The 288,358-nt window shown below is 39.5% G+C and overlaps 5 protein-coding genes, 1 long non-coding RNA gene and 1 pseudogene across 11 annotated transcripts; 2 read left to right on the forward strand and 5 right to left on the reverse strand.

Moving 5' to 3' along the window:
* Positions 1-268: 268 nt before the first annotated feature.
* On the reverse strand, positions 269-2,907 carry GPR135 (G protein-coupled receptor 135). Its single transcript, XM_038545971.1, has 2 exons — positions 2,823-2,907; positions 269-2,538 (listed from the first exon to the last, which is right to left on the reverse strand). The coding sequence occupies exons 1-2, from the start codon at positions 2,905-2,907 to the stop codon at positions 995-997; spliced, it is 1,629 nt and encodes a 542-aa protein (XP_038401899.1). The 3' UTR covers positions 269-994.
* On the forward strand, positions 2,805-42,072 carry JKAMP (JNK1/MAPK8 associated membrane protein). 5 transcript variants are annotated; one of them, XM_038544851.1, is made up of 11 exons: positions 2,980-3,110; positions 4,579-4,700; positions 5,868-6,050; positions 8,594-8,663; positions 12,890-12,968; positions 19,375-19,466; positions 20,021-20,175; positions 26,659-26,865; positions 28,879-29,060; positions 32,070-32,146; positions 40,631-42,072. In XM_038544851.1, exons 3-11 carry the CDS (start codon positions 5,980-5,982, stop codon positions 40,847-40,849), a joined length of 1,152 nt encoding a protein of 383 aa, XP_038400779.1. In that variant the 5' UTR covers positions 2,980-3,110; positions 4,579-4,700; positions 5,868-5,979; the 3' UTR covers positions 40,850-42,072. The 5 variants fall into 5 exon arrangements, with proteins under 5 accessions (XP_038400778.1, XP_038400779.1, XP_038400780.1 ...); XM_038544850.1 differs by lacking the exons at positions 4,579-4,700; positions 5,868-6,050 and having other exon boundaries at positions 2,805-3,110; XM_038544852.1 differs by lacking the exons at positions 2,980-3,110; positions 4,579-4,700; positions 5,868-6,050; positions 8,594-8,663; positions 12,890-12,968 and adding an exon at positions 16,773-16,901.
* On the reverse strand, positions 8,353-16,710 carry L3HYPDH (trans-L-3-hydroxyproline dehydratase). Its single transcript, XM_038544855.1, has 5 exons — positions 16,137-16,710; positions 12,220-12,389; positions 11,222-11,344; positions 10,997-11,134; positions 8,353-9,294 (listed from the first exon to the last, which is right to left on the reverse strand). Exons 1-5 carry the CDS (start codon positions 16,642-16,644, stop codon positions 9,169-9,171), a joined length of 1,065 nt encoding a protein of 354 aa, XP_038400783.1. The 5' UTR covers positions 16,645-16,710; the 3' UTR covers positions 8,353-9,168.
* Positions 12,294-108,670, reverse strand: CCDC175 (coiled-coil domain containing 175). 2 transcript variants are annotated; one of them, XM_038544849.1, is made up of 21 exons: positions 108,514-108,670; positions 106,210-106,295; positions 104,306-104,417; positions 99,831-99,966; positions 96,660-96,888; positions 94,804-94,926; positions 91,876-91,985; positions 88,308-88,389; positions 83,601-83,737; positions 81,298-81,408; positions 78,759-78,830; positions 77,580-77,715; positions 76,781-76,912; positions 71,440-71,578; positions 65,549-65,628; positions 54,854-55,006; positions 51,596-51,698; positions 47,731-47,774; positions 46,270-46,432; positions 41,909-42,035; positions 12,294-12,389 (listed from the first exon to the last, which is right to left on the reverse strand). In XM_038544849.1, exons 1-20 carry the CDS (start codon positions 108,668-108,670, stop codon positions 41,950-41,952), a joined length of 2,391 nt encoding a protein of 796 aa, XP_038400777.1. In that variant the 3' UTR covers positions 12,294-12,389; positions 41,909-41,949. The 2 variants fall into 2 exon arrangements, with proteins under 2 accessions (XP_038400777.1, XP_038400776.1); XM_038544848.1 differs by lacking the exon at positions 12,294-12,389 and adding an exon at positions 41,233-41,379.
* Positions 85,654-87,470, reverse strand: LOC111097058 (annotated as a pseudogene).
* A 120-nt stretch (positions 108,671-108,790) lies between the features above and the next one.
* LOC111097221 lies at positions 108,791-126,363 on the forward strand. The gene is made up of 3 exons (XR_005362882.1): positions 108,791-109,130; positions 119,285-119,377; positions 126,243-126,363. It is a non-coding gene; the product is annotated as an uncharacterized LOC111097221 (long non-coding RNA).
* A 472-nt stretch (positions 126,364-126,835) lies between these two features.
* Positions 126,836-151,669, reverse strand: RTN1 (reticulon 1). Its single transcript, NM_001007131.1, is given in 7 exon segments — positions 126,836-127,439; positions 130,929-130,987; positions 131,073-131,119; positions 131,641-131,710; positions 133,110-133,248; positions 135,923-136,130; positions 151,511-151,669. Coding segments are annotated over 7 exon segments (627 nt in total). The 5' UTR covers positions 151,572-151,669; the 3' UTR covers positions 126,836-127,396.
* Between the last annotated feature and the right edge of the window lie 136,689 nt (positions 151,670-288,358).

The following is a 288,358-nucleotide window of genomic DNA, read 5'->3' on the forward strand; positions in this document are numbered from 1 at the left end:
GATTTTTGTAATCATCTTGGGTTGGTAAGCCACAGAGGAAAACCAATCTTGTTACTTTACAGAGCTCTCGTTTTTTATATACATAAAAGAAAAGTGGCATTACTCACCTGATTCAATCAATGTGACTTCAAATTACATTTTTGGATGCATTTAAGAATCATATTTACCTCAAAAGGCAAAGATTTTGTACTATGCAAGTTATTTCTTTTTAATGTGAAAGTACTCTGAGAACGGCATCTCCAAAATGATTAGAGACAAAAGTAGCAAGTGAGAGTAAGGGTAAAGTTTAATTTTGGTATACAGTTTTCAACAGCCACATTTCTTTATGTTCATACTTCTACTTGCCCTTCAGATGGTCGATTTTATGGCAACAAGACACAATTTCAAAATTCTGAAATGGTTTAAAATGGGATAGGAGTATAAAATTTCCCACAAAGATTACAGGGACATGGGGTGGGAGGGAAGTACACCAGAGTGTGTAAAGATAAGAATTTTTCGTTCCTAACCTAAGCAGCCAAAGCATGTCTCAAAGGTGCAAGTTCTAAAATCTCAAGTTTTGTTGAATGCTGGTGATTTAGAGGGCCCTTCAAGTAATCCTGAAGATCTCCATTCTTTCCTGAAACTCTGTATTTAGACAAATCCTGGTGGCATTCAATGATTTTTGTGTGTTCATTTCACAGTGTGATACCTGTAATATGAGCTTAGCGGTAATTGTGAATTCTATTTTTGTCGTTTTTTGGCACTTACAGTTCACAATGCTCGGTTGTGTGGTTTGATATTGTTTTAATGTTTGCATTTTACATTTGGCACTTTTGAAGAAGGGCACAGTGTCTCCTATGTTGTTTGGGGGAAGTGGTAAGCCTCCCCCTTTGTCTCTCTCTCTTTTTTTTTAATGTTTGCCTTCGTGAAATACACGGTTCTCCCCCGGAATCCTGCATCATTAAACGCAGCAGGTGGAAAATTTGCCTTCACCAGCTATGCATCCCGAGCCTTCTTAGAGGCTGGCATCCCCGCCTTCACACTTCGGCTGCTTGACCGCTGCAGTCACAGGCCCCGGGGGACCCTCCCTGCAAAAAAGCACGACGGGGTTCTTTCGCGCCCACACGGCCACATCCCCCCGCATCCCGCTGGCAGGGTTGGAAGGTGACCTCCCGCTGCGAGCTCGCAGCCGGTTGGCACAGCGGTTTCGGAGGCGATCCCGGCTCCTGGCCCGCAGGGCTGGGCCCTGGCTGGGCAGGAAGGCGTCCACGTTCCTAGGCCGGTAGCCCTCTTCCCGGCTGCGTCCCAGGAGCACGGAAACGTTGGGGTTGCGAACGGCGTAGATGACAGGGTTGATGGCCCCGTTGGCCCAGGTCAGCCAGACGGCCGCCACGTTGAGGGGCGAGGGGGCCTGCGCCGCGGGGGCCTGGCGGGCCGCGGCCAGCAGCACCAGGCAGCAGTGGGGCCCCCAGCAGCAGACGGCGAAGACGATCATGACGAGCAGGGCGGTGGCCGTGCGCACCTCGCCGAAGAAGCGCAGCACGCGCGCGTGCGTGGTCAGGGGCCGCACGCGCGCGTCCGACAGGCGCACCGCCCTGCAGATGTGGTAGTGGCAGAAGCCCATGAGCAGGAAGGGCAGCAGGTAGCAGGCCACCACCAGCCCCACGCTGTAGGCCGCGCCCAGCTGCGCGGGGTCCGGGGACGTGCGGTACAGGCAGCCGTGGAAGCTCTGCGCCGCGGGGGGCGCGGGGGGCGCGGGGGGCGCGGGGGCCGCGCGGGGCGCGCGGAGCAGCTCCCAGGGCAGGGAGAAGCCCAGGGCCGCCAGCCAGGCGCCCGCCAGCAGCTGCAGCGCGCGGCGGCGGCCGAGCTTCTCCCGCGGCGGCCGCACGATGGCGCAGTAGCGGTCCAGCGAGACGAGGGCCACGCTGAGCGTGGAAACGATGCCGAAGCACGAGCTGAAGAAGCGGCTGGCGGCGCAGAAGCCGCGCCAGGGCCCGGCGGCGGCGGCGGCGGCGGCGGCGGGGACCGAGCCCCCCGGCGGCGGCGTGAAAAGGTCCAGGAAGGCGGCGGGCAGGCAGAGCAGCGCCGTGAGCAGATCCGACAGGGACAGGGAGAGGATGAAGGCGTTGGTGACGGTGCGGAGCTGCCGGTGCTTCACGATCACCGCCATCACCGCGCAGTTGCCCAGGCTAGACAGCAGGAAGATGAGCAGGAGCACGAGCGCCTGGGCCGCCACCGCCGCCCCGTGCGACAGCAGCGGCGCCGCCGCCTCGGGGCCCGGCGGGGGCCTCCCCGCCGCCCGGGGCCCGCCGCCCCCGCCGCCCCCGCCGCCCGCCCAGGCGCCCGTGCTGTCGCCCCCGCTCCCATCGCTCTGGTTCCCCAGCGCCGCGGTGCTCAAGGAGAGCACGGCGGCAGCCGTCGCGGCGGAGGAAGTCCCGCCAGGTGCGCCGGCCGCGGAGGGGCCCCCGGGGGACGGGCTGCCCGACGAGGCCATCCCCGCGGGCGGCCGGCCCGGCGGCGGCTGCTCCTCCTTGGGGCCCCGCGGCGGCCGCGGCGGCGCTCATCCCGCACCGGGGGAGGCGGCCGCCAGCCCGCGGGGGGGTGGGGGCTCGGCCTGGGGCTCGGGCCGGAGGCCTCTGCCGGGAGTCGGGCTCGGCGGTCGCCTGGGACCCGGCGGTGCCCTGACGTGGCTTCCAGGCGTTGCCCGGGGAACGGTGTTTACGCAGGAGCGCGGGGCGGGCCGCCGACCCAGGGCCCCCGAGACGCCGGCCCGCCGCATCCCCTCCGCGAGCTCGGCCAGCCGGCGGGGCGGGGCGGGCGGGGCCCCAGAGGGGACCAGGCACCCTCCAGAGGACCCTCCAGAGGCCCAGGGAGAGCGGGACCCGCCGTCATGTAAACGACCGCATTCGACAAGGCGTCACTCTCCATCCGTCTCGTTGGTTACCGATGTCCTACAAGGAGGCCTCTGTTGCGGACCTCGTGCTTCCTGCTGACGTTTCTGGCACCCGCAGGCAGGCAGGAAAGCCACCTAGAACCCGAAGTGAAAAACAGTCCAAATCCGGAGATTTCAACTTTAGGGGCAGGATAATACAAACCAGGTGTTCTCAAACTGGAGCGTGCAACAGCATCAGGTAGAGGGGGCTTGTTAACATACAAGAGACTGGGTCTAGAGGGATCCCGGGGGGCTCAGCAGTTTAGCGCCTGCCTTTGGCCCAGGGCGTGATCCTGGAGACCCGGGATCAGGATCGAGTCCCACCTCGGACTCCCTGCATGGAGCCTGCTTCTCCCTCTGCCTGTGTCTCTGCCCACCCCCACCTCTCTGTGTCTCTCATGAGTAAATAGAGTTTTAAAAATCTTAAAAAAAAAAAAAATTAAAAAAGTGACTGGGCCTAGCCCAAGTTTCAGGTTCAGTAGGTCTGCGGTCCTGTCCAGTATTTAAATTTCTAACAAGTTTGTAGGTAGTGATGATGATGTTGCTGGTCTGAGGACCACACTCTGAGAAGCACTAAGGTAGTGAGCTTATTAAAGTGCACATTCACTGGGTGACTGGGAGTATGACTGAGGTTGGGCCCATGAATCTAAACAGCACGGGTAATTCTGATACAGCTTCTCTGAGGAGCTAGGATATGGGTCCAGGAGGCAGCATGTCATCTTGTTTTCAAGGGCCTAGACCTTAGGACCATTACTGGTTCACACATGGGGGCAGGAGGGTAGAGAGCCACTGGTTCCTTGCCCTCCTGGCAGCCTTCCTCAGTCCTCTGGAATGTAGTATGTTTTGGGTCTAAACTACTACCAGCCAGGGAGTCACCATTGATGCAGCTCCTGGCATCAGGCTGGGAGATTCAGGAACAGAAAAGGTCCCGCCTGCCCAGGAAAGCTGCATCCCGAGTTTCTGAGCATAGCCTCTAAAGGGGGGAAATGTGATAAACCCTTACATTCTCTAAAACGGTGGTTTGCAAAATTTGGACCCTACACCAACAGCATTAGCATTACCTGGGACCTTGTTAGAAATGCAGATTCTGAGGCCCTGCCTGAAATCTACTGAATCTGAATTCTGGGGGTGGGGCCCAGCCATATGCCCTGCAAGTGATTCTGATGCACAGTATAGTTTGAGAAACACTGCTCTAAAGAATGACCAGTACATCTGCAGATCTTAGAATGCACTGGTATTAGTGCTTGGGATACTTATTTCAGTGAGGAAAATTATCTTACTGGAAATTTGCAGTATGAATAGAAGTTTAAGGTGGCAAACTAATGCATCATAGTATTGCATTATAGGATGTTTAGCAGTGTCTCTAGCCTCTGCCCACAACATGGCAGTAGTGACAAAAATGTCCCTGAGGAAGAGAGGATGACCACAACCAAGAACCACTGAATTAAGATGAATATATATAATAGATGAATTTATTTTTATTTATTTATTTATTTTAATAGATGAATTTATTTAGCAAATCTCTGTGTTAGGTTTTCAGAGATAACAAGGATCTCAGCCCAAAGAAGCTTACAGTTTTAGGCAAACACAAATATATTACAGTATCATAGGTGTTGTTAAAAAATATAATGAAATTCTATTGAGGTGACTGACTTTTCTTCGGGTAGCTGATGAAGACTTCACACAAGTGGTGACATTGGACTCTCCAAAAAGAGAAGACAGGGAAGGACATTTGATTCCCGTGCAAAGTCTGAAGGTCATTGCCTGAGTACCTGACTCTTGGGTGCTGGTGAGTGAGGTTAGGGAGTGAAGAGAGAAATAAATCATAAAATGATAAATGATAAAGGTTGATTGGCACGCTCTTACAAACACTTCACGTGCCACATTACAGATTGAACTGCATTGGGGCAGATAGGGTGCTGGCACTAGCCATTGATCAATAGGAGTTGGAAGCACGGGAAGGCCATGGTCAGGTATGGTTCAGAAAGACAAGAGGGACCTCACACACTCCTAGTTTTCTGCCTGCCCTGTTTGCCTCAATGCCCCCTGCCTGTTCACCCCCCATCATTGGCCTCTAAACGTTAGAGTCCATCAAGGCCTGGTCCTCGGCAGCTCTGAACTGCCTCCCTCATCCTACACCCAGAGTTTGAAAATGATATATTCATAATTCCATATTATATCTCTTGCCTAAGCCCTATTGCTTGTTTTTTAATTTTTAAAAAGATTTTATTTATTTATTAGAGACAGAGACAGAGAGATAGGCAGAGGGAGAAGCAGGCTCCATGCAGGGAGCCCAATGTGGGACTTGATCCCGGGTCTCCAGGATCACGCCCTGGGCTGAAGGCAGTGTTAAACTGCTAAGCCACCAGGGCTGCCTACCCTATTGCTTGTTATGTGGCATCTTCCCTGGATGTGCAAAAGTACCCAAACTCAACATGACCAAAATGGAACTCATGATCCACTTTCCCTAAAAACCCTTGGTCCTCAACGTTTTGTATCTCCGAAAATGGCCCTATCTTCTATCAGGCTTATATGGTGAAAACTTAGAATCCTTTCTACCTTAATTCCTCTTCCTCACCGTAGGAGAATCTGGCAACAAGGAGACCAGTTAAGAAAAGTCACTGTAATACCCAGAGGAGAAATGACAAGACTCTGAATTAAGGCATAGTGAAGAAGGAGAAAAGATTTTAAGGAGGTAGTATATGGACTAGTGTCTTTGGATGTAAGCAATATAAACAGGGCACTATCTCACTTAAGCAAAAAAGGCATTTATTGGAAGGATAGAAGGCATTCAAATTACAAAAGAAAAATCTAACAGCTAGCCCCAAGAACAAGAGAAATCAGGGCAGGGATAGCAGATAGAGATGCAGAAACTAATTGAAGGTGATCTCTTTAAAGCACTATTGGACTAAGTCTACTTCAGCCATTTTTCAGACTTTCTGTCATTTCTCTCAAGATCCCAGGTCCAGCGAGAAAGAATCTGGCCATCCCAGCTAAGGCTGCATGCAAGGGATGGGTAGTTTTCCACAGGAAAAAGTGAGTGTTGTTGCTAAAGTTAGGGGAAGAGAATGATGCTTGCTGAATCCACAGACATCTGCAGAAAGACAAAAGGGCATGAACAAGGAGCCAAGGATAAATCGTGAGTTCTGGCTCGAGAGCTGGGGGTACCATTCATTGGGGCAGAGAATACAGGAGGTGGGGCACATTTTAGGAGGCAGATGAGTTTGACTTGTCCACCAAGTAGTAGACCTGCAGTATGGCTCTAGACCTTAGAATTTAGAGATTTGGAAGTTGTCAGCCTCTCTCTGAAAGCATGGGCATGAATGTGATGGTTAGGGTCAGGGTTAGAAGAAAAATTAAGAATTAAGAAGCAGGTAAAGGGAGAAAACCAGGCAGATGAGTGAAATATTTAATGAGGCATACGGGCCAATTGAGAAGTCAGAGGACTTGTGTTTTGGATTTTCATTTTGTTTTGCTTTTCAAAGTAAGGTCATTTTCTCAGCCTCTTCTCAGGAAAGTTGCTGTGACCATGAGGTCACCTCTAGGCGGAGAGCTAATAGGCTCCTCATGTCTTTTAGAGTGAAAAGAAGGCTCAACTGTAAAGCTTAGATCCAAATGGGTAAAATAAATTGGTTAAAGAAGTTTTGCTTCTCAGATGCAGTCCTACCGGTAGCATCAGCATCACCTGGGAGCTTGCTAGAACTGCCCCCCACCCCCGCCCCAGACCTAATAAATGTGAATCTAGTTTAAGATCCCCAAGTAATTCATACCCACATGTATGAGGCACATCATCCTAAGGAGGGATGGTATGGAATTTGTGGGTTTTAGGAGTTGAAGAGGAGGGTGCCCCAACTCTTATGGAGTCTCTAGAGGACTTGGAGCAAAACTCATTGCAACTTGATGGTGATGAGGAGATGGCCCTGGGCCCACCCAGTTGCAGCACTGGTGGGTACTAATGAAGACTGGGTACTAATCTAGTGACCTTGAGAGCTTCAGTGTTTCTGTGACTGACCCAGCACCAAGGGCATGGAGGTGCTTGCTCTAAAGTGTACCACACTTCCCTGCCAGGAGTGTGCGGCAGCACCCACCACGCATTGGGTAAAAACCCAGGTGACTGTTAGATCTGGCAGTTAGGTAGGTCAGGCATAATTTCCAATGAATAATGAGGTAGAAACCAAATTACAATAGTCAAATAACAAATGGAAGAAAATGTACCCAATGAGCAGAGTGTCAGGAATGTAGAAATTTGACTACAAAGGGAAGGAAACGGGTGACAGCAAACTAGATACGGAAGCAGACAAAGGAAGTTTGTGTCATTTTGTTTATGACAAGCACATTTAAGTACCTAGAGCTGAGAGATCAGTGAGGGGAAGCAGGTTGGCTTGAAAGGGGTTAATTGATGAGGAAAGACCCTTCCAAGGATGGGAAAGGATAATTGTGAGCAGTATTTAGAAGGTAGACTCAAGTAGGACTTTGTGACTGGTTAGTCACATGGAGGTGTGGGGTGGGAGTTCATTTCCCTAGTGTTGACTCCAAGAGAGATGGTGACATACAGAAGAGGTGAATATCACTGCGAGGGTTTCACTCTGGTTTGGATTAGAATTTAGGAAAATATGGGCAATATCTACTTTTTAACGTAGGTAAGTTATTATGACTTGTGAAATTTGGAGAGAAAATAGTAATTCTGTTTTCATTTTATTTTTTAAAGATTTCATTTATTTACTCATGAAAGACACACAGAGAGAGAGAGAGAGGCAGAGACACAGGCAGAGGGAGAAGCAGGCTCCATGCAGGGAGCCCAATGTGGGACTCGTTTCCGGGTCTCCAGGATTATGCCTGGGCTGATAGCAGCACTAAACCACTGAGCCACCTGGGCTGCCTCTGTTTTCATTTTACAAAGAAAGTACAGCAAATCTCCCTAATGTGTACAAAATTTCTTACCCATAGTAAACTAGTGGTAGTGTCATTTTTGAGGATAAATGGTACCTTTACCACAGAATTTTATAGAAAATGAGTGGAAAACATTAGTTTTTGTATAATAGGGAAATCAAGAACATTAACTATAAAGTTACAAAGCTATAAAGCTTTCATTTTAGTCTGGTAATTCAATCACAGACTTAATAACTGATGATGAAACCAGTTAAAATTAATTACTTATTAGCTTCTGTGTGCTCAGAAAAAAATACTTCACAGGAGTCTACTGACTATTGGGAGCATCACATATTGAATAACTTTTTAATACTTCATTTTATAGTGACTGAAAAATCACATTTTATTTATTTATTTTTAAAGATTTTATTTATTTATTTTAGAGAGTGCAGGGAAGAGCAGAGGGAGAGAGAAAATCTTAAGCAGACTCCATGCTAAGTGCAGAGCTTGACTCAGGGCTCCATCTCACAAGTGTGAGCTCATGACTTGAACTAAAATCAAGAGTAAGACACTTAACTCAGTGATCCAATTTATTTTTAACTGGTTCACAGACAATTAGCTAGCAAAAATTAACAGTTAACATTTATTTCAAGTTTTAAATCTGGCACGTAGTTGATAGTGTATGAGACTCACTCTACTGTAGTAATTCATTGATTCCCACTGTGTTTATAATGCAGTAATGACACAATCCCTTTTATAAGAGCCTTAAAGATATAACAAAAGTCTGATTATTCATTGGTCTTCTCACATCAGCTTATGGCACTTCAGTTACCTTGGAGTAGGAGCTGGACTTTGCAGCCCGCAGAACATCCTGGCAGCAGCTGTAAGTGACATCTATCCAAAGAAGCTGAACCACCCCAATTCTTCCCAGGCTATGTATGCTAAATGTTGAGTACCTTATAATAATCCATCCTCCTTACATCCTGCCCATGTAGGATGTACACGGCATCCTATGTACAGGATAGGATGTCTTTGACTCAAAAACTGGAAGACTGAAATAATGAACTTGTAAGAGTCATTGTTATGAGGGCTACAATTCAAACTATTATTCAAAGAGCGTCTAAAACAAACAATTATAGTAAGTGGCATAGTGTAATATTTAAAAAGTAACAGGACTAAGGTATGAATTTTACCTTATATGTTAATAACTACAAAAATATTCTGAATTTTCAGCATTTTAAAAGCTAGACCTAAGTGGCATTTATACCAATTACATGTGCATGTATAATGATTATATTTAGTCACAGCATAATATTTTATAAAGAAGTCATACAGTTTCATATCATTTTCCACATCATTCAGAAAAAGCTCTGAAAAGCTTGAAGAAGTCACTTGAGAAGGAATCCATCCCTCAGAGGGTCATCATCTTCCACTATAAAACTTGCTGTACCTGTGTAATGGGCTTGTCCAGAGACTTCCACGATAACAGCTTTAAAATCCCCACATTTTGCTTCCTGAGAAAAGATGAAAGGAGTATAATATCAAAATATTGCACTCATGTTCTGTCTGGCCCAAAAGTTATCATCATCTTGATTTCTACCATTTTAAAGAAAACTCAAAGATGGATCTTGTAGGTAATGGAAGGTTTTTAGGGAGAGTGACATGATCAGGTTTGTGTTTAGCTAAGTTTAGCTGTAAAATGAGAATAAATCTGAGAGGAAAGCAATTAGAAACCTAGAAACTTCTTCAGAGGTAACCTTCATTCATTGACTGACTCTAGAGTCATGAGGACAGATTTTAGGGAAGATGAAGAAGAAGAGAAGAGAGCTACTTTGCAGGCAGGACTGGCTGGCCCAGGGACTAGCATGTGTGGGAGGTGAGGAGGAGGAATGGGCTCAGCATGGGCACAGCTCCTAGTTGGGAAGTGAGGCAGGTACTGCCATTAATCAAGATAGAAAATGAGACAGGAGGAGCATGTTCAGGGGGAAGGAAGAACTTTCTTTTCTTTTTTTTTTTTAAAGATTTTATTTATTTATTGAGACAGAGAGAGAGAGAGAGAGAGAGGCAGAGACACAGGCAGAGGGAGAAGCAGGCTCCACACAGGGAGCCAGATGTGGGACTCGATCCCGGATCTCCGGGATCCCGGATCTCCAGGATGCCGGATCTCCAGGATCACACCCCGGGCTGCAGGCAGCACCAAACCACTGCGCCACCGGGGCTGCTGCCCAGGAAGAACTTTCTAACAGTCATTTTGAGATGAGTTTGGTGGGCAGTTGGGAATACGAGTGTTAGACTCAGGAGAGAGGCACACAGTAGGCATGGGAGGGATGAAGGTTTGGGAGTCCTCATCAGGGTGGTTGGGAGTGGGTCGAAGCCTCACAAGCGGGTGAAATTGCCCAGTGGCATCAAAATACAGATGAGATGAGAAGGAAACTAAGGCTGAAATTCTGGGGACCCATAAGTGGAAGGACAGGGACAGTGAGGGGGGCAGGGGAAGAGACTGAGAAGGTACCATCCAAGAGCTTGGAAGAGTCTGGACAGAGAGGGAGGGCACATGGTGTGGGTGAAGCTGTCCCGTCAAGTAGAATTATTAACTATAAAAGAAGTAACTTCAAATCTTATTTACAGAGTATCCTTTTATTTCTTAATATTTTTAAAGATTTATTTATTAGAGAGAGAGAGAGCACTTGAGTGAGTGTGAGTGGGGGAGGGACAGATGGAAAGGGAGAGAAGCAGACTCCCTGCTGAGAGCACGGAGCCTGGAGGGGCTCACAACCTGAGATCATGACCTGAGCTGAAACCAAGAGTCTGATGCTCAACTGAGTCACCAAGGTGCCCCTCATTTCCTAAGTTTTAAACATGAGGATAACTAAATCTTATGATTAAATGTCCGTTACTAGATTAGGCAACTGGGTTGGGTTGTCACCTATCATGTAGCCTCTGGAGAGCTCCATGGTACACTCATGTGACAATGAAAGTGAAAAACAAATGTCTTAATGTTAATGCATACCAAGTTTTGACCTTGTGGACCTTTGGAAAGGACCTTAGGGATGCCCACAGTTTCCTATCCACAGTTGTAGCTGATCAGAAGGTTTTACAGGCCTGCTTTAAAGTTTTCTTCTCAGAGCTGAGTGAAACTTACTGAACACCCAACTCAGACCTCTTCAGTTTCCAAAGTAACACACAAATAAGAAGCTAAGGGTGTCTGTCACTCACCCTCACAGCCTTCCCTGTGAATACTGAGCCAGTTGCACTGCTTTTAAAGGCTCTGGTCTGGTTCAGTTCTAGAAGGCCTTTGTGATACTGTAAGGCAATTCGGGCTGTCACTCCTGAGCCAGTAGGACTTCTGTCAACCTGTTTCAGAATAAATGAAGATAAGAGTGTTCACAGTGTTCCAGGTCTGTACACTGGCTTTTGTCCCAAACATTACAGTTTTAATACCTGTTCATCTGCAAACACACAGATGTTGGTGGTTGGTTCCTCACTATAAGTGTCTTTTCCATCTGTTAATATAGTTCCGTACAGAAAGGAAAGGTCTTCACTCTCAGGATGATTAATTTTAAACTACAAATAATAACAAAAAAAGTATCATATATAAATTGTCATGTAAAATTACATGTAAAATAAATATTTTGATTCAAACTTATTTTTATAAATAATGTAGATGGGGCACTCTTAGGCTTCACTTTTAACTCTCATTTTAAAAATACATTTTGAGTCAAGGCAGTAAATGATGTCTTTATCTAGATAAATAAACATGGTTTTATTGAAGTTATGATTCTTTTCAAACTTTAAGTCCTTTCTAAGGAATTTGTCCTGCATATAGCCTCTACTAAAGGAACAGTCCTATTTTATACACATACACACTCCAAATGCTCACACTCTTTGAAGCACTGACCCCAGGATGGTTAAGCTACAGACTGGCCATGGCTGCTCAAACAGGAGAGGCGATGGCAGTCATACGCTCACTTTCAGGAGCTTGAAGGGGATAAGGTAGAGGAATCAGACCGTGAACATCTAGAGACAGTCTGATCAGATTTAATGAAATCTATTTTGTGATCTATAATTGACATTTATTATTTGCAAGTTTTGCAGAATGACCACATAAAGCAAAGCATATGTGTTTCAAATTAGTGAAATACTTTTTGATACATTTTCTGTGTGTGAATAACCACAAATTATACTACTATGTATATAATTAAAGTTAATAAGTTATCTATTGACCATTTATTATAGGCAGGCACTATTCTAAGTCCTTTGCACATAAGACTCCCAGATAGTCTTGCTATAGAGCCCAAGATTGTAACCAGTACCTTGCTTCTAGTACTATTAATAATTTAAATATATAGATATTTAACTTTTCTGTGTAGACATGTAATTTATATTTCTTCTCTGCCGCAGAGGAGAGCACTTGTTATGAAAGCAGTGTTTGTACTGACCTGAGCTTTGACTGCTTCTGTCACTGTGCTCGCAGCATCCACAAGGTCCCTTGTCTTTGCAGAACAAACGTCAAGGCCTAACTTTTCAGCACTAACAAATGCATAAAATGCCCCACCATATGCAATGTCTACCGCCATCTTTCCATGACCAGGAACATCCACTAAGAGATCTAAAAAAGATATGTTTGAAAATAAGTTTGTTTATAGTATTTTGGCAATACGATGCACAGCATTTTTAATATGTGTATTTTGGTGGAGGGGCACTTTTTCCTATCATAAAAAGGAATGAAGCACAACTTCATTTTTATTTTTTTTATTTTTTTATTTTTTTAATTTTTATTTATTTATGATAGTCACACATGGAGAGAGAGAGAGAGAGAGAGGCAGAGACATAGGCAGAGGGAGAAGCAGGCTCCATGCACCGGGAGCCCGACGTGGGATTCGATCCCGGGTCTCCAGGATTGCGCCCTGGGCCAAAGGCAGGCGCTAAACCACTGCGCCACCCAGGGATCCCACAACTTCATTTTTAAAATGAGAAAGCATCAAATGATAATAGACCTTTAGCTGAGTGCATTGATTTTTAACTTAATGATGCTTGCATAAGTTTTAGAACATCTAATGCCATGTTTTTCTTAAATCATATATACTTATTTTGTTAACTACTCTGAAGGTCTTTGCTAGGAAACCTCATAGAGGCAGAGAGAAGAGAAATCCTGGGACATCAACCTGTGAAAACTATGAAGGAAATTGTAAGTCCACTCTCATGCTGCTACGAATTGCTGAATATAGGATTTTTGATCCTATTCACAAATTGGCTTTCTTCAACTGTAATGTCAAAACAAAGTGAAAAAAAAAAAAAGGTTTTTCTGTGTAAGTTATATATATTTATCAGTTCCAGGCTAGCCCAGAGTCCTTTTAACAAATGATGTGTCAAAACAGAGCAAGTTTATAATGAAGAAGGTAAAATATACCTGTAAAAGAGCAACCATGAATGAAACATGCCTTTATCTTGATGCTGGTACAACATAAAAATCAGACTTAATGAAAGGAGTATGAGGAAGCAGATGGAGATAAGGGGCTGCTGGAAGCTTGGAAAGCTAAGCTAAGTGTAGCTTTGGTGTTTTTGTGTGTAAAATGGAACTGCTATTCACTTCTGAAAGGACTGTTGTGTGAATTCCATGTGATAATGTGTGGGGTGTGCTTGGCACAAATCAGGAGCACAATAATGTTAATAGTAAGGCCAAAAGTTTAATTTCCAATCGGAATAGGGTTCCTATTTTATTTTATTTATTTATTTTACTTATTTTATTTTATTTATTATTTTATTTTATATGAGGGGGAGAAAGCACAAGCAGGGTGGAGGGGCAGAGGGTGAGGGAGAAGCAGGTTCCATCCCAAGACCCTGAAGTCCTGACCTGAGCAGAAGGCAGACACTTAACTGACTGAGCCCTAGGCACCCCAGGATAAGGTTCTTAAGAGGATAATTTCATTTGCTAATTACCATATTCTTCTCCCAATTTCACTTATTTAGTTACCATTCAACAAATATTAATTGACTACCTACTGTTCTAGCACTTGAATACAGTAACAAAACTAAGTAGTTTACATTTTAACACATTGGAATGGAAATGAACTCAGCAATCCTCTGAGGTGGGTACTGTTGTCATCTTCATTTTGTAGATGATGACCTTGAGGCATGGGATCCCTTTCACAAGGTCATCATGATGAAGAGGGGCAGAGCAGTGACCCTGAACACTATCAGTCTACCCTTGTAGCATTTTTCAAAATAGAGAATTTAGGACTTTTTTAAATGACTCAGAGTGACCATTTCTGCTCACTGACTATTGTATAGTCTCACAGTGATGCTCTCAGTAGCCACTGTGCTTAGAGATTGGCTGCCCTGCCCCAACCAGCCCTGAAAAATGATATAGTTGGTGATCCTACTGCTAGCTGTCATTTCCCACAAATCTAGAGTGCTTCCAGTCTGCAGCTGGGGTTGCCTAGGGAGAAATAGGATAGATAAACCATTTAAACTGCTGAGATTTTTGAGATGCAATCCTAAACAAACTCCTGTCTATCTCAAGTGCCATTTCCCCCCTCCCCCGCCCCCAATGCAGATATTATACCATTCTCTCCTAGAGGCCAAAGTGCCATCAATTTCTGCAGGAGAATTCTTCATCAACTTGTGTGTTTTAGCTGTCTGAGGTTGCCCTAAGACTGACATATGCCTGGGCTATTACTGCATCTAGAATCCAAATCCTCAAGAAAGATCAAGATCTAATAGAATGCTTATAGCAGCATTGTCAACAATAGCCAAGTAATGGAAGGAACCCAATGTCCATCAACTGATGAATGTATAAAGAGGATGTGGTATATTCATACACAATGGAATACTACTTAGCCATCAAAAAGAATGAAATCTTTTTGCAAATGATGCCATTTGCAATGATGTGGATAGAGCTAGAGTATATTATGCTAAGTGAAATCAGTCAAATACAAATACCATATTATTTCACTCATGTGGAATTTAAGAAACAAAACACATGAACATAGGGGAAAGTTAAAAAAAAGAGTAAGGGGCAAACTGTAAGAGACACTTAACTATAGAGAACAGGGTTGGAGGGGAAGTGGTGGATAGGGAGATAGGCTAAATGGGTGATGGGTATTAAGGAGGGCACTTGTGATGAGTGCTGGGTGTTATATGTAAGTGATGAATCACTGAATTCTACTTCTGAAACAATATTACATCATATGTTAAGTAAAATTTAAATAAAAACTTGAAATAAAAAAAAAGATCTAATAGAATGATTTGCATGCATTGAAGACTTATGAGAAGTGATAACCCTATTCCTGAATTGACCAAACTAGCTCCCAGGTCACTTCCAATAATGACTACCTTGGAGAGATCTCCCTCTTTGTAAGGATTATAGTTACATACATCCTGTTTTACATGACTAGGCTTTGTGCTAGGGAACCCACCAAAACTTTTTAAAGGGTCAGCACACCTGCAGAACTCTTAACTAGCAACCCTGTATCTTTCTGCCACTAGGAATGTATTTTTTAAATTTCTAAGTATCTTGCATGCTCTCATTTAATTTCTCACCAAAAACTCAATGAGATAACAAATGAAAAAACACAGGCACATAGAGGTTAGTAATTTGATTAGCTTTAAGGGGTTGTCAGGATTTGGACTCAATGTCTGTTCCTGTTAAAGAGTAAGAGCAGGGGATCCCTGGGTGGCTCAGCGGTTTGGCGCCTGCCTTTGGCCCAGGGCGTGATCTGGGGGTCCCGGGATCGAGTCCCATGTCAGGCTCCCTGTATGGAGCCTGCTTCTCCCTCCTCCTGTGTCTCTGCCTCTCTCTCTCTCTCCCTATGTCTATCATGAGCGAATTAAAAAAAAAAAAAAGGCAGCAACATCTGTATGTTCCTAATTTATAAACTGCCTAGTCCATCCATTCTTATTTCTTTCCCAAAGAAGTGGGGAAGGCGCTTTTTACAGGTGAGGAAAACAAGACAGGGTTTAGTAACATTTCGGGTTAGTGTCTACTAAGTGTATTCTGAAGCAGCTCATGAACCTTGGTACACTAGCTGTTCTTTGCACTTTCCTTGCCCGGATCAGACTTACCCAACTGTGAAATCTCTAGGAATGTCTGAAAGTGGGGGAACAGGCGCTGAATAAGGGAGACACGGAATTCTGTGCTCAAGGCTCAAGATCAAGATGAACTAATCTGCGCGGTAGTCGAATTGCACGCCTCGCACAAGTATGCAAGACTAAGATGCTGACACACACTTGTATTGATTTTGAGTAATCCTTTTATTAATTGCAAAGGCTCGCGGGTGGGTTAATTGCACTGCGTGAGTCCCAAGCCAGACAGACAGACAGCGTGGTTAGTCGCTGGGAGGGTGCCGCCCGTTACCTGTGGCCAGCGCGAAGGCTGGGACGCTGTGGAAGCGCACCGGGCCGCGGCTGCGGCCGTCCTCGCATTCCACGAAGGCGGCCACCAGCCCGCACGGGCAGTGGATGTTGACGCGGGCCTCGCGGGCGCCGGCCGGGGGTGCGGGCACCAGCCCGAAGTCGAGGGCGAAGCGGCCCAGCGCCAGCACCGCGTGGCCGCACATGGAGCTGTAGCCCTCGTTGTGCAGGAACAGGACGCCCAAGTGCGCGTCCGGCAACTCGCTAGGCACCAACACGGCCCCGTACATGTCGCGGTGCCCCCGCGGCTCGAACAGGAGCCGCCGTCGCAGGTGGTCAAGGTGCTGGCGCATGTAGCGCCGCTTGGCCAGCAGCGTGGGGCCGGCCACCTCCGGACACCCCGCCAGCACTACGCGCAGGGGCTCGCCGCCGGTGTGCATGTCCACCACCGACAGCGCCGGCGTCCCCGGGCCGTGCGGGGGCAGCCGCGGCACCGCCAGCGGCCTCGCCATCGCCTGCGTCCGGGAGCCCCGCCACCTGCCCGCCCGCGCGCGCCCCCGGCCTCCAGCCTCCCGCCCGCCCGCTCGCTCCTCGCGAGAGGGGCGGGGCCTCGGGGCAGCCGCGGGGAAGCGCGGGGGCGGGGCCTCGGTGGTCGCCTGGGTTACCGGGAGGCGGAGCCGCCGGGGCGGTCGGGGCCCGGATGTCCGGCGCTGCTGCCGGGGCGGCTGGTCCCGGAGCTCCTTCGGGGAGACCTGCGAGCGGCCCATGGGTGAGTGTGGGCGCTGAGGTCCCGGGAAGCGTTCGTCGCAGTCCCCGCGCCGGCGACTCGGGCTCTGCCCCGCGGGCGGCCTCGGGATGGCGGCGCATCCTCGTGTGGCGGGCCCTGGAGGTTCCCCGGGGGCGGGGCGGTCCCGGCGGCTCTCGGGCTGCGGCGGAGGCGGGCTGCGCGCCGGGACCAAGGCCAGGCCGGGGCCGTTCGGGAGGTCGCTTCAGCCCCTTTGTTTTGGTCTCTTGGTTTAGCATTGGTGAGGGTTGACTTGAGACTTTAAAGCGCGGGCGTAAGTGCCAGCAAACAGGAAGGGAAGCGGAAGCTAATTGCCTGCAGGACTCTTGCCCGCTGCAGCATCAGACCTTAAGTTTAAAGGCCCTTCACGAAGGGACAAGACCGTTGCAAAAAAAAAAAGGGGGGGGGGATCTTAAAATTTTAACCACCCTCCGATAAACGGAAATGGGAGGGGAAACTGAACGGACACGGCGAGTGGCCTGTGCTGAGCCGTTTGGTCTGTGATGAGCTGTTGTTTTTAGTTTACCATGGTGGTTTTCAGGCCTTGGGCTTTAAGAACTTTAGATTATTCACATTCAGATGTATCTATTTCAACATCCACTAAATGCAAAATCCATGTGGAAGAAGCCTCCAATTGTTCAGCTTCTGTCTTCTCAAAAACTCTGAAAATTCATTCTTGTCTCTTAGTTGCTTAGGACATAGGTGATTACAATTGATTAAAAATGAAGTGCTAATTAAGGTAAAGAAGCCCATGGGTAAGAAGTCAGAAATGTGGTAAAAGTGAAAATGTTAAACCTGAGACCTTGTAGTGGGTGCTATTTCTGTTGTTTCTCAGCAGCACAAGGAGAAAGAATCAAAAGCCTACTTGACTTTGAAAGGAGAAAGGGCATTGTGGACCAAGCGGTCTCTAGTGTGAATTCATGAAGAATTTGGGAAATTATTCAAGAATAGTGAAACGAAGGAAAAGTTCTTCTCTACTCGCAGGGTCTTCCAGCTGGACTGAAAATTAAATTTACATGAGACAGATTAACAGGAAGAAAAAAAAAAAAACCTGCCAAGTTTTATTATGTGTGCATGAAGGCCCAAGTATGGTTTTGAGACCTAAAGAACTGACCAAGGCAGGCAGTTCTATAATGCATTGCTGACAAAGAAGCAATTAAATTGTGAGGAATTTACAAGAAAAGGAAAACAGGTGTTTGGAATAAGGTAATAGCTTAGTGAAAAAGTAACAGGGCTTTTTTTTCTGCAGCTTTTTTGACTTTAAAGTCATTAACACTGGTAATAAGGATGTCTTTTTATGTCTTAGTATAGGGAGGATATTTTTCACGTGGGAGATTTGTTCTCTGCTTTCAGGGGGACAAAGGAGGGCTGAGTGTCCTTGCCACTCTTGTTTCTTAAGTAACTTTTACTTAAAATGATCAGTATGCCAAAGTGGGACGTTTTGAGAGCCTGCCCTTGGCCCCCACAATAGTCATAAAATGCATAATTTTCTAAATTAATTCACATTTGACCACAGTTGTTTTGGATTTATTCTCCTCTAGGCTTGTAGGTTCTTTGAGGGCAGAGACTCTTGTTTGTTGCTCTGTGGATCTTTAGAAATCCCTAGCCATGGAATCTGATACATAATGATGCACATTTATTGAATGAATGAAGGAAATCGGATGTCTCTGATGGAAAAAAAGAACTCCTTTAATAACTTCTCTAGGCCCCCCCCCCCCTTTTTTTTTTTTTTTTTTTTTTTGTAAAGAAGAACTTTATATTTTGCACAAGGCTTGAGAGCAGGGGGTTGATTCTAAGGTAGTTGTTCCCAGATATTGGTCAGAGGCCCAGGGACGACCTTGATGAAATTTTCACCTGTCCTCAACAAAAATGACGAAATGTAGGAGAGTAGAGTAAGCTTTTTGTAAAGGTGAATTTATTTACCTTAAATACATTTACCTCCTATTTTGAAATTATATCTTTTCTGCTTTTCTGGTATTAAAATGTGTTCTATTATAAACGAAGGTGATATTCTATGTGTCTCTGTGTTTGTGTGCACACTTAATGTTCTGACTGGGCAAAATAAGAGGTGGTGATCCTCTATTAGTTTTCTAAATAAAAAATGAAAATGCGAAAGTCTAGACTAATCGAGGGGGACCAGCTGCTGGAGCCATTGGAGACATAATAGGTTAAGCTTTGAATTCAGGGGGTAGATGCCACTCTACTGGTTGAGGGGTCTTAATCATTAGGAATAGCATTAACCACGAGGTTGCAGTATAACTTTCTGCAGTGTCACAGCGTAAAAGGGGAAATTTAACTTTAAAAATAATTGCATCTTTAAAAATAAAAACTTTTGTCTAATATGTATCACTTCTTATTGAACTGTGATGAGATACTTATGCCAAGTTCTTCAGCTGTTAATATATTATTTTTTATAATCACAAAAGATGTTACTTTACTGGCATTTGTTTTTAAAAAGCTGTCGATATTCAACCAGCATGCCTTGGACTTTACTGTGGGAAGACCCTATTATTTAAAAATGGCTCAACTGAAATATATGGAGAATGTGGGGTAAGTCTTAATTTTAACATTTGAATGTTATTTCATTGCTAAATTCTCTTTGCTTTTGAAGTATTTTCAAGTGTAAAATATCTTTTTTCTTCAATATCCTCATTAATTTATAAAAATGAGGCATTAATAAAATTCTTGTCATATTGTCCAAAATACATCTTAACAGTCACAGTTAAGTATTTTTAAAAACATTTTATAATTTTATAGTAATTTTTAATTACTTATTCTATAGTGCAGTGTCTTGGGCAGTAGGTTAATATTAAAACTCCAGAACTTTTCTCTGCAATTATTTTTATATAGCATTACTAAGTTTATGATTTAATGTTAGTCAACTATTTTAATAACTTAGCAAAAGGAATCTTTTGAAAGAGTGTTATACAGATGAACCAAATACAATGTAGATTTCTTTTACGTGTGCACTTTCTTTTTTATTTCTACAAGATGCGCATATATATATGTGTTTAAACTGAAATGAGATGTCTTTATAGAATGACTTTGGGATATTAATATTCTAAAATAATATCTGTACATAAAATACTGTTTTTATATTGTAGGTATGTCCGAGAGGACAGAGAACAAATGCACAGAAATATTGTCAGCCTTGCACAGAGTCTCCAGAACTTTATGATTGGCTGTATCTTGGATTTATGGCTATGCTTCCTCTTGTTTTACATTGGTTCTTCATTGAATGGTACTCGGGGAAAAAGAGGTTAGCACTTTGTGTGAATGTATCTGGATGGACTGATGTTAGAATAATGATAATTTAGAAGATCTTATGAAATAATTTTGCGGTGAACCTGTTTTTGCTTTATATTCTGATTACTTCTGACTGTGGCAAGAGAACTTAAATGATAAGGCATGCCTCAGTAATTATAAAGGGAAGTGTCCTTTGTTTTACTCTAAATGATCTTGAAAGAATTTTCTTTTCTTTTCTCAATTGCAGTCTTTATGGGTTTTCTACAAAGAATTGATTATGATTACAAACTGTATATTGAACAAATTCTTTGTGATTTGATTTAATACTAGTTATATATAATGAAGTTAAAATGATATAGCTGCAACCTAATTATGAAAACTGATACTAAACATTAAATCAACATGCATTTATTGAGCTCTGTGTTTTATGTTTAGATCAGGGGAGGAGGTAAACAAATAACTGATGTGGTTTATAGTCATAATCTTATAGAGAAGACAAGTGTGTGTACAACTAATTATAATATAAATCAGTTTTTAAATATGAAGGGCACCTGGGTGGCTCAGTGGGCTAGGCATCTGACTCTTGGTTTTGTCTCAGGTCATGATCTCAGGGTCATGGGGGCCAGGCCTACAGCCTGCATGTAGGCTCTGTGCTCAGTGGGGAGTCTGTTACGAGATTCTCTCTAAAATAAATCTATAAAAAAAAGCATTATGAAGGGGCAGCCCCGGTGGCGCAGTGGTTTTAGCACCGCCTGCAGCCTAGGGTGTGATCCTGGAGACCCTGGATTGAGTCCCACATCAGGCTCTCTGCATGGTGCCTGCTTCTCCCTCTGCCTGTGTCTCTGCCTCTCTCTCTCTCTCTCTTTGTGTGCCTCTATGAATTAAAAAAAAAAAAAAGGCATTATGAAGAAAATACTCTGGAATCACAAATAATATAAGAGATAAATTGTGCCTGGTGGGATGTGAAAGACTTCAAAAGAACATTTTAGGGGCGGCCCCGGTGGCGCAGTGGCTTAGCGCCGCCTGCAGCCTGAGGTGTGATCCTGGAGACCTGGGATCCAGTCCCACGTCGAGCTCCCTGCATGGAGCCTGCTTCTCCCACTGCCTGTGTCTCTGCCTCTCTTTCTCTCTGAGTCTCTCATGAATAAATAAATAAAATCTTTAAAAAAAAAACATTTTAGGCAGAGGAAATAGCAGGAACAGTGGCATGGAGGTATGAAATGTGTTGCTGTATCGAAGGTGGGACTGGAAGTAGTCTGGGTTGGTCAGTATGGATGGCTCATCAGAGAAGGGTAATAAACAGGAGAGTGGGAAAAGTAGATTGAGACCAGAATGTGAAAGTATGTTTGTTTATTTATTTGAGAAAGATAACGTGCTTGCGCGTGCGAGCAGAGGGAGAGATACAAGCCGACTCCACGCTGAGTGTGGAGCTTGATGGCAGGGCATCATCCCTGAGATCATGATGTGAGCCAAAACCAAGAGTCAGTGGCCTAAAAGACTGAGCCACTCAGGTGCCTCCAGAATGTGAAGGTTCAAGGAAGTGAAAAAGTTTATACTGGGATTGAGGAGCTAAATTAGTATCTTCTCAGTATCTTTCTGCTTTAGGTCCTTTCCCTTTCACCACCTCTTCTCTGCCTCAGATGCTCTCTTCTCCTTCTGACTACAACTTTTTACCTAGCCGCTTTTTTTCCCTTCAGATTTCAGTTTAAATTATACCCATAGAAGACTTCATTGACCCAATCTACAGTAGGTCTGTCCCCCTTATTTTTCTTTTTTTAATAGCATTCTTCATTTTATTGGTTTTGCTTGCATTTAGCATTCAATACAGTTTATGGTTAAGTTTATTACCTCCCATCTCCCGATTAGAAGTCTGTGAAGGCAGTGTCCATCTCTGTTTTCCATGGAATCTCCAGAAACCAGCACAGCAGCTGGCACATAACAGGTGCTCATTTAGTATTTGCTGAGTGAATGATTTATTGGTGAAGGTTTTTGTTTAGAGAAGTAGCATCACTGGCTGTATATTTTAGGAAAATGACTTCTGTAGACGGTAGATTAGAGGTGAGGCATATTAGAAGACTTTCCAAGAAGTAGGGATGGCTCGACTCCAGTAGTGTGGATGGTAGTGGAAAGGATAGGCCTATGGAAATAGAATTAGTAGTTTTCTGGATCCTACCTAATAAATCCAGGCTGATTATTTATCTTGGAAAAGCATTTGTTCTTTTTCAGATTGAACCGTGAATAGGTTTTTTAAAAAGTAGCTCTCATCTTTTAATTTCTGTTTAGAACGATGAGAGATGGAGGCAAGAAAGGAGATGTGATAAATTGAAAGCTAAAGTGGAATAATTGCTCAGCTAGTTGGTTGGAACTTATCAGCCATAAGCAGGGAAGAGATGGGGGTATAGAGATGTAACTTACCAAATGCATTTGAATTAAAACATCAGGTATGTTTGGAGGGAGAGTCTTGGAGCAAAGGGTGGGGTTTGGTTTGAGGGTAGAGCCGAGGAGTGATTAGTGCTCAGGCGGGAAAAGCAAGTGGGTTTAAAAAGAAGGAGTTTGCATAATTTAGGTATGCTTTGCCTAGGAAATTGGCAGCAGAGTACATAAGAGCCATCATTTGCATTTTCCTGAGATGTTGCCCTTGTAACCAAGGAAGTAGAGGTCTACTTGTCTCAGGCTAGACCAGAGTTTCTCAACCTTTTATTCATTGTCACTTCCTTAAATAAGGAGCCTTTTTAAATACTCTTTTTTCCTAATTCCACCTACCCCAATAAAATTTTAATGTCATAAATGTTTATCTGTTTATGTTGTATATGCATCTATGTGCTATATATATTTGTGTGCATCCTATATATATAATATGTATATAATACATATATAATACATATATAATATATATATAATAAATATAAGATTATTTTATCCCCAAGAGCCAATTCTTTCCCTCTTAGGAGTGAAGTCACCCATTGAGAATGCATGGGCCAGACTCTCAGCAGAACTTTCCTTTCTGGTACTTTTGCTTTCCCCAGAGTTGAGTATTAAATTTTTTTTTTTTAATTTGTTTTTTTTTTTAAAGATCAAGGCAAAGATAATCAAAATTTCGTAATTTTATGCAGTATAGTGAGAAGCTGTGCTTCTTATGTGATTTGTTCTTATTTGTTCTTATGAAAAGTAATTCATAACTTTTAAGATGTATTCATTCAGCAATCATTAAAGATGTTTGCAATATGCCAGATGCTGTACTGGGTTGCCAGATTCAGAGATGCCTGAAATGTGGATGCTCACAGTCCAGTGGTTGAGATAGACAAGCCATCACAATATTTATGAGGTTCCATAATAGAGGTTTTTGGAGCATTTTAAGACTGGAATATAGAAGAAAGAAATTAATTTTGCCTCCTCAAAATAGGGTGGTGTCACAGAAGAAAAAACTGACTTTAAGCTGGACTTGAAGAGTGAGTAGATTTTGATAGGAATTGAAGAAAGAGCGGGAAAAAGATGTGCAAAAGTAATGGAGGCCAAAAAGCACACAGTATATTCAAGAAATGAGAGCTGAGTGTCCTATGAGAAATAAGGACTAATGAGACCAGGATATAAAGAGATTTGGGGCTACAGGAATCTTAGGAAATATTCATTAGACCTGGGGATAGCTCCAGAGCTGTTCTTAAAGGATACACAGCTTGCCAGATAGGTAAGTGAAGCATGCCCACATGTGTGGAGCCTTGGGGAGAAAAGGAAGGTAGTATGGGCAGGATATGTAGAAAATAATGCTGGTAAAGAGTATTTTTCCTGAAAGACAAGTGGGACTCATTGAATAGTCTAATAAGGGGAGATTTAGGATCTGATTTTGTTTTGTAAAGATTATGTGGTTGGCTGTAGACAGACTGAAAGGGGGCATGATGAGAAAAGAGACTAGTAAGGTTATAAAAGTAATAGCAAGAAATAAGGAGGTTGGGATATTGCTTCGAAAAATATGAATTCTATAAGGAAGCAAAATACTAGATTATATTATCTGAAATTGTAAATGTTTCTTTACATATTCACTATTTCCAACTGTGTAAAATCATGCAGGAGTTCTTCCAATAATATGGGCTAATTAGGAGTTCCAAGTGACACTCCTGCAAGAAATAATTGAAGTTTGGAAAAGATAATACTATTTAATACATTGCTGGTCTCACGGGAGATGGGATATCTCCAAGAATTCTCTTTTTTTAGAAAACAAACCAACCCACCCTAAGCTGTGGCCAGAGTGACAGAGCAGACAGTAGGAATGGACTGTTGCCTGCAGTTAATTGCTGCCAGCAGCAGGTACTGAATCTGAGGCAGCCAGTGTGAAGCTTGGACTCTCAAGAGGCTGAAGCCCAAGATGGTAGTGGGTAGCAGATCCTCTTTGCAGCTTCTCCATTCTCAGTTTAGGCCCATAAAACTCTTACTCATCAGTATTTATTAATGACTGTATACTCCATGATAACCAAATAAAATCACTATGAGAGTGGGTAGACAAACAATATAGTTATGCTTCCGAAGGACTGCAGAGAATGGGTTTTCGGCTATACACCATAAAACTGCTGCTTGTATAGTGCTTAAAGAAATGAAGGATGTAGTCCCAAAGATCTCCAAGAGTCAACAAGAAATTATTGGGAATGAACAAACAGATTGGTTTGAAAAAACAAAAAGAACTTCTAGAAATGAAATTTTTAAAATGGTAGGTCAGCAGATTAAACAGTTGAAGGCAGAATTAGTGCATTAGGAGATACATGTATCTGAAGAAATAATGCAATGCTGAGAGAAAAGGAGGTAGAAAACAGGAAATACATTAAGAGAAATGAAGCATAGGTTAAGAAACTAATATGTGTCTGTAATACCTGCTGGGAATCTAGTTAGGTTCAATTAAACATTATCTAGAGTCTACCATAGGTCATAACAGGCACTAGTTTACCTGGAAGGAACACAACTTGCCTACAAGGCAGCATCAACTTTTGAAGCAGTTGAGCTCAGCTGCAGGAAGATAAAATACACACTTGAGTGGGTGTGGGAGTCCAAGCTTAAGGTCTTTTGCCCTGAAGGAGCCAGTGTTTCTGTAACCTTTCCACGTAAGTATAGCTGCCAGAGTCCTGCAAGGGACATGCCAGTTATAAGAATTGCTGAAGTCAAACCAGACCATGGTGTCCCCATCAGATACTTATTGCTTATTTATAGTTCTCCTCAATCCAGATACAGTTGGCCAATCAAGGAATTGTTCGTATCCTAAGTAGTGTTGCCTGGCAGTAAAGTTGACATTTTACCCTTCTTTGGCTTCCAGAGAAACTGAGCTAGAGTTAACTGAAAGAGTCTTGTGTAAGAATGAAAAGTTTTATTAAATTTGTGCATAGTTTCTAATAAGAGTCTTCAGAAAAAATAGAGAAAATGAAGGAGAACCAACATTTAAAGATATATTTGGATTTTACAGAAATCGTGAAAAATAGATTTGCAGAATTGCTTCTGGGGAAGCAAAACACATTCCAAGCAGAATAAAGAAGAAATTCATACCTATTCACATTATAATTAAACTGGAAAACACCAAAAATGGATAATGGAATGGGCACACAGAATATTATACAGCAGTGAAAATGACAACTTTAGGTATAAACAATACCATGGATAAATCTTGGAAATGTAATTTTGAATGGAAAAAAGATGTGTATCACTTTATAGTGTTTAAAAATAAGCAAAACTTGGGGTGCCTGGGTGGCTCTGTCACTTAAGCATCCAACTCTTGATTTTGGCTTAGGTCATGATCTCAGGGTGGTGAGATCAAGCCCCAAGTCAGGCTCCATGCTCAGTGGGGAGTGTGCTTAAGATTCTCTTTGCTCCTCTGCTCATGTGTGCTCTTTCTCTCTCTCTCTCTCTCTCTCTCTCTCTCAAATAAATAAATTTTTAAAAATAAGCAAAACTAGACAGAGTGGTTTTGAAGCATAATCTAGTTGGAATAAAAACTTCAGAAAAAGTGATAAAGAGAATTTAGTATAATGGTTACCTCTTGGGGAAGAGCCAGGATTAGGGAATGAGGAAGGAACAGAGGTAAATACAGGTTGCTAATGTTCTAGTTATTGAGTTAGATGATGAACTTATAATTTTTATTATTATACTTGATAACTAATCTGTATTAATATAGTTTTTTTCTGTGCTTTTTATATTTAAGATAATGATGCATAGGTAACTAAGACATTCTAAACAGTTGGGCAAGTCACTTGAGATAAAGGAACATTTTAATTTCTGCTCTTTACATTTAGAAAATACTGGCATAGTGTTATCTGGGATGAGAATCCCTTTTTTAGGATGGAGGGTTAAACTCAAGTGGTTTTCATGTTTGACTTTTCTGACCTATTTAGAAGATACTTTAGTTTCAGGATTTATCAGTTAAACATTCCTTTTAGAATCTGTATTTGGAACATACAAGTTTTCTTAAAACCATCTAAATAGTGAAAATTTTCTGGTAATTGTGCTACTTTTGTTTTACTAGTTCCAGTGCACTTTTCCAGCACATCACTGCATTATTTGAATGCAGTATGGCAGCTATTATCACCTTACTTGTGAGTGATCCAGTTGGTGTTCTGTATATCCGTTCATGTCGAGTACTAATGCTTTCTGATTGGTATACGATGCTTTACAATCCAAGTCCCGACTATGTTACCACAGTGCACTGTACTCATGAAGCTGTCTACCCTCTGTAAGTATTTATATAGACTGAAGATCATTTAAAAAATGATAATTATAAATGTATTCATTTCAACAGATTATTGAAAAATGGCTTCTAGGCAATGGGGGAGATAGAAATGATTTTCTTCTCTTTAGGGAAGGGAATAGAAATGCATCTTAGTATAATACAAGTGAAAGTATTTTTGTGTTGGTGTTGAAGTGTGTAGAAGCATTTCTAAAATAAGCAATATCTGTTTTCTTTAAAAGAGAGTTTTAAGGAAAACCTTTATGATATGCAACAGAGAAGCAATATCTGACATAGATGAAAGAGTGTGGGCTTTGAAGCTAAAAACAGGCTTGAGTTTGAATCCGGAGCCACTGTGGTGACGTGATCATGTTAAGAGCTTGTAACCTCTGTTTTCCCATTGGTAAAAATGGAAATAATGGTACCTCATAAGGTGATTTTGAGGATTAAATAAGTCTGCACATATCAGACACCATGTGCAGTGCCTTACATACAAGATAGTAGCTGGCATTATTATTAGAGTTAATGTTTTTTTGTTTTTGTTTTTTTCCAAAGCAAATGTTTATAATTTTCATGAGAATGTTTTGTTTTAAAAATATTAAATCCATAAGACTCTATGTAATACTGTGCCAGACTACTTCATTTTTAGAATTTCTCTTCATGTTCATTTTGATGTTTTTTCTTGGTAAAGGTGTAATATGAGAGTTTCCCATAGTTGTAGCAAGTTACCATTACATAATATGCTCAAGAAAATAGTCCTTTTTCTGCAGGTTCTTAAGAGTACTAAGTGGGAAAAACACCTGCAATGTAAAAAGTTCCAGATACAGAGATATGAACATCTTTCCACCTGCCTACTATTAAGCCCTGTAAATTACTTATTTCCTGTATATATGCTGTCTCTCTCTATATATATACATATAATTTATATATAATACTGTATATAAAAGACCAGTAAAGTGTTCTCATTTGGTTTCAGAGTTTCAATTAAGACCAGTAAAGTGTTCTCATTTGGTTTCAGAGTTTCAGTTATTCTCTTTTCGTATATTATCCAGGGGACTGCCAACTTAACCTCGTTCTATTTAAAGAACTGAATAAGGGAATCAGATATTATATATAACTATCTTATTTAACACAAAATCAGATTTATTTATTGCTGGTCACATAGATAGTGTTTTTCATACTATCTATAAAGCATATAGTAGGAGAGTCAGCAAATTCTAAGAACAGATGGCAAATAGGTGCCCTCGACCCTCATTCTGTGGCCATACAGCCACATCCTCATACAACTTCATTGATCAGAATTTGAATTAAGTAGATATATATTTTTTCTCAGTAGCTTTACCAACAGTCACTGTGCAGTGGCCTGTCTGCTTTATTAATCATACAAATTAATATTGGTTTTATACATATTATTTACTTTACATAGCCATTTAATTGTAACTAGATGGCTAGACTGGAGCTAAACTTTTCAGAAAGCAGCAGGACTACCCAGAATGCCTGGCTGGCTTAGTTGGAAGATCTCAGGATTGAGATCTTGGGGTTGTGAGTTCAAGCCCCAGGTTGGGCATAGAGATTACTAAAAACAAACAAACAAAAAAAACAAAACTTAAAAAGAAAAAAAGCTTCAGGACTACCAAAAGTTATAAAAATTTTTTTCTTTTGTGGGTCAACAGAAAGTAATGGCACAAAATTACCAGGAGCCTTTGGAACACTATTACATTGATTATTTTCTCCATTGGTATATATAGCCTTGTTCCTTACAGACTGAAAAATACCGGGATACTATACTGATAATTGTAGTTTTGAGGGGAACTTAGTTAGATGAGACACGGAACAGCATGCAAATTTCTATTATTAGAAACTTACTATAAAAAATGTTTACATTACTAAAACTTTGAGTTAGTAGGTTGACTTAATATACGTTTTAAACCTTTTTTAGCATCTATGATTTTAAATTGATCAGTAATAGATATTTTAAAACATAATTTCAATGTTATGATTCCTTGACTTATTTTACAGGTACACTATTGTATTTATCTATTATGCATTCTGCTTGGTATTCATGATGCTACTCCGACCCCTTCTGGTAAAGAAGATTGCCTGTGGGTTAGGAAAGTCTGATCGATTTAAAAGTATTTATGCTGCACTTTACTTCTTCCCAATTTTAACTGTGCTTCAGGCAGTTGGTGGAGGCCTTTTATGTAAGTTTGACGGGTCAAGTCAATGAAATATATTTGTATATTTGATAAACAGTATATTCTCTATAACTTTGGATCTTTAAATTGTTTTTTTAATCCTTGAAAATATTTTTGCTAAAACATAATCAGTCTTATAAAAACAAAAAATGTGCTGCTTGGGATGGAATAGTCTCAAGTTAGTCAAAGCTGATTTTTATTTAGAGAGTACTTTGTATCTGAAGCTTATAAACTAAGTAGGAATATTTAAAAAACCTGAGTATGAATTAAAAAGCAAGAACTTAAAAAAAAAACTTAAAAAAAATAAAAAGCAAGAACTTGTTTTTGCATGTAATATATGGAAGTTACTGTTGATGATATGTACTAACATTTATTATTAAGTTATGTCCTCAATTTTTGAGTGCCTTTATTAAAGCCATTTAGATACAGTAAAAGAATCTTCAGTATATTCTTTATTTCAATGTAGCCATTCATTTATTCAACTATTTAGACTGAATATGACTCAAAAGAAGAATAGGAAAAAGTTGGTGTTAAAGGGCTGACATACTAGTAGGAAAGCTATGAGTAGCTGAGATGATGTAGTATAGTACTTATTTGAATATGTGGCATTGAATATTGCAGGGATGTTAGATGCCATCTACGTGGAGCCTACCAAGGTACAGAGGGCAAGTCTTCTGGTCTAAAGGGGCTAGGCAAGACTGGCATCATTTTGTAGCTTGGTAATGAATTTGACTCTAGAGGAGGATGGCACTGTGAAGGTGAGGCCAAGGGAAGAGGAAATTGGAGACTAGTCAGAAGTCTGTTATCCCTTATATTCTAGTTTACAGATGTATTGTTTCAGTTGGCCTGCATAGTACTTGAAAATGTATAGCTCCTTCTAGCTCCTACCATTTCCTGTTGTCTTAGATTTGGTCCACTTCTATTGTTTACCTGCCTGGCTGGCCTCTGTGGGTATGTGAGGTTGCTATTCTTGTTCTAGGGAATAGAGACCCACCCTTTAAGGATTTTAGGCAGAAGACTGGCATGCAAGTTAGAAAGAAAATTCCTAGCAGTGTAGAAGATGGATTGGCAGGGGATGAGGACCTGGGGGATCAGTTAAGAGGTTATTGCAGCTAGCCAAGTCTGACTGGCCTAAAGCAGAGAAGCACTGGGAATGGAGAGTATTTTGAAGATCAGTTAACTAGGTAACTGACTAAACATAGGGGTGAGGGAATAGGAGAATAGAGTAGCTTTCTGACTTAGTAACTACTGAATAGAGCAACAGAAGCAAATATTTGAAAAAGCAAATAAAATAGGTTGATGAGAAGTTATTAGGAAGAGGTCTGACAAATTCTACCTGCTTGGAATTTGGAAGCCAGTTTTTAAGTGTGATCTGCATCTGAACCACTAGGGGAATGAAAATGCAGATTCTCAGGCTTTACCCCCTAGGCCTAGTTGCTCAAAATCTCAAATTTTAAAACCTTGTAACAGCCATGCCTGAGTGCAAGACCTAAATGCTTCCATGAACCCAAGACCACCCTCTACTCCCCACAAGTTTGGGCCTTTTTAGAAACTTCTTTCTCTTTTTAACTTAGATGGCTTTTTACTACTCAGTCTTAGATTTGTAGCATTAGCAACATTAACTATTTATAAATTAAATAGGATTTGTGTATGTGTGTGTGTGTGTGGTTGGTTCAGGACCTAATTACGGTCTATGAAATGAAAGGTTTTAAATGTCAAACAAGGCATTTAGTTATTTACTTAGTAAGTTGGAATTGAGCCTGTATAGATAAGTTAGAGTTTCTACATTCTGAATTAACATTTGAAATTGTTCCAAATGGGTTCCACTGCAATGTAGAATGATTAGTGGTTTCATAAATTGAAGTTGTTTTAAAATAATTATATGAAAAGTAATTCAAGATTTTATTCTCAATGTTTTTGTTTGCTTTAGTGTGCTATAAATTGAAAACATTTTAAGAGAAAGTATTTTATAAGAAAAAATTTTGCTTGAAGTAGAAAAATCTAGAATTTTCTCTTTAAAGATTTTATTTATTTATTCATGAGAGATACAGAGAGGCAGAGACACAGGCAGAGGGAAAAGCAGGCTCCATGCAGGGAGCCTGATGTGGGACTCGATCCCAGTACTCCGGGATCACACCCTGAGCTGAAGGCAGATGCTCAACCACTGAGCCACCCAGGCGTCCCAAAATATCTAGAATTTTGACATAAAGAACACTGAATGATGAGGTTACTGATATAGCAGCTTTTCTAAAGAGTAATTAAAACCATGTAGCTTTTTTCAACCAACATCCCCCATTTGGACCACAAAACAAAATTATTTGCATAATTACTTTCTCAATCCTCCCAAGTTTGGTACATACTAGTATTGTAGATGCATAGACAGAAACTAATCATTACATTCAATGGATGCCTTAAGGCAGGGGTCTTCAAAACTGGGCCAAGGATAGTTTTACATTTTTTAAACAGTAGAAAAAAATAAGGGGATCTTATCCAGGATAGTTTCAACATTCCTCTGCACTTTTCTTATTCCCACACTGAGTTGTGTTGCCCTTATCAAAAGGGCTATTTTTATCTGAAGTGTGGGTTTCTTACGGAGTCTGAGTTGACCATTATCTTTTTATTTTGGTTAAAAAAAATGGAGAGAGGGGTGCTCTGAGAGAGAGTAGTAATTCTTAATGTGTGAAAATTATATGAAATTTGGAATTTATTGCTCCTAGAGTTTTATTGGAACATAGCCACACCCATTCATTTGTGTATTGTCTGGCTGTTTCCCATTGCAATGGGGACTTGGGTTATTGAGACAGACTGTATGGCCCGCAAAGCCAAAAATATTTACTATCTGGTCCTTCACAGAAAGTTTCCTGACCCCTGCCTTAGGCCATTAGGGCTTAAGTCTCACAAAGGACTGGTTGAGAAAGTTTTCAACTATTGAGAGAATTTAAAAAACTGTCTGAATTATTTTGATGGTTTATTCAGAAAATTTAATTTTCAATATAATACCGATTTGTTTTTCAGATTATGCCTTCCCATACATTATATTAGTATTATCTTTGGTTACTCTGGCTGTGTACATGTCGGCTTCTGAAATAGAGGTAGGAAATCTTTTTTCCTTTGTTAAAGGTGTGTGTTTGTTTTTAATAAATTTAGCAATTGAGTAGGAGAATCTACCTATGATATGATAAGGTACGACTGATTGTTTTAGTAATCCTTAGCTAATTGATGGCACTCAGTAGCTTTTAGCATGTTAGTTAAGTTTATAAAATGTTGTATTTGCTAGGGAAATTAGTGCAGTAGCAGGCTTAAGTACCTAGTATGTTGGAGAAAAAAAACAATCTTTTCACATAATTTACTCACATAGAAAATGTTTAATTATTGAAATGTTGAACGTTACTACTTTGAAGGAAACATGAACCGCTTTATGGTATATAGAACTAATTTTACACTTTATTTTACAATGGCAACACTGACAGTCATCAGTATTAAATACATTTTATACCCTTCTATATTTTGTTCCCAATTTTATTTTCTTGATTATGGATGTTTACTTTTGCATTCTAATATTTCGGTGACTTGGAAATAATATTATAGTCATACTAGTTTTGATACTTTTCCTGTTTCAAGATCTCCATTTTGTCTATCTTAGTATTTTATTGAAGGCCACTGTTAGAAAGAACTCTGAGTTATACCTTTAACTTGAAAGGAATAAAAAAATGTTGCTTGCTAATCTAGGCACAGCCTTCAGCTGCATACTGCAGTTGATAAAGACGTGTGCTTTCTCATTCTTTCATAAAAAAGTTCAGCCCAAAGAAGGAAGTTGTCACCTATTTTGGAGTCATTGCTGTTGCTCCTTTTTCTGTTGCATTAGTGAAAGAGTGAAAGGGAATGACTTTCAGGTAGAATAGTAGTAGAGGAACCAAGCGAATGTTTTTGTGGTGATTCAGATCTTTTCATTTGTATACTATCTCCATTTCTCCTGTGTAATCTTTAGTCAACAATACAATATGTTCAAAGAAGATAAGCAGATTCATTTTGTCACCTTTGTCCATTCCAAGGAAAAACTTGAGGGAGGGAATGATTGGATAGTTCAATAAAATGAAGTTCTTGAATTTTTATTACCTATAACTACTATGGATAGTTAAATTAGCCTGAAACTTAGATCTTTGCTCCAGGAATCTCTTCCATATGAAATGTTCGTGTACTTCAATTAGCACTCTATAAAGAATCGGAATAGGGACCTGAATCAGGAAATTTAGTTCTGGTGAGTTGATGAGTTATTTAATAAGAGAGAGTTAGTAACCTCCTGCAAATTACATTTTAGTGTGTTTATTAGCACCTTTATTTTTATTTTTTTTTTAAAGATTTTATTTATTCATTCATGAGAGAGAGGAAGAGACACAGGCAGAGGGAGAAGCAGGCTCCATACAGGGAGCCCGATGTGAGACTCGACCCCGGGACTCCAGAATCACACCCTGGGCTGAAGGCAGGCGCTAAACTGCTGACCCACCCAGGGATTCCCTGTTAGCACCTTTAAATACTACTTTTGTAATAACTTGAAGTCTCCTATTTCTACATATTACAGAGCTGTTTAAAAATTAAAAGGAAATGTCATTTCTGCTCCCTTCTAATTATCCAGGCAGCAGACCCCAAGGATACTAGAAACTAAGGAAGTTGAGTTTATGTACCTCCTACTTCCCACCTATAAGACTCAGCTGCGGTGGATCAGGGCAGGAAGGAGGCCCATCATGTAGAGTTCCCTTCTAGTTCATATCTCAGAAGAAACTATAGTGTTTCCAAGGTTGAATGGTGTTTTGGACTAGAATTTAGAGACATGGCCTCCTGTTTTGGTGCTGCTGCTGAGTGCCTATATGGTTGTTGAAAGCCTCAGTTTCCCCATCTGTAAAATGTAATGAGTGATTTCTTAGGTCCTTTTTAGGTCAAACATGGTGTGATGCTGAGGTTATTGCGTGGAAACAGTACATTTTATTTTCATTGAAGTATTAACCTAGAGTGTTATATTAGCTTTAGGTGTACAATATAATCATTCAACAATTCTATACATTATTCAGTGCTCATCATGATATGTGTCCTCTTAATCCCCTAATCCCCTTTATTTCACCCACCTCCCCTCTGGTAACCACCAGTTCTCTGTATTTGAGTCTTTTTTCTTTTCTTTTTTTTTTTTTTTTTGTTGTTGTTGTTGTTGTTGATGATGTTGTTTTTGTCTCATTTTATCCCTTGTCTCTTAAATTCCACATGGGTGAAATCATATGGTATTTATCTTTCTCTGACTGACTTCACTTAGCATTGTACCCCTAGGTCCATCCATGTTGTTGCAAATGGCAAGATCTCATCCTTTTTTATGGCTAAGTAGTATTCCATTGTTTATATGTACCATACCTTTATCCATTCATCTGTCCATGGACACTTGGGTTCCTTCCATATCTTGGCTATGTAAATAATACTTCAATAAACATGGGGAGTGCATTTATTTATCTTTTCAGATTAATTTTTTTGAGGAACCTCCATGCTGTTTTCCACCATGGCTGCACCATTTGGCATTCCCAGTGCACGAAGGTCATTTTTTCCCACATCTTTGGCAACATGTGTTTCTTGTGTTCTTGATTTTAGCCACTCTGACAGACATAAGATGACATCTCATTGTGCTTTTGATTTGCATTTCCCTGGTGATTAGTGATGTTGACCATCTTTTCCTGTGTTTCTTGGCCATCTCTATGTCTTTGGGACAATTGTCCAGGTCCTCTGCCCATTTTTAATCAGATTGTTTCTTGCGTGTTGAGTTGTAGAAGTTATAGGATACATACCCATATTAACGTCTTATCAGATGTATCACTTGCAGATATTTTCTCTGCTTCATTAGATTGCCTTTTTTGTTGATGGTTTCCTTCCCTACGTAACAGCTTTTTATTTTGGTGTAGTCTCAGTACTTTGTTTTTGCTTCTGTTTCCCTTGCCTGAGGAGACAGATCTAGCCACTGTCCAATTACTGCCTATTTTGTTCTAGGAATTTTATGGTTTCTGGTATCACATTTAGGTCTTAGTCCATTTTGAGTTTGTCTTTGTGTCTGGGGTAAGAAAATGGTCCAGTTTTGTTCTTTCGCATGTAGGTGTGCAATTTTCACAGCACTATTTATTGAAGAGACTCTCTTTCCTCGTTTTATTTACTCTTGCCTCCCTTGTCCTAGATTAATTTACTATATATGCTGGGGTTTATCTCAGCGCTTTCTGTTCTGTTCCATTGATTCATGTGTCTCTTTCTGTGCTAGTACCATACTGTTTTGATTATTACAGCTTTATAGAGTATCTTGAAATCTGGGATTGTCATTAAATCCAGCTTTGTTTTTCTTCCTCAGTATTGCTTTGGCTCTTTAGGGTTTTTTTTTGTGATTCCCAAGAAAATGCTGATTATTTGTTCTAGTTCTATAAAAAATGTTGCTATTTTGATAGGGATTGCATTAAATCATGGAATTTCCATTTGTGTCACCTACAGTTTCTTTCATCAGTGTTTTATTATTTTCAGAGTACAGGTCTTTCACTTCCTTAAGTTTATTCCTAGAGGTTTTATTATTTTTGTACAATGTAAGTGGGATTTTAAAAATCTTTCTCATTCTGCTACTTTGTTATTAGTGTATAGAAATTCAACAGATTTCTGTTCATTAATTTTGTATCCTGCAACTTCATTGAATTCATTTATCAGTTTTAGTAGTTTTTTGGTGGAGTCTAGGGTTTTCTATATATAGTATCATGTTATCTGCAAATAGTAGAAGTTTTACTTCTTCCTTACCAATTCAGATGTCTTTCCCTTTTTTTTTTTTTTTTTTGGTTTTTCATTGCTGTGGCTAGAACTTCTAATATTCTGTTGAATAAAAGTGGTAAGAGTGGACCTCCTTGTCTTGTTCCTGATCTGAGAGGAAAAGCTTTTGATTTTTCACCATTTAGTAAGATGTTAGCTGTAGGGTTTTCATATGCGGCCCTTACTATGTTGACGTACCTTCCTTCTAGATCTACTTTGTTGAGAGGTTTTATCACAGATGGATGTGCTTTGTTAGGTGCCTTTAGTGCATCTGTTGAGATGGTGCTATGGTTTTTTTCTTTTCTCTCATCAGTGTGATTTATCATTTTGATTGATTTGCAAATATTGAACCACCATTACAACCTAGAATAAAACCCACTTGATTGTGGAGAATAATTTTTTTAGTGTATTATTCCATTTGGTTTACCAATATTTTGTTGGGAATTTTACATCTATGTTCATCAGAGATACTGGTCTATAGATTTCTTTTTTTGTAGTGTCTATCTGGTTTTGGTATCAGGGTGATGCTGGCCTCACAAAATAAATTTGGAGACTTTTCTTCCTTTTCCATTTTTTTTTTGAATAGTTTGAAAGAATGGATATTCTTTATTTATTTATTTTAAAAGATTTTACTTTTTATTTATTCATGAGAGACACAGATTGGGAGAGAGGGGCAGAGACACAAGCAGAGGGAGAAGGAGGCTCCATGCAGGGAGCCCGACGTGGGACTCAGTCCCCGGTCTCCAGGATCAGGCCCTGGGCTGAAGGTGGCGCTAAACCGCCAAGCTCCCCAGGCTGCCCAATTCTTTAAATGTTTGGTATAATTCACCTTTGATGCCATCTGGTCTTGGACTTTATTTTGTTACAAGTGTTCTTCCTGATTCACTTTGGAGAGGCTATATGCTTCTAGGAATGTATCCATTTCTTTAAGGTTGTCCAGTTTATTACCATATAGTTTTTCATTTCTTAAAGTCCTATATCTGTGGTGTCCGTTATTTCTCCTCCTTTTCTAGTTTTATTTGCAGCCTCTTTTTTCTTGATGAGTCTAGCTAAAGCTTTATCAATGTTGTTTATCTTCAAAGAGCCAGCTCCTGATCTGTTTTGTTTTTTTGTCTCTATTTACTTCTGCTCTCATCTTTATTATTTTGTTCCTTCTACTGGCTTTGGGCTTTTGTTCTTTTTCTAACTCCTTTAAGGGTAAGGCTAAGTTTGAGGTGTTTGTTTTTTGAGGTAGGTCTCTATTGCTATAATCTTCCCTCTTAGGACAGCTTTTGCTGCATCCCAAAGATACTGAACCGTTGTGGTTTTCATCTGTTTCATGTATTTTTTTATTTCCTTTGATGTCTTGGTTGACCCATTAATCATTTAGTAAAACATATTATTTAGCCTACATATATTTGTGTTCTTTCTAGACTTCTTGTAATTTCTAGTTTCATACCGTTGTGGTTGGAAAAAAGGCATGATTTAGTTTGTTGAGACTTTTTGTGCCCCAACATGTGATTCGTTCTGGAGAGGATCCCATGTACACTTAAAAAGAATATGTAATCCTGTTTTTGGATGGAATGTTCTCAATATATCTTTTAGGTCCATCTGGTCTGATATGTCATTCACAGCCATTGTTTCTTGTTGATTAACCTGGATAATGTATACACTGATGTAAGTGGAGTATATAAGTCCCCAACTATTATTGTATTACTGTCAGTCTCTTCCTGTCTGTTAATAGTTGCTTTATGTATTTAGGTACCCTCTTTTTGGGTGCATAGGTATTTATAATTTTTCTATCCTCTTTTTGGATTGTTCCCTTTTTAATTCAGTAATATCCTTTTTGTCCCTTGGTACCTACTATCTTTGTTTTAAAGTCTATTTTGTCAAATAATTTAAGTATTGCTAACCCAGCTTTCTTTTAACTTCTATTTGCATGATGTTTTTCAGTTCCTTCACTTTCAATCTTGCATGTATGTCTAGGTCTAAAGTAAGTCTAAAGCAGCACTTAGAGGTTTTTTTTTTTTTTCCTTTATCCACTCAGCACCCTATGTCCTTTGCAGCGTTTAGTCCATTTATACTGAGTAATTATTGATAGGTATGTACTTATTGCCATTCTGTTAACTTGTTTTACTATTGTTTTGTAGTTCTTTGCTCCTTCTCTTCCCTTGTGGTTTAATGGCTTTAGCATTACACTTGGATTCCTTTCTATTTATGTATGTATTATAGGTTTTGATTTGTGGTTACCATATTCATTTATAACTTCTAACGTATAGCAGTCTATATTAAGTTATGGGTCACTTTAGTTTGAACCCATCCTAAAAGCACTAAATTTTTACCCCCCCCACCATGTTTTATGTATATGATGTCATACTTTACCTCCTTTTTTGAGTCCCTTGACTGATTTTTATAGATATTGATTTTACCGCTTTTGTGCTTTAATCTCTATACTGGTTTTATATGTGGTTTTATATCTTTTGTTATATGTTTATATTGTGACATTTTTTCCTTTCATAATCTTTATTACAGAGTTTTTTCCCACTCAAAGAATTCTCTTTAATGTTTTCTTGTAAGGCTGGTTTAGTGGTCATAAACTCCTTTAACTTTGTCACGGAAACCCTTTATTTCTCCTTCCATTCTGAATACAACAGACTATTCTTTTATAGGTTTTTTTTCTTTAAGCATTTTGAATATATCATGCCATTTCCTTTAGGCCTGCAGGGTTTTTGCTGAAAAATCACCTGATAGGTTTCTGGGGTTTCCTTTATGCATAATTCCATTCTTTTCTCTTGCTGCTTATAAAATCTCTATCACTACTTTGCCATTTTAATTTTTATGTGCCGTGGATTACTTTTATTAGGTGCTGTCAGTGCTCTTGCATCTGGAAGTCTGTTTTCTTCCATAGATTGGGGAAGTTTCAGCTTTTATTTCTTCAAATAAATTTTCTGCCCCTTTTCTCTCTCCTCCTGGGATCCCTATAATGTGAATATTATTATGCTTTATGGTGTCACTGAGTTCCCTTACCCTATTTTCATTTTTTATTATATTTTTTTGTTTGCTGTTCAGCTTGGCTGCTTTCTATTACATCAGTCTTCCAGATCACTGATCCTTTATTGATTTTTCTCTAGTGTAATTTTCATTTCAGTTATTGAGTTCCTCATCTCTGGTTCTATTTTATATATTGAAGGTTTCACTGAGATCCTCTGCTTATTTATGACCATTACTTTGAGTTTATCAGGCATGTTGCTTATCTGTGTTTCATTTGGCTCTTTTGCTGTGCTTTTATCCTGTTCTTTCATTTGGGACTTATTCTTCTGTCTCCTTGTCTCTGTTAGAAAAGTCAGCTACATCTCCTGATCTTGAAGTAGTGGCATTTGAGGAAAAGGTGCTGTGGTGCAATGTCCTCCGTTCCCCAGAATCAGGTGCTTCATGGATGTCTCCTATGTGGGATACATGGACCCTGCTGTAGTGGCTATACTGTGTTGGCCTTCAGTCCAGTCAGCTGCAATGGCCTACTTCATCTGCTCAGGGCACACCAGGCAGGACTTGGTCCCTGTTCTGTGAAGGTGCCAGTCTGGGGCCACTGAAGGCCTGTAGTTGGGCAGATCGGCAGTCAGACCAGACTCCTGCCCCTATTCTGTTGGGGCTGCAGTTACAACAGTCTCCAGGGCACTACTCTCCCTTCCCTGTTCCCTAAGAGGTTTTTGCTTTTTGGTGGGGCTAGCAGATTCTGGTCCCCAAGCTGTTGCAACTACAGTGGCAGTGAGTAGTGGGATTCTTTCTCTGCACTTTCAGTTACAAGGTTTGGCTGTTGGGATTGCAGACACACTGGCGTATGTGATTGTCTTTCTGGGGCAAGAGCCACTTTGGAGTGGTGCCATCTCTCCTGGGGTTGTTTGCAGTGTGTTGGGGCAGGAGCCACTTTGGAGGGACACCTGCTGAGTGAATCTGCAAGAGAACGTGGGTTGGGCATGGTGCTAGCAAGTGAGGTGGAACATGTTCTTCTGGTCATGCAAGTAGGGGAGTGGGGAGAAACGGTTGCGCCGGCTCTTTTAGTCTTGGAGAGTTTCCTAAAGATCCCTGCCCCTCCCTTGCACATTATGAGATTAGTAAATCTCCTTCACATATACATCTGGTGCCTTTCAAACTGGTATTTCTGTGCTGTATCTCTGCTGGGTTGTTATGCTGGCTCTTTATTTAAATTCTAGTTAGTTAACCTATAGTGTAATATTATTTTCAGGAGTAGAATTTAGTGGTTCATTACTTACCTATTATATGCTGGCTCTTTAATGGCAGGGACTACTGAGTTTGTTACCTTCCAGCTCTCCTGGAGCTAAGTGCCACTGATGGTAAAAATGCTTAAAGTAAGGCCCACGGTTTTCAAAGCCTGCTGTTATGGGGACTCATTTTCCTAGTGCTGGCTCCCTGGGCCTAGGGTTACTGGTGGGGGTTCTGATCCTTTGGCTTCTTTTGGTGTCCCTCCTGTGTGTGGTTAGGCTCTCCCAGGGCTTTGTTCCTAACCATGTCCCACCCTTCTTACCCTTTTTGATGTGGCCTCCTCTCTACAATTAACTATGGAAGGTCTGCTGCCAGTCTTTGAGTCATTTTCAGAGTTGCACTGTGTCTGTTATCTCAGTGTGTATCCATAGACGAGGTGAGCTCAGGATCTTCCTATTCTGCCAATTTCCCAACAAATAATACATTTAAATTACAGTGCAACAAATTATCTAGCTTATTCAGCCTGATAATGTGTGTTTGTTTTCTTCCTTTAAAAAATTATACAGAACTGCTATGATCTTCTGGTGAGAAAGAAAAGACTTATTGTTCTCTTCAGCCACTGGTTACTTCATGCCTATGGAATAATATCCATTTCCAGAGTGGATAAACTCGAGCAAGATTTGCCGCTTTTGGCTTTGGTACCCACTCCAGCTCTTTTTTACTTGTTCACTGCGAAATTTACTGAGCCTTCACGGATACTCTCTGAAGGAGCCAATGGACACTGAATGTAAAATGCCAAAAAACCTAAAAAGTGTTCTTAGTAAAAAAACATAAAATGCATTAATACTCTTCTGTTGTGTATGGAAGATTGTTTGTTTTCCGTTTTTGACTTAACAGACTTTCTGGATAGACTTGGAAAATACAAAATGCTGTAGTCTATGACATAGTATAATACACTTACACACTTTAGCACACCAGGACACTACAAGCATGTTAGGAAGTACTTGCTTCCTGCAACAATTTAGTTATCCTTTAGAACAAAATCGTGTTCCTCTATACCTAGACAAGTATAATCTGAAATCCTTAGCATCGGTCTAATTTGCATGCCTCTTGTGTTTCAATTTGTTTTTCAAGTATAAGGAATAAGAAGGACAAACATACCTGTGGGTCTGGTAGCAAACATGAAAGGGAAGTATGTTGTTTGTTATTTATTTTTACCAGTACAGTATTTTGATTATAAAAATAGAGTATAATTTATATAACAGGTTTTCTGTTTATAGGTAGTTTGGTTGAAGACCTCTTCTGATTATGGATTCTGTTAAGAAAAACAATAAAATGCTTAACTACAAAAAAAAATCCCAGGTGTTCTGACATTTAATTGTGGAAATAATTCAGACTAAAAAGAGGAATATTTCTTTCCCAAGTGAATAAATACATGGATTCACACATTCCCTTCCTCTTTGGTCTCCTTTTTGAAGGATATATACACGGTGCAATAATATTTTATTGATCCTAAAATTTTTCACATTGTGACGTCTCTGAATTAGGATGCATCTTACAATTGATGCCTTAACAGAATACAGAATATATAGAACATACACTTTTCCTGTGGTTATTGATAGGTGTACTGTGTATTTTATGCTCTAAAGCCTTTAAGAGATTCATGTGGAACCATGGAAGCAAAATAAGGGTTTTTTTTTTTGTTTTTTTTTTAACATTTATCCAACCATGTATATCCATTTGTATTTAGAAGGTTATTTACTGATTCTGCTATTGGGTGGGGATTATGCAATTTTGTTAAGACATCCATAGATCATTGCAAAACATGAAGAAAGTGTACTCACTTGTTCTGTAGTTTTGTTTGTGCCTTTTGAATTCACAGCAGTTATAGCCTTGAAGTTATTTTGTTAGTTTTTTTACATTCACCCACTGGGGGATGGACTTTTTTGATAGGAATGTGTTTCTTCTTTTCTGTAGGAATAAAAACATAAAAATGCTGTGTATCTCACTCAAGTTTGGATGGTTATTAGTGTGCATTAAAATTCTAAATTTCCCAAAGGATCCTCAACTGGACAATTGTATAATCTGAGACTTGGTTGTGGGAAGGGACTGTAGAGAACCATATATCTGATTACCAACACCATCTGTCCCTCTACATTTGGAGCCATTTTAACAATTATCTTCTCTGATCTCCTAGCAGAGACATATGTATGCAAAAGGAAAAATCATGCAAGTAATTATTAAAATTCCTCAAATGCAAAGATTTCAGGAATACTTAGATATCTGCATTATTAATTTGTTTTAAGAACAAGACCAGAACAATTCATAGCAACTGTGGTTGCTAATGTTACTAAATAATATGCTAAAATATGGTCATTAAAAAAATAAATCACCCTTGTCCCAGTTCAGCTTTGTTCAGTTTTGACTTGTAAGGCATTAGGGACTCTCACTGCTACAGTGCATGGTAATTATTTTGCTAACAAGTGCTAGATAGGTCATTTAAAGGTCAAATATTTTGATTAATTTGGGTCAGTTGATAAATTTAATTACATTGTTATGTATTTGTCTAAAACTGTTGGTTTGCAAGATTTGGCTGCACGTTGGATCCCACTGGAGAGAGGTCTAAAAACATGCCCCACCCACAGAGACTCAGAACTGGTCTAAGGGTGCAGGCTTAGCGGGAGGATTTTTAAAACCTCTTCTAGGTGATGCTAATGCTTGAGAAATAGGGTCTAAATTCTTCCTAGTTCAGGTTTTAGTTTTTTCAAGACATTTTGACATTTTTTTGGCAAATGATTTTTAAAAATTATTTCTTAAATTTTGATTCTGCTTTAATAATGTTTCTTTTCCAGAATTAAATGATCAAAATATAACCAACAGTGTATACAAATTTGATACTTCTTCTAAAATATCCTTTGACTTAAACAGTCTTCTGTAGCACATATATCAAGTGAAAATGCTTGGTTAATATACAAATTATTTATCCATAACCTAAGTTACAATACATGGTATAAAACTCGGGGACTTCTAGAATTTTAAGATAAAATTATTTTTAATACTTCTTAAAAAGTAATCTGTACTCAGTTACTGTTTTATTTAGGACTACACACTAAGAATTGTTTGCTTTTTTTTTTTTTTTTTTTTTTTTTGCAAGAAGGACTGTTAAGGCAAAAAGTAAAGATCTTGGTTTTCAAGATGAAGTCTGACATTTGAAGTTCTAAGAAACCTATCCTCCCCATGTGCCCGTCGGTACCCCCAGAAGATACCCACTCAGCAGATAGCCATGCTATCGCTGTCCTTGGCCAGGGCATGTCTACTGCCCTTTCAAGGAAGACCTCTAGTCCCAACACTTAAAAATGTTTAGAGGTGCCTCTCTTTACCTTCTCATAGCCACTCACTAAAAGGAATCCTTTGTATTTGAATCAGCTCTTTGTTCTCACAATGTATGCACTTCGAGGCTCAGGGACTGGGTTTTATTCAACTTAGAACCTGCAGTATGTACTGTGGTGCCAGGCTCAAAAGTTGCTCCACGTGTTACTGAAGCTAGCCCACGTTCCTTGTCAGAGGCCCTGAGCTGTATGGCTGCAGTGACAGAGTATGTCCAGAAGAGGACAGGAGAGGGCTGTTGAGCTCAAGAGATCAAAGGCTTCTCTGGAAGTGCCCTCACCCAGAGAACTTTCAACGGGGAAAATCCAAAAGCTAGATTACAGGTGGCTCAGAGCTGGTCAAGTAATCCAAGGAGCCAGCCAAGGTTGACAGGAGAATGCTAGATTTCAAGAGATCTGATGGCGTGCCTCATTTGGCTCTGATGCTCTATAACATAACTATCCATATTTTACAAGCAGGGAAACTGGGGAGTAGAAGTTCAATAACATAAGCAGCAGTGCCAAGATCTGAGCCCAGGTCCACCTACCTTCAAACCCTACACAGTGCCCATGCTCCAGGAGCAGAAATAGTGGAGTGAGGGAAGCCAGAAACCTTCCTTGTGATCTCAGCTCCATTTCTCAGTCCTCCAGAGAGGCCTCTCCCCTTTTCCTTAACTAGGTCAAGTCTCTTTTCTGTTAGGTTCTCTCATAGTTCTATGTTCCACCCGTAGAATCCCTATGACAAGGAATTTTACATAGCTTTGTGTAGTAACCAATTCTCCCACTATACCAGGGCTGGCATAATGACAGCCTGAGGACTTCTCTGACCTACAGACTCTGCAAATGGCCCAGAATTCATAACATCATCAATGACCACTAACTTCCCTACTTTTTGAGCCCTCTAACTTTGGAAGCACCAAAGCCAAAGACACGTACTAATGGATCACAGAGGGAGTCCTGCTCCTGGTTAGCTGCCCACAACCTCCCATCAGAGCATACCTGAGGCCTTTCCTTTCACAGTAAACCTTTCCCATCCCCCTCCCTGCAGAAGCGAGTGATGGTGACGCTCCTGTCCTTGCCATACCAAGCTGTATGCCTCGGCTTGTTTGCACTTAGCTGGTCTTTATTTCCATACTGCAATTTTCTACTTTCCATATAGTTATCAATAAGACAGTCCTCAAAGTATGTGAAAAAAGGGGGATGTGGTGGGCCTAGCTTTTCAAGATCATCTATTTAAATCTGTTCCAACATCAAATTCCATCAGGAGCAGCCCGGGTGGCTCGGCGGTTTAGTGCCGCCTTCAGTCCAGGGCCTGGTCCTGGAGACCCGGGATCGAGTCCCACATCAGGCTCCCTGCATGGAGCCTGCCTCTTCCTCTGCCTCTCCTCTCTCTCTCTCTCTCTCTCTCTCTCTCTCTCTCTCTCTCTCTCTCATTCTGTGTCTATGAATAAATAAAATCTTAAAAAAAATTCCATCAGGTTTCAGACAAAAATGGAAGACTCGCTCATGTGGAAAATAGCGCAATTGACAGTTTGAGTTGACAGTTGCTGGGGATGGCCTGACTTACCAAAGACAATTCTGCAGTCACCAGGGCTGTCCAGGGACCGACTATGCACTTACACATAATAAGTGTCACCAGGCTTGAGCAGGACCACAAAAACAGCTTTTTGGCTGATTAAGCTTACTCACAAAAGTCTTCACTAGTCATGAAAACATTACTTCTTTTGTCAAGCAGTGCTCTCAGAACATTGCTTTGACCAAATACTGGAATGTTTTCAGTCCTAACACTTTCAATTTCATTTTACATTCTACAACTCACCTTTAAAATTGATTATCTAGTGGTGACATTCTTTACAATGAAAATTTAATAACCCTGCTAGGTTATATTATTTTCATTTATCACTCTGTCTCTCCTCTACACTTCATTCTCCCTTCCTTCTCAGCCCTTTCTACCTCCATCATCCCGTCTTCCCCAGGGATTCCTGGTTAGCTGCCCACAGTCTGGGACCTCTGGGCTGTATCTGTGCAAGAATTGATGTCCTCTTCCCACTACAGCCAAAATCTGGATGGAATTCTGTGGCCCTCATGTCTAACATGACATTTAAGTAAAAATTGAGGATGAAGTTGATAACCCTCTGAAGAAACTGGACCGCTCATGAGGCAATCATTTCATAAAGGATGTGTTATATTACAGAAGCCCCAGAAGGCATCACTATCACTAGATTTTCAGAGAAGGCAATAGTACCTGGGGTTTTGTTGGTTGATTGGTTTAGAAGAGTGAGCATGTGCATGTGAGCAGTGGGGGTGTAGAGAGGGGAAAGGGAGAGTCCCAAGGAGGCTCCATGCCCAGTGTGGAGCTCCACAACCTGGAGACCACGACCTGAGCTGAAATCAAGAGTCTGATGCCCAACCGACTGAGCCACCCGGGAGTCCTAATAGTTCCTGTTTTTAGTACTAAACTAAGCTCAAGAAGAAAAGGTAAAATTATGTTCCAAATCTTCTTTTAAGAAGATGAGGAAGTGCATAAAAGGCTTTAAAAAGACTTCTTTGGAAAATGTGCAAAATAACAGTTTCAAAAAAACCACAAAGAAATTAAGATTTGGTTATTTAGGAAACTCATGTTGTTGGAAGGGAGAGTTGTCCAACACTGCTGCATTACCACATTCAACCCCACAAATGAGAATTAGTGTTTAGGTGAATGCAACATTAATTGGGGATGGATTATTGGAGATGACAAAGTTATTTGGTTAGCTTTTTTAAAAATGCTTTTTTGATATTACTGGTTACAGTAAAATAACAAGAGGTTCTTTGTTACTCAAAGCTTTTGAGATGTTACTTACTAAGGAGGTCCACTTTCAATTCCTGTTCCATAAGAGAACGCAGCTCTTCAAGATTCCCTTGTAGCCAAATGCTGATACGTTCAATATTTTCATCTCTTTCGTTTAGCTTCTCTGTTAGGTTTTTTATTTCTTGCAAAGTCTCACCACCACTGTTTACCAATTCCTTTAAAAAAATAAAATTTTGGAGTGTGTGAATATAAATTCCAACCAGAAAAATAAAAACATTCTGAGTGAATCATGTCCAAGACAAAAATATATATGCAAAGTTGGCATTACTCATGCAAAATAAGTATACATAGCACATTCACAAAGTTCTATAGAAGATCTCAGAAAAGTAGATTAGCAAATGAGACAATTTAATGGAATCCTCACTGCACTCTTATAACTGGGTAGGATGGTGGTGGTGGTGATGGTGGCATAAAAGCCAGCTCACCTTCAGAGCAGCCCAGAATTGCAGAGCATATTCAGCATGGCTTACAGTTTAAGAGAAAGAACTCTGGAACCATGCTGGATCTGAATTTTCAATCCCCATATTCATTAACTGTTTGGTCTTGGGCAAAGTTATTTAAACTCTGAGCCTCGGTAGCTTCATCTGAAAAATGTTAAACAGGCTAAGCAAGGATCCTGGGTGTACTTTAAATACTTAGAAAGTGGGCAAGCCAGGATTTCAACCCCAGCCTACCAACCAGCCTTTATAGCAGAGAGAGGTGGAGAGGCAGCAGGGCTGGTAAAACCTGGAGGACAGATGGACTTCAAACCTGACAACTTTGTCCTACAATAGTTCGTGTTCAATTTGTATTTGCAGGGGGAGGGAGTCATTCCCTTTAACCAAATTGGTAAAGTAGGAAGACAATTTCCCAAAGAATTAAGATTTCATAGTGACATTTGGCACCCCTAAAAATAAGACAACAGCCCCAAATGGAGTCACATATGCTAGGCCTCACATTACCAAACTGAGAATTAATTTAACTACAGTTTTGGCTTTCTTGGAAATGGAATCTTACACCAGCCAATCAGGAATCACCTAAATAGCACATTAGGTAATCTGCCTAATGGGCCCCTGCCATCCCCTACAGGATGCAATAACCTGCAATAACCAATCTGCTTTTTTTGCTTATTAGTATAGCTTCTCTGTTCCTGCTCCCTTCTGCCTATAAAAGTCTTCTATTTTGTATAGCTCTTCAGAGCACCTTTTCACCTGCTAGCTTGGTTGCTGCTGGATTCATGAATCATTGAATAAAGTCAGTAAAATATTTAAAAAATCAATCAGTTGAATTTTTTTTTTAACAACACAAAGCATACATTTTAAGATATGATCATAGTAGGACTGTCACTCTCCCTCAGTCCTGACCTCCTACCTTAAGCAGGCGCATGTGTACACACACACACACACACACAACTTATTAGGTAGGTGAATATTTTTTAGAAATATATTCATAGAGGCAGCACAAAAAAGCTTACCTTAACTGTAGTCTGAAATTCAGCCCACAAATCCAAATACTGTGCTACAATAAAGATTTTTAAAATGCAAAGGTTACAGAAATAATGTGAAAATTTTTATAAAAAAAAAACACTTTTTCAAAAATTATGTTTATCTAAACATTTCTACTTCCAAAATGACAGAATAACTGGATCAGACTTGCCCTCCCACTCTAAACAAGGAGAAAAAATATTAAATATATTGGTTATTATTTTTTAAGTAGGCTTCATGCCCCATATGGGGCTTGAACTCACACCCTGAGATCACGAGCCAGCCAGGCGCCCTGAACATATCTGTTTTAATATCCAGTTTGCAGACACTGGAGAATGCGCAGCACAGGACTGTGATACCTAAAAGAAGGGGGGCAAATGAGGCAAGCCTTATGATCACTCAGCTTTCTGCTGGGGACACTTTCCAGACCTAAGTGCAAGTAGAACAAGGCAGGCTGTACACAGATGAAAAAAATCTATACAAAGATTAGCAAATTGAATTCAGCAATATATAAAAACAATAATAGGTTTCGAACAAGCAGGTTTTCTCTGAGATTGGCTTAACATTCAAAAATGAATCAGTGCAATTTATCATCCTAACAGCATAAAGGAGAAACACCATGTGAGCACCCTGAGGTCACACAGGCACTGCACACCTTCATGACCAACAGCTCTAGGAAGTACCTTGGATGCCCAAGCCCAAGTGCCCCTGCTGGGCACCACTTTGTCACACATCATTACTGGGGAAATTAAGTACATCTGTGCAACTACATTAGGTGACAACACCTGCAATTTTGCATCTGGTTTCCTCCACATTTTGCCCCATGCACCTTTTCCTTTTGCTGGTTTTATTCCATATCCTTCACAGTCATGGACAATAACCATAAAAACTTGAGCCTACTGAATCCTAGCTAATCATTGAGCCTATAGTCTTGAGGGCCCCTAATACAACACGTAAAAGCTGCAAAATCTTGCTGAGAAAAACAAGTTCTAAATAAATGGAGCTACATACCATGTTCTTGGATTGGAAGACTTAATATTGTTAAGATGTCAATTCTCAAATTGATTTACAGATTCAACACAAACCCAGTTAAGACCCCAGCAGATGAGTGCAATTATAGATTAATAAGCTGATTCTAAAAATTAGATGAAAATCAAAAGAACTTATAATCAGCAAAATAATTCTGAGAGAGGAGCGCAAGTGTGGAGAAATTACATTACCTGATTTCCAGGCTAAATGTGAAATTACAGTAATCAGGACAGTGTGGTATATTAGTGTAAAATTAGAATAAGAAACATAAAATTGATTTTTGAAAAAGTCATTGGGATAGTACAATGCTAAAAATGGTACTAGAACAATTGGATATACGTAAGAGAAAACATGAAATTCAACTCTTACCTCATACTATTTGAAAATGTGACCTTGAATTGGAGATCTAGACATAAAAACTAAAAACTCAAAGAAAACATAGGAGAATATCTTTGAGAACATGGCTTAGGGAAAAAAAGTCCTTAGGACACACAAAGGACTTCCCTGAAAAAATGAAAGAGATAAAGCAGACTTTATCCACATGGAAAAGTTCTGCTTTTTTCAGGACAATATTAAGAAAATGAGAAGTCAAGCCTCATATTGAAAAAGGACTCATTTCCAGAATACACAGACTTTAACTCAATAACACAAACAACACAAAGTAATGAGCGAAAGATTTGGACAGAAATACGGCAGAGTATATTTTCTGGAGATGGCCCCACAATATATTCCATTCCACATGCTCTTCCCATAACGTGATGCTGACACCCCTCCCACTAGTGGTGGTGTATCTGTGTCCCCCTCCACCTTGTACCTGGGATGCTAGCTTTTGAATACAGCTGGCCAAGCAACTACATGGAGACTCTGGCTGACAGGTAACAGTGACACCAGACACAATGAATGAGCGGATTGTCTTCAGATGATTCCAGTTCCCAGCTGCTGAATTACCCTCAGCTGTCAAGTTGCCCCAGCTGATATCACGTGGAGCAGACATAAGTAGTCTCCACCAGAGTCTGACCAAATTACCAATTTAGGAGCAAAGCAAATGATCTATAATATTTGTTATGCCACAATACATAATTGGTTCAAGATACTTCACAAAGGATGGTATACAAGTGGCCAAGAAGCACATGAAAAAATACTCAACAACATCAGTCACCGGAGAAATGCAAATAAAAACCACAATGAAATCCCATTATGTTAACAATTTTAAGTGTTTTGACAATTTTATGTTTTTTATTTTTTAAAGATTTTATTTATTTATTCATGAGAGACGCAGAAAGAGAGACAGAGGCAGAGGGAGAAGCAGGCTCCCTTCAGGGAACTTGATGCAAGACTCGATTCCAGAACCCTGGAATCATGATCTGAGCCAAAGACAGACACTCAACAACTGAGCCACCCCCAGTGCTCCCTGTTTTGGCAATTTATTTTTTTATTTTTATTTATTTTTTTAAAGATTTTATTTATTTATTCGTGAGAGACACAGAGAGAAGGAGAGGCAGAGACACAGGCAGAGGGAGAAGCAGGCTCCATGCAGGGAGCCCGACGTGGGACTCAGTCCCCGGTTTCCAGGATCAGGCCCTGGGCTGAAGGCCACACTAAACTGCCGCGCCAGTGGGGCTGCCCCTGTTTTGGCAATTTTAAATGGTGTGAATGTGGAGTACCTCAGTGCCAGTGGGATGATGAATTTGCACAACTACTCTGGCAAACTATTTTGGCAGTTTCTTATAAAGTTAAACATACACTAACCATATACCCCAGCAATTCCACTCCTCAGTATTTACCCAAGAGAAATGAAAACAAATATTCACAAAAACACATGTAAGCAAATAGTAACCAAAAAAATGGAAACAATTCAAATGTCCTTCAAATAGTGAATAAACAAAATACGATATGTCTACATAATGGAATATTAATATACAGCTATAGAAAGGGGCAAAACAATAATACATACAACAGCATGAATGGATCTAAAAAAATTTGCTCAGTACAAGAAGCCAAATAGAAAAGTGTGTGTATTATTCCATCATTCTATTTTTATCTAATCCTTAGTGACAGAAGCAGAGCAGGGGCACCTGGGTGACTCAGTCGGTTAAGCTCCCACTCTTGGTTTCAGCTCAGGCTATGATCTCAGGGTTGTGAGATCAAGCCCCACATTGGGCTCCATGCTCAGCATGGAGTCTGCTTGAGATTCTTTCTCCCTCTTCCTTCCTTCCCCTTGTCTCCTCCCCCTGCTCTTACACTCTCTCTGATAGACACATAGATAGATAGATAGATAGATAGATAGATAGATAGATAGATAGATAGAAAGAAAGAAAAAGAGATAGAAAGAGAATGAATTCTAAAAAAGAAAGGAAGTGGGGGATCCCTGGGTGGCTCAGTGGTTGAGCATCTGCCTTTGGCCCAGGGCGTGATCCTGGAGTCCTGGGATCAAGTCCCACATTGGGTTCCCTGAGTGGGCCCTGCTTCTCCCTCTGCCTATGTCTCTGCCTCTCTCTCTCTCTCTCTCTCTCTCTCTCTCTATCTCTCTGTCTCTCATGAATAAATAAATAAAATCTTAAAGAAGAAAAAGAAAGGAAGCAGATCAATGGTTTCCAGGCAGTGGAGGTAGGGTAGGAAATCAACTAAAAAGGTACACAAGGGAAATTATTCAGGGAAAAAATGTTCTCTATCTTGCTTGAAGTGGCAGTGGTTACAGTGGTATGTACATTTATCAAAACTCATTGAACTTAAGATGGGTTCATTTTATCATATGGAAGTCAGTAAAATTTATTTAAACAAAAAAATATTTTTATATGTACAGATCACTCATGACACATTACTTACTCTGATGAGCTGTCAATTGACAAGACATGTCACCTGACGTGGACTTGAGATCTTCTTCTCTCTTTTTATATTGCTCTATCTTTTTCTTCATGTATCCAATATACTGGAAACAAAAAGCACGTGATTGCTTCAACCAGTTTAGTTGCCATAGATTAATTATGCATGCAGTCATTTGGCACACACTGACTGATTCTTCTCTGTACCACTGACTGCTCTCACTACAAGGCTAACAGTGGTGAGCAGGGCCCTTGTCAAGCTTACATTCTAGTGAAGGTGATAAAGGATCAAACTTCCCAGTAAATATGTAAGCACCCAATTAAACATGGCTTTCTGAATATAATATGCCACAAAAGAAATTAAAAGATATTCTGCCTAAATGCATTGTGCCCATACGCAAAAAAAAAAAAAAAAAAAAAAAACTGTTCTATATGCAAAACATGTGTGCAGAAAATGTGCCAAGGCAGCAATGCTTCCAGACTGGAGGAATTCGGCATAAGACCTCCAAGAGAGGATTCATCGAGTCTGGAGACCCCACAGAATTGTTCATCCTATTCAGATGTTTCACTGGGTTGGGTGATGGTGGTAGAAATGGTTTAAGTATTAAAGTCATTGCTTTCTGTTCTGACCACCCAATGTTCAGGAATGCTAAAGTCTTTGGGAACAATGAAAGCATGGGCTTTGATATAAACTTGGCACTGGCCCAGTTTCAAACTTGGCACTGGCCCAGTTTCAAGACAGAAACAGTCAGATACCAAAAATTACTGATAAAAATAAATCTTAGAAATTGCATCTAGGGGGCACCTAGGTGGCTTGGTTCAGGTCGTGATCCTGGGGTCCTGGGATCGAGTCCTGCATTGGGCTCCCTGCGTGGAGCCTGCTTCTCCTTCTGCCTATGTCTCTGCCTCTCTCTGTGTGTCTCTCATGAATAAATAAATAAAATCTTAAAAAAAAAAAAAAGAAATTGCGTCTAGTACCACAGGAGACATAGAACTGTCAATAAGTATGTTATAGGGTCTGCTCATGCAGCCTTGATCTTGTGTCAGTCTGTATGGCTTATTGGCTGGTTTTGAGGTAACCAGCATGAAAACTCCTATAAATAAGCCAAGTCCAAGTCATCTTTCCTGCCCCTCTTTGAATGTGGATCACTGTAGGTTTGCCTGGTTCAGCTGGTTTCCCATAACTCTCAAATGTGTACACATAATGAATTGTAATGTATCTACTCATTCACTCATTTCCTCAGCTAGATGATGAGCTTCCTAAGGACTGGGGGCAATGTCTTAGTCATCTGTGTATTCACTGCACCTTTCCCAAGCCTCAGGACTCAGTGGATGCTTAACATGCCTGCTGAGAGAAGGGATGTAATCAGCAGAACAGAGTAGTGAGGGAATAAGATAATAGCAGCATCATTCAGGACCTAGTAGATGGACAGAAATTAGAAAACAGAACTTTTAGAATTAGGTTTTCATATACCCATTTGCTTATCCATTACCAAAGTAGCAATAAAAATTCTAAGTATTTTAATACATAGTCTATATTATCTTGATAGGAAGACAAAACTGTGGAATATTTCCATGGATAGATGAAGTGCTTATTAAGACTGTTTCAAGGGCTAGAAGGATGAAGATGTATTACATGTGTGCCGGTTAGTGATGCTGGTACCTGAGCTCTGGAGCACATTTACCTTTTCAAAGTACATTAGCACTTCTTATGCCATTTTAATTCTACTGAAACACATGACATTGGTGGATAACCATTGCCATTTGACTTACAAAAAAGAGTACCTAGGCTGGTAAAAGGATTTTTCCCTTAGAGTCTTATTGCCGTGAGACTGTTTTTATTTTTCTAGCTATTAAAAATTATTTTAAAAATGTAGAGCCTTAGTTTCCTCATCTCTAAAAGGGACATAATATATTATCCACATTAAAGGTTACTGTAAGCATCAGATGGGACTGAATCCCTTTTCCACATGAGCCATTAGGCAAAACGCTAGGGACACAATGATAGAGAACCTTCCTCAAGGTCACTCATTGTGGTTTATTGAAAAAACAAAGATACAATCAAACAGACAAAACAGAAATTTTTTAAATGGGCAAAAAAACTTGAGCAGGTACTTCACAAAGAGGCCATCAACGAATGAATAGATGCTTCATTGATTATCAGGAAAATGCAAATTAAAACCATGATGGCTCCGGATGTACTATATGTCAGCTAATTAAATTTAAATTTAAAAAAGGAAAAAAGTTGGCAAATTGAATTTAAATTAAAAAAGAAAAAAAGAAAAAAACACAACAGGACACCATTATACACTCTCCAGAATGGTTAAGTGGAAAAAAAACAACAACAAAAACAAAGTTTGGTGAGAATGTGGAACCAGTGGTGTTCTCACATACCATGCTGGGGGTGGCAATTTCTGTAACTGCTTTGGCAGACAGCACTGTGCACTAGCGGATGGTCCACATCCTTATGGCTCTGCCATTCCACTTGAGGGGTAGACCCAAGAGAAATATGTACATGTGTTCCTCAAAAACACAGGTACTAGACTGTTCATGGCAATACTATTAGTAAAAATCCCAGTTAGAAACTCTCTAAACTCCCATCAATAGAGCATATAAATTGTAGTATAGTCATACACTTGAACCACTTGAATACTATACAGCACTAAGGCTGAACAAGCCATAACTGCATTCAATATAATAAAGATGTACCTTGCAAACAAAGTATTGAGCAAGAGCGCATATTGTATCATTCCATACTTAAAAGGTTCAGAAACATAAAAAACTTGTCTTTGGTGTCAGAAGCCAAGATACTGTTACTTTTCCTTGTGGGGAAGTTAGTGACAAGAAATGACAAAGAAGGGCAGCTCCAGTGGCTCAGCGGTTTAGCGCTGCCTGTAGCCCAGGGCCTGATTCTGGAGTCCTGGGATCAAGTCCCACATCGGGCTCCCTGCATGGAGCCTGCTTCTCCCTCTGCCTGTGTCTCTGCCTCTCTCTCTCTGTGTGTCTCTCACGAATAAATAAATAAAAATCTTAAAAAAAAAAAAAAAAAAGAAAGGACAAAGAAGGTGTCTAGACATGGTCAATACTTTGTTTCTTAATCTGGGTGCTGGTTACCCATGTGTGTTTATCATTTGTTTCACCTATGATTTGTGTACTGTTTTATATATACTTTAGTCTTGCTATAATCTTTTCTCTTATAACTAGTATAGATCTAGGCAATCAATCAAAATCATCATGCAAAGTGAAGTGCTCTTGAACTTACTTTTCTTAATCTTTCATTTTCCAGGAGCAAAGCATCTACTTTTAAGTCATGCACATAGATTTCATTTTCTAAGTTCTTTAGAGTTTCATAATGACTTTTAATCTTCTGGCTTTCTTGATCTCGTAAGTGTTTGAGTTCTTGCTTCACTTTTTCCTGCTCAAACATAAAATCCACAATTATCTCAGAGTTAAATAAGCAGGGCACCAGTGTATTAGGTTGCCTGAACCACATTCAGAGAGGGGTTATTTTGAATTTCTGAATCATCCTCAGAGGCTATGTATACCTTCCCTTAGGAAAACTTGATATTTAAAACTCTAGAGTTGATTTGCTTCTGGGAAGATGGTAGAGTAGGAGGCTCCTGAGCTCATCTCAACCCATGGACACACTGAGATAACAGCCATATCTTCATAACTATCTTTGAAAGTGACCCAAGGACTAGCAGAACAGGCTTTCACAGAGAGGTGGCCACATTGAAAAGGGTAGGAATGGCAGAGACATGGTTAGGAACCTAAGTCCCAACAAAACTAACCCACAAGCAGTAGATACACCACAAGAAGCCAGAAAATCAGACCTCAAGCCAAGCACTCCAGTCATGAGGGACCCACACTGACAAGAAAAGGCTCCATAACATTTAACTTTGAAAACCAGTGGGGCTTAACTTCATGAGTCTTTACAATCAGCAGGGCTTAATTCTGGTACTTTAAAAATCAGTAGGCTTAGCTCTAGGAGAGCTGGAGGATAAGAGGAAACTGAATCCTCACCCTTACGGAGCCAGCATAACAAATAACCCTGCTGAGACACAGCATAGAAGCAGCTGTTTGAAAACACCCGGAGTATACAGGAAGATTTATTTACTAACCTCAGAATGTATGTTGGAGGGATCCTTAGGAGACCATCATAGAACAAAAGTGGTCGTGGTTGCCATTTCTCTTCCTCCCTGCTTAGCCCCAACCTAGTTGGCCAGACACTTGCAGGAAACAGCATGAATGCTTTCCACCTATCTTGTTGACAACTAGTGCCCTGCCCCTGCATTCTCCTGCAGACAGGCACACTCCAACCTGCCATGCACCAAAAGCATCCCCCCAAAGTGACTCCTACCCTGGGGAGAGGAAGATATCCCACATGCCAGTGTGTCCCCAGTCCCAGCAGCTGAACCTTATGGCTGGCAGCCCAGTGAGAGTACCCAGCTGAGCAGTGAGCCAGCAGCCCCTACATACTGACTAGGGGCGGACATCTGGTCTGAGTACAGGCCCTGCCCACCAACAAAGCCTCTCAGGGGACAAGGAAAGGACAGTGCCCTATGGCTCTGTGCAACTATAGTCCCAGCAGATGGGCTGAGAGGAGGCATCTGATTTGAATGCTGATATCACCTAACTACAAGCCCTCAGCAGCCCCACAATGTCCCTTTAACAGCACAGGGACCAAACCCTGCCTGGTGCACATAAAGCAGGCAAAGAGGGCCACTGCAACTGACTTGACTATAGGTAAAGTGTGATTCAGCCACAACAGTGGGGTGCACACAACCCACAAAGGCGATGCCACTGAAGTGCCTGGATCTGGTAAACAGGGAGCATTGCACCACAGGCCACTACAGGACCTCTTCTCATAAAGCCAGTGCTTACTTTCAAGATCAGGGGATGTAGCTGACTTTTCTAATACATAGAAAAAAAAAAGCCAGAGTTAGATGAAAATGAGGACACAGAGAAATAAAGGCCAAATGAAAAAAACAGGATAAAACCACAGCAGAAGAGCCAAATGAAACAAATATGCCTGATGAACAACTCAAAGTAAAGGTCATAAGGATACTCACCAGACTTGAGAAATGAGTGAAGGATCTCAGAACTTCAATAAAGAGATATGAAATATAAGACAGAACTAGAGATGAAGAACTCAATAACTGCAATGAAAAATGCACTAGAGGAAATCAATAGCAGATTAGAGGATGCAGAACAGATCAGTGATCTGGAAGACAAATATAAAGGAAAGCAGCCACACTGAACAGCAAACAGAAAAAAATATAATAGAGAATGAGGATAGGTTAAGGACACTCAGTGATGTCATCAAGCATAACATACACATTGTAAGGATCCCAGAAGAGAGAGAGAAGGAGGCAGAAAATTTGAAGAAATAATAGCTGAAACCTTTTCCTAATCTGAGAAAGGAAAGAGACATCCAGACCCAGGAGGCAGAGAGAGCACCCAACAGAATTAATGCAAGGAGTTCTACACATTGTAATTAAAATGACAAAAAGGAGTGAGAGAGAATTTTAAAAGCAGTAAAAGAAAACTGTATATACTAAGCAAACCCCATAAGCCTATTAGCTGATTTTTCAGCAGAAACTTTGCAACCCAGAAGAGTGGCATGACATATTCCAAGTGCTGAAAGTAAAAACAACCTGCAACCAAGAATACTCTAGTCAGCAAGACTATTATTCAGAATTGAAAGAGAGATAAAGAGTTTCTCAAAGTTAAAGGAAGTTCATGATTACTAAACCAGCCTTCAAAGAAATGTTAAAGGGAATTCTTTAAGTGGAAAAAAAAAAAAAGCCATAATCAAGAATAAGAAAACTAAAGGGTGTCTGAGTGGCTCAGTGGTTGAGCATCTGCATTTGGCTCAAGTCATGATCGCAGAGTCCTGGGACTGAGTCCCACACTGGGCTCACCATGAGGAGCCTGCTTCTCCCTCTGCCTGTGTCTCTGCCTCGCTGTGTCTCTCATGAATGAATAAATAAAATCTTTTTTTTAAAAAGAGTAAGAAAACTATGAAAGGAAAAAAAATTCACAAGTAGATGCAAACATACAGTAAAAGTAGATTAATCAGTTATAATACTAGTATGGAGATAAAGCACAAAAGGAGTAAAACAATTATATCTATAAAAATCAGCCAAAGGATACACAAAATTTTTAAAAATGTAAAGTATGACATCATAAACATAAATATGGGGGGTTAGTAAAAACTCAGTGCTTTTCGGGGTGCTGGAGTGGCTCAGTCCATTCAGCATCCAACTCTTTATTTTGGCTGATGTCATGATCTCAGGGCTGTGGGATCAAGCCCCATGTTGGGCTTCATGCTGGGCATGAAGTTTGCTGGAGAGATTTTCTCTCTCCCTTTCCATCCACCCTTCCCCCTCTTAAAAAAATAAATAAGTAGTGCTGGGAAAACTGCACACTTATATGTGAAAGAATGAAACTGGAGCACTTTATTACCCTATACACAGAAATAAACTCAAAATGGATTAAAGACTTAAATTTGAGACTGGAAACCATAAAATTCCTAGATGAAAACATAGGCAGTAATTTCTTTGACACAAGCCATGAGCCATAAAAAACATTTTTCTAGATATGTCTCTTCAAGCAAGGGAAACAAAAGCAACAATCAACTATTGGGATATCAAAATAAAAAAGGTTTTGCACTGATGGAAACCATTAATGAAACCAAAGGCAACCTACTAAATGGGAGGAGATATTTGCAAATGATAAATCTGATAAGGGATTAATATCAAAAATATATATAAAGAACTTATACAACTCAACACCAAAAACCACCAAACAATCCAGTTAAAAAATGTACAGAGAACATAAAAAGACATTTTTTTTTCAAAGAAGACATACAGATGGGCCAACACACACACATGAAAAATTCCTCAACATCACTAATCATCAGGGAAATGCAAATCAAAACCACAACAAGACATGGCACAATAGGAGAATCCTAAGCACACTTTGTCCCACAGATACATACAGAGAACACCCACATCAGGGCAAGTAACCCAGTAAACAACTTGAAAACTGGCAGAACAGACTCTCCACAGTTAAATGCAGACAGAAGGCCACATTGAAAAGGATAGGAAGGGCAGAGACCTGGTCAGGAGCCAAAATAATCTATAGGAGGGACACCACAGGCATAGAGAGGGGAAAGGATAAGACCCCTCACCAGACACCGCAGGCCAGGGGACTCACATTAGGAAGATGAATTCCCACAACATTTGGCTTTGAAAATCAGATGGGCCAACTTAGTGAGTTCTTATAGTCAGTGGGGCTTAACACCTGGAACTTTAAAAATCAGAGGGTTGGGCCCTGGGATCGCTGGAAAGCAACAGAAAATAGAGTTCACACCCTTAAAGACAAGTCACCACAAATAGCTCCATTGAGATGTAGCAATGGAGTGTAGACACCCCCTGTGTCTGAGGTACACAGGAAGGAGATTTATTTACTATTCTCAGAGCAAGTCTGGTAGGGACGGGGATCTTTGGGAAGCTTCTCCAAGAACAAAGGAGCTGATGGGCACCATTTCCCTTCCCATACCCTTAAACTAGATACAGAGATACCTTCAGAAGACAGTGAAGCCCGAACCCTCTATGCCTAGCTTGCTAATAGCACACCCTGCCCTAATGATCTTCCTCAAACCTCCTTTCTCCAAATTGGTGAGACCTTGCTGGCACTTTATCCCCCGACCCCTGCATTCTTCTGCAGATCTGCCCTTGGCAGTTCTCCAGGACACGGGTCCCCTTCTGCAGCAGACTAGCATACAATTTCCTAACAATGTGCACCCATTCACGTTCTCTTGTAGACCTATCCTTCCTGGGAGTCCATCCAAAGCAATGCCACAAGCTTGGCAATGTGCAAGCAGCCCTGACAGGGGCCAGCACCATTCTGTAACCATACACATTCATCTGATTTAGGTTCCAGCAGTGGGCTGGGGGCAGACATCTGGTCTGACTGTAGGCCACTCAACAATGAAAGTTTCTCAGAGGACAACACAGGGAGAGCGCCTTGCAGTTCAGTGCTACCACAGCTCTGGCAAATGTCTAGTCTGACTCAGCTCAAGCCTAAGGTAACCCCAGACTGCCCCACTAACAGCACAAAGCCCTGCCCACAACAGGCAGAGAGAGCCATTGCAGGGAGCTTGACTGAAGGCAAACAAGGAACCACCACAGAAGTAGGGAATGCACAACACATATAGGAGACACTCCTGAGGCACCAATCTCTGGTGAACAGGGGCTACTGCACTATAGGGCACTATAGGACCTCTTCTTCATAAGGTCACTACTTTTAATAACAGGAAACATAGCAGATTTTCCTGACATATGGGAACAGACAGAGTTAGTCAAAACGAGGAGACAGATGAAAGAACAGGACAAAATCAGCAAGGGAGCTAAATGAAGTGGAAATAAGTAATAATATATATATATATAAAAAAAGGAAATAAGTAATAGGCCTGATATGTAATTTAAAGTAATGGCCATAAAGATACTCACTGGATTTGAGAAAAGAGTGGAGGACCTCAGTGAAACCCTTAGCAAAGAGATAGAAAATGTAAAAGAGAATCAATCAGAGATGAAGGACTCAATAAATGAAATAAAAAATAATCAGTAAACCAGAGAAAGCAGAAGAAAATATCAGTGACCTGGAGGATGAAATAATGGAAACCAATCAAGCTGAGCAAGAGAGAGAAAAAAGAGTAGTAAAAGGAAACTCAATGACACCATAAGTGTGATAATGCTCACATTATAGGGATCCCAGGAGAAGATAGAGAAAAGGGGGAAGAAATTTTATTTGAAGATATAATAGCAGAAAACATTACTAATCTGGGGAAGGAAATAGACATCCAGATCCAGGATGCCACAGAGAACATCCAACAAAATAAACCATGGAGGTCCACACCAAGACATGCAGTAATTAAAATGGCAAAATTTAGTGATAGAGAACTTTTAAAGTTGCAAGAGAAAGGAACAGTTACATACAAGGAAACCCCATAGATCTATCAATTTTTAAAGCAGAAACATCACAGACAGAAGGGAGTGGCATGATATATTCAAAGTGCTAAAAGGAAAAAACCTGCATTCAAGAATACTCAGCAAGGCTACCATTCAGAATAGAAGGAAAGATAAAGTTTCCTAGACAATTAAAAGTTAAAGGAGACTCTTGACTACTAAGCCAAGAAACATTATAAGAAATGTTAAGGGGTTTCTTTGAGTGGAAAGGAAAAACATAAGCAGGACTAAGAAAGTAGGAAGAACAAAAGCAGTAAAATTAAGCATATCTACAAAAATCAGTCAAGAGATTCACAAAATAAAAGGATATAAAGTATGATACTATATGCCTAAAATGTTGGGGAGGAGGAGAGTAAAAATTTAGTGCTTTTAGCATAGATTCAAACTTAAGTGACTATCAACTTAGTATAAACTTCTATATGTATAAGAAGATATATAAATCTAATGAAAACCACAAATCAAAAACCTGTAATAGAAATGCAAAAAATAAAGAAAAAGGAATCTGAATATGTCATTTAAAAAGCCAGCAAACTATGAGAGAAGCAAGAGAAAGGACAGAGAAGAACAACAAAAACAACCATACAAGTAACAAAATGGCACTAAGTAGATACTTATCAATAATTACTTTCAATGTAAATGGATTAAGCACTCTAATTAAAAGGCATATTGTGATTGAATGAGTAAAAAAAACAAGACTACATGCTACCCATAAGAGACTCATTTCACTGCTAAAGATATATGTAGATCAAAAGTGAAGGGATGGGAAAGCATTTCTCATGCAAATGGAAGTGAAAAGAAAGCTGGGATAGTAATACTTATACCAGACAAAATACACTTTAAAATAAACCCTGTAACAAGAGGCAAAAAATCATAAAGGGAATCATAATCATAAAGGGAACAATCCAACATGAAGATACTTGTAAATACTTATGCACCTAGCATGGGAGCACCAAAATATATACAGCTTGTTAATATGTTGTTGTTAATAACAACAACAACAACAAAAAAGTAAGCAAACAATAGTAATATAATAACAAGGGACTTTAATACTCCATTTGCATCAATAGATAGATCATCTAAACAGAAAATCAATAAGGAAATAGTGATTTTGAAGGACACATTGGACCAAATGGATTTAACAGACATACTCAGAATATTCCACCCTGAAACAGCAGAACACACATCCTTTTCAAGCACACATGGAACATTCCTCAGAATAGATCACATGTTAGGCTACTAAACAAACCTCAACAAACTCAAGAAGACTAAAATCATACCATGCATCTTTTCCAACCACAATGCTATGAAACTAGGTATCATGGAAAAATCTGGAAATAATACATACATGGAATCTAACTAATATGCTACTAAACAATGAATGGGACAACTAAGAAATCAAAGAGGAAATACAAAAGTACATGGAGACAAATGAAAATGAAAACATAACAGTCCAAAATCTTTGGGATGCAATAAAAGCTGTTCTGAGAGGGAAATTTAGAGCAATACAGGCCTACCCCAAGAAGATAGAAAAATCTCAAATAAACAACCTAACTTTATACATAAAGGAGAAAAAGATGGACAAAGCCCAAAGCTAGTAGAATGAAGGAAATAATAGAGATTAGAGCAGAAATAAATGAAATAGAATCTAAAAAGAAAACCAACAGAACAGATAAATGAAGTTAGGAGCTGGTCTTTATAAAGGTCAACAAAATTGATAAACCATTAGCCAGACTCACCATAAAACAGAGAGAGAGAGAGAGAGAGAACTCAAAATCAGAAATGAAAGGAGAAATCACAACCAACATCACAGAAATACAAAAGATTATAAGAGAAATAATGAAAAATTATATGCTAACAAATTAGACAACATAGAAGAAATGGAACCATTCCTAGAAACACATAGGCTCCCAAAACTAAATCAGGAAGAAATAGAAAATTTGAACAGAGACTGATTACCAGCAGTGAAATTGAATCAGCAATCAAAAATCTCCTGACAAACAAAAGCCCAGGACCAGATGGCTTCACAGGTAAATTCTACCAAACATTTAAAGAATGTTTGCAAAAAAATAGAAGATGAAGGAAAGCTTCCCAATTCTGTCTTTGAAGCCAACATTACTCTGATACCACAATCATGTAAAGACATTACAAAAAAAAAAAAAAGGAAATTACAGGCCAGTATCTCTGACAAACACAGATGCAAATTCCTCCTCAACAAAATATTAGCAAACTGGAACCAACAGTATATTACAAAAATTATTCACCAGGATTAAAGTGGAATTTATTCCTGGGATGCAAGTGTGGTTGAATATTTGCAAATCAGTCAACAAAATATATCATGTCAACAAAGGAATGAAGAAAAACCATATGATCATTTCAATAGATGCAGAAAAAGCATTTGACAAAGTCTGACATCTATTCATGACTAAAACCTTCAACAAAGATGCCTGGGTTGCTCAGTGGTTGAGTGTCTCCCTTCGGCTCAGGGTGTGATCCTGGAGACCTAGGATCGAGTCCCACATGAGGCTCCCTATGTCTCTGTCTCTCTCTCTCATGAATAAATAAAAACTTATTTAAAAAAAAAAAACCTTCAACAAAGTAGATTTAGAGGGAGCATACCTCAACATAATAAAGGCCTTGTATGAAAACCCCACAGCATCATACTCAATGGTGAAAAACTGATAGCATTCTCCCTAATACCAGGAATAAGACAAGGATGTCCACTTTCACATTTTTTTTTCCAACATAGTAATGGAAGTCTGAGCCATAGCAATTAGATAAGAAAAAGAAATAAAAGGTATCTAAATTGGTCAGTAAAAATTTCATTGGTTACAGAAGACATGATACTCTAGAAAACCTTGAAGACTCCACCAGGAAACTACTAGAACTGATAAGTGGATTTGGTAAGTTAGCAGGATACAAAATCAATATATAGAAACCTGTTGCATTTCTAAATACCAATAATGATATAGCACAAAGAGAAATTAAGGAAACACTCCCATTTATAATTGGACCAAAAATATTAAAATACCTAGGAATAAACTTAACCAAGGAAGTGAAAGACTTGTACTCTGAATATAAGACACTGACAAAAGAAATAGAAGATGACACAAACAAATGGAAAGATAGTCTGTACTCATAGATGGGGAGAATACATATGTTAAAATGTTCATACTGCCCAAAGCAATCTACAGATTTAATGCAATCCCTATCAAAATACCAATAGTATTTTTTCACAGAATTAGAACAAATAATACGACAATTTGTATGGAACATCAAGAGACCTTGAATAGTCAAAGAAATCTTAAAAAGAACAAAACTGGAGGTATCACAATCCCAGATTTCAAGATATACTACAAATCTGTAGTAATGAAAATAATATAGTACTGGCACAAAAATAGACATATAAACAAATGGAAGAGAACAGAGAGCTCAGAAATAAACCCACAATTATATGGTCAATTAATTTCAAGAAGGCAAGAATATGCAATATAGACAGTCTCTTCAACAAAAAGTAGTGGAAAAATTGGACATCTACATGCAAAAGAATGAAATTAAACCACTTTCTTACATCATACACAGAAATAAACTCAAAATGGATTTAAGACCTAAATGGGAAACCTGATATCATAAAAATTCTAGAAGAGATCACAGGCAATAATTTTTCTGATATCAGCCACAGTAACATTTTTCTAGATATGTCTCTTGAGGCAAGGGAAACAGAAGCAAAGATAAACCATTGGGATTATATCAAAATAAAAAGCTTCTACACAGCAAAGGAAATCATCAACAAAACTAAAAGGCAATCTAATGAAGGGGAGAAGATATTCACAAATGATATGTCTGACATACACATATTAGTAACCAAAAATATAAAGAATTTATACAACTCAACACCAAAAAAACAAGTAAGCCAATTTAAAAGTGGGCAAAAGACATGAACAGACATTTCTCCAAAAAAGACATTCAGGTGGCCAACAGACATATGAAAAATACTCAACATCACCCATCATCAGGGAAATGCAAATTGAAACACAAATTAGATGTTAATTATACTTGAATAAAAAATAAATAAAACTCCAAATATGACTCATGGAAATGTTTTCATTAACTCTGGGAAGCAAGTTAAGACAAGTTGTTAAGAAAACATCATAAAATAAAATATATTTTGGTATATGAACAATTGTATGGCAAAAATGGGGGAGAGGGAAGAGAAGTTTACTGAGGCTTTTTCAGGGAGGATTTCTTGTGGAGAAGACAATATTTATGGATTTTTCGGAATTTTCTTCTAATTCTGTATTCAATTCTTAGTCATTTGTACTGTTATAAATCACATAATCTTTAGTCATTGTATAATAATCACTAGTGGAATCATACTAAGAGAATAGAGTTGCATATATATTTACTAGCATTCTTCCCCTTCATCTTTCTTATACTCACAACATGTTGAAAGTTACTTTTGATATCAGTGCATCTTAAAAAATGTGTTTCATTTTTATTTATTTATTTTTGTGTACAAGTGCTTCTATTTTTAATTGGCCAACTCTACACACATGTTTATCATTAACTACTGGCTGTATGTATTTTTAAAAGGTAGTAAATGTCTCTTTATCTGCTCTCATTTCATCCACTCCCTCCCCACATCTGCAACCTCTGTGCATTTACCCTGGTCTTCACAGGAAATTAACAGAATAACAGATCTTGAAAAGAACCTTAGAAAGCATCTTCCAATCTCTACCTTAAGAAAACTGAGCTCCCCCTACCCCAAAGATTTTCCCATGATTACATGTTAGTTGTATCTAGAGCCTATGTGTGCATACACACACACACACACACACACACACACACACACACACAGAGTATTACAGTTTGTATATATCAGTATTCTAATAAAAGAAAGAAGAATGGATGTATTAACTCTTTACCGTGTTGCTAAAATATCTTGTAAATTCTCTTGCCATTTGAGAAAGGTAATCACTCAGTAAATTCTGCTCCTGCTTTTGTGCTATAAGAGAAAAAATAAATACCCACAGTGTTTAGTTTTAAAAATTAATCAAAATAAGGCATGTGCCTAGTTTTAAAAGTCATATACTATTACAAGGCTTATAACAAAAAACAGAAATCAGGTGCTTTTTTTTAATATAAATTTATTTTTTATTGGTGTTCAATTTGTCAACATATAGAATAACACCCAGTGCTCATCCCATCAAGTGCCCACCTCAGTGCCCATCACCCAGTTACCCCCACCCCCCACCCACCTCCCCTTCCACCACCCCTAGTTCGTTTCCCAGAGTTAGGAGTCTCTCATGTTCTGTCTTCCTTTCTGATATTTCCACTCATTTTTTCTCCTTTCCCCTTTATTCCCTTTCACTATTTTTTATATTCCCCAAATGAATGAGACCATATAATGTTTGTCCTTCTCCGATTGACTTATTTCACTCAGCATAATACACTCCAGGTCCATCCACATTGAAGCAAATGGTGGGTATTTGTCGTTTCTAATGGCTGAGTAATATTCCATTGTATACATAGACCACCTCTTCTTTATCCATTCATCTTTTGATGGACACCGAGGCTCCTTCCACAGTTTGGCTATTGTGGACATTGCTGCCATAAACATCGGGGTGCGGTGTCCCGGCGTTTCATTGCATCTGTATCTTTGGGGTAAATCCCCAGCAGGGCAATTGCTGGGTCATAGGGCAGATCTATTTTTAACTCTTTGAGGACCCTCCACACAGTTTTCCAGAGTGGCTGCACCAGTTCACATTCCCACCAACAGTGCAGGAGGGTTCCCCTTTCTCCACATCCTCTCCAACATTTGTGGTTTCCTGCCTTGTTAATTTTCCCCGTTCTCACTGGTTTGAGGTGGTATCTCATTGTGGTTTTGATTTGTATTTCCCTGATGGCAAGTGATGTGGAGCATTTTCTCATGTGCTTGTTGGCCATGTCTATGTCTTCCTCTGTGAGATTTCTCTTCATGTCTTTTGCCCGTTTCATGATTGGATTGTTTGTTTCTTTGCTGTTGAGTTTAAGAAGTTCTTTATAGATCTTGGACACTAGCCCTTTATCTGATAGGTCATTTGCAAATAACTTCTCCCATTCTGTAGGTTGTCTTTGAGTTTTGTTGATGGTATCTTTTGCTGTGCCAAAGCTTCTTATCTTGATGAAGTCCCAATAGTTCATTTTTGCTTTTGTTTCTCTTGCCTTCATGGATGAATCTTGCAAGAAGTTACTGTGGTCAAGTTCAAAAAGGGTGTTGCCTGTGTTTTCCTCTAGGATTTTGATGGAATCTTGTCTCACATTAAGATCTTTCATCCATTTTGAGTTTCTTTGTGTGTGGTGCAAGAGAGTGGTCTAGTTTCATTCTTCTGCATGTGGATGTCCAATTTTCCCAGCACCATTTATTGAAGAGACTTTTTTCCAGTGGATAGTCTTTCCTCCTTTGTTGAATATTAGTTGGCCATAAAGTTGAGGGTCCACTTCTGGATTCTCTATTCTATTCCATTGATCTATGTGTCTGTTTTTGTGCCAGTACCACACTGTTTTGATGACCACAGCTGTGTAGTACAACCTGAAATCTGGTATTGTGATGTCCCCAGCTATGGTTTTCTTTTTTGAAATTCCCCTAGCTTGGGGGTGACTGGATGTCAGGCACTGAGGGGGGCACTTGACAGGATGAGCACTGGGTGTTATTCTGTGTGTTGGCAAATTTAACACCAATAAAAAATAAATTTATTATTAAAAAATTCCCCTAGCTATTCAGGGTCCTTTCTGATTCCATACAAATCTTAAAATATTTTGTTCCAACTCTCTGAAGAAAGTTCATGGTGTTTTGATAGGGATTGCATTAAATGTGTAAATTGCCCTGGATAACATTGACATTTTCACTATATTAATTCTTCCAATCCATGAGCATGGAATATTTTTCCATCTCTTTGTGTCTTCCTCAATTTCTTTCAGAAGTGTTCTGTAGTTTGTAGACTTCTCTTTGGTTCGGTTTATTCCTAGGTATCCTACGGTTTTGGGTACAATTGTAAATGGAATTGACTCCTTAATTTCTCTTTCTTCAGTCTCATTGTTGGTGTATAGAAATGCCACTGACTTCTGGATATTGATTTTGTATTCTGCCACGCTGCCAAATTGCTATATGAGTTCTAGCAATCTTGGGGTGGAGGCTTTTGGGTTTTCTATGTAGAGTATCATGTCATCGGCGAAGAGGGAGAGTTGAAGTCAGGTGCTTTTCAACTTAGTGCCCACCCCTTGTGTTTGACTCCTTAAAATCAATCATTTTTAAACTCATTTTGACTCTTTTTCTATTTCTTTTAAAAAATGCTTATATGGCTATTTGTTCAGTTGTCATGTTAAGATATTTTCTACTTTCTTCCTAATATAGAACATAGCATGCTTATTCCCATCCCCATGGCCCTCACCCACACTTACAACCTCTATGTCTAACCTCTGCATAAAGTTATGCTTTTTTGAATTAATTTTAACTGTTTAGATCATTATGGCAATGTAAGTATTATTCATAGGTGAGACAAATGGTGTAGTAAGATTATACCTCCTCTACTGTATACTTCTTGCTTTTTCTAAGAGTTGAAAATAACCTCATTGTTTTCACTTGCCTAATTTTCCATGTACACATTAATTCATCAAAATCTATAACAGAATTGTAAAACCTTCCAAATATTATTTCTCATGTGGTCAAACACCTTAGGTGATCTATCAGCTCCATTTCTCTTCCCTCCTCCACTGCCTTCTGTTTTTGTTTTTCTTTAGGCCAATTGCACAGCTGAACACCTGAGACTTTCCTTTGCAGCCCCCTTACATTGGACTCCTGTTTCCTGAATTTCACATTCTCCTCTTTTTCTTGATTATTCCCTCTTTGTTGAAATAAATTTTGTACTAACTTCCTGAGACAGAGTAAATGAAATATTCTGAGATCTTATATATCTGATTGCATCTCTATTCTACATTTGTACTTGACTAATAGTTTGGATGGGTATCTAATGTTGTAAATTATTTTCTTTCAGAATTTTGAAGGCAATGTTTTTTTTTTAGTACAATATTAAAGATAAGTTTAAAACCATTCTGATTACTATCTTTTGTGTAAGATCTTCTTTTTATCTCTAGAAGCCTTTGGGATATTTTTTTTTCCTCCTGAAATCCCAGTGATGCTATTTACTGTCTTTTCTTTCAGAAATTGCACTGGGGACTTGATGGGCCTTTTCAGATAGTAAACTCATTTTCTTCAATTCTCAGAAATATTTTTTATTATCTCTTGGACAGCTTTATCTTTTGCATTTTTTTCTGCCCTCTTTTTCTGGCCTTCCTCTTAATTAGATATTCAAATCTCAGAAGAGTCTTCTAATTCTCTTCCTCTTTTATCCTGTTCCTCTGCTCCTTGGTTTTTGTTCTATTTTTGGGGAGATTTTCTCAACTTTTCTTAGAATCCTTCTTTTGGACTTTAAAATTTTGGTTGTTATATCTTTCATTTCTCAGAGCTCTTTCTTGTTTTCTGTTCTTTAAGTATCTTGTTCTTTTTTCATAAGTGCAATATCTTTTTTTCTCTACAAATATAACTTTAAGATATATCCTCTATAATATAATGTATATTTTCTATAATACAAAGAGACTATATATATACATATATATATATAATATAGAGAGTAGATCTTTTCTAAGAATATATCTTTAAAAGTATTATATTTTTTGTGTCATCTATGTTTCCATTCATTTCTGGTTTTTTTTTTTTTTTTTTTTTTTTTGTCTGCTTTAGTTTCTGCCTTTCATGGTGGAAATTTTCCTGAGGTATCTGATGATCTTTGACTGTCTAATCCTATTTAAGCATAAGGCACTGAAAGTTTCAATCCCTGAGTGGGCTTCACTGTACAGTGATTCAGAAGGGACCAGTCGTGTTGTTGGGGAATCCATAAATGTTAGATTATGTGGGGCTTTTCTCTGAGAGTGTTTGGTTTCTTTAGAGAAGAATCCAACCATCTCCTTCTTCCAACTGGGGAAGGAATTACAGAATAGTCACACACAATGGGCTGGCAGCCTTCGTCAAGCTGAACAGTGGAAGGGGGTCTTTGTACAGCATTTATCTTCTACCCTTAGTCATATCGGATATCCTGCAGTTTAGAATCTGTTGGGCCAACTTCTCTGCCAGCTGCACAGAAGAGTGAGGGCACCTGGAGGTCTCACTGCATATTATAAAGATTTTCAACCGATCTTTAGGCCTAAGAGTCATCTCAGCTTCACTGTCTCAGGGTCCTCCAATGCCCAAGACTTGCCAGGTCCTGTGGAGAGTACGTCTTGATTTCATGGTATGCTTTTTTTTGCAGGCACTTGCTATTCATATTTCCCTTCCTGTTAAGACCTATATCCAATTATATTTTCTAAAAATTTGTTGATGTTTATTATCTGTGAATATTTTCTCTGCCAGTCTCTGTACCTCTGAGTTTATAAATTTTTTCCTCTAAGAACATCTTTTGTACACATTTCTATGAAGTTTCATTAGGGAATAAAGATAGATCCATGTTTTACCCATCATATTTAACCAAAAGTCATAACATTGTTCTTTATATGTACTGAACCAATTCTATCTCTGTAAGTCTCACTGCTGGCAGGGGAAGCATATTTTCCTACTTTCTGGAACACATTGCTCTTATGTTTCCTTTTCTATGTTTCTCTTGCCTTCCCGTCTCAATAGTTTATTTTTGCTTTTGTTTCCCTTGCCTTTGAAGATATGTCTGGCAAGAAGTTGCTGTGGCCAAAGTCAGAGAAGTTGCTGTTGTGTCTTCATCTCTAGGATTTTGAGTGATTCCTATCTTACATTTAGGTCTTTCATCCATTTTGAGTTTATTTTTGTGTATGATATGAGAAAATGCCCCAGTTTTATTCTTCTGCATGTGGCTGCCCAGTTTTCCTATCACTATTTGTTGAAAAGACTATTTTTTTCCCATTGGATATTCTTTCCTGCTTTGTCAAAGATGAGTTGACCCTAGAGTTGAGGGTCCATTTCTGGGTTCTCTATTTCATTCCATTGATCTATGTGTCTGTTTTTGCGCCAGTACAAACTGTCTCGATGATTACAGCTTCATAACACAGCTTGAAGTCCAGAATTGTGATGCCTCCAGCTTTACTTTTCTTTCTTAACATTACTTTGGCTATTTTGGGCTTATAATCATATATTCTTAAAATTCACTTCCCTTGGTAATTACCACTATTTACTTTAAAATACTTGTTTTACATTTCAACATACTGGGTTTCCATATGATTGTATCTTTTTGACACAGGCACTTGCTGTGTCAAAGATAGACTGATTTTTATCCCCATGCTCAGCAGAGAGTCTACTTGAGATTCTCTACCTCTCCCTCAGCCCTTCCCCCTGCTTGTGTGCTCTCTCTGTCTCCTTAAAGAAATACATATATCCTAAAACAAATAAATAAATCTTTAAGAAAAAAGAAACAAAAATCACTCTACATGGTAGCAGTTAAAGGAGTTCTTTCCACCTTCACAAAGAATAGAGAGAAACTACATAATACAGTTGCTACTAATTCTTAATTTTAAAGTCTTTAAAAGAGAAAAGGAAAAATTTGACAAGAGCAACAGCAAGACTGTGGTGTAAAGGAGAATAAATTAATAGATGAGGCAAAAACTAGAGAAAGAAGTTGAAGGTGATAGGAAAATTTTGAAGATTTTCACCATTGGCTTGGGACTGATGACCACTCCCCTCTCTCCCCACTTGTGTTAGAAGAAAACAGTGACATCCTTACCTGGGCTTAAGGTCAATTACTAAGAGCCTCATACATACCTGTAATAATATTATTGATTTCTTCAAATTTTCCACTTTTGTTTATGTACTCTTCTTCTGCCACTTGAAGTTGTGGAAGACACTCAACCAGTTCCTCTTCCTTTACTTTATTACTTTCTGTTTCCCTAATAAATCTTTCCTTTAAAGAAAATAAAGCTAATTTTGAGTAAAATTTTTGAGAATTTACGCAATTTATGCTCTAGAGTAGAATGGAAACTCTTCAAGAGGAAGAGTTCTGTCTTAGTGTCCTCTTATCCTGAAGTGCACAGAAAGGTATTTGGCACATACTAGGTATTTGAAAAATATTTGTTGGCTGATTGACCTACTCTCTGGCAATTTGTAAAGAGATTAGATTCAATGGGCTATCCAAAGATCCGTTCAGTTCTCTGGCCCTACTGTTAAGATTCTATTAATGCTAACATATGTGTACCTTCAACATCTATTTGAGAAAATTTCTCTAGGTTAATCATATTTTATGGGGGGAAAAAAGCCAGGCAGCAAAACAGAATATACACAAGTCCTAAGAAGTGTGGATATAAGTAGGAAATGGGGAAGGGGTAGAAATAATTACATATGTTACTACAATAAATGGGCAAAAAGTGCCCCCACACAAAACATGAAGATGCCTGCTTAATTATTCAGGTTTAGGGATCCCTGGGTGGCTCAGCGGTTTAGTGACTGCCTTTGGCCCAGGGCATGATCCTGAAGTCCCAGGATCGAGTTCCGCGTCGGGCTCCCTGCATGGAGCCTGCTTCTCCCTCTGCCTGTGTCTCTGCCTCTCTCTCTGTATCTCTCATGAATAAATAAATAAAATCTTTAAAAGAATAATTATTCAAGTTCAATTTAGTTTCAAAGGGAACAGTTGGACCTCCCTTAGAAGTCGGGATGTGTTTATAATGGTGACTAAAGCAGAGACAGTCAGCTGACATTTACTATCTATTCTCCTGTCCTTCAGTATCAGGACGTCTCAGTTCTAGCTCAGCACATGGCTGCCAGCTAGAGGGATTGCTCAGCTTTCCTTGCAAGTGGGTGTGATCGATGAGTTTGTGCATCCAAGGGATGTGTGCCACTTCTGGGTCCTCCCCCTTCAATAGGAAGTGGTATGTGCTCCCTTGGTCCTTCCCTCCTTGGCCTGGCTGGAAAAGAATGAGAATGGAAGCTGCCACTTGTATCCACAGATGTTAACCTCATGCTGAGGATGGCAGAGCTTCCCTTCCAAACTTAGATCCCTTGCCCCTGGCCTGTAATGGGAAAGAGAAATAAACACCTTTCTTCTGTAATGACCACATCAGGGGGTCTTCTCAACTAGATACTGACTCTTAAGATTTGAAGAGGCTATACTTGACCCAGTTCATTCTTTAAAAAAACTCTTTTTACTTTTTATTTTTAACCAAGTTGCATACACACATAATCCAAAAGAAACCCCAGGTACCAGCAGAGCAATGCTTGGCAGGCTTCCCCAGTAGGAAGTACCTTCACAACACAGCTGACCAGATGCTAGTGTTCTTTGACCCCACCAAAATGATAACTCAGATGTAAGAGGAAGACACTCACATGGATGAGTGTGACCAATACTGTTTGGATGTATCTGCTAGGTCCCCAAAAGGGGCATGCCCACTTGAAAGAGACACTAAACTTAGGGAGGTTCAATGCTCTAGTTTCCTACCAGTTATCCTCCCAGTCAAGATGTAGCATGGCAATCATGGGTCATTCCCTACAAGCAATGATGCCTGGTAATACAACTTTAGTTGTCTACCTTTACCAGGCTCCAGGGGAATGAAAGTTAAGCCAAGGTCAATTTCCCAATAAAGGAGGGAGGTTGCTAACCCTTTACTACCTACATTTGCTTCTGTTCACTGGATTTTGGCATCTCTTTGACAAAGCAACTTGTCTGTGCCCTAATTAATACAGTGATATGTCAGCCTGAAATGTCCCCTCCCAAACTGCCATTAGAATCTTTAGGAATATAGAAAGACAAAAACATACATAAAAATACCATTATTTAATGGAGCGCCTAGTTAAATCAGTTGGTTAAGTGGCCAGCTCTTGGTTTTGGCTCAGGTCATGATCTCAGGGTCGTAGGACTGAGCCCCAAATCATGCTCCACACTCTGCTCAGAGTCTGTTTGTCCCCCTCTCTCCCCTGTGCCTCTCCTCCTGCTCATGTGCTCTTTCTCTTTAAAATAAATAAATAAAATCTTTAAGCAAAACAAAAAACCACCTTCATGTAAACATACCTTAATGCAGAATCAGGAGTCAATTTGTCCGCACGGCAGTGTTAAGAAACCAATTGTGTATTACCTATACTAGGATCTCTAAGAGAACAGCTTGGGGGTCTCAGAAGGTCTGTGAATAATGCATTAATTCATTACTATTGCCTCCACTGGCTTAGCTGCCACCGGTGCCCTGACAAGAACCCACATTCTGGTTTCCCACTTGGAAGGAGGGTTTGGGTACCCGGTGCTGCTGCATCTCAGGAAGCCAGACCCACAGCTTTTTCAGCTCCTCCAAACTTCCCTGATTCCTGAGCCACATGCACAGTTAGTTCAGTGGCAAAGGGCTCTGGCTTCTGTTGCAACCCCATGGAACTGGAGCCTTGGAAAAGAGGGAGACAGATGCAGGTTCCAGTCCCTGCCCATCAGGAGAACTTCCAGCTCATCCTAAGATTCCCTGTCCATCTCTCCTTCCCAGCTGCCTGCCCTGCAGCCTTCAGGCCCCAGCTCCAGACAGAAGGCTGACAGCCTCACTAGACTGTGTAACCAGCTCCCGCAACTGCGGATGTCAAATCCTCTAACAGACCCCTTTCCCACTGGCTCTGCTACTCAGACGAAACCCTGCAAGACATAAGAATGTAGGACCCAGCAGATCCAACCATGCCCCATTGTGGCAGCACTAGGTCAGAATGCTGTAGAAGCCCCGTGGCTCCTCATACAACTGAGCCAAAGGCAGAAATGGGGTTCTGATTTCCAATTTGCTCTGGGTTATTGATGATGTTTATCATGGGGAAATCTTTATAATAACAGCACACAAGCTGCCATCTGCCCATGGTTGTATGAATTAGACACAGGTGGACACAGCCCTACAGCAGGCACACAGCCTGGCAAATGGGGTGGAGTGGATGCTGGAAGACTATCTTCTTATCTTGCCTAATGCACTGTTCAAGCTCGAGCGCAACGTTACCTAGTGTCCTCATCCTATTGCTGACTTTAAGGGGATTGTCTCCACTGGTTTACCAGTAAGTATGATGGTAAACTCTGTCAGCTCTGACTCAAGAAATGCCTGACACACGCTGGCTGCCTCCTCCCAATCACTTCCTCAGTTACCACTCTGGTTTGGGCTACACAGACCACTCGGAACATTGCTTTTGCTTCCTAATTAGTCTTCCTGCACCCACCACTGCTTTCCTAAATTTTAATCAACAGAGCAGCTAGAGAGATCCTATTTAAATGAAAATCCAATTATTTTAGCCTGTCATTCAGAACCCTCTTCCGGCTTCCCAGGCAAAGAAAAGACAAAGCACTCATGATGGCCTATAAGGTGGCAGACCTGGGAATGCCCCTCTTGGACCGCCCCTCAAGGAAGGGCTGACTCGCTGCCTTGTGCCAAGGAGTGTGGTCAGCTGCCAGCCTCCAACGGCCGGCCCCTTCAGGGTCTCCTTGGTCATGTAGTGAAGATCATGGTCTTCAAGGGGGTGGCCCCCAACCAACTGACTGAATTTGAGGGTTACCTAAAGGCCTATTCGCTTCGCCCACCCAGTCCTTTCATAGGCAACACTCCCTAATAAACCTTGGCACTCTTCCATCCATCTCAGCATCTACTTCCAGAAAATGGGTCCCTCTCCCTCCTGTTTGCTCCAGCCATACTGCCTCCTTGCTGTTCCTGCCCCAGGCCTTCGTGGTGGGCATGCCCTCCACCTGGAGCTGCCTCCTCTGCTAACTCCAGGCCACCTCCCCACACCCTCCAGGACTCTACCCTTTCTTCTCCAACCCTCCTCTTTACTGGCACACAGACTGCATTGCACACGCTCGCCCTATCCCTGCTCCCTGCTTTGTCTTTCTCTGTAGCATTTGTCACCACTGAATATACCAATTGTCCTGCTTGTTTTGCTTGTTTCTTTTCAATCTCCCCACAGCAGGATGAGAGCACCAGAAGGGCAGAGTTTTGCTGTCTTTTTTTGTGTATATTTTTCAGTATCTTGAATGTTAGGTGCCCAGACAGACAGCAACTGACTGAGAAACGCTTCCCACCCTGACTCTTCTCCCTTCTGCTTCTCATTTGTCTGAATCTGGGCAAAGCTTTTTTCCCCTTGTTTGTTCTCTGAGCTGTGTGGGTTTCTGTTTCACCTCTTCTTATTTCTGGCCATTGCCTTTGGACACCTCTTCTCTAAGTTCCTAGGCTTCTATGTTGCTTCCTTGGCATGTCTACAAAATTACTTTTTTTTTTTTTTTAATTTACAGAGGAACATTTCATCACAGATTTCATGTGTTCCAGCACCATCTTTCTGACTGTTCTTCGGTTGTTGGAAAGTTCTGTTCCCCCTTTCACTTATTTTTCTCATAGTATTTTTGTGTGGAGGACACAGCTGCTCCTTTTGTGTTATTTGTATTAGGAAAGAACTGGCTCCTCTAGGACCAGGTACCTGAGGACAGTTTCTGCAGGATTCCATGGTGGCTGTGCAGAGAGGCATGGGCTGAGCCCAGGGCAAGATCTCAACTCTGAAATGTGAGGACTCTCTGCTGCCTTATCACATGGGACAGTTGTCCTCAAATAAGGCCCCTCTGTCTCCAAGTAACACCCCTTTACCTTTCAAGGTAACTCCATCACCTTGAAAACCTGTGTTTTCTGTTGTGTTTTCAGAGACTCACCTCCTCAGGGCCCCCTGGGTCCTTTCGGTGCCTTTTCTCTCTACCTTCCCCAGCACCCATGCTCTATTCTATGCCAGGCCAGCTCCTAGCAGCTCCCAATTCAGTAAGATGCCTTCTCTTTCATGAGGATTTCTGAGTTTAGTCTCACTTGCCTTCCTTGCCCTTTGCTGCTTCCTCCAGCCACTCCTGGGCCAGCTCGGAATGGCTCCCTGAAACGCTCCACCTGCCCCCACAGACTTTGCCAACATTTCTACGTAACTCAGAGCATCTGATTTTCTTTTCTTACTGATTTTTTTTTTCTTTTCTTGCTCTTTTTTTTTTTTCAGGAAAAAAACAAAACAAAACAAGAGTCATAATGAAATTGTAGCCTTGTTCACACTGGAAGATTTTATATTTAACTGTTTAGAATAGCATGAACTATCCTCTACCCCCAATATAGCCATCTAAAATTATTCTTAGATGCAAAATAAAACTTACCTCATACTTGTTCAACTCTTCAATTAACTTTTTTTCTTTGACAATAAATTCCTCCTCCTCTTGTTTTAATTCACGTGTAACCCTTTCAATCTCTGCCAAAAATTCAGTGATTTCTTTTTCTCTTAAACCAGTCTGATTAGAAAAAAAACAAACAAAACAAAATCAAACCTGAAGATCTGTCCTTTTCCTTGAGCAGCCAGCCTTACATTTTCCAAGAGCCAAGAGTTAATATCTCTTTGCATGAGACTCGGCTCCAATGTTAGGTTCTATTATTTCATAGAGGGAATTTCTTTCTTTTTTTCCCCCCCTCCTGCAAAGCTTAATTTATTCACCAAACAATATCTTTATTTTTTTTTCATCTTCCACTCCCCTAAATAATATTGTTAATCTACATGAGGAAATAAGGAATGGCAGTGGTGGGGGCCCAAGGGTGGGCAGTGGGCCAATACTGGAATTAAATAAATGATGTTTGGTCTCTCTCTCTCTCTTTTTTTTAAGAGAATGTTTCCTTAAAAGTTAACATCAAATAAGTTTCTAGTTGTGTGTTTCAAAAGCATCTTCTAGAGAGAAGTGCTACTTTGTTTGCCAAATCCCTACAATTATTACACAAAAAATAGATACATTTCTTAAGAAAGTTAAATAATTCACTCTAAACATCAGTCACCAGAAAGGAAAATCTCTTTTAATAAGATAAGCTATAATTAAATATTGAAAGAGAATCACTGATATGCAGTAATAATTTTAAGTCCATGCTAATAGGGAGTAATAATATACTATTAAGTCCCTGGAGCTCCTTTACCTCTTGTAATAATTCAGTGTGTCTGAGTTCCACAATCTGTATTTTCTCTACAATTTCTCCTATCTCAGAGATTAGCTCATTTTTCCAACGTGCATGCTTTTTTCGCAAACAAGCTACTTTCCATTGAGTTATAATACTAGAAGTTAGAACACAAAGAATCATCATTAAATTGACATAACGATTTGCTGAAAAGATGAAGCAATTCAAAGCAAACAAATATTACTATGATTATACAAATCTGTTTGTGCTATTGGTGATGCGGACCATGCATATCAGCTGAAAAAATAAGCCAAAGTGTTAACTGTGTCCATGCTGTCCGTCTTCACCAGCTGCTTTGCAGTCGTGGGGGTGTCTGTATGTCCAATAGGACAGTGGACAAACCACATGTGGCAGCTCACCTCTTTTAGGTAAACAATAGAAATGGAGAAGGTTCAGGGGCAGAAGGCCAAGAGAAGAGACCCAGGTGGAAATTGTAGTGAAATTACCTAAATTACCCAGAGTGCTAATAAGGGATTTCAACCCTCTGGGTTCTCAAATTTTTCTTTCCACTGCAATATAAAAAAGCTACATTGGAGGAGGATAAAAATGTGCAATTGGAGTCTTATACATGAGATTAATGACAACAATAAAATACAGCTAAGTTTTTGCAAATACTTCCTAGGTACCAGGGAGTCATCTCAATACTTTCTGGAGATCATCTCATTTACCACTCATGGTGACCTCACCGGGTGGATGCTACCATCATTGGCCACTTTACAGGAATGGGAGCAGAGAGGTTGTTAAATAATGTAGCCTCTGTCACAGAGCTAGGAAGAGACGGAGCGACCAGAGAGCCCGTCTTCAGAGCCTGTTCGCTATCCACGTTCCTCTGTCACCACACGCCACCTCCCATACTGGACCACACAGAAGCCTGGTGAGCAAGGGGCACTGCACAAATCTTGGCCATTTCACTCTGGTGAGTTTGATCAAATGAAATGGAAAACTTTTGTTCTGTTCAATGCCCCAAAATAAAACTAACAAACACATCTAGATCTGAGGCAATTGACCTAATTTAATTTAGGAAACAAATTTCCTTGGACTCTAGCAAGCAACAAGTACTCTGGTTTCCTCCTTACTTTGGAGCACTGTTCATTAAGATAAACATATACTACTCATAACATAAATGATTTTTTTCTTTACCATCTCTGATTTTCTCTTTCCAGGTTATCATTCAGGATTTTTATTTGTTTCCGATACACTGCCTTTGTTGCTCTAAAAACAAGAAAATATACATTGGGTTTTGCATTTGTGGAAGCCAGAATATATAAAAGACTTTATGTATTACTCTTGTGCACAGTAAGACTACCATCTAATTGGGAGACAAACCAAGCCTAGTGAAACAACTAAAGGTAGTGCTAGACTCAGAGAAAGACAATTATGGTCTTGTACAAGTGCAAACTGATTTTGCAAGTACTGCAGTGGATACCTAAGGGAAAGGAAGCATGGATTCTGGAGAGGCAGCTGAGAAGGGGTTATTGGAGGTTAATGTTTAACAGAGGGAGGAACATGAATTGCCAGAATATGGAAAGGGCATTTGCAAAGACACAGAAAAGGAGAAGCAAATCAAGACTCTTATGGCCAATAAAGACTTGCTGTGGACAGTGAACACAAAGGAAAGGAATAACAGTTATACGGGGCTGGTGAGGAACTTTGGATTCTAGATTGAGTCCTGATTTGATGCAATGTATAATTGCAAAAGCCAGTATCAATTTTTGTACTAGGGATAGGTAGTAATTAAGGATGGGAGATTTCCTTGTGAATCTAAGATGGATAGAAACATGAAGAGTCTAACACAGGTGTTAAAAGCCTTGATTATTTTTATTCCCTTTTTCCTATTAAGTGCTTCAGGTGCAGAAAAGTAAAACGTGACTTCACGTCTTTTGAAAAATAGAAATATTCGTAACTGAAACAGAATAGGTAAGGCTGTGAAACTAGAAACATAACTGTGTTCATGGTTTTTCCTCTGCTTGAATCATAGTGTGGGCTCTTGATTTCTTACCTCCATAAATCTATTATCCTCCCCTGGAACTGTAAGAATCTTCACAATTTGCCCCCAACCTCATTGATTTTATTTATATATTTAGTGTAATCCACAAAGGAGTTGAACTAATCTAAAATAATGCAACAATAATATAAAAGTCCTAAATGGAAACCAATATTGGGTCACAGATTTGGCTCTGAGCTTCCTGGTGACCAGAGCAATGATGACACAATAGTTGGTTATGGAAATCTGCATTATTCTTGTGGAATATAAGACCCCTATTCAAACCAATTCTATTTTCCTGCTCTTTTACAGGGAAGAGTTCATAATTTCCCTTCTGAAACCAACATGATAAATAGATGTTTAAATATGTTATTTCACAGTGCAAAGGACATGCAACCCACACATCCTGCTATGTTCTAGATTTCTTTTGGTACAGGCCAAATTTCAACACCACCTATATTAGTTCTATAAGCTAGTTACCCCACTGCCCTATATTCAAATAATAGAATATATTCAAATTATAAAAACGAAAACTATGCAAAACCCATTTGATCCAGTAATCCAACTTTTAGGACCTTACTATATAGAAATAGTTGTATAGTTAGACAGAGATATATATGTTAAAAGATGTGAACTTTTAAAAGTGCTTATAGTTTAGAAAACTCAAAAACAGGGATGCCTGGGTGGCTCAGTGGTTGAGCGTCTCCCTTCAGCTCAGGGCATGATCCCGAAGTCCTGGGATCAAGTCTTGCATCAGGCTCCCTGCAGGGAGCCTAACCCCTCCCTCTGCCTATGTCTGCCTCTCTGTGTGTGTCTCTCATGAATAAATAAGTAAAATCTTTAAATAAAAAAACCCTCAAAAACAAAAGTCCGTAAGTAGGGCACTGGTTAAATAAAACATAGCATAATAGAGAAATATTATACAGTTCAAGAAAGAATGAGGAAGGAGGTCGGATATATAGGAATTTTGTCTTCTTCTGAAATAGTTTTAAAATCAACAGATAAGTATAAAAATTAATACAAGGAATTCCCATGTATACCTTTCACCAACTTCTCCAAATGTTATCATTTACCATATTTGTTTTATCATTTTCCCAGATGTCTTTTCCAGCTTTTTATTAAGATATCATTGAAATATAATATTGTGTAAGTTACCCGAATGTAAGTGGAAAAATACCAGTTATAGAAAAGTACAATCCCATTTTTGGATGTACAAGCACACTGCTATATGAAAAGCATGCATAGCAGAGTGTTAACAGTGAGATCTCAGGGAGGGGAAAGATGGAGATTAGGGTAACTTTTACTCTTCTAAGTTACACATTTCTATATTTGAATTTTAAAATCAGGTGCAAGCATTACGTTTTTAATCAGAAAAATTAAAATTAAAAATCAAGGTGATTTAGAGTGGCCAAAATGAACACCGTAGGGGTATGATAATGTTTGGGCACATTCTTGTTAGTAGAATCCTACTGGGTCCACTTCTCATGTCCAGCAGCTTGTGTGGAACTCAGGACCTGCCTCTCCTTTCAACAGTAGATTCAATGATAATGACTCCCCTAGACTGTAAAAGAGAGACTGCGAATTGAAAGCCTCCTTTCCTATAGGATATCAGACATTGTCAGATCTATTGTTACCATATATTAAAAAATAAATGCAGAGAAGCTGAAGATGAAGTTTCAAAGACAGTAAACATACTGAAGAAGATCATGGAGCGTGACAAGTCCTTCTTCCATATTTTTGACGTCTACTTTTCTTTGTGACAGGAAGTTTTCTTTCTGAGTAATAAATGTCAGTTGTTTCTGATTTCTACCATGAAAAGAAACAAAGTTATCATATGTTGAAGGGTAAAATCATCATTTTTCACTCCTCAACAAGAAAGGATATATAATTGCAAATAAGAATGTAGAAAAGGTTGGAAAGTTCAACTCAAACTATTTACCAAACAAATTAGTAAAAATAGAAACAAAATCTTTTTGTTGGTGGTGGCTCAATATAAACTTACGAAAATCTCCACACCATGGAAAGAGCATTAATTTTAATAGCAACCATAAAACCACAAGAAGAGATCTATAGCACTCCATCCCTCAGAGTGTGTGTGGGGGGTGTCTCTTTTCATGCATTTATCAATTCAACGTGTTCTTTTGTGAAAAGTGAAGGAGTCCATCAGACCAACTTTTAAATACTGGCTTACCTCTTTCTAACAGTGTGACCTCAAAAAGAAACTCTGCCTGGGGATGAGCCTCAGTTTCTCCATTCATAAAATAGGGATCACAATGCCTATATGTCACCAGGTATAAGGATTAAATGAGATGTAAAGTGCTTAAGCAGTGTGTGTCATGGCACCCATGAGGCATTTTATAAAAAGTGGTTATATTTTGTCTCCAGTTTGCAGAGAGAATAATGACAAGTGTACAGTTTTGTTCGAGGTCACATTTTCCAGACATTGATAGAAACATTCCTATAACAGAAAGTGCTTTATATAAACATCTTCTTCAAAATTGCTATGGACTGAATTGTGTCATCCACAAATTTATAATGTTGAAGCCCTAATAGCCAGTGTGATGGTATTTGAGGAGGGGGCTTTTGCCAAGTTATCAGGTCGCTTGTTTAGATGAGGTCATGACAGGGAGGCCCCTCATAAGAAGACACACAGAGAGCTTGTTCTCTCCCTCTCTCTACCATGAAAAAAAATGCAAGAAGGCAGCCATGTGCAAACCAGGAGAAGGGGCTCTTACCAGAATCTGACCATACAGGCACCCTAATCTCAAACACCCAGCTTCTGGAACTGAGAAATCAATCTCTATTGTTTAAACCACTGATTCTATGGTGTTTAGTTATGGCAGCCCAAGCTGATGACAAAAATCATTAATGATAGTAAATGGTTTAGTGTTACACTGATTTGTCATCAGCACATTTTATGATTAAAACTGGTCACTTAATATTGATCTGAGGAAAATTTCTGTCTAAATAACTACTAACAACAGATTCTCAGTAGACTGTGCAATTGCATGAGATACTATGATCACAGCAACTCTCTGCAGCTCAAATGCTGCACTGACTGTAAACTCATTTTCACAACAGTGAGTCTGGACACTGTAATTACACTTCCCTTTGGTCTAACTTTATGTGTAGGAATGAATCATTTCTATAATTCATGCTTCCAAGATGTTATTCTGTGCTCATTAACAAAATATTGGTGAATGCCCACTGCCTGCTAAGCAATGTACGAGGGAATATAGCATGGAATAAGGCAAAACAATGGTTCATAGTTGGGAGGGACAGAGAGATTTGTGCCCCGCTGATTACAGTGCAGTGTCTGATGGAACAGAATGGCATCAGAGGGGATGTTTCAGAAGGATCATTCTGGTGGAAGGGAGAGGAACAAATGAAGGGTGGTAAGCAGAAAGTGGGAAGAACTTTTGAGGGACAAGCCAGAGCAAGGAAGCTGAAAGAGGTGACAAGAATGGAGTTGGAGAGGAAAATGGGATATATCTGAGAAATATCTGGGAGGTGGAATTGACAAGCATTGACAAGCCTTGGCTTTTGCATAGAGTCTGATGAGTAGTAAAAGATAGGAATTTCCTTGAATGATTTTCCAGTCTCTGGGTTAGGGGATTGTGTCAATAACCAAAGCGTTGTCTGAGATGGGGAATAGAGGTGCAGAGCCAGTTTCTGATGAAGGTGGATCTCACAGTTTCCCTAGACAGTTAATGGGGTAGAAGCAGGATTATTTTTTTTCAAGAATCTGATTTATGAGTAAATATAATGCACATGGTATTTATGGATTTGATCTGATCCATAGGAGGAAAGCATTACCCAGTATATATAGAGGCAGAATAGGAGTATGTCTATTTATTTGAGGGAAATAATACTTCACTGTTGTCAACATATTTGAAAACTAGGATATGCTTAAGCATAGAGTCGCCATTTGATGCCAGGGAAAGCACCCCATAGCTACGACATGTCGATTCATGTACAGATCATGGATAGAAACATACTCCACGTAAATTTTCTGTTTCTGCATAAAAAGTTTATCCTCCTCACTTAAGACAATCTTATATTGTCTGGTAAGAGTATGCAGTTTCCCCTGTAGATCTTTGTTCTCCAAACGATTTTTGTGTAGTTTTTCAGCCATCTAGAAAAAAACAAAGTAGAGGACTTGCTTCACATTTCCTTGGATGGGAATCAGTCATGTGGGCAACTCTAGAGCACTGGGTATATTACCTAGTACAGTATGACTATACCATAAATATTAAGGGATTTAATTCTATATCAAATATGCAATTTGCCTTTTGGGACCTCTTCTATAAATTATGGCAAAAGTGTAGAAAGGTAGTAAACACGGATGCAGAAACCACAGAGTAAAAATTCATATTGAAATAAGAATTGGGGGGGAGCACATGGGTGGCTCAGTTAAGCATCTACCCTCAGCTCAGGTCATGATCCTGGGGTTCTGGAATCGAGCCCCACATGGGGCTCCCACTCCCCATCCTCCCTCCCCCCATACTTGTGCTCTCTCTTGCTATGTCTCTATCTCTCACTCTCTCAAATAAATAAATAAAATCTTAAAAAAAAGAAATAAGAATTGATATCAATAAATAAACTGAGATCATTCTGCAGGATCTGTTATGCCCTACCCTAGGGAAAAGAAAATATAACACCAACAGGAGCTCTGGCTCAAAACTATGGCTGCCTCCCATTAAATATTTCTATTCAAGGACAAAAATAGTACTCATTAGTGAACTTTGTACTTAAGATATCTCTATTGAATTGCTTCAAATGAGATTAGGTTTAGTACGAGTGATGGGCTGAGTAATCAAAATAACACACTGGCTGAGGATTGCTAAAATAGCTGGATAAAGAAAAATAACTTAGAAGTGATGGATAGCTAAGAAAATAATGAAGAATTCTTAAAGAAATTGAGAATCCATAGTAGTAAATCTAGCACTGAAAACTCCTTTCACTCTGAGGACATTTACTGATATGGAAGAAGCCATTTGGAAACAAGATTTTAGTTCTCTTACCTGATAAGAGGGACAGAAATCAATACTTAAAGCTCATCCAGGTATTGAGTCTGATAAACGTTCCAACACTTTCGTCTAGGATCCCAAAAAGCTTCATACCCTGGAGAAGTGTAAGTTGGAAGCTAACAAGCCATGGTCCAGGCTGATTTCTATCACCAGGGAACCTAAAGGTGCATGAAGGTGGTGGTTTGGGATGGGTAACACCTCAGCCAACTGATGGAAGTGAATGAAAGTCTGTTCCTGAGGAAGATCTGATTGATCATCCTCAGCTTCAAATTGCTTCTATAAACATTTTTTAAAATACATGTCTGGTGTACAGTTTTCTACCAGGAACAGAAGGAAATAAGACAACATGAACAAAAATTGACAGAAACAACAGACTGCAGAAACAAACCTATTAAAACAACCAAGAGTGAATGGAATTAGATACTGAACTATATAAATACTGTGCTTACTATAATCGAAGAAATATTAGACATACTTGATAATTACAGTGAGGAACTAAAAAGAGTGAAGAATGACAAAGCAAATTTGAAAATTACCAATTAAAAAACTCAATAACCAAAATTTAAGAGCTGAAACAAGACCATTCTGCCCAGAATACAGCAGGGAGAGACAAAAGGTAGAAAACACAGGAGAGAGGGTAAAATACATAGAGGAAATGTATATTGCTGCAAATAACAGACACATATAATCGGGAATTTCAGAAGAAGAGGAAAAAGAGTGAAATATGTGAATAGATAATCACTAAGAATTTTGTACAACTTATAAAAGTAAGAAATTCATGAATTTAAGACGCCCAGTGAATCCCATCCAGAAGAAATAAAAAAGAAAACATGGACATATCATAGTGAAACAGAACAACTAATTAAAGGGAACAAAGAAGACCTAAGGAAATGAGGTACACCATGTTCATGGATTGGAAGCCTTGATATTGTAAGAATCTGACATTTTCCCCATACTTTTTTTTTTTCAGAATGCAAAATTTTATTATTAACTGGTTTCAACAACAAAAAAGATGAGTAGATACAAGTAGAAACATAGACAGCATCTCCCCCAGCAGCAGGCAGGGTGGGGAAGGCAGGCAGGAGGGGTAGGCCTAAGGTATTCCCCTCTGCCCAGCAGAACTAGAATCCCAGGGAAAGGGTCAGGTTCCCTCCATCCAGCTGCAAGCCGGGAGACTACCTCATTCAGGGGAGCCCAGGACAACAGCTGAGGGTGGAGGCTGAGCAGCCAGGGGCCAGGCCTGGGGTAAGGTGTAGAGAGAAGTCCTAGGCTGACATCACCAGAGGGGTGTCATGGGCTGAGGGTTCTGCAGATATGACATGACCACAGCAGAGATGGACAGCATGAAGGTACTCATCATTGGTTAAGTGTCCTCAGAACTCAGGGAGTTGGCAAAGCTTATGAAGGAGCAGTAGATGGCCACCCACGCACACCACTTCAGCTTGAGCATGAGGCCACACATGCTGAAGATCATGCCGAGCAGGTTCATGTAGTCCGGCGTTGGGTCGTCCAAGGCTGGGATACACTCGCTCGGTGGGGGCTTGTACCTGAGCACTTTGTTCGGCCTTCGCTGGTCCAACATATTGTTAGTGGACATGGCATGTCGGAGCTCCCCATACTTTTCTATAGATATAATGCAACCCCAATAAAAAATGCAAACAGGTTCTTTGGCACGACTGACAGACTGATAGAAATTCAAAGGGCCAAGAATAGTAGAAGCAATCTTGAAGAATAAAGTTGGGTTTATACTACTAACTACAAAGGCTATTGTTAAAGCTGCTAATTAAGTCTGGTTTTAACGTGAGGAGAGATGAGTCCAAAGGAACATAATAGAGAGTCCACAGATCTACACACATATTTATGATGTATTTATGGTCTACACTTGATTTATGACAAACATGCCATTACAATATAGTAACAGGTAAAGACAATCTTTTCATTAAGTGGTGATACTTAACTGGACAACCTTATGGAAAAATATGAATCTTCACCACCATCTCTCAGTGTACAGACACACACACACACATACACACAAATATGCACACACAGATTCCAGATGGCTTGTAGTCCTAAATTTGAAAGGTCAAACAATAAAACATCTAGAAGATTGTGAAAGAAGAGTGTCTTCATGACATAGAACATAAAAACCAAAAAGGAAAAGATCGATAAACTGGATTCATTACAACTAATAAATTACATCCATCAAAAGATAGATATGTACATAAAGATTACACATTTACAGTGTATGTACTGTTCTGTAAATGTGTAATATTTATAATAAAAAGATTATCTTAATAAAAAGATAAAAATAAAGTTACAATAGAATTTCATGTCGTCACTGAACTTGCCTCTTACACTTCATGAGAATTAAGATTGGCTGCCACCAAGAGTCCAGTGGAATAATAAATGGGTCAAAGACCCAATCCTTTTGAAGCAGTCATTGATTTGTACTCACAGAATTTGGATGAAGGCTATGGATTAAGGGGCAACCCTCCTTTGCATTTGCCCCTTTGGGCAAGTAAGCCATGCCAGTGTAGGGGTCCTGGATTTTCCAGTCAGTCAAGGGGCTATAACCCATGGAGTTATCATTTGAAGCCTGCCTAAAGCCTGCCTAGCAGCTCCTACAATAGGTAATAAATGGAAAGTAAAAAGAGATCCTTTGTCTTGAGAATGAAAGACAACTTTAAAAATCAACCAGCCAGCCAAGCAACCAACCAACCCTGTCTAGTTTCTGTCTTTCAGTATCTTTACAACTGAAAGAATCAGAATAGATCTAATCTGGAGAGAAGCCATCCCTAATGCTATTAACTTATAACCAAAAATGGAAAGAATTTAATTGGCTCAAATCACTCTTCTGGGAGAGATCTGCCTTGTACTGTTTTATATTCTATTTGTCACACAATAACAATAGCATGAACTGTTACTAAGACCCTTTTGTTGGACGTTAATTGTATCTCTCCTCTACTTTTTCAACTATAATAATGAATGCTTTACTGAATACCTTGTAAATAAAAGTTGGTTTACACCATAATTACATACTTATATTTCTTTCAACCTAAGATTCAAAGTGTCCAGAGAATTCTTTCAGAGGCTAAATCTGACTCAAATATTTCGCTACATCACTAAGTATAGTATGGGTTGATAGGCTTTACAGGTACCACAACAAAAAGAAGGTCCCATTATTAAAAAATGATAATTCACATGAAAAACATCCATTGGTCTACATATTTCTAATGTAAAATAAGCACAACTACATGACAAGTTACCAAACAAGTGATTCATCTTCACATAGATAACATTTGCTCTTTCACATATTTTTAAAAAATATTTATTTATTTGAGATAGTGAGAGAGAGCATGGGCAAGGGGAGAGGGAGAAGCAGGCTTCCCACCGAACAGGAAGCCTGATGTGAGGCTCGATCCCAGGACCCTGGGATCATGACCTGAGCTGAAGGCAGACACTTAACTGACTGAGCCACCCAGGCACCCCAGTCTTTCACATATTTAAAATACTTTGGGAGGGGATAAAATCTTTAAATCAATTACTGTGAATGATCATGATTATTACTGAATCATGAAAAATCTACTTTGGGAACGTTTTACATTTCTCAAATATATTTAAAATATTAACTAAAAATGAATTATAATCTAAAAGTCATAATTTCCATCTTCCTACCTGTGTTATCTTTTGTAAAAGTTCACCTTTTTCAAAACCAGATGACTCTTCCAGTTTTTCTTTGGTACTTACAAAAAATTGTCTATGGTCAAAGGAAATCAGATTAATATTAGGTCATGTTTTCTAGCAAAGTCACAATTACTTATGACACCAGAAACTTCCAGTCCCCAACTTCCTATGCAACATTCTTATTGATATGTTCATTAAAATAAGCAAAATATTTTACTCTTTTGATGAATTAATACTTTATTCATTAAAAAGCAATTATTCAATGCCTATACTCCGCAGGTATTATAGGTAATAGAGATATAGTGCAGGCAAAGTCCCTACCCTCATGGAAATTTCACTCTAGTGAAGTAATCAGAATATAAGCAAGTCATAAAAAAATAATAAATTTCAGATAGTTTTAAGTGCTTTATTTTATTTTCAGATAGTGTTAAGTTCTCTAAAGAATACAAAGTAGGGTCAAGGATAGAGAAATCCTGAAATTCAGATAGGTGGTAAGCGAAGGCCTCTTGAGATGACTTGTGAAGAACTGAATGATTGAGAAGCCAGAGAAGTAAAGATCAGAAGAAAGAACTTTCCATGTAGAAGGTACAGCCAGTGATAATATTCTCAGGCAGGAACAAGTTTTATATACTTGATGAGGAGAGGATTATGAGAAGGCTGGAGAAGTAGACAGAGTAGATCATGTAGGGTCTTCGGGACAAAGTAGAAGTTTAGGTTTTATTGTAAAGAGAACCAGGGGAAGATTTTATTTTAAGCAAAGAAGAGAGATGAACTGATTTCCATCCTGTAAAGATGACACTGGCTACTTAGCAGAGAATGACAACGGTACAGGAAGACAGACTATTTAGAAAGCTATGGCAGTGGTCCAGAAGAGAGAATGTTGGCTCAAACTAATGTAGTGGTGGAGGTAATATGAAAATACTGGATTCCGGATATATTCTGAAGATAACAAGACATACTTTGGGGTTTGGCTGGAATTGGCTGGAATTGAGTTGAGTTAGGGCTAGGTTAGTTGGTTAGTTGGATTAGGGTTAGGTAGTGAGGAAATAGGAATGGTGGATGACTCCCAGGTTTTCAGCTGGAGTAACTAGGTAAATGACAAGATGGAAGACTGAGGGAAGAACTGTTTAAATGAAATGGGAAGTTAAGAGTTCTGTTTAGGACATGTTATATTTGAGATATCTAACAGATATCCTCCAAATGGAGAGAACAAATAAGCTGTAGAGTACATGCATTTACTATGCAGTACTGGATATATAAATTTGGGAGTCACTGGGGTACAGAAGGTATATAAAGCTGTAAGACTGGATGAAATAATATATGGAGGATGTGAATAGAGAAGGGCTAGGAACTCTAAAATTTAGAGTCAGAAAGAAGAATTAGGACAAATAAAGGATCCTGAGAAGGAGAAGTATAATGAGTGACATAAGAGAATATGATGTCTGGAAGGCCACGTGAATAAAGTATTTCAAGAAAGTGGAAATATGTTACATTCCATTAGGAATTCAAGAAGTTTAAGAAATAGACTAGATCATTAAAGTTTGGCAGGATGAAAGTCATTGGCAATCATGGCAATTTTGGAATCATTTCAATAAGCATCTGTAATTTTCATAGCCTTCTGCATTGCAATGGCAAGTATATGCTTTGGGTCACCAATTGGATGTTATTTATCTGTAAGATTTAGCTTCCAACCCCCTGTTTCCTATGTCCTGAAAACCAGCTGAATGGCAAAGAGAGGCCATACCCATTTAGAAAGGTAGGCAACATCTGCCTTTATTATGCAAACACATCATGTTGGACATCAATAATAATAATGAACAAGGTTTAGACTATCAGTGCCTCCTGTGGACTCATGGAACATTTGAGGTCCACATAAAGAATGTAAATCCATGGTTGAGTGACTTGTTTTTCCTCGATATTTAGACCTCAAAATATGTAACAAGCTTGCAAATTAAAAGGTTCGTGGAAGAAAGACGAAAGTTTATGGAGAAATAGGAAGATGAACATGTGCAAATTATTTTAGTTTCTTATATAATTTATTCTTAAAGAATCTTGTAAACAATTATAAAACAACACTGTGTGACTCTTCAAATCTACCAACCAAGATTTATGTGACTTTTCCCACCTCCATAGATAGAGAAAATGAACTAAAAGAGAAAATAAAAAGAGTGTAAGAATTTTCTTTAATTTGCTTGGTAAGAAAGAGGAAAAAGTATACTTTTATTAATAACAAGGCAAGGGTAAACTAAAACTTCAACCACCAAATTAATCGAGTGCAATTTTCCTCAGGGAGATTCCATATGAATGAAAACTCTTGAAGAGCTGGGATTAAAAAAAAAAAAAAAAGACGTGCCATTAAAAATAGATCAGTGAATCCTGCTTTCTTGAATATGTATTTAAAATTAGCTAACATGAAGACTGCTTTTAAATAAAACTTCATTAATGTAGCAAGGTTTTTAATCATAACTCCTAGAAATAATTTAAGAGCTAATTGGTATCTTCCTTCATGATTATTCGCTAGTGTTTCTTTAAAATATGTATGAACTAAAACTGTTGAATCACTTTCAAAGAAAAAGATTTTTTTATTCTGAGTTTTAATTGTAGTATTACTTGAGCTTTTATACTTATAAATCTGGTACTAAGCATAAAGGTGGCAGGATGATGGTAGAACTGCACTGTATTGTGCAAGTGCTTTTTAGAAGATATAATTTTAATCACAATACATTTAATCCTATGTAGGAATAAGCCATATTATAACAAGATTCCACATATGAAGTTACTTGCCTTTTGGGGAATCTACTCAAGTCCAAAACTTGTCTTTTAAGCTGTCATCAGAACCTGACGGTAGGCCTGGAAGCCATATTTGTACTATAAGACCTCGTTTACTGGTCAGAGCTGGGCCAAACACATTCTGATGAGAAATCTGGGAGTTCTTCTGGGAGAAGTCTGTGGGTCAATCTCTAAAGATAGGTAGACCTGAGACAGGTAAACTCAGAGCGTTTGGAATGGCCATGTTTAGCCATGGGCTCATCAAGGATAGAACACTATATGTAGATAAAGACAAAATGAAACATGGTCCCCAAAATGAAGCAGAGACTGTGTGCTTTGGGATGGAAAGATTTCCTCAAGTTTAAGGTTCCAGTCCCATGGGTAAAAGTTTTGCCATGAAACTTCCTTGTATTTTCTCAATAAGTTCTGTAAGTCTCCCTTGACTAAGAACAACTGTCAGAACAAGGGTAGGTGAGCCCTAGGGGAGGTCCCACTAATGCCTTCCCCTGGTGGCATATGTGTTTGTAGGGAATCAGCAACTGAAGTGAGAATAATTCATTCCAAGAGTCCCTCCCTTGCCTACCATGACTGTCTCATCCTCAATTTTTTTCTCTTGATCATCTGAAAGACTGGTTAATTTCCAAACAAAGAGATGGTTTTATAAAGCTGACAATCACAACTTTTAGTAAATTAAGAGAATATTGTTTTCATCTAATATTAAATAATTTTTTAAAATGAAAAAAATAGAACATCTAGAAATGCTTCAGAAAAAATAAAGTATCAAACTTACATTTTATCCTCCAGTATCTTACAGGATTTCTTCGATTCTTTGACCTCTTGTTCCCAAAGTCTTATTGATTCTTGTAGTCGTGCTATCTCTAAATTGTGATCACTAAGAACCTATTGAAAATTCAACATAATTATGGAATTCAATGGTCACCAAATTATTCATGACAGTGTTTGATTCACTAAATATTTATGTATTACCCATTCAACTTTTACATTGAAATATCCTTTAGCTAAAATAAAATGTAATCACTAAAATTGTTTCTTCATAAAACAAACCTGTGTAGAAATGATCCTGAAATCATCAGAAAGAACCCCAAAATTTTGGGGAGAGCACAATCAAATATAGTAGCAAGAATGTGAAAACTATGAACAACTTTCAAGACATGAATTCATTTTGGCTACATTTAAAAAAAAATCTAAACACTGTATTTTCATAATCATCTTCAAAATATTCTAGGATAATAGAAGTATTATAAAATAGAAGTATTATAAAAAAGTAAAAACAAATTACCTTGAGAAATATGATAGTGTTGGAGAGAATTTTTCTAAATATTTAATCAGTATTTTGGAAATGCAACAGTTGGGTACTGTGATAAAATGTCAACGTGATTTAAAATAATGAAGTATAAATGGAGAAAATTCATAATGAAACATATTTTTACAATGCAGTTTTAGAATAAAGAGAAGGAAAGGAAGGCACAGGCTCCTGGGTAGCTCAGTTGGTTAAAGCTTCTGGCTCTTGATCTCAGCTCAGGTTTTGATCTCAGGGTCATGAGTTCAAGCCCTATGTTGGGCTCCATGCTGGGCATGGAGCTTACTTAAGAAAAAAAAAAAAAAGGACAGGAGGCAAACCTATTTATAGAGCCCTGGGTCTGCATTTCAGCTGTGAGGGAGAATAGAGGGAAGAGAGAGCTGATCAGACAAATTTCTCTGCTCCCTGGCATGGAGTCACCACAGGCAGATTGTGCAATGCTATCTAATCCTGCACATCAATGTGGAGCCAGAGAAACACCTGTGGGGAGGCACCAAGGTGCTCTTCTTATTAGGTGAGACAGGTGGCTGAAAGCTCCCCCCCAACTATTTCTTCCTTGAAAGCACCCACATGCCTCCACTTCTGGGTCATAACTAGTTTCAGAGTTAGCGCTCAGCTAAAAGCCTTACTGGTATGACCTCATTTGAGCTCCAGCCCTTTGAAATAGGCAATGTGATTACCCCATTTTATGAGTGAGGAAACTTCAGGTTGGTAGAGTTAAAAAATTGAACCCCAGATCTCTGTGACCTTCGAGTTCCTGCTTTAAACACTATTGTTGGGGGATCCCTGGGTGGCGCAGTGGATTGGCGCCTGCCTTTGGCCCAGGGCGCGATCCTGGAGACCCGGGATCGAATCCCACGTCGGGCTCCCGGTGCATGGGGCCTGCTTCTCCCTCTGCCTGTGTCTCTGCCTCTCTCTCTCTCTCACTGTGTGCCTATCATAAATAAATAAAAATTAAAAAAAAAAACAAAAAATAAACACTATTGTTGGGATGGGACGCCTGGGTGGCTCAGCAGTTGAGCACCTGCCTTCAGCCCCAGGGCGTGATCCTGACTGCAGGGAGCCTGCCTCTCTCTCTCTCTCTCTCTCTGCCTATGTCTCTGCCTCTCTGTGTCTCTCATGAATAAGTAAATAAAAATCTTAAAAAAATTGTTAAAAAGTAAATAAACACTATTGTCCACTGGTAAGGGATGCGGTGGTCAGGTTGGCTTGTGGGAGGTGGCAAGGACACTGGAGGTGAGTGTATCCCTGTCACCTTCCAGCCTTGTGTGCTTTGATCTTAGAGATCTCTGCCTTACAGGTTAAGGAATATGTACGGTATCTTCCCAAGCTGGGTTGGTGGTGTACCTGACTTCTGATTTATGAGGCCCAAACTAGAGATATGAATTTAAGCCAGTAGATAAAGTTTATGTGATAAAACTCCTATGTTCTTTGAGCCTCCTTACTATACGGATATTTAAAAAGCAGATAATGATCTTTCTAAAGGCACATATTGGGTAAAAATTTTGATTCTGCTCATGTTCTGTAACGGGATATAATAGACATGCTGTAACTAGGATATCAGAACTGCCTTATAAAACGTATAATATAATTCACTGAATATTCTGATTAGAAGTGTGATGTTTCTGGTAAGAAACATGATGACTGTTGCCCCATATAGTTTTACATGTAATTCTCAATACAGACAGAATATACTAAAGATTCGTTAATTCAACTCATTGTGATAGAGGATTAATAGGTGTTTCTGTTCTAATTAATACAGAAATGGTATTATCATTAACCTCTCCTACTAAAGTCACCTCTGTAAGCTTCCCTTTTCTTATCTTTGAAATAAGGATAATCCTCACAAAATATTTATGAGTGCTGGCTTTCAATCAATGCTATCAATTTTAAAAAATAGAAGCACAGAGCCCTGAAGTATTTGCTGATTCAAACAAATAGTCCCCTTTCCATATCAATGCTCCTGTAGCCAATATAATTGAAGAGCCTAAACTGTTTTATTATCACACATTCAGAAATAAGGAATTTGCCTCTGGTTATTCATTTTGGAATGTATAAGAAAGCAATCTCATGGAGATATTACATATGGTTCTGAATGCATTTGGTCAGTTCTGAGTGCAATTTAAAAATTCATTTTATAGTATTTTGGTCCACTGAATGCAATCTGTACCTAAGGCATTTCAAACTTCGTCCCTCTGACCATATTCCCAATGATGAAAACACAGTTGCATTATAACACTTTAAACAAAGTGTCAGAAAATGTTAACATGTCAAAAACATTCTCTAAGAATGGCCTGAAGATGAATTAAAATTAGCTCCTTTAAAAGTACCTGCCATTGGTTATATTTAAGGCAGTGTATATCTAGACAGGCTTGAAAACACATCCTTTACTCTTACCACTGTGGTGGTCGTAACTGTTTCCTTCATTTTTGACACTTTAACTTTTAATGTATCCAATTCTTTCTTCTTTTTATAAGTCTCCTTTCTCTTAAGTTCACAGAATTTTTTATATTCCTCAATCTGTAGTGATAAACCAATCAAAAAACTTATGAGAAAAACAAAGTTTAGGAAATCTTTTTATTTTGTCAGCTTAATTCATATGTAATCTAAGTATACCACAGTCAGTCTATCAACAACAAAAACACAATCCCTCACCCCCAAACAGGGTTTGCTTGTTTTGTAGCATCACAGGAAAAATAGTGAACTACAAGGAACTGTAATTATAAATACTGAAATAGTAAATTTACAAGAGCAATAAAACAATGATCATTAATAGCAAATTCTAAAAGCAACTGCTGTTGTAGCAATTTCCTGGTAAAGCACCACTGCAACAGCTACTAGATTTACAATATACTAATAAGATCAGGAAATTTTTAAAAAAATGATGAATAATCTGGACATCAAAAATCACTTTTTTTTTTTGACAGGAAAGAAAACAGACTAAAAACAGAGTAAATAAAATCACTGAAGACTGGGCAGCTCACAATCTTGGACAACTTAACATTCTGCCAAGATTAAACATGTTCTGATAACTTGTCAGACCCCATGAAGTGAGTCATCCTCTTATCAAATTCAAACACATCAATGCATTTGGCCAAATGAATGATCAAGAACAAAGTAACTGAGTAGTAAGGCCAGAGAAAGCATATTCAACTCTGTATTAAAGAGTTATGAAAATGTACATTTGGGTGGCTTTCTGTGAAAGCCATTGAACCCAAGCATCTTATGAATGAACATGACCTTTGTCGAGTATCTCAGCACCAGGGCATGGGTGCATGTGAGTGGAACTCTGTGATTGATAAATTTTGTTGAAAATTAGGATTCTGTGTTCATTCTTTGGCCAAAGACTTCTCCCAAGGTCTTGCAGTCACAGCACAATATTAGCAAAAGATATTTTGCTTTGTGTCAGGGGAGAGCTTACAATCAGAAGACTCTGACAGCTGTAATCATTTTCCCTTTCTCATAGGAAAGAAAGGAAATTAACAGGCTGATCTCCAGCCTACCATGTGCCTTCAGTGAATGCTGGTGGTTGTCACATAGATAGTGAGCACTAGCCAATTTTCTGCATTAGTTATGCCCATTCCCATCACGGAGAGGGCAGCAGCAGGGACCCAATAGGAATCCTCATCATGAGGTAGGCCATCACACCTGGGGGAGAAGGAAAGACCTCTGGGAACACCTCCTATGGAGACAGCTCTGCCTTTCCTGGGGTAGCTGAAGCTGAGCAAAGAGGAACCATCACAAGCAACTCTGATGGTGAATTTTAATTACCGTACTCTAGCAGACATCAAAATGCAGTAGTTATTCCCATTCGACCCTCTGAAAATTGTTAGTCTCAAAGTACACTTTTCTGTAGGCTGCTCTGCTCGGATTCATTTAGCAGGAATTGGAAGGCTCCTGCAGGATGGAACTCCCTGGTCATGTCCAAAGAGACATGGCCTCAGAATGGTCAGAGGCAATGAGATGCCATGAAAATGAGTTCCTTAACCCTATACGGCTGCATATGAGCAAGGGGCCACCCCAGTGTTGCAAATCCCGCCATTCACATTTTTTCCCATGACCTGAGATGCTATGACACAGTGTCTTCTACAAGGAGCTCCAGTGTCCTTGCATCTCTGCTCTATTCCCATTCCACTGTTAACAGAAGATACTGCACTGAATGCTTGTAGCCTCGAGAATAAATTGCTTCCCATTTCGTGCCCAAGATTCTATATGGTTCTGATTTTTCTAAGAAAGTAAATCATTCCACTTACCTGTTGATTCAATTGTTGTTTTCTTTTCAAATGTTCTGCTTTTTCCTTTTCCAACTGTTCCTGTATTTCTTTGAGATACTGTATTTGCAATTCTATTTCTTTTCTCTTTGAGTTTATTTTGGTGTAAGTCTCATTGATGTAAATAGTGGTAGTAGCTTTCTCTTCCATCGTGTGGTTGAGCGACAGCACTAACTTTTCATGCTTCCTCGCCAGCTCCTCTTGCTCTTCACTAGGAGAAAAGAATAGTTCATGTAATGATAAGTATGGCTTTTAAGAAAGGAATTTAAAGTCTGTTTACTGAGATGAAAAGGGGGAAATTTTAAATATTTATTTTAGAGTTGTTTTTGTGATCACTTAAATTTGGTTAGAATGAGGACAAAAGGAAACACAAGACAAATGTCAGTCTTGCAACTGTTTACCACTGCAAAAATATCATGTGTCCTGCCTCACCGCACCCATCCTGTTCCATGAGATATCTTGGTTTATTTATTTTTTTCATCTTTTATCTTCAATTTATTTTTTTAATAATAAATTTATTTTTATTGGTGTTCAATTTGCCAACATACAGAATAACACCCAGTGCTCATCCCATCAAGTGCCCACCTCAGTGCCCGCCACTCGATATCTTGGTTTAAATTATGCAATGATTCAAGAACAGTTTTGAACAGGTGAATGGAATCTGACCAAATGATTTGATAGGCAGCATTGCCATAACTATCTTATCCTGAGACATGCAATTAAGCCAAAGGAAGATAAACATCTCACCACCCCTCCAGCCACCTTCTGATGCCATTGCCTTGCAGGGAAGGCCAGGAGAAAGCCAGCTCTCCTCGGATAAGCAGAAGTCAAGGAGGAGAGAGTAAAGTCTATCTTGACTGTTCAGAAGATGCTTGAAACCTAATCTGAACTCTCTTATCCTTTCTTAGTTGCAGCTAAATCTGAGTTCAAGAGGAGACATGAACTTCACATATCCATTGCTAGCCATATCCATCTGAGGAAGATCTACCCTAGAGCTAACAATGCAAGACTGGAAGGAAGGACGATGAGTGTCATTTCTGTATTTTCCTTTTTTAAAATCTTCTGCAATGTTAAGATCTTTTTCCTTTCTCTAATCCCCAGGGCTAAAGATTTAAGTTATCCAGTGAGATTGTGTGCAAAGTCTCAGGAAAATGGAAACAGATTGTTGGTAAGTTTATTTTCCAGAAGTCAACTCTACCACAGAAGTGTGATAGAAAGCCCAAGCTAGGGCAGCCCGGGTGGCTCAGCGGTTTAGTGCTGCCTTCAGCCCAGGGTGTGATCCTGGGGACCCAGGATCGAGTCCCACGTTGGGCTCCCTGCATGGAGCCTGCTTCACCCCTGCCTGTGTCTCTGCCTCTCTCTCTCTCTCTCTCTCTCTCTGTGTGTGTCTTTCATGAATAAATAAATAAAATCTTAAAAAAAAAAAAAAAGAAAAGAAAGCCCAAGCTAGAGAGGGTCGGGTAATGGGTGCTTTGTGGGTCTAGTAGAGGCCTTCTAAGAATAAGTCAACCTAAAGATAAGTAGTCTCAGTGGAGCAAATCAAAACAAGTCAAATCAAAAAAACTAACTAGTTGTACTGAGAAGGGTTGAGAAGAGAACACTCAGAAACTGGACATGGGACCTAAGGAAAACCCATTCAAAGAGCTTGCAGTTCTTGAGGACTGTCAGAGAATGTTGCTGGCATCTTGATATACATCTTTCTTTGAAAAATGAATGCAATGAGATTATAGCTTGATGACACCAGCGAATCAAGCAACCTACCTTATGTATAAATCTTTATCCAGAAAGATTTTGCTAGAGCAGTGATTCTCAAAGTGTGGTTAGGACCAGCAGCATTAGCATCACCTGGCAACTTGCTAGAAAAGCAAATTCTTACTCCTACCCCCTAGACCTACTAAATCAGAAATTTGGGGTGGGAGGGGAGGCTTCTAGTAATTTGTGTTTTAACAAGCACTCCAAGTGATTCTGATGCATACTCAAATTTGAGAATCACTGGTCTGCAGAGGTGTGGTGGTGCTGGCCAACTGACCAGACTATTCCAGCCTGGATGTTATCTTCCTTGTTATTAGTCTAGAAATTGGTAGTCTAGTTCACACAGCAGTCTCTGGTGATTGTGGCTAGCATGCACCACGTACAAATCTGCATTGTGACTCCCTAACAGAGGTTAGACTTTTCAAGCTTATGTGATCAGGTGTTCTGAGGGCCTAATTTGGGAAAGGCCTCTGGACCCTGAGGTCTCCACCTAATTTCTGATGCTTTGATATCATGTGCACTAAACAACTTCTTCTAATCATTTTCACTTCCCAAAAAGATTTTTTTCTTTCATGGGTGTTCTTTCAACATTTCTTCTACATTTCTTCTCTGACAAACTGACATTCTGATATTTAAGCATTAGATTTGCTCACAATGCAGAGTTGTTCCTAAGGTTTTGTTGTAGTTTTTTTTTTTTTTTTCCAGAATGTATCTCTTCCTCCATGAGTGCACAAATTCAAACTTGTAATCCTCATTTTACAAATGGAGAAAATGAGGCCTATGGGGTAAAGTCCTGGCAACACAGCTCAGGAATAAAGGGAAGAAACTAACAGGTGTCAGAATCTGAGCTACAGGGAGTTATATATATTATCTCATTTAATTACAGATAAAATCTGAAACTCCCTGATGGGAACCAATCCAGTCCTCGGACCTCCAGTAGTTTGGGGCTGAATGTCTCTAAGAATCTAAATTAGCTACAATATATCTGGTTTGATACTATTATCTACAATACAATATCCAGCCGGATTTCTTGCTTTAGTGGTTTAGTGGTTGCGGCTTGTAAACTTAATTTTACTAAGATGGAAATTAAAACCACTCTGTGCCTCCACCTTTACAGGTGGTGTGATTCACACACAGTAGTTGCTGCTGGGAAGCCGGATGGCCTCTGAAACTTTACGGGTCTCCTGACCGCAGTGGTTAAAGATTTTAGGTTCTCCTCCCCAGCTCTGCACGTCCATTACATGCCCCTCATTAGCCAGAGTCATCTGCTACATGTGATACCCACCCCCTACTGACCCTACACCAGTTCAGACCAGAAGACAGACCCCTTGGACAGTTTTTGCATTCCAGGCACAGACCCCCAACTCCTGCAAGTACTAAATTTTAAAAAAAAATACATACCCTAGCATTTCATTAGTTTTTTTCAGATCAAGTATTTTCATCTTCAGAGACTGTATTTCATTATTCATTCTTGTAATGTCTGTCTGTATCTGATTTATCTCAAAAAGATTTAATCTCCGTGCATCTCTGACACATTCTTAAAAGTAAGTGGAAATGTTACTAGGTTGAGAAACAGCACACTTGATATTGACTTTTCAAATCATGACAAAATTAGGTCCTTGAAATATTCTTTTAATTATGTTCCTGTTCATATTCCTGTTTCTTTTCACTGTTCAAAATTTGGTATTTTAGTTGGTACGACAGATAGCTGATTGCATTGTCTTTTTACATTATATGGCAATGTACACTATATTCTGACATATATAGTACACAAAATAAGATCCTTTAGAAGAGTTATGCACAATACTTGCAATATGGAATTTATACATTGGATCCCAGAATGTGAATGAAGAAAAAAAGATGGACTAGGCATGTTGGGTGTTGGGGTGAAGGAATCAGAAGTTACAGAACACAGTAAATACACATCTGGTTTGAGGAGTAACTGCAGCATATATGACATTGGCAGTGGTGCCTCCTGTCTTAATTATGTTCCAGTCTCTTACCCCTTTGGGTCCTCTCAATCTTACCTATCAATTATTTCCCTTACTTCAGCTGCTGCTGTGGTGACAGCTTTCTGTGGGCTCTGAACGACTTCAGACTGGCATAGTCTGGCAGCACCTCATTCCTGCTTATTCTGTCCCCTTCTCACCTCCTGTCTAGGACCCCCTTGTCCCTACCATGGGGCTTCTTTAGATATGCACATTGTGCACGTGTTACCCAAAGTGTGGGAGGCAGGCGAACACTGGACCAATGACAGGCAGCGGCCATTGCCTGGACAGTACAGAGAAGATGTAACAGTGTGTCTTGGGCCATGTTTCCATACTTAATTAGTTGCATGTAACGGCAGTTGGCATCACGTTGTACCCCTCCTCAGCTCTCTCTTCTCCCTGCTTTTGTCTCCTTATCCCACTCTCTTCCTCCCCAGCCCCCCCCGCCCCCCGCCCCGGAACCTTCTCCTGTTTGGATTGTGCTCCCAAATAATAGTGTAAAAGCCTCTGGCTCTGCTTTCTGGGGAACTCAGTGTGTTAAAGAACGAAGTATTCATCAACAAATAACAAATCAGATAGTCATAACAAATCACAGAACACTTCAGAGGTTTACCTCAGAGCATGATAGAAAAATGATTTTTTTTTTTTTGACACTGATGTTTAGAAGGTACTGGACTACCCATTTCTACACAATAAATTCTCTAGAAACTAGCTGGTAGCTCCATCTGAGAGAGCCAGGTTATTGTTAGTTTTGCTCATTGTAGCAGGGCTTCCCAGACTTTTAGGTCTCAAATATGCATATATTATCACCTGAGGATATTATTGAAATACAGATTCTTTTCTTTTAAAGATATTATTTATCTCTTTGAGAGAGAGAGTGTGAGAGTGTGCATGAGTGAGGGGAAAAGTAGGGGGAAAGGGAAAAGCAGACTCTATGCGGAGCCTGACATGGGGCTCAAGAGCCAGGACCCTGAAATCATGACCTGAGCTGAAACCAAGAGTAGGATGCTTAACTGACTGAGCCACCCAGGTGCCCCCACATACAGATTCTGATATAGTGGTTCTGGGGTGGGCTGATAGAGTCTGCTTATTAGACAAGCTTTCAGATGTCATTGATGCTGCTGATTCAAGAACCATACTTTGAGTAGCAAAGCTGTATAACATAATATCAATGAAATTTATGTGGTTAAGTATACAGTGTGTATCAAGAACCTCTTCATCTAGTAGGCTCTTTTCCTTCTAAATACTTTTCCTGATTATAAAAGCCAAAATATTCTTAATTCTGTCATCAGCACAGATTCTTCTAAGTCTTCTCTTCCCCTGTATATAGAGTTTGTTGTATTTTCCCTGCCAGATGAGACTAACACCATGCATACTGTTTTATAATTGGCTGTATCACTCAGTGTCTAATTAGGAGATTGAAATCTTATGAATAGGGGAATTTTATCATAGAGAATTATTAAGTCTAGTGGAGGATGAGAGTAATGAGGCACTGCATAATGAGAAAGAGAACTCTAAAGGATTCAGGAACAGCAGGCATAAGGAGCAGCCACTACCCCAAGGGCTGAGTTTGTGAGGAATCAGCACCTCCAGACCTGAGATCCAGCCCTCATTGGAAAGGGTGGTGGCTACTGGGTGGCAAAGAAATTCATGAAATGCTGGGCTGGTCAAACTCATGGAAATCTGGCTTCTGGGGGAATTGAGGGGACCTGTCCACAAGGAGTTGCAATGCTTCCGAACTTACTGCAAAACCACCCAAACAATGCCAGAGAAAAGCTGTCACAATTTGGTGCCTCACTGGTGGAAATCTACCATGAAGCTGCCCAAAGGGTCCTGGAGGAAGCTTCTGGGCACTGCAGGAGCCCAACATGGAGTGTGCACTGTAAGAGCTGGCCAAGCTGAGTACTCTGGGACCAGAAAGAGAACCCCTTTTTCTTTCAGTATCTTTCTAGGACCCTGTCTTAACAAAGCTCAAAATCGTGCCAGCTGGTGAAGGGGGAAATTACAGTGCCAGCAATCTTAACATAGAGCAGGCGATGAAGGTAGATTTGGAGATGCAAGGCAATAAATGGATAACTGGAACATCGACTTAAAAACTGTTTTGTTGCTGTTGCTTTGGTTTGCTTTAAATTTAGACTACTGGGTGGGGGAGGGGGAGATAAAAGGGTAGTAAACTTTGGAACTGTGATGATACTTGGGAGTTGTTCTATGTTGAGCAAGGGAGGTGGACCTTTGTATTCTCATGGTGACTGATCCCTGAATGTGGGTGACACTTGAGGAGAGAAGGTACCATGATGGGGCAGGGGGCGGTGCCTTCCTCTCTTGTCCAGGGCAACTCCTGTAGAGGACCTGAATTGTGAGCCTCAGCCAATACTCCTGGCAGGTGGGAAGATGATTGAATCCTTACCTTACACCAAATATAAAATTTAACTAAAAATGAATAAGAAACCTAAATGTAAGAGCTAAAACTATAAAACTCTTAGAAGAAAACATAGGGGGAAATCTTCATGACATTGGATTTAGCAATGATTTCTAGAATAGGACACCAAAAGCACAGGCCACAAAAGAAAATATAGATGAACTGGACTGACATCAAAATTTAAAACTTTTGTACATCAAAAGGCAATATCAACAGAGTGAAAAGACAAACCATGGAATGGGTCAAAATACTTGCAGGTCACATATCTGATAAAAGGTTAACATCCAGACTATATGAGGAAGAATTCCCACAACTCAGTAACAACAAACAACCTAGTTAAAAGATGAACAAAGGACCTGAATAGATACTTCTTCAAAGAAGGTAAGCAGATTACCAATAAGCAATGAAAAAATGCGCAATGTCACTAGTCATTTGGGAAATGCAAATCAAAACCACGATACCAATTCACACCCACTGGGATGGCTATATTTAAAAAACCAAAAAGAACACAAAAGAACAAATGTTGACAAGAACGTGAAGAGATTAGGGTCCTTGTGCATTGTAGGTGGAATGTAAAATACTGCAGCCACTATGGAAAACAGTATGGCAGGGGTGCCTGTGTTGCTCAGTTGGTTAAGTGCCTCACTTCAGCTCAGGCCCTGATCTCACAGTCCTAGATCCAGCACCATGTCTGGCTACCCGCTCAGTGGGGAGGGTGATTTTTTTCCCTCTGTTCAACAACCACCCCCTCATTCATGTTCTCTCTCTCTCAAATATTTTTTAAAAAATAGAAAACAGTATGGCAGTTTCTCAAAACTTAAAGTCCCATATCACCATATAATTCAGCAATTTCCTCTGTGTATATGCCCAAAAGTACTGGGAAGCAGGGACCCAAACGATACTTGTACCACCATGTTTATAACAGCTTTGTTCACAGTAGAAACAACCCAAGGGTCCATCAGTGGATGAATAGATAAATAAAACATGGTATACACATACAATGGAATATAGTTTGGCCTTAAAATGAAGGAAAATTCTGACACATGGTACAACATGGATGAACCCTGAAGACCTGCCAAGTGAAATGTAGCCAGTCACAAAAGGACAAGTATTATATGATTCCACTTATATGAGGTATCTATAATCCCCAAACTTACAGGGACAGAAAGCAGAATGCTGGTTTAGCTGAATCAAAGTGCCTGATTAAATTGGATAAATACCAATTTGGAATGGGCTGATCTATGTATCATTAGTCTATTTAGCAACTAAATTGTATAAATTCAAGTTGTGTATATATATATCAATATCATTTCCACCTAAAATGTAAGGGAAAATTATTATGGATCTGTGTTTGTGTTGTGTATTCTTTCTAGCTATTTTGACATGAACTATTAAACTTATTACAAGTAGTAGGCTCTATTTTCTTACAAGATAAACTAAATTTCTATGGTTGATCATCTTAAAAGTACCTTCCAATTCTCTGCCAATGCTACTGGGAAGAGTTTCCAGCAGAAAATATAGTCTGCTGAGTTCCATGCTTTCAATTTCCAGGCGATCAATTGTGGCTTTTCTCATTTCTTCCTGAAAATTTAAATTACATATTCAAAAAGTTAAGGCATTAAACTAATAAAATTGATTTCCTAAGCAATGCACTATTATAAATGTTTTCAGCAATCAAACTTTGATTTCCATTCAACACCTTCTGCTCTTATTTTTATTTGGAATAGAAAGTGTGAAAAATTGCTCTTCTATAATCAGTTTTTAAGATGTCATTGTTAATTTGTCTTTTTAGTCTCTGCTGAATTTCTTCTCAGAAATCATCTTTTCTTATGTTTCTTGTATGCAATTTCAATCAGTTTAAAAGAAGAGACTCCAACAAAAAAGGTAATGCTGAGAGAAAAATCTGCTTAATTAAAGAATGGAAAATGCCAATAAAAATATGCTTAGGTATACAGAACAATATTTTTTATACATACCCACAAATCCAAACAAATAGTCTGGTGGGGATTTCTGTGCTTTGTTTTTTGGTGGGGCTTATTTTGAAGGAAAAAAAAAAGAAAACCATCCAAAAATCTGTTAGTGGAAAAAATAGATAAATCATCTCTTAAATAAATTGTCATGATGGCTATAGTTCTTTTATGATCTGAGAAATGGCCATTATATTTTATGAGCAATAAAAAGCTGATTACATAATTGTATATATAGTGTGATCACTTTTCTATTAAAAAATAAAATTCAATACAAGCATCATCTATTCCCTGAAAGTAGGAAAGACATTCATCAAGGAGTTAATTATGATTATTTTAGGGTGCTGGGATCATGGTGGTTTTTATTTCCCTCTTTTTACTTGTCTATTTAAAGAAATATTCAGGGTAAACATGCAGTGCTTTCAGAATTGTGAAAATGTGTTGTTTTAAAAGATGGAGGGATTAATCTTTAAGAGATTTAACAGCTCATCTATTAACATACTAGATACTTTAACAAGCCACAATGCATATTTTGACCCTTTTAAGCCAGGGAGGAAAACAAAACTCAAAGAACAAAGAAGAAGAAGGTTTCCATGGAAGCACAGGGCAGCACCAAACACACAAACTCCTGGGGTTTACAGATATGTATTCAATTAACTGGGATTATAAAGTATAATGCTGTAGTATACATCCACAACTATATGTAATCCCAGAAAAATATAAAGGAGACAATTTTTTTTCAGCAGTCTGTAGATTTAAACTCATTTCCTTTACAGCCATATTTCTACATTTTTAGATATTTGATAGGTTGTAGATTCTTACTCGATATTTTTAAATCAAATAAAGAGACCTCACCCTTCTCAGCCTGCTGGGAAAGCATTGTAAACATCATCCAGGGCCAAGTAGAGACACACTTGTGATACTTCAGAGGGAGATTCTTTAAATATTTCTTTGTGGGGCCAAGTTAGTATAACCAGAGTTGTTTTCACTGACTGGCACCATCTACTCCAATGGAATAGGTGCTAAATTGTCTTTTAGCAGTTATGTAAGAAATTGCTTATAGACAACTGAGTAAATGGGCACTGTGCACGGCTTATATATTGGGGTCAAACATTTGCCCATGTGGACCACCCCTTAATGGAGCTCCGCTACCACCAGTATTGCTCTCCCAAGCAGGCTTGCCCTCCCTCATCCATAGCACAGATCTTTAATACAATGCTCTTCACAAAAAAATCAGGCAACACTCCCCAGCTGATCGACACTGGTACAAATACTTAGTGAATTGAGATAAACATTTTCCCTATTCATCTATTCAAGTATCTTGAACAGAGTTGGTGCTAAGTTAAAAATTGATGAAGAAATAAGCAGAAGATTGAAAAAAATAGCTCTTAGAGATAATACTATACCAATTTCTTAACAGCGATAGCAGTGTCCTTAAGAAAGGTCCTAGCTTCTTCGTTGCATTTAAAATAGTCACTTTGTAGTGATTGTTCTAAAGAAAAAAATTAGAAAATGAAGATCTCTTATTTATTTGTCCAAATCCTATTTAATCCTTTAGATCTAGCTCAAATGCCTGCTCAGCTGAAAATGTTATCTTCTCTGAATTCCTATAGTACTTAATATGACTCTCTTTTGAACATGTGTCCTAGTTCATAGTATTCTAATTTAGGCATATATTTAATGTTTCTTGAAGACAAACGCCTCTTGATATTCCATCTTTGCATCTCTCATGGTAGAAGGAATCTATAAAGAACAGGACAAGAATTTCAATAAATATTTATGAAAGGAATAAATATAACAGGCCTATAATGTAGATTTAAGAATGTTTTCATATATATATAGTTGTATATATGCAAATATAATATTTTGCAAAAAACCCTACTCATTTAATTAACTGTTTCAAAGTCCCTTATGTTTACTTCTGTGCCAATATTTTAATCCTGGGATGAAAGTAAATATTTGTAAAACTGGTAGGTGTGAGGTAGGCAGAATTTCTAAGCCCTCTTGATTCACTGACATATGAAGGATGTCTCCTTTCCCTCACACACCGTAAATAGGAAGCACAGAGGAGGACAGGCTTATGAAATGTTAGCAATGGTAATGAAGACCTGATACATACCAAATGGAAAGAAGGAAGGGGGGAAAATGGATAAAAGGAGGAGGAGAAAGAACAGAGGAAGTTATACTTACATTGGCTCTGGTGCCACTGAGTTACACAGACTTGGTCCAAATGAATTCCAGGCCTGCATCTTGATATGCGGGATAAATTTGATGGGATTCATGTTTTACATTGCATTATCTAAGTTGATTACTATGAGCTTATAATGAATCCCATTTCACAGGTGAGAAATCTGACTTTTGAGGTTACATCATATGTTCAAGGTCACAGAGCCCATCACTGAGAGAGTCCAGATTCAAACACAAGTGTGATTTGAGAGTCCTTGGCTTCAATGGTCACACTTACCCCTCAGAAGAGTAAAGAACAATTTCTGCCCTCAGTTCCTGGGAACCTGGATTCTCTTAATCAACTAAGCTCTCAAACCAAGTGAAAATCAGTTACTGGGTTTGCAAGCAAGTGTGTGTTTAGTAGGGAGGGGACAGGCCTTGCCTGTTATCCTTCCCTTTCTCCTAATGGAATGAATGAGCACAAGCTGTTTCCGCTTGCAAATACGCTGGAGAGCTGCATATTTTCTTACTCCCACAAGAGGCTTAATGAAGTTTTTTTTTCCTACAAAAAATTTTGAGAGTCCAGAAATTACTAGCAGAAAAATATTTGCACAGAAGCACTGGGATGAAATGCACATGTTGATCAAGTTTGAAGAGAGTTCGAGACCCTACCTCTACCAGGCCAGTGATAGTGACTCATTTAAGTCTCTTTGGTGGTTAACATTCCTCATGATAATACTCATGCAAGCCTATCTCACATGGATTATGAAGTTAAATTAGTTCATCTAGGAAGAAAAAAGAGAAACTATCCCAAACTAGCAGTAACATTATAATAGAAATCAGTGTGATTACCTTGAAGTCATGAGATGCTGATAGTAGAGCAAGGAGATGCTTTGTTGTTTGGCTTAAATGGTTTATGAGCTAAACAAGAAATGCCCTTTATTGGACCATAGCTTAACCTTAAACTCAGGTGTTTTAGCTTAACCTTAAACTTAGGTGTTTTGATTACAGGTTCAGCTTTGTAACTGAAGCAACATTTTAAGCTGGCCAAATCCAAGGCCATTACGTTTGCATCTCCTAAACACCCTTGTCTAATTGTCCTTGTCTAACACAACCGGAGCTTCTTAAGAGCCCCCTTTCTTGTTTGCCTGTTAAGCTCTCCACTTGACCCTGGCACGATGCTGGAGGAAGTTAACTTACAACAAAAAAAGAAGGGGGGAAGCTGAAATTAAATGCATAATCTGAATGCGAGTGGGGTCCCAGTCGCAGGCAAATGGCAGTGGCCTGAGAGTCCAGGCTTTGCCCCCGGCCGGGTTTGTCGCCAGTTGCTAGTGTGAGCTGGGCCACGTCACTCCAGTGGCGCTGGAGCCCGAGATCAGAGCCCTGGGTCCCAGCGGGCCGTCTCCCCCGCCCGCAGGAGCCTGAGAGGACTCAGCCTGAGTCAGGGCCACCCCGGTTCCCTGGGGAGAGGGAAGGTCCCCCCCAGTGCCCGCCAGGTGCCACCGGCGAGGCGCCGGCCCTCCCGGCGCCCGCAGGCTGCTCACCCACAGCCAAGAGCTGCTCCAGCGCCGCGGTCGCGACGGCGGAGCCCAGGGCGGAGGGCAGGGCGCACCACTGCAGGGAGGGGCCGGTGGAGACGCCCGCCGCCCGCAGCGCCCGCCCGCCGCGCCCCAGCTCTCGGGACCCGGAGCTCAGCGCCATCCTGCGGCTCCCGCGCCCAGCCTCGCAGGCCCGGCGCCCGGCGGTCGGTTGCCACGGGCGACAGCGACGCCGAGGCCCCGGGCGCCCGCGGGGGTGGCGCCTGCCGGGTTCTGCCAACCTGGGCCGCAGTCACCAAGCGATCCTGGGGCCCGGGGCCGCGCGTCCGCCGCCCTTTCCTCCTTTGCGTTTGCATTTCTGAGCTCGGGCGGGCCCTTTCTCGCGGACCCCCGGAGGCACACTTTTGGAGGCATCTCTGCGCCTCTACACCGGCTTTGTGAGGCAGGTTCTTCTACGGTCTCCACTTTTCCAGCCAAGGAAACAGGCCAGGATGACTAAGCGATCTGCCCACGGGCAGAGAACATAATTTTGGATTTCAAGTGGAGCCCGTATAAATCTTTCCACGATGCTGCAAAATGCATCTCTGTACTCCTCTAGAACTCTCATTGTATCTGGTCTATCGGTGAGCACATTTTACCTTGAATCAGTGATTTTCCTCTGTCTTCTTATCAAATGGTGAGCTCTGGGTGGCAGGGATATTATCTATTTTTCTCTGCAGGGATATCATTTATTTCTCTCTGCATCTCCGAAATTCAGCCCAGAGCCAGGCACTGATTGAGGTTAACTATTAGTTCCCGTTTCCTCTGGCTGGCAGGAAATCACCGAAGATGATTTAACCCTCCTCTTGTAACGTTTCTACAGTTGGCAAAACTGAGGTCAGATAGTGACAATGACAATAGCTGTCATTTGTTGAATGCTAAGTTCCAGGCACCTTTTGTAGTCCTTTATAGTACCCATTTAACTTTTTAAAAATTTCTGAGGTAGGTATTATTTCCCATTTTCAAATGAGGACACTGAGCCTCAGCCCTGAATCACCACACTATATGCTGCCTTGGAGAAGACATAGCATGACAATAACAAAACTAGTTCTGGAATCCAGGTCTCCTTCCAGGGAGAGCCATAGCCTGGCCGTGGACACTCTCCGGAGTCCCCTTTTTCGCTAGATTTGGTCTATTAGTATTCAGATCTATCCCTGCTCTTCTGTGAGTTCCTCTGTGTGGCAGAGGCAGGACGCCTGGAAATGGCATTTCTCACTCTTGCTAGATGGTTTCCTAAGTTCCACCAATAGGAGGCACTGGTGGGACATTAGCCCTCCAAGACTGGTGGGACATTAGTCTCCAGGAGTGGCAGTTTCCCTAGTTTTGGTGGCTCCAGAGAAGGCCGGAGGGAGCCAGCCAGTGCCTTCAGCACTCTGCTACTGCTCAGCAGTCAGTGTGGGCATGTGGGCACAGTACAGGGTTGTACAGCTTTCTGATCCTTGGAGCCTTCTTTTCATCTCCTTTGGTTTCTATCGTTCTTGTAGAACATTCCCTGTGACCAAATTCCTCTTTTCTTGAGCTACCTAGACTGGACAACGCCCTCCCTCCCCCCAAGCCAACCTTTATACTGTTACCAGAATATTCTTTCTACTCATCATCTCATTTGGACCACATTGCTCTCCATTGTTTATGAATGAGGCCAATCCTTAAGGGGGCATCCCCACTTCCTGGATTTATTTTAGATTTTATGACTTTTTAAAAAAGGTTTTATATGTTTATTCATGAGAGACAGAGAAAGAGGCAGAGGGAGAGGGAGAAGCAGGCTCTCCGTGGAGCAGGGAGCCTAATGTGGGGCTCCATCCAAGGACTCTGGGACAATGACCTGAGCTGAAGGCAGACATTTCACCCACTGAGCCACCCAGGCACCCAGATTTTATGACTTTTTATGTCTATTTCCATTCTTTTTCCTGAACATGCTTTCTGAGGTATTTCCAGCTTCTACTTTGACTCATAGTTCCTTCCATGTGGGATGACCTTACAAAATCCAAACCATCCTTTTCAAAGGGAACTTTATTAATCCCAAGTAGAAACCTGGGCAAGTAATATGAACAAGCACTTCATAAAAGAAAAAAAAAATCCCAAGAAACATATTGAAATAACATTTAAAGAAATTAGCAAAGAAAAAATAATACATTCATTTTCCTCATCTTACTAAGATTAAAAAGAATAATAATTCAAAGTGTTGACACTGGGGGTGTGAATTTACTATACCTTGTCTGGAGGACATTTTGGAAATACAAAAAGAAGTCTTAGCATATAGTAATACTTCTAGGAATTGTTCTTTAAAAAAATCATCACAGGTGTGTCCAAGGACATGGGTATGATCTCGTTTCTTTCAGTTCTAGTTTTAATAGTAAAAACTTACAAACAGCCAAAATGGTTTATGGTGGGACACTGAGTTTAAATAACCTAAGGGACATCTGTGTTTCATATTCTAGAAAGCAGGTCACCATATGGTGAAGAGCATGGTTATAGGGTAGTTAAAATGAGTACTACCATCAACCAGATGAGGTGTCTCTTGAGCAAATTAATCTATGAATGCCCTCCAGTATCCTTGCTCTGAAGGGATGGTGGTGGTGATATTAGCTCTTAGTTCATAGAACTGTTGTAAGGACTAAGTTAAGTGAGCACTTAATTAAAAATAATGGGTAGAAATTTACACACACACATTTCCCATGAGGTTAGGTAAAAAAAAAGCAAGTAGCAAAAGACAGGTGTAATATTCAATTTTTATATATCCATATAATAAATAAATGTATATAAGTAGATCTCTATGTGCATTTGCATGGGAAGTGGCCTGGGAAGAATTGTTCACTAAAATGTTCACTGTGGTTTATCCTGGTTAATAAAATTATGGGTGTGTTAGGTAAAATAATACCTCCCTAAAATGTCCTAATCCCTGGAAACTGTGACTATGTTATGTTACATGGTAAGAGGTAATTAAAGTTGCAGATGGAATTTGGGGTTAAAATCCATAGACCTTGAGATAGGGAAAGTATTCTAGATTATGCAGATGGGTCAGTGTAATCATGAGTCCTTAGAACTAAAGAAGGGAGACAGGAGAATCAGTATCAGAGTCAGAGATTTAAAGACAGTGCCTCGTTGCCTTTAAAGATGGAGAAAGGGCCATGAGCCAAGGAATACAGATGGCTTCTAGAAAGTGAAAATGGCAAGGAAAGAGATTCTCCTCCAAAATTTCCAGAAGAAACCTAGCCTTGCTGACCCCTTGATTTTAGCCCAGTGGGACTTCTGACCACCAGAAGGGGAAGATAATTAATGTGTTGTTTAAAGCCTCTAAATTTATGATAATTTGTTATAACAGGAATAGGAAACTCTTATGTGGGTAATGTGAACTTTTTTCTTTACTGTATTTTTGTATTTAAATATTTTTCCATAACCATGTATACCTTTGTAATTAGAAAAAATAAAGCTTTTTAAAATAAAAAAATAAAGAAAATATACAAATTTAATATAGTTGAGTGTATAAAAAAGCTTTCTGAGCCTTTATTAGCTATATAGGTGCTGTTCACTGAGTCAAAAGCTACATCTCAATTCTCTTGTGCATCTTTCTTACTTTGGTAATACAGATGCATTCACGTTCCATTTAACTTTTTTAGGTTTATTTATTTATTTAGTAATCTTTACACTCAGTGTGGGGCTCCAACTCATGACCCAGAGATCAAGAGTTGCATGGTCTTCCAAGGGAGCCAGCCAGGTGACCCTGTTCCAGTTAATATTTTTAAGGCAGACTTTTGCTTAGTAGCCAGGACAACATATTTGAATTCTGTAAGCTCATGCTGAAATTGATTTTTGGCTTTAGTTGTGGTTAGCAATTGTTTCTGTTTACCTTTTGCTGCTGACAGGGCCAGGAGAACCCAACTGCTGCCTGGAGTTTGACCCCTAACTCAGGTATATATATATATATATATATATATATATATATATATATATATATATATATATATATATATATATAGTCAGACTCAGACTCATTGGTTTGCATATTGGTTGTGTACCTGCTGTGTGCTAGACATCGTGCTGAGCCCTGAAAGTATGTGTATATATATATATATATATATATTCCTGTATTAAGGCTTGTTGCAATTTCTGCAGTATCTGAGGTTTACATGGTCTTTGAGGATGATATTGCTCTTGTTGTTGCTTCTTTCCATAAATCTAGTACCTCCAAGGACAGCCCCAACTTCTGAGTTGTGTGTCTAGATCCTGGTTTAGACCTGGTCAAGGTATCATTCTTGATAGATGTGTCGAACAACTCACTTATGGAAGGTGGTTGCATGTTGCAGTGCTTTGTGTTCAGGATATGTGATGATTCAGTACTAGACTGTGCTCAAACCTCGAGAAATGAGAATTCTAGTAAACTGAGTCTCTGTCTTCCTCACTCTTGACGCTACCAGTGCCAAGTACAGGGCCTAATGTCTAGCACATGACCTTGGCTCCCCAACAGTGGTTGGTCAATAGGGTCTTTTTGTCAAATGTCCTGCCATCTTTAGAATTTGTGCTTCATCCTCAGGCTTGTTGCTTCATGGTCACAGATGGCTATCATAGCCCTAGACATCATGCACTGGTACAAATTAGGAAGAATTGGAAAGGGGAGACATGTAGAAGCCCCCTGTCCTTTCATCAGGAAGGAAATCTGCCCAGAGTACTTTTGACACACTTATTTCTCAACAGCCTGAGCTGGGTCACAAGACTACTCATGAAAGGGAGTTTAGGACAGTGAGTGTCTGGATTTCCAGCTTCTGTGGAGTTGGCAGGAAAGAAGAGTCTTCAAAATAGCTGGAGGATCACCAATGGAATGTCAGCCATGCATATGTTCTCCAGACTAATATTTATTAGCTGCAACATTAGGCCCAAACCAACTGGTTGGGTGGGCTTTTCCTATGGGTTGCAAAGAAATCAGTGAAACTTTTAGCATTGAATAGGAAGGATGTCTTGGTCCTCCTCTATATTGGTAGGTTCTCTCCTATTTAAGCCTTCTCATTGACTCTATGCCTAGGTCTCTAAGAGATTATACATTAGACAAAGATTCTCTACCCCCTTGGACTTCACATGGCTTTTAAAGTGCCTGTCTCATAGTTAGGCTATAAATCTCAGCTTCTGTGCCTCCATCACAGTCATTTGTGGCAAAGTGGCAGGAAGAACAAGTCCCCTATGTAATGTCAGATTGTTAGAGAAGCAAATAGATGGATTAGTGCCCGTGATCAAGTTATACTATGGGCAGACCACAATGGTCTTTGGAACAACTCTTGAGTAAGAGTTCTCCTTTTCAAATTTGTCTCTTGACTATTTGTTTTCATCTATAGTCAGCGATTTCTTGGGGCCAGACAGATTTTGATCAAAATACTGATCGTGTCATTTGCTAATGGTTTTAGATTAGTTTAGGTAGTTTAACCTCTTAATCTCCCTTCTTCATTTGTAAAGTGGAGTTTTACACACTGGAATTACGAAGCTTCAGCAGAATAACGATGTTCTTACCACAGACCCCATGCTATTTCCTTTCTTTTCCTTCTACTAGATGGAAAATAAAAAGCATTTCTTCTGAAATAAAAATGCTAATGTCCTTTCTGCATCCCTCACCTTCCTTAAACCTCTCAGTCATTCAACCTTTTGTGAAAATTATTGTAATTAAATCAAGTGTTGCTGTCCCAAAGGTTGGAAACTGGTTTCATTTCCAGGTTGTTTATGTTGGACAGCAGTGGCTTCCTGGAGCACTCAGTGAGGGTTCTGAGGACAAATGTTGGCATGGAGGGAAAGAAGCCTGCCAGGCACCAGAGAAAGCCATGGTCACACGTGTGCCGGCATCAGACTCATTGGTTCACGGATTAGTTGTGTACCTGCTATGTGCTGGACATTGTGCTGAGCCCTGAGAGCATACAACAGAGACCTTTAGGTGGCACCAGGGAGGGACTCTCTGAAGAATGGAGACCTGAGCCATGAGAAGGAGTGAGGCTTCTTTTGCTATTCTCTTAGTGAAGGGAAAACAGAGTTCAGAGAAAGACAAGACAAAAAGAAGAAATTGAAAGAAGAAGGGGAACAGGAGAGAGTGGAGGTAGGAATCTGGAGATGTCAGCTGCCAACCTCAAAAGATTCTCCTTTCTTTGCATTATCCCTAAAAGCTCACTTTCTCTGATCAATCCAGATCAGTTAGACTTTGTCACATACCAATACTCTCATCGGTGCTTCAACTAAACACATGGGTAAGATATGGCCCCCATTCTTCAGAAAATGGCCTTGAAATTGGGAGGAAAGGGGAAGGTTTGAAGGACAGTTCATAACCAGATGTAATTCCTGTACAGTGTAGGGGGGTACCACACCTCCAAAGCATTGTGTGCTTTTTATAAAATGTACATTTTAGAACTGCTTCCACGAGTTATGTAGTCTTTATCATAATTCTCCAGGGTGATTATTAGGATGATCCAATTTTTTCAGAAAATCACATGATGATGAGAGAGTCAGTCGTCTTGGGGATAACCTTAGCACAACGACAGAACAATCTCCTGACTCCAGGTCTGCGACACAGTCAGGTCTCCCAGAACCACCTCAAGACTACACCACCAGGGCACAGAGTTAGGGCTGGGGTGGGTCAGGATGTCAGCAAGGTCACGGAGGTGTGGCTGATAAGCATGGGGTGCATGGAGAGGAAAGGTGCATGCAGAAATTTGGGTTGTGTTTTTACCACAAAGGGCCTTGAAATCCAAACTCAGGAGTTTGGATTTGATGCTCGGGCAATGCTGCTGTGAGAATGTTGATGGAGAACAGATTAAGCTGCTCCCTGTTGGCAGCTACTTGGTGGTTCAGTTTATTTCTGCCTAAGGTAACACTTCATGGTAGGATGGAATATCATTATCAATTACAGGCATTGTAATTTTCTCAAGTGAGCATCTGCAGAGTAATCAGAAATGAAATTGGGCCTGAAACAACAATGCCAATAAAGCAAGAATGTCTTTATTATTATCTTAAGTCACTGATGCTTTAGGGGGCATCCTCATTTAGAAAGGTAGCAAGGTGGGGTGGGGCATCTGGGTGGTTCAGTTGGTTGGATGTCTGCCTTCAGCTTGGGTCATGATTTCACGGTCTTGGGATCGAGACTCCTATCAGGCTCCCTCCTTGGTGGGGAGCTTGCTTCTCCCTCTCCCTCTGCGGGCTGCTCCCCCTCCTTGTGCTCTCTCTCTCTCTCTCTCTCTCTCTCTCTCTGTGTCAAATAAACAAATAAAATCTTTTTTTAAAAAAAAGAAAGGTAGCAAGGATGATTGTTAATGCTCACTTAGCATTTCTTTTTTTTTTTTTTCACTTAGCATTTCTTATAGATATTTCCAGCACTCAAGATCTTTAAGTAGCAGTATGCTTATTTTCCTTATTTTAATCAATGTAATTATTTCCAAAAAGTGTTTTAGATACGATGATTCATCTGAAAATGATTCAGTAAAGATCACGGGAGTAGGTAAGCTCTCCATTTGACTTAAAAATCTGTCTTCTCTCTCTTTTTTGGTCTTTAGCAAATTTAGAAAATGTCAGATAACACTGGCTGACTGTTCTTTCCATATATGGATGCAGTTGAGATTTTCCAGACTCATTTGGAAAATAAAAATATAAGTAAGTCATTGCAGCTCTCAATCCCATTCCTTCCCACCCCCTCAAGGACCTTTCTCAATCAGCTCCCCCTCACCTCATGCGTTCCTCAGAACTTTTGCCTGAGCATCTTTACTGAACCCTACTGCCACCCTCCCTCTCTGCTTCCCTTCATTACCAACTTCTTAAAAAATGTGGTCTACATCTGGGCGGTCATGCATCCCTTCACTCTGAATTCTTAATTTCCTCTTCTTCATCTTCTATTGGTCTTTTCTCAAGGCCTGTTGGCACCCATCTTCTCTCCTGAAGGATTCGACACCATCACCCAGTGTCCCCCCGCCCCCATCCCTAGACATTTACTTCCTAATTGGTTCTGGCCGTTCCCTCTTCACTTCCTTCACTGGCTCCTTGTCCCTTTTCTCCTGTAAGCCATGAGGGGATGTTTCACCTGGGCTCCATCCTTGGTCTTTTCTTCATGCTCGCTAAACTCCTTTCTTGACAGAGTTGAATCTATGTGAATAACTCTCAGTATGTATCTCTTGCCCAACCTCTTCCCTAAGTCTTAGTCTTGTAGACTAAGCATTCTTGTCTGGCTGTGCTGCCACATGTCAAATTCAACGTGTTGAAAATCAGAGTCTGTTGTTGCAGGTGGTTCTCTGCCTATTGAAATTACACTGACATTGTCAGCCCATCTCAAAAGTGGTCTCATCCATAAGGTCTTCCTTGATCCCAATAATCTCAGATCTCTGAAGCACTTTGTTCAAACTTTTCATGGGTGGCAATTATCCTAGGCTGAGTGGTCTTATAGTTTTTCTGTATAATACCTCCTTAGTAAATAGCTTTGTAACCTTTCTGCCTCGATGTTCTCATCTGTAAAATGGGGCCTTCATTGTAAGGTATTCATGAGAATTAAATAAATTAATATAAAGTGTTTAAAACAATGCCAGGAACAAGATGAGCCACTCCATAAATTTACTTGTTGCTATTATCTCTATACTATGAACTCTTTAAAAAAGTGGGGACAGTATTTTACTCATTTGTGAATCTCTTATAGCACCCAACACAGCAATTCACACACAACAGATGCTTAAGATATTGTTGAAATGGATAATAAGGAAGATTCATGTATTCAGAATTTTTAAAAATATGGAATTTAAAATCTACTGCAGTTCATGATTTATTAGAAAAAAAATACTAGAAGAAATAGGCAACTTCCTCAAGGTCTCACAGCGCTTTTCTTTATCGGCATGTATGGCAAGAACTGACATTCATGGTGGCTTTAATCATCATTACTATTACAAGACCTTGAGGACATTTTGAATCACCAAATTAAATTGTATATAGTTAAAGTTTGGTTCCAGGTGAATTTCATTATATAGAATTATTAATTATTATTTTTAAAATGGTAACTCTTAAAAAATAATAAGTAAAAAAAAAAAAAAGGTAACTCTTACTTAACCATGATTTCAAAGTTAATGAGAACTCTGAACTCTCAGTTCTGCTAGATGAATGAGCTTCCGAAATTGAAGACTGAATTGTCACCATGGCTCCAACTGTTAGGATTTCTTTTTCTGTTGCAATACAGATGTGGATTCTGGTTCAGGATGAATGTGTATGTAAAATTAAGTGGTGGTATAGAGCTCTTTCAGATTTCTGGCACTTTCTTCTTTGCCTCTATTGATGCTCGAGTTGTTAGGTAATGCCTGAACTTAAGTACTTCCATCTTTAACCACAAAGGTCAAAGCAGCAAAATTGTGTGTTTAGGAAAATACTCAATCCTCTGCAGTTAATTCTTTAGACTCCCTATGTTCTTCCAATAAATGCCCATTTATGGTTCATATACTTCAGTGGGTTTTTTCCTTACTAGCAACCAAATAGTCTTGCTGAGGCAGCACTACTCCTGAGCTAGAGATCGTAGGGAGAGGGGCAGAGAAACAAGGAAAAGCAGTATGGCTCAGTAAGAGCCATGGCCTCCAGGGCAGCCCGGGTGGCTCAGAGGTTTAGCGCTGCCTTCAGCCCAGGGTGTGATCCTGGAGTCCTGGGATCCTGGATCCCTGCAGGGAGCCTGCTTCTCCCTCTGCCTATGTCTCTGCCTCTCTCTCTGTGTCTCTCATGAATAAATAAGTAAAATCGTTTTTTAAAAAAAGAGCCATGGCCTCAAAATCAGACAAAAAGAGTTCCAAGTCCTTGCTTTATCACCTACTAGTTGTGTAAACTTGTGCCAGTTATTTAAACATCTTTAGTTTTAGTTTCTTCCTTTGGACAAGAATTATGAAAATATTAATCATGTGGAATTTTTTTTCACTTGATAAATTTATTTTTATTGGTGTTCAATTTGCCAACATATAGAATAACACCCAGTGCTCATCCCATCAAGTGCCCCCCTCAGTGCCCGTCACCCAGTCACCCCTAGTTCGTTTCCCAGAGTTAGGAGTCTCTCATGTTCTGTCTCTCATGTAGAATTTTGAAACTCTGAGGATTCAAATGTTTGTAAAGAGACTAGCATAGGGTCTGACTCGATGATGCTATATTATTGCTAAAAGGTTTCATTTTAATAGCCTTAAAATAATTGGTTTAAAATAATCTATTAACTAATAAACTGGATAGCTAACATATATATATTAATCAATTGGCTAAGTACATTTAATATAACCAATTTAGAAATTAAAGAAAATTAAAAATAAGGAAAATGTTTGTAAAAATGAAAAAACGCGAATGTACTTTACCTATTAAGAAACCCTATAAGAGCAGGAGGAAATGCTCTTAGTTTAGCACTGCTCTTTCCAATGAAGGCTAAAGATCCTACCCAAATGGGGCACCCAAATGGGTTCGCACAGATAACCTAACAGAATATAATAGAGTCCCTGAAGAAAGCTCCATTTCCTTAGTTGGGAATATACTTCATGGTAGCCAGCATCTGGGTGTTCTCTCCCACTTAGGGGAAACAGAAAGCCATGGGCTACATTCTATTAAGCAAAAAGGAAGATGGGAATAATTTGCCACCAAGAGATTATAGTGTGGTAGATTTGTTTATAATCAGAGCACTTTCGAAAAAATGTATTTGGAGCATAACAAGTACTGCAGGATTTCTGGGTAATTTGATGAGTGCCATATGAGAAATCATAATACTGCCTATTTCAATTTTTAGTTATCTCAGACTGGATGCATCACATTCATTGGACAATTTGTCCAGATAAGAATTTACACGCCGAGGTGCTGTTTTGTGTTGAACCATTAATATGTGAGTATCAGAAAGAAAATACAGATAACTAGAAGTTTATGACAAGTGTACAGGCTCTGGTGTGTGTGTGTGTGTGTGTGTGTGTGTGTGTGTGTGTGTGTTGGGGAAAGCCTCATCAGACTCACTGGAAACATTTAGTTTTTAGTTTTCAAGGTTACCTTTTGAATACAGAGCCTAGAATAATTTTCTGTGATAGTTAAAAGAACAGCAAAAAGGGGGTTGCCTGTGGCGGGGGCATAGTTGGTTAATCTTCCAACTCTGGATTTCAGCTCAGGTCATAATCTCAAAGTCAGGAGATTGAGCCCTGGATTCAGCTCTGTGCTCAGTGCAGAGTCTGCTTGAGATTCTTTCTCCCTCTCCCTCTGCTCCTCCCACTCATCCTCTCTCTCTCTCTCAAATGAATAAATAAATCTTAAAAAAAAAGAACAGCAAAAAGTTCTTAATACCTGGACTTTTTCCCTGACAGTGTTGGAGGGCTGGCTGCCTCCTTTCTCTGAAAGCTTCAGTCCCATCAGAAGGCCCTCTCCACACAATGCTATTCCTTTGTTCCAGTGATTCTAAAAAGGGAACCAAGAAGGCCTGGCCTAGACCCTCTCTCTCTGCCAGCCTGGCCTGCCCTTCAGACTCACACCTGTTCTGCTTCCCTGTGTTGAGAGCACTGCCCAGTGCAGGAGTCAGGTGAGCTTGCCATTCAGACATTTTCCCCCAGGCCATAGGCTGCCTTTCCATTTTGTGTATTGTTTCCTTTGCTGAGCAGAAGGTTTTTAGTTTGATGTAGTCCCACTTGTTTGTTTTTGCTTTTGTTGCCCAAGTTTTCGGTGTCATATCCAAAAAATTGTTGTAAAGGCCAATGTCAAGGAGCTTTTCCCCAGTTTTCTTTTATGAATTTTATGGTTTCAGTCTTATGTTTAAGTCTATAGCCCATTTTGAACTAATTTTTATATATGGTATCAGGGTCCAATTTCATTGTTTTCCATATGGATATCCAGTTTTCCTGGCACCATTTATTGAAGAGAACCTCCTTTCCTCACTGCATATTCTTGGTGCCCTTGTCAATAGTTAATCATATGCTTCAATTTACTTCTGAGTGCTCTATTCTGTTCCATTGATCTATGTGTCTGTTTTTATGCCAGTACTATCCTATTTGGATTACCATAGCTTTGTAATATAATCTGAAGTCAGGACGTATCATTCCTTCAACTTTGTTCTTCTTTCTCAAGATTGCTTTGGTTAATCAGGGTCTTTCTAAAATATGAATTTTAGAATTGCTTTTTTTATTTCTGTGAAAATGCCATTGGAACTTTTATAGGATTGCAATGAATTTGTATATCATTTTATGTAGTATGGACATTTAAAAATATTAATTTAGGGCGCCTGGGTGGCTCACTGATTGAGTTTCTGCCTTTGGATCAGGTTGTGATCTCAAGGTTCTAGGATGGAGTCCTGGATCAGGCTCTTGGTAGGGAGCCTGCTTCTCCCTCTGCCTATGTCTCTGCCCTTTTCTCTGTGTTGCTCATGAATAAATACATAAATTATAATAAATAAAAATATTAATTCTTCCAATCTGTGAACATAGAATATTTTTTCATTTGTGTCTTCTTCAATTTCTTTAATCAATGTCTTATAGTTTTAAGTATATAAAGATCTATTACCTCCTTGGTTAAATTTATTCCTACGTATTTCATTCCTTTCAATGCTATCATAAGTGGGACTTTTTTTCTTGATTTCTTTTTTGGATAGATGAATAGCGGTGTAAAGAAATGCAACTGATTTTTGTACGTTGGTTTCATATCCTGAAACTTTACTGTTCTAACAGTTTTTTCTATGTGTGGAGTCTTTAGAGTTTTCTACATATAGGATCATGTCATCTGCAAATAGAGATAATTTTACTTCTTCCTTTCTGATTCGGATGCCTTTCATATCTTTTCTTGTCTGATTGCTCTTGCTAGTACTTCCAGTATTATCTGGAGTAGAAGTGGTTAGAAAAGGTATCCTCTCCTTGTATCATATCCTAGAGGAAAAGCTTTCAGTTTCCCCCATTGATCATAAGGTTAGCTGTGGGCTTTTCATAAGTGGCTTTTATTATGTTGAGAAAATTTCCTTTTATGCTTATTTTAAAGTATATTTATCATGAATGGATGTTGATTTTTATCAAATGTTTTTTCTGCCTCTGAGAAAATCATATGATTTTTTTATATTTCATTCTGTTAACGTGGTATATCACATTGATTTGTGTATGTCAAACCAAACTTGTATCCCAGGAATAAATTCCACTTGGCCATAGAATATGACCTTTTTTTTTTAAAAAAAGATTGACTTATTTATTCAACAGAGAGGGGGTGCAGAGGGAGAGAGAGAATCTTAAGCAGATTCCATGCTGAGTGCAGAGCAGGTCGAGAGGTTTGATCTCACGACTCTGAGATCATGACCTGAGCTGAAACCAAGAGTTGTACACTTAACCAACTGAGTCACTCAGGCACCTCAGAATATAATCTTTTTGATGCTATTGTTTAATTCATTTTGCTAACCTATCTTTATAATGAGGAGCATATTTCCTATTTCATTTTTTTCCGGGAGATATATATATATTTATATATATATTTATATATTTATATTTATATTTATATATTTATATTTATATTTATATTTACATATAGTTTCTTTACCATAGAATTTGTTCCCATGATGAATTAAAGCTGAGCCATTGGGGCACCTGGGTGGGTCAGTGGTTGAGTGTCTGCCTTTGGCTCAGGATGTGATCCTGGATCCTGGAATTGAGCCTTACATTAGGTTCTCTGCAGAGCCTGCTTCTCCTTCTGCCTATGTCTCTGCCTCTCTCTCTGTGTCACTTGTGAATAAATAAATAAAAATCTTTAAAAAGATTCCCTTTTGATTTCCTCTTCCACCCAGTGATTATTACAAGAGTCTATTATTTAGCTTCCCATATTTGTGAATTTTCCCATTTTCTTGTTTTAGTGATTTCTAGTTTCATTCCACTGTGATCAGAAAAGATACATGGTATAACTTGTATCTTCTTAAATTTGTTGAGACTTGTTTTGTCAGCAAACATGTGTTCTATCATGGAGAATGTTCTGTATGCACTTGAGAAGATTATTTATTCTTTGGTTGTTGGGTGAAAAGTTCTGAATGTCTGTTAGGTCTATTTGGTCTATAGAGTTGTTCAAGTCCCTTGTTTCTTTCAATCCTTCTGTCTAGATGTTCTATCATTGAGTGTGGGGTAGTGAAATCTCCTACTATTATTGTTTGCTGTCAGTTTAGACTTTCAGATATGTCAATATTTGTCTTGCATACTTAGGTAGTCTGATGTTTGATGCATATATTTTTACAATTGTTATATGTCCCCATTGGATCGACCCTTTCATCATTATATAATCACTTTCTTTGGCTCTAAATACAACTTTTGATTTAAAATCTACTTTACCGGGGATCCCTGGGTGGCGCAGCGGTTTGGCGCCTGCCTTTGGCCCAGAGCGCGATCCTGGAGACCCAGGATCGAATCCCACATTGGGCTCCCTGTGCATGGAGCTTGCTTCTCCCTCTGCCTGTGTCTCTGCCTCTCTCTCTCTCTCTCTCTCTCTGTATGACTATCATAAATAAATAAAAAAAATTAAAAAAAAATAAAAAAAATAAAAAATAAAATCTACTTTACCAATGAGTTTAATGCTTTAGTTTCTTGTGTCCCTATGTAGTGTCCTTTAATTTCTACTTGAAAAACTCTGTTGAACAACCAGGAAGAGCTCATTCCAGCAGATTTCCTTTAGAAGGAATCCTGTGGCGCAGGATATGAAACAATTCATTTCAATTTATCTGTCACAGAAAAAGTGGCCAGCCAAACTAATTCTGGACATTGAGTGTATTAAACTAAAGAAAAGCAAAAAAGAAAAAAAAATCATTTTTAGGAGCTTGAAGATGGTGCCAATATAAAGCAGTAGAGAGGCAGGTTGGAGTATGAAGGCAAATAGCCCTTTTGCCTGGATCAGCAGAGCAAGAAGTCATTACTACACTGGCTAACACCAAATCACCAATGGTGGCTCTTTAAATCCCCCACCTGCTTCTCTATACTCTGATGAAAGTGCTAGAGTTTGGGTGTTGGGAGCTGCTCTCTTCAAGGACAGTGTGGTAGTTGCTGGAATCCTGTAATAGAGAAGCAAGATCCAGCGCTCAGCCACACTCAAGGACCTTGAGTAAGGGAGGAGCAGTTCCACTTCTCAGCAGTAATTCCCTAGTGGGGAATAGGAGGAGAAACAGTTCTGGGCTCTACACAGGAGGAAAAGTCTACACAATGGCATAAGGGCTGATGTGAAGCCTGGGGTGGTGTTATGAGTTGAATTGTGTCTTGCCAAAAAAGATATGCTAAAGTCCTGAACCCCAGTACCTCAGAATATGACCTTATTTGGAAATAGGGTCTTTTACAGAGACCATCAAATTATAGTGAGGCCACGAGGGTGGGCCTTAATCCAATATGATTGCTATCCTTGTAAAAAGAGGCAATCTGGATAGAGAGGAAAGGCCACGTGAAGATACACAGGCGGCGGTGGGGTGGGGAGATGGCCATGTGCCTAGAATGAGACATCTACTAGCCAAAGAGCACTACACAGTGCTGGCAACAACCAGAAGCTAGGGGAGGTAAGGAAGGGTTCCCCTACAGCAGTCAGAGAGAATCTGGCCCTGCCAACACCTTAATTTGGGATTTCTAGGCTCTAGAATAGGGAGAGAGTAAATTTCTGTTGTGTTAAGTCATTCAGTTTTTGGCATTTTGTTAAGGCAACCCCAGGAAACTAACATAGGTGGGGAAAGAGCAGATATGTATGAACTATTCTACTTCTTTTATTCCTGAAATGATCCATAAAGCATACCACAGCTTTTGTATCTATCTACCCTCTGGTGGTTCAGCTCATCCATAGGCTGTACAAATTTTGTACTATTCACAGCTTTCAGGATCACACTCACTTTGGGTCCCTGGGAGATTCTGTTCTTGGTCCTCTTCTTACCTGTTATTTGGATCCTCATGTTGTATCCATCACCTCTAATATCATCTTGACTGATATTATGTTCCTCGTGCCCATTTGGTAAAATTCTATGTCCACACCTATAATTTCGTAAAGGCAGGAGTCTCCTCAGGAAATATTCTCCACCACTGCCAACAAATTGAATTCATCCTCAGATCCTCCTAATGAGCAGCTGCTTTTGAAAGGAATTCTGGGCCAACAGGAAGAAGGAAAACACTGCAAATGTAGATGGGGAGGAAGGTTAATTAATTCTACACAGTGACGCCATTTACAGGAAACTTGATCCTAAAGGCTGTCGATTAGAAAGCACACATGGAAAGAAAGATCCTCTTCTGTATCTAGTAACCATAAAAAAATGGTGGGCACCAAACCCAGCTTATTTATCTTCCTTCCTCACACCAGGTCTTCTGGGCTCTCTCCTGAAAAATGGTGCTGCATTATCCTGAACAGCTAGTCTTAGACAGAGCTGGGGCTAGGGTGAGGCAAGTGAGCTGCCTGGGTATGAAATTTGAGGAAGCACTAACTCAGGGGCAGCTTTGGTCTTGAAACCCAACATCTGGTCAATCATCAACTCAGGTCTCCTCTCCCTCCACATCATCTCTTAGTGGCTCCTCTGGGCACAGTGGGTCTCGGCATATTGAACTAAGAGAAAGGATGGAGGACAGGTGAGCATCTCCCTTATATTCTCACTGTAGTTGCTTTAGCAGAGGCCTAGTCATTTGTCACCCTTTTGGTGTTAGTTGTATTACTATAATCACTCGTATTCTTCTACTATCCTGCACCCTCAGTGTGTTTATGTGACTCCTTGAGATCTAAAAAATAAATTTCAAACTCCTTTGCATTCAAGTTGTCTTGACCCAGCTTTTCAGCCTCACCTGGCACTTCATCCTCACCCCAAGCACCTTGTTACCTGGTTCAGATGGTCACTCACCATTCTCTCTGTATGTGCCATGCACTTCTGTGCCTTAGCATCTTAGTTCACATTCTTTCTTTATACTGGGATGAACCACCTTCTCCATCTGGGACAAGCCATACCAGGATCTGGCTGCAAAGTTCACCTTCTCTGAGAATCCTTCTCTGTTGTTCTAATCTTGTAAGACAGCTCTTATTTCATATGCTGCCTTTTATTTAGTTAGCATTTCCACATAGCCGCCTCCCATCTCCCCCCATCTTGTCTGTTGGCACAGTGTTCAGTTGTCCTTGTGGTCATCACACCACTTTGCACAGAAGGGTACCTCCATAAGTGCTTATTGAGCCCAAGTGTGAAATGGCTCAAAGGCAGCTTTTTGTAAGTTACTGTTCCTTTTTTCTCCTGTTACTTTTATTCCTCCCACTGCCACTATTTTCATCTTCTTCTACTTCATCATTTTTGACTTTTGACCCTAACAGTGAAATGAAATAGGCAATTGGATTTTTATGAGAAGCAGCAAGCAATCCTTAGAAGATCTGTGTTGGTGGGGGCACCTGGGTGGCTCAGTGGTTGAGCATCTGTCTTTAGCTCAGATCATGATCCTGGGGTCCTGAAACTGAGTCCTGCATCAGGCTCCCTGCAGAAAGCCTGCTTCTCCCTCTTCCTATGTCTCTGCCTGTCTCTCTGTGTCTCTCATGAATAAATAAAATAAAAAAAAGAAGGTCTGTCTTGGTGATGGCAGGATGTGTCTTATTCCCAGCCCTATTCTCAGGGCTTGGCACATAGTTGGTGCTCAAGAAATAATTACCAAAAGAGTGACTTCATAGCAAATACATTGTTGCATATTATAAGAGGTTTATGGGAGGATTTCTAACACTTTCAAGTTCTTAAAAAGCAATTTAAAACATCTGCATCAATCCCACAGAGTATAGCATGAAGAGTTGTTTTCCAGTCTTATACTTTTCATTGACTTCTATCAATAACCCAAAGGAGCATATGCCAAGTTGGGGTTGCACCATGTGCTCCTGGAGACAGGAACAAAGTGAGTTCTTGTAAGGTGTAGTGGAAGGGGAGGTGGGCAGAGGAATGGGGTGACTGGGTGATGGGCACTGACGGGGGCACTTGATGGGATGAGCACTGGGTGTTATACTATATGTTGGCAAATCGAACTCCAATAAAAAAATATACAAAAAACAAAAACAAAGTGAGTTCTTGGTCTCAGGCTTCCTAGCCTGCCCTGGGAAGAATGTCTCTTAGAATTTTTGCATTTTCTGGTAATACCACAAGAAGAGAAGGAGAAGGTTTTACATTTAGTAACATTTATTTATGCATTCAGTATCAAGTACATAAGTGCAAATATCCAGAGTCCATAATTAAGTCCATTAGGAACTACAGAGAAAGTAATACAAATTGTAATAAAGTTAACATGCTGGTACTTTTTTTTTTTTTTTTTTACCATACATGTGAATCAGCCTGTCAGTCCCACACAACAAAAGTACTGCATGTTTTTTTTTTTTTTTGAGGGGGAGGGGTTATTCATTTATTTAATTATTTTAAGTTATACAAAACTGATTACCAGAAGTACGGTCGACTGTTTTTATTTTTATGTTGTGTGTTGGAAAAACACTAAAACATCAGTCTACATTTCTATATATTGTTATTAAAGATGAATCCAACCAGCAACCCAAGGACATATAAGCGGTTTCCACTACGGCATTGGTGCACTCGGCGGGAAAGGCCTAGCCACAGGGGACATTAGAAGCTACAGAAGCATTGCAGAGAGGAGGAGGAGAACACCGAAGAAGAGAAAATAAGTTGGGCTCTCACCATCATGCACTTTTTTTTAGCAACACAAAATTAAAACCACATCTAATACACTTTTCTCTATACTTTAGTGCTTGACACAAGTGACTCAAATATCCTAAGAGTACAGGAACAGCCTAAAAACAGCTGTTTTAAAGTTTGTCTCTAAGATTACGGTATTGGGGGGAGAAACAATCAATTTGCAGTAACATGTAAGAAGAGCTGTTACCACTCCAGACATTCTGGTTTGTGTCCAATCCCCGGTGGGACATCGATTTACTCAGCATGCCTTTTAGCGCCTGGGATTTTAGCCTGAATCCTAAAAAGACAATATCAAAAAACAGTAAGCCACAAGTGTTGTTAATGAAATCATTCTGTGACTTCATTATGTGTTGTTGCTTTAACGAGCTAGCTGACCAAACAGCTTCATATTATAAAAGCTACAATAGTAAAGTAGGAGTGTCTATGAACACATTTCTATGCAGCAATAGAGACACATTTCTGCATATCGAACTGAGACCCAGAAATGAACAGGACAGGCTCCATCCATCTACTCTGCACAGAGTTCATAGTGGCACTGAGATCTCCAGACCTAGTCTAGGACTTTCTGTCACACTCCTCTTCAACAGATCTCCAGGCAATAACAGGACAATAAGGAGGAGGAGGATGCCCAATATTTATTGAGTGTGTCTCATATCCAAGTCAGAGTACTTTACAGACCTTATCTTGTTCAATCCCCAGAAACCTAAGTGTTAAGTATTAACATTCCCAATGTGCAAATAAAGAAACAGGTTCACAGAGTCAAATAACATTTATGGTGAACTCCTATAGCTAAAGATGCCAGAAATGGACTCAAACTAGCCTGATCCCAAAGATCATGTTCTTAACTATTTAGCAAAATGATGTGAGTTCTGCTGGGGATTATTCTAACATGGAGTCAGAATTTCAGAGGCGTAGGAGTCTTAGAGGTAAGATTCTACCAAGAAATTTCCTTCAAAATTTAGTGTCAGCCAAAACAAGTTCTCTCAAAGAACTTCTTGGTTCCCTCCTCTCTGATAATAAGATCTATGCAACTTAACCTGGTTTATCTTTTTGTTCGAGCTACCAAGACGCTCAGAGCCAAATCCGAATAAAGCTCAGTTACAGAAACCAGAGTAGTTCTCATGGGTACATTTTCTTTCTATTCCTTTTCACAGCCTTGGTTCCCAATTTTAATTTAACGATTGCATTGTACATGTATGTACATACACTGTATGTTCTTTGTCTTCTCTCCTTCTTCGTCACTTTAGTAGGCCTATACCCTTATCACTTTTGGTGAACTATGATAGCCTCCTAGCCACTCTGACCGCCAGGTCTCCACTCTCCTGTTCAATTCTCCTCCCATTAGATTGTCATAGTGTTCTATATAAAACACAGCTCTGATTACATCACCCGGGCTTAAAATATCAGGGGCTGGCCATTTCCCATTGGGTCAGATTCATGCCTTAGAGCATTCAACACTTGACCTCAGCCTCTCTCTCTAGACTCTTTCCAGTTGATCTTTCTACTCATTTAAGCTTTAGACATACTGGTTGACTCATTGTTTCCTACCTGACCTACACTTTCATGCTTCTGCCTCTGCTTATATTATTTCTTCTTCCTGCAATGTCTTTCCCCTCATCACCCACATGATGAATGGTCACTCATCCTCCAGGGCCGCTCTAGACCCAAAGTTTGTGTCCTCCCGTTCCAAATTCATTTGTTGAAACTTAACCCCCACTGTGTTGGGATTAGGAAGTGAGGCCTTTCAGAACTTATTAGGTCATGAGGGAGCCCTGTAAGGATTAGTACCCTGTAAAAGACACCTCAGAGAGCTCCCTTCTATTTCTACCATGTGAGGACACAGCGAGAAGTATATAACCTGGAAGACAGCCCTGACCATGACCATGTTGGCACTCTGATCCTGGACTTCCAGCCTCCAGAACTCTCAGAAATAAATTTGTGTTGTTTATAAGCCACCTGGTCTATGGTACTATGCTATAGCAGCCTGAACTAAAACAAAAGGCCTTCATTTTAGTGAGGATTTAATGTCATTTCCATTATCTCTCTAGGTAGGAACAGTTATTTATCTCCCTGACCTTAACATTTTATACAACTACACTGTAGTTCTTATACTGTCTCATACTTATTTCTTTACAGTTCTGTAAAGAAAAGAGGCTGAGAGCTGTACTAGGGTGGGGACCATCTCATTCATCTTTATACCCTCTGTGCCTATTACATGCAGTACCTGGGACATCACAGGGATGTCTTTTTTTTTTGGGACCAACTGACCAATCAATGAAATAAAATTAATAGATATGATTTGCTCAAGATCCCCAAACTAAGTATTGGACAACTCGGGACTAGGATTTCTATCTTCTAGTTTCTAAGCTCGTGTTCTGGTGTTTTGGTGTTCTCCTGCTCTGGTGTTGCTATAGTTCCCTAAAACACAGCTTTCATTGCCAAAAAGTCACCTGGGGACTTCCTTAAAGAGTAGATTCCAGGTCCCCAATCCTAGAAATTCTAATTTTACATGTCTGTTTTAAGAACCTGGGAACTAGGGTCTTTAACAGGTTCCCCAGTCTTAGCACCACCAACTTTCATACTATACCATGCTGATACTTCTCCATACAAAATAATGAATACTTTATCTTCAATATGTGGATTTTCATGGAGGTATTAGCTGCATTTGGGTCCAAGGTGATAATTTCGGCATTTTGAAGTATGTTGTAGATCAGATCTAGATCCAAGTTCACCATGAATTTAAGAGGAAGAATATGAACAGTACACAGTAAAAACCAAAAATTTTTATATACTTTAGGAGAGAATCAGAACTGATAATATGCAAATCAGATACCAGTAGAACTTTAAAGTGGTTGTTTTATTTGTTTGTTTTGTTTTAGATGTATTTGGCTAAAATGCTACCCCTCTCTTCTGACCACCACCTGGGTCCAGCCACATGAGTCTAAGATTATGAGTTTGTGTTCATAAAGTCTAGCCCTTCTGTGGAATGTATTTCTGGTTGGAGCCTAGGTCAGCTTTTGATGAAAACAAAATTGTTAATAAAATGACAACGTAAATAAAAACTATCATTTTTAGTTGAAGAGATACTTACAAACACTAACTTAAGAGTTATGGAAAACTAAGATTAATGTCTATGTTAGCTGTGGCTACTTACAACTGGAATTTTTATCTCCTGATACATAAAATGACCATAAAGTAGAGTCTATTGAAGACTCAGGTTTAAAAAGCAATGGTGTTAATTAAGTAAGTCAATAAACACACACTTGTTGAGTCAAAATGATGTAATAGAATCATAACAGCTGTTACAGATTTAAAAAATTTTTCAAGTTGTATAAACAATTTCAATGGTTTATAAAATCAGTGGTATTTATTGTTGAAAATGTTAACTTGCTTGTTTTTATTTCAATTAAACTGTTATAAGTTAATTTTAGTTTTCTGAATTAGGCTTCCTTATTTCCTTCAAGCCCATTTTGTTCTTGGACATGAGCTAGTCCCCAGACAGAGCTTAATGTTATTTATTCATTAATGCTCATGCATCACGATACCCAAAGTAAACCACTTAAAGTTTTATTTAATTGAGAGTTTTAAAATGTATACCTATTTTCTGAAGTAATATGATTGGGAAAGGAGTGCATACAAGACTCAAATAAGTGAGTGATCATAAATGAAGTTACTATTTTATTATCCTTTTATTACCCCTATCGAATCCATACAAATGCCTGCCTAAGACAGTCTCTCCTTTTTAGGAATTGCACTTGTAACTTACTTCGCCACAACAGTATTTATGTGAGTCCTCACAAGTCCCAGATATTGGTCAATCTGTGCCTACGAAGAGTAAGAAATCATGAGCAAATCCAAAGATCACAAGGTCAAAATTTAAGATGAATATTGGACATCACACAGGACTTACCTGGTGCTTAACATACACTACGGGTAGAGTAAACATTGAAACCACAGCTGGGATGAAAAAGCAAACACAGTATTAAAATTCCGAGAGTTAAGAGTGAGAATAAGCTTTTAGATACGTTTTTATGCAATTATGTAATTTATAGCATTATTTTATAGTAGCTAGCAGTTTAGCTAAAAGACGGCAGGGCAGTCCATAAGGAAAATAAAGGGATGCCGAGTATCTTACAGATATTAAGCTATGATTCCTGGAATGAGGATGGACTATACCCTCCCATGATGAAAATGAGTTTTTGTCTATAACTGCCTATTGCAGACAGATATTGATTGGAAACCAAATAAAATGAGTCGTGCTTAAAGAGAAAAAAAATGCTTCAGACTAAGAAATTCATTATTAATGTGTAATATATATTATACTCTTTAGTTGAACTGTGATGGTCAGGAAAATGCCCTGTACTATGTGGTGTCTTGTTCCTAGGAATCTATGACAACAAACTCACGGCTAATAGCCTAAGAAGCTTTATGCTCACAGAGCATGTGAAGAAAGACATAACGTACTCATCTGTCCTTACCCATGAGCAGCAGGGTCAGCCCATTGAAGAGAGCGCCAACGTAAGTCAGGAGCCACATCAGGACTGCAAACTAAACAACAAAATGATTATCAGAGCTTCTAAAGTCATTTGTGACAGATGAGAGTCTTATTTCATTGACTTTTTTAGATTAAAATTTGAGGGAAAATACTCCGTGGTTTCAGTAGGAAATGTAAACATGTAAAGCTCATCACAGAATTACTGAAAGAGGATCTAATCTTTACTTCCAATTATAAGATTTGAAGGATCCAATGAAATAATAAGGTAGGGATCAGCAAACTATGGCCCTTGGCCTGTGTTCTATGGGCCCATGAGTTAAGCATGAATTTTATATCTTTAAATGGTCAAATAAAATCAAAGCAAGAATAACATTTTGTGACATGTAAAAATGATATGAAATGCAATTTTCAGTGTTCATAAATAGAGTTTTACTGGCACACAGCCACAGTCATTCATTTATGCATTGTGTTTGGTTGCTTTCCTACTACGATGGCAAGCTAAGTAGCTGGGACAGAGATCTAGGCATGTGAAGCCTAAAGTATTTGCCATGTGGCCCTTTGCAAATAAGGACTGCTGACCTCTGCTCTAGCCCATTATTATTCTACAAATAGAAACATCACTTTAAAAGTCCTTGGGTAGGTAATTACAATCTCCCTGAGTCTCTCTTTAGTCATTACCTGGAAAGATGTTATTCCAGGAAAGCATCTTGAGGGTCAAAGCCATGTTAGGCACTTTTGCTTCTGCCCCTCCTCAGACACTTGCTGGGAGTCCCTGCTAAAAGACCCCTGCCCAGTATGTACAAAGCATCCTGGGAACACATAACAACCTCACTCCGGCCGTGCCGTACCATTACTGACTGACTTCAGTCTTATACATACACTGCCTGATGGCAAAAGCTGCTTGTTCAAAAAAACCTGGTAAGTTCAATGAGAGTGCCAGGAGTAGCACCCAGGGGCCCAAGGTCTTCTGCTTCGGAGGCTCAGTCTCACGGCCCACATCACATAAGGATACATGGACAGCTCACTGTTAGCAGAGGCCAGTGTTTAACAAAGAAAGCATATATGTTTTTCACATTCCCCAAACTAGATTTTTTTAAAAATTAATTTTAGGAAATTGGCTGAGGAATTGAAAATGGTAAGGACAAACAACCTAGCATGTTGTAAAAAGTACAGAATTAGAAGCTGTGTGACCCTCTGTTTGATCCCGACTTTGCCAGTGACTCACTGGGCAATCTCAGGCAAATGTCTTAGCCTCTCTGAGCCACAGTTTTGGCAGGTGTAAAATGAGGGGATTGGACTGGATGAGCGCTCGGGACTATACAGCTGGAGGTTTTCTCATTCTTGAATGTAACCAGCAATTGCTTCTTATTCACCATTTTGTGGTGGTTTACAGTATACCTTTGGGGAAAATGAAACTCAAGACTGCCAAGTGAATGGCATAAGCAATCATACTTTTAAGGAATCCACCAGGTCTTGGACAAGGAAGAGCCTCCTCAGTTCCTTCAGTGTATTGTTCACATAGAACTGCAGGCAGTCCGTGTACTTCTGGATCTGCTCCTGAGAAAGCGTGATCTCGAGCTCCAAGTAGGTCCTGCCAATAAACCATCCCCACAGAAAGCCCCATCAGAGGTAATCTCCAAACAGCTGAGTTTTCTTTCTCCCGCTCTGACAACCACTGGGTCAACTCTGGGGGCTTTATACCACCAGCCAGGGGGCTGTAGGGCACCATACACACCCACTGCCAGGACAATGGGGAACCTGGGAATTATGGCTGTTAGTGGTGTGCTATGACTATTTCTGTGTCCCCAAGATAGCATTATGGGTGAGCTGATAATACAGAGCAATTGGCCACAGCCAGAGAAAATTTTTGTCAGTCTAAAATCAGCTCATTTGATGTATCCTCCCTACATCACTGGCCCACTAGGTAGTTGTGAAAGTCTTCATTTCTTGTTGGCTGCATGGAGATGTATTATCTTTTTAAGTAACTGAGGTACCTGAAAATCCTAGCTGCCAATCATTGTTCATTGCCGAAAATTTGGGAAAATACTTCCAGGTTTTATGTAGAGAGCCCTGAAAACTCCAGTGACCTAGGCCATATTCAAAAGCTCACTGTTTCTACTAAGAGCAATATTTTTAGTGACTACATTTTTCATTTGTTCAAAATGTGACATGTGATTATGGGTATATAAACCAGGCTCCTCAAATAGTCCATCTTCTCGTTTGGCCACGCTGCCCACCATGGGTGCATCCTTCCTTCCTCCTTCCCTCTCTCTCTCTTCTGTTTTAAGACAGCACCACATTGTGTACCTAGAGGATATTTCTAGAGTTCTTACAGTGTTACCTAACTCTGTGAACTGAGACCAAAAAAAGTAAAGTAGCATTTGGTTTGGATTTTGGAGATTACACTGAAGTCTTACGGCTTTCCTACTCTTTAGAAAAAAAATAGAAAAATGTTGATTTGTCTAGATAGTAAGTTTTGATCCAAAATATAGTCTGAGTCAGATATTCCTTTTACCGATAAAGACAACTCAGCCAAAGGAGAGTTTTTTTATTTTAAATTTGTCTCCTACAGGAAGATAAAGTAATTGAACTAATTGAATGTGACAGTCTTAGAGGCCAAGAACGTGGAAGACACCAGCTTTCCTTGGATGGCTGAGGGTAGAGGCTGGGGCAGAGCAGGACTCTGAACATGTGAACCCTGGTCACAGGCTGGGGCCCCTGAAATAGGCATGGAATAACCCCGGTATGAAGACACTCTGCTTCCCTGCTTCTCTTGCCTTCGGGGTGGGAACTTGTCCAGCCAAGTTACAGCCTAGAAGATCCACTAACTCTGCATTAGAAGAAGGCCGACTACATCCCGAGGGCAAGAATCCTCGGACTGTAACAGTTTAACACCGAGGCCAGGAACAGAGTCTGGGAAGGGAGGTCTGGTACACAGTGTTTTCCCCTTCTGTCAATAAGTCCCAGGCATCTTTTCCCCTTTTAAGAGCCTGGTGCCCTAAGGCCTTCATAAGCTCATGGGTGAAGGTGAGCCACGGAGGATGCAGAGGCATCCTGGCAAATGACTGGGTCTGGCCCAGAAGCCATCTGCAGCAGCATCTACAATGCCCATCAAGGACTCAGAACTGTCCCTCCATTATAGGAACGGAGGATACCTCAGCTTGCACTCTGGTGCCAGCCCCAAAGGAGAGGGTAATTCTGATTGCCAGTGCTGAAATGCCAGAGTTGGGAGATAATTGGGGTGGAGTTGGGTGGCATGCAGCTGGCAGTGCTATTACCTCCCTCTGCCCTGTTTCATCTTCTTAGTATATAGCCTTTTAAAAAAATTATTTATTTATTCATGAGGGACACAGAGAGACACACAGAGAGAGGCAGAGACACAGGCGGAGGGAGAAGCAGGTTCCATGCAGGGAGCCTGATGTGGGACTCGATCCCAAGTCTCCAGGATCACACCCTGGGCTGAAGGCAGCACTAAACCGCTGAGCCACCTGGGCTGCCTCAGTATATAGCCTTAAAAAAAAAATCCCTCCTCACAACTGATGAATCACTAAACCCTACCTCTGAAACTAATAATACACTATATGTTAATTAATTGAATTTAAATAAAATAAAAAACAAAACAAAACATTCCTCTTCAATGTTCATTTTAGTCAGACTTCCTAGTATAAAAATGCAGAGAAGGGTACATTATAAGACTATTCATAAACCTTGCACCCCTCAGAAAGTTGGCCCTTCAGTATTAAGCTTCCAGAGACCATATAAATAAAAATCCAAACACCCTAGTCCTGACTCTGTGCTAGTTACTAGTCACGTGACCTTGGGCAAGTCACATTACTTCTCAGAGTCTCAATTTTTCCCACCTATAAAGAGGGATTACACTGCTCTGCCTTCTTCCAGGGTTGGGAGGATTAAATGTTGACCTCTCCTTAAATTATAAAACACTATACACATATGGTGGATTATGATTACTAGTGGTAATTAAATATAAAATATCAATAATATACATTTATGTTAAATATGCATATTAATTTGCTAGTAGCAATGAAAATGTAAAAACTCAATACAGCACTAAGTGTTACAATAGGCATAACTGAGCTTGGTTTAGAAATTCACCAGCAATATCAGCTAATAAAAGGGCATTTGAGAGACTCTGAGGGGTCAGTTCCCAGAGACACATCACACAAATGCCCAGGAGCTGAACCAGAGTCAGAGGGAAGGAGTTTTGAGAGAGGCTGGGCAAGGGCTGGTCTGGCTGGGACACTCACTTGAAAGGGTGGCCCTCGTCGGTTTTCTGCACTGCTTGTAAAACAGACTTGTAGATGCGGAAACTGATGGTGGCCGAGAGTGCGGCCAGGGCCAGGTAGGCCACGACGCTCACGACGCTGAACTGGGTCAGGGAGAAGAGCAGCAGCAGGAAGCTCCCGAACACGATCCCGGTCTGCTTGATGTCCCGCCAGTAGAGCAGGTCAATAGCTGTGGGGAGGAGACAAAACCCACATACACACACTCTTAACATGGGCAGTGCTGCTGGGGGCTGCCACGGGGCTCATCCCAAAGCCGTGGTCACTACAGGTCCTCACCTGGCCTCTGGAGTCTCAAACACAAGTGAGTAGACATAGGGCTTTGGCCAGGGCACTTACTGTCATTGTATTTTGTTTTAGAGGACTTTTTCCATCCCTGAGGGTAGTTCATAAATTCACAGATAAGGCTGTTGAATCTCCAGAGACTATACCTCTGTAAGTGTGTCTCGCTGGGCTATACCATCTGTGACTTTGAAACAAAACTGAAAGTGCAGAGGACCCAGAAGTACGGGTTCTGTTCCTTTGGATGGCATGGATTGTGTGCATCTTGATGCCCTGCTGACAAACTTCATGCCTCAGTGGTGGCCTAGAGGTGTGTGCCTCAGTCATACAAAGGTTCCCACTGCTGAAAAGGGACAGCTGTGATGGAAGCAGAGGTTCTGGAGAAGTGGTACCTTCAGAAGCATGGCAGTGGGTCCAGAGACCTAGCCAAAGCTAAAGGTTTCTGAGTAAAGATATGGCCCACCTTCAAAACAAGCAAAACTGAAAAGTTAGTAGCTGTCTCACAAATCCCTGGAGCTGCCATTTGGATTAAACCCTCTTGTACAGCATAATCTATTTGCTCACATTTTGTGACTTAAAAAATCTGGAATTCAGCTTTAAAATCTGTATCGTATTTCTCATTTAGTTATTTCCCTCTTTCACTTAGAAATAAAAAAATTAAGTTCAAAAGAACAAATATGATACAGAATGTCAGTATTTTCAATATTCCAGCCACCAGAGTATGAAAAAGGCATAGAAGTCTTGCTGAAGAATGTATGCAAATTCATTCTCCAGTGAGGCAAGTCACAAGTGTTTTTTAAATTAAGATATAATTGACATATAACATGGTGTAAGTTTAAGGTGCATGACATGTTGATTGGATATATTTATACATTGTAATATGATTGCCACCAGAGCATTAAATTTGTCATAGCACATAATTATCATTTCTTTTGTGGTGAGGACATTTAGGATCAAGTCTCTTAGCAACTTTGAAGTTTATAATACGATATTGTTGGCCACAATCACTATGCTGCATTAAGTCTCCAGAATTTATTTTGCAAGTTTGTACCCTTTGACCAAAAGCATCTCCCCAGTTCCCCCACACTCTAACCCCAGGAACCACCATTCTCCTGTTTCTACAAATTCAGCTATTTTAGATTCTACTTATAAAGAGGATCATACCATATTTGTCTTTCTCTGTTTGACTTATTTCATTTAGCATAATGGCCTCAACGTCCATCCATGTTGTTGCAACAAATGGTCTTTTTTTTTTAAAGATTTTTATTTATTTATTCAGAGAGAGAGACAGAGAGAGAGAGAGAGAGAGAGAGAGAGAGGCAAAGACACAGGCAGAGGGAGAAGCAGGCTCCATGCAGGGAGCCTGACGCAGGACTCCATCCCGGGTCTCCAGGATAACACCCTGAGCTGAAGGCGGCGCTAAACCACTGGGCCACTGGGGCTGCCCACAAATGGTCTTTATAAAACGTTACATCAATACATTTTCAGAAAGAAAATAAGACAAATTTCCCATCTTACAACCAAATTAAAATGGCAGTTGCTTACACTGCCAGCTTCATGTGCAGTGTACCTGGAGGCATCTGGTTTACAGAATTAGATAGTAGTCATCTGCTCAGAGGAAAAACGAAGGTGACCAGATTGAAGAGAGCAGAGGGCTGCTCCCATCATACACAGGTATGTAACTAGCTGAAGGAACAGTATTGAAAAGATCACATAGGCTGTGACAAGCCTCTAATGCTATAGAGGGGATATGAGGAGTATTGCGGACCTCAGGCTGGCTGGAGAGTAAATCAGGGACTTAAGGGGTGGGGTGAGGGCTCTCTTAAAACAGGCTGAGGATACCTCAGAAATCTGAAGCTGGAGAGATAATTTACTTTGGAGCTGATCTCTCATCCATCCCCACCTACTCCTCACCTAGCGGGTCCACCAATGACATTAACACACAAGATTGTAGGAGTCTGCCATTTTGTTTGGCAAAAATTTGTCCTTTTTCTCTTACAACACTTTTGCATAGGAAGCAGAGGAGAGGATCACAAGCATTGTTTTGGTGTGAAACAAAGATTTTTTTCTCTTTTGAGTGGGCTGGTTCTACAAGTAGGTTTCCAGGGGCAAAAGGAAAAGCACTACTGCTACAAAGCCTTTTCTCCCTTCCCCAGTCACTCACAGACTGACATTCTACTATTAGAAATTCAGTTCTTTATTTTTTTTTACTTTTTACAAAATGTATTCATTTGAGAGAGAGAGGGAGAGAAAGCATAAGCAGAGTGAGGGGCATAGAGAGAAGCAGACTCCCTGCCAGGCAGGGAGCCCGACATGGGGCTCAGCTCGAGCTGAAGGCAGATGCTCAACCATCTGAACCACCCAGGTGCCCCAGAATTTCAGTCCTTTAGATTAATCCTTTTTATCTTTATATTTACCCTTTTTAAAAATCTTTTTCTTTATTGCAAAGATCTGAGAAGGGGATAATGCATTAATGATTTGCTTATCGTTAACCACAAAATATAAATGAGCTCACCAAATGATTTTTGTTTTAGAAGAGTTTGCTGAGAACAGAGCACCAAGGTAATAATCCTTTCCAGGCAGACAAGAGGGACCTTTTGGAAGATGTGACACAAGAAACCACTGGGCCTCTTAGCGTAGGTGACAGAAGTGGGAGCAGAAGGGATCTCCACAGAAGCCCAGTGCTCCCTGGGGTTAAGTGGATTTGGAGCAACAAATTGAGGTAAGGTTACGCCTAAGTCCAGACCAGCTAAAGGCCCCTGGGAAACTGGAGCCTCCTAGCATTTATTCTGTTTCATGTAGAGGAAGGTGGAGGGGGGCAGTAGGAGAATAAAAAGACTAAAACATCACCATTATCTGCAGTGTTGACTCTTCCCCCTTCCCATTTTGTTCATTTATTCAATATTTATTGAGCAAGAACTTTTTTTTTAAGCACCAGGTTTTGTGCTAGGTTCTGCGGATATCAAAATCAATGAATTGGGTTTTTTTTTTTTTTTGAAAAAAGAAAAGCCACACACGAGTAAGTTGTAATCTGCTTTATGACACCCACAGATTCACATGGCAGATGCATTTAGAAACAAATACATGATAAGACAGCATGATTTTTGCTAAAGAGGGCAATCCTTAAAAAAAAAAAAAAAAGAGGGCAATCCTTAGTGCTTACCCACATCTGAAATGATGTGAAGGGTCATGGGGGACCCTGAGGGAAGTTTTCAGGCAAAGAAAACATAAAATTTGCTGCTACCAAGTGAACCCCCACTTAAGTTCCTTGACACATGTTAAAAATGGCACGTACTGGGTAGGAGCTTCATGAGAAGAAACTATGGGCAGAGAGTGTGGATGGTCAACTAAACATTAGTTTGGTGTAGCCATTACACAACAGGTGCTTCACTCAATGTGTTAAGATTGCCGAGGTTTCTAATGAGGAGGTTATCAAAAGATTCATCTTACAATATCAATGGGAAGTTAATTCTGAGTACTTTGTGATACAGTAATCTATTTACATAGATTCTGAAATGTTCAAAGGACTTTCAGATATTACCTCATTTAAACTTCACAATTAACTCCATTGGATAGGTATATAACAGGTGAAGAAGCTAAAAGTTAAGAAATCTGTCTACTGACTAGTTAATGGGAGAAGCAAGATCAAACTAAGTTTGATGCTTCCTCCAAGACAATACAGTTGCCTCTCTCAGATATGTGGTTATAGGTTGAATGTTCCCCAAAGCATGCAAAATTAATTTTGGTAACCTGATTTGTTTAAATCTGCTTTCAGAGCTAGATGTTTAAAGGGCAAGTTTCTAAGTGAAAACGAGCCATTATCAACAGGAAACGGTTATTGGTCTTCTATTCATTTAGTAAAACCAGGAATGAAGAGATCATAAAATTCTGTTCCTGCTTTTAAGGAACTTAAGATCTAGCTGGGAGGACTGACATTTACTCTAAAAATGCTGAATCACTGCCAATATGTTTTGTGTTGTTGGAGGTGGCAAAAGTTGAGTTCAAGGAAGGGATAGTGCCGGAATCGATGAAAGAGGACGTGGGACGGTTTGTGAATGTAGCGAACAATTTGTTAAGGAGATGGAGTGGATAAAGGGAAATATTATGAAGGATTAGTCAACAAGAATGGTGACTAATTAGCCGTGGGAGAAAAGAGGAAGAGCTAATTAAGGGTGAAGGCAACATTTCAAAGCTGGGTGACTGATTAGTATAACTGTTTTCCTGACAAAAACAGGAAATTGGAGGGTGAGATGGTTGAGGATAACTTGAATGCTTGCTTTTAAACCTCCCGGTTCTAACATGATGACATCAAAGCATTTTGACACAATCTAGGACAGTGACGACATAGGGATTACAGGTGAGATGAAGCTGACCATTATAATATTTCCTAAATTTTTTAAAGTTGAGAAATCAAATGATTTGGGTTTTTTTTCAGGCTTTGTCCCAGTAGCCCTGAGTTAAATGGCCAGTAATATCATAGCCTAGTGACATTGAGATGCATATGTACAGTAGGAAATTGGAAATGCAAGACTGAAATTTAGTAAAGAGGGCTGAATATTTCCACTGGGGTATATTCTGAGGAGAAAGGATGATTGAGACCATGAGAGTGGAGGAAACCTCCAAGAAAGGAGAGACTAAGAAATGCAACTGAGGATGAAACCATAGTTTCAGACTCAAAGGAGTAAGAGGAGCTTATCAAAAGAGTCCCAACTGAGTGTCAGAGTGGGGACCCCAACAGTGTAGGTTACAGCAGTCAAGAAGAAGGAAACCTCCCAGGACACAGGAGTAGACTACAGTGAAGGATGCCGAAGACATAACAAGGGAAATGATAACTGAGAAAGGACCCTGGGTTTGGAGGCTGAAAGGTCATTTCTAACTTGGCAGAAAATATTATCAGTAGTGAGGACGGAGACCATATTGCAAAGGGTTGGATAAATGGTGGGAAGTTCTAAGTAATAAAAAAGATGGCAAATACAATAGTGTTTGGGCAAGTAGCAGCAAAAGCAGACCTTTAGGTTAAGCAAAGCCTGGAGATATTAATGGAAAGGGAGGAGTGAAGATTCTGGAAAGAGAGAGATTTGATGGAGCAAAGTCTCAGAGGAAGGGAGAAAGGGTGGGATTAGTCATAGTTTTTTTTGGGGGGGGGTAGAATATGAAGGGGGGATATGAAAAAAGTGGGTAAAGAGGGAGAGGCATTTTGGGAACATATGGGTGAGCTGGAAAAGGAACAATTAAAGTGGCTGGAAGTGGCTTGAGGTAGATTTACTCAAATCCTGGAAAATGAGTTAGGAGGTCTTCTTGAGACTGAGGATGATAAAGGGTAGGGCTTTAAGAGATTAGGAAAGGTCCGAACCTGCCTTGTTCAGTACAGTAGTGATGTAACTACTGAGCACTAGTCCCAAATGAGATACGCTGTAGTGTAAGCTACTTCTCAGATTTCAGAATCAGTCCCAAAAAAAGGGATGTAGAGTACCTCATTAAAACTTTATGTTGATTTTTGTTGTTAAAAGGCTAATACTCTGCATATGTTGGATTAAATATATTATCAAATTAATTTCACCTGTTTCTTATTACTTTTTAATGAGGAAGTTACTAGAAAATTTAAGATTTCTAGTTAGTGGCTCACATTATAATTCTATTGGACAGTGCTGATCTAGAAAAATACAGTATGTCAAAAAGGAAGCAATATAAGGGCTGCCAGAAAGTAAGGAGGGTTTGGTTAAAGTCAAGGATCTCTAGTGGATCCAGTCAATAGGGTTAGGGGCTTGGTTTTCCAAGAAGTAGACAGAGGAGCTGAGTGAGCCAGGGCCATGAACTTGCACAAGCATCACAGTTAGAGGAGTCGAAGATCCAAGAGGACAGAGTCAAAATGAACAACTTGGGCTCAGGCTGGGAATGACAGACAGCCAATACTGTTGGGAGCTCATGGGCTGGGAGAATGGCAATGGCTGTGTGTGGTCAGAGTGACAGCAAATGGCCCACGATGATTCAGTGGGAAGGGTAGGAAGTGGTAAAGTGTGATCAGAGAAGAGAGAAGAATTTCTGTGTTCCAATCTGCTGTGTAAATGATGATTTTTCACATTTTAATTTTGCTCAGAGTGATGTAAACTTGTGTAGGAAGCTTTATAGTAGCTTATCCAGAAAAATGGATATTTGAATAAAGTTTCCTTAAAACCCAAGTACAAAAATATAAGTAACTCCATAACTGCAATAAATTAACCCCAGTAGTCTTTGGGTACAACAAAATATAGACAGATTTCTCTTCCTTTAATATCCTTCTAATGCAGAAAAGTCATATGAGACCTTAGACACCGGAGTATATACTCGCTAAGCATCCTCACAAAGGCAGGTAAATTACTACTGCTTTGCCAATTATAAAAACTGAAGTTATTTTGCTAAAAACCAAGGAACAACCCATTGGCATTAAATGAGAGATCAGTGCGCCCTATAAATTGCAAAAATGGACTGGGTTTGGTGATCTCATCACAGTATCCAGACCACAGGTGGGAGCCTGCCTGGGGCTCACCTGGAACTAACTCAGTCAAGGCTGACCTGGCAGATTTGGCAGACTTGAAGAATGCTGATTTCAAATGCAGAAATCACTGCTACCCTTATTTCCATAATCCAATCAAGGACAGTAAAGAAAAATAGAAGTGATCCAAGGTTTGATTTAATAGCTAACTAGAAATGAAATGCTACGTAAAATTTCTAGACAGAAAGCCCTTTGCTGCTGTCCAGATTTTTTTGGTTTAGGAAAACATTTTATTTTTAAAAAAGATTTTATTTATTTTTTCATGAGAGACACAGACAGAGAGGCAGAGACACAGGCAGAGGGAGAAGCAGGCTCCCCACGGGGAGCCCGATATGGGATTCGATCCCAGGACACTAGGATCACAACCTGAGCCAAAGGCAGACACTCAATCACTGAGCCACCTAGGTGCCCTAGGAAATAATTTTAAATGTATTCAATTATATGATCCAATAGTGGAGCAGTATTCAGAAAAATGTACGAAGTGAAAGACAGTGGTGCAATTATTCATATTTTATTACAAGGCAAAATGTAGTACAGGTGGATAATATGAAATGGGAATAAACTGTGCATGATCATTTGCATTATTGCACCATATTCCTAGAAGTATTTACTTATATTTCATTTTGGTCCAGTAGAGATCTCAGGCAGCATTGTACCACTTGCTATGTGACCAGTGAAGGCTACTTCATAAAAGGCCAAGTGAGAAAATCTTGTTTTTATATATAACACCAGTGTTTCATCAAAAAGATTGCTGAAAAATGATATGCTGTTGACTCTAGCTTACTTTTCAGCAAGCTTCCACTAATTGACTACAATACTTGACTAACTTCTGAAAAGAATGAGAGGCTTGAAAAACCTCCGTTCTTTACAGCCCAGCGTCCAAAGCAATGATGGCCAGTTTCTCTGATTTTCAGGGGGCCAACAAAATATCACCACAAGAACGTTAACAAGAGGAAACAGTAGCAGCTTTCTGTACCTTCATTTTCCCTCATTTTGTCACCAAACTGGAGAAACATGATGGGAATCGATGTAATAAAAAACAAAACTATAAACATGCACAAAGATGACATCTCCCAGTCAACTACTCCATGAGTTTCCTTTACCATGAAACAATCTCCTACATAAATTTAAACTTTACATGTTAATCCAGGGGCCCTGAGCCCAGGTTTGGCTGGGGGTGGGGTGGGCTGCTGGAAGGGAATTTTGTTCGTAAGACATCTGCAGTGATTCCCTGCAATAAGATTCACCTTCAGATGAGTACATTTACAATACATTTTCCAGGCCTTCCTTCTCACCACTTGAATGCAGCCAATATGACTGTCAAGAAAAAATGCCAACACTCTTATTTCTAGATGTTTATATAATTCTGTGGATATTTTGAAGGAGGAGATCCATTATACCTGGTGTTCTGTATGGACAGAAAAAGAGCACAGCATTTAATCCACATGCTAGTTCTAACCACTGGGGACTGCATTCTCTCTGTGCTATGAAATTAACGCAATGGGGCTTAGGCCAGTGGTCACCTTGAAAGGGGGGACCAGGCCAGGAAATGAAACAGCAGGGCCCAGTATCTAAGACAGTGTGGCCAGCTGCTCCTGCTAAATCTTTTAGCAAGTGGGCTCATTTGGAGGGGTCTCCACAGGGCACTGGCATCAAAGGTAGAGATGGCCATATGGAAAGAGAGATAGGCTTCAGGCACATGGTGGCTGAGGGAAACACACATAAAGATGTGCAAAGCATTAAACAATGGATCTCCTTATGTGATTTCTGTTTTTTAAGCTTTCTGGCTAGATCAAAATAAAAAACTGTTCATTTGGTTTGGTTGGTGGTAGTCCATCATAATAATATTGGGTCTGCAGTTTGGTAAAATGTTTTTGAAAGCAAGACATGTTAATTGCTTAATGGATAGAGCTGTAATAAAGTCTAAAAATTAAAACTTGTTGCATTTGTACTTTTCATATCTTCAAAATTAACATCAGTTTGGGCAAAGAGCTTGTAAGTAATGCTTGAATTATAAGGCAACCTTACTTAGATTTAACTTAAAAATATAGCTTAAACATATTTGGAGAACATAGAACTCTATACTGCAAAGTTCTAAAACTTCTAACACATTTCTTTTTATTTTATAAAGATTTTATGTATGTATTTATTTTAGAGAGGGAGAGGGAGCATGCATGAGCAGGGAGAGGGGCAAAAGGAGAGGGAGAGAGAGAATCTCAAGCAGACTCCATGCCAAGTGTGAAGCTCTACACAAGGCTTGATCTCACCACTCTGAGATCATGATCTGAGCTGAAATCAAGAGGTAGATGCTCAATCAACTGAGCGACCCAGGTGCCCCACAAATTTATTATTTTTTTAATTTTTATTTATTTATGATAGTCACAGAGAGAGAGAGAGAGAGGCAGAGACACAGGCAGAGGGAGAAGCAGGCTCCATGCACCGGGAGCCCGATGTGGGATTCGATCCCGGGTCTCCAGGATCGCGCCCTGGGCCAAAGACAGGCGCCAAACCGCTGCGCCACCCAGGGATCCCCAAATTTCTTATCTTATTTAAAAATATATGCTACAAATTTGAAATACATTTACAATGACCAAGGTTTTAGTGTAATTATTAATTGTCATCTAGGTAAAAGATTTCAAAGAATTATTAATGTCAAATTCTTAGCTTTCAAACTTTGAGTTTAATTATAAGGCAATCATTTTTTTGAATGGTTGTGTGTACTTTCATAAGAATTGGAAAGGTAACAATATGTAAATATTAATACATGGCCAAATGTGTACACACCTTAGGAGATCAGGTTGAGAAGGATGGGAAATTTTGTGGTGATGTACATTTAATTATTTCCAAAAAGAGAGGTGATATTCTGGAAGTTATCCACCTACATTAGCTTTTGTTTGCTGGATTCAGTGAATTTTAACATTTAATTCTACTATAAGGTAATTTAAAATACATCAATTACTTCACAGATTCTGTTCCCAAATATATTAACTAGCCTAGAGATGAAAGAGAATTGAATAAGAAATATAATTTCAAATATAAAGAGGAAATGGGAGAGAAGGAGTCAGGGAAAGGGAGAGAAAGCAAAGGAGAGAGGGAGAGGTAGAAAAAGGGAAAGAGAGAAACCTTTTCAAAATAAGAAGGAAGGGCCTTTTCATTAGGATGCAATAGGGATCTATCATAATCCTAATGATTTAATCATATAGTATCAGGAATATTATTGTTTTTTTAAAAAGATATTTATTTATTTATTTTTATCCATGAAAGAGAGAGGGGGGGGGGGGCAGAGACACAGGAGGAGGGAGAAGCAGGCTCCATGCCGGGAGCCAGACACGGACTCGATCCCAGGACTCCAGGATCGCGCCCTGGGCCAAAGGCAGGCGCCAAACCGCTGAGCCACCCAGGGATCCCCCAGGAATATTATTGGGTTTTTAAATGAAATAAAAATTCATGGAAATCTAAGAAAAATCATAGATTTGAAGATGTGGATTTAAATTATCATTTTTGTCAACCTTTCTCACCCATGATGGATCTTTAAGAAAAAAAAGTTAGACCCTGCAGAGAGTCCATTTGTATAGTCTAAAACCAAAGCATGAAAGTAAAAAAATTATCCTGATCTATTGATGTTTATCATAGACTTTTTCTTAATTTTAGGAAGGAATAGCTCATACAGTAAAGAAACGTATCTGAAGTTCAGCAATTTCAGTTTCATGTCAGTTTCTTCTATTAAATTACTTCAAATACTTTTTGAGACATATACAATCTTGTTTTATAAAAGCTGTTTTTGTTGCCAACTGAGTCCTCTAGCTTCACATTACATGGCATGGAGATAATGGACAATATTCAGCAAATATTAATGCTGATTAACTCTAGGTGGTAGGACTTTGGGCGATTTGTGGCTTTCATTTGAACCTCTCTGAACAAATGGAAATTTACATAATGTGTATGTATCTTTTAGAAAAAGAATAAAGCCATTATTGTCTCCCTAAACTTTGGAATGTTCCCTTACAAAGATTCTCTTGAAAATAATCATGCATTGTGAAAAAGTAGAGTTTCTTTTTTCAATGGAGTCATAACTACTTGTATTTGGTATATTATCTGTATAATGAGAGTTGTCTTTCATTAAAAAAAAAAAAAAAGTCCCAGGAGCACCTGGGTGGCTCAGTTGTTAAGTGCCTGATTCTTGATTTCGGCTCAGGTCATGATCTCAGGGTCCTAATATAGAGCCCCATACTGGGGCTCCATGCTCAGTATGGTATCTGCTTACGATTCTCCCTCTGCCACTCCCCATTGCCCCCCACACATCTCCTCCCTACTCATGCTCAAGCACTCTCTCATTTTCTCTAAAAAAACAAAAACAAAAAACAAAAACAAAAAACCCAGATCCTCAGCTAAGCCAGTTTCCCCACTGGATCTCATTAGAATCTCCAGAGAGGGAGTTTGCAAGTGTAGTACTTATGTTATATTTGTACAGTATTTTAATGAGATTGAATCTAAATAAAAGGTGTGTGATAAAAGGTTGTACTGGCCTGCCTTTATATAAGTATTATCTTTACCAAATGCCAACTTCGTAATACTAGCATTTCTTTCCATTTCTGCCACTGAAACAGACATTTTTTTCCTGTGTATTCTAGGATGTTGGCTGTTTTACAACTAGCACTTTTCAGAATGGACCACCATAAACAGTTGTTCCACAGAGCACTGGTGTAAAATATTCTATTTTGTAAAACACCAGAAATACTTTTAAGTTATATTCTCCGGAAACGGTTTCACCCTTCATTGATATTTTCCACACTGGGAAAGCTGTAACTACAGAATGCTGCAACACAGTTAAGTGGGAGTGGACCAGTGGCCCCAAATACGTGATAAGCATCAACCTAGTCTACCAAGCATCCTGTCAGGTAAATTTGTCAAGTACAGTGGTATCTATCTTTGGCGCTCAAATAGAATGGTATGAATGAATGCTTTTGCTCAAGCTTTGTTCCCTGGCTACCATACTATTTGGATTTAGGCAGTATGATAAAGTCATTAAAAGCATAGACTTTGCCTTATGTTTGGGACCCAGTTAAGTCCTAGGCAAATTCCTGGCCCCCTCTGCCTCAAAAACCTTCAGTTTCCCCCTCTTTAAATTGGAGTAAGATAATCATCTCATGAAAGCTTAAATACACATGTAGCAAGAGTTTAGGATAGCTACTGTGACATAGCCAATATTTGCGGAGAATTTGGGATGATGAATTGATGATGATGGTGAGGATGACAACAATGGCATAGGTTGATCAAGATCACTAACTCACTCACAAATTTTGCTACATGTAAAGGAAGAAACTATGTTAAAAATATCTCGGCAGAGGTCAATGGAAGTTCACTCTATAACTCAGCATGAGTAAAAGATGTGTAGTGCTGTTGTGGGAAGAGTTCTGGATTTGAAGCAGGCACCTTTTCACTAATCAGTTCACCACTTATCAAAAACCTTGGATAAATCACTTAACCTCTTTAAGCCTCATGATGTCTAAGAGTAAATTGAAAAGCTCCGTGAGAAGACATTTGGCAAAATAAAAACTACATAAATGTGAGGGGTTATTAAGCCAATACAATCACCATTACCTACATAATTCATATTCTTAGAAAAATGACCGAGAAAGTTATGATCTACCATTGTGGCAGATGGTAAAGCAGTGAGAAGAGAGGGGTTCTGTGGTCCGACAGCCTAGGCTCGAATCTAGCCTCTCCTGGCATTACTAGCCATGTGTCTTGGTGGAGGCCTCAGCTTATCACTTACAAAATGAGATAATAAAATTTACACATCACAGGATTTGTGAGGATTATATGCAATGATGCAAGTAAAACATTCAGCAAAAGTGCTCCCAAAATATTAGTATTATTGTGATCTGTAACATTACTAGCTATATAGGTGTTTTATCAGGTTACTGTTTTATTCTGCTTTTTCACTGAGTTGGGTGGGCTTTGGTTTATTAACCAATATTGGTATCATTTTTTTTCAACTGGAAGTAGAATCTTTGTAATGCATGCGTTAGTGTGTTAATGTTCTATAATGTATTACAGACTCTTTGTACTAGTATAATGCAGACTTTAGTCTCTCTTCAAATGCTCCTATCTCTAGCTGAAATCTTATATATTAATAAAGTAAATATAAGGTTCCTTTTGCATGTGTGCTATAGTTCTTATGACAATTGTATTACTTCCGGTAGAGTCTTCATGAAATAGTCAATGGGCTGCAGTCTCTCCATGGGATGTTTAATAATATGGAGAAAACCTGAATCTCACTTTCTTTATTCCCCTTGCTTCCCCAGGCAAAACTTTCACCTGTAATCCTTCTGGAGGACATTCTCAACAATGTTACACTGCCTCGTGCCACCGCATTCAAAGCTGCCTAGATCACACCCACTTCAACATTTGTCCACCGGACCCTGCTCTGCTGGCTATAGACTGGTCTCATTAAGAATCATTACACACCAGTGGCTTCAACCCTGATTCTGTGTTAAACTCACTTGAGGATCTTTTTAAAAAAATACTGATACCTGACCCAATTGAATCAGAACCTCTAGGGGTGGGGCCCAGGCATCCTTTGTGTTTTTAAAAGCTCCCCAGGTGATACTAATGTGTAGCTAGTGTTAAGAACAGCTGTTTATGATAATGAGGGAACCAAAGTAAAGAAGATACATTGAAAATGCCAAACAAAAATCTTATTATAGATTTTGTTTAAATGAAAAGTTCCCTTAGTGGAAAGAGAAAGGAATAATTTACTTCTTACTATTTCTCTTTCATGCCTATAAACCCACCCACCCAGTTATTAGTCAATTTTCAAGATAATGGCTTTGTTCTATCTGACAAAAGGAAATCAGTGGTACTGAAGGCGACCAAAGGTCATGGAGTGTAAAAGACCTTCAACGATCTTGCATTAATCTTCACAAGTAGCTGGAGACTGAAAATGAAAATGATTGTCTTCAATAGACAAATGATGACATTTGTGTTATTGTCTGGTTATAAACAGCCATGCATCTTTTTAACCCCTGCAGTGAGAAAATCAACTGAGGCAAAACACATGGGATTGAAATGAAATAGTGTCTTATGCAAATAAAACAGAAAATCTGCCATGTTTTGGCATCTACTTTTGGTAAGAATAGAAGAAACCCAGAATCACAGTCTAAAAACCAACTTTTTTTAAATGTCTTTGCGTTCAACTAAACTTGCTGTATATCAAGCCATAGTTGTTTGTGAAGTGTGTATATCAAATAAACTGATGAGTCTAACACATAAGAACGAAACGTCACCAAGCATTTTCACAACTGCCTTCTGGATAAAACATGCGATTTCATGTTGTGTCATCATTCTCTACAATTATGCCCTTAAACTGCCATACATTTCTTATTTCCTTGCTTTTACATTTATTAGGCTCATTTATTTACTTTTCACAGTTGTATCTCCAGAAGACCCACATAATTTCAACTCAACTGTTCTATTTTCTGTCACCGCCACCCAAACCCACGAATAAGAGACAGAGCAAATGTGTTCTTAATTCTGAGGTTCATGTTTACTTCTGCCTTAGCTTAAAACATTTACTGAAGAAAAATCCTATGTGGTCCCTAGAGATGAAAAGCCAGTCTACTCTTTGTGACATAAAATGACAAGGGGAAGATGCCAGGCTGAAAAAAAAACTCCGCTTCTGCTCCAGACTATTTTTGGTCCCCTGGGGGATGCGGGGACCCTTCAGGTTCAGTCAAATGCACCTTCTTCAGAACCTTATTTGTTAAACATTGAAAGACATTTCATCTTACAAACACCCGAGTTTACCACACACCTTTGCATTCTTCCAAATTCTCCCTTTCTCCTCATAATCTCAAGCCGAGCAAGGTGAAAGAGAGAATCTTAATGTAACAAAGGAGAGATGGATGTGTGAAGTGTGAGGCTGAATAAAAATGGCTGAAAAGCGATCCAAGCGAGGCTGGAGGGTGGCCACACCCAGTGCTAATACGGACTGTTTCAAAATAAATCTGTTATACCGGGGGGCACTCCGCACCGCTTTTTATGCCTCCTCCATTTGCTCCACGGATACCCACTATTAATAAATAGGAGTTACAGGTTACCCCCACGACAGACAAAACCCCTGAAATATCTCAAAGTGAACCATCCTGATAGGTGGCTACGCCATCATATTTTTCAGGATTTCTCGAGAGCTAGTCTGCATTTCCAGGCTCCTTTGTGTGACCACAAATAACAACCCTGAAATGGGTGTGTCCTCTTAAAAGGATGCACTAGAGCCCTCTCACTTAATGGCTCTACCAGGAGATTCCAACCTTTCCGCAGAAATCAAACGCACTGGGATGCATGGAACAATAAGAAAGCATTTTTAACTCCGGGGATGAGAAGAGATTAAACAGGTACTGAATGATCAACGGATCCCAAAAGAGCTCCGGGAGGAGGCAACTGATGCGTTATTTAAATTTCTAGCATTACAACAAGAAAACAAAGGGGTTGGGGGTGGGGGGTTAAAAAAAAAAAAAAAAAAGGAAAGGAAAAAGAAAAAGAATCCAAACACCATCCATTTTGATTTTTGACATGACAAGTTTACTCTGCCCCCTTCTCCCCCCGCCCCCCGCAACAAAAATCTCTCGGGTATGAAGCATGCAGAGGTCCCACAGGTGAAATGCTGCACAATGGCGAGTCCGGGTCCCGGGCTTCCCGTGCACCGCAGGCATGCACTACCGAAATAAAGAGAATACCCTGACTTTTCCAGTTGCTCCACACACAGTCCATCTTGGTGGAATCGGCCGTGGCCTGCATGGTGCGGGCGTCGGGGTGGCCGGCGCTGTCCTCGGGGGCGCGGAGCGGGCGCTCAGGTCGGCGCCCCGGCTGCAGCGGCAGGGCTCGCGGTGGCCGCGCGGCTGCAGACTGACAGGCTGCACCAGCCGGCGCGCGGCGAGGGGCGGGCGCGTCGCGAGCGCCGCAGTCTCCGCGGCAGCGAATCAGCGCGGCGCGGCCCCGGGGCTGCCCGTGCGCACGGGGCTGCGGCCGCCGCTCGACGCCCGAGCGCCCGCTGGGCCCGCTGGCCGGCCTGGGGGCGGGAGGGGCTGCCCTGGGCGGCACAGGCGACGCGCGAGGTGTGCGAGAAGGGCCAAGGGAGAGGGTCAGGGTGCGGCGCTTGGGCTGTTCCTGGGAGTTCTTGACACAGGGAGCGTATTCTAGAAATTTCTTAGACACCCGAGAAACCTGTAGGGTAAGAGACGCAGGTGATGGCACTACATATGGCAGACTTCCAGCAGAATGCCCCCCTCTAATTGTCCCCATTGCTCACTCACCTCTCTCTTCCCCATTTCTTTACATTCTGGCCCCGACTTATTTGGAAACATTAAATAAAAAAAAATATTTATCTATTCATGAGAGACACAGGCAGAGGGAGAAGCAGGCTCCCTCTGGGGAGCCCGCTGGGGGCTCGATCCCGGGACTCCAGGATCAGGCCCTGAGCCAAAGGCCAGTGCTCAACCACTGAGCCATCCAGATGCCCCCAGACCCTATTTATTTTAATTGCCTGGCATCTTCCAGGCAATTGCCAGATCTCTCCCTCTTTCTGGAATGTTCTAGGCTATCCAAAACCTTTGTTGGCAAGCCACAATCACTGGAAAGACATCCTGTTGCTGCTCAGTAGGTCTTGTGTGTTTCTCCTGCGGCCTGTCTTCTCCAGCTCACTTTGTGGTTTGAATGAATAAGTATCTATCAGAATGAGGTGGCTGTAGGCTCAGGTTCAAAGCCCTGGGACTCCTGCACAGATAGTTCTTGGTCACTGCACTGACACTGCGAGAGGTCAGTTGTGGGGACATCCAAACAGAACTCGGGGAAGCAAAGGGTATTTTGCCTCAATAGCATCATCTTTGGGATCGACTGTTGGGGGCAGATGGAGGTGGGCTGTGTGTATCATTTGGGAGATACAAAGTTAGTTTCCAAACCCCATGAGTCAAGAGATTCAAGTCCCCCGTTACAATGCAGAGGTCAATGGGAGGAGAAGAACAGTGGGTGGTGACCTATTTAAATTTGTCCATGAAATTCTTTATCAGATTATACATCAAGGCCTTGAGAGAATGAATGGACAGGGGATAGGTGCATTTTGATGAGGAAAACGTAGAGATAGCACACAGAAAGGACAGGAGTTTGGGTATTGTCTGGGAAAGACAGTCCTGGTGAAGGTACCCTCAGGAAGACAAAATCTAACATGGGGCCAGAGGACACCTTTGGAACCACAGGGGCATACAGAAGGAGGAGTTCCCATTTTATTTGCTGTGGCATGACATTAGCGGTTACACAGCATTTCTGTCTCTCCCTCAAGGAGAAATGGAGCCTTCACGATTCTTCCACAGTTCCCAGAGAGGTTCCTTGCCAGACCCAAATCTACATTTGCACATCCTGCAGCAGGAAGGACTTAAAGACCGTAGACTCAAGGTTATGCTTCTAGCTATGATTTATCTTTCATTTTATGAGCAGCATACACTTTAAAATGTGATCTTTGGGATCATGCATATTCTTTTTAGGATGCAAGCTTCTAGAGAAACCGAGCCTCTCTCCATAGCTCTGTAACGTAACTGAAATTACTAAGGAAGTTTAATAAGAAAGATCAGGAGGATGATTTGGCACTTCTGAGCTGAAGTCTCCAAGAGGAAGGGGTATCAGAGCTACCAGGGGGCTGACAGGAAGGAATAGAGTTATTACAAAGTACTTTTCAAACTGATGTGCTCTAGTTGATTGTGTGTGTGTATATGTATATATATGTACATACATACATGTATTTTTATTTGTATATGTATATTTCCAGCCCCACTCCGAATTTTTTTTTCATCAACATGGTCATGTTTGGGAATTCAGTCAAAAAATACTTAAAAAGATCTGATGATCCTACCAGCACTGAATCCTCACTGTGAAGTAGGGCAGGACAAACTAAAAACAGGTGGGGACGAAATTCAGAAGGAAGGGTTTGCCATGTGGGCTGCCTATGCTGGCTACTTTTGAGCTGAAGACCTTTGGCACCTCGGCCACTAGGAGGCACTGCCAGTCCAATGATAGCCGCGGTCATCAGCCCTGAGTCCAGAAGGTGCCCTCCAGTTAGCCTTAGTGGTGAGTATTAAGTGTCTACCACTTTACCAGAGCCACTGTTCATTGCTAACCTGACAGTCAGTACTGGGCAGCAGGCTAGGGCAGGACATCCCTGGCAAGGGAGAACAGGCGGAGGCCGGCTCTCCCTCAGGTGGTGGGGAGCTACGTCAGATGTCTCGGGCCACACATGTACATTGGCCACAGAGCTGACCTTGGAATGTCAGCTTCACTGAAAGACCACATTCCTTTTAGCCATGCTGAATCTGAAGACAAAAAAGCTTGATGATGCCCCGATAGTCAAGACAGCAGTTTGATAGTTGAAGGTTGTGGTAAGGGGTCTGATGCCACAGAGATCCCACACCCATGAAATAAGAACTGGGGGGCTTTCAGTTAAGGCATAGGTGGTAGAAGAAACATAAATGAATTTATTAAAGAAAAATCGGGCAGAAAAGTGTGAAGAACTTGACTGAGAATTGGAGGAGGGGGTTCTGGGCATTAGACCTACTTACAAAAGTTAGTTATGTGGCCTTCAGGAAGTATTTATCACCTTTCTCTCATAATGAGAAATGAATTACACAAATGAAGTATAGCTTTAGATTTCTGTTTCTATGAAATGATTTATTTCTTGAAGACATGCTAAAGTGGGCACTTTCTTTGCACAAGTCGCCACACAGTATTAATTGAAAGCTCTTGCCAAGATCAAAATGATAAAATGGGTAGAAAAGATATGTAAATTGTCCTTGAGTGGTGAAAGAAAACAGAAAGCAAAATAAAGCTTGCTAAAAGCGGGCAGGAACTGCCACTGTCTTTAAACCAGGAGAGAACAGACGGGCTTTGTACACAGCCAGCTCAGAACTTGGTTTAGGTGCCTGCCAGGAGAGGAAGTGATGTCTTTAGTTTTCAGGATGAAATCATGCTGTAGGCATTCCGTTCTAAGGAAAAACAAAATAGTCAAGTTTTGAAATCTCATCTCAGAGAAATGTTAAAGACTACCATGCCCAGAGTGGCTGTATGGCGTCTGTTTTTTTGTAGCCCCGGGATTTTACTGATGAGAATCAGTGACACCTATATTGATACATGTATTCGATAAACATTTACAGAGCACCTACTGTATTCTAGATACCATTCTAGGCAAAAAGCAAAATTGCTATTTTTAAGAAGCTTATATGCTAGTAGGATGGGCAGATAATAATAAAAGAGGCAAATGTATATTTCACTTGTGGACAGGTGTACAGAGGGAAATAAAGCAGGTAAAGGGGATAGAGAATGGGGTGGGGTGAAAGCTTACTATTTTATGAGGAGGGTCAGCAAAGGTCTATCTCATAAGGTAAAATTAGAGCAGACGCCAAACAAAAAAAAAAAAAAAAAAAAGGAGAAAGCCATTAGGCTAAATGGGAGAAGAGCATTTACAAATGCACTGAGTTTCAGGACAGAATGTAATAGCTGGTAAATTATATTAAGCTCATAGAACTCCTTGTTTTTTGTGTGTGTTTTTAATGCTCTGGGAAGTATAGCAATTGGAAGAAAAGGCACAAAACCAAAAAAGTACTTCATTATGATCAAAGAACACCCAGAACTCTGCTTTATGCCATATGGAATAAAGAAAAGTAAAGTAACAACCAATTTGGTACATAATCCACTGCACCAAAATAATGCATAAATTGCCTTCAATTTAAACAACAGATTATCACTTTTTATTTACCAGGTGCTTTCTCATATGGTATATATTTAGTTGTTACAAGATCCCTATGAGTTAGATGGTGTTTACCTTCTTTTTCTTGATTCATTCATCCATTCAATGTGCAAACATTTATGAAGCCCAAACTAAGTGCCTGATTCTATAAATACAAAAGGAATTGCCCACTAGAAACTTGAGTTTAGTAGGGTGGGGGAGTGGGGATTTACACATAAATAGATAAATGCAATCAACTGACAGGTGTATGAGCAGGAAAGAGTGGATACACAATGATTGGGGGGAAGAAGAGGCTTCAGGAAAGACTTCAGAGAATAGATGGTCATAAAGCTGCATTATGAACAAAAAAAGAGAGAGGATCACCAGTTTGCATGACAGGGCTTTCCTGGCCTGGAAAGATATGGAAACTTAATCACAGACAGATGCAGGGGACAGTGAGACAGATCCAAGTAATAATACCGTCAGTAAATGAAGAAAACACTGCAGAGTTTCAAGGAGAGGAATAACATCTTGAGAAGTTGAGTAATTTATCCAAATTTGGCTTAGGATTTTCCAGAATCGTTAAAAGACATACATTTTAGCCGTGAGCAAGACAGGAGGAAATCAATACCCTGACCTACATCATAGTGAAACTAAGCAGGGCATCAAAGACAAGAAATCTCAAAAGTAGGCATAAGTAAAAGACAACTTGGACCAGCTGCAGTCTTTTCATTAACTGAAGCCAGAAGACAATGGAATAATGTCCTCAAAGTAGTGAGGGAAAATAGCTGGCATCTAGAATTCTGTACCCAGCGAGACTAATCTAGGTATATTCAAATGTAAGGAACGAGAGAATTTCCTAACCACAAACCCTGCAGAAAAAGCAACCAAGGTTGGCACTTTTGGCAGAAGAAAACTGAACTCAGAAGAAAGAAGGGAAATGCATGAAAGAATGCTAAGTGTAAAAATTTGTAATGGCTAATTTGAGGGGTTATAAAAGAAAGGAGAAATTAAAGTAGTAGACAAAAATAGAACATAAGGTAGGAAGGAGTGATAAAAGTAAGAGCATCCTAATGTCCTAGTACTATTCAGAATATTAGAGATATTACTTTTTTTGAGAACTTAATTTTAGACTATGAAAAGTCAAATTTGTGGGTTAAACCTTTAAGGGTCACTGCTAGAAATAACTAGAACATATCACTTCTACATGAATAAAATGTATAAACAAGGTAATTAATAAATTAAATTGAAGTCAGGAAAGGAAAAAATGAGAAGAAAAATAAAGAACTAGTAAATAGAAAGCATAAAATAAAGTATTAGAAAACATCTAAATATATTCAAATACTGTCAACCAAAAAGATGGAAACACTTAGATTGGATGAAAAAAATCTAGCTAAAGGCTATTAATAAAAGAAAGTTCTTAAACATACTGACACAGTGAAGTTAAAAGTAGAGATGTAAAAGACTATACCAAGGTAATAGATTTTTGGATAATGATCTTGCTAATAAACTCACTTATTAATTTTAATTGGGGATTCTTTTGAATTTTCTATGTATCTAATCATATCTTCTCTGAATAGATATAGTGTTATTTCTTCCTTCCAATCTTTATACTTTTATTTCTTTAACTTAACTGCACTGAATTCCACATACAATGTTGAGTAGAAGTGGTAAAGGGTATATATTCTTTTGTCTTATTCTTGGATTTAGGGGAAAAGTATACTCAAAATTTGACCCATTAAATATGATGTTGCTTGTAAATATTTTAGCTGTCTTTTATCAGATTAAGGCAAATGCTTTCTATCCCTAGTTTTTTGAGAGTTTTTGCCATGAACAGTTATTGAATTCTATCAGATGCTTCTACTGAAGCTATTGAAATGATCACAGGGATTTTATCCTTAATTCAGTTAATACATAAATAACATGGATTGAATTTTGAATGTTAAACCAGCCTTGTATTCCTCCAATATATCCCATATGGCTCTGATGTGACATTCTTTTTATATATTGCTACTCAATTTCGAGTCAATTTACCTAATGATTTGTGTAGACTTCTATCTATCTATATTCATGAGATCTGTCCTCTTCCTTTCTTTTCTTGTAATATGCTTAAATTTTTGTATTAGGGTTATGCTGGCCTCGCAAAACAGGCTGAAGAGTATTACTTCCCCCTGTATTTTCTGAAAGACGTTATGTAAGGTGGTATTATTTCTTTTTGCAATGTTTGGAAGAATTCACCAGTGAACCCTTCTAGACCTAGTTTTCTTTGTGAGATGTCTTTAAATTATAGATTTCCTTAATATATATGGGATTATTCTGATTTTTAACTTCTGCTTATGTCAATTTTATTTAAGTTTTATTTTCCTCAAATCGATTCATCTATTTTAAATATGTTGTCAAATTTATTGGTATAAATTATTTACATCATAATTTTATGTTTTTATAATTTTTAAAAAAGATTTTATTTATTTATTTATGAGAGACACAGAGAGAGATGCAGAGACATAGGCAGAGGGAGCAGCAGGCTCCTCGCCTGGAGCGGGACTTGATCTCAGAACCCCAGGATCATGCCCTGAGCTGAAGGCAGATGCTCAACTGCTGAGCCACCCAGGCATTCCTGTTTTTATAATCTGAAGGAACTGTAGCCATGTCTGCTTTTTCATTTGTCATATTGGTAACTTTTATGTTTTAATTTTTCTCTTGATTTCTTGATCATCTTATTGGAGGTTGATCACTATTATGAATGAATTTTAAAGAATAAAATTTTTCTTTTGTTTTTTCTCTTTTGTATATCTTTGTATATACTATTTCATTCTATTACTATTATTGTTATTTCCTTCTTTTACTTTTTGTTTTTCTTTCATTAGCTCCACAAAATAGAAGCTTAGATTATTTTCAGCCTTTCTTCTTTTCTAATATATTCATATTCATTTAAAAGTATAAAATTCCCTCTAAGCACTGTTTTAGTGGCAACTTACAAGTTTTGATACATTATGTTCATATTATTGTCCAGTTCGAAATATTTTCTAACAGTCACTGTTATTTTTTTTCTCTGGTCCATTGATTATATAGAATCATAAACTCCTGAGGATTTTTTCTAACTATCCTATTGTTTATTTTCAGTTTAATTCACCCGTAGTCAGACAACAAACTGTACAATTTTAATCCACTGAAACCTGTCAAGACTTGTTTTGGAGTCTGGAGTATGACCTATTTGTTTTAAAAGATTTATTTATTTATCTGGGAGAGATAGAGAGCAGGGGGAGGGGCAACGGGAGAGGGAGAAAAGCACTGAACTTGGAGCCCGACTCAGGGCTCCATCTCCCGACCCCAAATTCATGACCTGAGCCACCCAGGCGTCCTGAATATGATTTATTTTGATATATGTGTGAATTGGAGATGAATATATATTCTAAAGTTTTAAGGGTGTTCTATAAATGTCCATATGGTCACATTGATTAACAGTATTATTCAAATAATCTACCTCCCTACTAATTTTTTGGCTGTATGTCTGCCAGATATTGAAATAAGTATATCCAACATCTTACTTTCATGTTGATTGCTCTATTTTCCTTTCAATTCTGTCAATTTATATAACTTAATATATATCGGGGTCTTATCAATTTAGAATTATCATGTCTTACTGTTGAGTTAACCCTTTTATCATTATGAAATAATCCTCCTTATCTCTAGTATCACTCTTGACTTAAAATTTAGTTTGGCTGATATGGATATATACACAACAGCTTTCTTTTGGTTGGTGTTCACATGGTAAGTCTTTTTCCATCCTTTACTTTCAAACTATCTGTATCTTTTTATGTTCTTAAAAACAGTATATTCTTGGGTCTTGTTTTTAATTCAGGCTAGTAATCTTTGTTTTCTTTAAGGTGAGTGTCAAGTCAATTTACATTTAATATAATCATTGATATGTCTGGATTTATGTCCTCATCCTGCTATTTATTTCTTATTCACCACATTTCTTCTTTGCCCCTTTATTCTGCCTTTCTTTAAAAATAAGCAAGCATGATTTTTGTTAATCCATTTATTTCCCACAATAATTTTTAGTTGCACTTTTTATTTTTATTTTTTAAAAGATTTTATTTATTTATTCATGAGAGACACAGAGAGGGGGCAGAGACACACGCAGAGGGAGGAAAAGCAGGCTCCATGCAGGAGCTTGATGCAGGACTTGAACCCAGAACTCCGGGATCTCATCCTGAGCTGAAGGCAGAACGCTCAACCACTGAGCCACGCAGGCATCCCTGGTTGCACCTTTTTAAATACTTTGGTGATTAGCTTACAATGATAACATTCATCCTTAACTTCCCGGAGTCTATCTTATATAGTACTTTTATAATTTCCTATGCAATTAAAGAATCTTACAATTGTGAACTCCATTTACTGCCTGCCACTTTTAAACTAGAATTGTTATAAACACCAAACAACATAATAATTTTGTTTTTAAAAAGTTGATAGTAGGGATCCCTGGGTGGCGCAGCGGTTTGGCGCCTGCCTTTGGCCCAGGGCGCGATCCTGGAGACCCGGGATCGAATCCCACGTCGGGCTCCCGGTGCATGGAGCCTGCTTCTCCCTCTGCTTGTGTCTCTGCCTCTCTTTCTCTCTCTGTGACTATCATAAATAAATAAAAAATTAAAAAAAAAAGTTGATAGTATTTTACATTTTTTCACATATATGCTTTTTCCAATGTTCTTCATCTCGCCCTACCATATTTCCATCTGGGATCATTTTCTTTCAACCCAAAGAATTTTTTTTACTATTTCTTTCAATTCTGGTCTTGGCAACCAACTCTCTCAGCTTTTTTTTTTTTTGTCTTAAAATACCTTTATTTTCCTTTCATTTTTTGAATGGTAGTTTCACTGCACGAAGAGCTCTAATTTGGCAGATTTTTTTTCTTACAGCAATTTAAACATTTTATCCCACTGATTGTCCTAGTTTTGGTTGAAAAGTCAGCAGTTAATCCCTTTGTTTCTTTGAAAGTAATATTTCTTATTTTTATGGCTGTTTTAAAGATTTCTATCTTTTGCTTTGGTTTTATGTAGTTTGATTACAATAAGGTTATATTTACTTTGGTGTCTATGGATCTTCTCAAATCAAAAACTGATTGATGCCTTTATCAATTTTGAAAAAAAATCACATCCATATTTCTTCAAATATTCCTTCTGCCCCATTTCTCTCCTTTCCTAGAAATTCAATTATTCATAGGTTCAGTCTTCTGACAAGTTTCTTATACTTTATTTATTTATTTATTTTACCATTTTGGATATTTCCTATTGAGCTACCTCTGAATTCACTAATTTTATCTCCTTCTGTGTCCAGAGAGCTATTACATGTAGCTAACTAAATTTTAATTTCAGAAATTTTATTTTTCAGTTCTAGAATGTTCATTTCATTTTACTTTTATAAATAGCTTTTCTCTGCTGAAATTCTCCATCTTTTTATCCACTTTCTTTCACACATTTATAATAGTTATTTAAAATACTTTAACTTCAATATCCAGCTTATCTATGGGTCAGCTTCTATTATCTGTCTTTCTAAATCTCAGTGTAGTTAACATTCAATGTTATATTAGTTTCAGGTGTATAATATAGTGATTCAACAATTCTATATATTACTTAGTGCTCATAATGATTAAGTATATTCTTTTTTTTTTTAATTTTTTTTTAACTTTTATTTATTTATGATAGTCACAGAGAGAGAGAGAGAGGCAGAGACACAGGCAGAGGGAGAAGCAGGCTCCATGCACTGGGAGCCCGACGTGGGATTCGATCCCGGGTCTCCAGGATCGTGCCCCGGGCCAAAGGCAGGCGCCAAACCGCTGCGCCACCCAGGGATCCCGATTAAGTATATTCTTAATCCACTTTTCCTATGTCTTCTATTGCCCTACCCACCTCCCCTCTCATCTCTTTCAGTTTGTTCTCTATAGTTAAGAGTTAGTTTTAAGGTTTGTCTCTTTTTCTCTTTTGTCTTCTATAGTCCACATATGAGTAAGATTACATGGTATCTTTCTCTGACAGACCTATTTCACATACATTATACCCTCCAGATCCATCTCTATTGTCTTTTTTGGTGTTATTTATCATGATCATCTCCAACCACTTGGAATAAAATTAGAAATAGATAACCAGGAAATTTACAAATTCATAAATATGTGAAATTTAATCCATACACTTCTAAATAAGCAATGGGTCAAAGAAGAAATCACAAGGGAAATTTAGAAATATTTCAAAATGAATGAAAATGAAATAAATATTCAGAGAGTAGAGCCAAAATAATACTTAGAGGAACATGTATGGCTGTAAACGCCTATGATAGAAAAAAAAAAAGAAGTCAATAACTTAAACTTCTGTCTTAGGAAGCTAGAAAAGGAGAACAACCTAAACCCAAAGCAAGCGTACAGAAGAAATGATAGAGATTACAGTGGAAATTAATGAAGTAGGAAAAACAATATTGAAAATCAATGAGACCAAAAGTTGGTTCTTTAAAAAGATCAACAAAGTTGACAAACGTTTAGCTAGAATGACTGAGAAGAACAGATAAAACTCAAATTACTAAAATTGGCAATGAAAGAGGGGACATTGCTACCAACCTTACAGAATTAAGAGGATTATAGGGAAATACAATAAACAACTACAGACAAATTAGATAACCTAGATGAAAATGAACAAGTCTTTAGAAAGACATAAACTACCAAACCTGACTCAAGAGGAAGTAGAAAATAAGAATAGATTGAGATGAAAAGACGTTGAATTAGTAATTTTAAAACTTCCCACTAAGAAAAGCCCAGGTCCAGATGTTTTAACTAATGAATTCTACCAAACATTTAAAGAATACTTACATCAATCCTTTACAACTCTTCCAAAAATAAGAGGAAGTAGGAAAACTTTCCATCACACTCAATGAGGTCACTATCACCCTGATAAAAACCAGACAATGGCATTATAAAAAAAAAAGAGAATTACAGATCAATATTCTTTATGAATATAGATGCAAAATTTCTCAACAAAATACTGGCAAACTGAATCCATCAATATATAAAAAAGATACATTATGATTAAGTGGGATTTATGCCAGTGATAAAACAGCCAATGTAATACACCAACCAATATAATACACTGTATTAACAGAATAAAGGACAAGACCCACATAATCATCTTAATGCAGAAAAGGACAATTGAGAAATCAATCACCCTTTCATGATAAAAAATGCTCAAAAAACTAGGAATAGAAGGAAACTTCCTTAACCTGACAAAAAGAAATCTCAAAATAACCTCACAGCTAACTTAGTGGCAAAAGATCAAAAGCTTTCCCCTTCAGATCTGGAGCAAGGCAAGGATGTTTGTTCTGGCAATTTCTTTTGATATTGCACTAGAGATCCTAGCCAGGGCAATGTAACAAGAAAACGAAATAAAACTGATCCAGATTGGAAATGAAGAAGTAACACTATCTCAGGCAAAATTATCTTGTATATAGAAAATTATAAGGAATAAAAAAATATTTAGAGGCAATAAACAAATTTAGCAGTTTGCAGGATTTAAGATCACTGTACAAAAACCAACTGTATTTCTACACACTAGCAGTGAACAACCCAAAAATGAAGTTAATAAAAGTTACATTCACAATAGCATATAAAAGAATAAAATGCTTAGGCGTAACTTTTAACACAGAAAATGTAAAGCTTATACTTTGAAAACTATATAATATTGTTGAATGAAATTAAAGAAGACTTAATTAAATGGAAAGACATTTTTGTTCATAGATCGAAAGGCTTATTATTGTTAAGATATAAGCAATATTCCCCAAATTAATCTACAGATTCAACACAATCCCTGTCAAAATCCAAGCTAAGTTTTTTTTCTTTCAGAAATCAAGAAAGTAATCCTAAAATTCGTATGGAAATGCCAGGGACCCATGACAGACAAGACAATCCTGAAACAGAATAAAGTTGTAGGTCTCACACTTCCTGATTTCAAAACCTACTACAAAGCTACACTAGACAATGTGGTCAACACAGTGTGCTACTGGCATAAGGCTAGACATATAGGTCAATGGAATAAAATTGAAATTCTCAAAATAAACCCTTATATATACAGTCAATTGATAATCAGCAAGGGTGCCAAGACCATTCAAGGGGCATAAGAACAATATTTCAACAATGGTGCTGGGACAACTTGCAATACAAAAGAACAAAGTTGGACACCTACCTTATACAATATACAAAAATTAACTCATAATAGATCAAAGACTTAGTGTAAGAGATAAAACTAGAAATCTCTTAGAAGAAAACAGGCATAAATTGTCATAACCTTGGATTAGGCAGAGGTTTCTTAGATACGACATCAAAAGCACAAGGAACAAAAGAAAACAGATAAATTGGACTTCAATTTTGATCATTTTTTTTTACCTCCAAAAGAAACCAAACCACTCTTGTGCATCAAAGGATACCATCAAGAAAGTGAAAAAATGGGGACATCACCTCATACGTGTCAGAATGGTTAATATAAAAAAAACACAAGAAACCAGGGTGCATGGCTGGCTCAGTCAGAAGAACATGTGAATCTTGGTTTCAGGGCTGTGAATTCAAGCCCCACACTGAGGGTAGAGATGACTTAAAAATAAAAAAATAAATAAAACAAAACCATGTCAGAAACAAGCGTTAGCAAGGGTGTGGAGAAAAAGGAACCCTCCTGCAGTGCTGGTGGGAATCCCAACTGTTGCAGCTACTGTGGAAAATAGTATTGAGGTTCCTCAAAAAATTAAAAATAGAATTATCATATGATCTAGTAATTACAGTACTGGGTATTTATCCAAAGAATATGCAAACACTAATTCACAAAGATATATGCACCCTATGTTTATTGCAGCATTATTTATAATAGCCAAGATATGGAAACAGCTCAAGTGTCTGCTAATAGATTAATGGATAGAGAAGATGTAGTGTATATAAACAAAGGCATATTATTCAGCCACAAAACAGAATGAAAGCTTGCCATTTGCAATGACATGGATGGATCTAGAGAGTATAATGGTAAGTGAAATAAGTTAGAGAAAGACCAATACCGTATGATTTCACACATATGTAGAATTTAAGAAACAAAACAAATGAGCAAAGAAAAAAGAGACAAACCAAAAAACAGACTCTTAACTATAGACAACAAATTGATAGTGCCAGAGGGGAGGTCGGTGAGTGGGGGGGATGAGTGAAATAGATGATGGGGATTAAGAGTACAGTTATCACGATGAACACTGAATAATGTATAAAATTGTTGAATCACTATATTGTACATCTGAAACTAATATAATAATGTATGTTAACAATACTGGAATTAAAAAAAAAGATTATATGCAGTTAAAAAAAGATTCCTTCTCCAGATGGCTGCAATGCTGCATCTCGGCATGAGGCTTGGTGATCAGAGTGGGAGCTGGAATTAAGCCTCATTTGCCATGTTGGCCAGGCACTCTTACAAAGGGCACAACCTGGCAGCTTTGCATGGCAGCTTGGATCACTACTCAGCCCACCCTCCAAGCCAGCCTTGTTCTCTGTCTCAGCCTCTCCTGACAGCACAACTGTGGCTCCAGCCAAAATTGCTCTCTGGAGCTCCTTGACAACCTGAGTTTATTGCTGTCCCTTTCCTGGTCCTTCCTTCCCCTCACATTTCTCAGAATTTCTATTGCTGGACATAACTTGAATTCGTTTCTGCAGTCTGCACATTTCCACTAGACCAGGGACATAACTCTATTTGCAGACTTTCTTCTTCCTAGGGATTTTCATTCCTGCCCTCTAACTATGAGTGGCCCCAGATTTTAAGTTTCTTTCATTGCTACCTGTTGGTCAGTGGCTAATTGTATATATAATAATGTTCTCTCTCTCTCTCTCTCTCTTTCTCTCCTTCTCACCCCCCCCCCCCCCACCCAATAGCTTTTTCAGAATCCCTTGCACAAAGCAGTGGCAATTAAGCCAGGTATTAGCCAATAAGATAGAAAGTCTGTTGGAGGGCTTCTGGGAAAAATTGTTTTCCTGATGAAAAAGCAAGGAGGAGAACTTGTTTCTCACTCTGCTGCCTCCCGATTTCTTTGAAGACATGATGGTTGGAACCACTGCAGCCATCTTGTGATCATGAAGAGAAGACATGATAACTGTAAATGGTATAGTGCCATCATATTGTGACTGTGTTAAGCCATCAGTGTCTCTGGTATCACCTACTTCTACACTTCTTATTAAGTGTACACTCAATGTCCTTTTAGTTCACACTGATACTAGTTTGGATTTTTCTGTCACTTGTAGCCAGAAGCTTTCCTGCTGACAGACTGACAGACTGAGGTTCTATATATATATAGCAGGGTTAACACTGGTGTATTTTTTCCTGGTCCCTCATTTATTATATAGACTTCTTGTTCCAGTGAAGAGCAACAACACCTTCTGTCTCCATATCCTGCACATGATCCTTACCATGAATGAGTTAGACATTTTCAACATTTTCTTCGAAGGTCATCATTGACCACTTTGACAGAAAGCTACAGAATAATTAAAGAAATGGGTTGCTATTGAAAAATTGGCCTTGTACCTCAATGTAAAAGAAACATTTCCAATAAATCATTCAGCATAGAAAGGAGATACTGATGATTTTGCAATAGTGCTTTATTAGCACAAAGTCACCACACACACAAAAAAAGTTTCCTCTGCTGAACATGCACTAATGAACAAGGACCAGAAACTGGATTAAAAATGATGATCTCATTAAACATTTACAGCACAGCAGTAAATTTTGCAAACAGTTACAATTTTGCAAACCACCCCTAACAGATCTAGAAGGAAAATTTTAAAAATGTGAATGTGAGAGCCCAGGAAGCCACTGAAGCAGCGCTGAAATGTTTTCTCGGCAAGAGGCAACCTGAATCCGCAAAACCAGAGTCTCACTAGTTAAGGTTTGGAATTTCAGAGGAGGGCTTTGTGTTAGGAAAAAAAGATAAACAGACAAAGGACAAGGACAGTCAATTATTGTATAGAATGAGTACCAGAGAAAACCCACTGCAAAGTTCTGTGGCACACAGCCATAGGAGCTCAAAGGAATAAAAACACCACGACTGAATCAAACGCTTCTTAAACTATGAGCATCTCTTCACCCTTAGCTAACCTAATAATCATGGAATTTCCTTTTTTAAAAAAATGTGTTGGGTGGTATCTGTGTTATAGTGAGTCTAGAAGTTTCTGGGACCAGAAAGGTATTCTTTCTTTCAGAATAATGCTCATAGCGAGTCCCAGGCAAAAAACTCATGTGAGGTGAATTCTAAAAGATGCTTATAAGGACTTCGTTCTTGTCTAGTGACCTTGAAGGAATGCTTTTGAAGTTGGTTAACTGAAGATCTATACTGATGAGTCTTCTCATAGGGCTATTGATTGCAGAAATACACTTGTGGCCACTTCTTGATTCAGCATCAGTGTTCTTAGCATGGACTTCTGTGGTATAAAATATAGAGCTGTGCTCCAACTATATTCTTGTTTTTCCTTTGATCTAAGTGATGATGGCTTTTTTTTTTAAATTTTATTTATTTATGATAGTCACAGAGAGAGAGAGGCAGAGACACAGGCAGAGGGAGAAGCAGGCTCCATGCACCGGGAGCCCGATGTGGGATTCGATCCCGGGTCTCCAGGATCGCGCCCTGGGCCAAAGGCAGGCGCCAAACCGCTGCGCCACCCAGGGATCCCTGATGATGGCTTTTAAGAGTCTTGAAGGTTAGAGACACTGACTTAAAAATAATTCAGCAAAACTGACATCTGATGTTATACTTGAAGTTAAAAGAAATCAGGAGTGTCTTGACCAGTCTCCTTCAACCACATGTTTTAGCAGCTCCATGGAAGTACAGCACTCTCTCAGCCCATTCATGTGATTGAACAAGAAAAATATGTGCTGGTATAAGCTGAATATGTATATGTATACTAAGTCATTATGCTCAAAGAAGGTAAATGATATCCCATTATCATAAATAATGTCTAGTATATTTTTGCAATGTATTTTGAGTCATGTCAGAAGGTGTTTAGTATGATCAAGAAGTAGTTCCCTTGAATGCTCCTAAGTATCAATATGGTTATTAACCAAGTCTTCTTCCTTTTTTTTTTTTTTTAAATTTTGCTTATTTGTTAGAGAGAGAGCTCATGTGCAAGTGGGGGAGAGGCGAAATGTGAGGGAGAGAGATAATTCCAAGCAGGCTCCATGCCCAATGCGGAGCTCACTGAGCTCAACCTCAGGATGGAGATCATGACTTGAAGCTGAAGTATCAAGATTCGGATGCTTAACCAACTGAAATATCCAGGCACCCTAACCAAGTCTTCTAAGCAATTCCCAATATAAGCCACTGGGCAAGTTATGTTTGCACAGTATCTTTTGAGGACTTTGCCACCTAGACCACCACGCAGAGCCATCAGCAGTGCTGTCATAGTGAGCACACACGCCCCCATCCTACCACAGTGAGCACCCTCCCCACATCTTACCATGCTTTAAGTAGCAGACTCTGCAGCAGTACACACTGGCTCAGTCTGTGTTTCATATATACATGGGGAGGAGAAAAGGCTGTTATTTAAGTTTTTAAAGAGATGTTTGTCTCGTAAAGCTACATGTCAAAGAGTCAAATCTGTGAAAGGGAAAATGTCCAGTGTCAGAGTTGTCCCTCTTTGAATATCCTTCTTTATGTAGCCTTACTAGATGTGTGGAGGATTCTAATTTCCTATTTTTAATCCCCGTTGAAGACAAACCATCAGGAGTTTGTGGGGAAGAAGTCCTTATTCTTCCTTTTGCAACTGTCAGATAATGTGGAATGAAGATTAAATGTAACTCATACGTAAATCAAAGAGCAGAGAAAAACATTCCACGTTCAAAAGAATAAGAATGATGCCAAAAGTAGCACACGTTCATTAACATATACCAAGCGATTGACACCAGACTAAGCATTTCACATGGACTCTCTCATTTATTACAACATACTTAAAAGGAAGGGCTGTTAATACTCCCATTTTACAGGGGAGGGGAGGTGGCTGAGGGAAAGAGAATCTGGGGCTCAGAGTAGGTAACTTGACTCCGCCCCCAAAGCCCCTCAGTGGCAGAGTCAGGTTCGGATCCAGGTTTCCCAGGCTTCAGAACTCCGGTTGTGATCCAGGATACTTTATTGCCTACTGACATTTCCTAACAACCACCCTCTGTCTGTACCAGAGGAGCCAGAGGCTGGGTAAACAAAGAGTCTACAGGTTCTGAACCTGAAAAGGCCAATCCCGAGGTAGGGGACAGCTCCAAGCCTCTACAGAGCTGGACTGGGGCTCAGAATTCAATGAAGAGAGAGGACACGGTGTGTTCAGTGTTATGTTTTGTTCAGTCATTGGCTAATGCCAACAGAATGAAAACAAGACAGCTCAGATATTACATTTCTGACTTCTAGTTCCTGCCTTTCTCTTTCTCGAAATGGATACCATATGACTTGATGCCACAGTGATTAGGAAATGATCAGTTGGATACACAAATGCTGAGAGTCTCTGAAGTCAGTCTTGCTTTCTCTCTGGACTGTGGGATGTGAATCTAGTCTGCTTAAGATGCAGTAATAGAAGAAAGGGTTCTGGATCAGCCATTTACTGGTCTCACTCCTTCTCACAGTTTGACTTCCCTGCACTCAGATACCTCAGCAGAAGAAAGAAGATAATGCTTACCACAACAGGTAAATAGGCCAGGTGTTCAGTACATAGCAGCTGGTGCCAGTTCAGAAAAGAGTAAAATTAGACAGTGCACTTTAACATAAAAAGCCATCCCACAGTAGTAAGCAAAGTGCAGTAAGTTACCTCAGGACCCTGAAAGGATGTTACTTTAAAACACTGTTATGTTTCAGGGAGAACTACTGTTTTTCCACTATGGTGTTTTGAGTTTCACATAATCCACACAAAGGATACACTATGAGGCAATTTATTTTTCAAATTTATATTGAGGGAGGTGTTAACTTTTGTAAAATAAATTATGCTTTATTAGATAATGATGGCTATTTAACAAATAATTTGGTGTCTAATAAATGAATGAATACAAAGCATTCTTTTTTACCTTGACTTTTGTTCAATCAGGAAGCTCAAAGCCAAATGTAATATAAAATCAGAGGAACCATGCTAACATTTATCATAGCACGTTTACTTCACTCATTTTTCTTTATGGACTTGGTTTCCTATTTCTTTTTTTACTTTCATTTTAAGATTTTTAAAACTTCTATTTACTTACTTATTTTTAAGTAAGCTACGTCCAATGTGGGACTTGAACTTAACAACCTGAGATCAAGAATCGAGTGTTCTGAAAGATCCAGCCAGGAGCCTCTACTTTCATTTTCTTTAAACTGAAATTTTTTTAACACACTTGTAGATTCACTTGCAGTTTTAAGAAATAATACACAGAGATCCTTGACTACTTTGTGTAATTTCCTCCAATGGTGACATTTTGCAAAACTATACTACAGTAGCATAATCGGGGAGTACACATTGATTTAATCCCCTAACCTTCAGACTTGTCCTTCTACATCTACCAGCGTGAGTATGTGTGTGTGTGTGTGTGTGTGTGTGTGTGTGTGTGTGTGTGTGTGTGTTAAGCTCTTTACAGTGTTATCACTTGTTCAGGTCTGGGTATCCATCATCACAGTAAAGACACCAAATAGTTCCAACACCACAAAAGTCTCTCCTGTTGTCCGTTCTCTAACCTCACTCCCCTGGTGCAATTCTCCCACATTTAATTCTATTTTTAATAGGCCTATTACCTACATGTCTTGGAAATCTACAGGAGATAAGTAGGAATGAATACATATTTAAAAGCAAGGTTAAGCCTCATCACAGCCTTGTTGGCGATGTTGGCTAACCTGGCCAGAAGGCAAGGTGATGATGTTACCATCTGGCATCCATCCTGGCAGTGATTGTGGGGAACCAGCTGCGGAGCCTATCTGAGAACCAAATCTTATAGTCCTTGGAACACTGAGGATATGGGAGGTCCTGAGTTGGCACAATGACTCTTGACCACATTGTTTTCCAGATACAGCTCCTCGGCACATTGAGTCAATAGCCTATTCCTTTACCTTTTGAAGTAAACATGTTTTTCTCTGCTTTCCAAGGTAATCATTCCTATAGCCAATCTGCCAGCTCTCTTAAAAACTGGAGGAGACAATATCTCTGAGTCCAAGTCCACATGAGTCCTAGTCCGAGTCTCAGTTTCCCAGCCCCCAGATTAAAATTCAGTGAGACTCCAAGTCTGTCTTCATATCGTCACCTCCAACAATCCTGGATTTGTGTGTGGCAAGTAAGGAAACATACTCGTGGCAGGCACTTTCCCACATTTTTAATTTAACAAGCAGTTGAGTGCCCAGTGTTTCAGGCATGTACGAGGTGCTGGAGAAATGAAGATGAATAAAGTCCAAATGCTCATCAGTAATTGGGAGACAGAAATGTAAAGCAGTAATTGCAATGCAGGTGATATCACAATTTCAAATATTTGGTTTCCAGTACAGACAAAGGAGCAGAGAGTTGGAGAAATAAAGAGCTATTTTAACGATAGCTAAAAATTACCAACCACTAAAAATGTCTTGAACAATGACTTTATTTAAAGCTAGGGGATTTACCACCAAAGGGAATTATTTAACACATGTCATTCAAAAAAACCCCAAACATAAAAAGTGTACGTGTGTGTGTGTGTGTGTGTGTGTGTAGTATTCAACATACTGAAAGATCTTCACCATTTCTATTGAAAGAAGTTCATAGCTTCATACTTGAAAAGGAAGACACTGATCATGAATAATTCTGAATTGAAAGATGCAAACAGCAGAGCACACTTGGACAAAAAGGGGGAAGCAGCAAAAGAGGTAAGTAAGTACTTTAAAAACTCCAAATGGCAAAGGGTGAAAAGATAAGTGATTTGTAAAAAGATATAATGAGAAGACAAATTCGGCTGTTGTATATGCATAAAATACTTTCTTCACCTAAAATTAGGGGGAAATTGATACATTTATTCATTCAGAAATACTTACTGTAAACTTATCAAAGGCCAGACTTCCTTTTACGTGCTGGACATAAAAAGGAGAGCAAGTTACACACGGGGCCCCAAGTATGAGGTGGTATGCAGACGAGCACGCACACAATTACCATACAGTGTGGGAGGCACTGTTGAGGGAAGGACACTGAATTGCAGTGCTCATGAGAGAGGTGCTAACCAAGATGTAGTGAAGAGGGTCAGGAAGGCTTTCCAGGAGGAAGCGGTGTCTAAAGAGTTCTGAAGGAGGTAAACTAAGTCACACAAAGAATGTGTGCCTATGGGGCAAGGGGGGGGGAGAGTGGAAGGGGTAAATGGGAGTGCATCCACAAAGTCCTTGAGGACAGGAAATCTGGAGGTGAAAGTCGGAATGCTCAGCACGAAGCCAGCATGTAAATTTGAGGGTCAGGAGACTAATTAAAGTACAGAATGTAATTATTTGAGAATGACGGCAGTTGGGAGGAAGAACATTAAAATTTATTGAGCATTTGTTATGTTCCAGACACTGCACTGGATGCTTTTCATGTGTCACTTCACGTTAATTTTTCACAACAATCCTGTGATTTAGGGGTGATCCATTTTGCTTTACAGGTTAAGAAGCCTAAGAATTGGAGAAGTTAAGTTACTGTTCAGTCACACCATGTATAAGTGCTAGAGCTTGGATTTAAACTCAGAGGGGTCCAATTCCAACACCTAGGGTCCTCAGTTAAATGGATTATTTTTTTTTACTATCTGTTCTCTGTTGCAATTTCATAATTAATATAAAAATTACAAGAAAATAAATTCTGGAGTTTTATTTTAAGTGAAACCAATGAAACCAACCACCGAGGACATGATTTAGGGTCAATATATTCAGCCTCCAATGACATCTTTAGTCCTACTTTTAGTTTTTCAAGACACATCCCTGACAATCCTACCCCCTCCAGTACTGGGTTAGGTACCACCACGTACGTGCTCATAATTCCTCTTAGCTTCTTGTCTGCTCCCCAAATAGACTGTAATCTTTTATGAAGGTAGGACAGTGGCTGACACTCATTAGCACTTAGGACAGTGGCTGACATATGGCAGCTACTTTTAAAATACCCAGTAGAGGGGCACCTGGGTGGCTCAGTGATTGAGCGTCTGCCTTTGACTCAGGTTGTGATCCTGGAGTCCTGGGATAGAGTCTCACATTAGGCTCCTCAAAGGGAGCCTGCTTTTCCCTCTGCCTGTGTCTCTGCCTCTCTCTGTGTCTCTCATGAATAAATAAATAAAATCTTTAAAAATAAAATAAAATACCCAGTAGATGAATTTTCTAAAACAAGATTAATAGGAAAAAGTTAACACTGGAATGTACACTTATGACCAATTGTCTTCAATCGGCACGTGGAAAAATGATGTGAGCTACTTTTTGCACAGAGCGTACAGATTAATGAGTCAATGTCTTCTGCACACAGGTTTCTCCCTTTATCTGAAAGTTCATTTTACACCATGTTGCTTTTACAAAAGACCTATACTAGCACCTATTTTGCAAACTGAAAGAAATCCAAAGAGAATCTTCCCTTTTATGAAATGGTAATTGCTTCTTCACTTTGTGCCATTTCTGCTCATGAGAGGTTTCATAAGAACTCTCTACTTTCAGATAGGAGAGGACACCTGTATTCCAGGTCCTCAGAAGGTTCTGTGTGTATGGCAAATGCTGTTTATTTTTTGTAGCATATAAATGACCTTGAGAGTATCACCATCATTTGTAACTGCAGTGACAGCAATTAGGGAACAAGTTCAATTAATTACCAGGAGTTTTATAGCCTGAGAGAGAAGTCAGAGTTTGATGCAAAGAAAAATTAATGAAATTCTGTGAGAGGCCTAACAAATAAGCTAAAGCTTAAGTGAGAACCTAGCTGGCTGATGACTAGAAAAGACCTCTGATGGCAAAGGGCAAATACACAAGCATGATGTGTGTTGGAAGAATGCCAAAAAGGAGGCAGGACTGTATGAAAGATGGAAGCAAATAGAAGCAAAGAGTAGGGCAATGTTCTGTTAACTATTAGCTTTAAAAATTACTTGATATATTCATTAAAAATGAAAATTTCTGTATCCATCCTTGATTAACCAAATGAGAATTAGTAGAACTTGCATCTTAACAGGTTTTTGGGTTATTATTAAGAACTGAAAAAACAGGCCCTCTAGTTCTTAAATCCATGAAACATGATAAATAACAAGAGCACAGAGGGCAATAAGGTTCAGATATGTTTATTCTCTAAGAGGTAATATGCACAGCCTAGAGAGATTGTTTGAAACGGCATTAAGAATTCAGACAATGAGAACAGATTCATCATATTCACCACATCCTACTCAAGAAGCAGATCTCACAAATCTACTTGGGCACCTGCTCCATGGCCCTCTGTTCATGTCACCCCAAATGAGGGGTGTTGGCTGTCACCTCAGAGTTGTCTTTAGGCCTTGCTTCCTTCTTCTTTCTGATGTGCCTTCTGAACCCCTTCCTCCAGAATCCCAGTCTTTGAGTCTTTCTATAAGGTGCATACCCGTAGATGTTGGTTTTCACTTAGGTTGGTTTGATGTATTCATGCATTCTGAATTTAAAAAGCAACATCATTTTGATTTTTTCTCAGATTTTTGAGCTTCTAACAGGCAAAGGCTCTCTCCATTTGATTTTCATAGTAGGTTATTCCAGACTTCTTTTTCCAGGGATGATGGTACCTCACTACTCTGCTCAATGGGGAAACTGATTATCGGAAGATAAAAGCAATACATAAAGGCAGAAGAAAAGTCCTTATTTCTTTAGGAGACATTAGGAGAGATTTACTACTTGATAGGTAGCTTAGGAGGTCAAATACAGCATTAAATGAGTGGAATATGATGTAGAAGGAAATAAACCAAAGATTGATATTAATACTGGAGATATTTATTTATTTACATACTTACTTATTTTTTATTTATTTGAGAGGGAAAGAAAGAATCTTAAGTTGGCTCCATGTCCAGCAGAGAGACCATTGTGGGGCTTGATCTCTCACAACGGGATCATAACCTGAGTTAAAAATCAAGAGTTGGTCACTTAATCAACTGAGCCACCCAGATGCCCCAAAACTGAAGATTTTTAATCACCAAAACAAAAGAATAGAACATCAACAATAAAAATCTGGCCCTGGGGAGGGAGATGATACATAATTGCTGCCAAAGGAAGATAAGGACCTGGTTTCCCCAGGTAGTCAGAAATCAATGAATCCTATGATGGCTTTCTCTTAAGTCAATTCAAAACACTTGGCCAGACTCACGCCTTCTTCTAGCTTTGAGAGGTGGCCATAAGTCAGGAATCATGCCCTCATTTAAGAGAAAGTGGAAAAGTGACTAGCCACCCCACTCATGCAAGGCAGTAACATGGATTTTAGTTTTGCAAGTAAATTTCCTAACAAACCATTTGGCCCGTTTCTGTCTTTTAATGTTAGAACAATCCCCTAAAATAGTATTTCTTATAAAAATAACATTCTTTTCTCACTCCAAGTATCTTGGCATCTAAATGCTATTCTAAGCATTTTAGAAAGATAAATTAGTCAAAGCTATTTACAACAACGACTACCACTGCTGTGGCCGGAGAGAGCTCCATTTGGATTGCCAAGAAGGGAACAAGGGTGTCATATAAGCCCTGGAAAACAAGCCAAGTGGACAGGTCCTGCTTGGGGCTCTGAGAGGGTTTGGGAGGCTGACAAAGCATAGGCAGTGGCGGGGTTAGGGGGGCATGAAGGGAATGAGAAAAAGGCGTTTCTCCAAAGTTTTAATCTAAGTATTGCGTGGTAAGGCTAAAGTGGCCCAGGTCAGTTATTTTAGCTACTTTGGCCAGCCTTCCCTATCAGCAAGTTTGAAGCCACCAACAAGTCACAAAACCTTTCACTTCTCTAAAAGGCTGGAGCCTAGTCTTTGTTTCATGTACATGCTGGTTTTCACTGTCTGGGAGGAAAAAATTGATTTAAACACTTAAGTAATAACAGATGCCTCTCACTGAGATGTCATGGTACTGCATTCCCATTCTTGTTTTACCTGTGCCTCTTGCTCTGTAAATACTGAAGGCCTGTTGTTTTTTCACGCACACACAGAGCCAGTCTGGATCACAGCACATATTGGGAACTCAGGACAGAAGGCTCCTTGCTGAGCTCCCCAGGCACAGAGGCACAGGCCTCCCTTCTCACTAACCCCACCTCCTGAACCCTCGCTACACCCCCCCCCCCCCCCGCTGTCCCCATGAGACCCACAGACCACTTGCTTTAGAAGCATCACAAGAATTTGTTAAAAATTTGTTAAAATGCAGCTTCCCACCCCAGGCCTCTTGAGTCAGAATGGGGAGCAGGTAATCTGTGTTTTTAACATGTTCCTCTGCATTTTTAACATGTTCCTCAGGTAATTCTTTTTTCTTTAGATGGATAGAGGGGAGGGGCAGAGGAAGAGGGAGAGAGAGAATCCCAAGCAGGCTCCAAGCCCAGCTCAGAGCCCTACTCAGGGCTCAATCTCACAACCCTGAGATCATGACCTGAGCTGAGATCAAGATTGCATGCTCAAGGAGGCACCCCTCCCCAGGTAATTCTTACACATAGATCAGTATAAGAATCATGAACGAAGGTGCAAAGTCTCTAATCTATTTGGTTCTTGAGTTCAACAGTGAATTCAAAAAGCAAGGGACAGTATCTGGGTCTTGTCTGTTCCTGAGATTTAGAAAGTTAGCACTTGGATTGTGAGGGATAATGGCATTTGGGAGGAACTGGGCACAGGTGGGAATTAGGTAAAAAAAAGACCAGCATAATCTCTGACTTATCAAGTACCATGTATTAGTTTTAACCATTAGAGTGGCTTGGGTATGAGTTGGAGAAGTATTCTGCATGTCCCTCTTCAGTCCCGGGAGTCGTGTAGGTGCTCCCAAATGAAACAACAGCACTATCTGCTAAATTGCATTGTCTATTAATCAGAGCCACAATGATAACCCCATACATCCATGGACTTAGGTTTCGTCTCTGCCATTGTATCAATGTTCATAAAGTAAGGCTGGGGCTTGGGGCTCTCACTTTCATCAATTCAAACTCCACCCATCTCAGCTGAGACTGTGAGGTCTTTATTTCTTCTCTATACCTTAATTTCCCCCATTATGGAATGGGCATGCTTCTAGTGCTAGTCATATGCACCTTTTAGGGTTGTTAAAGGGACTGACCAGTGAAAAAAGAAGGACACTAAATAGGTGTTAATACCAGTAAGCACTGCTAATAATTTCACATTGTCACCATAAAAATTAACAATCAGAAGCTGAACTGCTTAGCTGAAATCTGAGGATTATTTGTGGATTTCGATTATTCACATTCTGCCTATCATCTACAGCAAGAGACACTTCAAAGTTCACAGTTCTTTGGAATACCATATAATTTTCTGCAGCTTCCCAACAGACCTGCTTATTCTCTTAAAAGATGCCTGTGAGCCTTGCAAATTGCTTTCATTTCATTTTAGGTCTCATAGGTTAAGTTTGTTTTTTGTTTTTTTTTTTTTTAATTTTTTATTTTAAAGAACCTTTCTTTTTAATGTAGGTCAGACCTATCAAGAGAATCTAAAATAAGCTTTGCTATGTTGTACAATCTCTACAATACAGCAATAATAAAATGTTTGCAGCGTTTGCTGCCCTCACACCGAAAAGCATTTACCATACATCTGACAAAGTATGTCTATTTCCATGGTACCTATCACCATGGTAGCTGAGCAGCACTCCTGGAATAATCAGTTAGTAATATAGCCCTTAGCTACTGCCTCCTAAAAGCTTTGCTCTTGAATAAATAAGTGAGGTACTCTCTGTTTTTAAGAAGCCACAAAAATCCCTCCAAAACTGTTGCTAAATACTGCTTAATTTTACTAAAAACAAAATAACAAACGCTCTTCCCCTGGATACCAGGAAGAGAAACATTTCAGACCGAAACACCTTTTAATATGGTAATTCTGTTTTGAGGAACCTATGCAAAGAAAATTATTTTAAATAGACACAAAGCTTTCTAACAAAGATGCTCACTGGAGTATTTAAAATAGAAAAAACCAAAAACCTAAATGTTGAACAATAAAGAACGTGTACACAAATAATTAGAAGGTGATAGGCATCTTATGCTGTCACTAAAAATAGTGTTTAAGAAAAATTCGTAATAATTTAGGAACATGATTATCAAATAAGTAAAAAAAAGAATCACACAAAATTATATATACAGCATGATATATACAAAGTATACAAAAAATGTAAAAAACTGGAAAATGTTGAAATTGGTGACAGTTGCCCTAGGTGGTTGCATTGTGGATGAGAATTATTTTTGTCCTCTTACATTTCTGAGCTAATAGTATTGGTGTGTCTATCACTATCTTACTCATTCTTCTTTTCTTTCCCTCTTTCCTTTCATACGAAGCGTCTATAAAATAAAACTAAAATTATTTTATTATCTGCATATTTACTGTATACAATTTAGAATTCTATTGTGCCCATCCATCAAATACTTACTAAGCATTATTATAGGAACAATTTTTAGTTTGGACATATGAATAGATATTCTTCTCTAATAAAAAAAAAGTTATTTTGGTTTTAAATCACTTGGTTCTCAACTAATCTTTCCCCCTACAATTTACTATCATTCTATCGGAAAAAAAAACAAACACTAAACCTAAAAAAAAAAAAAGGTAATTTGAAAATACCAAAATTTTCACCATCTCGCTTTCTTCCAACCCTTTTTTCTAGCTCCAGTAATGATTATAGACAATGAGAATCATATCAATTCCATCTCTAAATGATAAACATACACTGCAGTAGGCACTGGAAAATAATGAATCTGGGTTATTCATTTTATATTTTCCCCCTGGACAGTCTCAGTCATGTTCATGGTTACCACCAGATACAAGTACCACCATGTTTGTATCTCTAGCCTGGATCTTGCTTCTGAGTTCCAGGCTCAGGTCACTAATTGCTTACTAAACAGATATCCCTAAATGTCTCATAGGCATCTATGAACTCATCTCACCTGCACTGTCTTCTCTTCAGATTGTGTTCTGGTAACTAGCACTCCTGTTCACAGTCAATCAAATAGAACACAAGTCATCAAATATTTTGTCATTAGACTTTTAAAATATTAATCAAGAACCAAAATGTCACAACCTACTGAATGTGAGAAGATTTTTGCAAATGACATATCTGATGAAGGGTTAGTATCCAAAATATATAAAGAACTGATACAACTCAACACCAAAAAACCCAAATAATCCCACTTAAAAATAGGCAGAAGATGTGAACAGGTCTTTCTCCAAAGAAGATGTAAAGATGGCCAACAGACACTTGAAAAGATGCTCAGCATCACTTATCGTAGGGAAATGCGAATCAAAACTATAATGAGATCACCTCACAACTGTCAGAATGGCTAGAATCAAAAAGATAAGAAGTAACCAGTGTTGGCAAGGATGTGGAGAAAAAGGAACCCTGGTGCACTGTTTGTGGAAATGCATACCGATACAGCCACTGTGGAAAACAGTACGGAGGTTCCTCAAAAAGTTAAATATCCTACGATTCAGTCATCTGCTACTGGGTATTTACCCCCCAGATACACAAACACCAATTCAAAGGGATATATGTACCTCTGTGTTTATAATAGCACTATTTACAATAGCCATATTATGGAAGCAGCCCAAATGTCCACTGATAGATGAATGGATAAAGCAATGGATAAAGAATTAGTTTGGATATATTATCAAAAAAACTAATAATATACAATTAAATATTATAGTATATTGTATATTAATTATAATATGTTATGTATAATGGAATATATATAATGGAATATTATATATATATACATATGGTGTATCTTGCCATTTGCAACAACATGGTTGGAGCTGCAGAGTATAATGCTAAGTGAAATAAGTCAGTTAGAAAAAGACAAATATCTTATGATTTCACTCACATGTGGAATTTAAGAAACAAAATAAATGAACAAAGGGAAAAAAACATAGAAACAAGGGATCCCTGGGTGGCTCAGTGGTTTGGCGCCTGCCATCGGCCCAGGGCGTGATCCTTGAGTCTCGGGATCGAGTCCCATGTTGGGCTCCCGGCCTGGAGCCTGCTTCTCCCTCTGCCTGTGTCTCTGCCTCTCTCTCTTGCTCGCTTGCTCGCTCACTCATAAATAAATAAATAATCTTTAAAAAAATTGTTTAAAAAAACACATAGAAACAAACCAAGAAACAGACTCAACTATAGGAACAAATTGATGATGACCAGAGGGGAGGTTGGTGGGGGAATGGGTGAAATAGTTGATGAGGATTAAAGAGTACACCTATCATGATGAGCACTGAGTAGCGTTTAAAGAAATAAATGTAACTCAGTGGAGAACCAAATGTTTCTTTTTCTTACCTGTAGCCTACCTTCTCTTACCTGTAGCTTAAGGCATATCTAGCTTTAACTGCTGAATAATTCCCACAAGTAAGATTTCTATCAGGCAAATGAGTGCAGTGTGTATTAGAAATCACAGTTTCTGGAAGTGGACTATAGTGGGACTAAACATACTTCCTCCTCTCAGTCATTTTAATCACAGGATTATGAGGAACTCAGAAATTATCCACTCATATCTTAAAGCATCTCTAAGAACTCGTGAACCATGTGCTCTCTAAATGTAGTTGATCTTGCTTCATGGAAACATAGAGTTGTTGTGTTTCTCGGTTATGAAGTATCAAACACTACTCTTTGGAAATTATGAGTTACTTTTGTAAACGTAAAATGTCATCATTTTGGTGGTATAGTCAAAACATACACATTTATTAAGAACGTAGGTTTGCTGGAGTGCCTGGCTGGCTCATTTGGAAGAACACATGACTCTTGATCTCAAGGTCATAATTTTAAGCCCCATATTGGGCATGGAGCCTACTTAATTAAAAAAAATTAATGACATTTACACTGTGGTTGATATATGAATCTGTCAACCCCATTCTCTTCTACTAAGGCATTCTTTTGGTTTTATATGGCGGCTTATTGCAAACTCAATCTCATGTTCTGTTCTATTGGAAATCAATAATCGGCATCCACCTTTTGCCTCTTCTCACTGAAAAAATACATTAATCAATCAATTAAAAAATGTAAAAAGGTGGTATTAAATTTCAGGAATTAACATCATGACTTAATTATCTAAATATTTCTAAATCATTCCAGGATCAGGGAAATAAACTGCACATTTGCAATATGGTTGAGATCGAAAATATATTTTGCATATTTGAAATGATATGCATTCAATATAAATCTTTACCAACTTATTAAACATTTAAGACTAGGATTTATGAGTGTCTGGGTGGCTCAGTCAATTAAGCATCTGCCTTCAGTTCAGGTCATGATCCCCAGGTCCTGAGATCAAGTTGCGCATCAGACTCCTCCTCCCTTTGCCCCTCCCCCCATCCCTGCTCATTCTCTCTTTCTCTCTCACTCTTGCTCTCTCTCAAATAAATAAATAAATACTTAAAAAAAAAGACTAGGTTTTTTCTTTTATTTTTTCTTTCTTTTTCTTTTTTTTCCAATTTTCTTTTAGAAAATTAAAGGAATCTTGATAAGAGTGTCTGGCTGGTCACAGAACACTTTACGGTACTTTCCTAAGATCCATTCATCGTAGAATTGAATGTCACAAATGATGGGTTTTACCACAACTTCTGAAAACTTTCTTTGTTCTTCAAACCAGGTGAGCCAAGTTACAAATCTGTTTATTCATTCTATTTCCTGAAAGATTAGATACTCTAGCTCAATAGCAGGGCCCTTGAAGGACTCCTTTCTTTTGCTTTAGAATTACTCTTTATTTCCTCTTTGGTTTCAGGTAGTTGACCTTATTAGTCAGAAAAGTGTTTTTGGCTTTTGTCTGCCAAGAAAGAAAACTGATGATCCATCTAATTTGCTCTTCCTTGGTTTTCTATTCTTGTCAAAGCCAGCTCCTTTCACTATGAATAGTACGCTAGTATTCTGATAGTCTTTGTGTCATTCTTCTTATCAAGTATCATGCTTTGAGTAAGTTTCTTAAAAGTAATTTTAGTGACTGACTTTCATAGGCTCAGAAAGCTTCCACATTTAGAATTTTATAATGAATCAAGCAAAATATATAGAGTGCATATTGAGTTTGCAATGGTAATAATATAACTGCAAAAGGCTCTGTGAATTTTAATTAGAATGGCCTTTTTTTGAGTCTTCCTCACGCCACCCTATTCCTTTTGCTTAGTTTCTGTTTTTTATGTATGATAGTTACTATGATTTATTTAAATGAATCTATTTTGCAACCATTTCTCGATTTACTAATTTTAGACAGTATCTGTTTTATAAAAAATTTTTAAAAACTTAGTACATTTTCACTACCATTCACTTCCTTTCCTGTTACTGATTTTTCACTCTATTTTTAGTGCCAAGATTTATAAAATTCACATTTTTTTAAAGAGTTCATTTATTTATTTGAGAGCAAGTACTAGAGAGAGAAAGTGTATGAGTGAGAAGGGAGAAGCAGACTTCCTGCTGAGCAGGTCCTGAGATCAGGACCTGAGCCAAAGGCAGATGCTAAACCAAATGAGTCACCCAGGCACCCCTAAAATTTACATTCTTTTAAGGAGCTGTAATTAGGACTTCTCTGCCTTGTCCATGGAGGTGATTCTAAAATTTATGGTATTTATACTTATAGCACTACGATTATTTAAATATTATTTACTAAAAAAAATAAGTAGTGAGTTTAGACTCAACAAAAGGGAAAGTAGTAATCTACCACTAAAGATGCCACTGCTCAACAGAAAAAAAACCTTAAACATTAAGATCCAATACAGGGCATACTTGGGTGGCTTAGTCAGTTAAGCATCCTGCTCTTGGTTTGGGCTCAGGTCATGATCTCAGGGTCACAAGTGTGGCTCTGTGCTTTCCCTCTGCATCCCCTTCCCCACTCCACACACACATGCCCACACTCTCTTTCAAATCAATCAATCGTTTTAAAAAAAAATCCAATACATTTTCTACAAATTTCTTTTCAACTGTCTTTGCTCTTATATGTCATATTCAGCCACTATTCTTTCTTATATTTTACTCCATCTTTTCCTTGAATTTATTTTTGTTTTGTTAAGGTCATCTCCTTGAGAATTTTTTTTTTCCATATGGGCTACTTGAGTGCAGAACCTTTCAGAGTTTGCAAGTCAGAAAATATCTTGATTTTGCTCTTTTATATGGATAAGAGTTTGCACGATTACAGAAGTCTTGGTTCAAAATCATTTCTCTGCACAAATCTGCAATCATTGCTCCTCTGCCTTCTCATGTGCCGTTCAGAAATACACCACCTGACTGATGATACCCATGCCCTCAATCTTTATTCTCCTTTCATTCTCCCCATTTCTTTTGCTAGGTGCCCTCCCCATTTCTTTTGCTAGGTGCCCTCCCCAGACTTTTTTGGAGAGGTTCTCTATCTTAATCGAGGGGCTCAAGTCCCATTACCAGCCATAGTCAAAGAGGAGAGTGAACCCTGTTATCTCATCTATTCAAACGCACACATAGAGGTCCCCTAGCCCCCTTGGCCATGGTATTTGTAAGCTGGGAGCCTCTCTGATTCTCTTGAGATGAACTGTACCAGGAGCTGATGTCTGGACTACAATTTCTTTTGCAATTCCTCTGCCAATCCCATCTGCTTTCTGTTTTTCAGAAAAATCTTCAAAACTCCTTGTCTGCTGATTTCATTTAGTTCATATTTTCTAGTGCCTATATATAAATTTATTATTTTAAAAAAACTTTCTGTCATTTCAGTGGGAAAACAGAAGAGAGGAGAAACGGGTGCAATTGAGTGTTCAAGCCATTCTGGACATCTTCTAAAGACTGGTAAAAGTTTAATTCTGTTGGCAAATTTTGCTCTGAATATGTAATCATTGTTTTGTTAATACACATCTGTCCTGGCTTTGCTATAGAAATTATAAATGATAATTATTGGTTAAGTCACTGAACATCTTTGTGTCAGTTTCTTTCATTTTCAAAGTGAAGAAGGCTAATAAGGACTTTCTAAATTTCTTCCCAGAATTAATATTTAAGGATTCTAAACTCTTCTTTAGTATCACAAGATTCTGCCATTATTTGAAAATCAGAGTGTCTGCATAAAATGTCTAATACCTCTTAAACCTGAAGGGCAGGTCCTCTATGTATTATGTAACCAGAACCCTGTTGGATCCCCCAGAATTTAATTAGCTACTTTAGAGAGAGAACTAAAATAGGATCATGTGCAAGCAACTAACTGGTGGCTACTTTAGATTTAGTGGTCATGGAATGCCTCTCTGAGGAGGGATCATATAGATCATGTAGGCTGAGAACAGAATAACAACCTAGAAAAAGCCACAGAAAAATGAGAAAAGGAGAGAATGCTGGGCAAAGAGAATGGCTAGTGCAAAGGCCCTGAGGTAGGAACAAACTTGGTGTGCTATAGAACCATGAAGAAGGTCAGTGCACGAGAAGGAAGTGGTAGAAAGTAAAGTCAGAGAGTGAGGCAGGAATGATTTTGCTGGGCCTTTTATATCACATTGGGGAGCTCAGATTTTATTCTATGAACATTGCAAAGATAATCAATGATTTTAAACCAGTAGTTGACATTCTCTGATTGAAAATCCTCGAGTTGCCATGTGGAGAACAGACTATAGGGGTCCAGAGTAGAAGCAGAGGACCAATAAGATTTTGCACAATTCGTCTTTTGCAGCATTTACTGGAATATTAATGAACATCTGTATGTTCATCTTGTTGAACATGGCTCCTGGTTTTGACTGTTTTGTACACTTTGATTTAACCCTAGTCATCCAAATCAATACAGACACTGCTGTCCAAGGTTGTTTTTCTCTGTGTGGCTTACTTTTGCCTATAATGCACTCAGACAATGTACATGCAATAAACGAGCCCATGAGAATCCAAACAAAGGCTAATCTGCACCTCAACAGGTACCTGAGTTCAGCCAAAAAAGGAAGTGTGCTTGCCCCACAGCAACACATCTAAAGACGATTTCTGCCAGACTCAACATGTTCAGAACCAGACTGACTTTTTCAGTTCCCTTCACCTTTGTTCACAACTCAGTTTGCTTTAAAGGAGATACATCTCAAAGCAAACGGTCCATTTAGGTTCTGAAACCTTAATTCTCAATACCCCCTTTCAGCACAGGGTCTTCATGGTGTTCGCTTTCTTCAGTCAAGTGTCTTATCACCCAGCTCTTATTCCTCAGGTGCAGTAGCAATTTTGTTTTTTAAGGCAGGAATTTTAAACTTCAATAAGATACTGATCATAGTTAATTCTCAATAAAAGTAATGCTAGCATGACAACTAATTTTAGCATATTATCTATCTAGAAGCAAGGAGAGCCACAGTTCAGGACAGGAGGGAGAGAGGAAGTGAAAATCACTCCCAATGGGCAGAAATGATTGACCACTGCTCCAAGAATGGAAGGAAGAAATAGCATACGTGAGTATGTGTGCACTCTTCTTTTGAGAGTCAGAATCCCATTAAAATATATTTCCTGTGACGAGGATAATTAAATATCTTTTTAAAGAATGTTAATTACAAATTTCTGAAAATAATTTTGAAAATTTGCACAGTGCAAAAACATTGAAGTACATCAATCACAAAACTGAGAAAAATGCCATATGGTGTCTTAGAACCTTAAAGATTCAGGTTGAAAGAGAATTTCTGTTGTATTCTTATACCCAATATGAATTCAAAATTGACTGCCAACCTCCCAACATTATGGATCAATTTATAGTTAGGATATGCAAATTACTGTTTACCCAACACAAAGTACCTTGATAAGATTATGAATGTAAGCCAGTTGCTGCTTCCCTCCCCCATCCTGACCCTGGAGATGCCACAGAAAGGAAAAAGAGTCTGACAGATCTCAGAAACTCATATATAATCAGGGAAACTCTCAGGGGAGAGTAGTAGCTGGGTTCCAGTGTGGACAGCAGACAGCAGTCCAGAGTGGGCATTCACAGAGTTAAGACTGGAATGGAGCTTTTTAGATTTTTTTCCCCTTTTATTACTCCGGTATAGGTTACTGGAGGCAGAAAAACAGGAATGCCAGCTTTTCAGAGTGACAGAGCATTCCCTCTTCCTCCAGGGGGAAGGTACAGAGAAGAGTTCCAGAAAGACAGGGCCGCTTGGTGGTGTCACAAGTGAGTGATATGGTCGGGGTGGTAGGGAGTGAGGAGATAAGGCAGGAGGGAAGGTCCAACCCAGATCGCAACAGGAAAGGCGTTCTACTCTGAAGAACATTCCCTTTGCCAGTCCCCAGGCTTATCGTGAGGGGCTCAGCTAGAATCTCAAAATATATGAAGCATAATTGATCAAACTATGGGATGAAATAGATTCATCACAAATTGAAATTGGAAAGTTTAACAAACCCTGCATAGAAATTCACAGATTAAGGACACAGAAATTTGGAACAACAATATCCTAAGAAACTGAAACAGTAATCAAAGACTTCCTCCCCAAAAGAAATCTATAGATTCCAGATGCTTCTACACTTCAATTCTATCACACTTTCAAAGACTACATAATGACTATTTTATACAAGTTGTTCTAGAAAGAGACAAAGAGGGAAAGCTATCGACATAATTTTATGTTGCAAGTATAAATGGGATGAGGGCAATATAAGCAGCAATGATTATTGTCTCCATTTATTGATGAGAAGCAGTAAGGCACAGCATGTAGGAATACAGATGCCACAGCCAGACTCTCTGAATTCAAATGGCAGCTCCACCATTGGCTAGATGGTGTGATCTTGGGAATGTTACCTCTTTATGCCTCAGGTTCCTCATCAGTAAAATGAGAATTAAATGAGTTAATATATGTAGAGTCCTGGGCCAGTGTCTGATATGGTGCAAATGTTCTATAAGTGTTATAAAATAGGAATTTAACTTAAACATTTTATTTGGGGGATTCCTGGGTGGCTCAGCGGTATAGTGCCTGCCTTCGGCCCAGGGCGTGATCCCCGGGTACCGGGATCGAGTCCCATATCAGGCTCCCTGCATGGAGCCTGCTTCTCCCTCTGCCTGTGTGTCTGCCTCTCTCTTTGTTTCTCATAAATAAATAAATAAATAAATAAATAAATAAATAAATAAATAAAATCTTTAAAAAAATATCTGTATCTATTATGATAATCCTGTGATTTTTCTCTTTTGGTCAATTAATGTAGTGAACTAAACTGATAGATTTTCTAAAGCGAGACAGTCTTACCTTCCTAAAGCAAACTCTGGTTTGATTAGCTGCTATTTTACATAGCATTTAAATATCTGTCGGTTAGGTAATATTTATTTAGAACTTTGATATTTGTATCAGTATTAATAATTACTATTTTATGACAAAAAATATTAGAGAATTAGGAAACTGAGGAAACTTCCTTCATAAAGGTTATATGTCAAAATCAAATTATAGGGATCCCTGGGTGGCGCAGTGGTTTGGCGCCTGCCTTTGGCCCAGGGCGCGATCCTGGAGACCCGGGATCGAATCCCACGTCGGGCTCCCGGTGCATGGAGCCTGCTTCTCCCTCTGCCTGTGTCTCTGCCTCTCTCTCTCTCTCTCTCTCTCTGTGTGACTGTCATAAATAAATAAATAAAAATAAAAAAAAAATCAAATTATAGACATCATACTTAGTGCATTCCTTTATGACCAGGCATAAGATATGATTATCTATATAGAAAGGTTCAGTAGACGTGATATGGAACTAATACACAACTTTGGCAAACTTGTCAGAAGTAGACCAGAGTATTTTTCTATACCAATAATAACCAACAAAAATATGTTACCTTTATAACAACAGCTATTGGAATTAACCTAAAAATGTTGGAATTTTTAGGAAATTGGAATTTCCTAAAAACTTTTGGAATTAACCTAAAAATGTAGAACTTTATTCAGAAAAAATTTAAATTCTATTGAATCATCACACAAAAAAATAACTAACTCCAGTATGTGGAGATATATATACTGCTTGCATGAATGAAAAAGTTAACATTAAAAAATGTTAATTTTCTCCTAGTTAAATATACAAATTCAATGCAATTCTAATAAAAAATTTCAGTATGATTTTTTGAGGATACGGAAAATGTTTTCTCAAAGTTATATGGAAGAATAAGGAGCCACGCAAAACTAAGTCAATTTTGGGAAGCAAAAAAAAAAAAAAAGAAAGTAAATTCACCCTAGCAAATACTAAGACAAACAACTAAAGTATAATAGAAATAAAAATAAATGTGGCTCTGACACAAGAACACAAATCTCCTTGATGTACATTGAGCTAAAAGGTTTTTAGCTGATACCAATATGCTACGCTCTGTAATTATTTGTTTACATTATATTCTCCCTCCTTTCTTTCAACTTGCTTGCCTATCCATTGACTTTGGGCATGCTCTGTGGCATGTGACTCTGTGGCATGCTTTCGCTAATAGGATGTGAGGGAACATGGCACTTCCCACATCTGAGCAGAAACTTAATGCAATTGTGTGGCTTGGTTGGTGCCCTCTTGCTCCATCGTTTTAACAAGAGAACAACATGCTCTAGACAGAGGCTGCTCCTTTAGCCTGGCTTCCAAAATGGAGCAGGGCCTAACAGAGTTTAGCAGAGTCAAACCCTGATGTGATGTGTGGAAGAAAAACTCTTTCTTGTTGTAAGCCCCTGAGATCTGGGGCTTATTTGTTATAAACTAGAAAAGGCTGAAGTACTCACTGCCTTAGATGGTGACGAAAATATTTACCATTTATTTTATCCCCATGAATTAAAGATATTCTTTATTTTTCCCTCTGAGAATTATTATCTGACTTTGACTATTGTTCCCTAAAAATACCTTTGATTTATTTTAGCACCATTTTGATATATCCTATGTGTCTGTCGTCTATCTATCCGTCAATCTATCTATCCATCTATCTATCTCAGAAAAATCCTAGCACCTTACTGAGTCTACAGAAAAAAAAATTCAAATGCTATGTTTATTTGGCCCCAAATCTTACAATATATATATTTACCATACATTAGAACGATGGGGGGAAAGGAACGGTAATCTTAAGCAGCCTTTATACAGAAAAGCCAAAGATGGCACACCAGCAGTAAACCAGAACCAACAAGTACTGTAGGTATATGTCATCATGTACCCCTCCTTCAGGCAAATCCTCCCAGCCACCCTGGTCAACCTTCTGTTTTGCATTATTCCCCCAAGCCTTATATGGAACCACCAGAGGGAAATGCTGGCATGATTTCCATATTTTTATTTCTGCTTTATTTCCATGTGGTGTCTAATATAGGTTGCATGCAAATAACAGGCAGTTAGTAATGTTTACTGAATGAGTGAAAGAATAAACATATACGTGATGGAATTCCCTATCGATAGTTTAAATGACAGGCAAAAAAGAAGTTGAGTGAAAATACTTGTGAATTACATTCACTATTTCTCATCCCAGACAGATGTTCATAAGTGCTGCCTTTGACCAGAAGTAAAGAGATTGCCAAAGAAGATTCTTTTCTGGTACTCACTGTGCCTTAAGAACCTTCACCAGTAGTACCATCCTCTAGAAACATTCAGTTCTAGGCTGATGTGCGCAAAACCACAAAAGAAACTAGGCTGTGGGCTTGAGAGGCAAAGGTAGGAGCAACTAGTAATTGTCACTTTTCTTCCAGTGAACTCTGAGTTGCTTCACATCAAAGAAGACACTGACTGTGCTAGGTAGTCAGCATTTAAACAATGGTAAATAGAACACAATCCATGCCCTCCTAGCGCTCACACTCTAGTGGGAACATAATCATTAATGAAAGAATACAGCAATACATCTTTAACTAAAACCCATGATAAAAGCAAAGAATAGCAAGCTATGAGAGGTTTAATGTAGTTTTAAAATTTTTACTTTTTTGGGCCCTTGTATTATTCTTGGCTTCTCTGGAGATTTAGACAGACTTAGCAGGTGACTTTGTTGAAGTCAGAACACCTATTCAGCTAAGTCTCCAACAATCCAGCTAAGTGTTAAACTTCTCCACTTATCTTCTGTCAACAGTAATTTAATACCTGCATTTACCTGCCTGGCAGTGGACGAGGTCATGTGTCTTTATGCTGAGGCAGCAGCTAGAATGACTTTGCTTTGAAAAGCTGCAGGATCATGCTAAATGGCATGGGCATTTCTGACTAAATGAATGACTTGGCCTGCAGCAGAACTACCTTGGTCTTGAGATGGCTTTCTGCCCAAGTCACTCATCATTCCCAGGGCCAGGACATTGCTTAAAAGGTCAGCAGCATAACTTAATAAAATGACAAGTACTTTTATATTACAAGTCTTGTTGTGAAAGAAGAGAGGAAGCTTTAATTTTGTTTCAGTTTTTAAAGGAGAAAATCTCTTGCTAAATTGATTGTCCTTGTAGAGATATTAAATGGAAAATGCTATTCACTACAGCCGCATGAGCTCGTCCTGGCTTTAGGGCTGGCAGGCGTGGTGACAAATCCATTTATTATCAGCAACAAATTTCTGAATTTCCATGAAGGTATGGAGTCCATTGTGAGTCTTTGGGGTCCCAAATACTGATTGAAGAGGCTGGAAGGTACTATAAACTAACTATTGGAGGATCTACTCTGGGTAAGAGTTGTTCCTCCAAGATGGTTGAATCTGTCACAAAGGAGAAATTTGGGCCAAGAAAGATTAGCTATCAAGAAACAATTTTTCAGGATTTCCTATTCTTGGCTCCTAGAACCTAAATTTAAGGAACATCAGGAAGAGTTTCCTAACTACCCTCAAAAGGCAAAAAAAAAAACAAAAAAAACAAAAAAAAAAAAACAAGAAAACACATGATCTAGACAATTTTTAAATGGAATTTTCCATTCTGATGGCATGTGATTGCTGTTATCATTGTGAAGTAACCCCTGGATACTCTGGCGTCTAGGTTAGGTGGGCTAACATTATTTGATCTACTTGCTCCTCAATGGAAGAACTCACAGGAAAATAACATTTTGTTTTCCTATGAATAAATGGTGATTAATGAATGACAATAAGCCTTTCCTCTCCTCTCACAAGTACCTCCTCCTCTTTTAACACTTGGCTCAAATATCACCTTGTCTTGGTACACATCATTATCCTCGTCAGGTAATTACTGACTTCTCCTCTGTGTTCCTTGTTCACATCTTTGTTATTGTACTCCTCATTGTATACCATGTTTATTTTTTTTTATGTCTTCCTCTCTATATAGACTAGTGATTTGCTTGAGATTACCATCTTATCTTGTTTGCCATTGAATTCCCAACTCTGACCATAGTTCATCACCAAGTACATGCTCACTAAATGTTTATGGAATTAAATTTAAATGCAGAGAGAAGTTTCTAATAGTCAATCACAGGATTTGGGCTCTCAAGCCTTCCATCAATGATATGTAAAGAGCAAGCAATCATGCCTACAAATAATGCAAAACTCGGCAGAGATAGCAAATGTACTGAGAGACAGAATTCTCTCAAATCTTGGCAGGCTAGGAAAATGGAGTTAACCTGACAAGATTAAGTTTAGCAGAGATAAAATGCAAGGTTTAGTACTTCCTTCCAAAGTGCCAACCATAATAATATGAGATATAGGAAATATAGCTTATTGCTAGCACATATAAATAAAATCTTAAGAATATTGGATGACATAAACTCAACACAAGTCAACAATGTGATGTAAGTGCCAAACAGGTAATGTGTCCATAGGTTGGATTGGTAGGAATTGGGTATCCACAGTGAGGGAGAAGCCATGGTATTGCTGTGGAATACACTAACCAGTACACACATTCCTCAGAAAGATGTTCTTCTTGGACATCTCAGAAAAGGGATTTGGAGGGACTAGAGGGTGTACAAAAGAGGATAAATGGTACATGGACTTGAAACCAATCTGTGTTGGGTGATAGGAAATGAAATATGGACTCCAGAAAAGCAAAAATGCATGGTTAGTATGACAGTTAACTTTTCATTTTATGGCCCTACATGATACAACAGGATTAGTGGATAAGTAGCATCAATATGAGATAAATTTCAGAAGTGACCAAGGATGGAAAGTCAGTTTGGAAGCAGAGTTCCTGTCACTGAGAATGTTCATAAGGTCTTTTGTAAAATGATTCCTTCCAACCTGGAAATTCTCTGATTCTGAACTCGTTGATCAGTCAGGTTAAACAAAAATGATCTCCACACTTGATAATTTCTAATATTATGTCTCACTAGAAAGAATGAGTAGTCATAATATCCTGCCATTTTATTAATAGATTATAATAGCTAATGTTTTGCAAGGCGTTAAGAATCAAGCTAAAAAAAATATTGTGCCTGAGTAAGGCCTCTGTCTTTCTGTAAGCATTAGATTTAAGGTTTGCATCCCAGATAACCATAGGGTTATACTCGAAGTCTGTTGAAACTTTTAGTTGTGGCTAGAAGTCTGGATTTTATGTGTACAACTGAAGTTGCTGAATAATATCTTAATCTGTTTTAGTACAGTCAACATTCTTTTGGAATAGATTCAAAAAAATAAAAAAGGAATAAGTGGAAGCCCATTTGAACCTGTTCCAGCTGGAAGTCTGTTGTCAACTATACCAACAAAATAGATACTGCAGGAGATGTGCTTTTGGTGGCTGAAACCTCTATGTTTTCCATTTCATTACATTTAACGTAAATGTTTAGAGCCAAACCAGAACACCATTACAAGAAATAGAGGTAACATCTTTTCCTTAAGGGGACAGCAAACAAAACAAAATTTGTTTCAATATCACCTAATACTGAGTAACCAGCATAGTTTTCTACCCTTCAATTTTTATGGAAAAGAAGCAAATGGTATAAATAAGTAATAAAGGCACATCTAGCAAGCTGATATTAAGAATTTAATGTGGGAACTAGGGAAGGGGCAACATTTATTTATTTATCTATGATTTTATTTATTTATTTGACACAGAGAGAGAGAGAGCATAAGCAGGGGAAGCAGCAGGCGGAGGGAGAGGGAGAAGCAGGCTTCCTGCTGAGTGAGAAGCCTGACACAGGACTCACTCCCAGGACTCTGGAATCATGACCTGAGCCAAAGGCAGATACTTAACCAATTAAGCCATTCAGGCATCCATTTAAGTACACCCAGATGTATTTAAATTACATCTCCCAGGTAGAAGTTTAACTTCTAAACCATGGAAATGAAAATGGACAAAAAGGTAGAAGTTCTGGAATCGTGGGCCAAGTTCTGGGCCCAGTTCTTAACACTGGCTCTTACATATGACATTAGTAAGTCACTTTCTTCCCTCATAAGAAAAGGATACTAAAATTTCAAGGAAGAGAAACAGAATATCAGAAAGATGAAATAGAAAAAGTAATGGCCCAGCATTTGAACTCAGATCTCACTAAGTCCAAAACTCATCTGAGGGAAGAAAAGAAAACAATCAGTATTTCCTAGGAACAAATTATTTGATTAGCAAACTTTTTCTGTGAAGGGCCAAGTAGTAAATATTTTAGGCTTTATATAGTCTCAGCTTCAACTACTCAACTCTAGCCTTGCAGCACAAAAGCCAAAGACAATATATAAGCAAATGAGTGTGTGGCTGTGTTCCAATAAGCTTGTATTTTTTAAAAAAAGGTAGTGGTATGATAGCATCAAAAAGAATAAAGTAATTAAGAATAAATCAAATAAAAGAAGTGCAAGACTTGTATAAAGATCATTACAAAACATTGTTGAAATAAATGAAATATGACCTAAATATATAGAAAGATATGACGTGTTCATGAATTGGAAAATTTAACATCATTAAGATGGCAATACTCCACAAACTATAGATTCATTGCAATCCCTAACCATGGAGCTCTATCAAAGTCTAAGCAATCCCTATCAATTTCTGTAAGACAGAAGTTGATTCTAGAATTCATATGGAAGTACAAGGGACCCAGAATAGCCAAAACAATATTGAAAAAGAAGAACAAGTTTAGAGGACTTATACTTCCAGATTTCACTTACTATAGAGTTGCACTGATCACAAAAATATGGTACTAGCATAAGGCTAGACATACAGATTAATGGAATAGAACTCAGAGTCTAGAAATCAATTTTTACATTTAGTCAATTGTTTTCTGAGATGACAAGGCACTTTGATGGGAAATAAATAGTCTTTTTAACAAATGATTCAGGGCGCACCTGGGTAGCTCAGACGGTTAAATGTCTCACTCTTGGTTTCAGCTCAGGTCATGATCTCAGGGTCGTGAGATCGAGTCCTGTCGGGCTCCATGCTGATCATGGAGCCTGCTTAAGATTCTCTCTCTCTCCCTCTACCACCTGCCCCCCACTCCCATCTCCACTCACTCTCAATCTCTCTCTCTCTCTCAAAAAAAAAAAAAAAAGATTTGATTCCAGGACAACTAGATATCCACGTACACACTAAAGAATAAAGTTGAACTCCTATCTCACATTAAATATAAATTAACTCAAAATGGACCAAAGACCTAAGTATAAGAGCTAAACCTATAAAACTCTTAGAAAAAAAAAACAGGAGTGAACCTCTTGTGATCTTGGATTAGACAATGTTTTCTTAAGCATGTTCCAAAGGCCCTACCTCTTTTTTTTTTTTTTTTTACTTATTTGACAGAGAGAGCAAGCATAAGCAGGGGGAGCAGGAGAGGGAGGAGCAGGCTCCCTGCTGAACAGGGAGCCCTACATGGGACTCAATCCCAGGACCCTGGGATCATGATGGGAGCCAAGGGCAGACACTTAAACAATTGAGCCACCCAGTCACTCTCAAAGGCCCTACCTCTTAATATCAGCATCTTTGGGGGGTAGGATTTCAACATATGAATTTGGAGGATGCAAATATTCAGACCATAGCAGGGGCCCAGCATAAGAAACCCTGAATTCCAATCCCTTTAGGAAGGCCCTCAAAATAGTCAAATCTCTGTCAGCTTCAAAGATCTACTTAGACGATTATTTAGCATTGCTCAGAAATCCCATCCAATATTTAACGATGTTCCCTCTCAACAAATTACTCCTTATGTCTTTGTGAGGATGGAATGAAAGAGCAGTGAGTACAATATGGTCTGCCATCGGGAAAAGGAGAAACAGAAATAGTCAGAGCTTTGAAAATCGCTGGCACCTAAAGAGTCAGCTTTCAGAGTTCCAAGGCTAGGGAATCACTAGAGTGTACACGCTAGTCCTTGTTTGCTTTGACAAGGTACCCCTGCCATAGAATGAAGTGCCGGCTAAGTTTTTCTTTTTTTGAATTCAGCATTGTCCTGCACAGACAGTACAGAAGTGAAGCCATTCAGAGAAATAAATCAAACTGCCAGCTACTGAGAGAGAGGAGTCAAGATATAGAAATGTCAGGGAAAGCATCTGGGGGGAATCCTTGTTGGTCTGAGTTTGACTTGCTGCTGCCGCCACCACTGATCTTCCCCAACACTGTGATGAGAAGGGAAATCCATCTCTCACAAAGGCTGTGCCAGAGAGCATAAAAGTATCATGTCGATGCCAGCCAAGCATATTGGATTGGGGGAAAAGAGAAGTGGGTAATCAGAGGGTTGGATCATCAATATAAACACTCAGCAAAAAGCTAACTACGGCTTTTAGTTAGCCCGACAGATATTTTCCGGGCTTTGAAGAGTGGTACTCAATTGGGTAGGAATTTTATATACAGCAAGGGTAATAATATGGTGGGCTTAAATCTCTTCTTTATGCCCAGAAAAACCACTTTAAAAGCACTCCAGAGAGTAGGAAATAAATAACATATTTAACAGCCTCTTCCTATTCCCAAACTCAATTTTACTCTTGCCTTCCACACAGCTACCCCAGGCTCCCAACCACAGGGCACAGGAGAGAGGACAGTACCCACTCTCCTCAATCTGCTGCTACCCTGCAATCAGCCTCTACTGAGGTGAGCACTGACACTTAACAGTACTGAGGACTAATGAGTCTCTTAAGTCATCCAGTAACTCCATGTACATTGTACAAATAGGAAAACAGGGAGATAATATAATCTTACCATTTGCTTCTCTCCCACTGGTGTGCTATCTCTATAGCATCTGATAATGCTACTCCAGCTATTAAAACAATGATTCTCTTTATGTGGCTTATTTCCCAGTAAGCCAAAACAAATATTCTCACCACTTTGGGACAATTCAACCTTCCTCCTTAAGGTAAGAAAGGGGTAGGAATCATTATTCTGCTAATACTTCCCTCTGCCCTAGATTTCTTTAAGAAATGGGGAAATAGGCACAGAAAGGTCAGAACACTCACATAGCATCTCAGCCAATGCAGCATAAATCAATAACACACACAGGGCTAGGACAAATATGCCTTCATTGCTCCTATCACACTTTATTGCACTAATTGTCTATATTCTTGTCCCTACAAATGCCTGTGGGCGTTATTCATCCTACTTTCCTCAGTCACAGCCTAGTCACTCAAATACAGTGGATGACTGAGACTTGATTCTTGAATGAATGAATGAATGAATGAGCATGTGCCCTAGTGAGTGCACGCACATACAGAAAAATCCAAATGGGTTGCTCATGGTTCGAATTTCCTCAGAATCTCCTTTTTTTCTAATTACAGAAATATTAGTAATTTCCATGGGGCTCAATGTTTAGCTCAAACTGACATTTAAAGGGAGTAAGTAAAGGGAAATGCACTGGTTTTAATACTTCTCCCTTTTCTGAAATCCAACATGATTGCACTTAAGACCGGTAGCATTTTTTAGTGAGAGTTAATTGCAACAGTACCTGGCATTTTTATTTAAATGCTCCATTTGCATTTATTCTATCCCCTGGGTGGGTTGAAGGCTGGCAAAGTACTCAGTGGAAAGCAACTCCTGGAGAGCAGGCTCTGACTTAAAATCCTCTGGTGCTCCCCCATGGAACCCAGCAAAGACCTAGACACATACAGAAGCTAAAACCATGTGCTGAATTAAAGAACTGTCAAACTGAGTCAAATCCAAGGTCTGCCCAACAGCAGAACCGACGGCTTCAAAGATTAGACTTGTTCTTCATCTGTGTAATGTTGCTGGTTAGTGTTGAAAGATAACTAACAATGCATTTCTGTCTAACAAGAGCTTCAAGGCACAGGGTTGGAGGATACATCTGTTGTCCTTGTTAGCAATCGTAATACATTGGCGATGTCCGTTGCAATATTTTAATCCCATCATCCATCTTTAACCATCCTATTTAAAATAGCTTTGCCTGTTTTAGTTTTTAGTTCACAGCGCCTACCACCACGTGTGTTTTCTAGTGTACTGTTAGTCTCCTCTGAAACGGAATTCCATGGAAGCAGGGTATCCCCTCTGTTCTCCATTCTCCCCACCACCCACCATGCCTAGGGAAGATTTTGGCATGTAGTAGATTTTTCATAATTATTTATTTAATGATGTTCCTGAATTTACAAATGTCCACTCTAGAAGAGTCAGGCGTTTGTTTCAGGTAAACAGAGGTCTAGGAATGTGTTAACTGCTTGACAACTATCACATGCACGCATGCGCACATCCACTCAGCTGAAGCAGGAGTCTTCAGGAAATTGACACCTAGAGCCAAGGGGATATGTTTTTCTAACAAAAGCCTCATCCAGTGACCAGTAGGAAGAAACAGGGCCAATCAGTATAAAAGGTTTGGAAAGAGATTTGCTGCGTTCTATTAATTCTAAAACAGCAGCGGCGGGCGGTGGGCTGGGGGGGATTGCAGCAAATAAAGCAGATGGGGTCGAATGCCATGAAACTTACAGCAGATGGCACTAAAATATTAAACTAACATTTCCTTATGCTCCAAGCTGAGCTCTATGTTAATGCTGATTAGGGGAGTCAGTCTATTTTAAAACATTCAAATGAAAAATGAATCCTGTACTGTTAAATCATTTTGCTAAAAACAACTCTAAGCATTAGCATCTAAGTGCTTTCACACAAGCAATATGTTAATATTATTCAGGCAAGGTTACGTCTAACAAAACCACCCAGAATAGGAGAGAGAGAGAGAAAAGCCCACAGTCTCATGAATCTGTTCAAAAACAAGCTCAGCGTGGTAAAGCCATGAAAATCTGCTTCTCCGATCTCCATAGCAACAGCAGCAACCCTCAGACAGACACTTTAGAAACCAGATTTGTTTTTCTCTTTTCCAAGTACCTTTGCACGATATTTTTGGGTAATGTTGAAATACAACTGACATTGCATAAGGTGTAAACACACTGCCTATTCCAATTGCTTCAGTATTAGGGTGGCTTGTCATTTTCTCACTTAACCACACCTGGCTCTCCGGGGATATCCCAGAAAATTTCTGTCAGCTGAAAGTCAGGCTTAATAATATTTATAGGCTGGCATGAGCTACCCTAGTTGAAGAAGATACTCTCAAGATTTATAAACTATGCAAAGTAATAAGTACACTATCTATCTGCTTTGCCGCTATTATTTAAGGCTTCCACCTAAAAAGAAGTCATAGAACATTCATTTTCTTACTGAATCTGAGGTATGGAGACTATCCAGTCCTAGTCAGCTCAGCAAGTCAGAAAAAGAATTAAAAATAGAACCATGTACACAGTGGTGCACTGAAGAACTCTTTTAACTATTCTGTATGTTTGAAAATTTTTATAATAAAATATTGGGAAAAAAGGAAATACATCTGATCATCATACAATATATAAATCAAAGGAACTTTTCACTGTTCCATGCTCTTATTACAGTCAGTGTAGTGGAAAAATAAAAGCTGAGAGATATTTGCTCATTGGCTAATTAAAAGTGACCAAGTGAAGGGGCGCCTGGCTGGCTCAGTTGATAGAGTGTGTGACTCTTGATCTCAGGGTCTTGGGTTTGAGCCCCACATTGGGTATAGAGATTACTTAAAAATATAAAAAAATAAAATCTTAAAAAAAGTGACCAACTGAAAAAAATTAGAGGATTCTTGAGGGAATCTGAATATGAACTGAACATTAGATGATGGGAGGTATGTTTTATTAGATGTAATAATGATACCGTAGTCACATAAGTAAATGTTCCTATTTTTAGAGATATACTCTAAAGCATTTAGGGATAAAATAACTTGATGGCTGTGACTTAATTTTAAAATGCTCCCCTCAGAAGTCAATGAAACAAATCTGAAAAAAAAAAAAAACGGTAATGACTTATAAATTTTGTTGATCTATATGTGATCTATATGTGCATAATAGTATTTTCTCCAATCTGTAGGCAACTTTCTATACTAATTTATTTTAAATATCTTAAAAAAGAACCATGAGTATTCATTTTTCAAATCATAGATAAAAGTTAAATGTGTGAAGAGTCGACCATAACCTTGTCTTCTTTAAAGGATAATTAAAATATAGACTAGTTTATGGATGACAAGTCTTCGCCAGTGCCTATGAAAGAGTCTGTATGGATTTTTGGAGTTAATTGATGCATAGTTATTTTTGAAAGTATGAAAATTGGTGGAGGGGTGCCTGAGTGGCTCAGTTGGCTGAACATCTGACTTTTGGTTTTGACTCAGGTCATTTTCTCAGGATTGTGGGATAGAGCCCCACATGGGCTCCATACTCAGGAGTAGTCTGCTTGAGATTCTCTCTCTATACCCCTCCTCCTGCTCATGCATGTGTATGCATTCTCTCTCTCAGACAAACAAATAAATATTTTTTTAAATGATGGAAAAAGAAGATGAAGAAAAATGCACTAAACAAGCAAGATATTACAAGAAACCTCCATAAATGGAGGAAGAAATTCTCCGTAAACCCTGCCCCCTGCCCTGTGCCAGTCTGCCTGCCTGTATGGAACCGCACAGATGACACTGCCTGGAATTGGAAGCACACCAAAGCTTCCTTCCCACTTAGAATGACTGAATGCATATAACAAAAATGGAAGAGCTTTTCGAGAGACATGGCAGTCATTGGAAGCATTTTACGTAAGAATCAAATCCTCAAGGATACGTTTATCCATTTTAAAGAGGTTAGTCCACATTTATCATTGTAAGAATATAGCTAAACCTCTCCCCCAAATATTGTTTCAAATATTCCTAAAGAATCTGATTATTCAAAAGGTAGTTTTCCGTAAAAATAAATCATAAGGCTGAACCTTCTTTATGTGTAGAGTTACACTTTGGGAGGAAATGAGAAAGAAGAATGTAAAATTCTAAGCTTGCCATGAATTCAGTTCCCTTTAAAGGAAAGTAGCCTTAATGGTTCTGCTAAAGCTGCTGGTCATTCTCCTGTGTTGGGAGAAATCCATTATTCTTGCTTGAGAGGACCAGTGTTGGGGGCTTCAGCTAAATGTCGACGAGGGGCAAGAATGTCCCTGAGATGGACTATGACAGGTGAGCATCGACGGTAATGAAGCAGCCCACTCAGATCCTCCCCATCCCGGGGAACAGTAATAATGTTCAGTGCACAGAAGGAAGATGGGCTGCTGATGGAGCTCAGGTGCATGGCCAGGCTGCCACTGCTGTGCTGTAGAGGCTTGCCATACTGCCAGTCTCCAAGGCTAGGGGGCTGATCCACTGCGGAGAGCCCACCTCTGCTGCCTTCCATTTTCTCGTATCCTTGGCAACTGCCATCACTGACTATAACCTGGGTGTACACAGCCTTATCTGGTACAGAAAACATGATTCAACCATATGTGATAATAATTGCTGCTGTTTACAATGTGCCAGGTCTTCCAGTAAACTAAGCCCCTTAAAACATTATTTAATGAATTCAATTTAAATCTCATTACAATTCTAAGGAGTAGGAATTATTATTTTACAGAAGAGGCTTGGGAAATTTTAGGTCAGCAACTGGTGGATCAAGGTTCAAACTCACGTATGTCTATTCCAGAGCTCATGCCCTTAGTCACTATGTAATACTGCCTGTCTCCATATCAACCTTAATAGCAAGTCTTGTTTTAAATTGGGTTCTGCTGTGTTCCAAATAACAAGAAGCATTCACTGCAGAAAGTTTTTCCATTTTATAAGGGCTATAAAGTTTCAATAGACTGGACTTGTACAAATTCCATAGGCTCAGCAAAGAAAGGCTGAACACAGGCCTCCAGTGATGTCATCTTCTGCTTTGTAAACTCAACTCTATTATTGGCTATGTCAGCTGAACCTCAGAAAAGCGTCTTTCTCTGCTGACTCCATTTGTCCTTTCCTGGGATGATCACTCCAGGAGTGCACAGACAAGAGGTAAATGCTCTTCATGAGTAACAGTCGGGGATCCACACACAATATTCTCCTCTTAATTGGCCTATTATTCTTTAACCTTTCACTGGACTCAATAACATTTAAATGAGCTCTTGGAAAAGAGCACAGCTATAAAGCACACTGACATACAACAAAGTCCCCTAATATACTTCAGTGTCTTCACCTACATGTCCAGAGTCACTATGCATTTATTTATCAAATGTTTATTGTGTCCCTGCTTCCTGGCACTGGAGACACAGCAGCAAATCAAAGTGTGTGATATTCAAGAACTTAAAATCTACATGGTAGAGACAAGCAATAAACAAATAAACAAATGCACATATAATATAGTGGGTTATGATACATTCTGTGAAGTTCTAAAACAAGAGATAATTGTGCAAGAGGTCTTTGATAAGGACTCATCGAATTTCTAGTGTGCTCCATGCATCAGCAGAGAGTCATGTTACTAATTCTGGCCAATGGACCATAGGCAAAAAGTGGCATGTGTCATTTCTAGGAGGAGGCTATGAAGAACTAGCATGTCTCTCCCGCTTTCTCTTCTCCTGGCATGGCAACCTGGGAAACCGTATGCTGATATTCAGTGGCATAGGCAAGAAGGAACTTGGATGCTTTTGTAATTGGACAAAGAAGAGTCCCCATCAACTAGCATCAGATTTTGCTTAAGCTAGAAATAAATATCTGTTGAGCTAAGCCACTGAGACTTGGGGGTTTGTACTCTAGTATGGCCTGAAAGTAAAAAAACCACAAAATGCTGGATCCTGGGGAGAAATAACAAATGGGGCTTAAGATTCAGTCGCCATATGCCACAGTTGGGGTTAACTCAGTGGCTGCAAACCTTGCACAGACATTTTAGAACACCCTAGGGAATTCTAAAAAATTCTGATGTATGGACATTACACTCAAAGATTATACTCTGGGATGTTTAGGGTGAGGCCTATATATTTGAGGTAGAAAACCAACACTCAACAGAAGAAGATAAATTGGGCCAGCTGGCTTTAGGAAGCCTTCCCAGAAACAACCTGTCCCACAATATGCTTGGGAAGGAGCTTATTAGTGAGATCAAGTCAACTTCCTATAAATCACTGGAAAGCAGCCAATCAAACTATGACATAAGAAGAAAGCCTATAAATTTATTAATTAAAATGTTATGAAAGATGTTGCAGAAAGAATTCCTGCATTAAGTCAGTAACTGGGCTAGACTCTTCCAAAGTCCCTTCTCATTGTATAATTATTATTAACATAAATATTTAAATAGGAATAAAACAAGAGAGTAATTACTTAACCTAAATGATTTCAATTAATCCTCACAGGAATCCTGCATGCAGGTACAGTTCTCCTCTTTGAACAGATGAAAAAAATGAAGTGCAGACAGTTTAACTTGCTCAAAATTACACAGTTAGTAGTAGTGGTGGAACTAGGATCCAAACCCAGCTGGCCCCTGCATCCCTGTCCCAGTGAAGAGAAAGATACACAATTAAAATCATATAGAATCCAAAGAAGGGGAATCTAGACAAGGGACCACTAGAGAGGGAAGGACCTCAGGCATGGCTCAAGGATTCTGCTCTGATTCTGGTTGAGGATCCCAATCCTTAGAGAACAGTTCACAGGTCACAAAAGTGAGATGGAAATTTCCAATGAAGCTACCCATTCTTCTTGCTCTAATTCTATAGCAGGCAACAATGAACTGATCTCCACATTAGGATGGAGTTTCCCTGGTACATGTCCAGTGTAAGTTTAGAAAGGGCATTCTGGTTTCAACCAGATTCTAATATGTTTGCATTTCAGAACACATGCTGCTGAGAATGGAGTCTTGGACTAAGGAAACAACTCCCTAAAACAGTGATTAGCCTTACCTTAAGGTGGCTCATTCTGGAGATCTGTTGCATAGGAGGAATCATACACTAGTTCACTATTACATGAAAAAGAATTGGTTTATCAAATTAAGCCTGTATGGTACACCCTAAGAAATGAAGGACTTCAAGGATACAGGATACAGGGAACATGTGTTCTGAAAGGGAAGCCAAAAATGCTGAAGAGCACTGGGAGCCTCAAACAGCTGAGGGACAATGTTGAGGTGAGGGATAAAGAGTGGTGGGAGGCAGAGGACTCCAAGATACTGTGCCTATTTTCCAATTTTGCCTGGGATAGCCTTAGACAGAGGGATTTTTTTCTAGTTCTCCCAGCAGTCTATCTCACAAAAACTTCATATGCTTCTGCTCTGTTAATCCTAATGGTCACCACAAGGGCTACTTCTTATTTTGCACAACTCCAGAGGGCACCAGCTACTCAGCCTGTGGTTATCAAAGATCTGTTCAGTTTTTATGACAATATTTCATTAAGTAGCAATACAATGTCTTGAGGACAGGATTGTCTTTTTCTAGTAGGTTCAGAATAATGCAACAGTAATTCTAGCAGTGGGACTGATTGGCATCAGCAAAGCAGAGTACAAAGTAAAAGGGTGTAGAGGAGAAGCAAGACAAAATCATGCAATTATGGGACATAACAACCCCAAAATGTCAGTGGTTTAACACGGGAGAAATTTATTTTGAGCTAACTTAATAGACCAACATGGTGTTTATTACTAGGAAAGCAGCTTTCCTAGGGGACCTAGTTCTTTTCTCTTTGTCATCTCCTAGATGTAGAGCCTTGAAGGAGGACAGCACACAACTGTGTCTTCAACATTGCCTCATATGGGGCCCAACTCACTTCCACTCATGTTCTATTGATAAGAATCAGGCTCACAGCTTCACCTAGATGCAAGGAGGTCTGAGAAATCTGGGGCTTAACTGAGCAGCCACTTGCCAGAAATAACTCTATACTATGGAAATGAAAGTATCAACTTGGTAGAAAGTTTATCTTATCTTTACCTGTTACAAAATAGGCATCATATAAATTGGAAGAGCAAACATTATATACAGATGGAGAGATAAAACTTACAATTCAAGTAAATGATCTGTATCTCATCCTAGAGGCCTATCAATCCAGATGTGACAGATGAACAGTAAGGCTGAATTCCAAAAAGCGTCTCCTCACTAGGACTTTGCCCTCAGCCTCTAGGGTTTGGCTCAGACACTTCTCAAACAAGGAATCCTCTTACATTTTTAGCCATATAAATGGGATCTGAGGGAAAGGTGTGGTGTCCACAGGAATGAGAATGGAAACCATGAAATGGCTTTAGAAATCAAAGTCAAAGCCAAGATTTTTGGCTTTGGAATTAGAGCACATCCTTGCAAAACATATGAAATCTACCCCAAATTTCAAGATTCTGTTCAGAGAAACAAAAAAAAAAAAGCCTAAAAATGTGGACCCCTGATAGAAGAAAAAGAAAGAAAATAAAAGGTATATTGACAATGAGGCCATTTTACCTGTACCAAAATTATCTAGAATCAAATTACTTGTGATTTTATTTATTTCCAACATTGGATAAAACTATGACTTTTTTAAAATGAGATTTCTTTCTTTTATTTTTATTTATTTTTATTTTTTATTTATGATAGTCACAGAGAGAGAGAGAGAGAGAGAGAGAGAGAGGCAGAGACATAGGCAGAGGGAGAAGCAGCCTCCATGCACCGGGAGCCCGACGTGGGACTTGATCCTGGGTCTCCAGGATTGCGCCCTGGGCCAAAGGCAAGCGCCAAACCGCTGCGCCACCCAGGGATCCCCAAAACTATGACTTTTTATGTAAAGTTGATTTACTATCTGTTGACTAACCTAAAATTAAAGAAAAACTAAAACCTTTCCAAGTAACTGGACTAAATTTCCAGCTAACTGACAATGCTAACACTTGACCTAACTGCGCATATGGTGTACTATGATGAAAGTCCTATTTATATCAATATACATTAACTATAGTAAACCTTATACCTTCAAATTCTAAAGTAACCTGACATAGAGAACTTTTAGATTTTTTTTATAAACAAGCCAACTATTTGGAAATCAATTTAGTTGGAAAAGGGCTCTGCATAAGAGTCAGATCTTATTTCAAATCCTAGTTCTTCTAACCCTGAAATATCACCTGAAACAACTGCGATGCATCAGTCTTTGACTCCAATTTAAAATGAGGGCATTGATCCAAAAACTCCAATTAGTAGGCATGGTTCACAAATTCTACATGGTATTATATTTTATTGTTTGGCACAGGCCAAATGCTATAGCTTAAAATTAATTCTGGCAAAAACTAAGTTGCCCATTGGAGAATATTTTTTGAAACTCTGTCCTTGTGCTTGTTCCAAGGAAAATATGGATGATGATTTAACTGATCAATCACCACAAAATGGTCCGGCCATTTAGCTATTCAGTGGACACTGTAAAATCATTTAAAGATATATTTTCTTACATCATAACCCAAGAGATCTGTAAATATCAAATCTGGTGGTTTGAGATGAGGTTAAAAAGTAAAGGTTGGATATTTTCATCACAACCACTGGATGGCAACAGACATTAACACTGAGTTTAGATAATCAATAGGAAAACCACTTTTCTGCCTTACAAAATTTCTTCTGTACTTTTAGATGCAGAATCAAATCTTGAGATATTAGGGGGAGGTTAAAAAAAGTGAGCTTGGAAGTAAAAGAATTAGTTTGGGAACATATCATCTGCTTTTGCAAGTGATTTGTGTGTAGAAAAATCCCCCATGATTTCACTGCTCAGCCAAGAGTTGTAAGAAAATAAGGTAACTGCCAGAAGAGAAGACGTAAGCCAGAATGTTGTATTTACTAGAATCTGTGGCTTTCAACTGAATTATTTACTAGTGGCAGTGAAATCTTTTATCTTGTGTAAGATCAAGCTTGTAGCTCCTCACTTGTGCCTGGTACAACCCCACCCTCAAGCCCTTTCTCTCTTCCTATGATTTTTTCCAAGCTGTAAACAGAGGCCACCTGGAGGACTCTCCTGACTCAGGAGGCCCTAAACTACTATGAATGTGAATGCTTAGCCATCTGTGTTCCCATCATGTTTTTCTGGGGTCTTTGTTCTGGAGGCTCTGTGAGGTGGGGAGCTGTTAGGAGCATCCTCCAGAGTGGACTGGCAAGATTGACATCTGCCCTCTATTTCTCCCATGAGGAGGTGGAAGTCTGAGAGTTAACAGTATACATTTCATTCTAAAGCCCTCACATGGGCAGCCCTGGTGGCCCAGCGGTTTAGCGCCGCCTGCAGCCCGGAGTGTGATCCTGGAGACCTGGGATCAAGTCCCACGTTGGGCTCCTTCCATGGAGCCTGCTTCTCCCTCTGCCTGTGTCTCTGCCTCTTTCTCTCTCTCTCTGCGTCTCTCATGAATAAATAAATAAGATCTTTAAAAATAAAATAAAAAAATAAATAAAACCAATACCTAATCCCAAACAGAAAAGCCAACTTTCAGAGGAAAAAAATGGAATGGAATGGAATGGAATGGAATGGAATGGAATGGAATGGAATGGAATGGAATGGAATGGAAATGAAAGGAATGGAATGGAAAGGAAACGAAAGGCAAGCCAAAAATTGCCAAAGATTACCCTGAATGTTCTGAAAATTCAACCTCAACACAGTGCCTCAAACAGTAATTCTTGAATTCTGGTGTACCTAGGATTCACTGGGATTCCTCAGCCCCTCCCTAGGAGATTGTGGGGTGAGCCTAGGAATTTGTATTCTAACAAAGAGCTTCTGATATAAATCGTCCAACAACAACACTAAGGAACCCTGCTGAGAAAAGCCAAACAGTTCCCCACAGCACCTAATCCTCTCTTCCTACCAACTGACCCAAATCTCCAGAAGGAGAGAGAAAATTCCTGGACCAATACTTCACCTGACTGCTGCTTCACACCTAGGTCATTTAAAACCCAGAAGGATCATTATAGAAATGGCGCTGACTCAGGAAGCACTGAGCAAGCACAAAGACCATGGTCAGCTGTAGCTTTGAGATGACATAACCAGACTCAGTGGTGTGCTTGTCCCTACTTCAGACTCCACCTGTTCTCTGACTTTAACCTCTGCTCTTTGGCAGGCTGTTCGCTTTTCTTTGTCTATTAGTATAATTTTTACCCATATCCAGGACAGTACTTTAGGCTATCTGAAGTTTTTGTGAGTTCCTGGCCCTAGCCAAACTTGTACCTAATTCTGTATAAATAACTGACCTGCTTGTCCATAATCCCTGCCCATCCTACCACATGCCTTTTTTAACCTCCACAGGTACCCTATTTGACCCTCATTCCAGGTCCAGTCTCAGGCCAACCAAATATCACAGTCACCTAAACACATTGACGACCATTAGACCCCCCTCAATGGCTTGGCCATGGGAACATACTAGATACAGAGCTCAAACTATTGAGAGAATATTTCAGTGCCATCATCACTCAAATGGATTTTTTTTAAACAGCAGACACACAAAAAATGGGTTCAATGACTAGTGAAACAGCACTAAGTTTAGGGTATTTTTTCCCTATTGTAAAAGTTTTTGCATCTACTTGTAATCATTATGGTGACTGAAAATTGAAAGATAATTTGAGAGGTGTTGAGAATAAAGTCATCCCAAACACCCATCGAATGGATCAGTAAGTCCTATGAAATCAGTCTCCAAAATCTACTTCAAATCCATTCACTCCTCTCCTTCTGCTACCATCCTGTCCCAGTCACTGTGATCCCATGCCTGCACTTCTGCCCTAGCTTCCTGATCAGTCTTCCTGCTTCCACACTTGTCCTCCTCCAACACTATCCCCTGATAGCAGCCAATGTGGCCTTAAAAAAATAGAAAGCAGGTCATGTTTCTTCCTAGCTTAAAACTCTTTTGATGGCTCCTTGCAATGGTTGGTATAAAGACCAAACTGTGCTCCCTGGTCTGGGTATGAAACGGCACTGCTAACCTTCCAATCCCATTTCTTGTCACTGTCACCTTTGCCTACCATACTCCAGCTATGCAGAACTTTTTTTTTTTTTTTTTTTTTTTCAGTTTCTAGAATGATCCCAGAACTTTCCTGCCTCTGGCCTTTGTATTTTCTACTGTTTGGAATTCTCTTTAATTATCTCTTGCCATAGCTAACCACACAGTTTCCTCCTTCTCTCACTTTCCTACCTAAGTGTCACTACCAACAGGTACCCTCTCACTCTCTCACACATCACTCTATTGATTTTCTTTTTAACTGAAACCTCTGTTTCTATAAATGCAAGACCTATGAGAGATGGATTCATGTCTGCCTTGTCAGCATTATATTGATAGCATCAGGCATGTAGTATACCTTGTTGGTTGAATCAAAAGAAGGATGAATGAATCGGTAAGGTCTTGCTTTTGCAAGGCTGGCATAATATTAGGTAAAGTTTATTTCATTCTGTATTAGAGTATTTTGTGGGGTTGCAAAGATAGAATCCAGAAGTGCAGAGACTATGAGTATCCCACCCAGACTTTAGTGGAAAGTGAGGTTAGCATTTAAAAGGGGTGGAGAATCCTCTGGAGTCAGTCTTGCCTCTGAGAATTAGAAGCATGTGAATTATATCCTTCAAGATGCATGATTATATCAGCAAGAAAGGATGATTTATGTGAGGGGTACAGGGGCTGGATAGTGAATCAGGATCCATCTAGTAGGGTCATTATTTATTAGAGGTACCATAATGTTTGCCATCTGTGAACTCTATCTCTACAGGCAAGTTCAAGGTTGACTTGAATCCACATTAGGAGCTAATCTATGCTCCACTCTGTGCCCAGGCAAATATACTAGAGACTTAAGGTTTACCATGTCCCCCCAAAATGACATTGAAATATTACAGAGGTATAATAACCATTTCAGATCTATATATACAGCCTGTTGAAATGTCAAGAATATCTGTGCCTAGAAATAATAAGCTTCAGGGCCACCAAGATTTGAAGCAATTCTAATTAAACCTGAGAAGAAAACCTCCCCAGTGTTTTCAAGTCACCATTCAAAAAACATTGATTAATCTTCCAGACAATGCTAACTTTGTAACTACCTCAGAAGGAAAAGCCAATGAGGTTGAGCTGCTTACTGGCAACCTCATTTGGGATGCCTAGGTCAGGAGAGCACCTTCTGTCAATGGGCAAAGTCTCACAAAAAGTAGCTTAATCGTTTCGAATAGTCTAAGATGGAAGACTCAATGTCTCCACCTAAGTCATACATTGCATATGTCCTCACAGAAGCCAAGCTCTACCCAGCAGTTCCTGGTCCATCTTCTTGAAAGCTGGCTCGAGGGCAGCAGCTACAGTGGAAGGGGCCTTAGTCCTTAGGCTGATTCTGAAATCTGCACTGTGAAAGATAGAGACCTTCCAAGAATCTTTACAGCCTGATTTATGAATTCAGTCTCATGAAAGCAAATAAATATGGGACAAAAAGAGGATGACTAGTTTTTAGAATTATAGGAAGAAAAGTACATGGGTCACACTTATTTTGGTTCCCTTCAAATGTTTTAGGACAGAAGTAATACCTGGCATAGTAATGAGAAGCAGTAATAAACATCATAAATGCTAGGTCTATTTAGAAGACCTCCATCTGGTAGCCTTCCTGCAAATCATTCCCCCAAGGAGGACATAAGCTTTTCCCTGCTGCAAGGGGCTGAGCCACAAAGGGAAGATACAGAGGCCCGCTTCCCAGGGCACAGGAAGGGATGGAAACAGCTGAGTGCCCCCTCAGTCTCCCTAATTAAAAAATGACATGCCTAGGGCATGTTCACCAAGGTGGTTTTTTATTACAGGTCTGGGCTGCCCAGCTCATCTGCTTACAACCAAAATTCTCTTTAGCACGCTTATTATAAGTACAGGTCTGTGCCCTGATGCACTCTGATTCTGCAGTTCTGGTGCAGGAGCAGAGTGGGAACCTGCATTTTTAATCAGGACTCCAGGAAGTTCTGAGGAACCTGATGCTCTGGCAATACTTTGGGGGCCACTGGCTTAAACCAACATTTATCAGACTGGTGTCACCGGATGCATTCTTGAGAGTCCCACAAAGAGAATTTTCACATTTTGTATTTTTATTTTAATAATATTTCAAATGTTAAGAACATTCTGGGGGTGCCTGGGTGGCTCAGTCTGTTAAGCATCTGCCTTTGGCTCAGGTCATGATCCCAGGGTCCCAAGATCAAGCCTCACACTGGGCTCCCTGCTCAGCAGGGAGCCTGCTTCTCCTCCCTCTACCCCTCTCCACTCCTCCCTGGCCACTTGTGTTCTCTCTCTCAAATACATAAAATATTTTTAAAAATTCTGAATCATTTGGATGATAATTTTATGACCAAACACTGCCACAAGACTTCCACCAAATGTTTACATTCATGTTGTACTTTTAACCTTGTCTTAAGCTAGTGAGTTTTTATTTAGATCCAGACTTGATTTGAATTCATGTCAAAGTGAAGCCCAAATGCTATCTCGTCATTGGCTCAGGAAGGGCACAAAGGAAGGAAAGGAGCAGATTTTGACAAGTAGCATCAACAAATTGCATTTGGAGGGTCTATGGGATGTCCAATAACAGTGGGAAAATGGGCTTGGAGCTCAGGAGAATTCTGCAAAGCCAGAGATTTGGGAGGTGCTACACATAAGGCAGTAGCTGAAAACCTGTGTGGGTGACAGCAAAGAAAGAAGGGACAAAGAAAGACAGGGACAGAACTCAGAAGCAAGAGGGAGGAACTGGAAGGAAGGTAACAAAAAAAGATTGGATAAGAGGTCAGAGAGTGAGGAGTAGAGCAGGAAGGAGTAACACCAGGAAGATAAGGGTGGAAACAGTTCTAAGAAGGAGATAACAGTGTTCATGTGAGTGGACATTGTCCCTGATTTTACCGTCAGTGGAAGCAAGTTACGAAGCAGCCTGTTCATGTGATCTCACTTGTGCCATCACAAGTTATGTATCTGAACACTTAGAGAAAATTTCTGAAAGGAACCAGAACAATAAAACCAAAACAAAAGGCTGTGGGTATCTCTGAGAATTAGATCAGGAGGGTGGAGTAGGGGAACTGTAGCTTTTATTTGGCACCATTTTGTTCGGTTTATATTTATTATTCTAAACATACACTACTTTCTCACTGATGTTTTAACTGGCCAGAGCTATGATCTTAAATTACCAGAGAGGACAAGAAAAATGAGACTAAAAAGAGGCCATTTTAGGGGCAAGAAGGTGGCACTGGTGACCCTTCTCAGGACGGTTACAGGTAAGAATGTGAAAGCTGACTGCCATCGTCTAAAACACTGCTTCTCAGGCTTTGCCAGGCATAGGAATCACTTGTTAGAGTGCAGATTCTGACTCTATTTGTCTGGGATGCAGTGAGATCTAATAGGCTCCCACATAAGACCCACATGACTGGTCCAATATTTTCGAGTTGCAAAGTAAAGAAATCTGAATGTAGGGAGTAGACATGAGTAGGAAGAGACCACTGTTTCCCAAAAAGTGTTCTCCAGAAGATGAACCCCAAGGAACATGTTGATTGAAAAAAGTCCTGCAATTAAGCAGGTTGGGTAAAATAAATTCCACGCAGCCATCCCAATGAGTCACACTGCGTGTCAGTGTTTTATTGAGAATCTCTTTCTCGTCTTTTCACTTGGATGTTCCGGGCAGTCCAGGCTAACCTTGCAGCAGTGAGAACTTAGCTATGCTCTCAGAGTCTGATACTCTTAAGAGGCCTTCCTGGAAGGTGTCGGGGAGCAGAATTACAGGGCAGTGAGGGTTCCGGAGAGCACAGAGGAGGGAAACTGGAACATGACATGTCTCCAGTGCAACAGCACCAGAGCCTCTGAAAGGCAGAAAAACTCCAAAAATAGACCTCATGAGGCCATGCACACCAGCAAACCCTGAAGCTCCTCGACAGTATATACTACAACGCCTTCAGATATTTGCCAGACCTTATTCTAAATAAGTCTGGACCTTTCTCAACTTAGCTTAGCATCAGCAGCATGGCTCCAAAACCAGGGAGATAAGCATACTGTGAATACTTGAACTTAAACGCATTTATACTGCCAGCAGCTTCCGTGGGCAAGAGCGGGCAACCAACCTGACTTCACTGCTGACAGAGTCCTGCTTGACACGAGCACAATCCAACTGCCCAATGACAGTGATGAAGAACAGCCTCGGGGAGGCTGGGCAGCACTGATCCTCTCACCTGCTGAGACGGAGCAGGTGAGACCAGAAGGAACCTCGGAGCTCAAATTACATGCTGGCAGCACTGAGTCATCCTCCCAAGACCTCTGGTGTTTGGCTGTCCCAGAACGGCCTTTTAGACTCCTTTGTAGATAATGCAGCTGAGCAGTCAGTTTCGGCGGGAGACTAGAATTCAAAGGACCCCTCAGTGCAGAGAGCAGAGGTTATTCACCTTGGCATCCCTGAATCGTTTGAAAAGACTGCCACTCACTCCTCTCCACTGTCTCAACTTGGCAGCAGAGGGTCCAAGCCATATGGGACAACTCACGCAGGGGTGAGAATGACACCAGAATTGGCTGCAAGAGATGCTCTGAAGCCTTTGTATTCACAGCTGCAGTTTTCCGTGGCCTTTGCCCTTTATCAGACGGCTGGTCACTCTGTCAGTTCCAGCTGTCAGACTTGTCTCTCAGATTTACTGGGGAGAGAAATGGGCCTGCACAATTCTGTTTTCTCCTCATTAGCCTTCCCATGTATTTGCTTTTGAGAATAAACATATTTAAATGGCACTGCACACATGATGACCATTTCAGGGACATTATAGGATAAAATGGAAACACATGTTCATTCAAGTACAGTGATATGAACTTGTGCTCAGCAGGACTCAAGCAAGCTCCATGGCTTCAGGTCCCAAAGGGATGGAAGGTTGTTTGTGCTCATACTATTTTCCGGGGCTCCCCGCATTTTGTAGGGTCCTTCCCCATCACAGTCAGAGTGGTAGCAAAGGAATCCAAAATTGGTTTTAATCTTCACCTTAACAAACATACATTCCCACTTTAAATCTGTCATCAAATATCCTCACTGTTGCACACACTAAATACACGTTAAACTCTCAGGGAAGAGTTATTTGGGAAATCAACAGTCAATTCTATTGGACCCTACATGATGCCACATGTCTAAGCCACCAGCCACCATGCACAGCAGGGTTATCTTTTTATCACATCCCTCTCAGTTTCCCCTGGCCCCGCCCCAGTTCCAATGTGTTAAAGAATTTAGAAGCTAGCTTCTGATCTACAATGGGAAAGATCTGCCCACTATTTTTATATGAAACACTTTAATTGCTACCAATATCACTGAAGTTATTAGCATATACACAGGAAGGAGGGCATACCCTTGAAATAATTTATCCCCAAAGGCAAAATACCTTGGAAGAAGCAAATAAGCAGAGGAGGTGGGTGGGAGGGGAATTTGAATAAAGTTGTGCTTGGAGGGTTTGTTATAAAGTTCTACCTGGGGGGTATAGCTCAGTGGTAGAGCATTTGACGAAAGTTCTACCTGGGTGTTCTGCACCCCGGAACTGGAGAGACATTTCCTCCCTTCACTCAACACAGCCCATGGACTAGGCTGCACAGGGCCTAATTTATTCACTAACTCTGATTCCTTTCCTGAAGTCGGTAATACAGGTGCAGTCAGGTATATGGTAGATGATCTGGAAAGAAGAATGCTACACATTATTCACGTACAGTGTCTGTAAGATAAAAATAAGAACTTCCATTTCTCCTGCATTTAAAGACTTCATCTCAAGGTTCCTTGTGGGAGAAATACAATGGCCAAATTGCAATCATTCCTAAATGATAAGTGACTTTAAAAATTAACTTAGATCTTGCCGAAGAACAAGAAGAATTCTGGAATTAACTTTGGTCCTTGTCCTTCTTGACTAGCCAGGACACCAAAACAACTGGACCGCATCAAGGTCCAAATCCCCGCTCCTTGGGTAAGAGACAGGAAGGTGCTGAGATCCCCGGGGCCCACTGAAGAACCTGCGGGGCTGGCGAAAGTGCATGGGTGCTAACGGTGGGTTCCAGCCTCTAGGAGGATGGCGCCACTCGCCATCACGGAGGGGTGGGAAGATGGAAGGGAGCCAGCATCCCTTCCCAGGTGAGGAAATGCAACCCTGGGGGGAAAGGAAGGACGCATTCATCCCGTTCAGGAGATCCAGGAGTGTATGTGGGAGTGCTCATTACTGGGCACGGGGCCTCTGCTAAGCCAGCGGGGCCACCTGGCGCACGTGGCTCTGCCACCAAGTCCCAGCTGTGAATCTGATCCTTGCCGACCTCTCCTCTCCATCGTCCCCCCGGTCTCTGGCCATCTCTTGGACCCGCCAGGACAGGGCGACAGGGCTGGGCCTGAACCGCCAGGCTGCCCGACACTTCGGAGCACCCAGGGAGGAAGGCTGTCACCCTACCTTGTTGTTTACTGAGGAACAGCGGAGGGGGTGCCACGCCAGGACCTGGCGGCTCGGGGCCCTTGGTGGCCACGGGGCTTTGGCTGGGACTCTCCGGGTCCGCAGGGTCCCGCTGCGCAGCGGGCCCCTCGGGCGGCGCTGGGGCTCCGTCCCCGTCCCCGTCCCCGTCCCCGTCCCCAGAGGGCAGCTCGGGGCGGCTCTGGGGGGCGGCCGAGGGGAACCGGGGCAGGGGGCCGGGCTCGGCCTGGCCGCCCCGGCCGGCGGTGCCCTCCTCGGCCCGGGAGCCCGGCTCCTCCCGGATGGCGTCCAGGGCGGCCGGCTTCATCGGGGGTGAGTCCTGCTCCCGCTTGGGGCTCTCCTCCGAGGCGGAGGACGCGTCGCACGACTCGATGATGAGCTCGCTGTCCAGCTCGGCCTCGCGCTCCTCCCTCAGGATGCTGTACTGGATGGACGGCGAGGCGGGCGACGGCGGCGGGCCGCCCACGTGGCCGAAGGTCGCGTAGCCCGAGGGCAGCGCGTCCTCGGCGGCCAGCGGGTCCTCGGACACCAGCTCGATCTCCGAGTCCCCGGACTCCGCGCTGCTGGCCTCGTGGTCCAGGGGGCTGGGGAGCGTCGGCAGCCCGGACCGGGCCTTGGCCTCGGGCCTCTGGGGCCCCGGGCCCGCTGGCCTCGGGCTCTCGGCGGTTTCGTAGGACAAGCCCTTTGCTTCTTTAATGGCAGTGATCAGCTCATCCTCGGAGATGCTGCATTTCCCCTGGGATTCTGCGGCAGATGGTTCTGTCGTCCCACGAATGGAGAAAAGAGCCGGAGAGGCACACACGCGGACAGACAGATGGACACAGAGAGAAGAAATAAAACAAAATTCCGTGAGGGGAGATGTTTTCTTGTTGCTCGAGAAACACATATCTCATTAGCACAAAAATAGTCTGTTTCCAGGGCTATGCTGAAAAGGCAGGCCACCTGAAGGAAAAGGCTAATTACTGCTATGGCCCAATTAATCAGTGTTTTGCATACCCTTCTGTCTTAACCTAGCTACTTTTAAAAATGACAAAGCAATTTCTTGGCAACAGCCCCTCAGTGGGTTTATCTATTTCAATGTGACAAGGATTCTGGAAGTCATGGTTTTAATTTCTGACCCCTTATCAGCGAACTTTTCCAAATTCACAGATTGCATCAGGCAATCTGATGTACAGAACCCTCTAATTTGGCCCACCAGTATCAACAAATCTGAAAACCACCCATTACTCCTCATCCTTTCATGTTCCCTCTTTCAATGGATCCTTGTATAGAATCTAACTTCTGAGCTTTACATTCCCCATAAGAAGCAATACCTTTACTCTTTTTTAGTGAAAAGCGTAACAAAGTAGAGCAATAGAAGAGAAAGTTTTTGCCAGTTCTCCTGAACAGGCTGTGCAGATTACCGTAATGCACAATCTCCCTGGGCTTCTAATGGTAGACCCCACTATCATTCTTTTTCCTTTCTTCCCCTCCTCTTGAGAAGAACAAAACCTGAGAGTCACCCCCAGTCCCCTGGGTGAATGCCTGCCTTCTGCCTGATGTTTATCCAGATGGCCTGAAAACTTCACCAGCAATCTTGCTGATATTGCTTTCCCTTAGATGAGATGACCCGGGATCACCATGACAACAGCTTTTGGGAGCTTGGTTTTTCCCTTGTCCTACAGTAGGGCCTTATTTCACAATATCCCAGACAGTGGTCTCTGGCCCTTTTAAAAGCCAGAAATATTTTTCATTTCTCCAAAGCTTTGATGTCACTGATTTGGCAGGGGGAAGGGGAGCAGACTATGGCTAGGTAATTTGTTGCTTTAGGATTGTGGGAGAACCCGATAGACAAAACATTTTAGATTTGTCTAATTCTTTATAAAACAGCATTGATTTTATCCTTTATCCACACAGCATTCATTCATCTATTATTTATTGAGAACCTACTGTGTGTTAGGCTTTCTTCTAGGCATTTGGGACATTTAGTGAATGAAACAGGTAACAAAATCTCTGCTTATATTCTAGTGGAGGAGAACACAATACATAATTATATATAGTAAATGAGTAAAGTTTATAGTAGGCAAGATGTTAAGTGCTGTGAAAAAAAAGGAGTAGAGTAGGGTAAAGAGATCAGGAGGGTTGGAACAAGGTGGGGATGAATCTGCAATTTTAGATAGGATAGTCAAGATAGACCTCACTGAGAAGTAACCTAATTCATCACATAGGGAGGCAAGAGAGTGGCTCAGGACAATAATCAGAGGAAAAAACATGCCAAACAAAGGGAGCCAATAGTGCAAAGGCCCAGAGGTGGGAGTTGCAATGATTCCTGGGTATCACAAGGATGCCCAACGGGTCTGACCAAAGTCCTGCTTGTACAACATTCCTAGCTGACCATGAAGGCAGCAGGCCAGGCCTCAGGCTCAGAGGGCTACAAGGGGCCCCGTGTGTAAGATGGCCTGGTGCTATATGGATCAGGAGACTGGCTAGTGTCCACTCATTTTCTACAACTAGGAGACCTGAGTGGCTTTGTATTTGTCTGTGTGATGATTTGATTACCATCTGTCTCTTCACCCTTCTCCACTTTCTTTCACCCCCAGATTGAAAGCACCAGAAGGGCAAAGGGCAGCCAACATCTTTTTGTTCACTGTCATATCTCTAGGACCCAGTGCAGGAGCTGGCTGATGTGAAGACTAGCTGAAATCTTTAGAACAGTGGTTTTTTAATCATGTGCTCAAAACTACCCTCAGAAATTCTGCCTTTGGGATCCCTGGGTGGCGCAGCGGTTTGGCGCCTGCCTTTGGCCCAGGGCGCGATCCTGGAGACCCGGGATCGAGTCCCACGTCGGGCTCCCGGTGCATGGGGCCTGCTTCTCCCTCTTCCTGTGTCTCTGCCTTTCTCTCTCTCTCTCTCTGTGACTATCATAAATAAATTAAAAAAAAAAAAAAAAAGAAATTCTGCCTTAGTCGAAGAAAGTCTGAAGGGGCCTACCCATCGTACTTTATAACTCAAAGGGTAATTCTAATAGTCACCTCTAGTTAGGGTTGGTAGATTTGGCAAATAAAAATGCAGGATATCCAGTACATTTGAATCTATGCTAAACTATGCATGTTTCAAGTGTATGTATGTCCTGTGAAATATTAGTATTTTATATGGCAACCCTACCTCCAGTTGAAAAATACTGAGAGCATTTAGAAAAGGCTCCAGAATCTTGTTTCACTTACACAAGAGGAAGGATGGTATCGGGCAGCTGTGGGATGTGGGAATGGAAGGGCATGATGTATTTCATCTTGGGCAGGTGAAGGTACTACTCTGAAAGGGATCCATCCTTATTATGAGTCAAAAGCTTCTCGGTAGAAATTATACAGGCTGTCCTTCGTTCTTCATGGGAACCAAAAGTATAACGAAGTACCAGGAGGAATTGGAGGGAAAACTAAAACAAAATAGAAGTTCTTATACTCTCAGTTTTAAAATTGATGGGCCTCTAGCTAAGATATTTGGTCTTATGCGTCACGACTGACACAGCAAAGCTAGAAGCTGTCAACAAAAATACTTGAACAGATTATGAAAACTGAGAAGGTTAGAACTGCCCTGCCTGGGGAGACGGGTTTGCTGCTGCTGCTAATTATGATGATATAATTTAGAATGACAAAAGGGAAGGTGAACAGGGGCCAGTTTACCAAGTTGCAGGTGCCACCATCCAGCTATGAAGGATACTGCCATTCGGTCTCCCCTGTATTCCTGGCTCAGTCATCACTCATCACCCAGAGGGATCATTTGAAAACATATATCTGTTTTTTTTTTAATTTTTATTTATTTATGATAGTCACACAGAGAGAGAGAGAGAGAGGCAGAGACATAGGCAGAGGGAGAAGCAGGCTCCATGCACCGGGAACCTGACGTGGGATTCGATCCTGGGTCTCCAGGATCGCGCCCTGGGCCAAAGGCAGGCGCTAAACCGCTGCGCCACCCAGGGATCCCTGAAAACATATATCTGACCCTGCCACCCTTCCCTTCCTTCTCCCCACTCTGGCCACAGTGACCTTGCAGCTATTCCTTGAACACACAAGACATGCCTAGCTCCAGACCTCGGCACTGGCTGTCACCTCAGCCTGGCACCTCTTCCTTGGGTATGAAGGAGCATTATTTGCTCCTTCCCCCACCCCATTCCCTCCCAGCCCTCAACAGGGAGAAGCCTTTCCTCACAACCACCCCCATCACTCTCTTACATTGTATCTTGCTTTATTTTTCTTCATTACCATTACAAATACCTGATACTATATTATACATTTATTAACTTGTGTGTAAGTCTTCCCAACAAGAATGCAAGCTCCATGCAAACAGAAATCTTGTTAGGTTTCACTGTATCCCCAGTGGTGATGGGACAATGCCTGGCACGGAGTAAATGGTCAACCCAAGTGAAGGGATAAATGAATGAATGATGTCTATTCCCAGATTAAAACCCTCCAGTGGTTTCCCATTGCATTTGGAACAAAACCCAAATTCTTCATCCTAACACTGGAATCCCAGCCCACCTCTGCAGCTCTGTTCTATGCCATATTTAACCTTTGCTCCTTTAAAAATTAATAAAAGGAAATCTCACTAATGTAGAGTCCAGAGGCTAGATGAGGGTGCTATACCACTCAATGCCAATTACAGGAAGAACTATCAATTACAAACCTCAATAGAAGAATCATCAATAGGAAAGAATGATCACTTACAGGCCCCAAAACAAAAAGATGTATATGAATCTTCTAGGAGAAGCTGATTACCTCTGCAACTCAGGCAATGAAAAATCATCATCACCCTGAACTCTTGCTTTTCTCCCATGGACTTGCATTCAAAACAATCCCTCCCAACTTCCTTGGTCTTATCCATAAAACAATGCTCCTCTCCTTTGTTGGACTTGCCTATGGGTTTACCATAGATAGCATGTCCTGAATTGTAATGCTCTGCTATTCCTCAATAACCAATGTTTGTTGGCAAAATAACTGTTTATTTTTAAGGTTAATACTTCTTTGCACCATCTTTCAGTTCCCAAATAGTATAGCCTTGGGACCTGTGCACTTGCTTTCCTCTGTACTTGGGTCCTCTTTTGACCCCTTCCTTTGAATTGTGAGCTCCTTCTTCTCATTCAGATTTCGGGTCACATGTCACCTTCTCAGAGAGGCCATCCTTGACCCCTTCACACTCAACACTCTATCGATCCTTCTAGTAATCAGATTGTAAAATTTCAGATGCTGCATAATTGATTTACTTCTTATTGCTTATTTCTTACTAAGACAAGCTGGTTTAATATTGACCTCTTAATTACTATCCTTTCTGAGGCTAACATCTTTAAGAACATCCATGACCACCATAACATACATCTAGGCATCGTGTCAGAAACAACGTGGTGCCAGTCGGCCAATGGTCTGGTGTGCATCAGGACACTGAGCATGTTTTCCTAGAGTGCTTCACTTGTATTCATGACTGATCTTTGCTGAGAAGAAACTTCCAGTGTGTAAGCTGTAAGAACTTTTGCCTCTGTACCTCAGAGTGTATTACTAACATGATGAAAATAGTTCAGTACTTTGGAGAAAATTACAAAATGGAATAACCTCCTGGAATTGAAGGAAATATATTAGACTCCTTGCTTAAGCTTCAGGGTCTGTGGCTAAAATTATTCTAAATGAGAATTTCTCCTGATTCATAATTCACATAATTAGAATGATTAGAATTAGATAGATAATTAGAATCATTATTACCAGAATGTCACATGCCCAGAGTGCCAGGGGCTCACAAGATGGGGAGGGAACTAGGGTAACCTCTTAGGATAGAAAGAACAAAGAGAAAGGCCTCAGTGACAAACTAATTCCTCCTAGCTTTCCTGTTAATTTTATTCTTACCTGTTGTCATTTGACTCAGGTGTTATGACGTGAGGCATGTGTGGAGAGAGGAGCTGAACATGGGAGAGAACTATGTACTGGGTCTTGACACTTTCTCTTTCTTGAATATACTTTACTTGGAATGTTTATTTGGAGGGCAGGCCAGGTGGCTCCACGGTTTAGCACCACCTTCAGCCCAGGGCCTGATCCTGGAGACCCAGGATTGAGTCCCACGTCGGGCTCCCTGCATGGAGCCTGCTTCTCCCTCTGCCTGTGTCTCTGCCTCTCTCTCTCTCTCTCTGTGTCTCTCATGAATAAATAAATAAAATATTTTAAAAAAAGAATGTTTATTTGGAGCAACTACAGAAAAAAAAAATGCCTTTGCCCTAATTCAATGCTGTTAAGTGGACAACCCAAGGTCATAAAACTCCAAGATCATGTCAGCCAAATCTGTCTTTGTCGTATCTTGAAGTTGCTCCAAAACCCCAATGGGCTATGGTTACCAAAACAAAAAAAGGAAATTTCTTAATAATCCCTAAACCCTATATCATATCAGGTCTTTCTCATCAGCTCTGCAAACTGTATTTTTTACATTAGGCATGTGTCATGTAAATGAATGAATGTGCTGGAGCATTTCATGCTTCCTGGAGACTGCCTGCAGTTCTTCTAAAGTGACCACCAGACAACCCTGTAGGTTGAGAAAACATGACTGATAGTATAGCTTACATCTTCAGAGCATTAATACCTTTATGTCATTGAATAACAGAAGGGTTTTATGATGCATTATCTTGAAGACCACAAGGAGGCTTCAAGACTCAGGTAAGTCCCTAAATCATTTTGTAATCTGGGACAAGTCACATCTAATTCACTTGGAGCCTCAGTTTCCTTATTTGTTGTCACTACTCAAATCTCAATTTATATCCCATGGAAATTCACTGTGGCCTCACACCTCCATGTCCTTGAACCTCCTCAAAATAGAAAGCCACCCTCCCTTTTACCTGGTTATTTCCTCCTGCTCTGCTGACCTGGGACTGCTGGATTCCCAATGCTCCTCAGCGCTCTATGTCTCCCTCTCTCAGAACACAAATCACACTGGAGTGTGACTATTTCCTTGGTCATCTGTTCTACCGGAAAGCAGAAACTGGTGTTTTGTTTGTTTGTTTGTTTCAGTTCCAGCCTCACCAGTACCTCGTAGAGTGCCTGACCAAAAGAATGTATATAGAACGTGTTTGTTGAGTAAATGAATGAATTTGAAAATTAGGGATGTGGTGCAGTGGATCTTTAAGACCCTTGGAGCTTTATAGGTGAATGAATCTGAGATCAGGCTAGGGAAGGGAAGAAATTGATTCTAAAATCTTTAGGGAAACAGGACTGGAGGGACTTCCATTAAGTCCTCTCAACACCTGCGCTTACTGTATTATCAGGATTTAGAGCAATCACTCCTAATAGGCTTTGGATCTGTTTTAAGACTTCAGTAAAAGCTCTTGCACCTGACTACTGAAAATCAATTTTTGGATATAGGAAAGATTTGTAAATCACTTTTGACTAGGGTAGGAATGCCAGCCACTGGAAGAAGGGGAAGATCCAAGAACCTCTCATTATCTTCTCCATCCTGATGCTTCCTGAACATTGAAGAGAGGTAGAGATGTAAAGGCTCCACCTTTGCCACCTGGGGTGTGGTGGTACAGGGTAGAGTGGGGATGCTCCTGCTACTACCCTGACCCCTCACCTGGGTACAGGAGACCCCTTTGTATTTGAGAGGATATACTGAGTGTGGTTTAACTCCCTGCCTTGGGTCACAGTAGGAGAATTTTCAAGTTGAAAAAGATCAGAGCTTAGTGAATTCTGAAATTTTTAATTCTAATCAAATATATTCCCTATGTTTAAGAAATAAAACTGAGGGTCATTTGAGTGGCTCAGTCAGTTAAACATTTGCCTTGGGCTCAGGTCATGATCCCAGGGTCCTGGGATCCAGCCCCAAGTCCAGCTCCCTGCTCAGCAAGAGAGTATGCTCCCTCTCCCTCCACCCCTCCCCCTGCTTGTGCTCGTGCACTCTCTCTCTCTCTCTCTCTCTCTCAAATAAATAAAATCTTTAAAAAGAAATAAAAAATAAAACTGTATGCAGAACTTCAACAAGGTAAAAAGACAAAAAATGGCTCCACTGAGTCAACTGAAGGACAAAGAAGAGTATCCTTTTTTTAGGTTTCCTCTCACTGCTCACATCCCCCTAAAGACCCTGATGTGCACCCCAGCCCCTTCTTCATTGTACATACTTGGAGCTAAGGCAAGGAATGTGCAATGCCCTGTCCCAGGTGGCCCAGCTGGTCCAGGGAGGACAGGCAGAATGCTCTCTCTGTGATGTCCTCCCCAGGAGACCTGGAAGTCTGAATGGGAAGCTAATCTAGAAGCAGGCAGCACCTCCCTCTCTGCTCTGATTGGTAGAGTCACATGAGAATTTTCATGTTCCAGTGTATCATCTTTCTTTACCTCTCCCCTCAAACGAGGAAACACCTTACAAGACAAATCTGATAGAACTTTTAGGAAAACCCCAATCTCAATCTTTGTACCACGGGCACAAGGCCGAAAAAGATGTATGTTAATTAAATCAGTTAAACTGAGCCTTAAAGGGATCCTATAGTAAAATATTTTGAATGAAGATTCACATCCTTTAATATTCAGATCTCCCTATCCTGCGTTTTCCCAAGGCAGGGAATACCATTCCCTTACCTGTCCCGGAAGACGGGGGTGTGACTGATCCCGGGCTGTCATCTTCAGGCTCCGAGACGGTGACTGTGGGGACCGTGTCAGGACTTGGTTTCAGACAGACATCTTGCTTCTCGGGGGTTTCCTCTTGGGTCGCAGTTTCAACAGAAGGTTCGATTTCGGTCAGCGTGATTTTGACAGGGGCAGTGAGCAGAGGAGCGCTGTGCTGTTCTTCAGAGAGATCATCGATATAAGGTGCAAATGTTGATTCTTCAAATAAATGGTCCTTGAGGATTTTTCCCTCCACAGGAACTGGTTTCTCTGGTTCACGAGCCTCTTCGGATTTTGTCAAGATTCCAGTGTCCTTCGTCTTAAAGTCCGAGCCTTTCTCTTCCAGTGCGGGGTGACATTGCTCCTGATATTTCGGCTCCTTGGGCCTGGTTATGTCAATGTATTTATAGGCTTCTGCTTTCATCTGGTCCAGGGGGTCTGCTAAGATTTTGTTCACTTCCGTGGACTCTGCAGGAGTCATCTCTATTCCAGAATCAGAACTAAATAAGCCACGAGGCTCTGTCCCAGGCACATCTGGTAAGGCGGGCTCTGGGGTACTCAACTCCCCAGGGCTCTCCGAAGTGGTGACTTGGCCATTTTCCTTCTGAAGAATTCCAGTGAAATACGTGGAATCCTCCCGAGGTGGGTAACAGATGTTGGAAATCAGAGATGTGTAACACGATCCTTCCCTGTCCTTTGACGCTGTTGAAAAGGTATGATCCCCGGCCCTGGAGACATCTGCCGCACCTATGAATCAAAACAGCAGCAGACAGTGAGTGGGCGTCTGGCTTCCCGTCTCTCTCCTGCCTCACCCGCCACCCACCCCGGTCCTGGGGAGACACGGCATCCTTTCTCCTGAAGCCCTTGGACTTCCTCAGGGCACACTCATCATGTTCATGCTCCTTGTCCCCCTCTGGGCCCACAGCACAGGTGGTTTCCTGGGAGCAGAGCGCACAGGTTCACGTAAGCTGTCACACTCAGAGAAGCTCGGGGACAGACACCCGAGGAATGGAAAGCTGAATTTTCAAAATCTACTATCTCCTTATACAAGGAACTGGTCCTTCAGGGTATTACTCAGCAGAATCCCTCTTTGTATCTCAAGTATTACTGGCTCTTTAAACACAGCTGGAAATGTGGGCTTGTTCAAGTCTATAAATGCAACAGTGGGACAGCTGAGTGGGGGAACGGGCTGCTCTTGGAGACTCAGAGAGCTGGGAGAGGCCCCCAGAGATGCTCTGGCCTGGCCCTTTCAGGCAGGGACATCTGCTTCTCCTGGACTGGTGCTGTCCCTTCTTTTTGTAAAGGTCCTCAGAGAAAGGGACCCCCTCGTTTTCCACTGGCCTCATCCCCAAGGGGTATCACCTTAATAAGCGCTTCCCTCTTTCTTCAGTTTTCCCCTCATTTTGTTTCCCTCCTCATTCACCTACCTACCCCCCATTTTCTATCTTCCAGTGATTTTCAAAACAACCCACTGGGAATTTTTGGGTTCCACTGGTGGTGCTAAGGGCAAAACAAGTTTCTAAAGTTTGAGTCTATGCAATGCTTTCACCTGGCCTCTATTCTCTTCGTAAACCAGCCAAAACATTTTGCTAATAGCAAGCAAAATTATAGAGGGAAGCCTCTATAGTCTTTCTCTGCTATAAAATGCTGCCAGAGGGGAAGAAAACTAACATTTATTGAGGCCTTATCAGGTGTTAAACAGTGGGAAGTTATCTAATTCTCACAACTCTTCTGTAAACCGAGCCCCACACTCTCAACACATCACACAAATACACACACACAAACATGCACTAAGCCCTTAGGATATACTCAAAGAATATTCCAGGGCATCAATTCATAAAAGTAAAAAAAAAAAAGTAGTAGCAATAATAATAATATAATAATAATAATAGCTAATATCTAAGTGCTTGCCATGTGTCAGAGATAGTTCCAAGCATTAAATTAATATTAACTCATTTGATCATCAGAGCAATCCTAGAAGAAGGGTACTATCATTAGGCACATTTTACAGATAAGGAAATCCCAGCCAGGATTCAAATCCAATAGATCTCAAAGTTAGGAAACATTCCCTAATACTCTTCACACCTCCTTAAGTCACTTTGTGAAGTTTTCTTTAAAGTAATTTTGAATCAGTTTTATTACAAACAAACTTGGCTTTTGTCTTTTCCTAGCTCTCTTCTTGGTTACTCAAGCCACTGCATATCTTTGAGGAATGAAAAAGCGCAACGCCTCCAGCATCTCCCACCTTGCACCTGCTGTTTTCCTTCCTTAGAGATCTCTTCCCCCAGATACCTGCCAACCTGACCCCTTCACCACCAAGTCTGCTTAAATGTCACCTTCTTAAGGAAGATGACTCTGACTACTCTCTCTCTCAAATTGCAACTGGCCCTCCCCTCCCTACCCCCCTGGCAACCCTGTGCTCTCCTACCCTTCTCTGTACCTTTTCTTTTTCTCATAACACTAGTCTCCTTCTACAATACGCTTAATTAACCTATTTATTGATTCCCTATTTATTGATTGTTGAGGTGTGTTCTATGAGGGCAGTTTTATTCACTAAGGTAGCCCGACACCTAGACCAGGGCCTGGCACATAGTAAGTACTCCAATACTTGCCAAATAAAAGAAGGTAATTTTGAAGTTCAGAATAAAACCCAAATAATAGGATTGTGTGAGAAGACAGGTTGGAAGTATTTTAAAGTTTCTTTCACCATATGGGCTCAGTCCATAGGTAGACTTCACTGTAAGCAAGGGGAATCAATCCTGAGGTATTTCGCCACAGACATCTGGACCTTGGGATTCTCTAGCACAATTCTCTGGAAGTACTTCTATGTATTAGTAAGTAATTAGTCACCAGAAAGTAAGGAGGGTCTTGCCCAGGGATATAATGAGCCTGGCAGTGTGGAGAGTGGGGAAGAGGATGCTCTCCTGGAGAATATGTAGTAGGTGGTGTCAAGGGCTGTGGCAGAGTCGTTATCATTCAGCTCCCACCTGATGCTTCCCCTGCAGGAGCCACCTCAGGGCTCCTGGCCCCGACCACCTATACCTGGCACATGGCCCACAGTCTCCTGCCATCAGTTCTCCTACTACACCCAACTGTCCAATACACAGCCACTGGCCCCAGGGCTCCACCCTGTCTCACTGGGAAATCCTTAAATTCTGCAGCCGGGCATTTGAGATGATGTGAAGGCCATACCTTCTCACTCACAGTTCTGTCTTGGCTGCTCCTCTCACTTAGCCTCCACTCCGGGCACACAAAGCCCTTTACAACCTCACACTCACTCCGTCAGCCCTTCTAGACCTGCCTTCCACTCGCCAGTTCAAACTCTGAGCTCTGGCTAATATAAACAACCATCACATCCCCAACACTTTATCCTTCCAATCTTCACATCCAAATCTCTGCCTCAAGCCATTAAATATAAGTAGCTTGAAATGCTTCCTCCTCCACAATGAATTCGCTGACCACATCTGTCAGGATGTGACCCCTTCCCATTGTCCTCCTTTCTCTTTACCGTTGCAGCTAATTTATTCTGCTTATGCAGTATGTGTCCATGTCATGTCCTACTAACCTGCCACCTTCTGGAGTTTGAGGCTCATGTCTTGCACGCTATAGCACACATAGTAGGTACTTGATACAAAATGAATAAATGAATGAATGTACCAATCAGTCGGTGAGTAGACTTACCCTACACAGCTACTGAAAACAAACTAGAACTGATGCAAGTTACAAAGAGGATGTTTTTAATCTGTCATGTGAAAGAACAGTCTAGAATTAGAGTTATTCCGCAAGATGATGGTGCTGTGTCTCAGGAATAAGAGTGTTTTAATCCCCCGGGGCACTCAGATAGAGAGGGGCCCAGCACCTGTCTAGGCAGGAGCAAGCATTTAATGGAAGACTGGATAACACAACTGCAGAAGTCCCTTTCAAGCTTCTCTGACTTTTACACTGATTGGCTGCCGCCAGAGTCACACACAGCCTCCTTTACTTCTTATCCCTTAACCTATAAAAGAGACTCAATATAATTTTCCCCAAGGTGATGCCATAAAGAATAGAGGCTTCCCAGACATATAATGATAACTCAGGGAATGGAATCTGGGGTACATTTACATTATTTGTGAGTCTGTAAGTAGAATCAGTAGTTAAGAAGAACTCCTACCCCTGAAATTCTTGTTCTGTCAGCTTCGTCTTGCTCAAAGAGCCCAGCATAAAATTGATAGGACCCTGTTGCCATACTCTGCACATACCACCAACTGGAGGAAAAAGAACAAAGCCATGGAGAACCTGGGTGGCTCCATTGGTTAAGCATCTTACTCTTGGTTTTGGGTCAGGTCAGGATCTCAGAGTCGTGAGTTCGAGCCCCGCGACCAGCTCCATGCACTCGGTGGGGGGTCTGCTCAAGATTCTCTCTCCCTCTGCCCCTCTGCCTGCTCACACTCACTTTCTAAAAAAATTAATAAAATCTTTAAAAAACAAAGAAGAACAAAGTCATTTGTATAAACCACACATTTTAGATGGGACCATGTTAGGATCCTCATAAAATCAGCAACAAATAATGTCCCATTTTCTTACACTGAGCTGAATATCCTGAACACTTCTCTTCAGTCCTAACTTACTGAAATGTGTATACATTATATAGTGCCTGTTAGATAGAACTCGTGAAACTAGAAAGTCCTTCTAGACCGTAAATTATGTGAGGGCAGAGTCTCGTGGGATTGTTAGAACAGAGAAGTGGAGCTGAGCCTCAAGGCTCAGGAAAGCCAATTAATTCTTGTCAGCACTTCCTGCAGAGCTGCCCAATGTGAGAACTGAGGCAGAGAGCAAAAGCCAGTGGCCCCAGGTTGGAACCAATATTGTTACATTGTTAAATACAAATCCACCAAATAAAAGCGCTTTCCTTGTCTGGGCTAGAAATGACTACTTTCTTTATATAACCAAAGATTCCTTGGAACTGACTTCCTCATTCTCTTTGGCTGTTTCCTTGGCCGTCTAGAAGTTTGATCTGGGTGGAGGCAGATGTACATCGAGAGTCAATGTGTGGATCTGCAGATGCTCTCTCAAGAGGCAGCGGCGAGACCAGAGGGCACAGTGAATTCAGTTTCCTGAATGCATTTAAAATGGGATTGAACCTTCAATCTTCAGTTGATGCCTGGCAACTGGGTGGCTCAGTGGTTGAGCGTCCGCCTTTGGCACAAGTTGTGATCCCGGGGTCCTGGGATCGAGTTCCGCATCAGACTCCCTGCAGGGAGCCTGCTTCTCCCTCTGCCTGTGTCTCTGCCTCTCTGTGTGTCTCTCTCATGAACAAATAAATAAAATCTTTAAATAAATAAATAAATAAATAAATAAATAAATAAATAAAATTTCAATTTACAAGTAGGTTTTTAGGAATGTGCTTACAAAAACAAAACAAAAAAACCTTCACAAACCCTGAAGGACTCTCATAGGCCACTATTTCTAGCCAAAAGCTAAGTGGAAGAAGAATGAAAACAAGCTCAAACTATTGTCATTGGATCACATGTGTGGATAAAATCAGGCTTTTGTGTCTACTCATGTCCTAGGTCAAAAATACTAATAACGAGCTAGACAAATTCTGGGACTTCATAAAAGGTGAGTGTTTTATTTTATTTTATATTTTTGATTCCCTGGCAGTACTAAGGAATGAGGTGGTAAAGACAACTTGCAGAAGATGGTTTTACATTCTCCAAGGAAAGTTTCAATCCTAAAATCCTTTAGTTCTTAAACTCTGACTCATCCTCACATAATTGAGTTCCTTGAATTGGTGGCCTACAGCTTAGTTTTGTAACTATCGGTTGGTTACAAACTACATACAAGACTATGGGAGCCTCTCTGTAAGTCAGTTTATTCATTTTAAAAATGTGGGCAGGAAAAGCTCCTCTTGTATTGGCTGTTAGGAGGATTAAATGACATAATGCACTTAGCTCTGTACTGAGCATATGGTACACACTCAATAAATGAGAGCTATAGATTTTATTATTACCTCTATTTTCCAAAAAGGATACTAGCCATTTGCAACACATTCCCACCTGCCTATTAGTTTGGTACTTTATCTGTAATGAGGTGCGATCAGGAGTTAAATCTAGACAAAGCACACTCATGTTGCACTCTGGGATCTGCCTTAAATGCTCAAGTCCCCAGAGAGCAAGGCCATGGCTGTCTGCACAGCATCATGAGCAAGTGGTTGTTCCTTAAGTACTTTTTAGTGATGCAACTGACGTAGATCCTGCTGTGCATGTGGTGATGTCTCACTTGAATGTGAACAGTTGAAACTTACCAAGAGAATAGACAAAAAAGGAACAGAAGTATTCAGTGTCTATGGGTGAGGTTTCTCCCCTTGTGGATAGACCTCATTCTGACTCCTCCCGGTTAAGAGAAGGGATTTATGGTTTAAGATGATACTTTATAACTCAATAAAGCCCCCTTACTGCTTTGAAATGGAAACAGAGAATGCCAGAAAGAAAGACTGATGACACCAAAAGGTTTTCTCAGCACAGAGGTAGATAGGCTCCATTAGAGAAATCTGGTTTAAAATATTTTTTTAAAAGGGGGGGGGGGGTAAAAAAAGAAAAATCTGGTTTACCCTTCTCTCTGGATTAAAAACAAAACAAAACAGAAAACACCAATGATTGTTTGTATAGAGCCAATACTTACAGATATAAGGGACATTAGTCCCATTAAATTGAGAAATATATTTTTAAAAGGGGATATGGTAAAAAAAACCAAACAAACTGGAATGGCAGTGGGGGTGGAATGAGAGATACACATTAAAATTCAAGAATTAAAGGCCAGAAGCAGTGACCCGGAGTGAATCTGCATTCATTTTTCCTTACAATCATTTGCCCTTAGGCTGCCTGTGTGATGGATGGCTGTAGCCTGCACCGTTTAGGCTGTAAGGCTTTTTCCCTGAAACTCCCACTCATCTTTTCTGAGCACTGAGATATCAGCAGGCCCACAGTATGGAGGCTGTGACACATTTGACAACAGAGCCATTTATGAGGGATGACTATGCCAGGGAGGCTCCGGGAGCCTCCATGTCACCTAGAAAACATTCTCCTCCTGAAATTAAGTGGTATGTGATTTAACATAAAAAATGGGTGTTGAAAAATCCAGGTATATCCATTCTTTAAAATTTTATCTATGTGATTAGTTATTAGAGTACAAAAAAGAAAAATGAGCCTGCATTCTCTAGCAAAAGACGCTAAGCCAAAGCTGATGGCAAGTTTGGGGTTTAAGAATATGAGTAACTACTCTTTCTTTCTCCAATTTCCTGCCTTATTTAAAGCTTGCCTGTCAGGATAATAGATTTAGCTGTTGAGATTGCAAAATTAATGTTTAATAAAAAAAGATTCAGCAAGTTTTGGGGTTTTTGTTGGTGTCCCCCCCCCCCCCCCCCCACCACCATATGAAAAGCCAGGACTTGCCCTGCCTGTGGAGTTTTCACTTTAGCAGAGGGAAAAACCTGGCCTGGCAGACAAACCACTGTTTAAGTTTCTCTGACAGTTCTCAGTGGTGCCTTGGAAAGCATAAAGCTGCAGAGCACAGAGATGGAATGGGAGTGGAAATTCTGATGAGCTTGGAAGTGTGGGATATATTTTGTCTAAAGGTGAAAATGTGATTCTATGACGTTCTTTGGGGGACAATCATGTTTGGGAGGAAAGAGGAGGTAAACATAATTTCCTTAGATCTTAAGAAAAGGTTCCTAAAATCCTACATGGACTTCCTACAGCCTGCCTTTCTAAATAGCTTTACTGTTTTGCAATTCACAAACCATAAAATTCCCTCGTAAAGTGTACAGTTCTGCAATTTTTGTATATTCACAGAGTTCTACAATCATCATCACTACCTAATCTGCTCACCTAATTCAGGCGCATTCTATCTACCTTGATGCTTTCAATACAGAGAAAGCTCTAAGTTACCTCTGCCGTGCAAAGAATTACCTTTGGAACATAAACAATAACTATCCCAGCCTATTTATCATTTGTGCATAGAATATTGCTCTCTGATTTCCAAAGAGGAAAATAATGTTTTTTTGTCACATTATTTCAATGCTATGTATACATGAACAGAAAGAAAAGGTACATTGGCAGGTATTACGCTGAGTGAAATAAGTCAATTGGAGAAAGACAATTATTATATGGTTTCACTCATATGTGGAATATAAGAAATAGTGAAAGGGTTCATAAGGGAAACTGAGTGGGGAAAAATTAGAGAGGAAGATAAACCATGAGAGACTCCTGACCCTGGGAAACAAAGGGTTGCGGAAGGGGAGATGGGTGGGGAGATAGGGTGACTGGGTAATGGGCATTAAGGAGGGCACGTGATGGGATGAGCAGCAATAGGTGTTATACTATATTTTGGGAAATTGAATTTAAATAAATATTTTAAAGGTATACTTTATATTTGTAATTAATGGCTCATTTGCTCCTTCCCCCCACATAGAATCATCTAGCTAACCCCCATAGTTCCTTTTATGTGATCTCTCTCCCTTACTCCCATTCCATGGCTGCCTCCTCAGTGGACTCTAATCACCCTCCACTTGAACGGCTATGAAAGGTTCCTATGTGTCTGGCTTCCAGCCTCACCTTTTCTTCTGTGTGTCACCCTGCACATGGATACCATATTCATTTCCCTAAAGCCCTCCTTTGACATGTCACTTCTTTGCTCCAAAATCTCTGGTGGCTGTCTCTGCCCATTCTATCACTTAGAATTCAGGATCCTCTTCAATGAGGTCCCAGTCTGCCTTTATGGTTTTATTTCTGAGCCTGTTCAGGAAACACACTTGTTCAAGCCCACAAACATGAGAATTTCAACTTCTATACCCTTTGCTCAAGCTCTCCCCTTGAACTGAAAGGCTCTTTTACTCCATCCCAAGTCCAAATAAAGTCATTGGTGATGCCTTGTCTCCTCTAGGAAGTGTCCTCCTGCCTCCCCAGCTCTCACTGCTTTCTCCCTCATCCCTACTCCAAGGGCCATGACCATTTATTTAGGGCTCACTGTTTTTTCTGCCTTTGTTGGCACCTATCTTTTTTCTGTATACTGTGGAAAACCATGTCTTATACTTCTTCACACTCCTGAGTTCCTAGCTCTGTGCTTTGCACATAGCACACACCCAGTAATACTGACTGGACGACTACCTCCATATTACCATCTGATTGGGTCACATTCAAGAGCTTTTGGAATGAGCTTTATCATCAATCAGTATTAGTCCAATTTTTAAAATTTACTGAACACTTAACCATTGTGAAGCACCAAAATGAAAGACATTCTTATGCTTACATATGCTTAATAATCTACTGTGTCACAAACATTCACCATGGAGCCATTGTTTCTAAACAGGATTTTGGGTCCCCCATGATTGCTTATGGCAGTAATGCCAGGACAGGTCATAACTGGAGCAGGGAGGTCCCAAATGGAGCCCCGACATTTAGTATATCTTGATTTATCTTTCTGGTCAGGCATGGTGTTATCAGAAAAAAATAAAGAAGTATCAAAATGATTCTTTGCGGGGTGCCTGGGTGGCTCAGTTGGTTAAGCGACTGACTCTTGATTTGGGCTCAGGTCATTATCTCAGGGTGGTGAGATTGAGCCCCACATTGGGCTCCACGCAGATTCTCTCCCTCTGTCTCTGCCTCTCCCCTTGATATGCGCTCTCTCTCTCTCTCACACATGCACTCTCTCTCTCTCTAAAAAATAAAAACTATGTTGGGGGGGTTCTTTGAAGTCATCTAATCCCAAGATCTCATCCACAAGATTAAGGATTGACCATTTCCCAACTTTAGTTTGAATATTTGCATTGATGGCAGCTTACTATGCAAGCTGAATTATTAATAAGTGTTGTGTTGTAGTTAAGAGCCTATGCTGTGGGGTCAAGTGCAGCACTTTGAATACTGACTCACTCCTGTGTGAACAGGGGCAGATTTCCTAATGTCTTTTTACTTCAGCTTCGTCTATTAACAATAATTACCATCTCTTAGGATTTTTGCAAAAACTAAACAAAGATACTGAAATCAAAACACTAAGCATTATGCTGATATATATGAAAGGCTCACTATTATTTTTAAAATTTAGCTTAAATATAACTCTCTATTGCTTTCAGCCTTTCCCCCCAGGTAGGTCTTCATAATCTATCTGTAGAAACAGACACCTGAAATAATTGGTAAAACAATATGGCATATGAAGAGCTAATCCCCCTAATATATAGTGAGTTCCTAGAAATCAAGAAGCAAAAGCCATCTATCCATTTACTCAATAATAGACAAAGGACAAGAATAAGCACATTGCATGGAAAAGTCAATATAAATGACCCCAGAACATAAAAAGGCAAGTTAAAACAACCCTACACCCTAAAATGACATTTCTCCATTTTCAGACCAGGTAAAACTCAAAAGTTTGACAACCCACTCACTGTTTGGTGAGCCTGGGGGAAACAGGCACTGTCATACTAAGCGCAGGCTGGCAGGCTGGTACAATGGGAATATGATATACCCCTAGGGAAAGCAATTTGGCAGTGTCTCTCCACATTATAAATTCATTTACTCTTTGAGCCAGCAATCTTAGAGAAATTATTCTATAGACATCCTTGCACATGTTTAAAGTGAACATGAACAAAGCTATTCATCACAGCATAGTTGGAAATAATAAAAACTGGAATCAACCCAAATATCCATGATCAGGGCCTAGTCAAACAAATTATGTACTTTTATACATAGATACTGTGTGGTTCTATGAAGGAATGAAGACAATATCCATGTACTAATATGGAAAGATTTCCAGATAAATACTATTAACTGAAAAAGTAAGATGCAGAAAACATGTTATAGATATAATACAGATACACAGAATGCTAACTTTCTTGTAAGAAAATGAAAAACTAGGACTATATATTTGTATTTGTTTGTGTCTGCATAAAGAAACACTGAAAGAATACATGAGAAATTATTTATTAACCATGGGTTTGGGACAGGAATAGAGAATAACAGAAATAGAAGGGAGACTTTTCATTGTATCCTTCTTTTTAAAAATGGTTTTCCTTTTCCAACTACTTAAAAATTTAATTTTATGTTAAGACAAAGAAAAAGAAAACAATGTAGGATGATAGTAATAGTGTTGCATTAGCTCTGATGGGAATCCCCAACCTAGCTTCCTTCTTCCACATGACAGACATTCAAAGATGTGAAGGCAGACAGGTCCTCTTCCTAGTTCTGATGGCCCAGGCTAAAACCCTTCATTCTCTCCTTCATGAGTTTTGTTCTCTCCGCATTGAGTTCCAAAGAGACACAGATCACACCTTGTAGTCACTGCTTTCTCAGGCTAGCATACCTGCTAGCAAATAGATTTTGTTTGGTAAATACTTATGGAGTGAATAAATATGTTTCCAGGCTCATCATACTGGTTTCTGTTGGGGGACGGATACACTGCAGTCTCTCCTCTTCCCTCTAAAATCTGAGCTAGACCTGACTACAAGCTAGTGAGCACAGAGACGATTCCCTGACTGGTTTTGATTCCCTTGATGTAAATTTCCTATTTTTATTCATAAACTTTTAAGTTTAATTTAACTTAATTTTAATGCCAGTGTAGTTAGCACACAATGTAATATTAGTTTCAGGTGTACAATATAGCAATTCCACCACTTCCATCCATCACCCCGTGCTCATCACAGCAAGTACACCCCTTCATCCCCATTGCCTATTTCACCCATCCCCCACTGACCTCCCCTCTGGTCACCATCAGTTTTTTCTCTAGTTAAGAGTCTGTTTCTTGATTCACAAACTTTTAGACCTGACACTCTGCACTATTAACTCCTGTTGCATATGCAGCTAACCAAAACACGTGAATATATAAGTCGTTTTATTTCTCTAAGTAAATGCATAATTTCAAAATGTATTTTAGCCATTGTACTGGGTGTATTTCATAAGCTTGAAAGACATTAAAGTCAGAGGCAAAGAATATTCATGATAATTGCTGATGACTTGCATCTATCATGTAGAACACCTCGAAGAAACCCTAGAAAGGGGGATTTACTTCAGTCTGGAATAATCCACAAAATCAAGCTAATGCTAGTGCTGGAGTTGGGGTCTTCTCATTAGAATGTGTTTTATTAAGGGAAATGTATGGCCACAAAGCCTACGGCCATTCTTGTAGGGCTGCCACCAGTCCACACTGTGTCTTAACAAAAACAACAACAAAAAAAGATATTCTTCAGGTGGACACACACCTGTGCCACAGGCTTGCATCCTCTGCTGAAAGTCTTGGATTTCATGCCAGAGTTGGTTATTGAACAAAGGCCACTGGGATCTAAAACAATGTCACACAAAGCTTTGAGAGGTCCATAAGGAAGGACAAATATGGATGACAACTGGGGAATAATACTGCTAGAAAGATGACATGGCATGTGATGCGTCATGATGTGTTATGAAATATGTTATGGCATGTCATGGTGTGGTGCGGTATGCTGTGTGGTGCCACGTGCTGTATTGGGGTATATTGCAGCATGACATGACTTGGCAATACATGGCATGGTGTATGGTGTGGTATGCTTCTGGGTATGGCATTTTGGGACAGAAAAATCACAGGCGTCAAGAAGACTTGGAGTTCCATCTTCATCATGTTACTGACCTTTAATGTCATTAAACTCTCAGGAAAAGAGGAAGATAACAACAATAACATTTAAGTTACATGCTCACTATGCTTCAAACAAAATAATTAAATGGATTGTCTCATTTTAAGCTTCAACAGTTTATGGGACTCTTTATTTCTTTTTTTTCCCACCACACTCATGCTATTGAAGCTTTGAGAGGTCAGGAATTTGCTCTGAGGAACACAACCAGAAATGACAGGACCAGAACTTGGATTTAGGGCAATTGGACTGCAAAGCAGATGCAATTAGCACTATTCTCAGAATTGCCTGGAGGATTAAAGTAGACTAAACGGTTTGTGGCTGGCTTCTTAAGCAAAGCTAGATGGATCTGATTTGGAGTCACGTCACAGCTAATAATGCAGTCAAGTAGAAAGAAACTGTCTGCACGATCTCTGCACAAAGACTCAGTGGCTGGCTGATCAATGTTGATTTCTTACATAAATCGTTAAGTGATTGTGGCAAGAGAGTGTGTGTGTTCTAGGACTTCTGATTTAACTGAGAGTCTATCAAAGTGGATTTTAAAAACTCTTAGGATGACCTCCTTTTGGAAGTACCTGGGTAGAAGACAAGCCTTTTATTTTGAAATGTAATTATCATTAGCTGCCATTTTGCCTTTGTACAGCATTTATTCTTCCTCAAGGTCTCAAAATCTAACTCCTATGTTTTGCTAGTCATGGAATATTTGAAATTTAATTTGGGGGTTTTGAGCATTCCTAATTTCAAACATAATTTCATACTGGAATATATCTTATACAACTGAAATAGGTGAATGACATCTTGGGACAAATTAGCTTAAAACTGGAATTTGGGGGGCACATCAGTTAGGTCCTTTGACTTTCACACCTACACACAGAATCAAGATCAAAATAGATGTAGAAAATGCATTCTACTAGGTGTACAAAAAATAGACCCCAGAGGTAGCCCTACTAACCAAGGAAAGTGACAAGAAAGATGAATGTTCATTTTGCTCCTCTGAGCCCTTTGATCTATGGGCTGAGGTAAACTGTGTGCTTAAAGCAAAACAATAACTCAGTCATTGATGTGCCAGAGTTTGGGAGTATTGATCCAAGTGGTTCTCAGTGCTAAGGTAGGAAACTATAGCAATATTTCTTTTCTTTCTACTTTCTTTCCTTTTATCCACAGGAAGAAAAAGGACAATAAACAACAAGCAATAGATTCAAAGTATACGTAATTTCTGAAATTCATGCAAAATTTCAATCACCTGCACATCCTAAGGGAGTAACTAAACTATTCCGTTTTTCTAGTGTAACCTACCTAAATGATCAATAAAAATACATTGTGGGGTTCTTCTTTAAATTACTTTTATGTAGGCTCTATGCTGGGCTTGAACTCACAACCCTGAGATCAAGACCCGAGCTGAGGTTGAGTGGGACACTTAACTGAGTGACCCAGGTGCCCCCTACATTGTGTTTTTAGGAATTTGGAGAAGGGCTGCTGTTCAGAGAATAGTGAGACTTGCTCTGGGGCTTTGAAAATAGGTATGATTTAAAGAGACAAAGGGAAGCAGTTGGAAGTTATTTTAGGGGCAGAGATAATAGCAAAATCAAGGGCAAAATAATGAGTAGAGAAGAATCCCGACTCCAACAGAAGAGTTTGGGAAGCAGAGGAAACTCTGGTCAGAAGGAGTGGCCGGGATTATGGAGCTGGCATGAGGGTTCTGTAAAGGTGGTGGGACGTAGGGATCCAGTGATTGTTTCAGAGTGATCAATGCATAAATAGCTTCCACAATGGCAGTATATAGGTTGGGGGTCATGTCAAATAAATTTGTGATTTATTTTTAAATTGTAAAAGTAATAATACATGGTCACGATAACATTTTTAAAAAATATAAACATACACAAGTTAAAAAGTTAGTCTCTATCCCTACTTCCTGGTCTCTCTGAGAGAGAGAGAGAGAGAGGGATCTACTTTATATTTAAAAAGTCAGTATTCCATAGAATGAATGTTGCAAAATTCATTCAAGCATTCCCCTTTTGTTGGATATTTAGATATCACTATTCTTTTGCTGTTATGAATTATGATGCAATGAACATCTTTTGAGAACATAACTTTTTGATGGGACCGACCACTGAGGTCAAGAATGTAAATATTTTTATTTTTATTTATTTTTTATTTTTTTTTTAAGAATGTAAATATTTTTAACTATCTTTGTACTTTACTACATAGCTACTTGAAAATGGCCCTGGTAAAAATTCTTCTTTGTGTCAAAATGGAAGAATCAGAAGAAAACCAAGCAAAGAAGGAGCAGGATTCAACAGTACAGAGGCTAAGAAAAAGAGTGGTTCCAGCAGATGCTATGAAAAAATAGTAAACATTCACTAGGACTTGCAGTTAAGCATAGCCTGGAGTTCCAGACCTCAGACACAATAGCTCTCAAAGAGACTAGAGAAGATGAGTTCAAACAAAAGACTTTTTACAACAGAAGTGCCCAATTAGGAAAGTATCACAGAATTGCAGGGATTGAAGCTCAATCTCAAAGGATGTGAAGAATTCACAGAAGCTAAATAAATAAATAAACAAATAAATAAATAAATAAATACTTTCTGAGGATGGAATTCTGGTGCTCTAATGTTCAGTCAAACACATTCACAAAGTTGTGTGAATTTCTATATATTCCATCTGAAGTTTGGATACCATCTCACAAGTCATCTTTTTTGAACAGTCTGAAATGAATCTGTCATGTTTGAGTGAAAAAGTTGACTCTAAACAAGCTACTGTGTGAACAGTTGAAATTGCCTGAGGAAAACCTCAAATAAATAAAAGCTTGCAGAGGCTACAGCATTTCTTTGCCCTGTAAGATCTCATAAAATGAAAGCAGAAGCCACCATCAAATGCGTCCTGGAAGAGGAACCAGCAACAAATTACTGTGTCAATAATTCAAGATGAGCATTAAATTTTCATAGTTTTTAAAAACTCTTTAAGATAATCCGCAGGACATCATCTGCATCTGGTGTTTGGAGCCCTCCAATCATGACTCCTACGACTGTACTCTGTTCTAGTTAAGCACTGAATTAACAGATTGGGCCACAAACAAAAGTCAGTTCTATTTAAGTGTGTGTTCTTTAAAAATTGGTTAACAATTAGCTGGAAATTTTTTTTTATTTTTTATTTTTTAAGATTTTATCTATTCATGAGAGACATGAAGAGAGAGGCAGAGACATAGGTAGAGGGACAAGAAGACTCCTCACAGGGAGCCTGATGTGGACTCGATCCCAGGACCCCAGGATCGTGACCTGAGCCAAAGGCAGATGCTCAATCACTGAGCCACCCAGTTGCCTGCAATTAGCTGGAATTTTAATCTGTCCCTCAACAGAAAGTAGTTTTTCAAAATAAATGCTTCTTGAAGAGAGCATTTAGAAAGAAAACAGAGAATCACGTTTCCTCTTTCCTAAACTGTGTAGAAACAGGGCCAGAGTTGATGTATACCTTCTGTTCTATCTTTGTTATTTTTGCTCCAAACCCATGTATGCTATTCAAACATATTACAGTTGACACTTGAATGAAGCGGGGGTTGGGGTGCCGACTCCCTGCACAGTCAAAAATCCACATATAACTTTTGAGTCCCCGATACTTAACTACTAATGGCCCACTGTTGATCAGAAACCTCACCAGTAACATAAACAATTAACACATATTTTGTATGCTAACTGGATTATATACTGTATTCTTATGACCAAATAAGCTAAAGAAAATACTCAAGAAAATCATAAGAGAAAATACATTTACGGTATTGTACTATATTTATCCAAAAATTCTCATATAAGTGGACCCTTACAGTTCCAACCTAGGCTGTTCAAAGGTGGCTGTATTTTTTATTTACCTGGAAGTTTGTAAGGCAGATGCTCATATTTTGAAAAGAAACCAAGGGTTCAAACAGCTATACAGCTGCCTATTAGCTGATGCTAATTGTTTGTCAGAAGATCTCAGAGAGACCCTTGAAAATGATTCTCATTAAGGGAATTCCTTTTTTTTTTTTTTTTTTTTAGATTTTTAAAAAAATTTATTTGAGAGAGAGAGCGTGAGCGGGGATAGGGGCAGGGAGTGGGACAAGCAGATTCCATGTTGAGCCGGGACCCAGAGGGGACTCAGTCTCATGACCCTGGGATCATGGCCTGAGCAGAAATACAGAGTCTGGCACTTCACTGACTGAGTGAACCAGGCACCTTTAAGGGAATCCTTTAATTCAATTCTTTAATACTTCAGATTTCTTCTGTGAATTGCAAAATTAACAGTTTCAATATTATTTCTTAATATATCTTTATATCCTCTATATGAATCTTCTCTTCTTGACTAAAAGAAACAGAAGGTAATTTACCATTTGTTGAATACTTGCTATGTGCCTGCCAGTCACCCTGCAATGCCTAAAGCTTCCATCAAGTTAATCAATAAATATTTTGAAGCCAAACCTAATAATAATATAACAAATGTGATTTTTATTTAAAAATCAGTGTGTATCTTTCAATGTTTTTAAACTTCATTCATCCAATATATACTGAGTGCCTACTATGTGCTAGGTACTTATCCCAGTTTCTAGAGGAATAACAGTGAATGAAATGGACATGTAGGTCCTGGCCCCACAGAAGACAGAAACAAACCACAAATGAACAAAAACACAACTATGCAGGCATGACAGGGACTGCTAATTGTCCCCCAGTGTCTATCCTGTCCCTCTCTCCTTTAGCAATAGACAAACTCCACCCCCCACAAATCTACCATATGGTCACCCAGCTAAATACTATACTCCCCAACCTCCTAGGTATGGACACATGACTGAGATATGAACAAAAGTCATGTGTGTGGTTTCTGGATCCTGTCTTTAAAGAAGAAGCTGGTTACCCTCCACCCTTTCTTAGCCCTTTCTGTGAGCTGGCCCACCAACATGGTCTAGCAGAGGAAGCTGACACTTGAGAGGGTGATGGGCAATAATAGAAGGAATAAAGTCCTGGATGACTTACTGGGACAGACTCTCACCTGCTTCTGGGCTGTTAAATAAAAGAGAAATAAAATTCCAGCTCTTCTGAGCCACTGTATTTTTTTTTTTTTTTATCTCTTTGTCATAGCAGTTTAGGTTGTACTCTGACTAATACCAGTAAATCAAATAACTTACAGTTATAATCAGTGCTTTGAAGGAAACAAAAGAGAAAAAAACCAAAAGGTTATCAGTGGGCAGGGGTGGATGACTTTAGAGAAAATATGCAGGTCACTCGGAGGAAGAGACATTTGAGCTGAGACCAAAGGATGAGAAGAGGCAATAGGTAGCTTTTCAACTTCTCTATGGTGCCGACACCCCATGTTTTGACTGTATTGTTTCTCTTACTCTTGCCCACACACCAGGGTGCAGTTACTATACACCTGTACAAGTCCTGGGGCAGGGCCATTACTGGAGTATCTGCTCTCTCTGGATGCACCACTGTGACCACCTTTATGTGAAACGTCATGTACATCAACTGATGTACCAGCCAGTAACAGACCCTATAAATGGTTGTCTGCCTTATGCCTTACCTTACAGTCACACTAGACTGGGAGATACCTGAGGGCAAGCACGGTCCCATTGTCTCTGTATCCCTAGCACAGCACTTAATACAAGTTCAATAAATTTTATTGAATGACTAAGTTTATAAACTGGATTCACCAAGTACTTGAGAAATTCCCTCTTCTTTGGCAACAAAAAGTTCAGACCTCAAAATGGCTCTACCTTTTAAGACGGCTTTTCCAAAGGCCTGATAATGGTCCAATGATTAAAAGGAGGATTTAGATCATCCGCCCTGCCCTCAGTTGGGCTGGATAACCCGAGGTAACTGAAGGGTGGCTGTACCTCAGAATGGTGGATGCATTGTGGCTCTTGATCTGGTCTGCTTTTGGCACCTTTGCTCACATGCCACAGTGCCCTGGACTGTGCTTAGAGGACTAAACATGTCCTGCACACTCACTCCTCTGTCCTGGTCTCTATTATCAATGACTCAAGGAGAGCAGCCTTAGCCATGAAATGACTATATGGGGGCCTTGAGCTTTGCCACTGACATGTTTACTTAGTCCTGCTTTCCTCCTTTCATTTAATTCCTTGTGACTCACTGTTAAACAAAATACACTGGCCAATAATGACAATAACTCATTTATTTAACTTCCCTACGTGTTGTCAATGCATTAACTCATTTAAATAATAACCCTTAGGCAGGTGCTATTATTACCCCCATTTTAGAGATGAAGAAACTGAGAATTAGAGAAAATAAATGACTTGAACAAGGCAACACACTATTAAGGTTAACAGTCATCTTGGTTTGCTCAGGACCAAATGGTCTTTCAGGACAAAGGACTTTCAGTGTTCAAAGTGGGAATGTCTTGGACAAACCGAGACAAGTTGGTCATCCTACACGTTGCTGAAGAATCTGACCCTGGTAGTTGGATTCGAAGGCAATTGCATTTATCTATGATGCTATACTGCTTGATTTTTTTGTGTGTTCATCATTGTTATAGACTGAATCTAGCCCCTAAAATTCACATGTTGTAATCCTTTCCCTCCAATGTGATAGTATTAAGAGATGGAACGTTGGGGTGGTAATTAGACTTAGATGAGGTCTTGAGGGCAGAGCGCTCATGAGTGAGATTAGTCTCCAGAAGTTGTGAGAGTGCTTGCTGCTGTCTGCTCTCCCCAACGTGGGGACACAGCGAGAAGCCTATAAACCCAGGAGAAGACCATCACCAGCATTGAACCAGACTGGCACCCTACCTCAGACTTCTAAGCTCCCCAACAGTGAGAAATAAATTTTTGTTGTTTATAAGCTTCTTATTTTAGGGTATTTTGTTATAGCAGCCTGAGCTGATGAAGACAATTACTAAAAAGAATGGAAATTCTCTCTAGGGTATCTGGCAAATGTTAAGTGAAAACAATGATAGCCAGAAAGTCTTTTACATGAAGTCATAATATTATGCACTGCAATCTCTCCATCACAGGGTTTTTCAAAACACTATTAACATACGAATTTTAAGAGAGATGCTTGCTTTTTTTTTTTTTTTTTTTGAGACAGAGAGACAGTTATGGAGTGGGGGTAGGGGCAGAGGGAGAGGGAGACAGAGAATCCCAAGCAGAGTCCACAGCCAGTGTGTAGTCTGATGTGGGGTTTGATCTCATGGCCCCGAGATCATGACCTAAGCCGCAATGAAGAGTCAGATGCTTAACTGACTGAACCACCCAGGTCCCCTAAGAAAGACACTTTATGATTTGATGCCTGAAGAAAGTATCAATACATAGTAAGCATTTCTTTTTTTTTTTAAGATTTTATTTATTCATGAGAGACAGAGAGAGAGAGAGAGAGAGAGAGAGAGAGTGGCAGAGACACAGGCAGAGGGAGAGCAGGCTCCATTGCAGGGAGCCTGGCGTGGGGCTTGACCTGGGGTCTCCAGGATCACGCCCTGGGCTGAAGGTGGCGCTAAACTGCTGAGCCACCCAGGCTGCCCCATGGCAAGCAGTTCTTAGGCTATATATTATGAACATGAATATTAAACCTCATTAGAAATGAAATACATTTTTTTGTGAACACTTTCCCCAGCGATGAGTTGTTTTGCCTCTAGAATTCCAGAACAACTGATGACAACTGTGTTAGGTAGCCTGAAGGAGCAAGGCCTATTCCTTGCTGAACCGTCCCAAGGAGCAAGAAGCTTAGAAAGCAGAAGACGGAAATGCAGTCTCATGAGATCAGCCATGCAGATCTTGTTTTGTATTAAGAGTAAACTTAAGCAGAAGATAAAAAGAGTTATTTCTCTTTCACTTTATCACACAATAGTCTTACACAATCCCTGTAAACATCAAAGGCCTAAGCACCTCTTGGCTGGTTCAGGGGGAAAAAAATCCACCTTGATTTATCATGTGGATCAATTGACACTAAATAAGTGGAACACAATAAAATAAACAAAGCAAAAGCCAAAACAACATAGAACTTGCAATTTCAATGATTAATGCATGGTTTTCTTTTATTTAGATGTTTGGGCTCTGGAAATGTATCAAGTATGCACTAAGGCCACTTCAACATTCTTAGACCCCTATTCATTTCTACGGTTCTTTCCCAGAATTTATCATCAAAAACCTTAATGTTTTAGTTAACCTTATGTATGTATGTATTATGTGGATCTGTATCTTTATTTTCATAAACTAGAAATTCATAGGAATCAATAGTGATTAGATCAACTACAGATATTAAAAAAAAAAGACAAAATTTCAAACCAAGTTTATTTCCCAGAAGCCTTGCCAGCCTTGAATGTTTTATTTAAAGAATTGTGTAGGATTGCCTGGGTGGCTCAGTCAGTTAGGCGTCTGCCTTCGGCTCAAGTCATGATCCCGGAGTCCTGGGACTGAGCCCTTGTCTGGATCCCTGCTCAGTGGGGAGCCTGCTTCTCCCTCTCTCTCTGCCTCTCCCCCCACCCCCACTTGCACTCTCTCTGTCTCTCAAATAAATAAATAAAATCTTTAAAAAAATTATGTAATGACATGAGCTCCTCTTCCTATATCAAAGTCACCTATCATCAGCAGGATGTGTATTTTGAATTATTTCTCTAAAAGGGACTCATGATGACCCTTTTATATTCTCATTCCCCAACTGATATTTTGGTCCTATATTTTCAAAATGGCAGAGTAGGAGCAGGGAGCCACCACAGTCATAGAATCCATCAAAATCAAAGGCCTCTATAGGGGTCTTCAGTGGGCTTCTCACCAAACAGGCTAAGAATAACCAAGAGTTGCTGGTAGAGCATCAGTCTGAACTATGCACAAGAAGTACAGGCATTGCTTTTTAAGGTGCCAAGTGCATCTGTGAACATCATGGAGGTGTGTGAATCATAAGCATTCATAAAATGTCATGCCTAAATTAAGTCTTATCACCAAATAGTATTTATTAAACACCCACATACTGCATAGGCATGGCAGTATTTGAGACACATTAGCAAAAGAATGCTGTATTTTCAGCCATGAAAATACTTCATAATAAAATGCCAAACTGCTGCTGGAGGCCATAAAGATTATTCTTTCACTGTGAATATTCTCACCATAAATTTCAAATAAACAGTGGAATGGGGTAACTTCTCCCACATGGTGAAATCTTCACTGGAGTGCTTCATGTTCAATTATCCTTATCAGTAAATAAAAGGCTTATATGCAAGTATAATTATGCGTCTTTGGATATGACAAGACATTCTCAGAAGAATTACTCATGTATGAATTCACATCATTTTGCACTGTGCGTTTTAAAATTATGAGACCACAAAAAAATGCAAAGAGAAGGAATGTCTACATTTAAATTGTCAAAGAACTATTTTATTTTAGACTCCAGTATACTACTCATTATTTATTGCTATTGCCTTTTATAATCACATCTAAGAATACACAGACTAAAAGATTTCATAAAAGCTGGACAAATAGAATCTGTGAAGACAACGACACTGAAAATTACTTTTTATATGTGGAGGCCCAGGGCACACATAGTTGCTGGGAAAATAAAATTTTTAGTCAATCAACTGATGCCTCATCTACAGAACATTAAAAAAAGATCTGTTTTTATATCATGTAATTGGCTTTTAAAAAACTGAACTGTATTAATCAACCTGTTGTTTCCACATTTTTAGAAGGATCCTGAGGTAGTTTTACATTTGAATGAGTTATGCTATCTGTTGGGATTTTTTTTTTTTTAATTTCTTACTTGCATTTACAAATGGGCTCACTATAAGTCAATTCCATTGTTCAACTTATCAACAATTACTTTTAACTGCTTTCAGTGTGCTAGGCATTCTATTTGGAAATTTAGGTGCCAAAGAAGCAAAACAAGGTCAATATAGCAGCTTATGCCTTTCCAAATTAAGTTCCATGACAGCCTAATTCCTTCCTCTCCTTTCACAAGATTTAAGAAAAAAAATAAGGTGCAATAAGAGGAAATCTTTGCTTCTAGCTGATTCCTTTGCTAACATGTTGCTAAATCAGGCAACTATGACTAGGCATCTTTTAGGTCCCTGCATTTCTGCTCAAGGAAGCTCCCAGGCTGTGAAAAACACTCATTCCCTAAGATGAATGAGACTGAGACACAGCTTTTGTCCTTCATTATTTAATATCTCAGGTTCTCAAAAATGTAGGCAAACCACAAATAATATCCCTATTTGTCAAGAAGGGACTCTTTTTTGCCATTTTAGATATGGCAAAATTTAGAGCTTAGGAACAAATTAAAATATGTGTTATTTATGAAACCCTGTGGCTATATCTGAGAGATCCCTGTGATTGAATTCCAGTTAAATGGTCCAGCTCTAGGTGATGGAGCTCTATGATACACCAGTCATCGTGCTCCTTTGGATGAGGTTCAAGTCATGCCAAATTTACACTGCATTCTGTCCCTTAATGAATACTGACTGTTACAAAAAGATCCCAGAGCAATGAATTTCAGATGGTTTGCTATAAATTAGTATAATAGTAAATTTGTTAATTAATGGATGTAATTCCTTACCTTTAAGTAGTTCATAAATTAGGCCTTAACTGCATTATCCTTTCCTGACGTATTTTAAGTGGCTCCTCAATGTAAGAGGGGCCCCAAAGACAGTAAAGTTCAAATCTTTTTTTTAAGATTTTATTTATTTATTTATTTATTTATTTATTTATTTATTTATGATAGAGAGAGAAAGAGAGAGAGGCAGAGACACAGGAGGAGGGAGAAGCAGGCTCCCTATCGGGAGCCCGACATGGGACTCGATCCCCGGGACTCCTGGGCCACCCAGGGATCCCCATAAAGTTCAAATCTGAGAGACATATTTCAAAGGGTATTCTATCTCATTAGCTATAAATTATTACCATGCCTAGTTAGTTATATATAAAAAAAAACATTCTCACCATTTATTTCTTGTTACAATAAAAAGAATACCATATTAAATCTCATTAATAAATAAACTAGGGATCCCTGGGTGGCGCAGTGGTTTAGCGCCTGCCTTTGGCCCAGGGCGCGATCCTGGAGACCCGGGATCGAATCCCACGTTGGGCTCCCGGTGCATGGAGCCTGCTTCTCCCTCTGCCTATGTCTCTGCCTCTCTCTCTCTCTGTGTGTGACTATCATAAATAAATAAAAAATTTAAAAAAATAAAAATAAAAATAAATTTAAAAAATAAAGGTAGTATTAAATCATGTACGTTTACTGTTGTGGTTCCAAGAATAAATGAGGAAGCATTCTATATCTATTATGTATATTCTGCTGCTAAAAGCTAATTTCTGAAAAATAAACCAGCACAGAAAAGAGAACTCACTTTAAACCAAAAACAATATTCATTTACAGGGGATAAATATTCTCATTTTGGATTAAACCTTTAAATAGCTCACAAAAGCTCAATTTTCCATAATCAAGTATCAAAAGTAGTTGTTCTATCATGTGAAGAGTCTCCTAAAGACACTGTAGTGTCCTCACCTGAGCTACCAACTCATCCCTCTATGTTTAAGATTCAGTAGGCACAAGGGCATTGATAAGGGCTCCGACAGGGGGGTGGGAGCATTGTCAGTTCTCAAGTATGCAGGGATGATATATCTTGGATTTTCCTTTACTGTCTTTCTTCTCCTTTCTACCCTGCTTTTTTGACAATCTCATTAATTATTACACCCAAGAGAAGATGAAAGAAAAGGACAAGAGACAGGAAAAGCAAGGAATATTCAGCCCATCCTCTGGTACCTCATTTTTGGCATATTCAGAAAGGGATATCATAATAGGATGATGGAATACAGTGACTGAAATAAGGATTTTAGATTGTATGAAGGGGTTTTTAAAAGATTTTATTTATTTATTTGAGAGACAGAGAGAGCACATGCAGGGAGAGAGGTAAAAGTAAAGAGAGAGAGAGAGAAGATTGGGCTGAGCAGCAAGTCCAATGTGGGGCTCGATCCCAGGACCCCAGGATCATGACCTGAGCCAAAGGCAGACACTTAACTGACTGAGCCACCCAGGCAACCCAGATTATCTGAAGGTTTTATCCACTTAACACCTTTCTTTTGTGTTCATAACGGAGAGTTATTGTTATTTTTCCATTATTGAAAGATGTGTTTCTAACTAGAATATCAAATTTACAAATCTTGGGCTAGTATTTACACTATGGTAAAAGAATATCTATAATGAACTGCTAGTACCACTTAAATGAAAGGAAAACTTTAAATGCCTTAAGTAGCAGAATTATAACATAATGCAACTGCTGAGTTAATTATAGCATAATTCCTTATTGTTCTATGACCAAAAAAATATGAATTGCTTACTAAACTCACTTTAAAAATTGCTGAATTTCCCCCCAAAGCATTCTGCATTCCACCAGGTAGAATGTGGAATCAACTATGAATAAAAAGTGTACAAAAGTGATGTATAATCTATACAGCACTATACAGATTATTGTAATTTGGCTCTGAGGGGCTGGTTTCTTTCCACCTCTGCAGTTTTAGCTATGTCACCTGCTGTTTTAGCTGTGTCGACATGGGCAAAATTGAAAGCTGAAGTAATTAGGCAAATAATTCAGGCCAAAAATATGACTGAGAAATAAACTCTTTGGCAGTCTCACTCTACACTGATAAATTCAGTTCAGAATAGTCCAATTCTTTACTTTTTTTACCCAAAAAAACTCAAATAAAAACATGTGAAGTCACTGAAATTCAGGTAATTTGCATTCAGAATCTAATATTTACATACACATTCCTTTTTTATCGTTAAGTTAAAGATTTATTTATTTATTTTGAGAGAGAGAGCATTAAGTGTGAAGGGCAGGGGAGAGGGAGAGAGAATATGCCAAGCAGAGAGTGAACTGAGCATGGAGTCGGATCTGGGACTCCATCTCATGACCCTGAGATCATGACTTGGAAACTAAGAGTTGGATACTTGACCAATTGTGCCACCCAGGTGCCCCTACATATGTATTCTTAATGTTCCCTTCTGAACAAATCACAAACCATAGGGACAAATCTGATCACAGTATTTCACAACTACCAAAGTTGAGTTTTGTGGAGTGGTATGGTAAAATCAACCAACAGCAACTCACAAAACATCCACCAATATCCCCACAGGGAGATGGCATGATTGGAAGTCACTCCTCTATAAAATCTTCCTGCTAATTAAAATATCTTCTCCGATTGACTTATTTCACTCAGCATAATACCCTCCAGTTCCATATCGGAGAAGGACAAACATTATATGGTTTCATTCATTTGGGGAATATAAAAAATAGTGAAAGGGAATAAAGGGGAAAGGAGAGAAAATGAGTGGGAAATATCAGTGAGGGAGACAGAGCATGAAAGACTCCTAACTTTAGGAAACGAACTAGGGGTGGTGGAAGGGGAGGTGGGCACGGGGTGGGGGTGACTGGGTGGCGGGCACTGAGGTGGGCACTTGACAGGATGAGCACTGGGTGTTATTCTGTATGTTGACAAATTGAACACCAATAAAAAATAAATTTATTTTAAAAAATAATAAAAATAAATTTAAAAAATAAAAAATAAATAAAAAATAAAATATCTTTTTCTCACTAATCAAACGGCAAATATGGCCAAGTAACCACTTCAATATTGTTTTACTTAATTTTACCTAATTAATATTTCAGAGGGAAACTGTTGCAATAATAGACAGACATAGGCTGTAATCTTTTGACATCAGTCTTAGCAACATTCTTCTAGATATGTCTCCTCAGGGAATGGAAACAAAAGCAAAAATAAACTATAGGGACTATACTAAAATAAAAAGGTTTTGCACAGCAAAGAACACCATCAACAAAACAGAAAGGCAACCTACTTAATGGGAGAAGGTATTTGCAAATGACATATCCAACAAGGGGTTAATATCCAAATGCAAAAAGAAATTTCACAACTCAACACCAAAAATACAAATAATTCAATTAAAAAATGGGCAGAGGATCTTAATAGACATTTTTCCAAAGAAGACATTCAGATGGCCAACAGACGCATGAAAAGATGTTCAACATCACTGATCATCAGGGAAATGCAAATCAAAATACGAGATATCACATTACAACTGTCAGAAATGGCTAAAATAAAAAGTACAAGAAATAAATGTTGGTGAAGATGTGGAGAAAAAGGAACCATGGGGCACTGTTGGTGGGAATGTAAATTGGTGCAGCCATTGTGGAAAACAGTATGGAGTTTCCTCAAAAAATTAAAAATAGTAATACCATAAAATTCAGTATTTCCACTACTGGGTATTTAACCCCCCCCAAAAAAAACCCCCACAAATTTGGAAAGATATATGCATCCCTATATTTACTTTTTTTTCCCTATATTTACTTATAATATTACAGTTTTTACAAAAATACAACATTATTTACAATAGTCAAGATATGAAAGCAACCTGAGTATCCATTGATAGATGTATGGATAAAGGCGAAATGGAGGGTGCCTGGGTGGCGCCGGTTAAGCACCTGCCTTCAGCTCAAGTCATGACCTCAGGGTCCTGGGATTGAACCCCAACTGAGCCCTCTACTCAGCCAGGAGCCTGCTTCTCCCTGTCCCTCCATCTGCTGCTCTGCCTACTTGCGCTTTCTCTCTGCCAAAAAATAAATAAAATCTTTTTTTAAAAAAAAATTAAGAAGTGGTTTAGAAATATGCAATGGAATAGTATTCAGCCATAAAAAAGAATGAGATTTTTGCCATCTGTGATGATGTGGAGGGACCTAGAGGGTATTATGCTACATGAAATGAGACAAATAGAGAAACACAAACACCATATGACTTCACTTATATGCGGAATCTAAAACACAAAACAAAAGAATAGAAAAATGCAGAGAACAAACTGATGGTTGCTAGAGGGGAGTGGGATGGATCAAATGAGTGAAGGGTAGTGGGAGATACAGGTTTCCAGCTTTGGAATGAATAAGTCACGGGAATGAAAGGTACAGCAAAAGGAAGATAGTCAATGGTATCATATGGTGACATAGGGTAGCTACACTTACGTGAGCAAAGCATAAACTACAGAGCTGCCAAACCACTATATTGTATACCTGAAACTGATGTAACATTGTGTGTCAACTATACTTTGATCAAAATAATAATAATAAACAGAAACCTCCTTTAATGGTATGGCAAAGATAGCTGCCTGGGTGGAACCATGTGACCAGTTCTTGTCAACACGATGTAAGCAGAAATGATGTGTGTCACCCCTAGGCTCAGGTGGTTAAGAAGGGAGTATCTGAGTTCCTCCGCTCTGTCTACTGGGTGAATGTCTCTGACCGACATAACATTGAAAACCTTATATTAAAAATGGCAGAACCAAAATACGGAAGGATCCTGGGTCCTTGAGTCACCATTTGAGGGCCATCTGCATGCTCCTTAGGAACACACATTTTAGGCTTTATGTGAGTGAGAAATAAATCTCTATTGTGTTTGAGCAATTATACATCTTTGGTTTGTTTGTTTGTTTGTTTGTTTTAAATAGCAACTAGCATTACTATAATTCAGAGAAAGTCTATCACAGCATTTAGAACATGATGCATCTTGATAGTGATGATGATACCTAACACTTATGAATTGTTCACTGTGTGCCACACGTGACCTAAATCAACTCGATCCTTATAATAGCTTCATGAGGTAGGTTCTATTCATTATTCCGATGAGAAAATTGAGGCACAGTGAGGTTAAGAACACACAGTAACAGAAATTCAACTGAAATACCAGATGATGCATCTCCAGACCAAAAAAAAAAAAGACATTTTGTACATCTTAAATGACACATACCAAAGTCCTCTGTCTTAATATATATTTTAATGCACTCTATAAATAAGCAATAAAAATTATGGACTGGTAGGCTGCTTTATTATAAAGACCATTCAGGGATGCCTGAGTGGCTCAGTTGGTTAGCATCTGACTCTTGGTTTTGACTCAGGTCATGATCTCAGGGTCATGAGATTGAGCCTGGCTTTGGGCTCCACGCTCAACCTGAAGTCTGCTTGAGATTCTCTCTTTCCCTCTGCACATCTTTCTCTCTCTCTCTCTCTCTTTCTTTCTCTCAATTAATTAATAGAACCTTTTAAAAATTAAAAAAATAAAAAACCATTTATTCATGGAACAAGTTGTCGCTAATAGCTGAAATAAAGAAGAAAAGCCATTCGAAGGCTGAATTGTAACTGTTATAATCAGGAATAAAAAGTCTTAAATTAAGGGTAGCAGAGATCAATTACTATACATAATATCCAATAATAAAAATTACATAAAATGTGATTCTATAAGATGCCCCATTATAATTGAGTTAGCCCCTTTCTATCACTTTCCTTTTTATTCTGAACTTAAAAGCTTATGGTGTCTTGGAGAGTAAACACTTTGTGTCAATACTCGTGAGAAAAACATCAGTTGCCCATCCACTGTTCTTTCTCCTGATTTCTGTCAAGGTCTATAAAGCAGGAACTTCCTTTGTCTTGGAAACTATTACTGAAAATGTGGCATCAATCTCATTAGACACCCACTCATTCCCTAGAAAAGGTAAGACATCGCTTGGTACTAACAGTGGTCCTGAAAAGGGACAAAAGAGGCAGGATTCAGAGTCTAGCATTAAAACATCCTTAGCTGAGCCAAAGAAGCCACACTGACTTCCATTTTACTCCACAGAGAGATTATTTGGAAGAAGTGCTCCCCAAGTTAATGACCAAAGCAAAGAAAGAGCCAGCAGTAGGTACCAGTCATAATAGAAGGGCATTTAGACAACAAAGTCACTGGGTTGACATAAGTTTAAAAGGAGATATTGCTTAGATAGGATAAAAAACTATTTAGGCCTGCTCTCTGCCTCACTTGTCCCTACCCAAAAAGAAAGGGTGAGCTTTCCTCTGCCGGGTGGAGCTAAGGAGCTTCAATTTGCCTCCCCTGAGCCTGCCTCTCACTCTCTCTGATTCTCCTTTGGAGCTGTACACACCTCCTTTCTGCCATCAGTAGGAGTCTATGCTGGGGACCCAATGGGAAATTCATTTCAGGAGGAGTAAGAAGTCCATTTTACTACTGCAGATCCAAGCTGTGCTGTCCAACTCAGGTTTACCAGAAATAAAGCAATCATATAGGCTTGAATCTGACTGGATTGGTTCAGAACTCAGAGAGGAAGGTGTGAGACTAATTGACACTGAAACTCCCACTGATATCCTAAATTACTTGAGTTACAGCTCTCAAACTAAAAATAATTCACTTGCTATCACCATAGGCCAACAATGTGCGAGTGTTCATCATGGGGAGAGAAGCCCCTCACCTAAGAAGACTAAATGTGTTAGCATGAGCAAATGTGGCTCCTCAGTGCAGGGAACCTCAGGATGGGAATTCTGCTCACATTGCAGAATAGAATGCAGGATCCCCACCTTGCGCTCTCAATTGTCTAATGTCACAGTATTGGAAGAGAGCAAATGACCTATCACTGTCACGGGCATAATGGAACATCCATCATCTCCTGGTTTAGAGGCATACCCTTAAATCCTAGGGAGTCTGCTTCTCCTGTTTGTCTTTCATCATAGCCCACAGACTTTTTACCTCTCAACACTTTCTTTTCTCCCAGGAACAGTTGCTGATCAGTTGGAAGTAGAGCACATTATACTTGTTGAAGCTGCAGGAATGAGATTAAGCAATACCTCCTTTTAAACTTATGCTAGGGATCCCTGGGTGGCGCAGCGTTTTGGTGCCTGCCTTTGGCCCAGGGCGCGATCCTGGAGACCCGGGATCGAATCCCACGTCGGGCTCCTGGTGCATGGAGCCTGCTTCTCCCTCTGCCTGTGTCTCTGCTGCTCTCTCTCTCTCTCTCTGTGTGTGACTATCATAAATAAAAATTAAAAAAAAATTAAACTTATGCTAACCCAGTGACTTTGTTGTCTAAATGCCCTTCTATTATGACTGGTACCTACTGCTGGCTCTTTCTTTGCTTTGGTCATTAACTTGGGGAGCACTTCTTCCAAATAATCTCTCTGTGGAGTAAAATGGAAGTCAATGTGGCTTCTTTGGCTCAGCTAAGGATGTTTTAATGCTAGACTCTGAATCCTGCCTCTTTTGTCCCTTTTCAGGACCACTGTTAGTACCAAGCGATGTCTTACCTTTTCTAGGGAATGAGTGGGTGTCTAATGAGATTGATGCTACATTTTCAGCAAAACAGAAGGATCCTTTTTCCTCTATTTTTTTTTTCTTAGTCTTTAGAAATCAAGGATGAGGGAAAATCAAAACAAGGAAAACTACATGTCTTTGCTGTGCTGAGTCAAGGGCTGCACAACGTAGCCTCCACCTGCCTCTGTTTCTCGTTCTATGCTCATCCCTTGCCCTCTGTATCTCAGAGACATAGACTTTCTTTCAGTTCCTTGGATATACCGTGCACTGATGTCTCCTGCCTAGAAAAATACTTTCCTCTCACTTTACTTAACATCTCCTCCTCATCCTTCAGATCTCTGTTCACTCATTGATTCCTCTAGAAAGGCTTTCCTGACTTCTCGGATTAGGTCAGTACTTCTAACATAGACTCTCTAGGCCCCAAGTGGTTCTGTTTTTCAGTACTGGTTGCAGTTGTAATTTCACATTTATTTTTGTGATTATTTTATTTCTGTAACTAGATTGCATCATCTGTGGCAGCAGGAACCAGGTACGCTTTTGTTCCTCATGACATTTGAAGTCATGTTTTGAATTAATGAATAAGATGCTTTAATAAATTCCAAGAAAATCCTATGCTATAGATATTTTAAATTCAATTTTTTAAGACAAAGAAGCACTGTTTGCTAAGCTAAATGATTTGTCCAAGTCACTGTAAGTGATGGAGCCTGAGACCATACTTATTCATGCATTCATCCAATATTTATTGAGTGCTCACTGCTTGCTGTGCTCTATGCCAGAGAGTGAAATAAACTAACAAATAAGCCACAATTCTTTAAGGAGCTCCTAGTCTTTTTGGAGAGAGGCTTGCAAACAAATAAGTCAAATAAAGTATTTTATAGGTTAGGATGTTTGTCTAGCTAGTATACAGCAGGTTTACACAGGAGAGGGTGCACTGGTCTACCAGAAGAGCAGTGAACCCTGAAATATAAGCAAGTACTCACCAAACAGAGTGGTAATAAGGGCTTTAGGATGGAGGAAGTAAAGGCATGAAAGACTATGACTGCAAAGCCTTCTAAGATAGAGCAATGATTGGAGGCACCAGAACACAGGTTACAAAACTAAAATGATTGGGCATGATCAGGTCAGGGTGGGTTTCATATGCCATCAAAGACCTTGGGCATTATGTTAGAGCTATGAGAAATCACTGAAAGGTCTTAAGCAAAGAGATCTGACCAGATTTCAGAAAAGTCACTCTGAAGTGAGGAGGGTAGACAGATTAGGGTCAGGTGAGTCTGGAAACTGTAAGCTCAGAATAGAGGATCCAGCAGTGGTCCAGGATAGCAGTAATAACAACCAGAACTATGGCAGTGGCAGTAGAGATGATGGGGAACAGATACAGGAGATGCTAAAGGAAGAGCAATCAATAAGATCTGATACCCACTTAGTGTGAAAGTGAGGGATGAGTCTGGGGTGATCTTCGAGTTTGGAGCATGGCTAATTAGGTGGATGGTAACTTTCCCACCTATGAAGGGCAGAGACAGGTTTGGGAAGACAGAAAACAAATTATATTTGGGGTCCCAGTGAGTTTTAAACAGAGTTTAAACAGGAAACATGTAGTGGAGCTGCCACTGGGCTAGAGAAATGAAGATGAGAAACCTCAGCTCAGCATTGATAGGTAAAGCCCCGGATGTAAATGAGGCCATGGGGAGGGCTGCTGGGAGGAAGGCCAGAATGCCAAGGAACCACACCTACGTTTCTGGGGTGGCCTCATGAGCTGGAGTCAGTAAAGAAGACAGTGATCCCCAACATTTTTATTCTAAACAATAAAGAATGGAAAATGATTCCCACCACATAAAGAAAATCACACTCTCCTCCGATACACTGTATTTCCTTTTGGGGAATTTTCATGGTGTTTTGGCACGTTCTCCCCGGGTTACTTAGTGATTCTGAGAATCTGCTCATCTCTTCTGGAGAACCTAGCACAGCTCTGTGCATTTAAAATCCCCATATGTTGCTAAGTCCTTTCATTATCACTCATAACCTCACTGCTTTTGTGCTTTCTCCAACCTTCACCCTGCAGTCTCAGAGGAGAACATTAACATAAAGATGTTAAATGATTTAGCAAGGATTACATCACTTGTCAATAGGCAAGAATTTAAACCCAGAATCATCCAGTTTCTTTTCCTTAACTTAAATTCTACCAGGACTAGAAAGAAAAATCCATAAGTAGCCCACTACTTGGTATTTCCTGCACATTCTGGCTTCAGTCCTTCATTCACCACTCTTGGGCGAGGCATGGCATGATTCTCGTCCTCAAGGAGCTCCCAGGCTGCTGGGAGGTTGGCCTCCTTGACTGAAAAACACTGTGATTTCTGCTATGGAAGAGGTCTTTGCAGATGCCACTGAGGGTGGAGAGGGGGTGCTGAATTCTATCTGAAGATCTGGGGAGGAGGGTCAGCGCTTGTACTGAGACCTAACTTTCTTAGCATGTGAATATCACTATAAAAGCAAAGAAATTTGAATAAATTAAAGTGAATCTATGACCAATATTAACAACACATCATCTTAGATTTAGATCCAACTGTCATGAAACCGAGAGGAAGTTTGGAAGAAAAACCATAACAAGCAAGTGTTACTCCACAGTGCCAACCATCCAGGAGGTAACCAAAGCTGATGGTTATCAAACTGGAGAGAGAATATGAAACAGACTCATTTTAAGTGAATGAAGAAGCTATTGAAAGTCTAGTGCCAATGTCTAGTGCAGATCTCATATCTCATACAATTCACTAGTTTTTCTTTTCTCTCTCTCTCTCTCTCTCTCAACTATTTAAGGACAACTCCATTTCTCCTTGTTTTTTCTCATTGCTTCATACAAATAAAGGACTGCAAAGACTGAATTACCATGACATAGCTCATTTTGGCAGCAGTGAATCCAATTATATCATAGAGAACAAGGTAAATACAAAAAGGTGCTGCAAAGCCATTAGTTCCACAACTATTTATTCACCTCACTTGCAACTTCCAACAGCAATAGATACCATGTGAGGGGTGGAAGCATTTGTCTTAGAAATAGAAACAAAGCCTCTACTTCCAGGCACCTGCCTGGGAGGTATATGTATTAGAATACAATAATATGTACCATAATAATGAACAGACCATGCAAAGCACCTTTTACTCCTATCACCTTATTTAGTCTCACCAGCAATAATGAACAGACCATGCAAAGCACCTTTTACTCCTATCACCTTATTTAGTCTCACCAGCAACCCTGTGGAACTGGTGTCTTATCCCCACTATGCAGATAAGGAAATGGAAGTGTTTGGACAAATGTCACATGGACAGAATGGAGCTGGGATCTGAATCCAGGAGAGCCCAGGATCTCCATCACTCAGCCATCTCCTTTCTACTTGTTCAGAGCAGACCAGAACAAAGATCAGAGCAGACCTCATGGATGATTTTCTTTCTTTTTTAATGACTTCGCTGTAGACTCTATCATCTTTACGGTAACAAAAATCCCCAGAATTTCAGTTATCAACTCTTTATGTTCCTGTTCCTGTTCTATTCCAGTTGTTGTCACTATATATGCTAATGTTTAGCTTAGTTGTAATCAGGATATAATTTTGAGTCTCTGCTTTTTCTACTCAATATTTTAAAATCTGGCCCCAACTTCTGATATGGCTTACGCCACTTGTCATTTTAAAGCTATAAAATATTCTAAAATGGCCATTTCCTTTTGAATAACCATATATAAGATTTCATGTACCCTTTCCCCTCCAATCCTATTATCATTAATTGCCATCGAGGTGTTTATAAATTGTAAGAATTTCTAAAGTGCCTATTATTTAAACCTTACTTTTCTTGTATACTGAGTTCCTTGGACACATGACTTGATTAAAACTGCAAAACTGTTGAAGTAAGTTGGATAAGAATTAGATTTAAAAAATAAAATAATAGATAGCTTTTAAAACACTTCTGATGTAAAAACACTTCTGAGATGAAAGACACTTCTTGAAGATATGATTAAAGAGTGCATAGACTCAGTACAGGAAGGTAGGTCATGTGGGCAGTGTTATTGGAAGACAGCTACCCAGCAACTCTATCCCTCAAGATCTATTCACAGGAAAGAGAAGATCGATTCTCACTTTAATCCCTTGGTTTGGGGCTCTTCTTTTACAATGAAAGTAGCCAGGAATAAGAATGCAAGTTGGAAAGACTAAATAGCTCTCTATCAAGTCAGCTAGTGCAATTTTCCCCTGGCTTGACAGAACTAGAACCATCTTAAAGGACCAATAAAACTTCACTGCAGACAGTTGCAGAAATAGAAAGAAGTCAAGTCAGCCTTTTATCCCAGGTCTCTACCTAAATTAATTATTAAGAGCCTAGAAAGAGGCAAAATGTAACCAAATGGATGAAGTAGAATAATATGTGATGATTACCTTCTATAATGGTTTTCTTTCAGGTCAGGGCCCTAATTTCAAGCTGTCCCATTAACTACAAGAAAAAGCATGCACTTCACCAACACCTTTTCAAGTAACTGCTGTGTAATGTTGCTGAATTGGAGCAGTTACTCGTCAGTGCAATTTTTCTTCTTTCTTGTCTCAGTCACGAGTTTCCCTTTCTTCTTGGCCAGAATGATTGTTTGATTATCACCCACAGAGGGGTGGTGATGATGGAAGCCAAGTTTACCCAATGGGCTGTGTTGAGAGATGGTTTGGTGATGGCTGCAATGGCCCTGCTTACTATGACCCTTTGTTCTGTGCTAAGCACTTGGCACACTTTGCATACATAGTCTCATTTACGCCTTACAACTACATAAGGAAAGCTCCAATGATCTGACTATACAGATAAAGAAAACAAGACAGAAAAGTTAAGAAAGTTGTCCAAAGACATATAGTCTTGACCTATTCCTTGAACCCTATGCTGTGTTAGCTTCCTACATGTCTGCCTATGGATAACTGTTTTTGGTCAATCACAAAGATCTCCAAATTTCTACTGTATGTGCAATAAGATGGAGAAAAATATAGCCCCCAAGATTCTGTGTGAACTGGGGTGCAGAGAAGGAATCAGGCAAGAAAATTACCCTGATGTGGCCACAACCCACAGGAGAAGTAGTTGGAGTGGGGTCTGTATTACATTCCCAGGAGGCTCAGTGCACTAAGAAATACTTTCACTTGAATTTTGGAAGGGGTGGAAGGTGAGAGGAACAGTAGGTGGGGTAGTCAAAGCTGTGTGATGTGGGATAGGATTCCTCCCCCACAGTCTTCTGATTTTTAGCAGAGACTAAACTTACAAAATGCCCTGGGTGTTGGGATTCCTTGTTGAGAGCAGTGAAGAACAGCCTCCAGACTCAAAATCACACATGTAATAGAAACAGTGAAACCAAACCTTCCGCTTTCCTCATAGCAAACCAGGGGAAGGGAGTGGGGCCAGTGACACGTGAATAACATGGGAGTATCACTGAAGGTCATCAAGGATATCGTTCCTTCCTTGGGGGAACACACAAAGAGGAAAACAACGAAGGGGCATGTTCCTCACCAGCTAGCAAAATGCACTATATACCTCGAGCAATTAAAACAGCGTGCAGATGACTGGTCTGAAGGATAAGGCAGCCAAAACACAATAGCAGAGTACATGCAACACAAACTGGAGATACTCCCTGAAGCACCAGGTCCTGGACAGTACATGACCTCTTCTTCCTAAAGCCATTACTTTCAGGAAGAGGAGACATAACTGGCAGAAACATAGACAAAATGCCAAGATGAGGAATTTATTTAAATGAAAACAAAACAAAACAAAACAAACAAACAAACAAACAAAAAAAAACAAGAGAAGGCCATAGCCAGAGATCTAAGTGAAATAGATATAAATAACATGCCTGATGGAGAATTTGAAGCAACAATCATGAGGATACTCACTGGACTTGAGAAAAGAGTGGGAGATCTCAGTGAGACCCTTATCACAGAGAAAAAAAAAAGAGTTAAGAAAGAATCAATCAGGGATGAAGAATGTGATAAACAAGATTAGAAACAGGTTGGGAGAAGCAGAGGAACAAATCAGTGACCTAGAAGACAAAATAATGGAATATATTGAAGCTGAACAAAAGAGAGAAAAAAGAATTATGCAACACAAGAATAGACTAAGGGAACTCTGTGACTCCATCAAACGTGATAACATTTGTATTAGAGGAGTCTCAGAAGAAGAAAGAGAAAAGGGAGCAGAAAATTTATTTGAGGAAATCATAGCAGAAAACTTCTCTAATCAAGGGGAAGGAAACAGACATCCTCATCCAGGAAGCACAGCAAACTCCCACCAAAATCAACAAAAGCAGGCCAACACAAAGACATATTGTAATTAAATTTGCAAAATATACTGATAAAGTCTTAAAAGCAGCAAAACAAAAGAAGTCCTTAACTTACAAGGGAAGACCATAAGACTGGCTGGAGGATTTCTCAACAGAAACTTGGCAAGCCAGAAAGGAATGGCATGATATATATCCAAAGTGCAGAATGGGAAAAATCTGCAGCCAAGAATACTTACCAGCAAGGCTATCATTTAGAATAGAAGGAGAAGTAAAGAGTGTCCCAGACAAAACAAAAACTAAAGGAGTTTGTGACCACTGAATCAGCCCTGCAAGAAGTATTAAAGGGAACTCTTTGAGTGCAAAGGAGAGACCAAAAGTGACAAAGACAAGAAAGGATGGAGAAAATCTCCAAAAATGACAAAACTAGTAATAAAATAACAATAAATACATATATATCAATAGTTACTTTGAATGTGAGTTCCCTGGGTGGTGCCCTGGTTGAGTGTCTTTGTCTCAGGGTGTGATCCTGGAGTACTGGGATCAAGTTCCACTTTGGGCTCCTCATGGAGAGCCTGCTTTCCCTCTGCCTATGTCTCTGCCTCTCTCTGTGTATCTCTCATGAATAAAAAATAAAATCTTTTTTGAAACTTACATTGAATGTAAATGGACTAAATGCTCCAGTCAAAAGACACAGTGTGTCAGAATGGATAAAAAAAACAAGATCCATATATATGCTGCCTACAAGAGACTCATTTTAGACCTAAAGACACCTGCTGATTGAAAATGAGGGGATGGAGAAACAATGATCATGCAAATGAATATCAAAAGAAAGTCCAAGTAGCAACACTTACATCAGACAAATGAAAAGAGTATTGCTTTTAACCTGCTTTGGTGACAGGGTAGTACTGGCTTCATGAAATCATTTTGAATATGTTCCCTCAATTCCATTATCTGTAATATTTTGATAAAGATTGCCATTAATTTTTTTTTTTAACTTTTGGTAGAATTCACCAATGAAATCATGTGGTCTTGGGCTTTTCTGTGCTGGGAGATTTTTTATTCCGAATTCAACTTTCATTCTTGTTATTGGTCTAAGAAGATTTTCTATTTCCTGAATTAAAGATTCATGATTCAGTCATGGTAGCTTGTACATTTTTAGGAATTATCTGAGTTTCCTCCCAAGTTGTCTGATTTGTTAGTTTTGTTTATAGTAACCTATCATCACACTATGCAGACTATGCATGTCTGTGGTTATCCATTGTATTGTTTTCTCTTCCATTTCTCATTTTGGTTTTGTGTCCTCTTTTTTTCTTGGTTAATATAGTTAAAGCATTTCCATTTTTTTTTTTTTTAGCATTGCCATTTTTAAAAACTGGTCATTACTTTTAATGCCGTGTTGTTGTTTATTCTGGCCTCTATTTTATTTACTTCTGATATTCTTTGTTATTTCCTTCCTCTCCTAAATGTCAGCTAAGTCTCTTCCTTCTCTAGTTCCTTGTGGTGTAATGTTGTTTATTTGAACTTTTTTCACTTTTACACAAGCATTCATAGTATACATTTCACTCTATCATCTTCTTTTGCTGCATCCCATAGGTTTTGGAATATTAGGTTTTCTTTTTCTTTTGTTTTGAGACACATTTTGATTTGCCATTTGATTTCTTATTTGGCTCCTTGCTTGGGCAATAGTGTATTGTTTAATTTTTACATATTAAATATTTAATATTTACATTGTAGATTTTCTAGCTTTTATTATTGACCCTTAGTTTTGTACCACTGTGGTTGGAAAATATACTTGGTATGAATTCATTCTTCTTGAAAGAAAGAAAATAACAGTGTAGTATAGACAGATGAAAAAAAGTAGGTAATAAAGTCTTACAGTTTTCTAATCTTGTGGCTAAAAAAAAATTATGTTTCATGGATTAAATTTGCATTTTCCTGATTTCTTGAAAGGGTATGAATCTTTACAAATGCTTACTGGCTATTTATCACTTTTTTCTCTGTGCACTGACTCTTCATATCCTTTACATATTTTCTATCAGGTCATTTGTCTTTTTTATGTTACTTTGTTGGAACTCTTTATATTTTATGATTATTGATCTTGTCTTCATATATTTTTAGAAAATCTCTATGACACTATTTTCAACTTGAATTTTTAATTTCCTTGTGTTTAAATCTGTATATCTTTGCTGATATGACTTTTGGGTTTTGTGTATTGTGCAGAAAGTATTACCAGAGTACACCTGGGAGTATGCTTTGGTACAGCCTTTTGGGAAGGCAATTCAGAAGTTTCTTTTTCAGAATGACAATTCACTTTTGTGAAACATGTTATTTCACTTTCCTTAATTTGAATATGTTGGTAGAAAGAAACTGCATCCCACATGCAAATTCATATTGCTGCGATAGCTAAGTGACTCTTAGTGGCTGAGAAGTAAGTAATGATAACTATTGGGGTATATATTTCAGGGAAAATAAGATTGAAAATGAGAGCAGGAACAGTAAACTTTTTGGACATATAGTTCTATCTTTTAATTGATACATTTTAGTAACAAAAAATCTTCCCAAATCTCCTGATAGATTTAAATAAATTTCCAACTGTCACTTTTTGTTTCCAATTTGATCTTCTTTGCACAGATCTTACAACATTACAAAACTTAATCCAGAGTTTACCTTACTGGATAAATCCTGCAGTAATTGCTTCAAATACAGCCATGTCTATGTCATACAACACTAAATATATTAGCTCATGTTCTAAATGGCTGAGTTTCACAAACCCTGATGTAGCAGGCATTGTCTTGACACTCTTTCACTTACAAAATAATGTTTCCTAATCATTATGTTAATCAAATTAATAAAACTCATCAATGCTCAAACTGTTTCATCTTATTTCTTCCTGCAACATTGATTTCATTTTTCTTCTTACAATAGTCTCATTTTGCATTACGCGAATTAATTTTAGTGCTTAATGATACAAGTACATTGCTAAAACCCATACAAAAAATTGTAACAAAAGTAAAACACATAAGATCTGAGTGCCAAGACAAATTTTGTCATCTGGTGCTTTGTCTCTACCTAAGTACATTTGTTTCTCTCCCATCTGTTTGGAAACGTATTTAAGTAAATTAACATTTGTCCCAGAATTAATCTGGCTTCTGTATCAAATGGCAAATAATCTTTATTTGAAGAAATTTTGCATACTTTATTATTTAGTCCCCATCAAACACTTTATGTCCTTACAATATTATCTCCATTATACATATAAAGAAACTGAGTATGAAAATTGTGCAGTGATTTGCCTACAGTCATACAGTTCTTAAGTGGCATAACTGGAATTTGAGCTAGTCTTATCTAGCTTGTCCCTTCTTTTTCCAATACATGCTACTTCTTCCACACTTCTACTCATCCGTGAAGGTCAGGATGGTGTTGTTGGGGACTCCAGAGATGGGGCTCTCAATGGCATTTCTTAGGTAAGAGTAGATTTGAGGGAGGTTTTAAGAGCTGAAACCCCAGCAGGAGATGGGCCACACACAGAGATAGATCTTCCCTCTTTCTTCCAAATGTCTTCCCTGTACTTCCTCTTACTGGCCACAAAGGCTCAGAAAATTTCCCCTCCAATCAGCAGGCAGGAGAGTATAGAAAGTTCTCTGCCTCACTACTTAGAAGTTGAAAGATACCAACAACAGCTCACAGAATTTAATGGCTCAGTGAAGACCATAGGCAACCTAGAATAGAAAAAAGGACAAGGACCTTGCTAGATATTATTATGCTTACTTGTATGTCTAAGATGGCCTACTGGAAATCCTATTTTGAACATAAGTCCATGGAAAAAAACAAAGGATTTGAAGTCAAATAGGCCTAGGTTTGAATTCCAGTGACATAGACTCACAGTGACTCTATGACTTTGGGTAGAACTTTTTAAAGCCTCTATTCACCTGTAAAATGGAGTGAATAGAATCACCTCACAGCACTCCATTAATGGCAATTACAATTAAGATTATTATTAGAAGTGTAGGCCTGAGCATCTCTGTCTTCTATGCAGAGAAATAAATGATATTGAATATAAAGTGCCTACAACAATACATGGTTCATCATTGGTACCCAATAAGTAATAATTTTACTACTACTATTACTACTACTACTACTACTACTACTACTGCTACTACTACTACTATTACTTTCAGTAGGGAAGATAACAACTGGCCTCGTGAAGGTGCCTTTTAGCTTCTGGATTTTAGGAAAGGGCAGTAAGAGTTATGAGAAAGAATAAGAGTTTAGGATTAAGAGGGAGGATTGGATTAAGAAAGAAGAACACAAAGAGGCAAAATTTTATAACCTAAGGAAAAATTCCCCTTTAATTTCTGTTCAAAGAGTCTCATGCATATGTAGGCTAAAGCAATCATGCTGGGCCAATTTTTCACCTTTGTTGTCAGAAAAACATAGCTACTGAGAGAGAAAAATAGCAACTTGCCTGAAACAACGTTTAGCTGTAAGAGGCATCATGTCAGAATCTAGTAAATGAACTGAAGCAAAATGAGTAATTCCAAAAATACACCTGTGTGGTACCAAAAATAGTCCTGGCAACTCTAAAATCAAGCAATCAGAAATTATCTGGGGAGAGCAATCAAAGGACAGTAAAGTACTTAAAGAATTCTGGCTGTACATGTATTATTGCAGGGGGAAAAAACCCATTAAGTTGAGATGGTTCTCAGCTTATAAAGGACTTAGATTTCCCCCAGGTCCATCGGACTCAGATGGACCCTGAGTCCGATGGACCTGAAACTCACATCCCCATCAAGAAAAAGGAGCCATAAGGGAGGTTTGCCTGGGCCCGGGAAACACACTTCAACACCCCCTGGGGCTGAGCTGTCCTTTGAAGAGAGTAACAATGGTACAGTGAAAGCTTCGAAGCTCTAGCAGAGGTTAGACACATCAGGGTTGGAAGTCTTGACCTGCCTCCTCTTAGACAGTTAGGGCCTGGGCAAGTATTTACATCTGTATAATCCTCAGTCTATGTTCTCCCCACCCCCAGCTTTATTGACATATAATTGGTAAAGAAAAAAACTGCACATAATTAATGTGTACAATTTGATGAGTTTTAGAAATATGTATACACTTGTGTGACCATCACCACAATCCAGGTAATATACATATCCATCACCTCCAAAAGTTTCCTTTGTGTCCCTTTTTTATTTTTGCTTTGTCTTTTGTGGCAAGACCACTTAACATGAGATCTACCCTCCTAACAAATTTTTAAGTCCATAATACCTTATTGCTATCTCTAGGCACCATGTTACACAGCAGATTTCCAGAGCGTTCTTCATTTTGTATAACCCTAGCTTTATAGCCCTTGCACAATTCCCGTATCCCAGCCCCATCCACTGATAACCATCATTCCACTGGGTACTTCCCTACCTTTGACTATTTTAGATACCTCATATAAGAGGAGTCATGCAATATTTATCCTTCTGTGACTGACTCATTTCACTTAGCATAATGTCTTCTAGGTCCATCCATGTTGTCCTAAATGGTAAGATTTTTTGGGCAAATGGAGATGAAAATAGTATCAGTCTCATGAGTCCTCATGAGCAGGAACTGAGACCATGACTGGGAGGTGCTCAACATAATCGGCACTGAGTAAACATCAGTGACTACTAGTATTGGTAGCACAAACAATGGCAAGATTTTCTCTATATTCCTTATGCAGATTTACCTGCCAGGGTGAAGTCAGCACTAAAGAAAAACGCTGAACATGGTACAAGTGCACTCCCCAACAGGAAGAAAGAGAATAGGCTGGCAGCAGGACTGCTGAGGCTGGGTCCCAGGTAGACTGGGTGTCATGGATATGCACACATGGTTAAAAACCCAAACTGGACAAAAGGCGTAAGATTGAAAGAAACAGGCTTCCTCAGCTTCCTCACCTCCTGATACCTAATGTTGTCTATTTTTATGTGTCCCTTAGGAAATCCTATATGCCTATATTAGCCTACATTGATCTCTATACTTTTTCTAGCCCTACACCTGCATCAAAACCGCCTCCTCTTTATTTACACAAAGTCACCGCTGACATGTGATCTTTCTCACCTGTTTCCTTTCTTCATTAGATAATACAACTCAGAACCTATTCCACATATGCAATTATGCATCCGTCTCCTGCTCAGTAATGATTCAGAGGCATTCTGAATGTGTTTTAATTTTTTTAATCCAACCCCTATCGATGGACATTTATTTTTTCTCAGCATTTTATAATAACACTTCAATAAATATCCTGGTACACATAAATTTACATATTTTTGCAAAATTTATCCAGAGGGTAAATTTCCAGCAATGGAGTTGCTAAATTAAAGGGTAGGTGTTTTTTTTTTTTTTTTTTTTTTTTTCCTGTTGAGAAATACTGCCAAATATTTTCCTTTAAAAATAATGCATTAATTTTCACTCCTACCCACAGCATGAGAGTTCCTGCTTCCGCTTACCCTGGCCAACACTGAGCGTTAGCAAATGCTGAAAATATTGCCATCAGATACACAAAAAGTAACATACCATTTTCTTGGGCTTTTCTTTGGTTATAAATGACATAATTATCATATTTTTTGGTTTTTGTTTTTGTTTGCCATTTGTATTTATTTTTCTATGAAATTCCTGCTCATACTCCATGTCCAGTCTTCTATTTGAAGGGTTTTTTCTTCCTTTTTTACCAGCTAAATTAACTTAGCCGTTTATCATATCTTTTCCTATATTACTTTGAAATGCTTCATTTTTTAATGCCTCGTGTTTATACAAATTTTAGTTTGCTTCTAGAATCTTTATTCTTTTCCACCAATCGATTTCTTTTTCAGTTCTAAGCAGTGTTGGCTATTAGAACTTCATAATTTATTTTCAATGTTTTGACTGGTTATTGTCCTCTCCCTATAATCTTCTGCAGACTTATTTTTCTAGATAGTCTTGATTGCCATTCTATCAATTCCAAAAAGGATACCTAGACTTCTAGTGGATATTTATTAAGAGATTAATTTAAGGGAAAACAACATCTTTTGGAATTTTCCTATTCAAGAACAGGGTACAAATCTACATAAGTCTTCCTTGTATGTCCTTTGCTAGATTTTTCATGTTAATTTTATACTGGCCTTTCACATATTAGGTAATATTGCCAAATTTTTCCTATACATTTTTGCCATTTGGTTATTATTATAATAGGATATCTTCTTCCATTGTATTTCCATAATTTATTTCCTTAACTGATTATGTAATGAGCCATCTTACTATATTCTCTTAACATTTTGAGCAGCATTTCCAGTTTGACTCTTTCAGCTTTTCTTGATACATTGTATTTTGCCTCCTTCCTAGGGGTATTTCTTTCTTTCTTTGGTCTAAATTCTTTTGTGAAAACAGAAAAATGCTAAATAATAAAGATAGATGGCATTTGCTCATGATTTTAATGGGACAAAAAGTTAATGTATGATTATTATTTTTTTAATTTTTTTTATTTTTTTAGTTTTCAGGGTCAATTTATTCCTCATCAATTTTTAAAATCTCAGGCAAATTAAAGATTGATTTTTTTTTACTAGTGTTTAAGAAAATTTTCATCTATTCTTATTTTGCTAAAAGGTACTTGTTCCTTTTTTTCAAGACTGAATTTTTTCCAGTGCCTTTTTGACATCTACTAAATGATCATGCTTTTTACCCTTTACGAAAATTTGACAAAGAAAAACAAAATGATTTTTAAGATAATATTTCTCAAATTTTTATGCAAATACATTTGAAAGTCTAGTTGAAATAAATGCTTCTCTAGGAATTACATGCATGAAGGTCTTACATGTTTGAAATATTCTGCTGTCCTTAAATGTCAACAATTTGGCTGGGTATAACATGCTTGGGATGAGCTAAAAAATGCACAAATCCTGCAACTTAGAAATTCTAATGTTTACCTTAGGTTCATGAACATTCACATTTGTGCAGAAATATTTAAGGATGTCCTTTGCAGCTTTATTTGTAAAACTAACAAAATTAGAAACATTCTAAATATCTACATACAATATAACAAAGCACATAAGTTAAAAAGAATAAGGAACATTAAATGGGTATGAGTGAGGACAGATGTAAACATTTTTGTTAAAAAAAATAAACCAAGTTGCAAAATAATGCACACAGCATGATACAATTTATATACATTAAAGAAAACACATAAACACATTGTATGCTTTTTATAGGTGCATATCATATAAAAGTATAGCATGAAGATTGGAATGATAAATATACTTAATTAAGAGTCTGGGTATGTATCCTGGGACATTCTAATTTATCTGTAATCATGTAATTTTGTAAATGGTAACAATGTAGTAATTCACTATGTCTGATACATAAGCATTCACACACTTAGGAAAATGTGGCAAGAATGTGACACACCATTAACTGTAATTATTTCTGAGTGGTAGCCACCGTTGTTTTGTTTAGTAAGCAATAGGGGTTTGCATCTTTTTTTGCTTGTTTATCTGTAAATTTTAAACTAATACATGAAATTCATGAGCTACTCTTTTTCTTTAGAATTCTGTACACTTTGCTCCACTGTCTTTTGGCTGTGAGTACTGCTTTAGAGAATTCTAAGATAAGCCTGATTTTTCCTACTTGTCAGTGATTGGTTTTTATGTGTGAAGATGCCCGAAGAATTAATTCTGTAGCTTCAAAGTTTAACCAGAGAATATCCTGGCATTGAGGTTTCTGCATCAATTTTTCCTAGAACATAGTATGTTCTTTTGATATGAAGAATCAGTGATTTCAGAGTTGGGGCTGTTGTTTCTTTTTTTTTTTTAATAAAATAATTTTTATTGGTGTTCAATTTACCAACATACAGAATAACACCCAGTGCTCATCCCGTCAAGTGTCCCCCTCAGTTGTTGTTTCTTTTAATATTTTTCTAACCCATTTGTTCTATTTTCTAACTCAGATATACCAATTTTCCTTTCCTTTCCTTTGACCATCTTTGAGTTCTATAACTATTATCTTCTAATGTTTAAATCTTCATCTTTCCCTTTTATATCCACTGACTCTTTCAAACCTTTCTTTTATGTCATTATTTCAGGTTTTATCCATGTCTATCCTCTTCTTCCTGTTTCTAATTTATTTATCACTAGGGTAACAATATTGTTAGAGCCCTTTATTATTGCCTTGACTCTGGCATTTCCTTTTTTTATCTCGTTCTATAGTTCTATCATCTTATCTCTGGTGCCCTTTTCAATGAATTCATGGTCTTCTAAGTTCTTTTTTTTTTTTTTTAAGATTTTATTTATTTATTCATGAGAGAGAGAGAGAGAGAAACAGTGAGAGAGCCAGAGACACAGGCAGCGGGAGAAGCAGGCTCCATGCAGGGAGCCCACTGCAGGACTCAATCCCAGGTCTCCAGGATCACATCCCAGGCGGAAGGCAGGCACCAAACCGCTGAGCCACCCAGGGATCCCCTTCTAAGTTCTTTATAGCAGAAAGCAACAGCTAGATAATATGTTTCTATTTCACAGCTAGTATTCTTCCAGAATAAATTTTCTTTCTCTTTGACTTTCACTGCTCCTCTCTTGTTTTTCCTCTTTGCTTTTTAATCCTTGCCTAGTTTCCATGTGTTACCTTTTCCCCCTTGCTCATGTTTAACCTGAACAGCTCTATCAAGACCATGTAATTGCTTCTTGGCTGTCCTCCACATTATCTGATCCCTTCACTTTCTCTTTTATTTTTAGTCAGGGAGATGGGAATTGCAGGTTCTATCGGGGGTGAGTTCAGCTGGGACTACAGGCAGCTATGGTTAATAGCCCTGGCCGCTGCTCTGGCAACTCTGCTCCTAATAAATAAAGATCTTGCATCTTGGTGCACATCTCCTAATTCTCCCTATGCTGAGGATTCTTATCCTCATTGTCTCCACTTCCCAAAGGCCAAGCTAAGGAAAATTCATTTAGACTGACCCAGTGTCAACATTCTCTGCATCACCTTCCTCTACCAGTCATGGATCCCACTCTCTTCCCAGCCAACAGAGACCAAAGTAAAGCATTTGGGCTGCAGTAACATCCTGCTATGGTCTAACAACTGGACCCTCCAAGTACCTCTTCCTCTAGGTTCCTACCTCTCTCCTCTAGTTTATCCTTCATCCTCCATTCAGCTAAATCCTCAACATTAGTGCTGGAGAGCATTTGCCCAGGGTAATTACAGTCACTCCCAGTTCTCTCTTAGCTTTCTTTCCACCTAGTCGGTTTCATAAAGGTTAGTCATGATGCTTTTCTACCTTGGGTGAGACATAGAGGGCATAAGAAGGGCTTTTCAAATTCTTCCCCAGGGATACCTACACAATCCATTGATTGCTTCTATCTAAATTGAGGAATGCTGGAGAGACTTCTGAGAAGTTTCCACTCACATCCTATTCCCTCAATTGCCTCAGGGGGGCAGGAAGAAAAGGAATGGAATTAGGAGCCATGTAGATTCCCGGAGTCATGCTTCTTTCTGTGGCTATTGTGTTGCATGAAGATGTACTTCTGCCTTTATCTCATGGTTGCCAGCATTGTGGTCGCTGGTTTTGAAATTGATTCGATCTCGGGGCATGCCACACATGGACTCTTTGGAAGAGAGGATTCTGTGATCAGGCTTCATTCTGCCATCTTATTCTGGAAGTAGAGTTAAGATTATATATATCAAGGCTCTCCTCCCAAAAGCAACTCTAAGTAAATTTTACTCTTCAACAGGAAAAACATAAAAAAGATCAATTCATCCTAAGAAAAAAAGGTTCTGAGGTAACATATCTATTGAAAAACATTCATGTATCTGTGTGCATGTGTAAGGAAATGTGAGTAAGGAAATGTGAAAGCCAAATAGAGAACTGGACATCCTAATACTTGGGTAAGCTTTATGTATTTATAAAAAATGATAAGGGGCCCCTGGGTGGCTCAGTCAGTAGGGCGTCTGCCTTGGGCTCAGGTCATGATCCCAGGATCCCAGGGTCCTGAGATCGAGCCCCACGTTGGGCTCTCTACTCAGCGGGGAGTCCACTTCTCCCTCTGCCCTTCCCCCCCTGCTTGTATTTTCCTGCTGTCTCTCAAATAAATAAAATCTTCCCCCCAAAAAAATAATAAAAAAAATTATAAGGTAACAACTGCCTTACTATCATCAGGGAATTTAAACCAGGATGAAGAGTACTCTTTACTGCTCAGTTCTAAAAAGGGATTCAAAATCCTCCATTTCCTGCTTTCTTTGTAATTACTACCATTCCAATTTCACCAAAAGTAGCAAGGTGTAGTCAATATAATTTAACCCAATCACACTTAGTGAATATTTTAAAAACAGAATTTAAAAGCAGAATCCTTCAAATATTACTCATAGGAATAAAGAAATAGTCAATAATACTTTGCCAGATTTCTTGGGAGTTCTAGTAAATATTTTTCTATTAGCAAAGAGAATTGTTAAATGGAATTTTCTTTTGTGGCCTCCAGAATGAACAAAAAAGCTTCTTTTACATGCTAAGATGATCTATATTGTTTCATGAGCCAATAGCAACATAATAAGACAATGAAAATCTATCTGACATCATATGACAATCTTAGCCTGATTTTTTTTTTTTAAACTCTAAAAATACTGTTTAAAGCAATTGATTCCCCCGGCCCCAAAGTCAAGCCATGACAGCCATAAATAGAAATTACTGAAAAAAAAGAAAGAAAGAAAGAAAGAAAGAAAGAAAGAAAGAAAGAAAGAAAGAAAGAAAGAAAGAAAGAAATTACTGAAACATGGAAAATCTGAAGAACATACAACATAGCAATTCTTCTGAGAAACAAAGACTTAGCTTTAACAGAGCTGCCTTTATTTTTTTAATTTTTATTTTTTAAAGATTTTATTTATTTACTCATGAGAGATGGGGGGTGGGGGTGGACAGAGACACAGGCAGAGGGAGAAACAGGCTCCATGCAGGGAGCCTGATGTAGGACTTGATCCTGGGTCTCCAGGACCACACCCTGGGCTGAAGGCAGCGCTAAACTGCTGAGCCACCCAGGTTGCCCCAGAGCTGCCTTTAATAATAAACATAGAGTACACATTTTAAAACCAGTATGTAGTATTTTACTTTGTTCTAGATAAAACTAATATTTTTTTTCTACAGAAACCTGATTTCCCAGTTTTATTCATCCTGCCAAGTGACAGAAGCAGAGCTCTATGCTGGGCACAGCCAGATGATTCAAGATATATAAACTATAGCTGCCACCTTTACTTTCAGCCACCCATAAGATGAAAGGTGGTGCTAAATTATAAGTGCAACATAAGAAGCACTAGGCTCCATTCCAAGTCTGCTTAGCCAAGGCAAAGTAGATGATTTGTGTCATTTATCTGGGTAATTTAGGCAAAATCAAAACAAGAGCAACAACAACAATAAACACCCAACTCATAACCTTAGAAATGTAGTAAGAGACTGATTACTGTATGTAAGTGTGTAGGTGTGCTTTTATTCATATATAATCCATTCTCTGTGCCCAGGACCTTTTAACAAAGAATTCACAAAAATTCCATTACCTTCTCAGGACTATATACGCACACTGACACACACACAAGTAATAAGCTATCTGGACATATATTCCCTTAGACTCTCTTAAGTATCATTATACTAAATTTACACTTGCTGTTGTGCTACTATCAAAAATCACCATCAGGGGCACCTGGCTGGCTCAGTCAGTTAGGCATCCAACTCTTGATTTCAGCTCAGATCCAAATCTCAGGGTTGTAAGGTCAAGCTTCCTGTCAGGTTCACACTAAACATAGAGTCTGCTGGTCCTTCTCCCTCTGCTCCTCTCTCACCACTCAAATAAATAAATAAAATCTTTTTTAAAAAATCACCTTCATTGAGTCCTGCTCTATCTAGCCTTAGCCCAAATGCCCAACTTATAAACAAAATCCTGATTACAACTTTCAAACACCTTCTATAGCAGACCCACTCAGCATGTATATTCTACTTCTGAACCACATAAGCCCCATGCTCTCTCCTTCAGTCTGCTCATATTTGGTAGCGGATACCATCTAGATGCCTCTGCAGCATCCATTTCACTCCTCTCCCATGAGTAGCAGCCATGAAACTTGAGTTACACTGACCCTTCATCCAGACCCAGGGATCTTCACTGGCTTAAGCTATTCAGGATGGTACATTCCCTTTACCACAATTCTCAATAACCCAGAGATGAGCAAGTAAGCATATGGCATTATTTTGGTCATAAGTGACTAATTCAGGTGTAGACATGAGACCTAAATTTGTTGCATTCAAAATGAAACTCGATTTCTTTGTTCTGTTCAGTGGTGGAGGAACAAGAAGCTCTTACCCTTACCATCTGTCCTCAGAGTGTTAACGAAAATGTACACAGTCCTAGGGGCTTCCAGCAGTACCTTTTTGACTTACCAAGGAAGACAAGTGGAAAGAATTATGGACAAAAAGCACCACAGTCCTGAAGGTATTGTGAACCACTGAATTAAATCACCCCTGGAGCCTGTCTACCTCTAGAGTTTTCATTTATCAACCAATAGATTTCCTTATTGTTTTGACCAGTCTGGCTTGAGTTTCTGTTATTTGCAATACAACAGCTTTCTCCTCCTTCCTAACTGTATTAGAATAAAGTTTTAAAATATTTGTTATCCAAAATAACAATGACTTAGTCCAAGGCCAATATGGTTGCTTTATGGTATTGGGGCCAGGTTCTTAATATCTTATTGCCCTGTCACACTTTAGATGTGCTGTAACCTGTATGGTAGAAGGTGGCTCATCACCAAGTCTGTGTTCCTGGCTCAATAATGAGGAAGGGAAAAGAGAAAGGAAAGGGCCTATACTTTTCTTTTAAGAGCAAAATTCCGAAGTAGCACATACCACATATAGTCATAGTTTATTAACAAGAAGATGAAAAAAAAATAAAAAAAAAAAAAACAAGAAGATGGCAAGAAGATGGTTGTATGGCCACGTTTAGCTATAAGAGAGGCGGAGATATGTGATCATTATCTGGGCAGCCATATGTCCAGTGAAAGATTCTTCCATTGTGGGAGGAAAAAAGAATGGATATTGGAAGGAAACTATTAATTCTGTACCTCAACTTTCACCCAGATTGTCTCCTATGGGTGCAATAATCTATCTCCTATGATCCACTAATTTATTTCTATTTGTTCTTTTAAACCTATTTAATATCCACTCCAATTTAGCAGAATTTCGATTCCATCTGCTGAGTTCTACATGAAAATAATTCCATATTGTGTGTATGTTTGTGTGCATACCAACTAAAGTTCAAACTCTGGTTAATTTCAATATTCTGTGACTAATTTTAATCTTTGATAGGACAAACTGGAATTAGCCCAAATTGTTTTCACTTGAATGACATTTAAGATTTTTAAAGAATGGTAGTACAACAAATGTGAGCACTTACTATCTAAGGTCAGTCAAGAAGAGAATGGTTTAGGGGTGCCTGTGTGGCTCAGTTGGTGGAGGATCTGACTCTTGATCCCATTCTCAGGTCTTGATCGCATAGTGGTGAGCTCAAGCCCCATGCTGGGCATGGAGCCTACTTAAAAAAAGAAGAGAATGTTTTTGTTTTTCAACCATTTCAAAATAACTAGATTAGTGCTAAATGTTGTGGATAATGGCAACCATAGCCAGAATTCTGAACTTGTTCTAATGCATAAAATACATCTTTTTGTGTTATCTGTTAGTGTTCATAGATTTTTATAAATAACTTCTTCGTGCCTAGGAAGCTACATTCACATACAGAGTTTTAAAACAAATAACTTACTGAGATATTCACTGGGATACCTGGGTGGCTCAGGGGCTAAGCATCTGCCTTTGGCTTAAATCATAATCCTGGAGTCCTGGGATTGAGTCCCACATCAGGTTCTCTGCATGGACCCTGCTTCTCCCTCTGCCTATGTCTCTGCCTCTCTCTCTGTGTTTCTCATGAATAAATAAATAAAATCTTTTAAAGAAGAGAGAGAGAGAGATGCACCAAAAGACAGAGGCCAAAGCTTGACACTGATGTTTGGTACCTAAGCAGCACATAGGCACACCTGGACTGATGGATTTTTTTTAAGGTGTTATTTATTTATTTGACAGACAGAGAACACAGCAGGGGGAGCAGCAGGCAGAGGGAGAGGGAGAAGCAGGGCTTGATCCCAAGATCCCAGGATCATGACCTGAACCAAAGGCAGACACTTAGCCAACTGAGCCACCCAGGCACCTCTGGACTGACAGATTTAGATGTATATACATTAATTGTTGCTGATGAATGTCACAGAACATGAGTTTGTTCTCACCTCAATAATCTAATAGGAACTTGGGATGTAATTAAAACTCGGGATAAGGAAAAGACCAGAATTGGGCTTTATAATAAGTATCATCATTAAAACAATTTACATCAATCCAAAAATCATGTATTAATTACCAACTATGTTCCAAGTACTGTGTGAAGTACTAATAGGTAAAGAAGAATGAGACAAAAATCCCTGCCCCTGTGATGTATGCTGCCTGGTAATATAGCCAATGTCATGTAACAATAAAGCACTGTTCAGATCATTTTTGTTGGTGGTGGTTAAAACCTTCAATGTCCTCACTGCTTGCAGATAAATACCCCTACTTCTTGGCAAAATATACAGGAATAATAATGTATCAGCTCTTGTTTACTTAGCACTTCCCTGTACCATTCTACATTTTATCCTTACATCAGTACTTATAGCTATAGGAATATTCTATCCTGTCTCACATGTCCATGTCTTTACATAAACTCCCACCTCAGCCTGTTTAAATTTCACCTCTCTTTGTTTGCTATTTATTCTTTAACATTCAGCTCAGGTTTCACCCTCTTTAGAAAGAAAGTTTTCCCTAAGCCTTGTAAACAGTATTAGGTACTCTTTCTAATTCTATCCAAACAAATCATTCTCATTGATTGTATACATTGCATTATTTCTAACTGTTAATTTACTGACCTCTTTCACTCACTAGACTGTGGGGAGGGGTTTTATCCTGTCCATCTTTATATCTTTATCCTGTCCATCTTTATATTTTATCCTGTCCATCTTTATATCTTCTGTGCCTAGAATAGTACCTTATACAACATAAGAGTTCAATAAAAAAATTTCTTGAGTTAATGAATAAAAGTTAAGGTGTGTTAAGTTTGTAAATGAACTCAATGAAAATTACTGTAATTAATAAACGACTTCTCCAAATTCTACAGAAGTTACTTGTATTCTCTGAACATCTCCCCCCATCATTGTTTGGAGTAACACAAGCTTTTGGCTTTCAAGGAGGGTTTTTTTTAAAGATTCATTATTTATTATGCATAAAGCAGCTTGAACCTTTTTTTTGTAACACGCCATTGCTAAACACTAAACAAATCATTATCGCCACCATTCTGTATCATTTTCTGAGCAACTTCTACAAGTACAGAGTATGAAACAGTGATACACTGTAAGGAAAACCCCCTTGTCCAACAACTATGTTGGGTTGCCTAGTTCAAATAGGCCAATTGTATTGGTAATGCAACCTACTGTGCCATTAAAAATAAAAATTGGAATAAGTCAAAGTAGGAAACAGTGGATTCTGATTTGGAAAGGCAGTGCAATACCCAGCAGTATTTCTCCTGTAAACCTGTAGAGAGAGCTTTCTTTTTAGTTACTCAAAAGTCCATTGTGCAAGGAGAGTCTCTGAAGATGACTGGCCTAGAATATAGGAAAGGCAAAACACACAGCAGAGCACACAAAACACAAACCAGAGATATTCCCTGAAGCACCAGGCCCAGTCCTTGGCACAAGGCCCTGGACACTACATGACCTCTTCTTCTCAAAGCCATTACTTTCAGGAACAGGAGACATAACTGGCCTATTACACAAAAGAAGGTAGAGACTTAGACAAAATTCCAAGATGGAGGAATCTCTCAAATGAAAGAACAAGAGAAGGCCACAGCCAGAGATCTAAGTGAAATAGATATAAGTAACACGCCTGATGGAGAATTTGAAGCAACAATCATAAGGATACTGACTGGACTTGAGAAAAGAGTGGGAGATCTTAGTGAGACCCTTACCACAGTGAGAAAAAAAGAGTTAAAAAAGAATCAATTAGAAATGAAGAATGCAATAAATGAGATTGGAAACAGGCTTGATGCAATGAACAGCAGGCTGGGAGAAGCAGAGGAACAAATCAGTGACCTAGAAGACAAAATAATGGAATATATTGAAGCTGAACAAAAGAGAGAAAAAAGAATTATGCAATACGAGAACAGACTTAGCAAACTCTGTGACTCCATCAAACGTGATAACATTTGTATCAGAGGAGTCCCAGAAGAAGAAAGAGAAAAGGGGGCAGAAAATTTATTTGAGGAAATCATAGCAGAAAACTTCCCTAATCAAGGGGAAGGAAACAGACATCCTCATCCAGGAAGCTCAGCAAACTCCCACCAAAATCAACAAAAGCAGGCCAACACAAAGACATATTGTAATTAAATTTGCAAAATATACTGATAAAGTTAAAGTCTTAAAAGCAGCAAAACAAAAGAAGTCCTTAACTTACAAGGGAAGACCATAAGACTGGCAGGAGGATTTCTCAACAGAAACTTGGCAAGCCAGAAAGGAATGGCATGATATATATTCAAAGTGCAGAATGGGAAAAATCTGCAGCCAAGAATATTTATCAGCATGGCTATCATTTAGAATAGAAGGAGAGGTAAAGAGTGTCCCAGACAAAACAAAAACTAAAGAAGTTCGTGACCATTAAACCAGCCCTGTAAGAAATATTAGAAGGAACTTTATGAGTGCAAAGGAGAGACCAAAAGTGGCAAAAACAAGAAAGGATCAGAGGAGCACCTGGCTGACTCATAAAAGCGTATTATTCTTGATCTTGAGGTTGTAAGTTTGAGCCCCATGTTGTGTGTAGAGATTACTTACATAAATAAAACTTTTTTAAAAAAGAAAAGATTAGAGAAAATCTCCAGAAACAATGGCAATAAATACATATCTATCAATAATTATACCTTGAATGTAAATAGACTAAATACTTCAATCAAAAAACATACAGTAAAAAAAAAATACAGTGTCAGAATGGATTTAAAAAAAACAATCTATATGCTGCCTATAAGAGATTCATTTTAGATCTAAAGACACTTGCTGATTGAAAGTGAGGGGATGGAGAAACATTGATCACACAAATGGATGTTAAAAGAAAACTAAATACTAGCAATACTTATATTGGACAAACTAGACTTTAAAATAGACTGTAGGGATACCTGGGTGGCTCAGATGGTTAAGCACCTGCCTTTAGTTCAGGTCATAATCTCTGGGTCCTGGGATGAAGTCCCGTGTCAGGCTCCCTGCTCATCAGGGAGTCTGCTTCTCCCTCCCCCTCTCCCTCTGTCTCTGCCCCTGCTCATGTACTCTGTTTAATATTTTCTCTTTCTCTCTCTCTATCTCAAATGAATAAATAAAATCTTTTTAAAAAATAAAATAGACTATAACAAGAGACACAGAAGGGTACTATGTCATAATAAAGAGGACAATGCAACCCAATAAAGATGGGACAATTGTAAATATTTATGCACCCAATATGGGAGCACCAAAATATATAAAACATTTAATAACAAACATAAAGGAATTGATAATAACATAATAGTAGTAGGGGATTTTGGCACCCCACTTATGTCAATGGACAGATTATCTAAACAGAAAATTAACAAGGAAACAATGGCTTTAAATGACACACTGGACCAGATGGACCTAACAGATATATTCAGAACATTCCATCCTAAAACAGCAGAATACATATTACCTTCAAGTGCATAGGATATTCTCCAGAGTAGACCATATATTAGGTCAAAAATCAGGCCTTGACAAATACAAAAAGACTGAAATCATACCATGCACCTTTTCTGACCACAACATAATGAAACCAGAAGTCAACCAGAAGGAAAAATTTGGAAAGACCACAAACACATGGAGGTTAAACTACATGCTACTAAACAGTAAGTGGGAAACTAACCAGGAAATCAAAGAAGAAATTTTTTTTAAGGAAGAAACTTTTAAAAATACATAGAAACAAGTAAAAATGAAAACACAATGGTCCAAAGCCTTTGGGATATAGCAAAAGCAAGCTTATGAGGGAAATACATAGCCATATAGGACTACATCAAGAAGCAAGAAAAATCTCAAACAACCTAACTTTACACCTAAGAAGCAATACAAAGGACAATGAATGAAGCCTAAAGCCAGAAAAAGGAAGGAAATAAGATTAGAGCTGACATAAATGATATAGAAACTTAAAAACAATAGAATACATCAATGAAGCCAGGAGATGAAAAAAAATTAGTAAAATTGATTAACCCTCAGCCAGACTAATCAAAAAGAGAAAGGACACAAATAAATAAAATCACAAACAAAAGAGGAAAAATAACAACACCACAAAAATAAAAACAATTTTATGAGAATACCATGAGCAACTATATACCAACATATTGGACAACCTGGAAGGAATGGATAAATTCCTACAAACATATAAACTACCAAAACTGAAACAGAAAGAAGTAGAAAATTTGAATAGACTGATAACCAGCAAAGAAATTAATCAGCAATCAAAAGACTCCCAACAAATAAAGTCCTGCCAGATGGCTTCACAGGCAAATTCTACCAAACATTCAAAGAAGAGTTAATACCTATTTTTCTTAAACTATTCAAAAAAATGGAAAAGGAAGGAAAACTTCCAAACTCATTCTAGAAGCCAACATTGCCCTGGTACCAAAACCAGGTAGACTCCACTGAAAGTATTATGCTAAGCTAAATAAGTCAAAGACAAATACATATTATTTCACTCATATGTGGAATTTAAGAAACAAAACAAGTGAGCAAAGGGAAAAAATAGAGGCAAATCAAGAAACAGATTCTTACCTATAGAGGAAAAACTGATGGTAACCAGAGGGGAGATGGGGAGGTGGGGATGGGTGAAACAGGTGATGAGGCTTAAGGAGTGCACGTGTGGTGAGCACCAGGTGTTGAATGGAAGTGTTGAATCACTACAGTGTACACCTGAAAGTCGTAATTACACTGTATGTTAACTAATAGAAATTTAAATAAAAACTTTTAGAAAAATTCCCCTGTGCAACCAGTAAGTAGAATCTATTATTTAGTAAGCAGAACCCAGGGATTAGGGCAGCTATCTACATGGCATAATATTAAAGATATAATAAAAGGTCTGAATGCTGCCAACTATCTGCCCATTATTTGAGTCATTCCTTTGGTTTAAGACAATAGGTCTACTCCTTCCTCATATGGAAGTAGAGGGATTCAAGTCATATTAAAGATAAAAATCTACCTTTTTGCCTTGTGCCATCCATGTTAGTACTATTGAGAAGTAGTGTTTTATTATGGTTTATTTATTATATATTAATATATAAAGCAATAATAAACTATTATAGTAGTGTTTTATTATATAGCAAAGCAATTAGTAGTGTTTTATTATAGTGACACCCATGTTAGTACTACTGAGGAGCAATGTTTTATTATAGCAATAAGGATCATAATATTTGGAGACATATGTCTTTTAGTACAAATCTAGCTCTTCCAGTGACTAGTTTTATGACCTTGGGCAAGTTATATCAATTTTCTGAGCTTTAATTACTATGTTTTTTTTTAATTACTATGTTTTAATAGTGAAAAGAATCACTTATTTTTGTAACTATAAGAATTATATGAGATAAATTTTAAGTGTCTAGCATAGTATATGACTCACAGTAGAAGGAAATTTATTGTTGTTACTGCTACAAATAATAATGGCTCAGCTTTATTTTTTAAAAGATTTTATTTATTTATTTATTCATGAGAGACACAGAGAGAGGCAGAGACATAGGCAGAGGGAGAAGCAGGCTCCCTGTGGGGAGCCCGATGCTGAACTTAATCCCAGAATCCCAGGATTATGCCCTGAGCCAAAGGCTGATTGATGCCCAACCACTGAGCCACCCAGGCGCCCAAATGGCTCAGCTTTAATTCATCAAGGCAACAAATTCTATGGTGAAGAGGCCATATATATAGATATATATACACATATATATTATATATAATCATACATATTATATATAATGACATATCATTATATATTATTAATATATTATTTTTGTTATTATTAATATCATATATATGAAATATGTTCCCCATTATGAGGATAGATTGTTGTCCATTATTATCCATGTTACAACAGGACATCGCAGAAAATCTCTGGAATAAAGGGTATAATATCCACTTTCAGGATAAGGAGCCACTAAAAATCATGGCTCTTCTCTTTCATTAAAACAAATCACTTATCATGAATATATATCTGCTAAAATCATAGGACAAAATCCATTAAGCAGCTCTAGTGACAACATAAAGGACCCATTTTAGGATTACCAACGAAATGCTCACTTGACTGAATGTTCTTTGAAATGGTCACATCCACTGGATAATTGCTTTCCTTATGCTATAAAGGCATAAGAAACAAGATTTTAGCCTTTCAAAGTTTATGTTAATTTCCTTTTGCTGCTATAACAAATTACCATAAACCTTGTGACTTTAACAACACAAATTTATTACCCTACAGTTATGGAGGTCAGAAGTCCTAAAATCAAGGCATGGGTTCTTTCTCGAGGTTCTAGAAGAGAATCAGTTTCCTCCCTTTTTTACCCTCTAGAAGTGGCTGCCTACATTTCTCAGCTCCTGGCCCATTCTCATCTTCATAGCTGCAGTGTAGCATATCCTGGTTCTCTCTAATTATGACCCTTGCTTCAATCATCACATCTTTCTTGATTCTGACCCTCTTGCCTCTCTCTTATCAGGACCTATGATAACATTAGACCTATCCAGATATTCTCTCCCTTTTAATGTCCATATGTAACTTAATCACATCTGCAAAGTCTCTTTTGCCATAAAAGGTAACACATTCAAGGGTTAGGACATGGACATCTTTGGCGGGTGCATTATTCTGTCTACAATGTACATATTTAGATTAATAAATTTATAGATAAAACATTTCAAATGCTGATGACTTAAAAAGTGACTCAAATTATTAAAATAATAATCAAAGGATTCTCAGATCCCCAATAACAGTCTGTGATCTGCCAAGGTCACTTGAGAAACAATTCCCACACTTTGTGAAAATGTAATGAGGTCAGGTGAATTATGACTTGACTGAACAAACAAGTGTTGTACTACTTTAAACGTATGGTTGACTTTATACAACATAGAGTACTACTTCACAATTTGAGATGAAAAAAAGGATTTAAAATTCTTTTAAAACGGCACTCAGAGAAGAGGCCAACAACAACACTGTGAATAAGAACACAAATATTTGGGAATAAGAATAAGCTACTGAGCCACACTCATCATGTTTCATTCATCATAATAACCGTGAAGAAAGGAATTTTGCTCCTTCTTCAGAAGAAAAAAAAACTTCAAGAGAACATCATTCCCATTCTAACATTGAGGAAAATTTGGATAATCTACAAAATTATCAGTTTTCCCAAGCCCATCAGAGAGCTGAGGTTATAAAACAATCAATGAACTAAGTTTCAAAGAGGTACATCTTCCCCAAGAATATATGGGACACAAAGCTTTCTCACTTTGCCAGAGCATGGAGGGAAGAGATAGCTACCATAAGAGATCAGCTAAAGTTTTAACAAATTTGTAGAGGCTAAATGTGGGTTAGTGTATAATTTAGAATAACTAAGAGTCCCAAAAACAGAGAATTCACATTCTTCTCCATGGATCTTATGAGGTGCTCACAAGAAAGATTTGTAAAGGGCAAGAGATGTGGAAAGCTCCACCTGAATGACACAGGTTTTCAGGTAATAATCAGCTACCAGTTGGGGACAGATATGAAATAACACCCACTTCAACAATCTCTTCTCTCTTACAAAGCAAATACCTTGAGCCACTGGGTGAAAGGATAAGAAACCTTCTCACTGCCAAGACTCAAGCACAAATCTACTGCTTATAGAAGGGTAGATATAAGAGCCCTCTACTCCTGGGGGAAGGGCAGGAAAACCTTTTGGGACCAGGATCCTTAGCACGGGTGTGTACTCACTGGGCAGGGTAGGGAGTGGTTGGGGTGAAGAATCTATACTTTCCAAGGGCTGCAAGAGATACAAGACAGAGTTTGAGTGCCAACATGGAAGAGGGACAAGAACACCTAGAAAGCTCTACCTTCAAGCTCTAAGCACAGAAGACTTGCCTAAAAATAAAGCTGGACCAGCAGAATTCTCACCTCCACAAGCCTTGCACTAATAATCAAAAGAAGTCTACAGGTTGGGGAGAAAGAAAAACAAAGAGAGAGAGACTAACTCTGTGGAGTAAATATGTAGAGCTGCTGTCAGATGAGAGTGAGGCAGGAAAACTAAGAAAAGCCCTTTGGCATTACATGACCACAGTAAGCACAGAGTAACAGTAACCTACTATGAGAGAAATTTGAAGACACTGTGAGACGATGAAAGTAACTATAGAAACGACAAAACCCAAGATCAATTCAACCACTGACTCAACCCTCAACTCTAACAGCCTTTCAGAAGAAGCCCCATGGCTAGGCATAAATGCTGTTTACCTCAATCTCTGTTGTTCTTCTATCCATAATATTTGGTATTTATTCAAAATTTGTAGGAAATACAAAAATAAAACTTAATACATATATTTTTTTAAGATTTATTTATTTTAAGAGAGAGTGAGCACAAGCAGGTGGAGCAGAGGGAGAGGGAGAAAGAATTCTAAGCAGACTCTGTGCTAAATGTGAAGCCCAACATAGGGCTCAGTTCCACAACCCTGAGATCACGACCTGAGCCAAAATAAAGAGTCAGATGTTCAACCGGCTGTCCCATCCAGGCACACCTAAAACATAATTTTTTTAATTGTCAAGAGATAGTAGCAATCAACAGAATCAGACTCAGAAATGACACATATGTCAAAAAGACCATTCAGTGACTTTAAAATAACTGATTCACATGATAAAAGATCCAGTAGAAAAGGTTAAAAAATGAACAGATAAATAGGAAAAATAAGAGAGATATGGAAAAAGTTAAAAGGATTCTAATGTGAATACTACAACTAAATGAAAGGATGTAAAAAATTTTCTTCAAAAAGCTTACCAGATTACTGAACATAGTTGCAAAAAGAAAGAAAACCACCAATAAGTAAACGGAACTTTATTTTTTTAATTATAAAAATAGGCATTATAAAAATAGAAATTATAGGAACACACAAAGAAAAAAGGTGGAGGGGAAAATAGAACAGAGCATCTAAGATCTGTGGGACCTCAAATAATTAACATACATGTAATCAGAACCTCAGAAAGGGAAGAAAGAGAGAATATGGCAGAAAAATATTTGAAAAGATAATGGCTGAGAATTGGCACCTGAAAACTGCTGAATTTCTAGGAGGAAATTCATTGCTCACCCAGTTTTGCCAGGGGATGGCCTCCTCATTCTTGCATGATTTTCATAATAATTCTGATGACCTCCATTCATAGCAAACATTTATCAGAACACTTTTTGAAGTGTTTTGATGTGAATAATCTTTTGTGCCCACAGTGACTTCTTCAGACTCTAGAATTCATTAGACCATAAGTGTTCCATAATTCTTTTTAAAATAAATTACTTTAAGGGCTAGTATTTTTAAATATATATATTTTTATTTAGATATAAATGAATATAGATTTATAATAAGTATGATATTAACAGTTAATATCAGTATGTTTACAGTAGAGAAACCTGGCAAACACCACCTCTGGTAATCAAGATCAACATGGCCAATGATAAGTCATGTTCACTTCTTATACTTCTGATTGATATGCTGAGAATGGTACCATACTCTATGGCATTCATCCCAGAAATCCACAACCACAGCAAAATCATGAGAAAAATATCAGATAAACTCCAACAGAGGGCATTCTACAAACTATCTGATCAGTACTCCTCAAAAAGTGTCAAGGTCACCAAAAACAAGGAAAGTCTGACAGCCAAGATGAGCCTAAGGAGATGTGACAAGTAAATGTGATGTGACATGCTAGATGAGATCCTGAAACAAAAAAGGACACTACGGAAAAACTAAGAAAATATGAGTTATGTACTTTAGCTAATAATAGCATATCAATGCTAGATTCATTAATTGTAATTATTGTACCATACTAAGGTAGGGTGTTAATAATAGAGGAAAATGGATGTGGGGTATGTGGGAACTCTGTGCTATCTTCAAAACTATTCTGCAAACCCAAAACTACTCTAGATAGTGTTTAAACGGATAATTATTAAAATAAATAAGTAATAAATAAAATCCTCAGTGTAAAAAGGGAGTCTTTATCACATATAGACAATAGAGCATAGAAGAGTGAGGCCTCAGATTTCTAAATTCCCAAGAGTCCTAAACCACCTACCTGCTTACTGTTTCATTTGCTAGTTACTGCTGTTTCTCCCTCAGGTCACAGGTAATACAGCTCAGAAAAGGACAGTACTGTTTAGAATGGAAAGCAAACTGTAATGTATCTAGGCAAAAAGAGCCAGAGGACAGATGTAAGTGGGTTACATTAATGCTCTTAACCTCTCTTGGCTGAGACAGAAAACGATGCCGATTTCCCAAGAAAGAAAATGCTGGAGGATTTCAATCACCCTGAATTTATGGGGGACCAGATCCTACAATGCTCTTTAACTTGAATACCTCAGGCCCATATAGATTTCGGTGGCCTGAATTTTCTGGATAGTTGCCCTAATTCTTTGCTTTGACTGTGGAGACTTGGCCTTTGAGGGAAATAGGCCATCCTTTCCCTGAGATACTCGTTCCCTTCCTGGAGGATTAAAACTTACTGACAGGTCTGGAAACTTTCACATCTGGATTGAATTATTAGATTGTAAAGGCTTTAACTCAATTGCACACTCCTTGAGAGTAGAAGCAAGTCACAGGCAGCTCAATGTCTTTACAGAATCGACTCTGCTCTCCCCCATCAGGTAATCAGGCAAGCCAGCCAGAATCACAGCTCCAGGGGGTTCTGATTACAGGTATCTTCGCTCCAGCTGTTTCTGGTCAAATGAGAAAGGAGCCATCCAGTCCTTGTGATTTCATGTAGACAGACAGCTATTTTCTGCCTGGCCTATATGCTTATCCCAGAGTAAATGACAGGCTGTTGTCTTTATCAGTTTCACCAAAGGGGTGGTAGATTGTTGTGTAGGTTCTTTTTTTAAGTGATGAAAGCAGTGAGAATTAAATGTCACCTGTGAATTCCCAACTCCCTGTCTCCTCTTTGTAAAACCGATCTTTTATAAAGCACTATTTCCATTTTATTGTTACTTTGAGACAAGCAAGAAAAATGGCACCTGGTCTGCCTCCGGCTTAGCAAGATGGTGACAGCCTTCTAGAGAAAGAAAAAAGATTTGGTAATACAATTAAAAGCCGTTGCCATGTTAGCAAGTGAGATTTTGGTTCAGGTTATGGTCAGATAGTTGGAGGGCAAAACCTGTGAAGCTTCCCCAGCAGTGAAATTCGTGGACAATCCAGAAGCTTCCTTCGTGGCTATGGCTGCTTAAGTATTGGAAGTGGTAACTAAAGAAAACCTCAAACGTTAAATACATAAATTTGAAGTGCATTACTGAATTTCAAATGCTTATTTCATCTGAAATTACACATAAGCATTAAGTGTAAAGAGTGTATATCAACAACCAGCATTTGAATTAAGAATTTTTTCTACCAGTCATTGAAGCAAAGGCAAAATCTGATGCTTCTATAGCTCAGATTCGGAGAGATTTAAACCGTATCCCCAGAGGTAAGACAACATATAGGAAGTCAAATTCCACACCACTGCAGCCGAGTGCGACATATTTTTCTAGCCTGCTCCATTTGGGGATTCAGGAAGTTTTTGGCATAGTCTGAAATTCTGCATTTCAAACATGCTCTCAGGTAATACTAGGCTACGGGCCACACTTTGACTAGCAATGCTCTAGCCCCTTCCTTTGAAAAGATCACAATTCTGTTTACACAATTCTGGGTTTTAATAAATCAATCCTTAAATTTTCCACGACTTTATTTTTACTCATCAATAAATGGAACCAATGAGAAAAAATAGTGCCCTCCCCTTTTTTTTTGCAGATTTCATTTAACATTAGAAACTTTACCGGTTGCTTCCAAAACTTCAATTGTCCATGATGTGCTATATCCAGGCACCATTGCCCAAACTACGTATCTTCTGACACAATTGAGTTCTAAGATGTTTCCATACTCACAGACATTTAGGAAATGCTGCATAAGATGGAGTGGCATGTTAACGGGTCTCAAAAGTTTGCTGAACGCTGCCCAAACTTCTATTTGATTATGGAATATTTTTTTCCATGTGTTATTCATGAAATACTGAGATATCCCATGGAAAATTGTGGGATGAGGTAAAAATACTGCACTTTTCTCTAATTATAGAATACTTTGACTTATTACAATCTATCTTCAAGGATAGTATCAGCTGTTTAAAGGTCCCTTCACAGGGAGGTGGTTTCTAACCACTGCATCTAAAACAGCACCCCCAAGCCCAGGCCTCTGTCTCCTTATTCTGTTCATTTTTCTCTGTGATACTTATACACTCTGACATTGTTTGTTTATTGCTCTCCATCACCTCCACTGGAATGTAAACTCCATAATAGCAGGGACTTTTCCTTGTTCACTGCTCAAATTTCAAAATAGTTTCTGGCCCACAGACTTATAGGCTTAAGCAAGGTAGAAGAAGACAGGGAGGTCACTGGCCTGGAGCACCTAAGAACTTAGCTGTGCCTGGCCAAGTCTCTGCTCTGAACCTAGCGGTGTCTGGCCAAGTCCTGACTGGGACTGAGCCACTGACATGGCCATCCACCTGCCTCTCAATAAGGTCTCATTTATATCAATGGATATAACATTAGGACCATGTAACAGCTTAGAGCCAAAACCACTGATGCTCAAATTACACCCATGAATGAGCCTTTCCTGGAAGGCTTACATAGCGTCATAAACCTGGATTACTGGATTATGACAAAACAAAAAAGTTTGACCTAAAAAACACTGTCTTAAAAAAAAAGATTTTATTAATTTGAGAGAGAGCATGCACATATATGTAGGAGAGAGGGAGGGAAAGAGAGAGAACAAGCAGGGAAAAGGGGTAGAGGGAGAAGGAGAAGCAAACCCTACATGAACAGAGAGCCTGATGTGGGACTAGATCAGACCCTGGGATCATGACCTGAGCCAAAGCACATACTTAACTGACTGAGCCACCCAGGTTCATTGCAACTTTATTTACACAAGCCAAGATATGGAAACAATCTAAGGGTCCATATACAAATGAAGAGATAAGGAAAATGTGGTATGTATATATACAACAAATATAATTCAGCTGTAAAAAAGAATGAAATCATTGGCATTTGCGACAACATGGATAGACCTTGAAGGCAATATGCTAAGTGAAATAAATCAGAGAAAGATCAATACTGTATGTGGAATACTTCTATGTGGAATACAAATACTTATATGTGAAATCTAAAAAACAAAAAACAGAAATCATATATACAGAGAATAGATTGGTGGTTGCCAGAGACTGGGGGACAGGGAGTAGGCCAAATGGATGAAAGGAGTCAAAAGATAGAAACTTCCACTTATAAAATAAAGAAGTCATAAGTATGTAATGTACAACATGGTGACTATAGTTAATAATGCTGTATTGCATCTTTGAAAGTTGCTAAGAGAATAGATCTTTAAAGTTC

This window comes from Canis lupus, chromosome 8, assembly GCF_011100685.1.
Source record: "Canis lupus familiaris isolate Mischka breed German Shepherd chromosome 8, alternate assembly UU_Cfam_GSD_1.0, whole genome shotgun sequence".
Taxonomy (NCBI): domain Eukaryota; kingdom Metazoa; phylum Chordata; class Mammalia; order Carnivora; family Canidae; genus Canis; species Canis lupus.

Excerpts from the sequence above, each read along its gene's own strand:
- GPR135 (XM_038545971.1), bottom strand. The coding sequence starts at position 2,907 with ATGGAGAGTGACGCCTTGTCGAATGCGGTCGTTTACATGACGGCGGGT. Across the intron at positions 2,539-2,822 it reads TCTGGAGGGTCCTCTGGAGG|CGCCGCCGCGGCCGCCGCGG; the intron begins GTGCCTGGTCCC and ends GTGCGGGATGAG.
- JKAMP (XM_038544850.1), top strand. The coding sequence starts at position 2,926 with ATGTCCTACAAGGAGGCCTCTGTTGCGGACCTCGTGCTTCCTGCTGAC. Across the intron at positions 12,969-19,374 it reads TGAAAACTATGAAGGAAATT|CTGTCGATATTCAACCAGCA; the intron begins GTAAGTCCACTC and ends GTTTTTAAAAAG. Across the intron at positions 19,467-20,020 it reads AAATATATGGAGAATGTGGG|GTATGTCCGAGAGGACAGAG; the intron begins GTAAGTCTTAAT and ends TTTATATTGTAG.
- L3HYPDH (XM_038544855.1), bottom strand. The coding sequence starts at position 16,644 with ATGGCGAGGCCGCTGGCGGTGCCGCGGCTGCCCCCGCACGGCCCGGGG. Across the intron at positions 11,135-11,221 it reads GTGTGTTTGCAGATGAACAG|GTTGACAGAAGTCCTACTGG; the intron begins GTATTAAAACTG and ends ATTCTGAAACAG. Across the intron at positions 9,295-10,996 it reads TCACAGGGAAGGCTGTGAGG|GAAGCAAAATGTGGGGATTT; the intron begins GTGAGTGACAGA and ends ATCTTTTCTCAG.
- CCDC175 (XM_038544849.1), bottom strand. The coding sequence starts at position 108,670 with ATGGCGCTGAGCTCCGGGTCCCGAGAGCTGGGGCGCGGCGGGCGGGCG. Across the intron at positions 99,967-104,305 it reads CATTGGCAGAGAATTGGAAG|AATGTGTCAGAGATGCACGG; the intron begins GTACTTTTAAGA and ends CTTACTTTTAAG. Across the intron at positions 46,433-47,730 it reads AATTTCAGACTACAGTTAAG|GAATTGGTAAACAGTGGTGG; the intron begins GTAAGCTTTTTT and ends ATTTTTTTAAAG.